Raw genomic sequence first — 287499 nt, 5'->3', positions numbered from 1 at the left:
GCCTCCTCCGACCCGGCTCAGCCATCCTCCCCGCCTCCTGCCACTCCATCGGCTCTTCCCAACGACACCGGTTCTGATACCTCAGTCAGGAGACGGGGGTCTCATTCCCTGTCCTGGCCTAGCCATGAACACCTAGACTTTAGAGACAGGAGGGGCCTTAGAGAGTGTTGAGTGACCTGTCCTCTCATTTTACAAATGCCCAGAGAGGGCATGACCATAACAAGGGCTCTAGGTCAATAGGTAGGAGATGGTCTAGCCTTTTGGAAATAAGACCAAATAAATAATTAATTAGAATGAAACAAGTCTTGGGTTTTAGTAAATAAAATAATGCATGTCACTGTCTTGGTTAAGGCCATTTGACCAGAGTTATGAGCTTAGTCATAGCTTAATGCTGTTATGAGCAGGTCCCCGCGGGTCCGGAAGTGGGCTTCCCCAGGCTAATGATTTATCTCACTCAGTCCTCGCAGAACTTCTCTGAGGTGCTACCATCCCGTTTCCCAGCCAAGAAGACAGGGGCTCAGAGAAGTTTAGGACCCTCTCCACGGTCACAGAGCCAGCTAGAGGCAGAGCTGGATTTCAGACCCAGGTCTTTTTAACTCAAAGCCCATCTATTCCCTCTTGATGACATTTGCAATCTGAAGTCAGGAGGGTGGCCACCAAGCACCAAGGAGCTCAGCTTCCAAGATGGAGGAAGGGAGGGCAAAGTGCTGTTTCCAGGAACCAAGCCACTCGGCCGAGGTGCCCAGGAAATAAGGGGCCGGCAGTTGGTGGAGCTGCTTCTTCTGCACCAAGAGCATCCCCGGGACAGGGATGGGGCTGCTGCTTCCTTGTACCCGCAGCGCCTGGCACAGAGGAGGCGCTCAATAAGCGTTTGGTGAATAATAAATGAAGATTCCTACAGAGGAAGAGGGGCGGCGGTGTGCCACATGGAAAGCATGTCACAGCTCGTGTCCCTCTGCTAGTGCACACCTGGGAGGGTGTGGCTGCACTGACATCACCCAGACAGAAATTATAAATGCTGGCTGCAATTTTACACCAAGATGCTCAGAAAATGCCGTTGAAACCAAGAAGAACCTCGAATCAGCTCCCAAGATGTCCCCTGCCTCGCTGTTCTCAGTTCACCTGAATCACCTTGCCCACCCTCAGCCGTGAGCACCCAGCCCCCTCCTCGGGGAGGCGGATTTGGGAGTCGTGTTTCCTGCCCCCTCACGCGTGCCTGCCTGGTGAATAGGCTCCGTGTCTCTTGCAACACTCACTGTGATTGGCACCTGGTGCAGTGGACAAACTGGGGCCTGATTCTGGGTCACTGGTGCTGCCAGCTGTCTTGTGCATAGTCACGAGGTCACAGGAGTTACCAGAAACTGAATGCTCACTGTTTCAGTCAGCTTTTTCACTGCTGTGACTAAAAGACCTGAAAAGGACAATTTCAGGGGAGGAAAGTTTACTTAGGTTCTCAGGGTTCCCGAGGTCTTGCTCTGCTCCATTTCTCAGGGCTCAGGGGTGAGACAGTGGGAAGCAGCTCACTCTGATAATCAGAAACAGAGAGCGAGGCCTCCACTCTCCAGATACAAATTATATGCCCCCAAAGCACGCCCCCCAACTCCCTCCTCCAGCCACACCCCACCTGCCTTCAGCCACCACTCAGTTAATCCCATCAGAGGACCGGTCCACTGATTAGGTTAAGACCCTCATAACCCAATCATTTCTCCTCTAAATCTTGCTGCACTGTCTCACACATGCTTTGGGGGACACGCAGAGCATAACACTCGTCAAGGTCAGACACCCACCACTGAAGTGCATCCTTTCATTTACGCCTCACATCAACTCCCAAGAAGCAGATGCCCTTGATAGTCCCGTTCTGCAAAGGAGAAACTATGTCACAGAGAGGTTAAGTGACTTCCCAAAGGTCACATAACCAGGAGTGTTAATGCTTGAACTCCAGACTCCCGTCTGCAGGCTCCCGTCAAGTCCATTAACTCAGTTAACCAGCTAACTCTGAGTCTGGATGGGTTGTCCTCTCACTGAGTTGTGAAAGGAGACCTCCAAAATGTCATCTCCCCGGGAGCCCCCACTGGGAATATGTTGTAATCCCTGCCTGTCGCCTGCTAACCTCTTGATTGCTTTTTACTCTGTGTCCTGTATTTTTTTATTTTTTTGGACTCATGTGATCACCTAGAGGGTAGCTCTCTAGAAAAGTGTTCAGGCACAGCACCATCTTCCTGTTGGCTCCCGTGGTGGAGGCAGGTGGCCTCCGAGGCCAGTACAACACTCACTGGGGTGTGAAGTCCAAGAGGACAGGGACCTTCGGGTTGGACACCCACACTGTTGTGGGACCTCAAAAATGCATTTCTATGGGGCAGCAACGGCACTGATGTCCCCAGGCAAGGCAGAGTCTTTCACAGCACAGCACAGCCTGGTCTCCCTGGTGTCCTGGTCTTGACAAGCATTTCCAAAGTCTCCTGTTTCTCTTGCTCTGGTCCAGAAAACCACAAAGGGCCCATCTGTTGGGTTATCCTGACTGTCCTGAGCCCAGAGGCCTTCTGGGGACAATCCTTTCCTGGCCACAGTGCCCACCCCAAGGAAGAAGTTTCTAGCCTCCAAGAGGATCTCATAAAGGCAATTTGCACATTTTTCCCAGGCGGAAGTCAGGCCCTAGTGACCAGTATGGTCCCAGATAGAGTCCCTGGGATCTCCAAGGGGGTCCGGGGGGCTGGGATCTCGCCATTGGACTGCATGCTCCTCCTTCTTGATCACCTTGGCCAGTACCCCCGGCCCCCCCCGCTGAGACTGCTCTCTGCCTGAACCTCTCTTGGCATCAGTTTCACATTGTTCTTATCTCTGGGGAATGCCCTGTTTTAGACTTCCTTCCCGACTGAATTTGCCTTTCTCCCTCGGAGCCCAATCCTATTTTGTTACTTTCCATCCTTGTCTTTAGCCCCATTTGAGGCATCTGCATTACTTCCCTGCCCTTCTTGGTGACAGCAACCCATTAAGGATCGTATGCAGATTTCATTAGCATGCTATTGACACCATCTTCCAGATCATTATTAAAAATATTAAATGGGAGTCGGACGGACCCCGATGGCACACACCGTCCACAGGGACACACTCGGCCGTCTGTCTTGGGCTCTGCCCGTGTGCTCCCTCCCATTTGCAGAGTTCTTTCCCCCTGGTTGGAATTCATTTCATAAGGAAAGTTGCATAATATATAGTGGCAATGACTGGAATAGAATCTAATCTGATCCATAGTTCCCCTGCATTTGTGGGCTCAGCAGAAGAATGAATAAGCTTGGGTGACCTGCCTGCTTTCAATAGGAACTCACATTGCTGGGGAGTTCAAGGTCTTCCTCTTCTTCTGTGTTTCCTTGACTATTTGCATCTCTAGGTTTGCCAGTCAAGAAATGTATTCAATTTCTACTGAATTCAGACTTTCTCTGTCCTGGGAAGAGATGCCAAAATGGAAAAGGTGACTGTATAGGTCCCTAGTCCATTTTTCACTGCTATAACAAAGTACTTGAGGTTGGATACCTTATAAAGAAAGCAGCTTATTTAGCTCGCAGCTTGGGAAGCTGAAAGGCCAAGACCAGGCAGCTCCATTGATTTGACCTCTGATGAATACCTCCTAGCAGATGGCATCACGCTGGCAGCATGTGCAAGAGAGACCATGTGGCAAGATGGGAAGCCAGAGAGATTAAGGGGTCAGGCTTGCTCCTTTATAGCAACTCACACTTGCGGGAAGCATCCTGTGGGAACTCCCTTAGTCCCTTCCAAGGACAGCACAGTGGCCCCCAACGACCTCACCACCTCCCACTAGGCTTCACCTCTTAAAGGCCCACCACCTCAAGCCTGCCACACTGGGGACCAAGCTGGGCCCATGAACCCTGGGGGGACACACTTAAGCCATAGCCGTAGCAGTGGCCCTTGTCCTCAGGAACCCCACAATCCAACTGAGCAGAGAGGACGCTCCCACCCACATGCCCACGGCACACGGAGACAGGAGCAGCCGAGGATTCCGAGGAAGGCAACGTGCCGACAGGTGCAGGATGCACGTTGAAATATGGACGCGTGGCGTGTGTTTGAAAACTTTAACTTTTTATTATGGAAAGTTTCCAACTGACAAGTGAAACGCGTCTCCAGCAGCCATTGCCCAGCGTGGGCAGTCGGCGTTCCCAAGCTTACTTCATCCCCCCTTCCTTCCCCTTGTTCTGGTTGCACTCTAGAGCGAATGCCCGCCATCATGTGACTGCACCAGCAATTATGTTGGAAGGCACCGCGAAGGGACCAAGACTTTCTTTTTTTTTTTTTTTTAAATATATTTTTTAGTTGTAGTTGGACACAATACCTTTATTTTATTTATTCATTTTTATGTGGTGCTGAGGATCAACCCCAGCACCTCACACCTGCTAGGCAAGTGCTCTACCGCTGGGCCCCCACCCCGCCCCTGAAGACTTTCTTTTTAAACATAAACACCATGTTGAATGTGGATACATCCAACACAATTAAAGGTAATTCCTTGTGACATAGGATCTATTAATGGGTCCTGGTTCAACTTTTCCCCTGATCGTGTAAAAGGTGACTTTTTTCTAGTTTGGTGGGTTGGCATCAGGACCTCCCCAGGGACCAGACGTTGTATTTTCTGGACATACCTCTTCAATCTCTTAACCTGTTAATGCACACTTTTTTAAAAAGTCATTTGTTTGTGGACAACATTAAGTCACTTATCTTGCAGAATTCTCAATGTGGTCCATTTTAAAAGACATTCCTCATCTAAAATATGAACACAAGAAGATATAGTAGGAGATAAAGTTAGATCAGCGAGGAATGCCCAAACATTGAAACACGGGATCTCCAAGTTGGAGGGAAGCCTAGGAGGTATTTGCACAAACTCGGTCCCTGCCTCCCTCCCCCTCCCCACAGAGCCTCATCAGCAGTAGCTTGGTTGATGTCCTTCCCTGTCACTTTGCACTTAAATCACTTTGATATAAGTCATTCTCATGCAGATAAAAAATTATTATTAGTGATGATTACAAAATGTCTGTGCAGATCGACAGTGAATATCTGCTGTCCCAAATGCGCTATGCCTGGGAGACCCTGGAGTTAGAGAAAGAGAAAGAGAAGGAGAGATGGAGAAGGGGCAGAAAGTCAGAAACAGAATGGAAGGAGTGTCCAGAGACTCACGAAAACCCCAGCTGGAATCAGAGGTGGTAGGAGGTCAGAGCAGTGGGCAAAAGGTGGCTAACACGAGGCACCGCAACCCACAACTTTTTTCCTTTTCTTTCTTTTTTGAAACAGGGCTCACTGGGTTGCCCAAGCTGGCCTCAAACTCCTGGGCTCAAGCGATTCTGTTGCCTCAGCCTCCCTGGGAGCTGGGACTAAGGTGTGAGCCACCACACCAAGGTGTCACCTCTAAATTCTTCTGCATCTAAAACTTGGTGGGTCACTGGAGTAGAGAGAGAAGCCAGATCAAGTGACAGAATACCCAGTTGACACAGAACGACTCAGGATCAGACCCATCTGGGTGGAAATCCTGCCTCTGATTGGCCTTAACTTTCTGAGCCTGAATCTCCTCAGTGACCTGAGATGATAACTCCTATCTCCAGGGTCACTGTGTGCATGAAGCCCAAAGATAGGAAGAGGACAGGCCACCCAGGGCCTGGCACATGGCCCTGGGCTCTGTGGGGGAGGCTGGTGTCTTGTCTGAAGTTGGACTAAGCTCTATCTGCAAAGGCTGGACAACCTGTTGTTCTGCCCCACAGATGGTCACTGCACTGGGAAAATCTATCAAATCAATCAAATCTATCAAAATCTATTGGCTCTTGAAACTGGCTGACAGGGGGCGGGGGTGGCTAAAACGTTGGCCTAAGCAGAACAAAGGGAGCAGGCCAATCGGTTGGCCTTGTGGGGAGGTGGCCTTGGCCTGGGAGCTCTAGGTGTGAGTGAGCGAATCTGAGAGCGGCTCTTGTGGCCTTTCCAAGATATTTGTACCACATTCAGATCATTTTGCATTTCCGGTTTCATCTTTATAATTTTCCCAAAATTCTAAGAAGGTCGGTGACTCCTCCAGAGCCCTGGCACGCTGGTGCGCCCACTGTGCTGATGGTCACTTGTTTACCCAGAGGGATCCAGGTGAGGGCAGCTCCCGGCGCCTCCACAGCCAGCCTCCAACACCCCTTGGGAAGCGAGTGCCTCTACCACGCAGGGCCCGCAGGACAAGAGAGAAGGCCCTGCCTGCCCCGCCAGCCCTCAGGCCCTCCCCGGAGAGGAAAGTTGAAAGCCAGAAAAGGAAGGCGAGAGCACAGCAGCCGACTGGCATCCTCTCGGGCGTGGTGACCGGCCCAAACGGGATTCCTCGCCTTCGTGGGCCTTCCTGGGCGCCCAGCGGTCTCCCCTTGGGTCGCTCAGCCTGCTGCTGAGGTTGGATGGGCAGCTCTTTCTACCAGGAGCCGTGGTACAGCGCCTCCCCTGTTTTCAGCAAACATTTGGCTCCTCTGGTCTCCTCTACTGCCTTTGGGCTTCCCGCCCCACCACAAAGGTCCTCATCAGGAAACTCAGTGCTCGGTTCCCTGAGGGAGGGAAAGTCCTCTGCATCCAGAAAAGGACGCTGTGCCACCTGATGTCAGAAGGAAGGCCACCCATTTGGGTGCCCGAGGGCAAGGTTGCTATCTGCTGGAGGCTCCCTGTTTGGACAGCGCTCTCCAAGTCCTGGCCTGGAAAGAAAGCAAGAAAGGAAGTGATTTCTGAGTCCTTCAAAGCCAGCGATTCAGACAGAGCTCTTTACTGCTATCGATTTCCAGCAATCGATACCTTCTTTTCAATAAGCAAGGCTCATATTCCACCTTCTCTCCACAAGCCCCCAAAATAAACCTAGACGGCCATTAAGCTCCCCCCAGCTTATGGCTCCCGTCTTCTCAAAACTGACTTGCGTTTCTGCGAGTGGGGACTTCCTCCAGCCCTGCTAGTGACCCCCTATTACTGAAATATAAAACAGGAAACAGGCGACAGAGAACTGATGTCTTTGCAAGGAGTGAGAGCAGTGGCGGCCAGCTCAGCCCACTGTCTCCATGAAGACCTTCAGTGATACCGGCTCCTGCCCTGGAGGGGAGGCCCACAGAGGAGTCATCCCAGTTTCTCCGATCGCATCGTTATTTTATTAATAATTTAGCCGTGGGTGGGGTTGGCTCTGCTGGTGAGTGGATTCAGGGCCTCAAGTTATCAAAATACTGATGCTACCAATTAATCAGCCTTTGCTGATGGTGTGTCAGAAGGTTCTGAAAGTTGTGTGGTTCTGAAATCACAGGGAAACGCTGCCCGAGTGGGAATCTCTGCAGGAGGAAACCAGGCTGACTTTGTCCTCTGCCCCTGGCTATCCCAGGACCCTCAGGGGAGACTCTGGCTCCAACTCAGATCTCAGATGGGTTACACCCTCCAGGAACCGAGAGTGGAGGGCGGGTGGGTGGTACAGGTGCTTTGGCTTTTTGAAATCTAGCACCTGGACCCCAGATGGAATCCTCTCCTCGGTCATTCCTCTCTGTCACACGTGGGATGTCTGGCCCTGGGGTCACATGGCATGTGGAATGGGGTCGGAGTGGCCTAACATCACATCACACACCCAGAGGGACTCCATTTTCCACCTCCCTTTCAAGCCTCGTGTTGCTGGAAGGGACACTTGAGGTGTGGCCTTGCTGTCGGCCAACTTCCTCCTTCTCCCTGCCCCTGCCCTCAGGCTGCCAGGCTCCCACAGGAGCTGGGCGCTGGAAAGACAGCACCACTGGGTTGTCACCATGTTTATTTTTACCGTTACCTTGTGTTGTAGCAAGTTGTGCTGATTCTTCCATTTGCCATGGAGATGTACAGTTTCCTTTTAAAGAACACATATTTAAGCTAAACATTGGAAGGCTCCACAGTCAAGGCAAGACGGAGCCTCCACAAGCAGCAGCCCTGCTCTCCAGCGTCAACGGGTACGTGGATACATCAAGGACACGAAAGGACGCTGGGAAGGCAGGAAACCCCAGTCTGACTTGTGGAAGATGGGCCTTGAAAGCTTGCAGCCCCCGCCCGTCCCCAGTGGTGCCAGGAGAAGGAATGGGATGGGGCAGGGCAGGGACCACAGCAGTCTAGGCCTCCCTCCTGCCCTGGCTCCCCGCCTCCCAGCGCCAGGTGGGGCCACAGCCGACACAGCACAGAGAGCACCCTCCCCTCTTCCACAGAATCAAAACCTCCCCACCTTCAGGAAATGGCAATCATTTGTCCAGAGTGGCCTCGCGACTCAGGCCGGGCCAGGAGAAACCCTTCCCTGGCAGTCTCCATCTGAACCCGGGGGAGGTCTTCTTTTCCTCTCCGTAGGGAGTCCTAAGGCTGCGTTGGCCCGTGGCTGTTCCGGCTGGGTGAATGGGGCGCACCCCCCACAGAGCTGAGCCACAGAGGGAGGCGGCTGGGTGAATGGGGCGCACCCTCCACAGAGCTGAGCCACAGAGGGAGGCGGGAAGAGGAGCCTGGTCCCCTGCAAGGCCTGGCCCCGGGAGCCTCCCACCAACTTCTCCCTCTCGGCTCTTCTAGACCACACATGCTGTGGTGCCCACGCAGATTGGGGGAGGTGTCTGTGCCTTCATCTACAAGAGCCCTGATTCAACAGGCACATCAGGTACCTGAGGTCATCAGTCCACAGGGAAACGCACATCCAGACGGCAGGGAGAAAGCTCTTCACGCGCACTGGATGGCAGGAGTCAGAGGGCGGGTGAGGACACAGAGAAGCCGGGCCTCAGACTCACCCGTCTGTCAACAGTGGAGTGACAGCGAGGGCGGGGCCTGGCCACGACCAAGTGGATGAAGGCGGACCCACACTTCCACACGGGGATCTTGGAAAACGTCCGCTGTGTACCTGAAGGAAGCCAGTCACAGAGAGCACCCTGTGTGGGTCCCAGAAGAGGCAAATCTGAAGAGACAGAGGTGGATTAATGGCTGCCCAGGGCGGAGGGGTGGGAGAGGTCACTTGGGGGTGAGTGGGAGGGCGCTGGCGGCTAAGGGGAGCACGGCTTCTTTTTAGGATAATGAAAATGTTCTACAATTGATTGGGGTGATGGATCAACAACCCTGGGGATACACTAAAGGCCACTGGAGGTCCGTGTAAGTGGAGGAATCGTACAGTATGGGACTCATGTCCCAGTAAAGCTATTTTGTAAAGGAGCTCTAACACAGCGATTGTGGGTTTTGTTAATCGGGAGAGCGGCATCATTTGGGAGTTCTGGGAGCCACGCGCACCTGTTCGCGAGCTCCGCTCAGGGCCAGGCGTCGCTCAGCTCTCAAGGCTGGCTGCGCCATCTCCTTGGGCTCTGCCAGCTGCTGGCCCCGACGGCCTCAGTGGAGGCTCCTCTGAACCTCCATGGCCTCCTCTACAGAGAGCAGACTCGGTGGCTCTTACCCTTGTCACCACGTCTTTTATTTGGCCCAGATTTAAACATACAGGGCTGGGGCTGGGGCTCAGTGGTAGAGCCCCCACCTAGCATGTGGGAGGCACTGGGTTCGATGCTCAGCACCACATTTAGATGATTAAAGAAAGGTCCACTGACAACTAAACAATTATTTTAAAAAATGATTCAAACATACAGATCAGGAGGAAGGAAAGAAGGGTCAGCCCAGGAGAGACTGGTGGGAAAGTGCAGCTCCAGTACGAGGAATGACAAATGGCTGGCTCTGAGCATGTCGCAGAACTGCAGAGTCGTGGGTGAGGGAGGAGGGGCTCCCGAGGACAGGGGGCATTCACGTCAGGAACGACCCTGCCCGGCCATCACTCGGGGCCTGAGTTCCGCTCCTACCCTGACTGGCAATTGATGGGTCGTCTTCGCTGGTGCTCAGGTGAGGAAGCAGGGCTGCCTCCCTTGGCTCCCCTGTGATGCCAACACAGCCTGGCTGGGCCATTAGCTAGCTGTCGTTAGTTGTTGGCATTTATTAGTCCCTCAGAACGTGCCAGACTCTGCGTCTCCTGTGCACACTTACCCTCTCTGGATCCTTGGAGGCCCTGGAGTGATATCGCCCCATGTTATAGAAGAGGAAACTGAGGCAGGGGACTGATCGTTGGTGCGTTAATTGGCGTGTTATTTCTAAGTGGCCTGTTTGGTGAGCTCCTTGTCAGCACTTTGAGTAAGACGTAACTATGTTCAACAGAAGTGCTGCTTCCTACAGATGGCGGACGGCGGGTGGGAGACAACATCAGCTTTCCTACTGTCCCCAGGGCCAGGCAAGGTTCCAAGTGCGCATGTGTGCCATGGGGGCTCTTGTCAATAGGGCTGAGGGTGGGTTTGGGTTAGTTTTTTGTCTGTATGGCTTGAGGTACAAACTTATTTTAACTTTATCTTTGTAAGTGGACCATCTTTTACTAGAGACGCGCATGTGCACATATAGCCCCGTCACATCCTGGGGCCCATTCTGTTTGTCCAGTTTACCCAACATTGTACCAGGGACACGCTGCCATTTCACCCCACAGTGTCAGTCTTTTTGTAACAGGCTCCTTTTGCTCCACATGGTGTCCTGGGGATGGTCCATGTGGTATCAGGTGTCAGGATACCCTTCCTTTTTAAGGCTGAATAATATTCTACCATACATTTATACTGCATTTTGTTTATCCATTTATCTGTTGCTTTTACAGATACTTGAATCATTTTATCTGTTATGAATAAACTGCTATGAACAGGTATATACAGATATCCCTTTGAGACCCTGCCTTCAATTTGGGTGTACATATCCAAAAATGGAATTTCTGTGTCACATGGTGATTCTCAGTTTATTTTTTCTGGGGGGGGGGCAACTCCCATAGTGGCTGCACCATTTTATGTTCCCATCAGTAGTACACAAAGGTACCAGTTTCTCCACATCCTCATAAATATTTGCCATTTTTTTATTAGCCATCATAGTGGATATGAGAAGGTCTTCCTGCCCTTTCTTCTATAGAAGGGAGTAGATGTTAGCTTTGAACTACATCTTCATCATTGTTGGTGTTCTACTTACTGATGTATTCTGGAGAGTTCCCCATATCAATAACTATCTGCCACGTTATTTTTTGTAGCTGCATAGTATTCCCCCATGTAAGTGTAGCAACTAGACACTCACTGCTAGACACTAGGATATTTCTAATCTTCTGCTCTTAAAACAGTGCCATAAAAAAAGACATTTGCCCTGTCATTTCCTACCTGTTCAAGGACACCTATAGATTCTCAGATGGGGGATGGTTGGGTCAGAGGAGTAATTACCGGGCTGATGGTCCTGGGCAGCAGAGTGGGGGTGCAGTGCCCCTCTCAGGGTTGCTGCAGCAGATCTCCAGGGTCAGAGACTGCGGGTGGCATTTCCTGGCTGGGCCTCGTCACCAGCCGTCATTTTATTTGCTCACTTCTCTTGTTCTACCTCTGCCCACAGGAATGTCAGGTCTCAACGCAGGGGCCAGGCCCACCTTCCTCCTGGCTGGACCCCAGCTCTGGACATAATGCCTGGCTCATCGCAGCTGTTGGATGAGTGGCCAAAAGACTAGAAGCAATGCCGGGCCAGGCAGGGGAACTTGGACTTGACTGTGCCCTCCTCTCCAGTAGGAAGGGCCACCTGTGTGGCACCAAGATGTCCAATTCTGACAGCAGCAGGGGGCTGGGGGCCCTAGAGGGCAGGGACAGCTCAGCAGAGGGCCAGGTGTGTTATGCTTGGGCGTCGACTCCACATGGGGGGGTGGTCTCCAGCCATCTGGGAAACGCCTGTCGGAGGCCCCTCCGTGTGTCCTGAGGAGCCCCGTGTGCAGGGCAAGCCCAGCAAGTGCTCAGGGCTGCGCCAGGTCCTTCCCCTGCTTGGAGCCACAGGGGAACATGCTTCAAGGGAGCTAAGCTGCTCTTTCAGGGACAGTGAGAGGGGGCGACCCAGGAACCCTGCTGGGCTCCCCTGGCCTGCAGAGCGTAGCCTGCCTGTGGGGTTCCAAGCCCAGCAGTGGCGTGCCTGGGACAACTCTGCTGAGAACAGGTGTGTGGAGGAGCATCTCTGTTTTACCAGAAGTGACCACATGTCAGAGGGGTCTGGCTGGGGGAGGGGGGTGCAGACCGCCTGAAAGTGCCAAGGAGGACAGTTCATTAGAGCAGGTCCTGCCCTGCCTCGGTCAGCAGTGGCACCTGGCCCTGGTCAGTGCTGTTGTAGAAGTCACCGTACCCACAGCTGTGCTGAACAATGAAGGTCAGAGAGGAGAGTGGGGATAGAGGGGGTGGGCTGTGGGTGCGGGAAGATGCCCACCCACAACAGAGCGCCTGAGAGGCAGGTCTGGTGCTCTCCCAGGGCCCAGGTGCAAGTCCCTCCTCCCTTGTCCTGACCACTCCAGAAAGGAGCAAGCTGCCCAGGAAGACTCCTGGGGGCATCACAATAGTGCCAGCTGCAGCTCGTGCCTGGAAACCTTGGGCTAGGAAAGTGGGGTGGCAGGGTGCCGCTGCAGATCGTTCAAACATGCCTGGGGCAGCTGCTGAGGACAGTCATCTGGGCATACGGGCGGGGATTCCAAGGCAGTGTGCCCAGAATGGAGCGCAGCAAACACTGCTCACTCTCAGGTCACCCGGCACAGACTGTCCAAGGGGACAGTATCGCCCTATGTGCAGCAGGGACCTGCCCTCCTGTAACTGCCCCCACTTCCAGGCTTCAGGGCCTGCTCGGAGACTCAAGCAGTGGAAGGAGCCCTCCGGACTCTGTAGGGCTGAGTTGTGACTCCCAGATTTGTGTGTTGGTATCCTACTCTCCACGCCTCAAAATGTGACTGCCTTTGGAGATGGGGTCTCCAGCGTGGTGGTTAGGTTACAGCGAGGTCACAGGCTGGCCCTTTGCCAACATGCTAAGACCCATAAAAGAGACACACACAGAACGATGTCCATGTGAGGGGGAGAAGAGGACCATCTACAAGCCAAGACGAGGGGCTTCAGGAAGAACCGACTCTGCCAACATCGGATCTTGGACGCCAGCCTCCAGGACCTGGAGACTGCTCATTTCTATGGCTTAGGTCGTCAGCCGTGGTGGCACTTTTTAGGGCAGCCCAGCAGTCTCACGTGGTCCTCTCCTGTGGGGTGTGCCAGGCTGGCCGGAGGCCATGGTGAGGTCAGGCTGGGGGCACCCAGGGAGGATTCCCACCAGCTCCCAGAATTAGCACACCTTCCCCTGGGGCCTGTGGGACCCCGCCCGTCCTGCCCGGGGCACCGTGGAGTGCAGGAGAGAAACCGCTCCCTGTCTGCCCCCTACTCTGTCACTGCACCTCACCCCACCCTCTTCCCAGGGTGCACCTGGGCAACCTTGACCCCGACTTTGGGTATTTTTTATCTGCCTTTGGCAATCAAGACAAACACTTCTAGCATCCGTCATCGTCCAGCTGTAAGTGAGGTCAATTGCTCCACAGTGATGGGCTCAGGAGAGCTTGGATTTTAATCCTGCCAGAGCCACTCACTAGCTGGTGACCTCAGTTGAGTCCCTTAGCCTCTCTGAATCTTTATTTCCTCGTCAGGAAAGTGAGGGACACGGGGGACCTGGTGAGGGCCTGATGAGATGCCGGGTGTGAGACCAGCAGTCTATTTATTGAGCACTTGAGAGGTGCTGTGCACAGTCCCGGGCACTGGGACACAGCAGTGACTAACAGACAAAAACATAATAAACAAGTGAAATGTGTGGTCTGTCAGATGTTAAGTGTGGTCGAGGGGAATCGATCAGGAGAGGGCCCGGGAGGCGGGGGTGAGGGGTGGCGGGTCTGGGTTGCCTGGCTACCCAGAGCCATTCGGGGATTATGGTCCAGGGTTGAGGGGTGGGCCAGCAGCCCTGAGCTGCTGGGCAGCTGACGGAGGCGGGGATAAAGGGTGTAATGAGATTAGTCTGTGGCCTGGAGGTGGGCGGTGGTAGGAGTGCTGGGGGGCGTCTTCCCAGAAACACACAGACTCCCTCCCCCTACAGATGGCCAGGGAGGGAGGTCTTGGTGCACACACGGCCCTGTCCTCCTCCTTAACTGTCGTTGTTGTTATTGGTTATATGATAAGAGCGTCAATATCAGTAGCTGTAGTACCAGTAGCTATAGCAACCGTGGCTGTAGCCCTAGTGGTTGTAGGACTGGTAACTGTGTTATTGTGAGTGTAGTCACAGTTGTGGTAACAGTGGCTGTGGTCACAGTGGTTACTGCAGCGGGGGTTGTAGTACCAGTAGTAGTAATAGCGGGTGTAGTCAGTGGCTGATGGTGGCTGCTGCAATAGTAGCCTAGTGTCGGTGTCAACAATGGCTATAGCAATAGTGGCCGTAGTCGTGGCCATAGCAACGGTGGCTGCAGTAATAGCAGAAGCAATGGTGGCAGGATGTTTGCCCTCTATGGGCCAGAGAATCTCTTTTGGTTCCTTCTAGTTCCAAGATCTAAGACATGAGGGATTTTGCCCCAAATCAGTCTCTTATAGGCTAACCCTGCCCCAGGACCTGGCTGGCCCCATGAGGGGGAAATGGTTTCTCCCACTAGCAACACTCTGAGAACCACCTGCAGGGGCAAGGAGGCTGCTCTAGTGCCGGACTGAAAGCAGGCAGGACTGTCCTCCACCCGTCAAACCTAGGGACGGGCCTCCCTCCATGCTCCGCAGCCCTCTCCCAACATGACCCGGAGAGATCTTGCCTGGCAGGGGCCTGGGTTTCCAGGGACCCCTTCGGGTGAGGCTGGGAGTGCTCTCCACTCGCCAGCCCCTGAGGCTGAGCCCTGCGGGTGGTTTCATCCTGGAAAACTTTTCCCACTCAGCTTCCAACCACCCGCAGGGCAGCTGCAATCTGCCAGGGATGTGCAGTGCTGCTGTCCCTCTTGGTGAGCTACTGTCCTCTCATCTTGGAGGTCCCCATCTTCTCACAACCCCGGTAGCTGAGCTCCAGGGCACATGCCAGGGTGCTCACTGACCTGAATGACTGGCAGCTCTGGATGCCCAGGCAGGGGCCACACCCACTCCCCTGGCCCAGGCTCTGGGCCACCTTCTGTCGCAGGTTCCTGAGCAGAGCTAGTCAAGGGGGCAGCCAGAGCCATCCCCCTGAACAGCTGACTCTTCCTTTTTTCTGTTTGCTCAGGTGTCTGGCTAATTTCTGCGTGGACTTTTTGTGTCTGGAGCTCCCTAGGCCCTTCTAGAATTTTCTCTCCTGCACTTAGCAGATCTCCTTTCCGTTGACAAATGGACTCCCTCTCCTCCCTTTGGATTGGGATTCCGCTGATTTGTGTAACTCTGGTTATAAAGTATTCATAGGGCTCAGCGCTGGCAGCGCCCTTTCTCTAGCTTTCTGGCTCGGTTCCTTCCCAGGAAGATGAGTAACTGGGCAGGATGGTGACCAGCCATGACCCTGGAAACTGCCCAGTGGCTCCTCCCAGCTCCTCCTTCTAGGGCCAACTCCACAAGCACTTACTGAACACTCCTGCACGCTGCGCTGTGTGTTGTGGGAATGCAAGGCATGGACAGAGGCGGTCTCCAGTTGGAAGTGCGGGCTCCTGGTAGGCCAGGCAGGGAGGAAAGGGGCTTCTCCCTGGGCCAAGTGTCCTGAGTCACAAGAGAGGTGCGGACAGAGACCCCAGAGTCCCAGCTTCCAGTAGGGCAGAGAGGGCGTCCTGGAGGGTTATGGCATCTGAGCCTGGGTGGAATCAGGGAATGGGGAGATGGGGAGGGGGACAGAGGGAGAGGGACAGCAGGGGCAAATGTGTAGCCACAGGGCAGAGTCACGGTTGTGTGTCCAAATACAGCCTCGAGGGGCTGGGTGCAGCTCAGTGGCAGGCACTTGCCTAGCACCCACAAGGCCCCGAGTTCCATCCCCAGCACCATAGGAATAAAGAAATCAGGAAAGCCCTGCCTTAGGGCACGAGGTCCCCCATGGAAGGGTGGGGTGGGGGCGGGTGAGCTGAGACAGAGTGACAAGGTGGTGCTTCAGGTGGAGTGTTCTAGAAGGCAGGAGAGAAGGAACCCAGCTTCTCCTAAGCATCTATTCTGACCCACGTCAGTTTCCTGTTGCTGCTACAATAAGCCACCGTACACTTAGTGGCTTCAAACAGCACAAATTTGTTCTCTTACAGTTCTGAAGGTCAAAGATCCAAAATCAGTTTGCTGGAAATACAACCAAGGTGTCAGCGAGTCTTTGCCGAGACTCCAGGGGAGAATCAGGGGTCACTGAGACAGGCCTAAGCCTGGGGACCTCGGTGATGGAGAACTAATCGTGGAGGCCAAAGACTCAGGGAGATGAGGTGAAGGGCGGGCACAGTGGGGGGAGCTGGGGCTGTGCTGGGGCAGGCTGGGAGCCCAGCTGGAAGGCACCCAGGGGCACAGTTCTGAGGGCCAAGCAAAAGGAGGTGTGAGCAGAGGCCCAGAGACGGAGGTGAGGGGTGGGGAAAGAGAAGAGTCGGGGGCAGACCCAGGGTGGGAACGGGGCCAGGAGGCAGTGGAAGACTCCCAAGGTGTCATGAGAAGGTGGCCCATGTCAGAAGCTGAAGGGGTGGGCTTTCAAGAGGACTGATGAGAAGCCCCACAACGCTCCCAGGTTGGACAACATGAAAGCTCCTGTCCGTGGAGGTGGGGGTCCCTCCCGTCAGCGCTTCAGTCCAGGGAAGGGCAGGCTCACTGGGAAACCTGGCCAGCTTGTGTGAGGCACCTGAGCCCCAGAGCAACCCCTCAGGACCCCAAGCAAGAACCGCCCAGCTGAGCCCTGCCAGCCCTGCCACCATGACGGAACACAGTGACGTCTGGATGCTGTCGGAGCCACCAGGCTGTGACGCAGTCTGTCATACAGCGTTAGGTCATTTTGGGTAGAAACTGAGCAGCAAAATCAGAGGTCTATAGGTAGGTATTCTGGTTTCAAGTGGCCCATGCTACTGCCAGCTGGGGACAGGATCATGGAGGAGTTTATCCTGAGAGCCCCCATCCTCACTTGATGCCTCCCCTGCCAGGCTCCCCCGCTCCAGGGGCCTCCTGCTTTGTCAGCTCATCGGCCAAGTCTGCCCTGAGTCAGTGTATCCCAGGGTCCCTGGACCCTTAAACCAAGCTCCTTCTGTGGAGAGAGAGATGTCGCTCCACCGTGAAGGATGGAAGACTCCGGTAACTAGGGAGCGTCTGCACTGTACTGAAGTCCGCTACGATTGGCTGGACAGGACTGACTGCTAAGTTCTTGAGAATCGGTTGTGGTGGTTATCAGGATGAGATCTTTGGTGTCGACCTGCCTGGGTCAGGGAATATCCAGGTGGCTGGTGAATCTCACCTCTGGGCAAGTCTGTGGGGTGTTTCTGGGAGAGATGGGTGTTTCAGTCAATAGACTGACGGAGCAGATCCTCACCCCCTGGGTGGGCACCAGGGCCCAGGGCCCAGCCTGAACAGAAAGGCAGACGAAAGGCCAACTGGTGCTTTCTCTCTCTCTTCTGGAGCCGGACGCCCTTCTTCTCCTGCCCTTGGTCAAGAAAACTCAGGTTCTGACAGTTTTGGACTCTGGGACTCACCAGCAGTGTCCCTGGTTCTCAGACCTTCAGCCTTGCCCTGGGGGTGAGGCCATCAACTCCCCTGGCCCGGAGGCCTCTGAACCTGGACTGAGCCATGCCACCAGGCTCCCTGCCTCTCCAGCCTGCACATGGCCTACGTGGGATGTCCAGGCTCCATCGTCCTGTGAGCCAGGTGCTCTAGTTAGTTTCCTGGTGCGTGTGTGTGTGTGCGTGTGTGCGTGTGTGTGTGTGTGTGTGTGTGTGTGTGTGTGTGTTAGTTCTGTCTCTCTGGAGAACCCTGACTAATGTAGTGATTAAACACAGCCATTATTAAAAATTAAATTATATGAAACTATAATTAAACAAATTATATTAAAAACAAAAGCAATCAATACTCGAAACTCACCCCTTTCTTATTATTGTACTGTACTTTGCCGTTACCTATGCTCTTGAGGTCATTTGCATCCACTGGGTCTGCATGGGGAGACACTGCTTCTCCTCCTAGCCCCACGCTGGACGACATCATCGTGTGGGCAGGCCAAGGCCAGCCATGACTGCAACGTTCACACCATGGACATCGGCCAACAGTACAAAGTTGTTTTTTTGTTTTTTTTTTTTTCCTCTCCCAGAGAGTGGATTTGTGAAGGTTTTACTTGCACAGCTTTTAATTTTGGTGAAATGATGTTGAGACAGGGTTGAGGGGAGCCAGACTGACCCGGGGGTTGATTCTTACGGTGACATTCAGTAGCACACGGTGCCACGCGGCATAACATGAAACCACACGTGCTGTTCTCACCGAGGCCCACGGAGGCCGTTTCCCCCTCCTCTGTTTTGCCTGTTCCAACACCTGTTCCTCTGCACATGTGCCAACAGATTCTGGGGTGCCGGTCGAGCCTCTCTTCACCCGCAGTGGGATGCCATGGCCCTTGCTGAGCCACATCTGGGAGGCCGAGGGTTAGAGAAGACGTGAAGTCCACCATGGTCTTCTCAAGCAACCTTGAACTCTCTCCCCCTCCTGCCCCGCCATTCCCAGGCTGCCTCAAGATCAGCAACCCCCACACCTGCTCTTGCTTGGTGATACCAAGGGCTGAGATCACACTCACCTGGGGCCCTGCCACTGGGTAGTGTGACATCTGGGCTCTTAACTCCTCTGCGCCTCCGCCTGATCCTCTGTCAGATGGGAATAATGATGGATCCACCTCTCAGAGAGGTCAGGGTGTTCAATGAGATAACACACTCACATTCTTGGGCCAGGGTTTAGCCCACAATAACTAAGTGGTCACTCTTTGTAAGTGGTCTTGGGATTCAGGTGACAATGACCATAACAGACCAAATCTTAGAGTGACACAGTTAAAGAACCTTGGAGACCATCTTGTCCAAGGGGAACACAAACACCTGCGGGTCGACCTACATGATGACCAGGTCCCAGTTCTCGCACTCTTTCCCAGCAGCCCTGGTTGTGACAGTGTGTGGCAGAGGAGGGCTGACGTGCTGGCCAGAAAACCTCCCCCTTCTGCTACCTCCAGGTGTCAAGGGGCCACAGCACTGGGGGTGGCTGAATCAGGCGGCCGGCAAACTCTGGAGCCACAGGGAGCATGGGCGAGGGCTGCTGCTGGCCTGGCCTTCCTGCTGCACCCCATCTGACTGGAAGTTGGCCCTGGGGACAGTGACTGTGCAGCCTCTAGTAGCCGCTGGGCTCCAGAGTCATGGGAGCTGGAATTCAACCACAGGGCAGCACGACCTTGGCGGGTCTTGCAACCCCGAGTCTCCACTTCTTGCTTTCCTCAAGCCAGAGGACTGGCCAGCGTCTCGGTGTCTGGACGGCTCAGCCCTCTTTGCTCTCGCCCGCCTCCCAGGGCCCCCACGACTGGCTCGCTCCAGGTGATGCCCAGGCCCATGGGGCAGCTCCTGGTTAGTGCAGCTGTCGTCCCTGAACTGCGGGCTTAAAGATGGCTGGTGCTGTTGATGGAGACAAGGAAAAGTGAGGGGCTGCCCTAGGCCTCGAAGTGGAGTCACTAAGGGAACCGAGTGGTCACTATGACCTCAGGCAGCCCTCTCCCCCTGGGCCTCCCATCCCCACCTGCAAAATGGGAGAGAAGGGCCTTGAGGTGATTTCCAAATCCCTCCCAGTGAAGACGCCTGGGCTGGCCACCCAGCCCACGCTGCAGACTGTCCCCCCGCCCCAGGGCCCCTCCCTGCCAGAGAGGTGCTGATTCCCAGAGCAGGGCCCAGGCAGCTCCGCGGCCACCTCTCCCCGGTGAAGGAGCGCCTTTGTGCAAAGCTTTTAAACCTTCCTGGTTGCCGGGGTATTGATCCGCTGGGTCCTTAATGGAATTCTTGTGTGCTCCAGCCGCCTCACCCCCCAGCCCCCATGAGTCTGCCCCCCCCCCAACTCTGAGTGACACGCCAAGAGCCACGAGCCTTTCAGCTCTGCAGGGAGAGGCAGCCAGGAGGAAGCCAGCTGCTCTCCCTGGGGTCCGGAGCTGAGCCACCGCCACTGCAAAGGTGGCCGGCTGTGAGCTCCTGTCCCCAAGGCTCCGTTGGCCACTTGCTGGCTGCCTGTGTTGCGGTTGAGGCCTTGGGCCCCTTCTGAGCCCTCACAGCCTGGTGTCCCCCCCTCCCGGGTCCAGGCAAGCTGGCCCTCATGTGTGGGTGGCCCTAGCACCAGAGCCCTCCTCTCCTCCCCACAAAGTGTTGCCTCTGAGCGACCCACCACCAGGTTCCTGCGTTTCCTGGACCTGGGGGACGGTGGGTTTCCTGGTCTGTTACCATGGAATTCCAAATTTGTAGCCGTGTGTGGGCCGCCTGCCTTTGGTCCTGCGACTTCCTTTACAATCAGGTCCATAAAAGTGTCCCCTCGCCCTCGTCTTCTTAGTATTTATATTTCAGATCAATGAGAGCCCCGAAGCCTGTCGATCACCCTCCAATGAGTTGCTAAAAAGTGCGGCACTAAAAGGGCTGGTGCTGGAGGGCCCTGGGCAGTAAGGGCAGGTGACGGGAGCCCAGCCTATCCTCGCCCAGCGACCTCTTTCAGCTCCACGACCTCCATGTTTATGTTTGTGGCGGTAACGTTCGTGGGTGCCTTTCCCGTGCTGGTGGGGACTGTGTGGCTGAGCCTCGGTGTTCCTCGTCCTGACAAGGGTCACCCATTGTCACAAGCAGTCCATGGTGGCCCCCGGTCTGTGCTGGACCAGCCCTGGAGAGCAGGGACTGGAGTGTGATACCCTCTGTGACCACCCCAAGGGGCACCTTCAAAACAGAGACGCACGGCACCCAGAGGAAGCCAACCGCCTGCCGCTGGCTGGCCGGGGAGACACCACGCTGGGGGCAGCCAGGCAGCACTCCATGGCCATCCATACAGGGGTCCTCTGTCGGCCGCCAGCCCCACTTCATAGGCCCCAGCAGCCCCCTCCTTGGGCCATCAATAAGTCAGACAGGCCCCAGGGCAGCTTCTGAGGCAGGCTGGAAGGGAACACGACTGTCCACAGGCCTGGGCTTGTGCGTCCACACAGAGCGCATGGTGACAGGCCATAAACCCAGCCTTTGAAGGAGAAGGAAAGTGCTCCATGACACAGCCCTGGGGCAGAGCTGCCCAGGGAAGGGAGCCTAAACTGTGTTTTTAGTAGCTGACAATTTAGGGAGTGACAGAGCCTTGTGGTGACAAGCAGAGGCTTTGGAGCTGGATGGGTCTGAGGTCCAGACCCGGGTCCCTGACTTAGCGGGGTGATTTGAGCCAAGTGACTCCACATTTCTAAGCCTCGGTGTCCGCGTCGGTGAGTCAGGCTAACAGTGCCCGATGTCAACTGAGAGGACACAGGGGAAGGGTCTGGCTCAGCCCCCGGAGCAGGCCCAGCTGCCCTGAGCGGACCTCACAGAGCCGAACCGGGCTCTGTCCCAGCACTGTGGGCAGGTTGGCTCACTGGACCTCGAGCCAGCACGGCGGTTCTAGAGAACCTGGCTGTGTCGACACTGGGGTTCTGACTGCCAAGGCTGGAGGTGACGAACCTGCGGGCATCTAAAGACCCAGGCTGGGGACCCACAAGGATGCGGGCCACAGGCAGCCACGTCCTCTTGCTCCTTCTCTCCCTCCCCCACTCTCTTTTAGGTGAAATTCACGTTATATTAGCCACTTGAAAGTGCCCCTGCTTGAGCTCATCCCAAGTGTCACGCTGCCACCATCACAAACCCATATCCATTAGCACTCTCTCCCCACTTCCTCCTCACCCGCCCCTGGAAAACTCCACTCTGCTTCCTGTGGATTTACCTATTCTGGATATCTCACCGAAGTGGGCCCATACAGTACGGAACCCTCCGTGTCTGGCTTCTTTCACTCAGCATCCCAATTCAGGCTCCTCCGCTGAAGCATCGATGTTCCTTTTTATGTCTGAATAATATTCCTTTGTATGGACAGGCCACATTTTGCTTGTCTGTCTTCTGACGACAGGCACTTGGGATGCTTCCACTTTGGGGCTATTGTTGCCAATGGTGCTTCAAACATGAGTGTGCAGCAGGAAGACCTGATTTGCACTGCAGTCAGACTTGCATTTCTCAAACCCTCCACCTCTGGGCCTTTGCATGTGCCTCTCTGTGCCCTGTTCCCCTTATCACCTTGGTGGACTCCTTCCATACTTCAGGGCTCAGCTCCCTGCTACTTCTGTGCTGCTGGGCTCGGGTGGACAAGGCCAGAATTCCCTGGCTGCCTGTGCTCCCTGGCTACCCCAGGGAAGCCCTTCTGTACCTGCTGGTCATTGCTCGAGCTTTGGTCATCCATGACCATCCTGGGGCTGGTTCTGGACGGGCCCTGGGCAGCTACTGGGGCTGTGGCTGCTCCGGCCACCTTTGCGTCCTCAGAGCCTCGGGCAGTACTGGGTATACAGTAGGGATTTTTAAATGCTTTCATGGCCATCAGCTCTGCAATTGCTGGGTCTTCTCATGGGTCTTCTGGCCAGGGAGCGACCGGCAGATCGCAGGCTGGGCGGGGTCCCTGGACGCAGAACGGCCCCCTCCAGCTCTTACTCCAAAGGCAAAAGGCCCTTGGGAGACGTGTTGATGTTTAAAATACAGGCTGAACACGGGCACGAGGCTGCCATTACATGATTAATCAGGGCCCTGCTCCCGTCCTTTATGGAGCAACACTATTAATATTAATGAGCCTTAAAAACACTCCCCCGGGGGTGGGGGGGCATGTCGCTCCCCACGGCATCATTTTAGCCTTTTCCTCTAAGCTCTCCAAAGCGTGGATTCTCCCCCAAATTGTCCCCCTGGAGGGCAGCAGGCCAGGGTCCCGCCACTCCCCCGCTGCAGAGCTGACCCCATTGTTCCCTGCCCGCCCCAGCCAGCCCCCAGCCAGGACGGGCAGAATGTGCCTTTGGACGGGTTTATTTTGTGGCTAAACTCCTGGTGGTTTCTGGGGGGAGGAGGACAATGTGGAACCCCAGGGAAGAGGGCTCAGCTTTCCCTAATAAGATGGCAGCAGAGAGGTGACACAGATGGCGTGAAGGGGTCGCTTCAGCTGGGGACTGAAAGAAAATCACTGCCGGGAAAGGCAGAGTGAGCAGCCCGCAGGGGCAGGCTCCCGCGGCCCCCAGCTGGGCGCGCTCTGACCAGGCCGGAAAGCGCCAATTAAAGACCTTAACCCGGCCGGGGTGCATCTCCGGCAGAGAACCTGTCCAACATGTGGAAGGCCTGCGCTCCGTCCCCAGCTCGGCAAAAAATAAACATATTTTTTAAAAAATTACCTTCATGGACCCAGCACGGGTCATGGCAGAAGCAGCTGCTCTGTGCTTTGAGGAAGACGTAGGGGACAGCCTGCAAGAGACGGGGACAAAGTGGAGAGAATGTGGCCTTGCTCTTTGGTTTGCCTGTCCCTGGGGCGACAGACACCCCTCTCTTGCATCCTTTGCCTGTTTCTGGACCCTGCGGCTCCTTTGTCCCCATCTACCCCCCAAGAAGGGTCTCCTACCACATAAGGCCACGCCTGGCTGTCTGGACCCCCAGGGTCCAGGCAGAGAGTGTCTGCCTGCTCGCTGGGGCCCAGCGTGGAGCGAGGCCCTGCAGGTGCTCACCACTCACTCCTGAATGATAACTGAGTTGCTCATCCCTAATTAATTAGAACCAACCCTCAATTGCCTTTGATCTGGAGGAGACCAAGAAAACGTGGGGACGTCTGTATCTGTTGGGGGATTGGGTTTCTGGGGTCATTAGGTATTTTGCAGAACTCTTTTTTTTCCAGGTCTAATGTGCTAAGTCTGTTTTTTTCTTTAAATATAACAGATGTTGGGCTGGGGATGTGGCTCAAGCGGTAGCGCGCTCGCCTGGCATGTGTGCGGCCAGGGTTCGATCCTCGGCACCACGTACAAACAAAGATGTTGTGTCCGCTGATAACTAAAAAATAAATAATAAAATTCTCTCTCTTTCTCTCTCTCTTTAAAAATAAATAAATGAATAAATAAATAAATATAACAGATGCTTAGGAGACACTGGCCTTGCGCAGGGGCCTGCCCTGAAGGCTGAAAGCTCACAGATTCTGGTGGGAAGCGTGGGGAAGTCCCAGCCACAGCACCGAGAACATGATTTAACCAGGTCCGTCCCAAATAATAGACAATCATCCCTGCTCCCTTATGTACCTGGTGGTGGGCACACACCACACACTACACACACACACACACACACACAATGCCCAGAACTCCACGGCCATGTTCAGCAATTGGCTAATATTAAAAAGCTTCTTTTTTTGGTGGAGGAGCACCAGGGACTGAACTCAGAAGCACTCGACCACTGAGCCTATCTCCAGCCCTATTTTGTATTTTATTTAGAGACAGGGTCTCACTGAGTTGCTTAGCACCTCACTGTTGCTGAGGCTGGCTTGGAACACACCACCCTCCTGTCTCAGCCACCCAAGCTGCTGGGATTGCAGGCGTGCACCACCGGGCCCAGCTAAAAAGCTTCTGAAAGGTGAAAATGAATACCTCACTTACTAACAGGTATACTCCTAGCCTTATGCTGATGAGGAAACTGAGGCCCAGAGAGGCAAAGTTCCTGGGGTCACACAGCTAGAAACGAGCAAGCTGGGAGACATGGTGCTCATGTAAATGCAAATTGATTTGAAGCTGTTTGATTCTGAGGCCACTTTACTCCAGTGGATCCTATTATCTCCTCAGGCAAATGAACAGCCTCTCCTTCCAATTTGCTACCACATGATCTACTCCTATCCCTTGAGTGGAGCCAGCTGCCAGACAGGGGTCTACCTCAGAGCCCCCATCTTGCCAGATCGCCCCAGTCTCTAGATGATCAGGCCGGTCTCCCCACCTCCCGGCTCGTTCTTCCATCCCCTTTAATTAAGCAGCAACTCTCTCAGGAAGCAAATGAATTATCCAATTATGCCCTTCTAACCTGATTGCCTCCCTGGCACCAGTGACTGGCAAAGCCGTGTGGACAGGCTCAGTGGGAACCAGAGCCCCCCCTCCCTCCCCAGCCCAGGGCCAGGCACGGGGCTGATCAGACTGTGGCAGAATAATGGAAACCCCTGGTTATGGCCTTGGCTGCCAGGGGTGGGGAGGGTACCACAGCCTGGAGGGAGGGGACGCCCTGGAGTCCCCCCTGTACTGGGGACAGTATGGACACCTCCGGCGTTTGACTCCCACATCTGCTGGTCCATTTCTGGGCTGTGTCTCTCTGGAGTCTGTCCTGTGGCTCTCTGGTGGCCGTCTCCCATGGTTGGGCATCTCCCAGGAGCTGGGCACAAAAGCTGTGCTGTCACCCGGCCACAGTGCCCAGGCAGGGCCTTCACCCGACCAAGGGCGGGAGCAGGCAGATTCACCTGCACCTCTGCCTGGAGAAGGGCTCAAGCCCATTTGTGAAAATAATTGATAACTACGAAGATAAGATTCTACGTGTGGGCATAGATAGTTACGCATCCCTTTATGGGACGAGCCTTCTATGCAGCAAGCTCTAGTTTTGTTTGAAATTCAGTGTATTTATTTTCACTTTTTAATTAAAAAAAAATCAAAGTCTGTTCAGGAGCAGTCAAACTCACTCTGGGGCCTTTCACCTGGTTCAGCAGTGGCCGACTGTCTCCCTGTCGCTCTCCGTCTACACGTAATCCATGTAATCCTGTAGGTGTTGTGGTTGACCACCTCCCTGAGGTGACCTGCAGGGTGGGCCCCCCATCACTACTCGTGGCCTGCACCTGCAAGACTCTGTCTTTCAGGCCTCGGAGGACGGTCAGAGTCAGGGTGCTTTGTACCGACAGGATATCTGACCCCGTGTGTGGCCCGGAGCCCCTGGGTTAATCTCCCCAGTTCTGTTCTTTTCAGCAATTTCATTTTTTCCCTTGACGAGGAGCCTGTGCATGACCCCAGTGGTGCCTCTTTAGACTCCTTCATCTGGACCAGCTCCTCAGCCCACGGTAGGGTCCTGGGTCACTTGGTGGCAGGGCGTGGCCTGTGAAATCTGTCGTTGGGCGATTCCTGGTGGTGTGAACGCCCTGGCATGTACTCACCTGCCCAGAGGGCGCAGCCCCTCACTCCATCAGGAGACTCGGTGAACAAGAAGTGCGCGTGCCCCAGCAGGACATGGCGCGGGCTGTTTGACGGTGATTTTCTTTGGAAGTGGAAGCAGGTACAGCCTAAAATGATGACCAGAGGAACAGCCCAGGAGATGCACACGCCTGCCCGAGGTCCTGTACCACCAAAGTCCTGTACCACCGTCGTCAGGCGCTCTGTAGGTCCCTAATGCCCAGAGGCCACGTCCCCTGTGACTGGCAGCGCAGTGGGCATATCTGCACCAGCATGCCCAGCACAGGTGACAGTGCGGTGCCCAGCGGGACTGTGACGGCTGGGACCTGTGCCTCCCCTGAGCAGGACTGTGAGAGGTCACTGCCACCTCAGGTGAGCACCTCCCTGCACGTGGTCCACTGCGAATCACATCGTGGTTCCGTGTCGCCTGGGGTCACGTGCGCACGCACATCTTTCATCTGGGGGAGACTTTAGATCTATACAAACGTTGCAAAGGTGGAACACCCTCCACCCAGCGTCCCCTGCTGACGGCATCCCTTGCAGCCCCGGTACATCTGTCAAAGCTAAGACAGCAGCCTTGGGGCTCTGCTGTCAGCTACACTCCGGACTCTGGGTGTCGTCTGCTCTCACACTAATGCTCCTTTTTGGGTCCCAGGGTCTCACTTTGTGGCTGTTTCTTATCTTCCCAGAGACTGAGCAACGCTGGGCTCTTGGCAGGTGTCAGCTTTAACTTCCTCCACAACAATGTCCAGAAGGCGTTTGTCCCCATCCCAGGAAGAAGAAGAAACTGAGGTCTCTCTCTCTCTCTCTCTCTCTCTCTCTCTCCCCCCACCCCCCCGCCGGTTCACAAGACTTTTGGTCATATTTAGGAACTGGATAACATAAAAAGTTTCAACATTGGGTCAAACATTAGAAGAGTCCCTTACTTCATCCAACGGGTGAATTCCTACAAAATTGTCGTGTGGTTCTCTGGAGAAATGTTCTAGAAAGTACCACACATCCACCGCTGGCTGCGCTGAGCGCCTTGCGCTTCCTTCATTTGGCTGGTGCGCAGCCCTCGGTGGCTCGGTGGCTCGGTGGGCTTCGTGGGCCATCCTACCCATTCTATGGATGTGAAGCGCGATCCAGGGAAGAGGGCCGGCTCATTCGAGTAGCACGTGGTCATCAGCCGAGCGGGGCTTCCACTCAGCTCTCACCCACTCCTGCACTTGGTCCCAGGCTAACACCTGGCTGTCCTCCATCACCCTGGTCTGTCCTGGGAGGCTGAGCAGGGCCAGGGGGTCGCTGATGGGGCGGCCTGGCTCTGTGTCACGCACTGGGAATATGCTAATCCCGGGGCTCCGCTTAACAGCCGGTCCAGCTGGTAGAAGCTTTTATTTTAGAGAAGTGTGAGCGCTGTTGCCATGGACCGCAGCCTTCCACCCGAGCACTGTGCCGGAGAAGCGCTCGGCACTCTTCCCTTCAGCCAGATTCCCTCTCCCTCTGTCCTCACCTCAGTCCCTGGAGGACTGGCTCCTGAGTGACCGCTGAGTCAAACCCCCCGGGGCGGGGAAGAGGCAGTTATCATGACCCCTGTGTGAAGAGAACAGGAGTAGAGGGAGGTGGGTCCAACCTGCCAGACATCAGCTCCTTTTGCTACAGGACACGGGTCCCCAAACCGCCCCTCTGCTCCCCTTAGCTCTTGTTAGAACTTGATTGAAAGAGTGTTTGGGAAGAGAGCGCTGGGCTGGGGAGTGGTGGGCTGGCAGGCACACCAGGCTCTGGAGCCACACTGTGCGTGTTGGTCAGGGTCCTGGCTTCAGATCAGCAGACTGCGCTCCCCTTCCAACTAGCTAGGTGACCTTGGGCCAGAGACTGTGCTCAGGGTTCTGACTTCTAAACTAGGGTGCCCAAGTGGTCACAGCACAGGAGGGTGGGTGGCAAGGCCATGCAGTTAGATCAACCCATAAAAACTGTACATACAACATGATGTTTGGTGCATGTGTACACTGTGTGGTTGGTGTTCAGGTCATCGTGAGCATACCAGTCTCCTCAAATGTCGTTTCTTGGTGGTGAGAACAATGGAGAGCCTTTCTTGCAGCTGTTTTGGGAGCACAGTGCTTTCTCTGTGGTCACCCTCCTGTGCAACAGGACATGCCCTTCCTTCCTGCTGCCACTACCGCCTCCGGCCTTCCTTTCTCCACGTCACCTCCTCCCAGGCAGGTGAAGCCCCAAGGAGCTTCTCAAGGCAGGATGAGGGGAGCCCCCGTGTGCTGGGCTCCCCTCCAGGGCCAGGGCAGCACTGTCTAGCCAGTGGCAGGAGTTCCTGGAGCCATGGACCTGCCGAGGGAGTTCCAGGCCGAGAGGCAGAGGGGCAGGGGTCAGGAGGACTGTTCTGGATAGTAGTGAGACGGCGTGGCACCAGGGCCTCCGCTTCGAAGGTGTGGTGCACATGGGAACAGCTGACAGTTAAGACGATCCTGTGCCTTAGCAAGGACTAGAAGGAAGTTTGATTTGAAACATTCCAATAGTATCTCTGCTGATCCTATTAGCCCACCAATTACTCAGCTTTACCTGACTGCACGGGCATCATATAAATCCCACAGTACTGCCCCCCTCGTCCTTCTCATCCACTTCGTCAGCTGGCCAGCATTCACTAAGCCCCTGCCCTGGGCCAGGGCCAGGACCAGGGGGTCGGCATCCGAGCAGCCAGGCGGAGGCTTCCCGCATGGAGCTTACAGCCCAGGAGCATGGGGAGAAGGGACCCTGGACAGGAAATCACAGCACAGTGAGGGCAGGGTCCTCCACCAGGGGCTCAGGAACCAGGTGGCAGGGTTCAGTCTTGTGGTCCCCTGCACACGCCCATCTGACCATCTGCCTCCTGCCCCTTCTGAAGTGCATGAGGGCAGAACTCTGCCAATCTTGTTCTCTGTCATTCCTCTGGATAAGGCCCAGGGAACAGCCCCAACGTGACCTGTGGGAGGAGGGGCCATCCCTTTTAACCCCTACCCTGGGCTACCAAGCGCAATGCCCTCGGCCTTTAATGCTGCTGGCTTGCTAGTCTTTGCTCCTGTTTGCAGATGAGAGGATTCAGGAGGTGAGGTTACTCACACCAGGCCATCCAGCCAACAATGTCCCCGCTTAAGGTCCCATGCCCCCCACCCCTGGCTTCCAAAACCAGACTCTTTCCATGAACATCTGCTGTCTTCTCTCCAGACAGAGGCAGGCCGAGGCTGAGCAATGAGGGGCAGGTGGGAAGGAGGAGGGCGAGGGCAGGCGGGAGTCGAGGATATCTAACTCGCTCTTCTGTGCATCTTGCGATGCTAAAACTCAAGAGGCCCTGACTCAGCAGGATATTAATAACCCTGGCGGTCCTGGGCGGGGGGCGTCTCTGCCAGGGAGAACAGCAGGGCTCTACCCGCTCCCTGCTGCCACCATGGCAGCTCATGCACCACCTGTGCCCACCTGGGGGGTCTCCCCACACAGGGAGCTCCCTGGAAGCTCCTTGGAGCCAACCCACATCTGTATCTCCAACTTCCAACAGAGCTTGGCATACAGCGGTCACTCAATAAATAACTGTGCAGGAGATGAACGGCTGGCTGGGTGAATGGATGGCCTGAGCTTCCAGTTTCTCCTACTTTATCATCGAGGCGTTGCGTGTAGTGTGTGGTCTGTGCTTAATATTGCCCTCCATTAACAGCACTTCCACATACCTGTTTGTGTCTGGGAGGCCCTGCGCTCTCCACGGGTGGGCAGAGGCTCACTCCCACCTTCTGGCACAGACAGAACGGCCCGAGGTCGCCATCCCCCACCCCAGACAGGCCAGAAACATCACCACTCACGGCCAGTCACTCTCAGCACTCTGTCCTGTTCCTCTGGGGTCCCCCTCAAGGCAACCCCTGAGGTAGTCGGCGCCACTGCTTGGATCAGCCCTCTTCACCCTGCACTTCTCCATTCTGTAGCGGGGTTGAGAGAGCAGGTGCGCACAGCCGGCGGGCAATGCCCTCCTCCACCAGCTCCTTCCTCTAGTTATGAAATGCAGTGTGGGGCGTGGCCTGCCTGAAGAGAGGCTGGGGGACAGGATGGGATGGGATCGCATGGGCTCTGGAGGCCACCTGGACTCACCCACTCCACGGGTGGCTGCTGTACTGAGGTGCCTAGAGAGTCAGAAGTCACCTTCTTGCTCTGCAATAGGAACACCCCAAGGGGGCTGCTCCCGAATTCAGGAGCAGGGTGTTCCTGAAGCCACATGCACACATGCAGGGGGTCCTGTGGACAGTGGAGAAGTGGGCTGTGTGTGTGTGTGTGTGTGACCAGCAGTGATAGTCAGAACAGATAACAACCTGAAAGCCACAGGTGCAGACCAATACAAGCAGTGCCAGGTGAGCTCGACCCTGTGACCTGGAGGTCCTGAACAGTGTCAGCCCAGGGAGCGTGGGTTTGGAGGAGGTCTAGATACCCAGAAGTTTCTAAGGAGAGGTCCTGGGTGGCCTGAGGAACGGAACAGTGGGGGCAGCTCTGAGGCCTCAGGGTGCACAAAGCGTCTTGATGTGTCAGCCCACAGTGTGGCAGTCCTGGTGCTAAGGGGTTCCTTCGTCTCGCCCCACCGCTCAGGAGTCCCAGGCTCACCTCTGCTGCATCGACCCAGCATCGACCCAGCAGTTCCTTGTCCAGTCAGCTCCACAAGAGGAGTCCCCGCGACATTTTTTAAAGACATTTCTGGAGCCCACTTGGCAAATAGAAACTAAAAGCCATTCAGAGAGCCAGGCTGCCTGCCTGCGGCCCAGCGTTCCCCAGGGCCGCTGCCGGGCTCGGGTCTCACCTGTTAATGTCAGGCTTCTAACGAGCCTGCTGGCCGTGTCTCTGCTCTCCTTGGGGAGGTGTCATTCTGCTGGCCGTTCCTGAGACATTTGTACTGGGCGAGCTCAGACTCCTGCGCTGGGAAGGGGCCTGGCAGGCTGCGCACTGAGCGGCCGAAAATGCCGGCCAAGGCAGGGACTCCAGCTCGCCCCACTTCCTGGGCCTGCAAGACCCGAGGCTGAGAGGGTGACCGGGACAGAGCCAGGGGCCCCAAGCTTGCAGGGGACTGATTGGGGCAAGAAACTCAGAACCAGTGTGGTAGTGGGGCCAGGGCCAAGGTCTGGGTTTCCATCTGTGCGGCGGGGACCACTGCACCAAGGTCTGACCCTGTCTGCCATGTGGATAGGGATCAGAAGAGAGAGGGTTGTGCCTCTGGTGTCACCACGGGTGGGTGATTCAAGCTGACCTTGGGGAAGGAGTCCCCTGGACAGAGCTCAAGTCTGGACCCTATCTGATGGGAGAGTACCCTTCCTTTGGCTTCCAGAGCTGCCCCAGTTCACGTTTCCTAGTGCAAAGCCAGAGGTGGCCTTCCCCCTTTGAAGTGGGTGAGCACTTCCTGTCACCAAATCAAAGACCCGTCAACTCAGACTATGGACACCCTCCAAGATCAAAGGTCAGCCAGACCCTTGCAGCCTGGTCACACGGGGGTGCTAACACCCCTGTATGCACTCTGCAGACACGGTGTCATTATTACAGTGGGGGTGGGGGGTCATTATTGTTCCCATTGCACAGATGGACAACCAAGATGAGAGGGTGCCCCAGACTCAGGTGGTAGTGCAGGGATTGTACCCAGGGTGGATGGGCTCCCCAGGCAGCCGGAGGGAGAGGGCTGAGGCACTGGAGCAGGCATTTCCAATACTGGTGACTGCTCTGTGATCGGGCTGTCAGGGTCTGGAGCCCAAGCTTATGAACACCAGGCTTTCTGCACACCAGGCACCTGAGAACCATGCCCGGGCCATCTCAACTTCTCCAGCAACAACCCCACAGATGCTTGGCTCAGGACCCTGTGGGCCCCACAGTGATCTCCCAAAGCAGCATAAGGAGCTGAGGTCATCAGAGCTATGTAGAGGGTCCCAGGCCAGCCACTGCACAGGGGCAAAAGGGGCAGGAAGAGCAGGTAGCTGCCTCATGCTGTGAAGTTGGATTCTGGAATCAGTTAGGCCAAGAATGCAAGAAATCGGTCCAGAGTTTTGGGGTCCCCAGATTGAAAGGAAAAAGCTTCTGGGAATCCTCAGTGGCGTGGGGCATTTGAAGCCCTGTTCTTCCAACTCTCAGACAACATGAAGGGCAAAGCACTTGGTCAAGGGACCCCCGGCAGCCCTTTCCTGATGCACATCTGCATTTGCTCAGTGACAAGGGACAGAGGGTGGGAGGAAGAGGTCCAAGGTGACAGTCCAAGGTGAAGGCAAAGCTGGGGGGCCCTTCTGGACATGGCGGCTGTGTGAGTCAAGTATGGAAAATGGAGAGGTCACTGGCCGTGGCCAGCAGTCAGCAGAGCGGAGAACTAGTGGCATCAGGAACTGTCTCCATCCATTAGGCCAAGTGCCACTGAAGAGAGATGGAAGCTCTTCCCAAGATGGAGAGCCACGCTTCAAGAGCCACGGCCCCGCAGCCTCCAGACAGCACCATCCGGGGTCCCTCTGTGCAAAGCAGCTGGGCAAGAGCCAGGGAGCACAGGGAGTGGGGACAGGTCCCACTGCATCTCACGGTCAGGGTGGCCTGAAGGCATAGACGATGGGCTGTTTGGGGCTTCACCTGGTGCCCTGTTGGCAGGAGTCAGCACAAGGCAGGGCCAAGGTCACAGAGCTCTAATGATCTGAGAGACCCCAGGGACAGCCTTGTGTGGACAGTCGAGAGGGGAGATTGTGGGGTGCAACACGGCGAGACCAGGAAGGGAGTTGCGGGAAGGCTTTTGTTCCTGTCACCGTGGTGTCTTTTGGAATTCTCGCTGTCTTTCGTTAGAGGGACGGTCCCCCCAGCTGGCCCACGCTCCCCTCTCCGGCTCAGGACTCTTGCAGGTGGGTGCTCTGGGCTTGGGCTTACCTGGGCTCTTTCTGAATGATGTCGAGGACTGGGGGCGTGGAAGGGCCGAGGGGGGCTCGGGGCACGGGGCGGCCTGGGAGAGCAGGAGGAGGGCTGGAGGGCGGAGCGGGTATTTCCATAACTGGGTCAATTATTTTGTGATCAGCACACGTCTGAGAGGGAGGCCACATCTGCTGTGCATCCTGGAGGCCCAGATCACCTGCTCCACAAGGAAGAAACACGTTTTCCTCTAGGTGAGAAGTCTCGGGTGGGGGAGGTGGCCTCCCACTGAGGACGCGGTCCCCTCTGGTTGCCCCCACGCAGCAGCTCCTCCAACCTGCCGGTGCGCCCCTGGCCCATCCACCAGCACCATTAGAGGGTGGCCAGAGGAGGGGACGGTGGGTCCTCTGGGCCTCTCCTGCTCCTCAAGAAACAGTTTCCAGAGTGGGAGAGGAAAGGGAGGGAGTGTGGGGAGGGGTTCAGATCCCAGAGCAGATTCTGGAGGGCTCAGCTCCCGGGATCACTGGGACTGGTCTCCCCCGACCCCTGGGCTCCACGGGCAGATGTGACTGACTGGTCTGTGATTCTGACGCAGCACAGGGGAGCCATGGGCTCCCCACCTCACAGAGCAGGAGCCCCTGGCCAATGTGAGGGTCAGAGGCTGCACTGGCCAAGCACACACCGTCTACTGCAGGTCCCCAATGGAGTGACCCACACATTTCCTCAGTGAATCCTCCCGACAACACCAGGAGGCCAGTGCTCTTATCACCACCACTGACACATCAGCAGGGTACGAGCCCCAGTCTGCTCCTCTAGGCAGCTGGGGGCGGTGTGGGTGGTGTTCACTGGTGGCTTTCCTTGTCCCCAGCCTGGGAGGGAGGACTTGCTTCTGCAGTTAACTCTGGGGTGTCTGGTGTTTGGGGCCACACCTGCGCTCAGCCTGAAGGTGCATGTGCTTGCACGCGCGCACACACACACACACACACACACACACACTACTGCTTTTCTCAGACTGCACTGCCTCTCTGGCTTGACCTCTCTGGCACACAGTAGGTGCTTAGTGAACTTCTGTGAGGTACACAGGCAGCTTGCCTCTGGGTTCTTCTGAGCTCCCCTGGTTTCATGCTGCCTGGGACCCGAGAAGGAGGCCTCCAAGGCCCCCACAGATGGGGGCATCCTGGCCAGGCTGTTGGGGGAAAAGACCCAGCAGGTAAAAGCAGGGTGGCCAGTGGCATTGCCACCCTTCACCAGAGCCCAGGGGACCTTCTCGAGCCTCACCTGCCATGTGCCCTCAGACGGCACCACACACTCTGTCCTTGGTGTCTTCTGCTCTCAAGTGGAGCCTGCAATGCCAGTTCCCTCCCAGGGTCGGTGGAGGGAAGTCCCTGAATAAGCGTAGGACAGACCAAACAGTGAGTCCAGGGTCAAACTAGGGGCCCTACTCTGACGGAACAACCCCGGGCAGAGTCCACCCCAGCATTCTCCTCTGAGCGATGGGGCGAATAAGCGCATCTTTCACCAAGAGATAGCAACATGGGAAGGGGAGCCCCTCAGCAAGCCGCTGTGCACCACACCCAGGTGGACGACGTTGCACAATCACCTCCAGGATGCCCAATAGGTCTCAAGCATTTGCTCATTAAATTCTCACACCACCCTAGGTCTTTGGATGCCATTACAATCTCCACTTTCCACGTGGAACAACTGAGGCTTGGCAAGCTGAATCTTTGGCTCAAGGGCACAGCAATAGGCCAAGGTGAGCAGGAATGTGAGACCAAGGATGCACAACTCTGGGACCTGCAGTGCCCACTGTCACTGTCACCAGTGCTCATTCAGATCTGGAAGGAGTACTTGAGGTTGGCTCATCATCCCATTGTACAGCTGAGAAAACTGAGACCCAGAGAAGAGAAGAGACTAATCTTGTTACAGAGCTGCCACTGTTAGAACCAGAACAAAAACTCCTACCAATGCTGCTCATATTTATTGAGCACTTACTGTGTTCCACAGGCTAAGTGCTTGTGTGCATCTTTTCAGTTCATTCTTACAATAACGTCAGGAAGAGACAATTAGCAATCTCATTTTTCATTTGGGCAAACTGAGGCAGAGTAAAACAGCTAACTCAAGGTCACACAGCTAATCAGCGGTGGAGGCATATCCAGGGAGTCAAGCTCTAGTGTCCTCATCCAGTGCTCGTGGCCCTGCCTCCCCCACAGAGAGGCTGGCCTCACCCAGCATCCCAGGCCCACGCAGACTTGCCTCCCAAGGGCTCTGCAGACTCCCAGGGCATGGTCACCTCCAAGCAAGGCAGGGTGCAGCTCAGGGAGACAGGTGCAGAGCCGGGCTGGCAAACCCCAGGCGCCAGAAGACCATGAGCCCCTGCCTCTGCAAAGGGAAGTTTATCCAACAAAATGCAGCCAGCAAGAGCACGTCCCGCTTTGTGTCTCCCGTTGCAGGCAGCACACATCTTGGGAGATGTGTGGATGAAAGGCACCATATAAAATGCAATCAATTATGAATCACCATTACTGAATTAATCACATGTATGATTAATACAGTAATAATAATTAATGGGAGTACGGTCTAGAGATTAGAGCTGAGAACTGGCAGGGAGGAGCCGGAGTATTCCTCACCACTGCCTGGAGGCGTCACCGGGGAAGGGCCTGGGTTTGGATCTTGGTGTCTCTCCGCCCGCCCCTGCCTGGGCTGTAGAAGTGAGGGGCTTGATGTCTCAAAACCCCAAGATGGGCCTGGGCTAGGTCCTGGGCTCTTCCATCTACCTACAGCTGCATCTCAACTGCTCAAGGTCAAGGGGACAAAGTTTCTTGAAGAATCCAAATCTTGATCTGGCGTAAGATGGTGAAGGGTGTGAATGAGGCCGGGGTGAGGATGTGGTGGGGTGGCCTTGGAGCTCACACTTGACTTTAATCAGCCCTATAAGCTCATTTGCTGTCTGTCCCATTGTCCGTCTGCATTAGGATTTGTCTTTTCTCTGAAATCCCCAGAGGGCTGGACCTCATCTGTTCTTTCCCATTGCAAAGCTGGTGGATTATTTTTGCATGTGGCTTTATTCTTTCCCATGACTCGTCCAGCCCGGGGAATATTCCTTATTCCCAAGGAGGGGAGCAACACAGACAGCACACATGTGAGAACGCCTGCAGTCCTCCCAGCTCCCCTGTGCGCATTTGGGTGTGTATCTTTGCAAGCCTCTCTTTCCACAAGTATACATAGTACGTATATGTTACACATGGGCGTATATTATACATGTAATTATATACAGGCCCCTTTTTAAAAAATAGGTGGAATAAAATCAAATACTTGTTGTGCAGATGCTTTTTGATAGTAGCTGCCACATGCACAATTCAAATGAGAACTGCACAGTGCAGCCAAAATCCCACCAATGAAGTAAACCATCAGGCTGCTGGTGAGAGCGGGGCCAGCGATGAGTTTTTTGGAGGGAGATTCATTAACACTTTCCTGCCCCTGGTGCTTAGCATCTTTTTACTCCTGGGGAAAGGTCATTTGTCCAAAGACACCTTAATGCAGTTTGGAAATGAACGTCCCCCAGCCACCTGGTCCCTACATGGCTGGAATCCTATTTGTTCCCCAGCATGGAAACAAAGCATCTTATTGTTCCCTTGAAAGGAAAATCACCTCCTGGAGGCCGCACAGAGCTTGGTCAAGTCAGGTTTTCAGTACAGGAACCCCTGCCCGGGGCATATTCCTCCTAATGTGGATGGGGAAACTGAGGTCGGGAGCAGGGAAGGGATCTACTGCAGGGCACACAACCAGTTAGGGACCAAGCCAAGATAAGCCCATCATCTTGACTCCCAGTCCAGTGCTCTTCCACTATCCCATGATTTCCAGGGTCTGAAAATGGGGAGACCCAGAGACAGGTTCTGGAACAGGTCCCTGGAAAAGCCCTGGGAAGGAGGACTGCTGGAGAGGAGGTGGAAATTTTTTCAAGTGGCAAATATCTTTGCAAATGGGTCACCCAAACCATCCTGGCAACTGCAGGGAGGACGCACCTGGGTCCCTTGGCTGTTCTTGGATGAACTGTAGATAGGAAGCATCCTCCTTCCTGTCTTGTTGGCTGTTCCTGACAGCATCCAGGCCCTGGGTGATGGAGGAGCAGGGCGTTTCCTGGGGATTGATGACCCTGCCTGGGGCAACAGCAGGCAGAGGGCCACGGGTCATCACTCCGCCTGTGCGGGAGCCCCACACAGTGCCCTTCTCTGCTGCCTACAGGCTGAATATTTCAAAATCAAATCGCTGAGATCTGTTCTTGTCCTAGGAGGAGCTTCCTCCTGCTAGATGCTCTGAGACCAGGAAGGACATGGCCAGGGCTGGCTGCATCTGATTTCCTGGATGACTTTGTGGGGTGGATCCACCTCCCTTGGCAGAGACCTGAGGGTACGCGTGGCAGAGATACTGGATAGTCCTGTTTTGACCCCTGCTTGGAAAAGGAAGAGCTAGCCATTCACAGTTCACAGATGGGGACACTGAGGCCCTGAAGCAATCAGTGCCACACCCCAAGTTAAACAGTAAGTCAGGCAGTAGCCAGCACCTCCTGGGAACCCAAAAACCCTGCCTCCTGGCTCAGAATCTTCTTTAGCTATGTGACCTTGGACAAATGACTTAGGTCTCTAAGCTTGTCTCCAAGTTGGGACTTTCCTAATAGAGCTAAGTCACAAAGCTTTGGGGAGAAATCAATGAATAATGCACATAAATTCATTTGCAGGGAGCCTGGCACAAAACAGGTGTTAAGTGAGTGCTGTTGTTGTTGTTGTTATTATTATTATTATTATAGCAGATGACAGTTTTTAATTCTGCATACTCTGTCTGCTTTGTCACAAGAGTCTAAATGTTATTCAGCAGTACGACCCTCTCTCCAGGTTTAGGGGGAACCAAGAGCAGGAAGGGTTAAGGTGGAGGTAAGGGTGACAATGGGGTGGGGCACTGAAATGCTATCTTATGCCATATCTTGCTCCCATTTCTGACATTCTCTGTGACCTTGGACCATTCTCTCTCTCTCTCTCTCTCTCTCTCTCTCTCTCTCCCCTCTCAGGCCTTTTGTTCTTGTTGCATCCAAATGACAGTGTTGGCTGCTTGGGCACTGCAGTAAGAACCCACCCCAGGAGGCCAGGAGAACCCCAAATCCACAGGGGCCACTGGAGGAGGAGGAAGCCCCCCCCAATAGCCCCAGGGAGCAGCCTGGCAGGGAATCTCCAGGGGCTGGAGAATGCAGGGACCCCCCTGCCCAGTGTTGCCAACTCAGTGGCCTCAGCCCGGCCCTGCAAGAGTCCTCCCACGCCCTCCTCCCAGGCTTGGCCCGAGAGAGGCAGAGATCCCCTCAGGCGAGGCCCCTCCTGCCCCCCTACTCTGCACTCCCTGTGGAGCCGGCTTGGCTTCGTCAAAAGCAGGGCCCATCAGGGTGGAGGCGGCGATGTGTCAGCTGGTATTCAGGCTCTGGTTGTGCGCTCAGTTCGCTCCCCCTCCCCATCTCCCCAAATCCACCCACCCACCCCTTTACCCACTGCTTGGGGCCTTCTGGGTGGCAGCACTTCACAGAGAGAGAGAGAGAGACAGAGGAGCAGCCTTGAGCCCTTGGCTGTTGGGGGTGGGGGAAACTGACTCACTTGGCCCCCTTCTTGGTGCCGATGGGGCAGCTCCCACACCCAGGGTCGCCGGCCCCCGGTCAGGCCCCTGGGTTTGGGAAAGGAAACTGCAGCCCGCCGCGCCTGACCCGAGCCGGCTGAGGATGCGCTCTGCGCGCAGGGACCCGCTGGCCCCCGGGCCGGGAGGCGATGTGTAGGCAGCGACCCCCCAGCACAGGCTCGCTCCCGCGGCCGCCTGCTGGGGCCACCCTGGCCGCGGGCCCGCCGGGACGCCCCTGCTCGCCGCGCCCCTCCCTGGGCCGTGGCGCGTCCCCCGAGTCTCGCAGTATTTTCTTCCTGCACCTTTAAGAAGACCGTTGCTCCGTGGTGGGATGGTGTGTTAAAGCCACACAGAGGAAGTTACGCAGCCCGGATCAGACCGAGAGATAAAAGCCCCGATGGTGATCGTGAGTGATGGCAAGAGGATTTAGCCTCGGCATTAACTTAGAGCCGAGTGCAGGGGGGCAGTGAAGCGCCCCGCCATCTGGCCCGCGCCGCGCCGGGGGGATGCCCCGGCGCCCCCAGGAGCAGCCGCGAAGCCCACCCGGGCCGGGGGCTGCCCAGCGCGCGAGCGCGGGTCCTCCCGGAGCCGCCCAGGGGACCCAAAAAGTTTGCACTTGTTAGCGGCGACCTCCCGCTCGGCCCGGGCGGGCGATGCGGGCGGCGCGGGCGGCCCCCTCCCCCGGCCCGCGTCTCCGGGACGGCTGCGGGCGGCCCCCCCGGCGGCCGGAGGGCTCCCCAGCCCCGATCTGACGGCGGCGGCGCGGCGGCCACGGCGGCGGAGCGGCGCGGGGAAGGAGCACCGGCGCCCAGCCCTCCGGCCCTCGCCCCCACCCAGCGCCATCCAGAGGGGAGGCGCAGCGCCAGAGGGTGGCGGTCCTCGGCCTCCCGGGTCTCCGCTCCGGGAAGCCGCTCCGAGCCGGGGTAAGGCGGGCAGGGAGAGCCCGGGAGGCGAGCGGGGGCAGAGGCGCTGCGGCTCGCCAGGCTGGTTTCATTTTTAAAGGGCTTTGGTGACCGTGCAGGCTCTCCCGGGGCCCTGGAGCCACTTAAAGCAGCCTAGCGAAGCTGGGATGCAAAAGTTATTTGGTAGCGGCTGCTACGAGCGGAGGACTGGAGTGGCCCCGAGAGGGGTGTGTGAGTGTGCGTTTGTAGCAGCATCTTAAAGGAGTAGCTTGTCTTTCTGGCTGGCTCCCCCACCCCTTCTTTCCCCGCCATGCGTGCGTGTGTGGAGCGGGGATGTACGTGGCAAAAATGCTTGGATTTGTTTATGAAATGGAAATTAACTCTTCTCCAGCGCCGCTCCCCCACCCCAATTTAATCGCCACCATCCAGAGCTACCCCATCCCGTGCCCTCCCATCTCTGCAAACTGGAGGACGTGTGAGTTGCACGGAGAACTCTTGACCAGCCAAGGACGGAAACTTCTTTCCGTGCGGTAGAGGGTCGGGGCTGGGGGGCGGACGGAGGTAAGGACCGGCTTGAGCGCCGTGCGGAGTCGAACTCGAACCGGGGGAAGCAGAGGCAGCGAGAAGGCGGGAAGAGGACCGCGAGCTCCGAGTCCGCCCGCTCCGGAGTAAGTCGCAGTTCTGGGCGGGGTGGGTGGCGGTGGTGGCGGCGGCGGCGACAGGGTCGCTGCTGGCAGCAGCGCCTGGAAAAAGAATGCAACTAATTCGCGGGCGCTTTGCTCGGTGTCTTTTAATTAAGTAAGACGATGCTAAATGAGGGGGTACCCTCCATGCTGACCGGGCCTTTATTAAAGGCTGGATTATCAATTGCTCTCGTGGTTTGCACACAACTTCGGAAAAGCAAGACGCCGCGGCGGGTTTGCCGGGCTGGTCCATGTGCAAGGCACACGGTTTGCAACCGGCCGGAAGCACAGACTGGACCTCCACTCCTGGCCGTTTGCGGTCCTAGGTGGCCCCGCCCTCCGGCCCGCGGGGACCCACCCGCGCGACCCCAGCCGCCGTGCCTCCTGCTCGTGCCCCGCCCCCAACTTTCCAGGGCTCCCTGGCCGCTGAGAAGGGCTCCGGGGGCAAACCGGGGCCAGAGAAAGCTCCGGTTGCGGAGCCGGGACACCTGGGCTGCCGGAACCCGCCCATTGAGCCGATGGTGAGCGCTGGACACCTACAGGGCAGCTCCGAGGCGGGAACGGGAAGGTGACTCGGGTCGCTATCCTTCCTCGTCCCCCCTCCCAATATCCCCCAAAACAAATTTCACCCCCTCCACCGACCGGCAGGGAAGGAAGAGGAAACCTGTCGGAGGGGCTGGGGCTCCCAGAACCCCCGGGTGCCCCCCAGTCCCCCCAGGGGCCAGCGCCCGCGGAGGCAAGTTTCCCACAAGGCGAGGGCGCAGCCGGCAACTCCGAGAGAAGCCAGCTCGCGAGCCCAGCCAGCTCCGGGAGGCGCTAATTCAATAAGACAGAAATCTGAGTTCAGAAATCCTGATAAAATCTAATTTTCGGGTTTTAATACCCTGGCTATCAGCCCCTCCTTGATTCCCGAGGACTCTTAAAAGAAAATAAAGCGCATTGATTCTATTTGTTTCTGAGAGCTGCAGTTTCTTAATAATATCAGGTGAAGATTTATTTTCCAAGGAGAAAACGATCCACCAGGATACAACCTCTTACTCTGAAATTTCCCTTGCCGGCTTCTCCCTGCCATCGCCTCGTTATTCCCGGGGTTCTTGCGGCTCTCCCCCCTCCCCTTTTTGCTTTTTTGGCAAAAGCCGACTATAATATTCGAGCGCTGAGCTCACAATTTCCCCTGCGATGCCAGCAACGCTATCAACGCCCAGTTGACTGACTGGTGGTAAACACATTTTCCCCTGGCAGATTTTGTTGTTGTTGCCCCCCCCCCCTCCGTTTTCCAGGGAATGCGTGGCATTTAAGTCAACAAAACTGCAAAGCAATTAATAAATTTGCAAGTTGCCCCACACGCGGCCTCCAGGCTGAGCTTGGCTGCCTCCTCAGCCTGCCTCGCGCCCCGCGCCATCCCAGCCCGGCCAGGCTGGTCCTGCGGCTGAAGCCCGCAGCTGGGCCCTCCTTAAGAGCCGCAGCCCTGCGCCCTGGTCGTCCCTAGCCATCAGGAGCTCCCTACCTGTTAGGGAACAGTCGGGAGTCAGCTTCTAGAAGAATTAATTAGGGGCATGCTGTTTTCTGGGCAGCTCCGAGCTCTGGTAGAGGCGTCCAAACCTCTGCCGGCCGAGCTATTTTATTTTTACTACATTTTCTCAGGTTGTAAAAATAGACCTGGGCACGTTCTTCCTGGGAGTTTTCTAGCAAGGAGCGCATTCAAGGCCGGGCTGCCTCTATAACAGGTCTCTCAACAGCCAGGGGCGAGACGGGAATGTGGGCCTGGTTGGGTCCTCATTCATCTGCATTAGGAGACCTTCATCCTGAGAGAGGGGCAGAGGCCCACTTAACGCAGACGGATGAGTCCTGCTCTGGGCCTGGAGATCAGGTCGCCTAGCTAGGGGCTTCTCCCAGAGCAGACATGCTCAGCACCCAGGCGGGCAGCGTCTGGCCTTCAGTTTCTCATTTTTGGCAAGCCATTGTTTGTATCTGGGTAGTAAGTGGGGCTTCATGAAAATATAGTTAACTCCCCAGAGACCTCCCGTGAACAGTGGCTCAAAAGGATGTCAGATGAAGAGTCAGGCTGCCATTTGCATGATTTGGGAATTGAAATGCATCATCATGGGCGTAACAACCAAAATAATTAATAACACAGACATTTTATGCTGTGACTCATTGCAGTAACCTTTGCCCTGTTGGCCAGTTCTTTGGGCTAGGCTTCCATGCTGCTGACTGGACTCGGATTGTCCTGGTGATGTATTAAGTGCCTGGGATCACCACATCATCCGAGCCATGTGTTTCCCAGTAACATTTGTATTAATTATATCTATTTTGGTTTTTAAATAATTACCAGAGACTTAAAATAGTAAAGCAGTGATCCTAATAGTGATCCATTTATAGACATACCCTTCAAAGATGATTGCAAAATGTTGGCCTTGATCAGAAAATCTGATATGACAAAACATTATCATTTCGGTGGAAGTCTTTGATATCTTAGTTTCTTACTGTTAAAAAAAATTAAAGTCGCCATTTCAGATTGTACCTGTGATTGAAGAGGTAGTTGTCAATGCCTGGTGTTTCTTTGTTGGCCACACGTGGCCCACTCTGTTTGTACCTGTAGGTGTGTCCTCATCTGCACCTATAGTTACAGTCTCCCCGCCTCCTTTAACAACTCTGACACTTTGACTTGCAGGGCGTGGTATTTTAAAGCAACCATTAACTCCTGGCTCCTGGGCCTGTGGCCCTTGGGCAGACACTTCTGCTGCACCCATGAATGGTGAGAAAACACCTCACCTTTTTAATAACGTGCCCAATCTCCAAATGTGCAACTCCAATATTAATAAAAATAACCCAGTTTTCTCGGGAGATCTTGCTAATGCAGCCTCATTTTTTGCACATTCTGCCAGAGAGCTTTTGTTCTTATACATCCCTAATCTCCCCTCTTTTAATTTGTTGCAGGTGTTGTTGCTAATGAGCGCTCCTGCTCGCTCCTCTCTCCTCCCTTCTTACAATGAAAGACAAGCCAGACCCTGGGATTCTGGGTGGATGGAGAGCTGGAGTCTCAGGAACTTCCTAATAAGTTGCTGATAAGTTGCTGGTGGCTACCAGCCAAGGTCAGCTGGCCCCCATTAGTGCCTGTCCCCACCAAAGCAGAGCCAAACAGCCTGCCTGGTTAACACCTCAGTCGCTTTTTATTTCCAGTCCAGCTGCCCAGTTGTTAATACTTTTGTCCATATGAAAAGAAATCTCTTTTATTGGACTGAGATGCCAAGTCCAGTCCCAAAGAGGGAACACGTTTGCAGCTAACATGTATACCTCCTGATTTTATTTTATCTTTACAATGCAGGCTGGAGGTTTGTTACGCAGTTGTGTTGAGCACATCCCACCTTAAGGGCCTTTTAAAGACCTGGATTGATTGGAAGGACAAAAATTAAAAGCAATCTGATCCAGCCCCATGCCGGATCCCTGCGGATTGTCTCCTTATCCCATTTCCATCCACTGTCACAATTTGAGAGTCGGCTTGATTTGATCAGATCCACCTCCCAGAGGTGGAATGCCAAGGTTACAAGGACGCAAAGTTACGGGCAACTTTTTGATCTGCCCATCAGCAGTTTGAGAAACGCTGGCTCTGAATTTTCTGTATCAGCCTTTCGGAAAAAACAAGCTCCTCACTGTTTGCAAACCTGCAGTGCTTGAGGCTCTGGGACATCCCAGCTGCCATCGCCTGGTAGATGTGGCATTTCCATGCTGAGGCTGCGAGTCCCAGCTGACCCCACCGCTGCCTCTCCAGGGCCTCTCGGGGCCGTGCCCCTGCGGACTGAGCAGCCATGCTGCACCTGCTGGCTCTCTTCCTGCACTGCCTCCCGCTGGCCTCTGGGGACTACGACATCTGCAAATCCTGGGTGACCACGGATGAGGGCCCCACCTGGGAGTTCTACGCCTGCCAGCCCAAGGCGATGCGTCTGAAGGACTACGTCAGGGTGAAGGTGGAGCCCTCGGGCATCACGTGTGGAGACCCCCCTGAGAGGTTCTGCTCCCATGTAAGTGCACCCCCAGCCGATCTCTGGCTCAGTCCACAGGGGAGGGGGCCTGGGTCAGACCCTTGGAGTGGTGAACCCAGCAGGAGGGCCAAGTCACAAGGCTGACTCCTGTGTCCTGGATTGGGACCAGGTCTTTGTCTCACCTTGGAAATGGGCCAAAGCATAGCAGCCTTGGTTCATGTGACACTCTCTGGGGTCAGGGCAGTTTTGGCCAGCTGACCACAGGATGGTTTTCTCTCAGGAAGAGAGTAGTATTCCCAGTTCTGCAGCCTCAAAGGTAAGCCCCGCCTCCCTGTAGGAAGTCTGCCCCTGGGCAAGTGAGTGAGCGTGGACTGGACCTGCCTGGGTTCTTCCCTTCCACTGTGCAGTCTCCTCGTCCACCCAGCCCGATCCATCGGACAGCTATGAGGCCAGCGTGTGCCAGCACAGAGCTGGCGCTTTGCAGAAGAGGGTTGCAAGAAGGGATTCAAAGAGGAAGGCAGGGTCAGACTGGGAGGGACGGGGCAGCAGTGACCTTTCTAGTTCCATCCCTGTGTGTGATGACCACAGTCACAGATAGGTCAGGGGAAGGAAGGCATTCTGGCCTTGTCCCTTGAGTCTCCAGTCAGAGGATACAGAATGTGCCGGCACTCGGGGAATGTTAACAACGCAGTAATAGCAGAAATGAGGCTGAGAGCTGACGCATCAGTCTGTGGAGTCCACCCAGACCCCCAGCCTCTGCCAGCCTGATTCTCTGTCATATAAAGTAGCAGGTTTAGGGGGTGGCCTCCAGACCAGCAACATCTCTGGACTCTGTTCTGCCATCTGTAAAATGGGCACGCCAGTGGAGCACACTCATAGGGTAGGTGGAAGGAGTTGGTGGCTTGAGGAACATCTGTTCACAATAGGGTTGGGCACAGAGCAAGTCCCCTGAGGTGTTAGCTGTTGGCACGCCAGCGGTCAGCTGGGAAGGCTGGGGCAGCAGAGGTGAAGGCCCGCGGCCAGGGTCTCACGCCAGGAGGTGGTGGAGCTGTGATTCCCGCTGAGTGTCTGGCTCCCAAGTGGCTGAGCTAGACGGCCTCCCCCACCCCCAGCAGGAGCTCTCCGGGCCCCTCCAGCAGGAGGCTGGGTAGGGCACCAGGCTGCAGCCACAGAGGGGCTCAGAGTCATCTTCCAGGTGGCTGGTGTCTCTGAATGTCCTTGGGGGAGCCACCAGGCCTCTGGGGTTATGGCAGGGCTACCCGGTGTCCCCACCTGGGCTTCCTGAAGTTCTCAGTCCCGTGGGACTTCTTCAGTCCCAGCACAGAGCAGCCTGGGAAGGTCGGTTCCCACGTGGGCTTGTCAGTGGAGATAAGGCTGTCACCGTGGGTGGTGGCTGGGCCAGGGCCAGCTGGGGAGGGAGAGAGAAGCAGCACAGGGCTGGGAGCCAGGGCTGGATCGCATAGTCCGTGGGCATCACTGCTATGGGGACCGCAGGGCCACATTGGCTCAGGGACAGGCCAGGGGGCTGGGCCCTGAAAGTCAGGGTTAAGGCCAAGCCGGGAGCCTGGTTCTGAGTCCATATCTTGGTCCACCTGCTCCCTGGACAGAGTCAACCTCTGCTCCTTGTGTAGAGCCTCAGCTTTATTTTTCCTTCTTAAGTATTTATTATTGTCTTATTATGGCAGGGGAGTGGGACAGTTAAATAGTGATTCACAGGAGGGACTTCCAGTCCAGGGATCAAGGGGTGAAGATGACCATCAAATGCTAGTCCGAGGCCCTCTCCTGGTCAAAGCCAGCTCTGAGGGACCCCTGGCCCTGGACTGCCCTGCCTCCCGCCGCAGACAGCACCCTGCGCAGCTTCCCAGGGGCAGCAGCGCCCCTACAGGTCCTGATGCTGGCCGAACCTGAGCCCTGGGGTCTTGAAGGAGCGCTCCTCCCCCTCCACTCCTTTCCTGGAAGGCAGGTGAAGAGGGCAGGGAGGAAGGTCAGCATCCAGAGACCCCGCGTGGCCAAGTCCTCAGCGTCGCGCCACCTGTTTGGTGGATGTGAATATTTCATGACGGCTCTGCCTTTGATTACAAATGTGGACACAATATGAGTCTGGGAGGCTGCCGGCAGGTGGAGGCCGGCTTCTGCAGGGAGGTGAGGTCACCTCCAGTCTGGATTCAAACATAGCACCACTGTGTACTATGGCCCCTCCTGGACAGGTCCACAGCATTTCCCATTTAATCATTTCTAGGATGCCCCAGGGTGAGGCCTGCTCTGATCGCTCCTTAGGGATTAGGAAGGGTTGCCTAAGTCCTGTCAAGGTCACCCGTGTAGAGGGCAGGTCAGGAACTTGTCTGTAACTGGTCATGTGCACACCTGCAGGTGGCACAGTCTGCCCTCTCTGAGCTTCTGACCTCCCTGAGCCTTGTTTCTTCCTCTTTCGATGGAGACAGTACTGAGGAGGGTCACAGTGCTGGTGGGAGGACACAGCCTGGCCATGCCTGCGCTGGGCACTTGCTGGCACCCAGTAGGTGCCCGACGGTCAGTGACTGCTACTAGGTCATCACTATGGTTGTTGCTCCTGTGGCTCTGGCCCACCTTTCCTCCCTCTTCCCTCCCTCCCTCCGTTCCTTCCTTCCCTCCCTGGAGTTCTCTGCCTCTCTCCAGCCTGAGGACACCACACCCTGCATTCCCAGTCTCCAGACAGCAGGCAGAGAGGATTCTTGCCCAGGGAGTCTCTAAACACCTCCAGTCAGAGCAGGTGGCTGACCAGCCACCAGGGGGCGCGAGATCGGCAGCCAGCCCACCCGATGCCCCTCTGCCTTGCAAAGGTTCAGTGGGTCCCTGCTCCCCTGCGCCCCTCCTTTGGCAGATGTGGGCCTGCCTGTCCCAGCTTGCAGCCATCCTAGGCGGGAGCCCAGGACTTAAGAGGGGCCGAGGGGCAGCGCTGTCTTCAGATCCTGCGTGCAGACCTCTCTCCCAGGCCTCCTGCCTGTCCTCTGACAAGGCCACCTGAGAACCAAATTGTAAATTCCAGCCTGGCGAGGAAGGGGAGGGAGATGAAAGACAAGATAAATGAATAAATAAAAGCCTATTGGCTCTAAATGCACAAGGAGAATTAATAGGGATGAGCTCTCAACCGAGGATTCTTGGGCAAGGACAAAATTTCAATGAGGGCTGCCGGGGAGCAGAGGCAAACCCTCCCGCAGTTCCCAGGGCTGGGAGGAGGACAGGGCTCAGCCAGCACAGGCTGCTCACCCTCCCAAGGCAACTGCTGCTCCCAGGCCCCCTCTGGGATGGAGAGGGCGTGGAGAGGCCTGAGGGCAGCCCCATGGTGCTCTGCAAGAGGCCACCTGCCAGTTACCCGTGCTCCCATGAGAGCAAGGGGGCACCCTTTATGCCATGGGGATGAAAGTTGACCCCTTGAGACTCAGGTGAGAGACTGGGTCAGCCTACCCTGCCCAGGCAGGGCAGCCCTGGCCCCATTCCACACCCCTGCTACCCAGAGTTAGTCCTCCAACCTCTGAGCAGCACCAGCCTCACCAGGCTAGAAGTGCAGAATCTAGGGCCCTGCCGCAGACCTGCTGGGTTAGAATCTGCATTTTCTTTTTTTTTTTAACAAGAGAGCCAGAGGATTCTGCTGGATAGACGCAGAGTCTGGTTCATGGAGGTGAAGCCTGTTATTGATGAAGGAGATCTGCGGGTCCTGTGGGATCTTTGCAGGTTTAGGAGAAAGGAGGACAGGCAGGCAGGAGGGGCACAGAGGGTCCTGAGAAAGGCACGGGCTACAAACTGGAATCCCCAGGTGCACGTGGGACCTTGCCATCGCTGGGACCCGGGCTGCACTCTGAGACTTGGGAAAGGTTCCAGAGAGGGAGAGACAGCACTATATTCTGGCGAGAGCTACAAGCCTGGAATTCAAGCTGTAAGCTCATGTCCTAGCACTGCCACCTGCAGGTTCCATTACCTGGAGAGAGTCATTCAAATTCTCCAAGCCTCAGTTTCCCCATCTGTAAAGAGGGATACAATCATGACTGCCCCATGGCCTTCCTGGGAGAAGGAGACACCTCTCAAAGTCTGCAGGGGCTTAACTGAGAGTGTGAATTCTGTCCTAGTGTGAGGTCTGAGTCTTATCTCCTCTCCAGTCTTGATCATCCTGCTCTGTCCACGTGGAAATGGATGAACACTGAACTTTCCATGTAACGAGACTCCAGAGAGAGATTGGAATCCATTCTGTGTGACCTTCAGGGTGAGATTTAGCCTCTCTGAGCCTGGTTGCTTCAAGTCTTGACTATTAATAGAACATGCACAGGGGGCCTGTCGGGAGCTCCGGGCCTGGCACATAGCAGATGCTCAGTTTATGCTGGCTATTAGCCCCAGTGCTCTACCTGCAGATGTTTGCTTCCCCTTGGAAACTCCTCGAAGGCAGGTCACCTCTGCAGTCCTTGCCCACTGCACATCGATAGAACAAATGGGTGGATGGGAGGAATGGTGAGATGCAGGGAGGCTTCTTGGAGGAGGAAGCTGTCTTGAAGGAAGAACTGGGGTTTTCCAGTTGGAAGCCCCTGCTTCTCACCGCTGCAGCCCCTGTTCCGGCAAGTTTGCAGTCAATGAAGCCTGGGGTTTGCAAAGCTCTGTCTTTGTCAGCCTCCACGAGCGCCTTTGGGCACTGAGCTGCTCACCCTTCAGCTTCAGCTCTCCATCTCCTGAAATGCCCGAGGCAGGGCCCAGCCTAGGACAAGAATAGTTCCACGAGGTGACATCTTGTTGCACAGGGATGTCTCCAGCCCAGGAGCAGACATGAGGAGATGGGGCACTGTCACCGAGCACCAGCCCGCCGGCCCACGGGGTCAGATCTTTGTTTTCTGGCCCTTTTCATGGGAGCAGGTTTGGGTCAGATGCCCCAGGGAGGGCGGGGGCTGCTCAGTTGGGGTACAGTGTGGACCCAAAAGGTCTGGAAGAGACATCTTTCCAGAGGGTCAGAGACATGGGCCACTCTGCCGGCCCCTCTTCCGTTCCATTCCTGACGCTAGTCTGGGTAGATTTTCCTTTGGGCGTTTCTGAGTGGTTATGGCGAGCTGCTCCAGCCCCGTGTGCCCTGGGGCAGGCTGTGGGGGCTCACCCGCAGCCCTCCCTGTCGCGGACCGACAGGCCCCGCCACGTCCTCCCCTTCTGCACTGGGGCACTTTGGCTCAGTCCTGAGACTCCAGCCTTGGCTTTCACATCTGAAAATGGGAACGATGTTTTCACAACCTGGAAGGAGTCTGAGGACTGAGAAGGACAGGTGTGTGGAGCCCTCAGCTGGGCGCCTGCGCAGAATGAATGCCCAGGAAAAAAAAAAAAAAAAAAGATTGTTTGACCGTTTTAGTTTTTCTCCTTCTCGAATGTAGCTTGAGGGGCAAAAGGAGGAGAAGGTGACAGGCAGAAGATGACCCCGAAGGCCAGGCAGGCCGCCCAGGCATGGGCCTCCAGCTCAGACTGGGGTCCTGCAAGTTCCCAAGAAGTGGGGGCCAGGCTGAAGGATCCAGAGGACAGGACATGTGTGGATGACAGAGGGTGGACAGGCTGTCCACCTGGCACCCCATCCAGGTCCCTGCAGGTCTGTGAGCAGGAATGTCACCGTGCCACTTGACACAAGAATATCCCAGGCTTCCCAGGGTCCTCTTGCAGGGACAGGGGGGGCGGGAGCACCCTTCTTCCATCTGTGCTGTCCACTCTCAGCAGTTAGGAGGGATTAGGCCCAGGGCTCTAAGAGGAGGAGGGTGGAGGATGGGCGGAGGTGAGAGCCACCCACAGCACGGCGGCGCCTGGCCCTGGGGTGGACCCGAGCTGACCAGGCCACACAATGTGGCCCCTTGCCTCCCCTCCCACATGTGTCCACCCCAGGAACACCATAGACTGCAGACCTGATTCTAGCACCAGTCAGGATGGAGGCTGGCCCACCTGTGGCCTGGCCAGGGCCCCCAGGCCGTGTGGATACGGGGTTCCCTGGGTGATGCAGGAATGGCAGAGGAGCGAGAGCGGTTCTGCAGCTTTGTGGGATCTGGTTTGCTTTTCAGCAGCAGCAGATTTGCTTGAATATATGAAATGTGTTTCTAATTCCCTGAGCGCACACCGACTGCTGGCAGGGGCAGCCAGGGTGCCCGCGGCGGGGTGCTGGCACCCGGGAGTTCCAGGCCCCGCCCAGGGAGACCAAGCCAAGCCCTGAGCCTCAGTATTCCCAACTGTGCCACAGGGGTGTGTGGCTGGATTAGCCGCTCTATCACATGGCCCTCTAGCACATTCCACCGTGGCTAGTCCAGGACGTTTCCATCCCCCACGGTGAAACCCGTAGGATTCGACATCACTCTGATCCCCCCTCCCACCCCTGCAACACTGGTCTCCTTTCCATTTCTGTGGATGACTTACTCTGGACATTTCATATAAATGGAATCATCCAATGTGGCCAGCCTGGTGGGTGTGAAGTAGTATCTCATTATGGTCTTGATTTGCATTTCTCTGTGGAGTATCTTCTCAAGTGCTTATTGGCCATTTGTGTATTCTTTGGGGAAAATGTCTATTTATTTAAGTCTTTTGCCCACTATTTCATTGGATTCTTTTTGTTGTTGAGTTGTACACTCTCTTTATATATTCTGAATATTAGACCTTTATCCATAGCAAATATATATCTGAAAATATTTCCCCCATTCTGTGGATGATCTTTGCCATCTCTTGATGTGTCCTTTGGTGCACAAAATCTTTAATTTTAGTAAAGTCCAGTTTGTGGATTTTTTTTCCCTTTTGCTGCTTGTGCTTTGGTGTCTTATCTGAGAAACCATAGCCAAAAGTAGGGTCTTGCGTTTACCCTTATGTTCTCTTCTAAAGCATCTATAGCTGCACCTCTTATGTTTAGGTCTCTGGTCCGCTGGGTCTAGTTCCTGTGTTTGGTGTGAGACAGGGGCCCCGTGTTTTCCTTGCATGTGGCTGTCCGGCGTTATTGGCACCTTTTGCTGAACAGCCTGGTCTTTCCCATTAGATGTTCTTGGCATCCTCGCCAGGGTCAGTTGGCCATAGGTGTGTGAATTCACTTCTGGACTCTCAGATCTGTTCATCAAAGCAGTGAGCATCCTGTGGGCAGTCCTTCATCAAACCCTCCCAGATATCCTGCCTGGGAGAAACTACTGCTATCCTCCTGTGCCCACTTCACAGATGCGGAAACTGAGACTCCAGTACTGAGGTGTGGCATTGAGGTTCCAACTCGGATCCCAGGCAGGGAGTGACTGTGCTGTCGCGAGGCCTGAGGGCCGGGGGCAGGGAGCCAAACGCTCCCACAATGCCCCCTCCACTTTTCCTCTCCTGCCTTTCCCTGGTTTACCTTTTAGGCTGTGATGCTGACCGATCCTCAAAGGAGGGCCACTGGGTGGGATGCTGTGACTTCCCTCTGGTCTCCAGTATCTCTCCAGCTTCTATGCCCCCGTGTCCTCACAGTGCCATTCTCTGTACCTGCCCCTTGGCCATGCAGAAAGTGCTGGACATGGTAGGTGCTGACCTCAAACAGAGTGCAGCTTAGGGGCGGCCCTAGAGATTGCCTAAGACCAGGGGACCCCAATATCTGTGAGCTCATGGAAATGGAGCCGGCTGCCCAGGGGGAAGTGGGAGCCTGGACCTGGCCACAGGTGGCCTTCTATAGGCTCCTGGGAGCACAGAGCAAAGGCACCGAGGGGTCGAGTCAGGGCCTCCCATTCCTCCCAGGAAACAGCCCAGAGTGACTTCCTTCAGCCCCCCGAGAGCGAGCAGAGAGGCCCAGTGGCCCCAGCATAGCCCTGGGCTCCCCAGGAGTGAGTGGAGCCCGGGGACAGGAGGCATCTCACACCAGGCCCCCATCCATCCACTCGTGCCCTAGATTTGACTTCTCATGGTGGCATCGGTGGGAGGACATGGGATATGTGCCTGGAGGTCACCTGTGGCCAGTGGGGTCTGCACCTGCTCCTGCAAGGTGGGTGAGGTTGACACATTCTCTTTCGGGCCATCTTGTCACCTGTCAGTGGAGACATGCTCGGAGCTGGCTCTTGCAAGTCCAAGGGGACCAAAAGTCCCTTTCCCAGCCCATCTGTAAGCCATGGTCCCCCTTGGCGGCAGCACCATGAAGATGACAAGGAGAAAATGCTCTGTGACAGGTGGCAGGGTCCAGGGTGAGGTGGGACAGGGTGGTGGTGGGTATATCAGCAATGGCTGCAAAGATGCATTCTCCATGAACTGCAACCGGGTCTGGGTGGCGTGTGGTCAGCGGGAACTCCGAGAGTCGGAGCCCGGGGAAGGCACCTTCTATAGCCACATGCTGGAGCCTTTCCAGTGTGCCCCGTGTTGTGGCCTTTTGTCTTCTCACCAAGACCAACAGCTAATACAGTGCTGCAGATGAGGAAAGGGAGTCCAGATTGCATAGCCAAAGCCAGGATATGTCCCCAGGGCCCTGACCACTGTCCCACCCTACCTTGTTCTATGACTGAGAGTCTGAATGGCGGCCTTGATGGTAGGCACCACAAAGGGGCCTCCTCGGTTGGAAGGAGCTGAACTCCCCATGATTACGGTCCCTCCAGATCCAAACCTAGGGGTTTCTAGAGCTGCCCCTCCCCTGTGAAAGTTCTGCAGCCGCTCTGCCAGGACCCGCCTCCTCCCCAGCACTTTGAGTCCTTAGGGCCTCCTCAGCCTCCCGTTCTGCTGCTTTCTACTGCCCAAGTCATTTGTCCACTTGACTCCAAGGGCTGGCCAGGGAAATCAGAGCAGTGAGTCTCATCCAGCCTCGTCCCCTCTGCGGGAACAGACGTCTGCTGTTGGGCAAAAGGTGACGGGGAGGCCAGTACGACGGCCGTGGGTGTCCCGGGAGCTCCCTCGGGCAACGCGGAGCCCCTTGGCTGCCAGGCTGCAGAGAGTGAATGGGTCCACTGCGGAATTGCAGGCTCTGGAGCCTCCCTTCCCTTAGGACTCAAGAGCAGCCAAAGGCAGGTGGCAGCAGGAGAAGGCAGCTGTCCAGAGGGCACCTTGTCTCTGCCCTGTCCGCTGCCCCGCCGGCACCAACCGGAACCTTTGCCAACAGCTGTGCACCTGGCACCACCCTACAGCCTCCAGGGGAACGGGGCTCCCCTCTGCTGGCTGCCAGGAGCTGAGTGGCCTCACCCAAGGCTCTCCCCCTTTGGGGTGAAGATTCCCTGCCTGTGAGTCGACCTCAGAGCCCCTCTTTTCTGGATTTCTGGATTCTGCTGCTCAAGGAGGGAGACAGAGAAAAGCAGAAAACAATACCTGCTGACACCCAGGAAGACTGGGGGGCCAAAGGCAGGAGGCCAGCTTGTCTCAGTAGCAGACCCCCAGTTCAGGAGGCTCGCGACTTTAGGGGTCACAGGCCCTTCTGAGAATACGCGCCACTCTTCCTGGAATAGCACCCGCACTCATTCATGCAAAGGCTCACCCCTGCACATGCACACAAGGTTGCAAACACTTGTGGGGACTTCCCAGACAGCCCAGTCCACCTGGAGAGCCTGTGGTCAACCATCCAGCCAGAGGATCCTGGCCTCTGGAGCTCTTAAGCTCAGAGTAGTTCAGGTTTGTCTTCTTGTTACTGACTGGTCCCCATTGTCTGAAAATTTTCTTGATTCTACACCCTCCTACTCTTGGGAGCAGCAGCAGCTAACATTTATTGCATGCCAAGTGTATACCAAGCACTTAACCTAAAGTGGCTCATTGAATTCTCACAGAAGGCTTTAAATGAACGCCAGTTTGGAATGAGTGGTCTCAGATTGAGAGAGGTTAAGCCACTGGCCCCAGGTCACACAGCTTCTAAGTACAGGATGTTGGCATCTCCAGCCTGGGCTGCTTAGACCAGCCCCTACCCCTGGCCAGGTTGCATCGCTGATGTGAATCCCTGTGACACCTCAGCATGTGCCCGATAGATGGAGGTGGCTATGGCCCTGCTCTAGGTGAGCACCCTGTCCCTGTCAGCCAGGAGGAAGCGGGTCAGGGAGGAGCGATGCTGGCACTTCCCCGCCCCCTGCCCTTTGAGCCGTGGTGGAGTCTGCTAATCCACTTATTTGATAATTCACTGATTTCATGTCTGTTTGGCAGGCGCACGCTCCCACGCGCCAGCTCCGGGGAGGCTCCACGGCTTGCCGGGAGGAACCCGAGCTGTTTTTCTGGGGAAGGAGTGGGGGAAACTACACCAACAGTGGACGGTAATGGACCTAAAAATAGAGGATGGGGGAGTAGCCAGAAGGGTGCCTGGCGTCTGCCTGGCACCGGGAAGCCCCTGCCCTCTCACGCTGGCTTCCTGGGGGTTGGTGGCCTGGGACGGGGGCAAGGGACAAAGAGGGTAGGACATAGGGCTGAGGGGCAGATTGCCCCTCTTGCTGTCACTGGCCACTCTGAGGTGGACCCTTGCCCCCCTTGGGGTCCTCGAGGGTGACCGTAGTCAGTCCATGCACAGGACCTGCCGCAGAGGGTCCCTGGTGGTCTGCGGGGGCTCCCCAGGGAGTCTGCCCTGGCGCCACTGCAGGGGTAAAGGTGTCTCCACAGCAGGATGGGGAGGGGGTCTCAGAGTGCCCGGTCCCACACCTCCTCACCCTTGGGTGGTCTTCCTGAAGGGCCCAACCTCAGGTGGGCAGCTGGGACCAGTGGCACTGGAGGAGGCAGGGCCTCCTCACCCCTGGAGCTGGGCTCAGTGGGCGGCAGATGGCCTCCCCGGGGGTCCATCATGCCCCCTGCCCAGCTGCACCCCAGCCCAGCTGCAGCAGGCCCTAGGGGGGCCTCCAGACTTATTAAAACTCCCCAGGTGTCCTTGTGCAGCCAAGTTTGAGAACCACTGATGGAGGCCCCTACCTCCCAGCCTCAAGCATCTTGTTTTAAATTCAAAGTCCAGAGAGGGAGAGCGTCCCTCTGCCTGCCCGGCTCTTGAAGCCTTCCTGGTGTCTGAACCCCAGGCTCTCAGTCAGACGAGGGGCAGCCTGGAGTCGCTGGCCCTTGTACCCAGGTTCTTAACTGCTCCTCCTGCGAGGAGGCTGCCGCTGGAGCTAGGGCCTTTCTGGAGGTGCCAACTGTCATTCAGGGCGGCCCAGCCAGCCCTGGATTCCCTGCCTTATCTCCTTTGCTCCCCGCCATGCTCCGGCCCCGCCCTGCAGCCTGTGTTCTGACCCTCCACCGCAGGGCCCTCCATGCCTGGCCTGCTGCACCTTGCTGAACCCCACTGCCCGGGAAGCCTTCCTGACCACCCAGCCAAATCCCCCACTGGACTGGGTGGACCAAGCCAGGGGCAGTTCCTCTGGGCTCCCACCAGGGGTTAGAGTGCCCAGGTTACCAGAAACGTGAGGTTAGGTAAGTGCCTGGCCTCTGGGGGCTTCCACTCTCTTACTATAAGAGGAGGCTAACAGCAGGACAGCCAGGACAGCCAGGACAGCCGGCTGCCCTCTTCCCATCAACTGCCTCCCAGACCCCGCTGCACATCTGGGCCCCCGGGCTCTGGCTGGTTAACTGGTTGATTAGCCTGTGTTCAATCTGGAGCAGAATCTCTGGCTTTGGGGTCCAGGAATAGTGTCTCCCTCTCCCCTTCAGGTACTTTGGCAGACAGCCAGGTCTAAAAGCTGCTTCTCCAGGGCTACTTTGTTCAGAAATAGTTGATGAATAGTTGATGAATAAGTGAATGAATATAAATCAATGAAACCTTACTGCCCCGCCCTACTGCCCCACCCCCGCCGGGGCTTCATCCAGAGCCTGCACCTGCCCAGGTGTGCCCGTGGGACATGCCCAGCAACTTTTTGCCCTTTTCCCCTGCCATGCATGACTGCTCTGCTCCTCAGAGAGCAGCAGGAAGAAACCTGGAGGGCCCTGACTGGCATCTGTTGCCTGGGCAGTCCCCATCCATGTCCATGTCGGCGCTGGGTCCACTCCTGAGACCTGCTGTACCCTTGTACACAGGACCCGGAGAAGGCACCCACTAAGGAGGCGTCACTTGCAGACCCTAACTGAGCCCTCTGCGTGCACCAGGCTCCGCCTGCCCTCCCAGAGCACAGTGTGGAGGGAACAAGGACATGAAAGGAAGCCATCGGGGGTGGGGGACTGGTGGAGGCTGCGGAGTCACCTGCAGAGGCCAAGGGTGTTTCCCAGGGAGGGGTGTTGAGCAGACACCGTCAAGAGGAGGAGGGGAGGAGCCTCCAGGAGGGGGAGTCCTGTCCCATCCTCAGAGCTCAGGGTGGGTGGGGGCGGGTCTAAAAGGAAGCAGCTGGACGGGAGGGAGGCAGGCGGCCAGAGGCAAGTGGGTGGGAGGGGGCAGGCCAGGACCCAGGAAGGGGACACCGGCTCAGCAGAGGCACTGGAGACTCCTTGTTGGCGCTTTGCATGAAGCACCTGGGGACAGTTGAGAAGGGTGGGGACCCAGGCTGAGGGGTCTGGTGGTGGCCCAAGAGGGGTGGGGCCAGGGCACAGTGGATGACCGGCCAGCAGGGCTGCCTGGGGTGCAGCTTCAGCCTGACCCCCTCCAAGTCTCGTCAGCCCTGTCTTCCAGCTCAGGCCGACCCAGGCTGTGCCCAGCTGGCAGAGCCCTCTGGCCCACTCTGCAGCAGGAAAGTCCCAGCAGCTCTGTGGAGGAGGCGGGCCAGGGACCCCGAATAGGCCAGGGGTCTCAGGAGGGGCCGCTGCTGTCCCCTTGCCCTGCCGCCGGCCGGCATCCTCCAGCTTTTTCCTCCTGATAAAATATTCATGTCAGCAGAGCGGGGCCCTCTTTGGGACTCTGCCGTGTCTAGCTCACGCCTCGCACAAGCTTTTAAAGAGCAGGACGCTTTCCTACCCTCTAAGCATTTTCTAAGTCCCGAATCAATAATGCACTTTAGCGGTGGCTCTGGATGCGGCTTTTCTCCATGGCCCTGCCCTTCCCCCGCCTTGCCCGCTCCTCTCTCCTTCCCCTTTCCGTCGTCTCCCCCTTCCTTCCCTCTTTCTGCCCCTCCTTGCCTTTCAGTTACTTTTCTAAAAGGTACTGAATAGGAGCGTTGGGCTGCTTAGGTGGTGACTGGAGCGGGCTGGGGTGGGCAGGGAGAGCAACCATGCGGTGCCAGGCTGGGCAGTCCAGCAGGCAGCTTCTGGTGAGCAGGCTGAGCCTGTGTGTGCAGGGAGGGACAGAGGCGGAGGAGGGGCTGCTGGCACTCCCAGGGCCCTGGTGAGACACAAGCCGCAGTGGAGGAGCTCCCGGCTGCAGACGGCCAGGGCTCAGGCTCAGGTTCACCCCACCTCCCTCTCTTTCTTCTAATGAATTAGAAAATGTTTAGAGCATAATCAGAAAACAGGACCAAAACAGAAAAGAAAAGAAAGGGGGCCTAGAGCAAAGAAAAATGTGGAGCACATGCCAAAATAGATCACCAGACTCTCTAGGAATGGAGCAGTCTGGTTTGGGCTGTCTGCCTTTTGTGGTAATGAGCTCTCTGTAGCTGGGGGTATGCAAATGAGGGGGCCCATTCCCTCTGAGACAGGGGCTCAAGTGTGTCTGGTTGGTTATGTGGTACCAGTGAAGGTCAGGAGAGCATGCGTTGCCTCTGGGGGCCACAGGGCTCCGTGCCAGGCACTCTTCAGTGGGAAGAGCCTCCCATCCCAGACATTCCTGGGAATCTGGCTGTGGGAAGAATCCACATATGCCCAGGGCAGAGCAGAACGCATTTTTTTTTTTTAAGAATACAATTTTAAGTTCCTGGAGAGATTAACCCTCATCTAGCCAGAGCCTTGCCAAGACCCCAGCCCCACCCCTCTGGCTATTCAGCAGATGGAGGAAACCATTCTTAGCTTTGTGTCTGGGTGGGCAGTGGATGCCCACACAGGGTCCCCATTGCATCCTTGCCCTCGGACCTTGCACAGTCTCCTGGAAGCTCATTGGCCAGAGCAGCTGGATGCCCCCAGGTGCTCCAAAAGGCTCGTGGGTGGGGTGGGGTCTTTTGGGGCAGTCCAAGTTGGGATGGGCAAGATGGAGGAGCCAGGCATCTCTGTCCCACTGCCAAAAACGGCTTCCCAAAGCACACTGGGGTCTTGGGGTGTCCACGTCATCTCAGTCAGCTGCTTCCTGCCTCCTCCAGGACCACGCAGTCCTCCCTGGGGACCACCAGGAGAGCTGCAGTTAAGGGCCCTCCCTGCTGTGTTTGGAAATGTCTGTTAAATATGGTGGTGTGCTGGGGAGTGTGGCACAGAGGAGGGGAGCCAGTGCCTGCTCTCCTCACATTCATGCCTAGTCATGGAAGGTTCTGGAAGGAGGAGGATCTTCGGTTAGGGTTGACATGAAAGGCCTCGGTGCTCCCTGTCCTCGCATACAATTCTGGGCTGTGGAGAACTGAGCTATATCAGGCCCCGGCAGGTTCAGCAGGTGGCCCATGTCTCGGTCCAAGCTGGACCTTTGCCCATGGGATGCCTGTGAGGCTGGGTCTGGGGACCGCTGCAGGAGGCAGGCAGTCACAGAGGCTTCTGGAGGCTCGTGGCTGGGATGAAGGTGGCCCAGAAGTCACCTCCCATAGGCCCCCTGGCCTTCCCCTGCCTGAGTGATGAATCTGGGCTGGGAGGAAGATTGTTCCAACAAAATAAGAAAACCTCCCTGGCAGCCGCGGCTCCGGGCCACTTCCCGCTGATTCGCGAGAGCAGGGAGGGTGACCTTGCTGTTCTCCAAGAGAAACCGAAAGGGGAAGGGGAAGAAATTAGAGAGAGCAAGAGGGACTGGGATCAATGAAACCACAGAAGGAGAAGGAGAGGGAGCCGGAGAGGGGCCGGGAGGAGAGACGTTAGAGACGCGGGCGGCTCAGTCAGAAGCTGCTCCCAGCAGAATCTCCGTTCCCGCTTTGTTAATAATTTATCCCGCTGCAACTTTTCTTACCAATAAATAGGAAATAATTTGTTAGGGAGAATTCCCTGGGCACCCCAGCTTTCTCCCTGGAGTCTGGGGGAGGAGAGCTTGTCTCTGTGCCCTTCTGCCCAGCAGCGTGGGGGACTCAGGAGCGAGCAAGATTTAAGACTTAGGATGTCTGTGTCAAACCTGGTCACCCACTCCCACTTATCTCATGAATGGGGAAACTGAGGCACAGAGTGGGCAAGGCTGGGCCCAAGGTCACGTATGGTGTTAGGGGAAGTCCCCTGCATCCATGGCCCTGGGGGGCAGGGTGCTTGCTGGTTTACATGTTGTCCAAGACAGCAGAGATTCTCCCCAGAGTTCCAGGAGCTACAGCCAAGGCGGGGGTGGAGCTAGCACTGCTGCCTTTCCACTCCCTCCCTGACCTTGGCTCCTCCCTGGGCCCCCAAATTTTGTAAGAGCAGAGCTCAGCCTCCTCCCTCAGCACCCCACACTCTGAGCCTCTGCTTGGCAATCTCTCGCCTCCCACCTGGGACACAGCAGCTGCCTGCAGCCCCCCAGTGAGGTTGACAACTCGGCAGACAGGTTCAAAAAAATCTGTCAGCTGCTAAACTGTTCCAGGCCTGCCCACATGCCTGGGTGGCAGAGATGGGCTGTCTGCCTCCCGGGTGGAACCTGTGTCTCGGGAGAGTGGCACGGGCTGGGGGCGGTGTCGTCCTTTCCCTTTTGGGTGAAGGGCACAGTTTCCCAACTTGTCTCAGAGCTGGGGCTTCTTGTCCTGCTGCAGAGCTCCGTGATCTTGGGATGTCTCTCAGCCTTTTCTTGTTTGTAGAATGTAAATAAAAGGATTCCAGCCTTCAGGATGGCTGAGCAGCGGGGGTGGGGTGACTCCCAAGGGGTGCTCTGTGCAGGGCGGGCTCCGAGGGCGTATGGCAGAAGTGGCCAGTCTTCCTGTTGGTTGGAGCCACAGGGCCAGACCACGGTCATGGCGCCCTCCCTGCATCCAGACCAGCTGTTGAGTGCCATCAGGGGGCTTGCCACATGGCACTTGGTGTAATTCTTCTAGCAACTCTGAGGGGTCCAGGTCATGGCCTTCATTGGACTTCCATTCATCCCACAAGACCTCCCAAGTGCCCAAGGGATGCCAGGAGCTGGGGCCACAGTGGGAACGGAAGTGGAGGAGGCTGCTGCCCTCCGGAGCTAGCCCTCCAGCCCAGGAGCTCACTGGGCAGGGGAGGTGAGCTATCTTCTTCACGACTCTGGTGGCTGTCCCTCCACGGGCTCCTTGGTTAGTGGCCTGGAGGTTCCAGCAGCTGGACCTCCCAAGGGCACCGTTCCCTCCGTCCCTGCTGCACTTCATCTTCCCATTCAATTACGTGTGCGCCTGCAGCTCGTCTGCGGTGTTTACAACCTGGCCTCTGACTCCAGCTGTACCCTTTGCACAGAAAATAGCATAAAAGCAAAAGCATTTAGGAGACGGAGGTTTCAAACGCCTGACATAAAATGGTCTCTCCACAGAATATCTCGTGCCAGACATCTCCTGCTTAGTGTCTGTGTAGGAGACTCGTCCCCACCTGGCTCCCTGGTGCTCTTGGTCCAGGCTGGCTGCTCTGTCTCTCCTTTCAGGGAACTTGTCCCTAGAGACGGAGAGCTGCAGATGGCCGGGGTTGGGTTTCCCCCAAGATTCCCCAAGGTTGGGTCCCCTGGCATCCAGGGGAGGTGATGTAGGGCCCATGTGTACCCAGTTTTCCATCTATAAGGTGGACATAGCAATAGCACAGCCCTCCTAGGGGGACATGCAGTGGGGATCGGTGGGAAGCACCAGGCCAGCTACGTGGCGTCTCTGCTGGGCTCCTCTATCTGCAGCTGCCAAGGTGGTGCACGGTGTAGCCTCAAGACTCCTCCTTAGGGGTTGCCAGGAGACTCCTGGGGCTAAAATGTGTGTGAAACCGCTGCTTAAGAACAACTGCTACCATTTGGAGGCATTTTCTCCATCTTTCAACTTACGATCTCACATGATATCAGATGAGGAAACAGGTTCACAAAAATAAAGTGACTTTCTCAAGGTTACACAGCCTCCAAGGATAGAGCCCAGTGAGTCAGAACTCAGGGCTTTCAGACCCCAGAGCCAGTTTCCTTAGGGCTGCAGCTTCCAACAGGGGACCTGGGGCTCTGTGGGTCCCTGGAAGTCACATGCGAAATGTAGTGAGTCACTGCATTTTTCTGGAGGGGGCTTCTGGCAAACTGGGCTCATCAGCAGCTCCATCCCTGGATCCTCCCCAGGGAAGGACAGGAAGAGGGCCAGAGCATGAGCTGGTGCTGTCTGGGGTGAGGGTGGTGAGCTTTGCGTGGACGTGGCCTTTCCGGGACACACAGTCCATGCTCCTAAATGGTGAAATGGAATTCTGAGTCCTCAGGGTAGAGGGAGGCGGAAGAAAAGGAAGAAATAGGAGAGGGAGAGGGAGGGCTGTGGTGGCCACCGCCTGGGTTTACTTCTCCTGCTGGCTGTTGACAAGCCCCCTGCAGCAGGTGCGGGCTGGTAAACACTCAGGCTGATTCATTAGTTTCTGACCATCTGCTTCCTGGGGGCCACTGGGCCCCGCAGGTTGGGACAGAGGCACATTGGTGGCAGCCAGGTGGAGCCCCGTCTCCTGGCAGAGCTGGCTGTTAAGTCTTCCCTTGGCAGACAGGTTGCCGGGAGCAGAAGGGGCTCTGAGGGGTCCCATGTCCCCCTCCCCAGGGACCATCAAAAGAGTGGGCTGGGCAGGGGACAGGAAGGCCAGGGGGATGGAAGAGGGACCAGGGAGGCTAGGTGTGGCTGACTCACCACCGTTGGGGTTGACAGGAACACTGGCACTCAACATGGGACCATTAGCATCACGACAGTTACCATCGAGTCATTAATTAGCTACTAAGCTAATTAATATAACAATAATAGGAGCCATGATCTAGTGGGCAGTCTTCAGGTCCAGGCCCTTCACGGAGGCTTCACTGTCCCAGGGGAGGGAACTGGCTCACGGACTGAGTCAGGTAATCAGGGCCACCCGGAGGGCCCTGAAAATGGGGAGAAGGGACAGTGGCCAAGAAGCAGAAGCCCTGAGGTAAGAGGGGACATGGGAGCCAGGGGACAGCTTCAGTGCTGGGTTGAGAGGACCTTGCAGGCCAGCGTATGCCCCCTGGTCCAGTGGGCAGAGAAACCTGGCTGTGGAAGAGGCCCAGCGATAGCCTCTGCCCGCCCCTCTTGTTCACCCAGGAGGGGCTGCTGTGAAAAGTGCCACAGGCCCAGTGGCTTTGGCGACAGAAAGGTGTCCCTGCTGGGGGCTGAAGTCCCGGGTCAAGGTGCTGGGAGCCTGGTTCCTCCTGAGGCTTTTCTCCGAGGCTCCCAGGTGGCCTTGTCTCTGCGGGCCCTAGTATTTCTGGGTGCACACACTTGCTCTTGTTAAACAGACCCATCCGGGCAGAGAGGCCCACCCCTCATTTAATTCAATTGCCTCTTTAAAAACTCTGTCCCCAGACGGTCCCGTTCTGAGGTACCGGGGACTAGGGTACCAACACGTGGATTTGAGGAGACACAAGTCAGCTCCTAAGAGGGCAGGGGGCAGGGGCAGCAGAATAGGGAGGCACAGGGCACAGGGCCTGGTGCAAACGGTGCCCAGCCCCAGAGCCGGGGCAGCTCTCAGGGCGTCTGCCCAGGGCTCCTCCTCCTACCAGCACAACACTCCGTCTGCCCCTGGACTTGTGCCCTCCCTGGCTGCTGTCCCTTACAGGCAGGCCTGTCTCACCCAAGCGCTCTGCCTTCTCATCACCAGGCCTGGCCTCGGCCACCCCCAGGGCCTCTCAGTCCTCCTCAATCAGGACCGCAGCGCAGGATGGGCTGTGACTGGCCTCATCACAGGTGGCAGCCGGAGCAGGTTCCCTCTACCTGTCACGGTGACAGTAAGCTCACAGCAGTGTTGGTCCCTGAAGCTGTGCAGGGCAGGAGGGGGAGGAAGAGGGGCACCAGGCAGGGCAGGAGCAGGACCGAGGCACCCATCCTGCCTGCCCTGGGCCTCAGTTTCCCCATCTGATCAGTGAGTGTGGACTCAAGGGTGAGTTCTTTGTACCCCAAGTGTGCAGATCCCATGAATCAACAGGGACAGGCCACGTGGGGTGGGCAATAACACCATGGGGTACCAAGGACATATCTATTTTAGTCAAAGAGAGTTTTGTGGATCCTGCCTCAGTGAACCCCTGGGCCGGCCCTGCTCACCCAGGGGCCCTGGGCCGTCTGGGAAGCCGTCCTCCACTCCCAAGGATCAAAGCCATGGCCAGAGGCAGGCTGCAGTGCCACCAGCAGGGGCAGCAGGGGTGCCAAGTCAGCCCTTCAGAAGGTGATGCATCCGCTCCCCCCCCCAGGGGGCCAAATGGCTCATTTGCGAGTGAGAGGTTTTCAACTCAGATCCAAGCCATTTTGCCTCTGAGCAAACCAGAAACCTGAAATATTTATCAAAGGGCTGTAAGTGGTCTGAGGCGCTGTGCGGTTGTTAGTGACGGTGAGTTGTTTTTTTTTTTTTTCCTTTTTTTTTTTAATTAATAGATCTCATTTTTTAGAGCAGTTTTAAGGTTGCAGAAAATTAAGCGGAGAGCACAGAGTGCCTAACACCCCGCGTCTTTCCACCCTGATGGTCTCCCTGATATTATATTATTGGTGTGGGGCTGGGCTCTTCCTGATGCCCAACCAGAGGCTCTGTGATGGCAGACAGACATCTGGGCGCACCGGCAGGGGCTGGCTGTGGGGCTTCCCAGGCCCTCGGCAGCCCACCCACCCTGGCCTCTCTCTGCCCCGCAGGAGAACCCCTACCTGTGCAGCAACGAGTGTGACGCCTCCAACCCCGACCTGGCGCACCCGCCGCGGCTCATGTTCGACCGGGAGGAGGAGGGGCTGGCCACCTACTGGCAGAGCATCACGTGGAGCCGCTACCCCAGCCCGCTGGAGGCCAACATCACCCTGTCGTGGAACAAGAGCGTGGAGCTGACCGACGACGTGGTGATGACTTTCGAGTACGGCCGGCCCACGGTCATGGTCCTGGAGAAGTCCCTGGACAATGGGCGCACGTGGCAGCCCTACCAGTTCTACGCCGAGGACTGCATGGAGGCCTTCGGCATGTCCGCCCGCCGCGCCCGGGACATGTCGTCCTCCAGCGCCCACCGCGTGCTGTGCACCGAGGAGTACTCGCGCTGGGCGGGCTCCAAGAAGGAGAAGCACGTGCGCTTCGAGGTGCGGGACCGCTTCGCCATCTTCGCCGGCCCCGACCTGCGCAACATGGACAACCTGTACACGCGGCTGGAGAGCGCCAAGGGCCTCAAAGAGTTCTTCACCCTCACCGACCTGCGCATGCGCCTGCTGCGCCCGGCGCTGGGCGGCACCTACGTGCAGCGCGAGAACCTCTACAAGTACTTCTACGCCATCTCCAACATCGAGGTCGTGGGCAGGTAAGGCCCGCTGGGGCGCTGCTGTCACCCGGTGCCTGGGACATGACCTGGTTCCCAAGGGGTACCTGGTGCCTGGGATGGTATCCGATACCCAGGTGGGTACCTGGTACCTGGATGTCACCTGGTACTTGGAATATTACCTGGGAGGTTATCTGATACCCAGGATGGTACCTGGCTCCTGGAACATTACCTGGTACCCAGGATGTTATCTGGTTGCTGGGTCATCACCTGAGTCCCAGGATATTACCTGGCCCAGGACATTATCTGTAACCATGGCCACTAACTGATTACCGGGCTGTTACCTGCTTTCTGGATGTTACCTGGTTCCAGGGACACCATCTTGATCCTGGCATGTTACCTGGTTTTGAGGATGTTACCTGCTGGGATACTACCAGGTGTTAGCCAAGGGGCGACCTCTGACTCCTGAGGCTGTGCACACAGAAGCCTAGGCTTCAATCGGGGAGGTGCTCCTGTGGAGGAGAGTGTCTCCTGGGGCCTAGGGACAGTGGAACTGGCAGCATGGGTGAGGCTGAGCTAAAGCCTGGTGCTGAAGTGCAGGGGATGTCCATGGAGTCAGTGGGCACTTGTGTTCAAGGGTCCTCAAGACCCCCCCCCAGGCTCACTAGAAAGAACTCTGCAAAGCCATTATGCTTGAGGTTATAGTTTGTTACAGCAAAAGGAGACAGACCGAAAGCAGCAACGGAAGAGAGTCCAGGGTGGGACCAGGAGACACCAGGTACAAGCTTAGGGCTCTCCTCTCCTAGCAGAGGCATGCCAGCAGCGTGGAATCCCCCCAGTGAGGTGTGACCATGGTGTGGTCCATCAGCAGCCAGGGAAGCTGGCCTGAGCCTTGGCATCCAGGGTTTAACTCAGGGGTTGATCACATCTGCATGGCCAGATGCCTGTGTGGTTGACCTTAGTCTCTGGACTCTCCAGAGTCAAACTACATGGCCCAAGACCCCATCAGAAGTCATATCACTAGCATAGACTCTGCTGTGCCTCAAGAGAACATAGCCAGGACGCTCCAAAGGCTTGGAAGTTACACATCACCTCCAGGGCGGGGCCAGGGTCAGACCTTTCTTGGGAACACAGGGTGTGGGCAAGTTAAAACTACTAGCTCTCGATGCACAGTTCTGGAAAAGGATGTGTTTTGAGGACACTTTGTGGGGAGGCAAGACTCTCATGGAAGGCAAGCACCACCTGTGATTCTCAGAGCTGTTGTTTAGACTGTGGGTGTAGGTGACCAACTGGTTCTGCACGTCCCAGGCCGTTGGTTTATTTGGCAGATGCTCTGCTGGTCTGCAGGGGCAAGGACCTCATCCCTGAGCCATCTGTAGAGGGGGCTGCTGATTCTGCCTCCTGTGGATCGTGATGAGGGTGAATGAGTTTAAGCTGGTGAAGTGCTCAGAACAGGGCCTGACACACAGTGCATGCTTAAAAAAAAAAAAAAAAAAAAAGTATTGAATAAAAAATATCCTGGCCAAAATAATGGCATGAAAGGACTGGGGCAGGCCGAGGGAGGCCCGGGGGTGTTGAAGCATAACTGGGGCCAGGAGCACAGTGTCAGTGGGCGTGGGCGGGGGCTACACCCAGAACCCAGCTGGGACAGCAGGCCCTGGGCCTCCCTCCACAGCAGCTCTAAGTACTAACCAAGTGTGTAATTCCTCACAAGGGGGAGAGCAATTTGCTGCATGGTGTGCATAGCATAATCCTATTTTCATACAGTATGTAATAGGCCTGTGTGTATAATTTCCACATCTTAAACAGGCCTTGCAAAGAAGCAGGTCTGGGCTCAGGCAGAGCTTTCCGGTGTGGGGGAAGCTGGCCGCCCATTGGCTGGCTGGCAACAGGCGCGATCTGTGAGTGGGTGGGCAGGGCCAGTGCGGCCTCCTGTTTTCGCTTGTTTGCATTTTGTTTTACTCTGTTTTGCGGTGCTGGGGGTTGAACCCTGGGGATCTCTGCCACTGAGCTACACCCCCAGCCCTTATTTATTTTTAAATTTGAGATAGAGTGGCTTTGAACTTGTGATCCTCCTGCCTGGGCCTCCAGAGTCGCTGTGACCATGGGCGTGCCACTGAGCCAGGCTCGTTTTATTTCACTCTGACAATGTGTGTGGATTCCGTGGACAAAGGCAAAGGGAGACGTTTGTGGAGTCTCCAGGTTCAAGGCTGGCAGACCAGGGGAAGCAGGTGCACCCACAGGGGTCTGTTTGGACCCCCTTGTTCCTTGCCTTCCCTAAGTTCTACAGGAACTTGAAAGTGGATCTGGAAGCCACCTGTTGATGAGCACTTTGGGGAAGCCGGGGGCCCCGGTTTTGGTCTCTGGTCTTCCTTGTGACCTACGATCTCTGCCCTTGGAATGCATTGCAATTCCAAGGTCGGTCAAGGCTCACCCTCCCCAGCCGGCTGAGCAGAGTCATCGCCTGTTTTCTGGGCAGCCTGGAGCTGCCACAGGGGACCCTCATCTTCTCAGCCTGTCCAAGGTCCTGCCCTACACTTCCTTTGAGGTTCATGCAGCCTCCTGATGTCTGGGCCAGCTGCTGGGCCAGGCTGGGATGATGACAGTCGGGGCCTTGTGGGGCACCTTAAACCTCTGCAGAGTAACCACCTTTCTGGGGTTCAGGGCCCACCCCTCTCCAGGCCTCGGTGTCCCATCTGTGACAAGAGGACAGGGGTTGCCCAGAGCCCTCATCTCCCTGGTGAGGCTGCAGGTGACCCCTGCCCACAGCTCCTCTGGGCTCCCAGCCTCGCAGCACCCAACTCGATCCACAGGTGGAGTAAGTACTCTTCAGGCGGCTGGTTGGCAGGAGCGGCAGCATGATCATGGATTAATCAGGTCTGGCTGGGTGGTTTGGCAGAGGCTGTGACTTCCTCATCTTTCCTCCTGGGAAAGCCCCCTGTGCTGGGAATCAGAGGACCCCAGGACAAAGGGAGCAGGGCGGGGCCTGACAGATGATGCCCACCGTGTACCTGGGTGTTCTCAGTTTCTGGGATCACAGATTGAGACTTTCCTGGGATTCCCTTAGAATTCCATGGTCCCTGTGCCCCCCACTGTGGCCTGCTGGCAATCTGGAAATATTATCGAACATTTGCTGTGGGATCATTTGCTCTTCGGTGCTGTATGAAGGGCTTCGTGTATAGTTTCTTGTTTGATCAATATTCATTTAATTCCCTGATGGTTCCTGGAGGCCTACGATTCCACAAGCTGAGGAAAAGCATTGAACAAGCCGGACCTGACCCCTACCCTGTGGAGCTCTCCCTGCAGGGACAGGGCTCCCCTCAGCCTGATGTTTTCGGAAGAGGAAACGCTCAGCTAAACTAAGCGTCAAACACCAGGACCCAAACCCAAGCGCGTCCAAGCTCAGTGGGTTTCCACGGTTGAGCCTTCTCTGGCCACGTGCTGGCCCCGTGGGCTCCTCCACTTGGGCCCCAGCTCCGAGTCGTCCCCTCCCACACTCAAGAAGTTTGTACTGGGGACCGTCTCCCTGGCCTCTCCTCCGGAGTCCACAGTCCTTTGATCCAGATGTGGCTCCTTGATCTGTCACAGAAGCCATCCAGCTCGGAGGGGGACTGGATGGCCGGGAGGCAGGACAGGAATGACAGAGGCACCGAGCTGCGGGTGGGGAGGGGGCTGAGAGGCTGGAGACCCAGGGCCCTGGAGCATGAGGAGCTAGTGCAAGTCAGGGGGCCAGAGGAGAGGGGGACCGACTTCCCCACGGAGGAGGCCAGCGCTACCACAGAGAAACTCAGCCTCCTGCCCTCCAGCCCTGCCCGCCTCCCTCCTCCCTGCAGGCCCTGGGAGCGCGTGGTGGTGGTGGTGGGGTGGGGGGAGGCTGGCTTTAAACTCTGCAGCTAGTCTGGAGGGACATCTGGACCTGAGAAGTGAGGTCAGCCCCTCACGGTGGGAGGAACAAGGACAGAGCCCTCCCCAGCACAGAGGACCACCAGGGTCTTCCAGCAGAGCCTCCTGTGACAGGACCCCCAGCTCCTCCCAAAGGGCTTCCGTCTGGTAGGTTTGGGGGAGCTCCAGGCAGCCGTGCCGATTGAACTCTTCAAGGGGGCCCGACAGCTGGGAATGGCCAAGGAGAGTGGCTGGGCGGCCCCCATCTCTCTGGGTCTGCAAAATGGGGAGAGGGCAGTGACCTCCACGGTGTTTGAAGAGTCAGTGACGTGCTGTGTTTATAGAGCTGCATGATCCCGTGTCCCTTTCCTGGCTTACATGGCAGGAGAGCGGGAGGGAGAGGCTCAGTGACAGGGGTGCCGGAGCATGCAACAGCCACGACCCAGACGCTGGCGCTCAGGAAAGGTGTGTGGAGGCTTCTTGGGTTAGTGGGTGTCGCAGACCCAAATGTCCACAGGGGTAGGAGATGTCAGAGAAACGGCCCACAGAGCAGTAGGGAAGGGTGTGGTCTGTGGGGAAATGGAGCCGGCAGGCCCCTCACAGGAGGGGATGGCAGAGCCAAGTTTGCCAGATCTTCTGATGTCACAAGAGAAAACACACGACTTTTTTTTTTTTTTTGGTCCCAGGGATTGAGCCCAGGGGCGCTCAACCACTGAGCCCCACAGCCCTTTTTGTATTTTATTTAGAGACAGGGCTTCACTGAGTTGCTTAGGGCCTCACTAAGTTGCCAAGGCTGGCTTCGAACTTGAAATCCTCCTGCTTCAGCCAGGAGTAGGTCACTGAGCCTGGCAAGTACACAGCTTTTTAAGAAAAATTTTGAAACTGTTCAAGTAAAACAAAATGCTGCTCAACCCCAGGCCTCACGCGCTGCTGGCAGCCTCTGCTTGGGAAGCCCTGGGTCTTCTTGGAGCCGTGGCAGCAGCCACGCTCAGCAGCCACGCTCATCAGGCCCACAGCAGGGCTGGCCTGCGGCAGCCGGGGCTCCTCATCTGCGAGTGGCGGGGAAGCAGGGGCTGGTCTTTTCTCTCCCCCAGCCTTGCCTCTGAGGCAAACTCCTCTGCCCAGAACCAGCCTCACGGGGCCTTTGCCATCCAGGGACAAGAGGGAGTGGGTCCCCTGCTCTGGAGGCTCCAGGCCGGGCAGGGTGGTGTTTGTGGGAAGTGGTGGAGCAAGGTCTGCGCGTCTCTCCAGGTCCGTGCCCCGCCGGCTCAGCGTGGGTTCAGGGAGCAGGAGCAGCAGGCAGCCCACCTCAGCTTCTCCGCGGCCTTGTGGCCTCGCCCTGGAGAGGGAGGACACCACCCAGAGGCGGAGGCCGAGTGGGCCTGCGCTTGCTGATTGCACCCGAGGACTGGAAGCCCGGCCGGGCCTTGGCCGCTCGTCGTGGGGCCCGGGGCTGCCCGGTTCCTCTCTGTTGCTTCTTGACTTGTTCCATAGTGTCCCGTCCCTATTGATGGCTGGTAACTGGAGATGGACGGGCACAGGACCAGAACAGAAAGAGCAGAGGAACGGGATCCTCGGGTGGGCAGGGTGAGGAGGGGAGGCAGAGAGGAGGCGCCCTCCCTCGCCCCACCTGGTTCTGGACCAGACCCTCCCTCTAGTCTCCTGTCAGCTGCTCTACAGGAAATACGGGGCGGGGGGCGGGGGGCGGTCATGGGACGTTATGGTGCTGATTCCCTGTGACTGTGACCCCCCTGGGGGCCAGGGAGGACGGCGCTGCCCCTCGACAACAGTCCTATCCCTCACTGAGCAAGGCACAGCCCAGGTGGCCCCCTGAGTCCTTTCTGGGTCTTTCCTCACCGAGTCCTTCCCTGAAGGGTCCTATCCCCCTTAGACCAATCGGGAAACTGAGGACTAAGAAATAGACGAAGGCACCTTTCAGATGGCTCTCATCAGAAAAAGAGAAAGTAATGCATGTTGACGAGGGTCTGGACACACTTGTCCCTCACAGGTGGGAGTGGAAACTGGTGTGGCCACTGTGGAGAACGGTAGGTCGGCTCCTGAGAAAGTCAGATAGAGAATCATCATATAATCAGAAATCCTCCTTCTAAGGATAGACCTTAGAAGAATCACAGCAGGACTCTAACGGATAGTCCTACATCCACGCTCATAGCAGTTGCCAAACTAAAAAGTAAACCGAGTGTCCATTGGCAGATGGATGAAGAAACGAGTGTGGTCTATACACACAGTGGAATATTACTCAGCCTTAGAAAAGAGGGAAGTTCTGGCACACACACTGATATGGTTGAATCTTGAAGACATGCTCGATGAAAGAAGCCAGTCACAAGAAGATGAGTGGGGTAGGACTCCACTTATCCGAGGTTCCCTGAGCCGTCAGATTCACAGAGATAGAAAGGAGAGAAGGGGCAGTCAGGCATGGTGGCATGTGCTTGTGATCCCAGCCACTGGGGCTTGTGGGGACTGAGTCAGGGGCTCACAAAACCAGGACCAGCCTGAGCAACTTAGAGGCCAGTTTGGAGAACTTAGACAAACACTGTCTCAAAATTTAAACAAGGGTTCTGGATGTAGCTCATGGGTATGCACCTGGGGTGGTCCAAGGTGTGCCAAAGAGAAGAGAAGGACAGTGGTTGCCAGGGGAGGGGTGGGGACGGTGGGGACCAGGGGTTCACTGGGGATGGAGTTTCAGTTTGGAGTGAAGCAGGTGGCTGGGGGTGCCCTCCACGTCAGACCCTGCAGGAGCGAGTCAGGCTACCCACCTGCCTGGGCCTCCGGCCCTCCCTGTCGTGTGAAGACAGTAACCTTGAGGTTTAGACAGGATCCTGCCTGAAGAGCGTGGAGAGCATGGGCCCCCGGGGAGTGGGGAGCAGGCGGCAAGCACAGCCGACAGTCACGTAGCGAGAGCACCAGGTCCCAGGGAGCCTGGTCTTCTGCAGGCCTGTGGACCCCAGAAATTAAGTGCTGTGTGTGCAGTCAACGGGGAGAGGCCCCGTTTCCATTTCATTCCCAAAGGGCGTGTGATCCCTAAACATCGAGGACGTCCCTAAAAGACAGCTTAGAGCTCTGTGCCCAGTGACCTGTGCCCAGCTCTCTGGGGGCAGAGATTCACTGACTGCAGTTCACTCACCTCGATCTGCCCTTCCCACCTCCTGAACTGTCGCCTCTGCCAAGAGTGACCCCCGTGATGTGTCCACCTGCTGGGTAGCGAGGGGGCACGGGGGCAGGCTGGGCGGGCAGTGTGGATCCCCTGGGCCGTGGGCTCACAAGGCTCCTCTGGTGCAGAGGGACAGAGGGGGCCTGAGAGTGGACCAGGACCAACCTGAGACTTGGCCCCAGTGGTCAGGGTAGGCCCTCGAGGTGGGGGGGCATTCCCAGCAGAGTGCCAGCAGGAGTGCAGGTGCCAAGGCTTCACCTGTGAGGACTTCTGTGCCCGGCCACAGCTCGGAGGGCTGCAGGGGGCGCAGGCAGGGCCAGGCTGGGCCGGCCCCTCCCAGGGGGCCTGGCTTGTCCTGGGTCTGGTGGGTGCCACTGCAGGGCTGCAGGCCTCTGGTGCGCGGAGAGCCGAGGTTGGAGCCGCGACCCGTCCTTCCAAGCCCGCTGGGTCCTGGCAGCCGAGGGAGGAGACGGGGGCCACCTGGATGGTCCTGGGCAGTAGAGTCACCAGAGGGCTATGGGGGCAGGGAACAGCGGCCTCCAGGGGTCCCCCAGGTATTGGGCTTGAGGTGCTGGTGGGTGGAATCAAATGGAGAGAACTCAGGAAAACGTTTCTGGAGGGAATTGTTTTAAATTCTGTTTTTCATTTTATTTTTGTATCATCATGCAGCAAAGTTGGCCTTTTGAGGGTGAAATTCTATGGCTTTTAGCACATGTGTAGATTTACATGGGTCCCACCATGGCCTGGATCCAGACAGTCCCTCGTCCCCCACGCTGCCCTAGGCACCTACTCTCTGTGGCGCCACTCTCGAGGTTGAACGCGCCCTGCGGGTGGAATCGCGGGACACGGAACTGGCCTCTTTCCCTCAGCTCAGTGACTCTGAGGTTGGTCCCCTTGCTGCCCAGATGGCTCCTCCTGCTTGTCGCAGGGCAGGATCCCCTGGATGGCGTGCTGTGGCTGGTTCACTCATTCTCGAGCCAGAGGGCGTCTGGGTGGCTCTGCGCAGTGGGCACCTGCTTACCCGGGTGAGGACCTGCCGGGCTGAACCGGGAGAAGTTGGAAGCGCACCTGTAGATCCCAAGGCACCTTTGAGTGGCTTCACTCCTTCAAGTGCGACATGCAGGCGAGACTGTGCGTCCAGGAGGGGAAGGCCAAGGTGGGTTCATGGCCTAGCAACGGGGAGGTGGAAGGTGACTCTGAGGGCGGGGTGTGAAGGCCATCGGGGCAGGTTCAGAGTGGATGCAAAGAGATTTTCAGCTCTGGGTAAGGGGCAGTTGCAAGGGCGTGTAGATGAGCTTGGCTCACAGGACGTCAGGGAACCGCCCCGGCTGCTGGGAGAATGGGGTGAGGAGGCACCACGGCAGGCTGGTGTTCTGGAACAATCCGGAACTTCTGGTGCAAGAGAGTGGAGAGACACAGGAAAGAAAGCTCTGGAGAGAGCAACCCAGGTGGGAGGGACTGGCTGTGACGCCGGTGGAGGAAAGGTGCCTGAGTCCTCCACTGGTCAGAATCCCCACTTCTGTCCCCTTCTGGAGACTCACAGGAACCAAGGGCGGCCCTTCCTGTGGCCACTGAGGTCTCCGTGGTCCCTCAGAGCAGCAGGAGCTGCAGTTAGAGTGCCTTTTATGTGCCCTTCTGTGGCCCAGGGCAGGTCTCTTGGGTGCCTCCAGACTCAGTTTCCCCACCAACAAAATGGGATCCTTGTGTAATGAGCGTTGTTGGAACTGGCAGGTTAGCTCAAGGCCTGGCCCACACACATTGTCACCTGTGAGGGGCCAGAATGCAGGCACCTGAACACAGGCCCCCCTTCCTGCAGCCCCACTTGGGCCCCATGGGATCCCTCCTGTCAAGCCCGTTCTGTCCCCCAGCCTTCTGTTGGTTAGCGGAAGTCATTTTAGAATTAGATATAGCTGGAACTGACTTGGGAGTGCTGCTGCACATCGGGGGTGGAGTCCTGTCCCACTTGGCCAGCCCAGCCTGGGGACTCATGGGGCCTTATCAGCCATAATTGGGGCTAATGAGGCCAGGACTGGATAGGCGGAGGTGGAGATTGGAAACCCTACAGGGAGGAGGAGACCAAATCCAGACCAATTACCACACCCTGTTCCTGTCCCCCATCTGTACCCCCGGCCCCCACCTGGCTGGGTTGCAGACACACACTTCCCAACAGGGAGCCTGGAGCAGGTCATTTTGAATCCTTGCTGGTAGCTGGACCCCTGTATCAGGCTTGTGGAGGTGGGTACTGGGGGTTGAGCCCAGAGGTGCTCTTCTACCAAGCAATTTATCAAAGCCCTAAGTTGCTAAAGCTGGCCTTAAACTCGGCACCCTCCTGCCTCAGCCTCCCCAGTTGTTGGGATTACAGGTCTGCACCTGGCTTCAGGCACGTTTTAGATCCACGGCGTTCCCTTGTACACACCCACCCCAGGCCACGCCCACCAAGCCACCTGCGATCCTAATGCAGAGCCTCTGTGGGGTTAGGGAGCTCTGCCTCTGCCTCTGCTGGCCCCACACCCCCGTCCTTTGCTTTGATAAGACTCATTTGTCAGCTAAGTGAGTTCACTTGGCCATGAACTGGTGAGTGAGCGGGTTCTCCTGCTTCTGGGGCAGGCCCCGCGGTGTGGACAAGCCACTGCCCCGTGTTCGTGAGCACCCAGGTTCACATGCACTCCGGCCCCGGCACACACGCGGACACACTGCCGTGCACCAGCCACGAGCACACAGCATTCCGCTCCCAGCTGCTCACACCAGGCAGAGCCAGCGGTCAGCCAAGGGGCCTTGGCCTGGCTGCCCACCTGGGGGTTCTCCAGGCCTCCCACTGTGCACCTGGGCTCCTGGAGGCCACCTGCCACTCTTAGGAAATGCCCCTTTCTGGACTCCTGGCCACCCTTTGCCCCTCCCTCTCAGCCTGAGCACCCATCAGCTCCCAGCCTCAAGAAAAGAGGCATTTGGGGATCCGGATCCTGTGTGGGGGTGACCGGCCTGCTCCTCACGCCCTGAAGTCTGGCCCCTCCCCTCACAGTCTTCCTGGACACGAATATGGTCATGTGTCTCTGCACACGACCTTCCAGGCCTCTGGACCTGGTCCCACTGACCTTCATCTCAAGTCCACTCTGTAGTTCAGCCTGATAAGCCACCCGCCTCCCTCCCACCCTCACCAGCCGCCCTGGGTCTCGGCTCCCCGGGGCTTGCCACTGGGCTCTTGCACCCCGTGCACCCAGCCCTCCTCACCCTCAGGGCTGGGCCCGTGAGCACCTCTCGGGAGCTCCTGGAGGCTGCAGCCCCATCGCATCCCCTTGGGTCCTCCTTGACCTTGAAGGGGCACAGCAGTCCCATGGCTTTGCAGCTGACACCCCATGCAGCTCCGACACCCCACGCTGGCTCCAATACTCCAGATGGGCTCCGACACCCCACATGGGCTCTGAGCTCGCGGGCCCAGGCCGGTGGCACCTGCCCCAGAAGCAGGCAGGCTGCGCGTGTGGAGAACCTGCTCACTCACCAGTTCATGGCCAAGTGAACTCACTTAGCTGACAACTGAGTCTTATCAAAGAAAAGGTCGGGGGTGTGGGGCCAGCAGAGGCAGAGGCAGAGAGCTCCCCAACCCCCATGGCCGCCCACCCTTCCATCATCTCTCCTGTCCTTCCCGGTGGGGGAGTCGGCTCCTTGGCCCAGGGCTTGGGCCTGGCCCTTCCCTCGGGGGTAAAGGGACTTCCCACGGGAAAGAGCAATCATGCCTTAGGGAGCCGGCCTGGTCACCTAAGTGTCACCTAAGACCACCAGCCCCCCTCCCCACCCCTCCCCCTCCCCCATGCGGCTGCTGGCTTTGTAATGGGTAACAGGATTTATCAATGGCCTGAGAGAGGTGGCGGATGTTAAGCACTTAATATAGAAGAAGCCCAAATTTGATTTAGCCAGTGAACTCAATTGCCGGCCTCACTGCATCCTGGGAGGAACACCAGCCGGCGTCTGTCCACGTCACCCAGGCAAAGCTGGTCAGGAGGCGAGCCCACCCCCCCACTTCTCAGGGTCTCTGGTCTTGATTTGCAGCCTTGGAGCCTCATCCCTTCGAGGCCCGTGTCTCCCCAAGCCACCTGTGGGCTAGAAGCCCGGCTTCTCCCAGCTGCCCCTCAGCGCCATCCCAGATACGTCTCGACCCCCGTCCCTCCTTACCTATGCACCCAGCTGACCTCCGTGGCTTCTCTCCTGACCCTGGCTTGCTTTAGATGCTGCGAGTGTCTCCTCGCTGCCAGAGATGGCCTCTTCTACCCACCAAAAAATATCTAAGGACCCCCCCAGGCCATGGAGTCTTGTGACAGCCTGACTCAGGGTGGGTGGGAGTGACCGTGTCCACGAGGAGGCCCTGAATGGTGGCCGTGGCCAGCGCCAGCCTGGAGGCTTGAGGCCCACCCACTGGCTATGCCTGGCTGGGAGGGAAGCCCCTGGGCCACCTCTGCTGGATGCAGGAAGTGGCCTGGGTCACCCCTGCCCCTCATCCTGAGACATCGCCAGGCCAGCGCAGGGAGGGCGTTTGCGTTCTCAGAACTCAAGACCCAGAAAAGGTTTTTCCCCAAACAAAAGACCAGTCTCTACCTGGCAAGAGAAAGGCACTGCGGCTGTGTGAACGGTGGCCGCGCCCCTACCTGCCCCCTGCAGGCCTCAGAAGCACTGGTGGATCAAACCCTGGGTGCCCTGTGGCGAGGCCTTGTGAGGAGGGACACTCCCCTCACCCCTGCCGCCGCCCCGTGCACCCGTGTCAGGGGGTCCCTGTGAGGGCTCCACGTCTCCACGGGTGTGGGCCTTGGGGAGCCAGCCCGGGGCCCCCCACCCCCATGCAGCCCAGCACTGTCCTGGCTCCCCACACTCCGGCTCCTGCCCTCTCCAGGAGTGGTGACGTCACTCTTTCCGGCAGCCAGGGGTTGACCTACATTCCGCCGCCCTCCTGTCTGGGAGATGCTCCAAACACCCCGCTCCTTGCTGCCAGGAGAGGGAAGGACCCAGCTCACGATTTTTGTGGCTCACGGGTGCCAGGACCCGGTCCAGATGGTGCCCCCGCTGGCAGCTCCTGGGCACTGCCTGCCCCTCCCTGCAGGACAGGGCACGCTCCAGCCTGGCACGGGCTGGTGTCCCTGCCGTCCTGCGTGTGGCTGGCTGTCAGATCCCCAGCTGTGCCTGCCACGTTTCCGAGAACTTGGGTGGTCTTCCCCTGGAGGTGAGGCCTGGCGCTGTCCCCGAACAGTTGTGATCTCCTGGGGCTCAGTGGGGACCCGCCAATTCCAGAAAAAGAGACAACTGAGCTGAGAAGGTCACCGCAGCTCTCTGTCCCTGGGTAGACAGAGGGCCAGCAGGCCCAGCTTCCAGCAGGAGAGTGGGTGCACCTCACACCAGGAAGTGAGAAGGGTCAGGGTTAGGGCAGAAGGTGAACCTCAGCCACATGCTGAGCAGAGGTGGTAGGGGAGCTGTCAAATGAAATGCAGGATGCCCCGTTAAGTTTAAATAACTAGTATAAGTATGTCCCAGATATTTCATGGGATATACTTATGCTAACAAAAATCATTCATTGTTTATCTAAAAGTCGAGTGTAACCCGGCATCTGTATTTTTATTACTCTTTTTGTTTTTTTCCATTTGAGTTGAGGTCTCCCTCTGTCCCCAAGGCTGGCCTTGAACTCTGAACTTCTAGTTTCTTTGTGCTTTAACCTTCTGAGTAGCCGGGACCACAGGTTACCACATTGTACTTTTATTTGCTAAATCTGGCAACCATGGGGCAAGGGACTCTGGAGAAGTTACTTCAAGAGACCACTGGGGGAGACCCCAGGGCCCTGGAGAACACCGATCATGTCTGCTTCAGGGGTCTGATGGCTGCGGGAGTGGAATGTTAGCAGGACAGCCTGACCCTTGGGGTGGCCAGGGAAGGGCAGTCTCTGCTTCGGACACCCCTGTGCCCCCACCCTTCCCTCTCTGGCTTGTTGGCCATTAGCAACAGCAACAGTGTTGATGGCTGGTGTTGGTGGAGGGCTCGCTTTAAGCTGGACCCTGTGCTGAACTGCTGTCACCTGGACACAGGGGAACAGCCACATTCCAGTCCCACAGGCCACCCTGAGACCTGCCCACGTTTGTGCCGACGTGGGGGGACGGGTTAAGCAGGGGTCTGGTCACCGCAGAGCACAAAACGCCTTCCCACCTTTCAGACACCAAGGACCTGCTGTGTGCCCCGCAGAGTGAGGCCCCCAGACAGTTAAGCACCCAGGCTGGTGTGTGAGGCACCCCACAGCCTTTCCTTGAGTAGCTGAAGGGGTCTGAGGGCCAGAGAGGTGAGTTCAAGGTCACCAACAAATCAGCAGCAGGGCCGGGCTAGACCTGGCTGCTGGCCAAGCGTCCCTGTGTGTGTGTGTGTGTGTGTGTGAGTGTGTGTGTGTGTGTGACACTGTGCTTGTTGCCGGGCACCTTTTCCACTGCTGCCCAAAGCTGACACTAGGGGCTCTGCTGGTCCTGGGGGCAGGGAACCTCCCTGGAGGCAGGCCAGCCTCGAGCTGACCCTCGGCTCCCGATTAAGTCCTGCTTTTTTCTGGTGGACAAGTGAAGGGCTGCCTAGCGGGTCAGGTGACCCAGCTGGTGGCTTTCCGGGGAGGCTGACAGCGCTCCAAGGTCAGCTTCAGTAAGTGATTCCTTGGGAAAACTGACCCCACAGAGGAGGGGAGAAATCTGGACCGGAGGCCTCGTGGGACGCCGCCCCGCCCTGGACGCAGGCGGAGGCTGGCGTGGGGGGCATGAGCCAGGATTCCTTTTCTCAGGAGCTCCTCTGCTTAGAGAAGGCCAGACTCTGAAGTGCACCCAAGCCTGCTCCCACCCAGAGGCCTTGACTGTGGCGGTCCTGCCTTCTCCCCTGCAGAGCGGGAGCAGCGGGCCTGCGGGTTTCACAGCGCCCGACCACGTACGAGTGCTCGGTGAATTATTTATATGTGCTGCTTGTTTATTTTATTTACTTCATCTCCCACTGGCCTTCTGGAACAGGGAAGAGAATCACAGAAGGACACTGGTCTGAGGGAGGGAGGAGGCACAGGCCTGGGTCTGGAGGGATGGTGGCCTGGTTGCACTTCTGCCCCCCACCCCCCCTCACATTGAGACTTTAGGCCACTGCCTGCTCCCTGTATCAGACCCTTCCTACAGAGGTTTCACCTGCTGTGTGGCCTTGAGCAACTTGCTTAACTTCTCTGTTTCCTTGTCTGTGAAACAGAGATAGGAGTAACGTCCTCTTCTTAAGGCTCTTGTGAACAGCTAGATGCGTTCATTCACGGAAAGCTTTTGGGATCCCTGGCTCTAGACGCTGTTAAGTATAAGAAATGGGAAAGGGCATTCATCGAGGGTTTCTCCACCTCAAGCCAGCTCTTTGTAGCCCGTGTGTCATCTGGTCCTTGGCTCCCGACAGCCATCCAAGGGATGGGAAGTGGGAATAAAGCAAGGTCAGCAACTTGACTAAGGCCACACAGCATGTGGCAGAGCTTCCCAGGCCAGTGGGCAGGGGAACAGGGCCACCCTCTCACGTTTATGGGAAGGGCACAAGGAAGGAACACTGCCCCATGCGGCCCCTGCAGTGTGGGGGCTCATCCTGCCCCAGCCCTGGGTGTGCAGGCGCCGACTAGGGGTGTCCCTTCCCTCCTGCCCCCCACCCCACCCCATCACAAGCGGCCATGCCGGTCATCTTCAGGACAGCCCAGGCCAAGCAGGATCGGGCTCCACTCAGAGGGGAGAACCTGCCCACCGATGCCTCAGGGCTCTGGGGAGGGCTGGGGACGCCCGGCTCTGCCTCTCACCAGCTGCGGGACTTCAGGGTGGCTCCTCCTCCCAGGCCTCGGCAGGATGGAGGTGGTGGTCGTGAAGGGCTGTGCTAATTCCCCTGGGCCCTCAGCCCAGCGGACTGCACCATGAGCCCCCAGTTCCCTTGTCTCCACCTGGCAGCATCCGAGGCCCAGAGTGACCACCTCGGAGCGGCCCCTGGCCCAGGCACCCCCTCCGCTGTCCCGCACCCCTCCCCCGCCTGCCCTGCAACCCGCCCATCTGAAGCCGGCAACTCAGTGGCCTCTGGAGCATCCCCAGGGCCACACGCAGTGTCAGGGCATTTTCGTGGCCCTAAAAGGAAACCCAGCCCCCTTAGGGGACTCCCTTAGTCCCGCCTCCCCGTGGGCCCAGCCCTGACCTGCTGTCCGTCTGGGACGCTGGGCATTTTGTATGAATGGACTCACAGCGGCTGCCCTTTGCTGTCTGGTTTGTTTCACTTTATAGGAGGTTTTCGAGGTGCAGCCGAGGAGCACCGTCCGTGCTGAAAAGCTCCCGAGGCCCTTGCTCGGAGCCTGGTCTCTGTCTGCGACCCGGCTGTCCCGCCCCTGTCTGCCTGGTGCTGCCCGAGAGCGGTCCTGTGGAGGGCTCTCCCGACTTGTGTTTCGCCCCCCTGGGCGCGCACCTGGGCTGGGATGGCCGGCCCCTGCCCAGCAGAGGGCAGGCTTGGAGGGCTGCTTCCCACCCCCCACACCCTCGCGGCGCCTCTCTCCCCTGGCCACCCTGCGGGGGTGAAGTGCCAGCACCTCCTGGCTTCCATGCGCATTCCCCTGGTGGCCAGGGAAGCTGAGCGACTTTACCTGCCCGCTGGCAGCTCACATATCTTGGAAGAAGTGACCACCTAGATCCTTCCTCCATTTTAGACCTTGGGTTGTCAGTCTTTTTTATTTTTGAGCTGTCGGAGTTCATCCCATATCACACCTAGGTCCCTCATCAGATATGAAAGTTGCAAACCTTTTCTCCCCATCAGTGGGTGGTCTTCTCACCTTCTAGAAGCCCAAAAATATTTAGCTTTGATGAAGTCCAGGGTATCTGTTTTCCCACGTTGGCCTTTGTTTTATGATTTCTGAGAAACTGTTGCTTAATCCAAAGTCTTGACCATTCACTCCCAATTTTCCCCCTGAGGGTTTCTGGGGTTTGCTCTTACGTTTAGGTCTTTGGTCCATTTTGAGTTGATTTTTCATACAGTGGGACATGAGGGTCTGACCACATGCCGGTGTACACCTCATTGTATTTCTCACTTTAAATGTTTTGGCCTCACCTGGGCAATGACATTCCTGAGGTCACAGTTCTGTTTGATCAGTTTGTTGAAAAAAATACTCTGTTCAAAACTAGACGGTGGCCTATGGAGCCGTTCAGCATTTCACGCACCCTCTACCCCAGATCACCTCGATGTCCCCTTGAGAGATGACAGTAACTGTGAGGACTTCCACAGCCAGGGAGAATACCCACAGGGAGGGGTTGCAGAGGCTGCCCTGAGAAGTGGCACTTGGCCTGGGGCCTGACACTGCCCCTAAGTGTGGGCTCCAGGAGGAGGGCGGGAGCCTGGAAGCGCTGTGGAGGCAGAGGGAACAGCGGGTGCAAAACTCAGAGGACAGCAGGATCGGAGCACATGCTACAGAGAGGCAAGGGACAGAGAGGGACACCAGAGAGCTAGAGAAGTCAGGCCCCATTCCCAAGCACCACACATGCATGTGCGCATGCACGCGCACACACACACACACACACACACACACACACACGTGCACAGTGTCACCCAGAGCCACCTAGAGAAGTCAGGAAGACCAAGAAGTGCTTGTCGTTGGCTGGGACTCTATGCCAGCCCTTGGCCAGCCGTCCCATGCCACGCTGGGAGGGCAGTGAAGAGGGGGCATGGCGCTCATCCCAGGGCTCAGCCAGGGTGTGGGACAGGCCAGGACATTGTCTCATGTTCCCACAGAGACAGGACTGGGGAGCAGGGCTGGCAGGATGGCGCCTGAGCAGAGCCGGGGTCAGGGAGGGACAGCTGGGCTGGGTCAGGAGAGACCAACTGCGTGGTCCTGAGCAGGCTGCTCCCCACCCCGTGCGCCCAGGCCCGTCCAGCCCTGACAGCTCAGGCTCCCTGTTATCATGGTTGCAATATGCTGCTCAGATTCAGCCGGGCTCTTATGCATTTTTAATAAGTCAAGGTCAATGTGATCACCCAGAGTTGATGGCAATCTTTTCTTTATGTAGCTGATATCTAAAAATATCCCTTCCCCAGGCCAATGGTGTGGAGAACAACTGGGGTGTTCCTCTCTAGCTGGCTCAGTGGGGTGTTAAATAGGAATTCAGAAGGAAAAAAAAACCTGAAACCTTCTGAGGTCAAGTACATTTTGCAGACAAACTTTTATCAGACAAAGTCAGGTTTCTTTCCTGCAGGACTTGTCAGAGCTTTAATACAGTAACGTGCATGTGACTCTTGTGCAGTGGGCAGAGAGTGGGGCCTGGGGGATTTGGAGGACATCATAACCTTGACCAAAAAGGTCTATGCACAGAAACTGGTCCCTGCTGTGGACCATCTCTGGGGTCCAGTGTTCCCAGGAAGAAGAGCCCTCTAGGCCAGCAAGTGCCTGCCCAAACCCCTCTGGGCCTCTCCAGAGCTGAGCACATAGTAGGTCCACAGCACTGTGTGCTGGTGGAGGGACTGGGACTCCAGAGAGTGAACAGGCTTCTTCTCGGTCCCTTTTTGGCTAGTGCTGCTGTTGAGTTCTCTGGGGCAGGATTCCCTCGGAGCTAGCCAAGTGGACTAAAGGAACCAGGCGGAGCTGCCTGCGTCTGGGGTGTTGGGATGTCTTGGATTTGGGAATGTTCGCACATGGTGCGCCTCATGCGCTCAGCCTGAGGTCATCTGTGCCGACTCTAGGGCTCCCGCATTGTGGCTCAACCCCCAGCCTGAGCTCAGGCGAGGGACTTTCCACCGTGGCCTCATTTCCACGCTCCAAGTTATGGGTTTGGGAGCGTGTGGGGTTTCAGACTGGGGATTGGGGAGCTCAGCCCACACAGGCTTCACCATCAGCAAATGCTGATGGACAGGGCCTCTGCTGTGCGTTGGGATTCTGTTCCAGAGAATTCCAGGGGGACACAAACAGTGCACAGTGTGTATGAAAAGTGGTGGCTTGTGGAACAGCCCCCAAGGCTGGAAGGACTCGCTGCTCCTACCAGGACAGGAGTGCGCTTGGGAGCAAGCCGCCTCCCTTCCTGCTTATAAATAAACGCAGACTGTATTTTGGAGCAGTTTTAGATTCTTGGCAAAGTTGAGCCTCAGGTGCAGAGATGTCCCATGTCCCCAGCCTCCCCTGCTGTCAACACCCACTAAGGACATGCACCCAAGCTGACAGGTCATTGCCGCCCAGCGCAGGAGGGTCGTGCCTGGTGCCAGAGGGCCTGAGGGCTTGGACCATGTGATGACAAGTCTCGCCACTGTAGGGTCACTGGAGCAGGGCCACTGCCGGAAGGCCCTCTGTGCTCCGCGAGGTGACGTTGCCCTGTGCTGAGGAGAGCTGTGCCTGCTGCTGTAGAGATGCTGAGAGTGTAAGAACTGACAGAGAAGAGAACCAAATCACCTCCAGCCCCAGCTACAACACCGACCACGGTTCCCACTGTCTGGCCACCGCTATTCTATCCCATGCTGGTGACTTGGCCTCTGGAGGCAGATTCCTCCGGGTTCTACCCCAGTGACATTTGAGGGCAGCCCCATCACTCTGGGCAAGGGACTTCACCTCTCCAAGCTTTGGTGTCCTCACCGGTAACATGAAGGTGACAAGAGGTTCCAGTGAGACCCACTTGGCACACAGTGAGCATTTGGGCACCGTTCATGTTAGGAACGTTGCCCGTGGCTTGAAGTAGAATTTGACAACATGATGGTGCTTAACCTGAGAGTCTCCTGCCATCTGGCCACACAGAGAATTCCCGAGGAACGGCCGGTTCCTTCCCACCAACCCACTGCAAGTTGGACGCATCCTTCGGGGGAGGAGCACCTGACAGTGGCCTCTAGCGCCAGGCTCTTCTGGAATAAGTGCTGCCCCGTGGAACTCATGGAAGGGGTGCTGAAAGCAGAAACCCACGCTGCGCGGGCTCCTATCCTGCAGCGAGGCCCAGAGACCCCGCGTGGAGCCAGCCGAGGCCGGGGACCTTCTGCCCTCAACTTCCTGGCCGGCTTAGTGACGTGGGGGAACCCAGGCAGTGCCCCGCCCTGGGAAGGCGGTATGAGAGCCGGTGGGGGAAGCAGCAGGGGAGGGCGCCAGCCAGGAAACTGTGTTCTTTTCTCTCTGCAGAACTGGGGTGGAGCCCAGACCCCACCGCGCTAGTCAGGCTCCACCCCTGAGCCACCTCCCGGCCCTCAGAACACAATCTTGGCATGAGGGGACAGGGCCCAACGTGCCCATCCCTGGTCCCTGCCTCCTCCCACAGCTCTCCCTCTGCTCCCAAGCCAGCCAGTCACCGGGAGCAACGGTGGAGATGGAGCACCCACCCAGCAGGACTCCGCCCACCCCTGGCTGTCCCACCCCGTGCCCTGGAGGGGCTGCTTCCTCCCTCTGACCTCCTCTCAGCCCCAGGGGGCTTCCATCATGCTCTTGTTCTTTCTAGAAGGTTCTCCCTTTCTGGCCTGGCGGCACCTAATCCCCTTGCAGGTTCTAGTTTAAAACTGCTGTGATGTTTCAGAAGAAACCAGATCACAATAGACCTCACCAAGCAGGTGCCAGCGGCTGACCTTTCAGAGGGCGGCTGAGCAGAGGCCACCTCTGCCTTGGGAAACCGGTGGCTTTTCTTCACAGTGGGCAGACTTCCCGGGGTGTGTGCTGGGCCTGGTAAGGGTCCTCCACTTGTCAAGGAGCAGGCCCCAATGGGGGCTGAGACGCAGGAAGACGTCCCGCAGTCCAGGGGCAGAAACCCTCCGCACCTTTCCCTGCCTTGGGTGCCCCCGCCAAGGGCCTCCCTGAATGAGCTGATGTGCACAGCCTCTGTCTCTGTCCCCAGGAGTGGCGGCTACCTCTTCCTCTTCGTAGCTCTCCTTCGGGAAGACATGGATCCATGCTCCCAGAGCTGGTCACTCATATTTGATGTTTCCCTCGTATTCTGATATGGGAGGATTTCTGAGATGGATTGTCAATATTTGGGGAAAGCAAATCGCAGACTGATGGGTTTAGGAGAATCCTATTTTTATCAAAATTTGCAAGGAGAAATATTGGGAGTAGAATGAACTACTTTCTTATTTCCTTCAAAGCAGGATTGCTATGCTGCCGGATGCTGTCTTCTAGACACCGTCCTGCACCCTCAGACAGCATCAGGACCCCCTGCTCCCCCTTTATGTAGCACTTGGGCACTGACACGGTTGAAAAGGACAGTGGACTGCGATAATTAGGAGGCTCCTTTAGAGCAGTTTCAGGTTTGCAGAGACTTGTGGCCGGCGGTTGCCGTGAGTCCGTCTCCCCTGCAGTTTCCCCGTTAGCGATCTGTTACGGTTATGAAGGTCAATGGTCAGTAACTTAGTAACAAGTCTGTAGATGCCCTAGGCTCCCTCCAGTTTCCACAGGGCCAGGGTTCTGAACCTACTGTCCAGTGTCACCAGGGTGGCCGACTTGTCCTTCTTCCTGGCCTCCACGCCCTTTACTGATATTTAACATCGTCTTTCAGCTGGACCTGAGGCTCCGCCAGAGCGGCCCTCTGCCCTGTGGACTAGCAGACGCCTGCTCTCGGATCAGAGCCTGTTTCTTGTTTTTCCTTGGTGCCAGGGATTGAACCCAGGAGTGTTTAACCACTGAGCCACATCCCAGCTCTTTTTATTTTTTGAGATAGGTTTTCACTAAGCTGCTCAGGGCCTCATTAAGTTGCTGAGGCTGGCTTTGAACCTGTGATCCTCTCGCCTCGGCCTCCAGAGCCACTGGGATTATAGGCATGGCCACTGTGCCAAGCTAGAGCCTGCCTCTTAACAGGAACCCTGTGAATATTTCTCCTTGCATATTTTAATAAAAATGGGATTCTACTAAACACATCAGTCTTCAATTTGCTTTTTCCCCAAATTGACAGTATATCTTGGAAATCTTCCCGTATCAGAATATAAAGCTCTTTCTCTCTAACTTTGTACTGTGGAGACTCTCCAACACACATATGAAAGAAGAGGGGATCCACCATGACGCGCCTGTCACTTCAGCTGTCCACTAGCGGCCCTTCTTGCTTCGTTAGTATCTCAGTCCATGTTTCCCCTTTTTGTATTTGGAAGCAAATCCCAGTCGTCAGCTAATTTCACCTGCCATTATCTGTGGTACCTCTGTAACAGACAAGGACTCTGTCTGTGGCACATGACCATATATCGTCATCGTCACACCGATGAACGTTAACAGCAGAAAATATAGTCAGCGTCCAAAGTTCCGCGTATCCCGTGTGTGGTGGAGGGTACAGAGCGTGGGAACCAAGTCCAGGAGGCGCACACTGCCCAGGGTGATGGCCGCTGAGGGCCTCTAGATCGGGGTCCCCTCTCTGCCACCCATCCGCCCTTCCTGCAGCCTGGATCGTGCGGCTGTGTCCCTGGTTTGTGTGGAAGTGGCTCCATCCTCTGAACTGTCTGGTCCCACTCAAGTCCAGTCAGTCTCGTCAGTGGCTCTGGGCAGGGGCGTTTCTCCTCCAGGATGTCACTTCTCAACGCCCGGAGCCCTTATTCATTGGGGCTGCTGATCCTAACATGAAATGCTTCTATAAAAAGAAACTTCCCTCCACGTTCGGTGGCCCTGAGGTACAGTCTGTGTAGGACAGGCAGGATCAATGCTTGGTTCTTCCCTTTATTTACCAGTTTTCAGAATAATGAGTTGCCTATAAATATTTGAATGGATGAATGAATAATACATGTGTGCATGAACTGGCGGGTTCGGGAGCTGGGGTTCTCTGCTGCCCTCCAGGAAGTAGGTGTGGGCCACCGCTGGGTAGCACAGGAGCCGCCTTGGTGGGGTCCCTGTCTGAGTAAGGAGGGCCGGGAGCAGCGCTTGCTACCTGTCAGCCTTCAGTCAGGAGCACAGGTGAGCTGAGTTCCTAAAAATACAGCGTCTGGGACCAGGGATCAGCCCGTCCCATCAGCAGCATCCGACCCTGGAAACCACACGCTGGGAGAAGGGACCGACTGCAGGTCCAGGCTCCAGCTGGGAGAGGTCTCAAAGTGCCGCAGACCCTCCACAGGACGGGGAGTTGGGGGTTTCTGTCCCAGAGGAGGAGTTGGGGTGCAGGCTGGGCTGGTGGCCCTGCAGGGTGCCTTCTAGGCCAACCCGGCCCCACCCAGCCTGCTCCTGGGGGGCGCTGCATCCGCCTGCCCTCCGCTTGCTGACCTCTCTGCCCTCTCTGGGTCTCCCCAGGTGCAAGTGCAACCTGCACGCCAACCTGTGCTCAGTGCGCGAGGGCAGCCTGCAGTGCGAGTGTGAGCACAACACCACGGGCCCCGACTGCGGCAGGTGCAAGAAGAACTTCCGCACGCGGGCCTGGCGCGCCGGCTCCTACCTGCCGCTGCCCCACGGCTCTCCCAATGCCTGTACGTACGCCCCGGCCCCCGCCAGCCTGGCTGCAGCCCACAGATGTGCACCTGGCACACATGTGGACACACATGTGCCCTTGGGCTTACAAGCACACACATACCAACAGATGTGTGCAGGCCTGGGTGTGTGCACACGCGCACTCGTGTGCGCACATACACACACACACACACACACACACACACATTTTGTTGGGAGCCTGTGACAAGACCCTCTGGCACGCGGGCCCACTGACTGGGGAAACCCGGGATGAGCTGGCCAGCCCCCTTCCTGCTGCCCTTCCCCCCTTGACTGAGAAGCAGGCAGGAGGCCCCTGGAAGCAGGGGGTGGAGACCCCCCTCCAGGCAAGCAGGACCCACACAGAATGTCACGGGATGCTTGTCGCATGTCTCATGGTGTCACATGCTGCAGGGGCCCCTCCCTGGGCGTTTTCAGCCCAGCCCCTGGACGTGGGGCTCTTGTTCTCCCGTTTTCTGAGGCCCCTGAGGCCCTCGGTGAGCCCCAGGGCCTGCCCAGTCCTACCCTCCCCCGCTGCCCAGTGCCAGGAAGGCCTTGCAGGGGTTTGCCCACAAGGGTCAGCATTGCAGACCCCTTCAGGGGTCCCCCCTCACCACATGCCCCCAGTGTCGGCCACAGGTGCCTCCATGAAATCAGGGACCCCAGGGAGTTGCTGGGCTGCGAGTGGAGAAGGGCCTGGCTGGCTCGGGGAGCACCCCTCTGACCCTGGAGCGCCTCTGGTTCTTCCCATGTCCACACCTGTCAGGGCTTTGTCCTTTGTCCCCATCGGAGGCTACAGTGGGCACGCTGCATGCCCCCCGGCCTCCCCCCAACACTGAGGAACACTGAGGAACTGCCACTTCCACCACCCAGCCACCTCGGGGCCTCCCGGCACCACAGCCGGAGTCACAGCCAGGGTGGGGTCCAGACCTCCTGCACCACGCCAAGGGCGGGCAGTAGCCTCCTGCCCCAGGACCGCCCCGCCCTGCTGGGCACCCGCCCTGACTGGGAAAGATTTATGTGGCTTTAGGCTGATCAAAGCTGAAGCTCGGCAAGGCCGTGACAGGCATGTCACACAAGGGGTCTGGGCCGGCGTGACAGGACTTTGAAGGGGCGACGCTCCAGCACCTCACAGCACTTGAGGGTCTTCAAAGGCACCGAGACTGACTGCTCTGGTGCGGCCCACCCCCTGCCTGGTCCCCCTCCCAGGTCCCCTCCCCATCTCTTTTGTCCTGAACCTTTTCTTTCACTGTGTCACCCTCTCCCCTGGCAGTCCTGCCTCTCTTTGTCCCAAGGCCTCTCCCGCCCGCCTCCCTCCCCTGCCCGCCTCCCTCCCCTGCCCGCACTCCCAGCTCCTCTCCCCCATTCCAGGAAGGATTCTGCAGGGCCTCCTGTCTGCCAGCGTCCACCGCCAAGTCTCTGGCCTGCTGTTAGGAGCCCCACCTTCACCCCAGGCGGGAGTCCCCGCCTGTCTGACCAGCATGGACAGACAGACCTCAGCCCTGGCCTTGGCCTGCTTCCTCTCCACAGCGGGTGGATGGGACAGCTCCCATTTTGGGGAGACGGCCCTGGAGCCAGCCCCGCCACTGCCTCCCCAGGTGTCACCAGGAAGGAGGGGGTGCTGTGTCACTGGGTCCCCTGCCTCTGGGGCAACAGGGAGAGGACAGAGGAGGAGATGCTGGTCCTAGCCCCAGGTCAACCCATCCTCCCCTCTCCATGACCCCATCCCAGCAAGTAGCATAGTCCCCAGGGGAGCTGCTGGGGCAGGGGTCACCTGATTGGAGCCCCCGCCCACACCTGCCCAGGCTCCCTCCCTTCCCAGGGCCTGTGCCCCCCAACCTGCCTCAGCCCTGCTGAGGAACCCCACGGCCCTCCACCCCCCACTTCCCCTCAGGCCGTCCTTCCTGGGGGCCACCGCTTCAGAGCCCTGGGAACCCTCCGAACGCACCCCTACTCATCGGACCTGCTGGGAGAACCCCACTATCCCCTACCCCTGAGCCCCAACTCCCCACATCCCTTTCCTGACGTCTCTTGTGACTGTGTCCTGCAGCCTGGAGCCTCCTCTGCCCTGTCCACTGCTCCCCCACCCTCTCGGCCACCTTGCCCATCTGAGTTCCCTGCATTAGCTCTGCCTGGCCCTCCACCCCCGCCCACATGGGTGGTAAAGGGAGTTGGGTGTGGGTGCTCACCCTCCGCCTCCCCGGACTGTGGGGGCCCCAGCCATGTGCCCTAGGGCCACCACACGCCTTTCTCAGGAACACCTGCCCACTGTTTGTGGCTGTGCCTCTGTCCCCAGCTCTGGGGGAGCCCTCGGTCAGACACCCCAGGCCTCCTTCCCTCCTGAGGCACAGGAAGCCTGGTTCAGGGTGCGCCTGGCCTCGCCCCATGGCCTCCTCCCCACGCCCCCTCCTCCCCTGCAGGGCAGGACATCGGGCCCCCATGTGGGGCTGCGGTTCCAGGGGTGCTCACGCTGCCCGGCGGAGGCCCCTCAACACAGGGCAGCCAGGCAATCCCAGCGGGCTGTTGGGCCACCTCCATGTCCCTGCCTGTACTCTGGGGCCCCAAATCTGAAATCAAATACAAAGGGAGTGCCTGGCACTCACAGGCACGTGGGCGCTCGCAGCTCCCAGACTTGGTTTCTCCATCTGCAAAGTGGGCCCCTCCTCTCTGGTGGCAGTGGGAATAAATGGGCTCATCCTCCGCCAAGGTCCCCAGGCCCAGAGGCCGCTCCTCCTGCCGCAGGTGCATTGGGGCAGAGCTTGGGACCTCGGAGGGAGGGACACCTCAAGGGCTCACCCTGCCCTGCCACTCACTCCTCTGCAGGGAGGAGACAGCTGTCCCCTTCTGCCCCCACAGCCAGCTCTGTGACCCTTTGTCTCCCCGCAGGTGCCGCTGCGGGCTCCGCCTTTGGCAGTAAGTAGACTACATAAGCCTCCTTGTATGTCCCCAGAGAGCAGCAGAGAAGGGAGGGGCTGGACGTCCCTCTGGCCTCGCGCTCCCTCTGCTCGTCACCCTCATTTGCTTCCTCGCCTCTCTGCCTCTCTCCGTGTCGCCTGCAGCCCGGCAACTTCGTCTCTCCCAGGAGCTTCATTAGTGCTGCTTTGGAAGCCTCAGGGCCTTTGCACAGGTCCCCTAGACTCCTGGGCCCACTCCCTGCTCCCCTCACCACTCATTCCTTGGCTTCTTCTCTCTCCCCAAATCTGGAAGGAGGCTCTCCTGCCAGGCAAGGAAAGGGGGGCCTTCTTCTCCTGCCAGTGACAGATCCTGGCCCCCATCATCCAGCTCAGCTCAACTCCCAGGGCAGGTCAGACTGGTGGGTCACCTGCCGGAAAGGAGTCCTGGGAGTCATGAGGAGGCTGAGGGTGCTGGCGTGGGTTCCTACGGGCTGTTAGTACCATCTGGACAGGTCGCCAGGCCCCAGGGCTCCAGGCACCCGGCTACCAGGACTCGGTACTAGCTCACTTACGCCCTCCTGGCAGCCCCCCGGGGCGCAGGGCTTGCCATCTGCTCTGCCAGCCAGCAGGAAGGGGCTTGCCACTGTCAAACAGGCGGCTGGTGGCAAACCCCAAATCTCAGAAGTGCTTCTAAGACATCTGACACCCTCTACCACAGCTCTGTGGGCCACACCCCATCCAGCTGCCCTCCCCAACCTGGCTGCCCCCCACGGGGACGCCAGTGGGCAGAGAGGGCCCCAGAAGGAGGCTGGCCCCGCAGGGGACGCGGGTCTGCACAGCCGGCATCGGCACAATGTCTCCTTGGTGGTGCCCGGCTCCCCCGACCCTCACCTCCTCTTGCTTTCCCATCTCTCACCAGGCGCCGGCAGGTCCCGGAAAGACCCTGTCCCCCAGCCCCCCGTGGCCACCGTGGCCATAAGCGGGGAGCCCATCGCTTCCACCCCCTCCACATCTACTGCCCAGGCCCCCAGAGTCCCCAGTACCCCACTGCCCACAGGTGGGTGCCTGAGATCCCAGTGTCCCCTACCCGCTGCTCCTGCTCCTGGCCCCGGGCAGGACTCGCCTCTTAGAGTAGGAAGCACTAGTGCCCTGGCGTGCGAGAGTGTGGCCCAAGGGGACCTCCAGGCCGCTGAGCCAGCCTGTCACCAAGCCCCCGCCAGGGACCCAGGCATCACTTCACGCTCCCAGAGTCCTCTTCCCCTGGCCTCTAAGGCACTCCTGGAAGGGTCCTGATTCCAGGGGGGCCAAGGGGCCAGGGGGGCCAGTGGTAGAAGGGACACCCTGACGTTCAAACTAAGACGGACAATAGTATTTCAGAGGAGCCTCCCGGGCAGAGGCTGGGGTGAAGAAGTCGGGGCTTCCTACATCAGTGACCCAGCCTCCTGACTGCCGTTGTGCTACAGTGAAGGGCAGATAGGAGCAAAATGGCCAGGAAGGGGAGGGGTCTGCCCCGCTCCCACGGGGGCCAGAGACACCCTCCTCACCACATGGGCACTCTGAGCAACCTTGAATCCTCTTCCAAAGCTGCTTCTGATTTGGCGTGAGGGGTGCAGGGCAGACCCTGAGGTTGAGCATGAAAGGAGACAGGGGTCAGAGTGGTGACCCCAGAGGTTGGCATGATGAGGGTCCCTAGGACCCTGGTTGTGAGCAGGAGACACCCTCCCTCCAGACTCAAGAACAGACATCTGGGTGGGCATGCTGTGGGCCCTGCCTCCTGCGCCCTGTGCCAGGCAGCGAGTGTTAAGGGAAGCGGTGGCTCAGGGTGACAGCCAGTGGTCTGAGCCCTCACCTCCCCTAGAGCCTTAACCTGGAGCCCCCAGGGTGCCTGAAGGCCCGTGGGTAGAGTGATGTTCCAGCTGGTGAGAGCGGGCATCGCCCAGCCCAGAGCTGCGCTCTGCCGTGCTGTGCCCCTTGCTCTGCAGGGAGGTGACGGAGGCTGTCATTTTCCTAGTCCCGCTGGGAGTGGGATTGAGGCTTAGGAAGCAGCAGCGGGGTTTATGGTGGTGAACTAGACCTCAGTAAAGCTGTTCTAAAAAAAGAAAGGGAAGGGAAGGAAGAGCAGCTGCCCAAGGCCTCAGGATTATGAAGATGCTGGACGGGAGCTCAGGGCTCACCGACTTCAGCTGCCACCTGCCCCCTCTGCCACCCACGCCTGGGCCGGGCGCCGTGAGGTGGCACCACCTCTATGGCCTGGCTTCCTGGCTCCCTAGCTCTGGATGGACCTCGGGAACGTCTTGGGAGCATTCTTCTCACACTCCTGAGCATGTCCTGGACAGCCCAGCGGGAGGCTTCCCCTCCCCAGACCCTGGCCCCCAGATAGCCCCAGGCCTCTCCAGGCCCTTCCAACAGGCTCTTTAGCCTCTGGTCAGACTCCCTGGCCCCAATGTTTCTCCCACAGCTGACAGTCGCTAGTCCCTCCCCACTGGGCCCTGGAGGGGGTTAGGGTTAGGGTGCCTGAGGGCTGCCGTCACTGCGGCTCTAATCAAGCCCTTGCCAATTTGAGTCCCCTGGCATGGTTTCCTCTCTGAAGGCCACACTAATGTCAACTTGACGTCCAAGGCCCTTGCTGCAGCTGGGAAGGGTCCTGCCCACGTTAGCTGCAGATTCTGTCTCCTCCTCTGTCCTCATTGTGGGTGCTCCCTTCAGGAAGCAGGAGCTCAGCTCCCCGGCCCTCTGGGTTTGTCCTTCGGATTCCCTCAGAGCAGCTCGTCCCCAGCCCAGCCCACGCTGCCCGCAGTGCCTAGTTGGTCTTGGAGATGAGCACTGGTGTGTGGCAGGCGACCCATGTCGGGTCCCCAGAGAAAATGAGGGAGGTGGAAGGGCTGTGACCCAGGAGGTGGGTCAGATGGCAGAGGACACTCCGGTGCCTGGCTGGGGGTTGGAAAAGAGGTGTCAGGGAGCCTCTGGACACATCGGGTACCCTGCCGGGACACGCATCCTCCTTTGCAGCCATTAGCCAGAAACTCGGCAGAGTCTGGGCCAGGCACAGGACCTGGTCCAACACTGCCCTTTGGTCAGAATGGGAACCACACAGGGAGGGTCGAAGAGTCCCCAGGTTCAAGTTTTCCACAGAAGGAAGGACTGCCCAGGGCTTGCAGATTCTCAGGCATGGGGGCCCCCTGGTGTCTAGCAGTGTGTGCGTGTGCGTGTGTGCATGTATGTGTGCACATGACTGTGCATGCATGTGTGCATGGGCGTGCACCTCCCAGGGCTGCAGTAGTGTAGATGCTGCCTCTGTAGTGGATTTGGACCCAGGTCTTCTGGCAGTGTAGACGGAGCCTTTCCTCCATAATGCTGCTTCTTATGAGGGGCCTGAGGGAGTGTGGTGGTGTCGCCTCCTCGCGTAACTCGACTTCTTCTCTTCTTCCCCGCAAGAGTGGACCAGGCCATCTACAGCTGCCCCTCTTGGGGAGAGCTCCCCCCAGCCCCAGGTTTCCTCCAGTGCAGAAGGTATGGGGGGCACGCCTGCGACAGGCCTTAGGACCCCAGAAGCCCCTCCTTAGCTCCTTGGGCCCCTCTGTCCCTCGTAGAGGTAGTAGGTGCCCATGTTGGGGACTGGGGTGGGGCGGAGATCCCAGGCACTGAGGGAGGGGTGTAGAGACAAGCTTCTGGGAGCTCAGGCCAGAGCAGCGAGGGGAGGCCTGAGCTCTGCAGCCAGCCTCAGCTGCGTGGAGGGCATGACACCACAGTCCCCCAGGGTGTCAGAGCCAGGTGGCCACACTGCCCTCATTACAGGAATCCTCTCACTGGCCACCCGGTTCACAGGACCCTCATCACAGGCATTGACGGAGCCCAGAGAGGGGACAGGTAGACCTGCAGGGTGCTTGTGAGTGGGTGAGGGAGAAGGGAGCGCGCACCTGGGAGGGCGGCTGGGCGGTGGCTCAGCCAGGCAGCGGCAGGAAGCTGGTCAGCTTACTGGTCAGACTAGGCCAGGGAGGGATAGCAGAAGGCCGTGAGGACAAGCCAAGAGTGTCTCTCTGCACTGGAGTGGGGGGACACAGGCCTCTTGGGGAGTCAGGGGGGGACATGTGCAGGAAACAGGCCCATCTAGCTCCACAAGGGGAGCTGGCCCCTCACCTGTTCCCAGCCCTGTGCCATCTCTGAGCGGCGAGCAGGGCTTTGAGTGCCCTCTGCTGGCAAGGGGCTCCCCAGCTGGGCCCACAGTTATGAAGATCAGCTCCTAGCAACCTGGAGGCCTCCCCGTGGTGACAGAGACAGGTAGAGCCAGCTTAAGCCATCATTTCCCTTCCTTGGACCCAGTAAGTCTCCACGACTCCCAGAGGGGACAGTGGCATGCCCACCCCCAACGGGGGCTGGGGCCTCCCTGGGATCCCAGACGATGGAGACAGGTACGTCCGCATTCTTGGCTTGCAACGCTTGGAAGTGGGGATCCAGGGACAGTAACAGACACCTTAGTGGTGCAGGGAGGCTCTTCAGAAAGGACAGGTGATGCCCAGGTCGCCAGTGCATCACCTGTTCAGATGGTGGGTCAGATGCCACAGAGTTTGGGGGCTGAGGCGGAAGGCAGCGTGCCCGGAGTCTTAGAGAGATTCTCATCCTGTCAGAAACCCTCCAACAGGGCGTGTCTCGCTCGGCACTCTGGGGGATGTCAGAGACAGAGAGGTCACTTGCGGGGATTGATCCAAATGGGTAGTAGATGGTCTCAGAGACGGAATCCGGCTGGCCCTGGGAGCTCACCTGCAGCAAGGTGCTTCAACTCCCAGTCTCTGAGAGGGGCCTGACTCCCCCCCGAGGGCATGTGTTCTGATACCAGGGTGGCCTCCCCCTACCTCCAAGTGAGCAGGTGACAGGCTGGCCCAGAGCTGGCCCAGGGCATCTCAGGAGACTTTGTCCATCTTCTCATTGGGCTTGGGCTGCCCACCCCGGGGCAGCTGGACAGTGGCAGGTGAAAGCTTGTTTCTCATCTCTCCAAGCTGCGGGCACTTCCGCTGCTGTCCCCACCCCTGCTAAGAGCTCCAAACTATTCCAGCTCAAGCCCAAATCTCCTCAAGTGATGCCCATTGAAGAATTCCAAGGTAAGAGAAGGCCTGGGGCTGGACCAGCCCTCCCCCCACATCTCTTCCCTACCTCCACTGGAAAAAAAGGGTGCAGGACAGGACCGCTGGCGTCCTGCTCAGAAAACCCTCCTGGAGTAGCTGGGTCAAGGTTAAACTGCGCCTCTCTTCCCTCTGGCCCTCCGGCCCCACGGGAGCTGGAGACAAGTATGAGTCAGAAGCCAACCTGGGCACAGTGGGCAGGCCCACGGCAGCAGAGTTGCTGCCAGAAATAGCCTGTCCTGACTCCCTTGGGAGGTGTGGCCCAGGGGCTCGCTTGGTTGAAGAAGAATCTGGGCCACTCTGGTCACCGACGCTGCTCTTCAGGACACTTGGAAGATGCCCTTTCTCCTTCTGAAGTGATGAGGTGAAGGGTGGTCCAGGAGGCCCATGGGTGGGGAGGCCCCCATCTCTCATAGGCTGCTTCTCCAGCGTCTCCCACACCCTGTGGAGTCCACCTGGGAGCCTTGCCCCAGGTGGCCACGATTTTGGCAAAGCCACTGGGCAGGAGTCAGCCTAAGAACCACATGAAGGGGCTGGCGGCGGCCCCGTGATGGCACTGGGGTGGCTCTTCTCTAGGATCAGCGAGCATCAGAAGCCCTCTGGGACCAGGAGGGATCAGGGAGATGCCCAGGGCCCTGCAAAACCTGCACTCTGATGCCAGTCAAACCCACGAAAAGCTCAGAATAATCACAAAGGGTCCTGTAGGGACAGGGACAGGTGGTTTTCTCCCAACCCTCTTCCAAAGCAGCACGGGAAAGAAGCTCCTGGCCCATTCCCTCTCGTCCAGCATCTGTGCATGCATTCAGCCATCCGCGGAACCCTGGCCACATGATGGCCAGCCAGGAACTCGGGCACTGCCTTCCCTGAGCTCACAGCCTGGCAGCACCACCCTGTCCTCCATGCATGAATCAGTTTCTAGTCACCCTGGTGCACGGGCACCCTTCGAGAGCACTTTGCCCTGGCAGCTGGCCAGGTGTTAGCAGGTGCTGCCCATGCCCTTCGTGGTCCCTGACCACAGGCCTGCATGGGTCCTGCTGGCTTTGAGCTAGAAGGCCTGGCTCTTTCCAAATGCCACACAAGTGTCTGAGGCCTGGGGCACCTTCTGGGTCCTCTTCCAAAGATGCCTTCCTCCCTCCCCTCATGTCCTGGGGTGGGTCCTTCCTCCCCCCTGCCTCAGTTTCCTCAGATGCTCACTGACCGTGGGTGTCTCTCCCGCTTGGCCGGCCCAGACTGTGAATGCTACGGCCATTCCAACCGCTGCAGCTACATCGACTTCCTGAACGTGGTGACCTGTGTCAGCTGCAAGCACAACACCAGGGGCCAGCACTGCCAGCACTGCCGCCTGGGCTACTACCGCAACGGCTCGGCTGAGCTGGACGACGAGAACGTCTGCATCGGTAAGGTGCAGGCCGCAGGCAGCCAGGGCAGGGCTGGGCAGAGGCCCTGGGTGGAACCACCTGGGTGGTGCAGAAATCCCAACCCAGGGCCCCCTCCAGTAGGTGCCTCTAGGGACAGATGCCTACAGAGCTGCTCTGCTAGTGACTACCGTAGCTTCTTCCCTCAGGTCCTGGAGATGTAGGGCCTCTAGTTAGAGGCAAAGGCTGGGTTCTAGAGCTGGCCTTGCTGTGTGCTTTTGGGCCAGTCCTTTGCCCTCTCTGACTCCACACTGTAAGATCGGGAGGTGATCAGGTTAAAGGCTTTCAACCTCTTCTATTGCTGAAGCATCTCCTTCAAATGCTTCATAAGCAGAGGCCCAGCTCACACCAGCTGCCCTGTGGGCCCTGCTTGGCTTTCTCAACACTCTACTCCAAGATGGGTCTGGGGTAGAGGAAAAGAAAATGCATGGAGGCCTTGGGCCCACACGGGACAGACCATCCCAGAGAGCCAAACCCATAACACCCAACCAACACACCCTGTAAGCCCAAGGGAGGGGAGCCCGGGCTGCCCCCCACCCGTGTGCAGCAGAGACCAGGTCTCAGCTTCAGAGGCTGTCCCCACTGCCAGCCAGCCAGGGGGCCCCACTGCGCACCCCCACAGGCTGCCCTGGCTGTGCAGAGGAGGGCTGCTGTGAGGCTGGAGCTGTGGCCTGAACCAAGGCAGCAGCCTTCAGGTCATTCCATCCACTCTGAGTGATGGAAACAGAATCCTGCTGCCGGCGCTACGTCCGGCCAGTCAGATTAGAGGTGCCCGCTTCTCTCCCTGTCTCTAGCTCCACTCCCGGTAAGAGCCCTGGGCTTCCACGACTGGGAGATGGAGGGATTCGACCCCTCCACCATCCTGCTGGGCAGAAGGAGGGCAGCCCTGTGGAGGGGTCACCCCTCATACCCACACTCCACAGCCTCCTAGACAGATGCTTGGTGGCCTGCCACCTGTCAGACTCATTGCTCTTCAGGGCTGAAAAGAATGAGTACCCCTCCAGTTGTCCAGAGAGGGGAAGGGACTAGCCCGAGCCACACAGCGCCAGGGCCAGGCGAGGAAGATGGAGTCTTCCCTGGAGATCTAGACTTTCCAGGCAGTCGCCACCTGCTGCCCAGACGCGGGCTCCAGCAAACAGGGAGACCCGGCTGGGAGAGGTGCGAAGCCCGGTGGGATGCGGTCCCCGCGGATGGCACCCGCGGGTCGCCCTGACGGCGCGCCCATGCACATGTCCGCCCAGAATGTAACTGCAACCAGATCGGCTCTGTGCACGACCGGTGCAACGAGACGGGCTTCTGCGAGTGCCGCGAGGGCGCGGTGGGGCCCAAGTGCGACGACTGCCTCCCCACGCACTACTGGCGCCAGGGCTGCTACCGTGAGTGCGGAGTGCGCGCCCGCCCGGGTGGGCGGGGCGGGGTGGGAGGGACCCCCCTGTGGGCGGGGCCTAATGTGTTAGTGGGCAGGGTCCTTCCCCGGTGGAAACCTCTAGGGAGACCGAGCTGGGGTGGAGAGCCCAGGGGTGAGTCGGCGTTAGCAGAGGGTGGAAGAGCGTGGCAAGGCTCTGGAGGCGAGGCAGCAGGTGCGCCTGAAGAACTGCGCCGAGGCCCGAGCCGGAGCGGAGCAGGGGGAGCGGTAGCCAGAGGCAGACGGGGCCAGGTCTTGCCGGGCGTCGTTACCAACCAAGCAGGGACGTTTTGCACCAAGTACGCCCTGAGCCTCCCATGCCCTGGTCCAGGCCGTGCCCCAAGGGTTCCCCTATGCCCGTCACAGAAGCTCCAACATGGGGGGTGGACCAGCCACCAGCCGCGTCAACTGCCCCCTCCGCCCCGCAGCCAACGTGTGCGACGACGACCAGCTGCTCTGCCAGAACGGCGGCACCTGCCTGCAGAACCAGCGCTGCGCCTGCCCGCGCGGCTACACTGGTGTGCGCTGCGAGCAGCCGCGCTGCGACCTCGCCGACGACAACGACAGCGGCCTGGACTGCGACCGCGCGCCCGGGGCCGCCCCGCGTCCCGCCACCCTGCTCGGCTGCCTGCTGCTGCTAGGGCTGGCCGCCCGCCTGGGCTGCTGAGCTCTGCGCGGGGACCCGCGGCCGGGGAGGGTGGACCGCGCGCTCTGCGCCATGCGCCCCGCGCTTCGCGTCCGGGGATCCTAGGCGTCCAAGGCCGGGCGGCGACAAGGGTGCGGCCGAGCTGCTCCCAGGTGCTACTCAGCAGAGTCCTCCCGCCCTCCCGCTCCCGCCTCGCGGCACCGCGCCGCCCGGCACTGCCCTCCCTTCGCAGCTGGGGCGCTGTGGGGTCCTGCCCCTGCAGCCTGCGATTTGGGTTTTAGTTTTTCTTTTATATTACCTGCCGCCTCTTTATTTTATTTTTCTTAATTTCTCTTTCTTTTCACTTTTCTTTTCCTTTGCTGTCCGTGAGACAGGGGGCCGGGAGAAACGCTGCTCGCCCCAACACCCCCAGATCCCGCCCCGACCTCACATACACGCAGGACTGTTGCAGACACCCCTGCGCCGGCTCTGGCTCACACCAGCCAGCGGCCCCGGAACTCCAGCTGCCTACCACTCTAGTCGCTGACTTGATTCTCTTTTATATTCTTTATTTTCTTTTGCAACCCACCAGACCCCGAGCCCCACAGCGGCCTGGTGACCAAGGAACTCACCATCTGGGGTTGGGGGTGGAAAGAAGGGTTGGGAGGGGTGGAAACTTGGTTTTGTAGAGAACTATTTTTGTTTGTATTAACTGTCCCCTGTAAGGAGGGACTGGGTGGAAGCTGGTCACCGCGGGTGGCTGATGGTGTATAACCCAACAGAGTAAAGAGTGCTCACTGCTGCCTCCCAGGCCTTTCTTTCTGTGTTGATGGATACCCAGTAAGTTTGGGGCTTATGGAGGAACCCACAAAATAGCCTTTAAGAAATATCTCCCTATCAGGGCCACCACTTCCCAGATGGTCCCATGAGGTTGAGCAGGCAGCCCTCTCGGCAGGCTCCCCAGGCAGGGCGATTTCCCCTGGCCAGGCTGCTAAAGACTACATGTTAGGAGAGGTTGTCCCCCATCCACACACACCCCACCCCACCTCCCAACCCGGCCAAACACAGAGCATCTTGGTATTTTGCTACAGAAGCCAGAGGAAGTGGCTCACAGTGAATTCTCGAAGGCCGAATCTAATGCTCTGATCTGTAATCTGTCTCTACAGCTGTCCAGCATGGGCGTGGCATCTCAGCCCTGTTGGACCCCGGCCTCAGGTCCAATATCAGGTCACATCCCCCCACCCCGACACAAACCACACTGCTACCTTGGCCATGGCCTGCCTGGCCAGAGCCATTTTGCTGGTCAGAGAAACCAGAGATGCGCCCTGCAGAGATAAACCTCAGGCCATCCACTTCTTCCCCTTACCTTCAAAGGACCAGGGAGGGTGGCAGAGGGGAGAGGGAAGTGAGTCTTGAGAGGAAGCCGCCTAGAATTCAGGGTTTAACTCAGGTACTTTGCTATCTGAGGTCCCAAAGGTCTCTGCAGCCACTCAGCACTCCAGCTTTGGGGGTCACCATCCCCACTGCCTGCCCTCGCTTCTCAAGGCTTCTCCTACTACCTGTTTACTTCTGAGTAGCACCATGGCCCCATCTAGGTTCCTAATTGCTCTCACTATTCCTGCTGGTCACCCCCTATTCTGGCTTCTGCTAGCTGCGTCTGCTCTTTCCAGGCTGGGAAACAGACCTGGATCCTTTGCTCAGGTTCCTGGAGAGAAGCTAAGACTGAGCTGAAAGAACTTGGCCTTGGGAATAATAAGAGATTACACCTGGAAAAGGCAGAGCATCTAGGATGGGTATTAAATATGACTTGAGGCCCAATGCTGTCCTCTGCTGGCGGCTCTCCACTGCATTCACATCACCAGGCTGCCTGTCAGCTCCCAGCCCCAAGGAAGTGCCTTCTGTCAGTTCCCCTGCAGGTCTCCAGGCTCCAACTCATCTCCAGAGAACCCCACTTAGAGGGACCAAAGTGCCCAGGTAAAAATAAAACACATATCTGGGGCTACTTGTGGGCCAGAGTGGTCATGCAACACAATTCTGGCCAACAAAGTATAAACAGGAGTGATGGGTGGTGCTTCCAGAAAGTTCCTAAAAGTCCTCCCCTCTTCCCCACTCCCACAAAGCCTCAGTTGGACCCATGTTGGGCCCTGGCTGTCTCTTCTCTCCCTCCCTGGCTCTGTTCAGGCTGGGGTGGGGTGGGCAGAGGCAGGAGCCCTCTGGCAACCTTGATATGAGCACATCTCCCTCTGGATGGTGGAGCCCAGAACTTGCCTCTGAAGATCTAGCAGAGCCGAAGACATCAACTGTGCTGCTGCCCCATTCTTCAGGTTGTGTGAGAAAAAAAATAAACCTTGATGTGATGCAAACTTCGGAGATGAGGTTTTCTGTCCTGTGCAGATTCACCAATTCCTAAATCTCAGGCCCTCCCTGCTTGACATCCAGGCCCCTGACTCTCCAGGCCAGAGACTAAAACCCACCCCTGCTGCAAGGCCCTGCCCCTCAAGTCCAAACACAGGCGACAGCTTCCAGGCCAGGGACAGTGCCACCGCTGTCCAGAACAGGGCCTGCTGCTGCTTTCAAGGAGAAGGGGGCAGCTGGCCCAAATCATCTTCCTTCTAGTTGCCAGGAAATTAGATATGGAAGAAGGGGACACCAGTTAGAGCCACACAGCAGGGGCAATCCCACCAGAGCGGAGTGCCGAGGAGGCCGTGGTGCAGGGCCTGTAGAGGGCGCCATTCTCAGAAAGTCGTGAGGGAAGGGAGCTAGGAGAGGGCGGGGGAAGGGTAGGTCAGCGTCCCTGGAACCAGGCTTTGTTCCAGTAAAGGGGCAGTGTGTGCTGCTAAATTAGAGTGGCAGCCCTAGACCCAGGGGACCCAGCTGGCCCTGACCTCTGGGCCTGACACACAAGGACAGTGGGTGGGGTCTGGGGGTCTGGAGAATGAATGCCACTGCAGCAGGGCCGTGGTCTTAAGGGAGGGGGTACAGAGCTGTTAGGCTAATGGGGGGGGGGGCAACAGCTCCTTCCGCAAAACTCAAGGGGTCCAGCAGGAGAGGGCCCCCATGGGCACCTACCCACCCTCCCTGACCTCCCACCACTGGGATCTGCTGTGTCAGCATCCTTGGGACCAGTCTTTGCTCCGGCGAAGGGGAGGTGGCCTTGTAAACCAGAGCCGCAGCCCCAGTCCCGGGGGACGCGGCTCAAGCTTGGGCCCTGACCTTGGCCGGAAGGTGGAAGGAAAGCTACCAGTGGCCATTTGGAAAACTCTGACATCCTCCAGACTGCGGGGAGAAGGCAGAACAAGGTCATTGGAACCAGAGTCGGAGCCCCGCCCCTTTCCTAAGGTGCTCCCTCCTCCCCCAGCTCCCGTTTTGACGCCTGGTTCTGAGCGGTACCTGAGCAGAACCGAAGCTCCCACTTCACAGCTGGGGTAGTGCGTGCCTCTTGTCCTAACCCTGCCCTCACCGAGGCACCATCGTCGTTCAGGACTGGACCATGCCGAAGGCGGGTGGGTGGGGCCTGCCCTGCACACAGGGGATGTTTAACAGCACCTCTGACTTCAGCGCGGCTACTAGATGCCAGTAGCACCCCTTCCTCCCTTCTGGCAGCCAGAGGTGTCGCCAGAGCTGGGTGCAAAATCGCCCCAAGCTGAGACTCACGACTTTAGGAGGAAAGGCTGTTGTGCCCATTTTACAGAGAGGTAAGTAGAGGCTAAGAGAGGGGCAGTAACTGGCCTGAAGTTGCTAAGGAGCAAGGGCAGGGCTGCACTCAGGGCTGCCTGAGCTGTTTAACCCTCAGGCAGGCATCCACCCTTGCCCTGCCCTGCCCTGCCCTCGATGCCCTCCTTCCTCTTCCTCACCTGCAGCCAGGGCAGGCTAAGCCAGGAACCCTAGGGATCCTGGCTTCCTCAGGAAGCTCTGCTGGGAGGGGCGACTCCCGTACCAACCCCTAAACTCCATGCCTGACTTCCTCACAGCCAGGAGGTAGTGTGGGTGCCTGGGAAGCAGGCCACTGGTATCTCAGGGCAGGCCTGGGTGGCTGGGGCTCAAGGGGATTCCCCTGCCCTGGCTGCCCTCCCTGCCCTTCCCAGCCCACCTTGGGTGGGAAGAGTTAAGGGAAGATGCTTCTGGGGGAAAAGCTTCACTTATTTATTTATTTTTTCCTTTTTAAAACACAAATCACAACTTGTAGGGAAGCCAGAAAATAGGAAAATGAGCTAGCAATAATTTTTAAATTAAAATTATCCACAACCTCCATCCAGAGCTAATAACCGTTAATGTTTTCTGATAGATATTTCTAGTATTTTTCCATAAAATAAACCCACACACAGATATTACCCCTGCCTCAGTGTTTGTTAAATTCACGTGCTCAGGCTCAACATTTCCTTTTTTGGTTTTTGGTTTATTTTATGAGACAGGTCTCACTCTGTTGTCCAGACTGACCTTGAACTCATGGGCTTGAGTAGTGGACCTCCCCACCCAACCTCCCAGGCAGCTGGGACTACAGGCGTGTACCACCACATCCAGCTCTTTTTATTTTTTAATTTTTTGAAGGGATACAGTGTGATGTTTTGATACATGTATGTAATGTACAATGATCAAATCAGGGTGATTGGGGCTGGGGCGGGGTTCCATGGCACAGCACGAACCTAGCATGTGGGAGGCACTGGGTTCAATCCTCAGAATCACATAAAAATAAGTAAATAAAATTTTAAAAACCAGGGTGATTAGCATACCTATTACCTCAAACATTTATTATCTCCTTGTGCAAGGAACAAAGTTATCCCTTGGAGCTATTTTGAAATACAGGATAGATTTCTAACCACAGTGAGTCCCTACCACACTAGAGGACATGGCGCTCTCTCCTCCCATCCTCCCTGTGGAAGGCTGCTGGCGCAGCTCTGTGGTACACCAGTGCGGATTCAAACCTGTCTGGCTGGGGATCTTCACGACCAGCACCAAAACCCAACTCCAGGGATTTAAGCAGCAAAAGAGATTATTTAAAGGTTCCTGGGACCCATGGACACATGCCAGGAGAGCCAGACATGACTCAGGAGCCACAAAGCTGGGAACCACAGCCAGCATCCTCCCATGGTAGAGCCAAGAGATGGAGCCCAGGGTTGCCCTGGGCGCCTCTGTCTGGGCCCCACCAGGCTTCCACTGCACTCCATTCCCACTCCCTTGAGGGAGGTGGAAGGTGGAATGTCTTTCCCCAGCTAGAGGAAGGAGACAAAGAAAGAAGCCCTGGCCACCACTGAGTAGGTGTTGCCCGTGCGCCCTTCTGCCCCGACAGGACCTGTGTCTGGGTTCCTGGTGGCAGGGCAGGCTGGAGGCTGGAAGCCTGCAGACAGCCAGGTGGGTGACCTGCAGCCACAGTGCTCCAGGTGGCTTCTAGCTAGAGGATGCTCTGTGGCCGATGGAGTAGGTGGCCCTGGGGACCCAGCCAGGAAGAGGCGGGAGAGGCTGGAGGCCTGGGCACTGGTGTCTTACACAGCTGTCCGGTGCCCACGTGGTGGCTCCAAGGGAGGGACGATTCCAAAGACAGAGATGGCCACAAAGGGCACCGGGTCTGGAGCCTGGCCAGCGTTCCAAGCTGTCTGGCACCACCTTGCACTGGCTGGGTGACCCTGAGCAAGTCTCTCAGTGTCTCTGCCTGCGAATTCTCAACAGTAAAATGTGTGCCCCTGTCCCAGGGCTGTTTTGAGCAGTAAGTGAGTCACACGTGGAGTGCTCAGGGCGGCGCCTGGCACGTGGGTGGTCTCCACTCATGCCAATGCCAGTAGAGCTCCTCCTTCCTCCCTCTCCTACACCCGCCAAGGACGGCAGCCACACTCCCTCGCTCCTCCCTCTCCCTTTCCTCATTCACGTGAACTTGAGGACCAAACCGCCAGGCCCAGGCAGCACAGCCCCTGCCCTGAGCCCAGCCCCGGGGCTGGCAAGGCCACGCTCCCCACCCCACCTACCTTCCTCCAGGCTGAGGTACCAGGAAGGGACCAGAAGTCTTGGCAAGCCCCGCCCACCCCAAGGCCCCGCCCACCCCTCGCTCCTCCAAGGCCCCGCCCACCCCCTCGCTCCTCCAAGGCCCCGCCCAGCCTCCCGCCCCCAAGGCTTCCTCCAAAACCTCGCCCAGGCCCTCCTGGCTCCTCCAATGCTCCCCCCCCGCCCGCCCAGGCTCACCCCACCTCCCCAACCCCTCTCCAAGGCCCGCCCAGCCCCCCTTCTCCTCCAAAACCGTGCCTCCCCCTCCAGCTCCTGCCCTTGAGGTGAGAGTGGGGTGACTGGCAGGACTGGAGGTGGGGACCAGAAAACACAGGTCCCGGGAGAGGAGGTCCTTGCCCTGCCAGCAGGTGCAAGGGCTGTGCCGAGGCTCCCGCCCAGGAAAGCCATGGCAGCTCCTCCCAGGCCACCAGCTCTTCTCATCTCAGTGTCACTTTGTGACCACTGTCCCCCTCCACCCTGACCCAGCAACCCCCAAAGAGGCCTGGAGGGGCTGGCCTGAGGACAGAGGCAGGGCCCTTCCTGAGAGGAACCCCCGCGGAGCCTGCGGGTGACAGTGGGGCTGGCCCATAAGTGGGTGTGGAGGCTCCTGGAGTCCTGGGCAGCCCCCGCTGGTTGCAAGGTGTGGGGGCAGGGGGGCCATGGACTTGGGCAGCACCTGGGCCTGGAGGCAGCCATGAGCTGGGGGGACTGGGTTCTCTGGTCCTACATTTCTGGAGCTGGGGAGGGCACAGATGAGACCGGGTCTAACATCTGAGGTCCTCCAACCAATCTGCCACAGGCAATCCCTGCGACCTGCACTCAAGTGACCCTCCCTGGACTGCTCCAGACACAGCCAGCATGTGATGGGCTGAGTCCCCCCAGGTCCTGGGCAGTCTAGAAGGGGTGCAGGCTCTGGTGGGCAGGCCATTGGGCCCAAGTAGGAGCTATAACATCTGTAGTAATAGGGTAGGGCCGGTGGGAGGCCAGGGTTCGGTGGGGCAGGGAAGAAAGGAGGGAGGGGGCCTCTACTGCTTGGTGCCAAAAGCCTTCCCCCACCCCTCCCAGGCCCCCTGATCCCCCACCTGACACCCAGGAGCTGGACTGGGAGCTGCCCTAATTGTAGCCCTCCTCTCTTGAGTTTTACAAACTTCTAAGAACTTCTAGCAGAGGAGTTGGAATTAGAGGCCTGGAGAGGGGAGGTCTGGGCCCTGATTGTGGCCTCTAAACCCCCTTTTCCATGAAGAAAAGGCAGGACTCTGGGAAGCAAAGCCTGATTCAATGGCTGGGCACCAGGAGAGCCTTCTGATATCCTGAAGTCAGGAGGCCTCCCAGAACAGGAAGGACACTCCCAGAGCCCAGGGCTAGCTGGTGGGGCTCCCATTGGCCTGTTGGAAATCACTGAAGTATAAAAAAGAATACCATTGTAATGCCAGATTCCTGGGCCCCCGGCAGACCTCCAGGAGCCGAATCCAATGCAATTCCACAAGAGTCTTTATTGCAAGCTCCAGCCTGGACTCACAACCGTTCCCGACACAGCGGTCCCAGGGAGTGAGTCCTGGTCCTTTGTTCAGTGAGATTTTATAGGTTTTGGGGGGATACTCTGTGCGTCACAACATCACACAGCAAATCATTCCACATCGCGGGAAAGTCAAACAACAACTCTTAGCATTGATTAGCACATTCACTGGCGGGAACAAGTTGGGTAGGGGTGATTGGCTAGTACAGAGGGGGTTCCTTTGAACTGATTGGTTTAAGCCATGAGGGGTGTTTGTGCTGAACCACCTGGTTTCCCAACATGTTATCAACCACCATAAACTACTGGGGGGTCACCTGGCATCCCAGGTATTTTCCCTGTCTCAGGCTGATTGGAGGTTGCTAGGGGGTTGCTGTGGGTCTTCACCTAGCCTGCCTGAGTCAGGGACACCTGAGCACCACAGATCTCTCTTGTTATGTGCAGACAAACAACTCAGCAGGGTGGCTATCTGTGTGTTTTTCCAAGGACAAGGGTCACGCCCCCCTTCCTTAGGACAGGCCTTGAGGTAGAAGATGCTATTATTTATTTTCAAAAATGGAGTCTCATCAGTTTCTCACCATCAGCAAGGACTGTTATACCACATGAGTTTTCTTCTTAAAGGAAATCGTGTGTTAGGCAGCCTTCCATCCTTGTGATGAAATACCTGAGAAAATCAGTTTAAAAGGAGAAAAAGGTTTATTCTGGCTCATGGTTTTGGAGGTTTCAGTCTGGAGTCCCTTGACTCTTGTTTCTGTGCCTGTGGTGAGGCAGGACATCATGGAGGAACACGTGGGGAGACACCTTATGGAGGCCAGGAGCAGAAAGAGAGGAAGGGTTGGGGACAAGATTCCCCCTTTGAGGACACGCTTCCAGTGACCCACTTCCTCTGAGGAGGCCTCACCCCTACGGTGTCCTTCCCACCGTCAGGGACCAAGCCTTCAACGCAGGTCCCTGGGGCACATTGTAGATCCACCTGTTACACCAGGGATCTCCAGTGCTGTTTAAGAAGTGCTCACAGGGCGTGGGAAGGGTGTGGGGAGGGAGAGGTGCAGGGGTGGGAGGGGAGCCCTCATGTACAGCACAGCAGGGAGCCGTGACATCCACTGACCCAACCACTCAGAGAGCCAGAGGACAGGGCTCTGAATGCCTCCAGCACAAACGATAAATGTCTGCAGAGACAGATGAGCCAGCCACCCTGATGTGATCCCTGCCCATTATGTCCTCATACTGAAAATGCCACACTGGGTCCCACAAGCGACAACTATCACCAAGTGTCAATCAAAATTAATAAACAAGGACTGGGGCTGGGGCTCAGAGGTAGAGCGCTTGCCTAGCATGCACGAAGCACTGGGTTCCATCCTCAGCACCACATAAAAATAAAATCAATATATTGTGTCCAATAGGAAGGGTAGCAGAATACAATAGACACTAGTATGGTCCTATGTATAAACGTGGCTGTATACCAATGTGATCCTGCCATCTGTACACGTAGAAAAATAAGATTACGTACCCCATTTGAATCAAATGTATGATATGTCAAGTTCATTGTAATGTTTTGAGCAACTAATAAAAAAATAAAATAAAATCAAGTTAAACCTGAAAAAAAAGATATCGTGTCCACCTAAAAAACTAAAAAATAAATATTTTTTTAAAAGTAATAAACAATAATTTACAAACTGAGCTGGAGGAGAGGTGGGCCGTGGGGAGCCGTTCTTTCTAGAAGAATACCTGCCAAAGAGTTTTAGAATGACACATTCAGGAGAGGGCACTTTAGTCGGCCACTCTTTGGCAGTCTCCGGTGTGACCACTCATGCAGACAGGTGCTATGGCCACTGGGTCAAGCTGCGGGCACTGTCATGGCGGCAAAGCTCACCCTGCAGTGGCTGGTTAAGGGCCAAGAGGGGAAGCTGCTGAACACCCCCCAACAAGTGACCCAACCCAGCGTCACCAGCAGTGGGAGCAGCAGGTGTGCTTCCTCTCCTGATGTGATGCAGCAGGACATTGCTTATTTATTTTACTTTAAAAGCAAAGAGTTTCAGCAGCTCAGGATTGTGGGAGCTGGAAATCCAAGCCTGGGCAGCCGCACTGGTTTGGCCTCCAGTGAGGAACCTTGGGCTGGGTCACCACATGGTGGGTGGCATTGAGGTGGGTACATGGGTGAGGCAGGAAGCCAGAGCCTGCCGAGAATATCTAACCTGACTCTGGGCAGGATGTTTTAGTCAGTGTTTGGCTGCTGTGATGAAAGGACCCGGCCAGCACAATTGTAGGAGGGCTCACTGTTTCAGAGGTCTTAGTCCATAGAAGGCCGGCTCCATTCCTCAGGCTGAACCTCAAGGCAGGAGAGGGTTGGCGGAGGGAAGCAGCTCACTTCAAGGTGATCAATAAGCAGAGAGAGACCCCATTCTCCAGATACAAATATGTACCCCCAAGCCAGGCCCCATTCCCACCTCCTCCAGCCACACCCACCACTTCAGTTACCACTCAGTTAATTCCTGTCCGATTAAATCACTGATTGGGTTGAAACTCTTACAACCTAATCATTTCTCCTTGAACTTTCTTGCATTGTGTCACATGTGAGCTTTTGGGGGACACCTCACATCCACGCCATAATACAAGAGGACACACAACTCAAATTTTGAGGCATCTGATAAAATCAGTGGCCTTTACTCTTCAAAAATGTGTATGTCATAAAAAAAGGCCACAAACAACAAAATGAAAAGGGAAGCCAGGTACAGTGACGCACACCTGTCATCGCAGCGTTCAGGAAGTTGAGGAGGAGGATCCCAAGTTCAAGGCCAGCCTCAGCAACTTAGGGAGACCCTGTCTCAAAATAGAAAAGAAAAAGAGTTGAGGATGGGCTCAGCGGTAGAGCACCCCTGGTTTCACCTTGGTACCAGCAGAAAGGAAGGAAGGAAGCCGAGTGAGAGCTCCCATACAGAGGGACAGACATCTGCATCAAAATTGTTTTTAATGGTGCACGCCTGTAAACCCGTGGCTCAGGAGGCTGAGACAGGAGAATTGCAAGTTCAAAGCCAGTCTCAGCAACTTTGAGGCACTAAGCAACTCAGTGAGACCCTGTCTCTAAATAAAATACAAATAGGACTGGGGATGTGGCTCAGTGGTCGAGTGCCCCTGGGTTCAATCCCCGTAGCAATAAAAGACATTTTAGGACAAATGCAGAAATTTGAATATGCTTGGCAGATAACATTATTTACGGCCAGATTTTGTGGTGATGCCATTGTGGTTGCGTAAAAGATGTCTTTATTCCTTGAAACTGCATGCTGAAATATTGAGGATGTTGTGACATCATCCACACTTTCAAACTGCTCAGTGAAACTCAGGGCAGGAAGAAGAGGGTGGGTGAATGGAGAAAGAGCACGCTGAGGTCAGACAGCAGGATTGGCACTGGGTGTGGCTCAGTGGTGGGCACATTCCTGACATGCAGGGGCACTCTCCCACAGAGTCACACCATCAGTCCTTTAATTTTTTGTTTTGAGACAGGGTCTTGCTAAGTTGCTGAGGCTGGCCTCAAACTTGTAATTCTCCTGTCTCAGCCTCCTGAGCATTGGGATTACAGGTGTGCACCACTGTGCCCAGCTTCAAATTTTCTTTACATTAAAATTTTTTTCTACTAAAAAGTTGTATAAAAATAAAAAATAAATAAAATATAGGCTAGTTAACCAACTACAGCTAGAACAATGAATTATATTTATTAGAAGAAGGGAGTAAAATTATGTCCCTTCCTCAAACCATACACAAAAATAAATTCATATGGTTAAGAACATAAATGGGAAAAGTGGGTTTTTGAAGCTTTTAGGAAACTGATCAATTCAACAACATTAAAATAGAACCCTCTGAACAACCAAAGACATAGTAAAAAAGCAGAAGCACAGACTGAGGCAAAATATTGGGAATGGATTTGACAGAAAAAGGATCAACACTGAAGATATATTAAGAATTGTAAAAACTCAATGAAAAAGACAAACAGTCCAAGAAAAAAAGTGAGCCAAGGACGGGAGCAGGCAAATCCCAGAAGAGGCCGTGAATGGCCCACGAAAACCTGAACCTAAAAGGCCAGGCCTGGACAGTCCGGGAGGACCAGCTCCCTCCCCACGAGTCTGGCTGCTTTGACATGGGAGGGTGCAGCCGTGACTGTAGCTGAGACGTTGCAGCTCAGGCGCAAGAATGACTTCAAGAGCAATCACCCAAGTAGCCAGGTAGTGAGCCAGGTGCCCGCCCTGGGGCACACGCTGGGACACCCCCACAGGGCACTCTCAGACAGGCTCACTGTCTCTGGGATCACCCTGGAGCTGCAGGGTAGTTAGCGGCATCCTGGCCCCTGCGCTTCACATGCCACAGCATCCCCCTGTTGTGACAATGGCAAATACCCCAGACACTTTCAGTCCCCACGCCCAGTTCCAGGCCAGTGTCTCTTCTGGAGAGGAAAGAGAGGGAGGCCCCACTGTACCTACAATGTTTATTTCTAAAGGATCTGAAGTAAAGCAATGGGGATGGTGGGTGCCATAGGGTGTTCCCTGGCTATCATCACACTATTCCCAGGGCTTGGACCAGGTCTTCAAGACATCACCTGTGTCTAGAGGTGTCTATGAAGGACATGCTATGCCCTTGGCCTGGCAGAGCCAAGGTGCCGGAACTGGGTTCTGCCTAAGGGAGGTGAGGGGCTGGCAGGCAGTGGGCAGCGGGGCAGTGACCAGGGCCAGCTTCCTGGGGAGGCCTCCTGAGAGGAAGCTTTTGGAAGTGTAAAGAACATTCCAGAGGGCCAGGGCCCTTGGAGAGTAGGGGAGGTCTGGGAATGGCCTCCAGGTGGGGGCCAGGAGAGGCCTCCAGGGGCCTGTGTGGGGTGCTCTGGTGATAAACAAGGGCTACAGGGTGAGCCCTGCTGGGGCCTGGGATAGGGTAGGTTTGAGGTCAGGCGGGTTGGCGGTAATGGAGGGTGGGGATTCTGTAGCCCTGCAGGAGCTGTTGGCTCTGGATGCCAGACGGTGTGTGGAGAGGGTCTCTGCCTCCAGCCCTTTGAGGATGAACTTTGCGGGGTCACTTCTCACTTGGGGAGAGGTTTAGGTCTGCACACCCTAGCCAGGAGGGCAGCTCTCCCCAGGTGCCTGCTCTCTCCTGGGGATTTGGCCAAGAGGCTGGACAGGTGCAGTTCCCATCACAGCCACCAGGGTCGGTGTGCGTGTTCCATTGCACAAGCCCCAGCTTCTCGAGGCAAGAGGGGCCTAACATTCAGCTCACCACTGCTGGCCAAAGGCCGCGGGCTGTCCAGCCTTCCGAAGTGGTCAAGGGGAGGACCTGGCAGCAGGCGCCTGGCCAGCCAGAGACCCACAGATGAATGTGTCCAAAGCTCTAGTCCTCCCCATTGCTCTCCTGGACGAAGGGCATCTATCCAACGAGCCCAAAGGGGAGTTCGTAAGGGTCAATATCCATTGAAGTATTAATGAACTAGAAGGAGCACTCAGTGCAGCTCCTGAGCGCCGGGCCTGTGCGGCAGCGGGAGTCGGCGTCCTCCGGGGCTTCCTCGGCTGTCTGCACCACGCAGGCTGCTGGGACGCAGGTGCACCCTGTGCGCAGGCCTGCAAGCCCGCGGAGCTCCCAGGCCCCGAGCGGTCGGCGGATTCGGCGTGCACGCGCTCATCTCTTCCTATAAGCAGTGTGACTGTTGCCAGCAACCAGGTTCCTTTGTCTTTCTCCTCCTGAAAAGTGGCAGGAGTTCTTGTGCTCTAAGGGGTCCTTGGTCAAAAGCGTTTGAGAGCCACCCATGTAGAGCGGTGGCTTGCACACGGCTCCCCCAAGACCTCACTCCCTGTTCCTCGGTACTTCATCGTCGCCCCCAACTGCCAGGGTGTCTCCCAAAGGAAACGCCCCTGCACTGCTCTGCTCCTCCTCTGTTCCTCTGGCTGCACCTCTGCCCCGCAATGGGCAAGCTGGACCAGCAGCTGTCTAGGTCCCGGGAGATCCTGACCTGGGGGCGCAGATCCCCAAGCAGATGGAAGACCCGGCCAAAGGCGCCTCCCTGGCAGAGCCGGCCACACCTGGTCTCAAAGGGCGCCCTTGGCCCCAGTGTCTGGACACCCGCGGTGCGCGGGGCACAGGACCATGGGTGGGAGTCCCGGCCAGTGCCCAGGAGGCTGGGCAAGGACCGTCGCCGCCTCGAAGCTCGTTCCTGTGCAGCTGCCCCTCAGGCCATCAACAAGCCCTTTCCTGAGCCCCCACTGTGTCCCAGCCGTGGGGGCCCAAGGTACAGGAAAGGAGAAAGGAAGGCAGGGGTGTACTCAGAGTCGGGCAGATCTGGGGCACCTGGTGAGGAAGAGGTGTTACACTGAACCCAAGATAGGTGTGTGCCCGCTAGCGCCCCCCAAGGGACGCTACTCCAGGACATATCCTAGCTGGGACCTTGAGTGGTCCTCAATGCCCACCGGGGGGGAAATCCAATTATCACATGGCAGAATGGAGATTTGCCAACTCTGTCAGGTTTGGGGGTCTTTTTAAAAAGACACATTGACTAAATAACTGGTGTGTTTTCATTGAAATTACTATTATAAATGTAATTGGCCTTCATTGTGAAATAATGGAATGTGAAAAAATTTGCATACAAATTATCACTTAGAATAGGTGGAACACAGGATTTTTAGGGGGTGGAACCAACTCTGATGTTGTAATGGTGGAAACATGCCATTAGCCATTTGTCCCAAACCACAGGAGGCCCAACATGACTTACTCCACCGGAGATGCAGTTAACCCACTTCATGGACTTTGGATGACTAAGACACAGTTCATCCACAGGAATAAATGGATCACCTGGGAGTTGGGGAGTGATTGCCAAGGTGATTGGTGATTATCAGAGAGGTGTAAAAACAGCTGTTATAATCATGCAAAGGTAGAACCTCTTGAGACAAGAGAGAAGTTCTCAGCAAACAGAAGGCATAAAAAAGAACAAAGTAGAAATTTTCAAAAATTCAATATTTAAAGTAGAATTTCACTGGGTAGGTTCAATTGTAGAAAGATTCAATGAACTTGAAGATCAAGAGAAAATTGCCCAATTTGTAAACAAACAAACAAAAATGAGATAATATCAGAAGGTCCTAGGAGAATCAGGAGATCGGTGAACAACAAATTTGAAGAAATAACAGACATGAAGACAATGATATTTAAAGTGAATTTCTAGGGGTGGGGCTATGACTCAGTAGTAGAGCGCTCACCTAGCATACATGGGGCACTGGGTTCGATCCTCAGCACCACATAAATGTAAAATAAAGATATTGTGTCTGTAGTAAGCCATTGTTGTAAATTGTGGCCGCCATTAGAAGATGGCGCCGGCTTCCACTGTGGCCTGTGATAAATCAAATTCCTTTGTGGAGAGTTGGCACGCTATCTCTTGCCACCCTATAAGAAAGACCCACGCGGCAGCTTAAGATTGGTACGTGGGAGGCTTTATTAGGCTGTGCTTGGGCCCTCAGAGGGAGGAAGAAGAAAGAAAGTGAGTCACTATAAGATACTTAAATCAAGGCCTGAATAAACTGCTGAAAGAAGATTCCTGAGTTGCGTCTTCCTTGCGGGCAAGGGGTCGCGACAAGTGGTGCCGAGACCCGGGAACCAGAACTTTCAGCAGTCAGGGGTGGTGCACCAATTAGTCCCAGGTAAGGTGGGACCCGCAGGTAAAGCGGAAGATCAGTCCTAGATAAGTAGGACCCACATCAAAGCAGAGATTAGTCCCAGGTTAATTGGGACCCCGGTTAAAGCGGGGATTAGTCCTAGGTAATTTAGGACCCGCTGTCAAGGCGGCAGCTCCTCTGTAAAGCCAGAGAGAGCGTTAAATCTTATTGCAGCTGCATTGTGTACTTTTGCTCTTACTTTCACTCTTGTTTGTTGTGTGTCTTTTGTTGTGTCATGGGTGCCGTATCTTCAAGTCCGCTTCTCCTGGCCCTAGATAACCTGTTACATTCCAAGGGCCTAGAAGTGAAACGTAGTACTTTACAGAGATTTTTACAGAAGACAGATATTGCTGCATCGTGGTTTCCGTTCTGGGGCAGCTTTACTCTGCCTAGCTGGGATAAGTTAGGCACAGACTTTGACTTTGCTTCTGAGCAGGGCATATTAGAGGGTGGGGTGATACCCCTTTGGAAGATGATTCGTAGTTGCCTCACAGATAGCAGATGTCAGGAAGCACTTACTAAAGGACAAGAAGTTTTACAGCAGTTACATGAAGAAAGATCAGAAATGGCAGGCAGTGAGGTATTTCAGGAGGGTGGGAGTGTGCGGAGCGAGAAACAGGGGAGGAAACAATTATCTCCGGCAGGCAGTGACGTATTTCAGGAGGATGGCAGTGTGCGGAGCGAGAAACAGGGGAGGAGGCGATTGTCTCTGGCACGGAGTGAAATATTTCAGGAGGAGGGGAATGTGCAGAGCGAGAAACGGGGGAGGAAACGCTTGTATCCAGATCTCAGTACATTGCGCACACTCCCATGTAAAAGTGGGTCAGAAGAGGAGGAGGAAGAACAGGAGGAGCTCGGGAGACTGTCTCGGCAGCTAGGGAATTTAACTATGGGAGAAGGAAACAAAAATAAACAGGAGCTCAAGAAAAATGATCCTCCAGACCCGCCGCCGTACGGTGAGGGTGTTTCGAGGAGAGCTTTCCATGCCCAAACATGGAGGGCTGTTAATGCTGAGATGGGTCTTGCTTATCCAGTTTTCCAGGATGACAATAGGGGAAGATTCCATGAGCCCTTAGATTTCAAAATTGTGAAGACCCTGGCAGAGTCTGTGCGTACTTATGGGGTGGATGCCGCCTTCACATTAACTCAGGTGGAGAGTCTGTCTAGATACTGTATGACTCCCTCTGATTGGGCTAGCCTTGTTCGGGCTTGTGTTTCTCCAGGCAAATATTTGGACTGGAGAGCCTTTGTGCTAGAGGGTGCTGTAGAGCAGGCTGCCCAAAACTATGCAGCAGGACACCCCCATTGGGACAAGGAAATGCTTTTGGGACAAGGCAGATATGCTAATCAACAAACAGGATACCCCCCTGAGGTATATGAACAGATCAATAACATTTGTATCCGTGCATGGAAATCACTCCCAAATAGAGGAGAAGTGTCTGGCAATTTAACAAAAATCATGCAAGGCTCCACAGAACCTTTCTCGGATTTTGTTGCTAGGATGGTGGATGCCGCAGGAAAAATCTTTGGTGACCCTGATAGGGCAATGCCCTTGATTAAACAACTTGTTTTTGAGCAATGCACCAAAGAATGTAAAGCAGCAATCGCTCCTTATAAAAACAAGGGCATAGAATCTTGGATGAAAGTGTGTAGAGAGCTTGGAGGACCTTTAACTAATGCAGGTCTTGCAGCTGCTGTCCTTCGGATTGCAAAAGGGGGCGGTCCTGGTGCCGGAACATGCTTCCATTGTGGTCAATCCGGCCATTTCAAACGTGACTGTCCCAAAAAAGGCAATTTTACTGGACCTCCTCGCGGTGGCCCTTCTAATGGCCCTCGTCAACCGGGGCTGTGTCCAAAATGCAAAAAGGGGAAGCATTGGGCAAGGGAGTGTAGATCAGTGAGGGACATCCATGGACAGCCTATTTCAGCTGGGCCAAAAAACGGCCAAAGGGGCCCCCGACCCCAGGGCCCACGAATATATGGGGCAATGGAGAATGTCACACCCGAACCCGAGACATGGCCTTCTCTGCGCCATCCCACGAGATGCGGAGAGCCACTACAGGTGCCGCGGGATTGGACCTCTGTTCCACCTCCAGACTCGTATTAACACCTAAGATGGGAGTCCAATTGGTGGAAACTGAGTTCAAAGGGCCTTTACCCCCTGGCACTGTAGGTTTGTTAATTGGACGTGCATCCTCTATCCTACAAGGTCTTCATGTTTTCCCCGGAGTTGTAAACCCTGATACTGTAGGGGCAATAAAGGTTATGGTGGAAGCTCCAAGGGGCATTGTGTCTATCTCCCCAGGGGATCGGATTGCTCAATTGCTAATTTTGCCTAGTTTGCATAATCACTTCCCTGCTGACTCAAGGTCACGGACAGGAAATCAGATTGGTACCACCGGAGGAAATTGTGCCTATTTGTCACTGGATATGAGCAATCGCCCCACTTTGGAATTAAGCATAGAAGGTAAATCTATTGTGGGATTGCTGGACACAGGAGCAGATCGTAGTATCATAGCCCTTAAGGACTGGTCTAGGGGATGGCCAGTGCAGGCTTCTGATCAATCCTTAAGAGGACTTGGATATGCCCAAGCCCCTCAAATCAGCTGTAGACATCTATCTTGGAAGGACTCGGAAGGACACGATGTTACCTTTCAGCCTTATGTACTTGATTTACCTATTTCTTTATGGGGCCGTGATCTGATGAAAGACATGGGGTTCACTCTTAGTAATGACTATTCCCCAGTGTCTCAACATATCATGCAAAATATGGGGTATAAGCCAGGTCTAGGACTAGGAAGGCACCTACAGGGACGTAAGCATCCTGTGCAAGGTCATCAAAAGCTTAACAGGTTTGGTCTGGGTTTTTCCTAGGGGCCACTGGGGCTCAAATACCCATAACATGGCTCACCGAGGAGCCTGTTTGGGTGCCTCAGTGGCCTCTTCCCTCGGCTAAACTGGCAGCAGCCCATGATCTAGTCAAAGAACAACTTGATTTGGGTCATATCCAACCTTCTACTTCTCCATGGAATACTCCCATATTTGTCATTAAGAAAAAATCAGGGAAGTGGCGCCTACTGCATGATCTACGAGCAGTTAATGCTCAGATGCAGCTTATGGGGCCCATTCAAAGAGGGCTGCCTCTGCTCTCCTCTGTTCCTCAAGGCTGGCATATAATTGTTATTGACATTAAAGACTGTTTCTTTTCCATTCCTTTGCATCCTAAAGATTCCCAACGTTTTGCTTTCACCCTTCCCTCGTGTAATCATGAGGAACCAGATCAAAGGTTTGAGTGGGTGGTGTTGCCACAGGGAATGGCGAACAGTCCCACGATGTGCCAGATGTATGTGGGAAAGGCACTCGCACCTCTCAGACATAAGTATTCTTCCACCAAGATCATTCACTATATGGATGATGTGTTATTGGCCGCAAAATTAGAACAGACAGTTTATGAGGCTTATAAAGAACTCGTGATGCTGTTGGCTCAACATGGACTGCACATCGCACCTGAAAAGGTTCAAACGGGGGATTCTATCAGGTTTTTGGGAGCGACAATTGGGTATGACAAATTAAAACCACAAAAAATTACCATCAGGACTCAAGATCTCCGAACTTTAAATGATTTTCAAAAATTGCTGGGAGATATTAATTGGATAAGAGGATATTTACATATTCCTAATATTGTGCTCCAGCCTTTGTATGCTACTCTTAAGGGTGATCCAGATCTTGCTTCCCCTCGTAGCCTCACTACTGAGGCTAGAGCGGCCCTTATAAAAGTAGAACAAGCTATACAGCATGCCACTCTATGCAGGCTCCAGAGTGATAAACCTTTCCAGTTATGTGTGCTTGCCACTATGCGGCAGCCTACTGGAGTACTGTGGCAAGATGGGCCTTTACTATGGATCCACCCACATGTATCCCCAGGAAAATCCTTAGAATATTATCCTGATGCTGTTGCAGCATTGGCACTTAAAGGGATTCAACAAAGCATTCAATTTTTTGGCCAATCACCTTCTTCTCTTATCATACCCTACACTAAAGCTCAACTTAATGTTTTATGTGCTACTCTAGACAATTGGGCTATTCTGTGTTGCTCGTTTCAAGGGAGTATTGATAATCACTACCCTTCTCATCCATTACTCCATTTTGTTAAAGAACATCCCATCATTTTCCCTAAGGTAACTTCATCCAGTCCAATTCCGGGGGCTGTTAACATTTTTACTGATGGTTCCAAGTCTGGAATGGGAGCCTACGTAATTAATGACTCTCCCCCTATCCAGCATCAATTTGCTCCTGGAAATCCACAATGGGTAGAACTACAAATTGTTATTGAAGTTTTTAAACAGTGTTCTTTTCCTTTTAATCTTATTTCGGACTCCAGTTATGTGGTACAAGCACTAAAAGTCCTGGAGGCCGTGGGAACTATTAGTGATGCCCACAATGTGTCTGTTTACTTTACTCAGCTTCAACAGCTTATCTCTAACCGCACTGCTTCTTTTTATCCTATGCACATCAGGGCTCACACCTCTCTTCCTGGTCCGTTATCCCAAGGTAATGCCTGTGCGGACTTAGCCACTAGAAGTCAATTGATATGCTTGGCTTCCTCCTTAGAGAGGGCTAAGTTGTTTCACCAAAACTTCCATGTTAATGCATTAACGCTGCGCAGGCGTTTTTCCATCTCAAGAGCGGATGCTCGGCAGATAGTATTGCAATGTCCCCATTGTGTCACATTTCTTCATCCCCCTAATTATGGAGTAAACCCACGGGGATTAAAGCCATTGATTGTTTGGCAAATGGATGTGACACATATACCTGACTTTGGTAACCTTAAGTATGTGCATGTTTCCGTTGATACGTGCTCTGGAATTATCCATGCTTCTGCTTTATCGGGAGAAAAGGCACGTAATGTCATTACTCACTGTTTAGAGGCATGGGCAGCATGGGGTGCACCTGCATCCCTTAAGACTGATAATGGACCTGCTTATACTGGCAGACAATTTACAGCTTTTTGTTCTACTATGGGAGTGCAACTTACTCATGGTTTGCCTTATAATCCTCAAGGACAAGGCATTGTTGAGCGTGCTCATCGCACCTTAAAGGAAACTTTACAAAAACAAAAAGGGGGAATAGGAGCTGAACACACTCCTAAAGAACGCCTGTCCTTAGCTCTCTTTACCATTAATTTTTTGAATTTGGATATTCATGGTCGCTCTGCGGCCGATAGACATGTGTCCCCTCAGCCCTCTGTGATTGGCTATGTTAAGTGGAAGGATGTTCTCACGGGCCAATGGAACGGCCCTGACCCCGTGCTGACATGGGCACGAGGATCTGTATGTGTTTTTCCCCAGGATCGTACGGAACCGTTGTGGGTCCCTGAACGCTTGACAAGAAGAGTCTCGACATCAGCTGACCAGCAACAAGAGATACCACAACAATCCTGTGATGAGGATCTTCATTCTGCTAAGTGTTCTGGCTCTGGTGCTGGTGCCGATGGCACAGGCGACACCAATGCAGTGGTGGGCAGTGGCACGGGCATGGCCAATGCCGATGCCGGTTCATGGTAATTCTAATGTCCTCCCCACTCTTTTTTCTACCTCATGTGAGATGTCTGCTCCCTGTGCCTCTCCTAGAGGGGACATGGAGAGAATTTTTAATCAATCTCAAGTTAATCTTACAGGAGTTTTTTGTTTCAGCCTTAAAAACGCTAATTGCATTAGCCTTAAGACCAAAAATTTGACTAACTGGGAGGAACCATTGCGGTCCAATCAGGTCTCAGGAAGCATTATCAGTGCTGTATTGAGCAAGGTAGCTTCGGAGAAGCAATCAGGCTCAGAGACCCCCGCAAACAGCAGCTCTACTCTTAACATAACTACCTTGGCTATTATCTCCGAGGTACTAATCCCAGTGCCTCCTTCTTCTAGTAGTATTTATAAGGCCACTCATTTTAAGGCCTCTCCTTACTGTTCCCCTAATCTTGGTTTCCCCCCAACATTTACGCCTTGTCAGGATCATTCTTGGGAGAAACATCAAGTTGCTAAAGGTTTCTCCCTTTCCCCCTCTCTTAAGAGGTATGTTTATAACTTTAACAATAGTGCCAGCTCCTCTACAGGAGTAGGTTGGTCCTGGTTTCAGTGGCTGATTTCTAATAAAAAGGGGGCTTCAGCCGATATTTCTGCATTGGCTCAGTTGCTAGGAGCCAAAAGTTGGCTGGCTAATATTTCTGGTACTGTTAGGGAAAGTGAACAAGGCAATAGACTTACATCTGTTTCATTCAACTCTCTGTTGTATAATGCTGCATTGCCTTCTGCAATGGTCTGTGTCCAATCCCCTTTCTTATTCCTTTTGGCTGAGGCCACCTCATCGGAGATGCTGGATTGTTCTCATACTACCTGTCTCTTATCTGAGTGTTGGAATGGTTCCTGGACTATAGCAGTGGTTATGAAAATTCCAACTTTCGTCCCAATCCCGGTCACTGCGGATCCTGATAAATTCCCTATTGTTGAGCTACTTAGAGTCCGCAGAGATTTTGGAATCACAGCGGCTATAGTGACAGCCGTGGCGATATCTGCTGCTGCAGCGGTTACGGCCGGAATGGCTATGGCCAATCAAGTACAAACTGCTGCCACTATTAATCAAGTTGTCCAACAAACTTCCACCATACTTGAATCCCAAAATACAATTAATCAACATATTTTGTCAGGGATTTTAGCTGCCAACCAAAGAATAGATTTACTCCAAGCTCAGGTAGAAGAATTGGCTGATTTAGTACTTTTGGGTTGTGTTGACCAACGTGCACATTTATGCATAACCTCTGTCAGATTTAATGATTCCAGGAATGCTTCCCGCATCATTGGCGAATATTTGGCTGGAAATTGGTCCATGGAAGCGAAAGACATGATCCAGTCTCAACTAACCCAGATAGCTGTCTTGAATAACACCCGTGTTGATCCCGTGACTTTGGGTCAATTCACCGATTGGATATCTTCTGCTTTTTCCTTTTTTAAAGAGTGGGTGGGGGTAGGCATTTTTGGTGCAATGTGTTGCTTTGGTATGTTTCTCTGTTTGTGGTTTCTCTGTCGCCTCAAGGCCCGCAATGCTCACGATAAGGCTATGATCATCCAAGCTCTTGCAGCTTTAGAAAGTGGCAATTCACCTCAAGTCTGGCTTGCGCAGCTTAAACAGTAAATCTTTGACATGGCCATTGCACCCCAAGTTGTTATAACATTGCACTGGGATCGGCATGTCTTTCCTCGTTATTCTCTTAGTGTTGGAAAGCCCTTGCACTCTGCCGGTCTTGCTGCCATTGCACGCAGGTGGGTTTCCACACTAATACTTCTCTATCGCCTTAAAGTCCGTGCCTTTCCTTCAGGGTGCTGTCAACTCGTTTGTCGTTGTGTACAGCCACAGAACAGCCTCAGCTGTCCCCCTTCGTCCACCTTCATCACGATGCAGGATGCGAGGCAAAGCACTGCACTTGAGTGATCCTTCAACGGACCTCAAGGAAAGCATGTCCTATTGCATGCGGGTTTGACGTCCACACCCCCGCCCTACGAAAAAAGGCGTCGGCTGATATGGGGTCAGGTCTGGGGAAGGGCCCTCCTTAGGACTGAACCATACATTGCAGCCACTTCTGCACAGTAGGATAGGACCTCTACTTTCGCCTGCATTGTTTTATAAATTAGAAGGGGGAACTGTAGTAAGCCATTGTTGTAAATTGTGGCCGCCATTAGAAGATGGCGCCGGCTTCCACTGTGGCCTGTGATAAATCAAATTCCTTTGTGGAGAGTTGGCACGCTATCTCTTGCCACCCTATAAGAAAGACCCACGCGGCAGCTTAAGATTGGTACGTGGGAGGCTTTATTAGGCTGTGCTTGGGCCCTCAGAGGGAGGAAGAAGAAAGAAAGTGAGTCACTATAAGATACTTAAATCAAGGCCTGAATAAACTGCTGAAAGAAGATTCCTGAGTTGCGTCTTCCTTGCGGGCAAGGGGTCGCGACATGTGTCCACCTAAAAACTAGAAAATAAAAAATTTTTTAAAAAGAGAATTTCTAACCAGCTCTCACTGTTGTGGTGTAAGCTAACCAATAAAATCAGTAAGAGTTTAAGTTATAGGTTATAGTTTTGAACAATTGTATTCGGTTGATCATATAGACTTAAGGCTTCTAGATATCAGTAGTAAAAGGATGAGTCAATGAGACAACTGCAAGCATCAAATAAGTTATCAGAACTGGGACAGCAGGATGGAGTCACTGTGGCTATACGAACAGAGTATGGCTGTGGGGACTCCGTCTTAGCTGTTCTAGACTCCATTCTAGTTTCTCTGTTACTGTTCCTGTCAAGAGGGATCTGCAGATCCATTTCTGAGAAACAGAAACAAAAGCTGTCTTCTTTAAAAAATTGTTTTCCTGCACTCTGTACCCCACAGAGTGTATCCAACTCAGGGTACGGCGGTGTTGTAGTGCGCCATGTCCTGGGTTTGAGTACATTTATGGGTCTACATGACTTTGAAATAGATGATCGCCCCGCTCAGCTGAAACTCGGACCTGAGATGCAGTTAACTAAGTTGTAAGCTAACTGCTTTTTTAAAAAATATTTTTTAGTTATAGTTGGACACAATACCTTTATTTATTTTTTTTTATGTGGTGCTGAGTGAAAGACCCCAGCCCAGAAACCCCAGGCCCCATTGTGAAACCATCAGGGCGTGTTGCTAACCCACGTAAAGAGAGGTCTCTCTGTTAATCAGTTAAGGGTAGTCTATTGTGAGGGGACAGGATGGTTGAGGAAGAACAGAAAAGCAGATCCCAAGGCATGTCTGAACAAACAGGAACTGATAATGATAAGCAGGAACAGAAAAACCAGAGTGTTAATATGTAACTGTCATGAGGTTTATCCAGGAACATAAAGTGAAAAACAACTTTGCCCTTTAGGTAATCTATATGTTGGGTTCAAAATAACCAATAAGAAACCTGTCACTTCCCGCGCGCGCGAAACCTGCCCCATTATCCTATAAAAGACCTGTACCCCAAAGCCCGGTGTGCCAGTTCACCAAAGCTCCGGCTGAGGTTTTGCTGAGCACCCACAGGCGTCTGTGTCTGAATAAACCTCTTGCGTTTGCAGTCAGTGCCTCGTGCGTCTTTCTTGGACAGGGAATCGGTGGGTCTTTCACTGAGGATCAAACCCAGGGCCTCGCATGTGCTCTGCAAGTGCTTTACTGCTGAGCCACATCCCCAGCCCCTAACTGCCTTTTTTTTAGCCTCTGTAACTTGCTTGCTTGCCTGATGCTGAGAAAAGCCCCTGAGCTGTGGTTTTCATCATTAAATTCTCAAGACACAGGCCAGGAAGTTGCTGTTCTCCCACAGAGAGTCTCTGTGGGTGGGGGACAGTCCCTGGCCAGGTAAATAAAGCTCTCTTTTGTTTGAATTCTGACTTAGGGTGTTTCCTGAGGCGACTCCCCATGACACCACCACTGTAAAAGGCCTACTCCCAGTATCAATGACATTTTTTATAGAGGTCCTGCCTCTTTAATGGAAATCTGGAATCCCCTCTTACTACTGTCATAGGGAGGGAGGACACAGACATTCAGGCCACAGCATAAGGGAATAACTGATGCAATGACTGGATTTTTCATCAGGAACCATGGAGCTCAGAAGAGAGTGGACATCATCTTTCAAGTGCTGAAAGAAAATCATATTGTTGACCCAGAATTCTACATGCAGCAAAACAACCCTTGGAGAGGTGACGTGAGCATTCTTATGGCAAAATGGAAGAATCCATTGCCAGCACAACTCCTCAGTTCTCTGGCTAAAGCAAAATGATGTCAGAGGCAACTTGGAACACCACGAACAAGGGAATGTGCACAGATGTGTTCCTAGCTGGTGAAGGCATTTTTCTCCTTTTACATTCTTTAAAACTTGGATGTCCGTGGAATACAAAGCTCACACTACTGTCCACTGGGGCTTTTGAATGTATGCGGTTGTACTGTACTTCATCGACAACCACATAATACAAGAGGGAGGGCAGCAGGACACCATGATGGCCGAATGTGCAGTCTCCAGGTAGGCATCAGGGAGAGGAAGATGGGTGTCAAGTGAGGAGCAGGGAGAGCTGGGTGACCAGAAGCCAGATCTGCCTGCCTCCGACTTTGGAGACAAGTGGTCCCACCAGACACCCACCTGGCAGGGACTGGAGCACAGGAAGCTGATGCACAGGATGACCAGCTTCAGGCCAGCCAACAGGCCAGCAGGCAAGGTGACCCTGTTGCAACCTCCTGAGCCTAAGGGCCACAGGGCTGCCACTTCATTTCTGCCTTCCAAATCTCATGAACAGAAGTGTTTCCTGGGGCCTGCCCTGAGGGTTTTGGGAATTCAGCTTGGAGGCTGACAAATTACAAACCCACCACACCCTTCTTGCTCTTCCTCCCAGAACCCCAGAGGTCAGAGGCTATAATTTTAGATCTTATTGGTGAAAGGAATCACAAGAGAACTCAAAGCCCAATTTTCAGGAAAAGTAAGCAAAATGCATGGAGGTGAACTGCTCAATGTCAAGGGCAGAGCTAAGGCCATCCCCAGCCTCCTTTCCAGGTGACATCAACTCCCTCCCAGGCTGATTTTTGCAGCTGTATGGCCTCTTTGCTCCTCAGCTGTACTGCCCTGGGCAAGCCTTCACCCACCCAATGCTGTGTGCACTGGGGATGAGGCAGTAAGCACATCTGGGCTTGGCACATCTGGCTGTTCCAGACCCATTAAATCAGAAAATTCTGGGGTGGAGTTGAAGTATCAGAACCTTCTAGAAATGTGACAACTTGGTCTGTGGCAGTGCTGCCTAGAAACAAGGCAGCCATCTGCTTCTGCCACCAGGGAGCAGCTCCCTCTGTGGCCTCAAACAGGGGACATGGCTACTGTGTGTGCCAACTGACTTGGCCCAGGCCTGTATGCAGTGGGTAAGGGTGAAACAACGCAGGTCTCCGAGGAGTTGTGGAGGGCTGCCCATGTTTTGTGGTGCTGCCTAGTAGTATAAATTCCTTTTAAGCTGAAGCTAAATTTTAGTTTCCTCCCTGAATTATTAATTCCTCAAGCAGATGAATGGCAAAACCCAGAGGCGGGTGCTTTGGTAGATGTCTGGTGATGCTAAGAATCACTGCGATGGTTACTGCAATAAGGAATCCACAAATGAAGTGACCATCATGCAGCACCTTCTCTTCAAGCCATTTGCAAGAATGATGACTCCCCCTATGGTGCGAGCACACCACTTGCCCATCCACCATAATTAGTGTATGCATACTGAAAGAGCTCTGGGTGCAGCACAGGACATGAGGTCAAGTGCCTTTAACAGCCATGAGGGTGGGCAAGTGCCTGCATTTCCTGAAGTCTCCATATTTATTAAACGTGTTCCAAGTCTGCGACCACTGGCAATTATGCTGACCTGGACTCCACGCATCCCCCACTAGTGCCTTGGGGAGCTTGACTTGCTCACTGCTCATTTCCTCCTCCGCCCTGCCCCCAAGCCAAGCAGTGAGCTTGCAGTGGGCTACAGGGTCCCCTGCACACCAGGTGGCCTGTGCACCTCCCTACTGCCGAGAATTCCAACAGAAGCTGCTGAGCAAGGCGAGCTGGACTAGGGATGGATAGTGGACTTTTTTATATCCAAATTACATAAATCCCCTCTAAGAAATTTAAGCATGGAACAATGAAATGGCAGATTAAATGGATTACCTGTTAGAACCTTGTATCTTAATTCCATAACATATAGCCTATGTCAATTTTCTTGTTTCCACTTTTAATTCTGCCATTCTCTTAAAATTTAGGTTTTAACAAAGAGAACAGGTCCATTGTTTGTCAAATCCCAGCTATAAATATACAGCATAGAAAGTCAAAGCTACAGGAAAAAAACTGTCAATCTGCACAACTAAGTTCAGAAAATAGTTTAGTACATTTCTTATAAAACTAATTTACAGGAGGTTATTCACATGTATTTATCAAATTTGCTCCTGATAATTCACAAAACATATAACTAAACAAACTGTGCACAATAAATCTAAGGGAAATATATACAAAGAAGGTTAAATAGAATATATTCATTTTGAAATAACCAATACTCAAAGAAGACAGAGCACTTTCTTTGAATGTTGCTCAAGGACGCAGCAGCCATGTCTCCATCTTGCAGCAAGACGAGCCACATCCGCAGCAGTGCCATGACAGACTCGTCAAGAAGGGCCACGGCACACACACCCAATGCTTCCTGCAAATACTTTACCAACTGAAACAAATAAAACTTAATGTCAAGTTCAGTATATTCTGGGGCACAGGTTTGTTTGCAGGGATCAGGGAGCAGCTCGGTGGCAGAGCACTCACCTAGCACCCGAGGTCTTGGTTAGATCCCGGCATCCCTACCCCCACACAAAAATTAAAAAAGAAGGATGGAAAAAAAAAGAAAAAGAAAAAGAAAAAAGGCTGCAGTTCTTGACAATTTTCAGGTGACTGGCCTCTGAGCAGTGACCCAACAGATGACCATAACCTGAGAACAGGGATCAAACTGGATGGAAAGAATGCTGTTCAGCGTGGGGCTGTGAAGGATGCTCTTGGGGGGGGAACACTTGGAATTCACGAGTCAATACGAGCAGACTGGGATATGTCCCCATACCAGCTACTTTTGTCATCTCCCTTAGAAGTCCACAGTTTTTAGACTACCGAAGCGGTCACTCCTACAAGTCTCTGTTAAATTTCAGCACTTTCCCAAGATAGCAGAAAGTAAGCTGAAAGGTCACATGAGGTCTCTTGACCAAGGCACGGGGAGGAAGCCCACAGAGCCATGGCCCAGGTACAGCAGGGCTCACCCAGCCCGACCTGCTCTTCCCTGCACCCAGGGCCCAGGGCAAACTGTACCCAAAACTGGAGGCAGCGGCTGACCCAGGGCCTAAATGCTCTAAGAAGGTGAGCTCCCTGGTTTCAGGAATGTCCCGCTGACATTCGTCAGGCATCCAGGCACCCGCAGAAAGACACAGGTGATGGAACAGAAAACTCCAACTCTTTTCAAGGCTCTTTAAAACCTGCATCAGCAGAATTTCTAACACAAAACCCTTTTTGCTGAAAAAGCGGATGACAAAGAAAATTTAAAATAGTGCACATTTATCTTCAGGTATTTGTGTTCCTGCCCCAAAATCAAGTTAATGGGCTGCACAGAATTCACTGTAAGTGACTGGTTATTATAACCGTCAGGTAAACAACTTTGGAAATTTGGACAAAATCAGGCATGACAGTTGGCACTCCCTCCCTATCCTGAGCCAGTTCTCTTGCCACCCTGCTTTCCTCCCACAGGGACCACCAGTTCACAGAATCAGGGCCGCCGACCGCACACGGCCCTTTTCACCCTTGGATGTCCCAAAGCCAACAGGAATCGGTCAGCTCTCTGCCTGGTTCTAAACTCTTCTTTGTTACCCTTCTTTTTAAAGGAGTCTCTTTCCTGCCTAAAATACTCTGCAGGGCCTACCCCAATGGTTACCATGCTGCCTGGAGACTGGGATTCGCTGGGAAGTGTTGACTTTCCCTGGCAACCCACCAAAAGCTCTAACAACCCACCCGAGTTGATTCTTCCGTGGCAAACCCAGTCCTCCTTATCTGGGATTCAGTAACCACATCCATAACCGTTTGCAGGTGCATCTGAATGGTGCTTCAAGAACTTCTTCCATCTCTTATTCTAGTATTTCAGGAAGTATAAGAATTTCATCCAGAGAACAACATGTACTCTACAACAGGTAAATGAACTAATCAGATATTTAATACCCTGTGCCAAGGTGCCTGGTCTAAAAATGCAAACACCACATAAGCAGAACTTTACCTAGCATAACTGATCCTCAAACATCCCCAGGAAACTCCAGTTGTTTTTATTTAAGAAGAGCTAGAGGCATCTGATCCACTAGCACTAACTCAGATTATTCCAAATCATCTCAGCTGTTAAGAAAACTTGTCTTGCCATAGCAATGGCTGAAAGGACCTGCCTCCTCTTGCTCCCTCCCCACCCTCCCACCCCAATCCCCACATGAAGTTTGTTTTGTTGAAAATGATTAACATTTAAGCAGGGGAAAGAAAAGCGGCCTACTAGATTAAATTTTAAAAGGATTTTGTTATTTGCTATACAAATATACATTTCAACTTTTACAACATCCACTCCAGTCTGACCTCCTCTTCTATAGAACAAGAGATCAACATTTTGAGTCTCTGACTTCAAGGACATTATCACAGACACACAAACGCCCTCTGAAAGCTTTAGCAACTGACAGGAATTACTGAGGATGACCAGAGGCTCAGCTGTTAGGATGCACGCCCATGTTTTCCCACAGCACAAACTCCTTTCAGGAAGAGACGGTCTTGTCCAGATGTTCCTACTAGCTGGTCACCTTGAGTTTACAATACTGCCTGTGGCTGGCAGTGCAGGCACCTGGCTTTGCTATAAAAGCTTCCTCTTCTTGGAATAGCTCTCCTCTTTCTCCAGTCTCCTCTTCGTATGATATGAGACAGAGCCATGCTTTTCCTGTTCCCCCTCACTGAAAGCCCTGGTCTCTCTCCTGTGACAGAGCCCTGCTTCCAGGTCACATTTGCGTTTACTCGTGGAAGCATCCGAGCTCGCAGCTAGAGGCTCACCCGGCATGGGAGGTGTGTGGTTGCTCTGCAGGGGCAGTTTAGCAGCAGACAGTGGCAATGCACTGCCAAGGTCCTGGTGAGTTACGGGAAAGCCTGGCTCTCCCAGGGGAGATGTTGCTCCAGGATGCTGGGGGCTCAAGGGTTGTGGATCTCTTAGGAATTTTCCCTTGGCATCAGCACCCAATCTCCTCAGCAGTCGTGGGTCCCGAAGTCGGTCCTGAAGAGGAGGCCTTTCAGGGTCCTTTGAGGTCACAGTAACAGCAACTTCCCTGCACTCAGAGGGTGTGTGGTATACAGAAGATGCAAAAGATGTCTTGGCAAATTCACTGTCTAGCTTGTTGCTGGGCAAGCCACCTTGGGGTCTGGACACCTCTGGGGCTATGGTAGGTGGGTGCGTCAGACTTCTCTGTAGCACAGGCTTAAGTTTCAGAATCTTCATTGCATCATGTCTATAGTTTTTGTCACAGGTCTTAATGATGGCACCACGCTTCTGAGCATCCTGAATCAGATGATTCCAATGCTGGTTTTCCTTGAAACAAAGGAAAGGGCGAAACGATTATACCCCAAAGAAACGCTCCTATGGATGGGGACCACGGAGTTCCAACATTCATTTCTGAACAAACGATACATACACTTTTATGCGTAGATTCTCAACAATGCATTGCTCATCAGACAAGGCTGAAGGAAAAAAGTAAATTCAAATACATAATGACAGACAAAAACTTTGACCATTCTCACAACTGTTACTCACGCTGCAAGGTGATATACCATCATGCAGCTCTGCACTACTCTCTGGAAACTTCATGTAGCTAAATTTCCATGAAAGAAAAAATAAAACTTAAGCTCCTCAGCTTCTGTGCCCCGTTTCAAGTGTGCAATGGTCACACACTTCTAATAGCTACTGCACTAGATGATGTAGGCATAGAACACTCCCGTCCTTGGGGTCCTTTGTATAATGCTGACCTAGGGTACTGCCTGCCCTTGGCAGAGCTGATATTCGGCAGCAGGAAGGCTTGGTCTCAGAAGGCAAGCTTGAATGCAGGTGGCTATTCTAGAAAGAGGCACGGAGCTTTACTGGCTTCCCAAAGGCCTCCCAAGCCCCAAAGACAGAAAACATATTAACTGACTGAGATAGTATCACCCAATTTCCTGACTCTTTTCTGGAGCTTAACCATGAGAAACACAGCTAAATGAGAAACAGAACAACATGTTTCTTCTCTTTTCCCTTTATAATTTTCTCCAGTAGTAATTCCTGATTTACAACCACTAGGACTTGAGTGAGTCAGTTTACTAAGAACAAACAAGGGAAGAGATTAAAGGAAAAGAAAATGGACAGCAACCCTCATGTGGGCTCCTACTGAAAGGTGGTCAGGGCAGTGGGGCTGCAGTTCTGCTTGCTATATACAGGGGCTTGGTAAAGTCACTTGACCTCTCTGAGCAACTTTCCTCAGTATAAAAAATAGGAAGAATATTTCATTTAATATTCACATTTCACCACTTCTGACTGTGGGCTGCCTCTTGGCCAAGCAGCAGTTTCCATGTGCTGATGCCAGGCAAATTCACGACTCAGCAACTCTAACTCCTTTTTAGTCAATGTATCATTTACAGATCTTCTCTGAAAACCTTCCATGGACATCATCTGATTGACACAAGAAAGCTACCACCACCTGGGGAATGGAATCAGGGGTTCTAAGACAGCCCTGGAGACAGTGGCGGTGCTCTCTGAGGAAATGTTGACCCACCAATCTTTTAGGTGGGTGAGGAGGACACTGACCCTAGGAACTGGGCAATGACTGGATCCTGAAAGTGAAATCCTTTCAAGAATATCTTGACCTATTCATTTTACCTGTATGTTTGCTTTTATGTATGCTTTTGTATGCTTTATGTATGATCTTGCTTTTATATATTCACAAAGTGAAATGATAAACACTTGTCTCAAGTTCAAGATAGCAAAAAATGAGGATTCTAAGTGCGAGTCAGCACTGCGTCACAGCCCAACAGCAGTGCACAAGGGCAGTGTGCATGTGCTTGGTGGCTTCCTGGGTCCAGGGGTCAGTCACGTGAGCAGGGTGTGTGACACAGCGAGGGCCATGCGGGCAGCCAGGTCTGGTGGCTCAACTCTTCCTCCTGCTGAGAGGCCTCTCCAGAGCCTCAGTCCGTGGCTGAGACACATGTGGAACAGATGGCCTTGCTGTTTTTGCCAAGACTATCATACCTAACTTGGCACCTAATACAATCCTAAGAGCACAAAAATAGTTTTAAGGAGGGACTATTGATCTTGGCTTCTCAGAGGAAACCAAGTGCTTTCATGACTGATTCCATTTTCATGAGAAAAACAGAGCTAAAGAATTGGGGGGGTGGGGGAAGGCACCAGTGGTAGGGGCAGGCAGGTGGGACCCAAGAACAACAAAATAAGTTAGGTGGAAACCTTGTCGTGGCCTCCCCGCTCTCAGCAGTGCTGGGCTGGGTGGTGCTCTACCATGGGCCACTCCCTATCCTCCCTCAGTGGGCTGCTCTTTGTAGCACTGCCTCCCCAGAGTGAAAACACCCAGGCCATCACGGGGAGGCCAGCAGCCAGCAAATTCATGAAAGTACGAACCTGGGATTTCCAAAGACTACACCCCTATACTGGGGATTGAATCCAAGGGGCTCTACCACTGAACTCCATCTCCAGCGCTCTGCATTTTTTATTTTGAGAAAGGGTCTTGCTAAGTTACCCAGGATGGCCTCAGCCTCCAGGTTGCTGGAGTTATAGGTATGTACCATCACTCCTAGCTTGTAATCGTTTTATTTTTAATTGCTTTATTTCTTCTTCTTCCTTATTTATTTATTTTTTGTGGCATTAGCGATAGAACCCAGGGCCTTGTGCATGCTAAGGCAAGTATTCAATCATTGAGCTTTATCCCCAGCCCACTGCCTCATTTAAACATGTTAACATTTACCAATCTTCAGCAATACTAAAAGATTTTTTTCATATCAACTTAAAAATAGGGACATAAAAATTAGAAGTACATAGCTTCTAAAACTTCCTTCAAGGGATATACAAACAATGGAGATCTAGTAAGAAAAGGGGTACATGAGATAGAAGATACATTTGAATGCCCTCTAGTGGTACTAACTAAAATGAAAGGCAAAATTCTGAATTTCCTTCTCTTCTAAGATGACTTTCAACAACAACAAAATCCCAAAAGTCATAAGGCCTAGAGAGACCAAGAGCAAGTACGCGCTGCATCTTGCTGTGACTCCACCAATGACAGCCCCCCACTTTACTACAGAGGCTTGGCTCACACTCCCTGCAAAGAAGCAGAGGAACTCTGAAGGCAACAACTTCAGCGGATGCAGGCGCAGGGCTCCAGGTGGCTCAGGACAGATCGGAGCACACCTTGGGCCACATTTGCTCAGTGTTGACTAAACATCAAGCACTGAGCTAACACGCATAGGTGTGATCCCACAGATGCGGGATCATTTTAAAAAGGTACCCTGAGAACCTAGTGGAAATACCTGGGTTGAGAAAGGGTAAGTGGCTTATGTGTACACAAAAACTTCCAGGGAAAATTTACTGGAGGACATTATAACCTTTATTTGCATTTTGATGGAGAAATAAAAAACAAAAACCTACTGATAGTAACAATGGGCAAACTTGAGCTCCCTGTAGCCCCCCCAAATGTACCTACCATCAGAGTCCTCAAATGCCCGAGGATGAAGAGGCTGTACTTGGCTCGTGTAATGGTGACATTCAATCTCTGCAAACTGGCCAGGAATCTAAGCAACAAAAAGAAGTTTCTTCTTCTTAGAGGAAGGCCTCACACATTTGTTTAAAGGAGGCAGGTGGCATTTAAGACAACTCCTGTGCTCCTTTCAAGTCTTTTGAAGACAGTGAGTTCTTAGCCTTTTTGTCCCAACCCAGCACAGAAGCAATTCCCACTAAAAACAGTAAACAAACGTCAATCTCCTACTCTGACTTGGATATAAAATTTAACAGTATGACTTTTAAGTCTTAAAAATATCTTTAAAAAATCATTTCAATTATTCATTCTTAAATTTAAATACACTTAAATTGTTGAACTATTGTGGAACTAGGGCGGAAACACAAACATCAGTCAGACAAATTAATAGAAATAAAATGGGAAAGAATCGACCACTTACAAAACAACCCTGTGGTAAATGGCCTCTGTGTGTACATGCAGCCCATCCCAATTATGGACAAAGATCACTTACATTACTAATTATAAGAATAAACAAATTTACAACCTGTAAATTCCATTGAATTGAACCCAGGAGTGCTATACCACTGAGTCACATCCCCAGCCCTTTTTATTTTGAGGCAGGGTCTCACTAAATTGCTTAGGGCCTCACTAAATGGATGAGGCTGGCTTTGAACTTGTGATCCTCCTGCCTCAGCGTCCTGTGCCACTGGGATTACAGGTGTGTGCCACCATGCCCAGCTCCCTCTGTATCTTATGAGAAGGAACAGAGAGTGTTACAGGCCTGGAGCTCAAGGGAGTCCTGAGCTATCAGGTTAGGCTACTAAACTAAGTCAAAGCAGGAAAACAGAAGGGGGAAAAACAGTTTATGACACATACCATGTGGGACACACATATCTTGGAAAGAAATACACTTAATCCAGCTGTTATTTCTTATTAAATGAAAGAACAGAGTCACACTATGGAATGGGCTAACATACAAGACATCAAGGAAAGCCAACCTAACAATGGATCTATTTTACAAAAAGAAACCTTCATGATATTATAAAAGTTTTCATAAAAAAAGTTAAGAGATGGGACTGGGGATGTGGCTAAAGTGGTAGCACGCTTGCCTGGCATGCGTGTGGCCTGGGTTTGATCCTCAGCACCACATACAAACAAAGATGTTGTGTCTGCCAAAAACTAAAAAAATAAGTATTAAAAATTCTCTCTTAAAAAAAAAAAAAAAGTTAAAGAGAGCAAAATAATGGTGTTTTCCAACAGTGATAGATGATAGATCTAATCCTAAAGGCAGCCAGGCACAGTTGCATACTTCTGCAACCCCAGAAACTCAGGAGGCTGAGGCAGGAGGACTCCAAGACTCAGCAACTTAGTGAGACTCTGCCTCAAAATGAAAAATAAAAAGGACTGGGACATAGCTTAATGGTAGAGTGTCCCTCGGCTCAATTCCCAGTACAAGAAAAAGGGGACCGTAACAGCTACTCACCCAATTGAGCCCTGCATGGCATTTGCCCTGACACATGTAACAATGACACAGTCCTTCTGACGACCCTGGAAGGCATCCACAGTGTCCACTTCTGCTGGTCTATTTGCAAAAGAAAGACATGTTTACAGACAAACTATTAAATATTAAAACAGAGTCACATTTTAAAACCTTTTCTTTTTTCGTGAGATTCTTAGCAGTTAGTCTTAACTGCATTATGTCTCACCCCTGTGCCCTGGCAACCATGAATCTCCTTTCTGTCTCTAAATTTTCTTATACCAAAAACATACAAATGGAAGCATAAAACATGTGATCCTCTGGCACAGGCTTCTCTCCCTTAGCCTCACCATCCAAGACTCATGCATTGCTAGCCCATGGCACCATTCCTTCCTCTTTTGACTAGTATTTCACGGTAGACATACCACAACTTAGCCGTTCACACCGGATGGGCACTTGGGCTAGTTCTGGTTTATGACTACTACAAATCATGCTGCTATGAATACTCATGCAAAAGCTTATGGGTGAACACCTGTTCTAGTCTTTTGGGTATACACCTAGGAGTGGAACTGCTAGGTCCTGGGGTAACTCTACATTCAACTACTTGAGGAATCATTATACTCTTTTCTAAATTCACTATTTTATCTTTTCACCAGCAACGCATCAGGGTTCCATTTTTCCTACATCTTCCCCACTTTTTTTTTGGTCTAGGTTCTTTTTTTTAGGTGATCTTAGTTGATGTGAAGTGGTATCTTGGGGTTTTGATTTGCATTTCCACAGTGGCAAATGACACAGCATGTTTTCATGTGATTATTGGCTGGGTTTATATCTTCTTTTGAGAAATGCTTATTCAAATCTTTTGCCTATTCTTGAAATTACTGAGTTGTTACAATTCTTTATGTATTCTAAATATCTTTATGTATTCTAAATATGAGGATTTTTTTTTGTGTGTGTGTGTGTGGTGCTGGGGAATTGAAACCAGGGCCTTGTGCATGTGAGGCAAGCTCTTTGCCACTGAGTATAGCCCCAGCCCCTAGGGTCTTAACAGATAAATGATTTCCAAGTATTTTCTATTTGAGGATTGTTTACTCACTTTGGGTGTGAGGCTAGGGATGGAACCCAGGGCCTCATGCATGCTGGATAAACACTCTATCGCTGAGCTATACCTTTCCACTCTTTGACACTCAGAAATATTTGAATATTATTATTATTATTTTTGTGCTGGGATTGAACCCAGGGATGCTTTACCATTGAACCACATCCCCAACTCTTTTTTAAATTTATTTTTTGGAGTACTGGAGATTGAACTCAGGGGCACTCAACCCTAACCCACATCCCCAGCCCTATTTTGTATCTTGAGACAGGGTCACTGAGTTGCTTAGTTCCTTGCCATTGCTGAGGCTGGCTTTGAACTTGTGATTCTCCTGTTTTAGCCTCTCAAGGTACTGGGATTACAGGCATGCACCACCATGCCCTGTCTCTTTTTACTTTTTGAGATGAGTTGTTTAGGGACTAAGTTGCTGAGGTTGGCCTTAAACCTGCAATCTTTCTGCCTCAGCTTCCTAAGTCACTGAGATTACAGGTGCATACTACTACTGCATATAGCCAAAAAGCTTAATTGTTATGAAGTCCAATTTATTTTTTTTCCTTTGGTGTCACAGAAATTACTGCTTAATCTAAGGTCAAATAGATTCATACTTATATTTCCTTAAAAAATATATTTTCCCCCTTCGTACTAGACAATGAACCCAAGGCCTTCTTTCAAGTACTTTATCACTTAGCTACACCCCAGCCTTTTTTATTTGTTGAGACCAAGTTGTTTAGGGCTTGCATCAGTCTCCTGAGTAGCTGGGATTATAGGTGTGCACAATTAGGGCTGGCTTCCTTAAAAGTTTTATAGTTTAATCAGCTTAATCATCTCCCTAGAAAAGATACTTGGAATCTTTTTCTAAAAATTTTACACTTTATTTATTTTTGGATTTGTTATAATATATTCATATGTGCACACAAACAGTATATTTTGATCAACTTAATTCCCTAGCACCTTCCCTTTCCTTCCCTCCCTCTCCCATCCCCTTCTTCTATTCTACTGGCCTCCCTATATTATTTACTAATTTTTTAAATATTCAAAAAATTTTTTTAGTTATAGGTAGACATATACCTTTATTTTATTTATTTATATGTGGTGCTGAGGATCGAACCCAGGGCCCCACACATACTAGGTGAGTGCTCTACTGCTGAGCCACAACCCCAGCCCACCCCTATATTTTTAAAAAAATTTTTTTCTAATTAATCATATCAATAGAATGCATTTTGACACCTGTACACAAATGAAGAACAACTTCTCATTCCTCACACCAGTAGTGTAATCATATATGTATATAGGGTAATAATGTCTCATTCATGTCCTTCCCATCCCACAGCCCCACCCTTCCATGGTCTTAGGAAGAAAGGCTGTCTACTTTACTGTAAGAACAATGTTAGCTATAGTTTTCCTAGATGTCTTCTATTAGATTAACAATTTCCTACTTTGTTCAATGTTTTTATCATAAAATGGTATTGAATTCTGTCAAATGCCTTTTCTTTGTCTACCGGGATAGTCATGTGGGTCTCTTACTCTATTAATATATATATCACACATATATATGTATATCACATTAGTTTCCATATGTGGAACTAACCGTGCACTCCTGGATAAATCCCACTTAGTCATGATGTACTATCCTTTTAATATGCTGTTGACTTCAGTCTGCCACTCTTTTTAGCATTTATGCATCTATATTCAAGAAGGATATCAATCTACAGTTTTCTTGTGCTGTCTTTTTTCCCTGGCTTTTGTATGCCCTCATAAAAATGAGTGCTTGCCTTGCATGCAAAAGGCCATGGGTTTAATCCCCAGCTATACATCTATACATACACACACACACACACACCAAAAAAAAAAAAAAAAAGTTAAAAAGTGTTCCACTTTTTGGATCCAAGGACTGGTGTTCTTTATTTTTATTTATTTATTTTTAATTTGGTAGAATTCACCAATGAAGGCTGGTCTTGAGTCTCTCACTATCAGGAGGTATTTGATTACTATCTCCACCTTTTTACTTGTTTATATACATCTGTTCAGATTTTCTCTTTTTATAGAGTAAATTTTGGTCATCTCTGGGTTTCTGGGTTAAAAAACTCTTGAGGATATATATTTATTTTAGTTGTTGATGAACCTTTATTTTATTCACTTATTTATATGTGGTGCTGGAAATCAAACCCAGTGTCTCACCTATGTGAGGCAAGCACTCTACCAATGGGCCAAATCCTTGAGTTAATGGATTTCTAGTATCTGATCCTTAATTTTCACTCTACATAAAAAACTACTTATATTCAAAATGAAATATGACTTTACTAGTCTCTCTAGAATTAAAATTCAGGACAGCAAATCATGGAACTAAAGTGAAAAAATTGTGGAGATTTTTTAGCCAGTTCCACTGTCAAGCACAATGTTGACATTCCAACTGGCAGGAGGTGCCCGTCTCCAGGGCCCAGGACCCACCCAACAAGTCTAGGGAAGCTGGGTCCCAGGCTCCTTCTGCCCTGTTACCACTTCACTACTGCCTAGAAACAGATGTAAATATATCTCACCCTTTCCGATCAAACTCTTTGTCCAAATCCTTCTGAATCATTGTCTTCTGAGCCTTGTAATGGGTTATTATGCCAATGTTTCGAAAAGTGACGTCTCTTCTTTTGTCTTTAATAAGTTTAATTATTTCCATCACCAATTTTATTTCTTGAACATTTACATATGAGCTAAATAAGATTTAAAAAAAGGACACATGAAAACTAATAGCATTCTAATTGCTAACAAGTCCCATGTAGTTTGCTTCCCGATACAATGAAGGGCAAGCAAGACAGGCTCTCTCTTTTATTCAGCCAGGACTGACTCCAGGAGGATGTTATAATGACCATTAATATTGGACATACAAATAAGCATAAAACTGCACAGTGAAACATGAAGATTTAGAAAGGGGAGAGTCTGGAGTCAAATGAAGTTTAGTCACCAGTATTTCCACCTGTTAAAACACGGATAGCAGTAGTGCGAGCAACAGTATCTATAATAATGAGAATATACACAACGAGTAACACCATTTAAGGATCTGCTACCCGCAACACACTGAGAAAGAGCCTGGGATGTGTATCTTCCTTAATTCCCCATCACTGGCCATGTACCATGGGGCCAGGAAAATGTCACCTGAAGAGGGTAGATATGGACACTGTGGCCCCAGAGTTGAACATGGGACCCTTGCTGGCCTTTCTGCACTCCCAGCCCACCCCCCAAATTATGTGTTCTCTCACTGGTACACCAGACCCAACACACACCAATACCAAGGGACAAACTTCACCTGCACCGTATGCTTGAGGCTGTCCCGTCTTGTTCTACAAGTCTCAGATAAGAACCCACTATTCTCACTCCCAGTCTTACTATCTAGACAACCCTGTCACCCGGCGATGTCTTCCAACCCCTGAAATCGTCATTTTCTTGGGTTGCTTCCTGGGTCAAGCCTCTCTGGTCAATATTATTCCTATAAGCTGTCAGGGCATTATCTGTAATCTGATAGCTGACTCCTTCTCTGTCTTAACTTCTGTACTGAATGTTTCCCCTTCCCCCTCTTTACCTTAATACCTGCTTCTCATCTGAGGATGGTACCTGCTCTGCAGTCCTTTCTGGCAGAGTGGAAGCTGCATTTCCTACCTCATGTTGGGGAGGCAGTGTTTGTACGTGGGTTAACAAATGCTGCCTCCGGACTATTCCTCCCCTGCTCTCTCATAAGAATCCCTGGCTCCTCTGATATCTCCGCTACTTAGCAATACGACCACTCCTTTCTGCTGTTAGTTACAAATAGCCTGAACATGGTCCCTTATTCCTCACCCCAGATCATTAAAGTATCCCACCCAACTTTTGTCTCTACTTCCTTACTCCCACTCTCACTTTAATTCAAATGAATCTATCTTTCCTTCATGGCATTCAACACTTCTGAAATGACCACTCATCTAGGAGACTGCCCGATTAACATCTGTCTCCCCCTCAGACCACAGCAGCCTCGCAAATGGGCTTGTCTGCTTCACTCACTGCCCCAACTCCACATGTGGCTCCTCAAGTAGGAACATCACCCCTTGACACAGAGAAAGGACAAGCTCTTGACAGTGCTCTGGCACGAGGCGGAGATGTGCATGGGAAACATTTTTAATACAAATCTAAATCAGAATAATGTAGAATTCTGAAACCTTCACGGGGGAATAAAGAAAGAGAACATACTCATTATCCCGTCTTTCTGAACCGTCTCCAACGTCAAACACAAGGTAAGGTTGGAATGGCCAGTCTGATGAACATCGGTTGGTTTCAGTCAGCCTACAGAAAAGCAGTACCATTCAGAATGTAAGTTACAAGTACAAATTTTATTATTATTACCACCAATGTGTGTGTGTGTGTGTGTTTTCAGGAGGGCGCAGGGACTGCAGAAAGTAAGGGAATAAGAGAGACTTTCTGGTAAAACATACAAAATATATTTTACTTCTATTCTAGTGCTAGGAAAAGTGATCATTATTATTTTTTTTGGTGGTGCTGGAGCCTTGTGCATGCAAGGCAAGCACTCTACCATCTGAACTATATCCCAGCCTTAGGCAAAGTGATTTATGTAATCAAAATGTAGAACAATTATGACTGGGAAGTTACTCATAACACTGTAACAAAAAAGCAACCCACATAACACTATGTAGAGTAAGGTTCAGTTTTTTTCCCTCAAAATTTTAAAAGAAAGTAAAAGACATGCACAGAAAGACTGGAGGGCTGGGGGTACAGCTCAGTGGTAGGCGTATAGCCTGAGGCCCTGGGTTCCCGCTCCAGCACCACCACCTCTACCCCCCAACATGAGACTGGAAAGAGAGGCTGAAACACTTTCAGTGATTACTTCTGGGTAGCATAAATATGGGTGAGTTCTCGCCCTTCTCACTTTGTTCAACTGCACTTGATCTAGTCAACATGCTGGCACCAATTATTAGAGGAAATTAATAATAAAAGTTAAGGACAGTTAAATGGCTATTTAAACAATTGAACCTTCAAAAATAAATACACAAAACAAAAAAAAACTTACAAGCAATGGGAAACCCACCTATTTGTTTTCAAACTTCTGTTATAAACATAATTAGAAGGAAAGAGACATATGTCTGGATGCATCCTGTACTGAATAGTGAGCTGTAAAATCGGCAGTCTGCCAATCGTGTTCTGCTCTACTTTCTCTTCCAGCAGTTTGTAGAAGCGAGCCATCATTGACTGGTCATAGCCATACTCCTGTGCTTTCTAAGAGGGGGAGAAATACAGCAATAATTAAAAAAAAATCGTTTGTACTTTTTTCACAATTATAAAAGCAACTACTGAGCTCTAATATGAATATGGCAGTTCAGGTGGTATAAGATTACCAACAATCACAGATTCAGAGAAAGGAGATGTGTCTGTTCTGATTCTCAAAAAGTCTTAAATATAAATTGAGGTGTGTGGGGATGTAGCTCAGCTGGTAGAGTGCTTGCCTCGCACGCACAAGGCCCTGGATTCAATCCCCAGCACCACCAATAAATAAATAAATAAATAAGCTGAGGTACTTTCTCCTTCTTTAGAACACCTACACACTGTTTATGAAAGGGACATGATCTTGGAAATGAATACAACCAGTGCTATTGTGATGTTAACAAAAGCCATCCAAAAAAAATCAATGATGAAGGAAGCCAAGAAATTTAATGCAAATTTTGACAATTATTTCTGGGGTATACCCTTCATTTATAGAATCACTGAATGCCATTACAAGACCCGTATCTTCATTCACTCATGTAGTATGTACTGAACATCTACAATCTAGAGTACTGAGACTGCTAAGGTAAATCAGATCAAGTCTCACAGAACCTACATTCTAGTGGGGGAGCAGACTGCAAACATACTGAAATGATTTCACAAATCAAACACTGAGTTACAACCAGCATTGTGAAAAACCATGATATAAATGACAAATGAAGAAAACTGTCTTAATGTTATCACAGTTAGGCCTTGGGATATAATTTTCAATGACAGCATCATTCAGAATTCTAAAAATCTTCCTGAATGAGGCTGAAGATACTTGCTTTGATGAAGTCTGTGTAAAACTTGAATAAGGCTGTTTTACAACCTATGATACTGAAAAACAAAGCCATACTTCTTAATATATACTTTTTATTTATATATGTTATTTTGAATAAATTTGGGTAATTAAAATTATTATTACCAGAAATTTGACAGTTTCATCTATATCCCCCAAAGATTTTATTTATTTGCATTAACCCCAAATCTAATTTGGAATCTTTGGGAAATGAGAGAAAGAACTTATACAGGATAGCACATCGAACTCGAGGGAAAAAAACTTAAGTCCATTCTACAAAATGACATAGATTTATTTATATATTCTGACATAAAAGAATGTCCCTGGATCTATTTACTGATTGAAAGAAAGCCACTGTGCATAGAACTATCCCACCACACTTAAAACAAAATCCTACATATAAACACACTCAGGCATACAAACCTTATAACCATCTTATACTGTTATTTCAGTGACTTGTTTTACTGTCTGTTATTCACTGGGACAGAAGCTCCAGGAGGGCAGGAATTCTGTCTGTTTTCTTCACTATTAAAACTCCACATCTGAAACAGTGCTGAATTATGCTGGCACTCAACACACACATACTGAAAAGAGTGAGTAAGTGTGCAGAGACTGTCCTCAAAAATCTGGTGAAACACTACTCACAGTAATTAGCCCTGGAAAGAGATGGCTAGAAAGGCATTGTAAGGAAATGAACTTTGTAATAAACTTCCCTCAATAAGCCTGTTCTATTTGTTTGATAATTAAAAAGCACAAATAGATTTTTACCATTCTTGCAGTTTTTATCAACATCAAGGTAGGCAGTCAAGTCAAAACCAACTAACAATTCCTTCTCACTGCATGCTGAGGGCCCTCCGAAAGTAACATCAAGTAATCTCTGGGAGCCCTACATGATATGGGAGAGCTGTGGTAGTGCTCACTCTTCACTCTTCTCCATGAGCAAAGCCGCAGCCGCTCTTCCCATAGACACAGGCTTTTACTCGGAGACAGGTGTGTCTCTGGGCTACTAGCCTGCTCATGTACCTGTGCTCAGATGTCACACAAGGGGTTGTGCTATGCTTTTAAATAATTTGAAGGAAAAAAGCATTACCAAAACCACATGCCAATTATGTCCCAAAATTGAAAAGAAATACTCTGAAAATGACCCATTCCGAAGGATTACAAGGCCACTACTCTTTTATTACTACTCTCATATTTGTATAAATTAAGTATCAGTAAAGAACACACTAAATTTCAAAACTATGGTCTAGGCCTATTCAGATGACCCCAGCCGTCTACTAAACGCCAGCTGTGATGTCCATCCCTGGGAGGCATGTTAGTAGGAGTAAAAAAAAAAGCCTGGATGAACTGCAATGCAGGTACACACTCCCTGTAGGCTGGATCTACAACAAGGAAGATTTCTTTTTCTGTTACCTTCACTTTCAAATGATGTGAGGACATAGCTGTTTTCTTGTTCAATGGAAGAGAGAATTCTAAAATTGAATATGTATCCCCAAATAATCTGTTTATGGTGCTTTCCTCAAATTTGTGCACAATTAAATATATCAGGAAGGCTCGGATTCTTGCACCATAAAGTTTTTTCTTTTATGTTTTAGTGTTTGTGTTATTAAAATATACCAAATATAAGCCGGGCGTGGTGGCGTGTGTCTGTAATCCCAGCGGCTCAGAGGCTGAGGCAGGAGGATAGTGAGTTCAAAGCCAGCCTCGCAACAGTGAGGTGCTAAATCACTCAGTGAGACCCTGTCTCTTAAATAAAATATAAAAAAAAGGGAGCTGCCCAGCCAGACCGGAGCAGGAAGACATGCCAGCCGCCCAGCCAGACCTGAGCAGGAAGGCGCCAGGCGCCCAGCCAGACAGGAGGAGGAAGGCACCAGCCGCCCAGCCAGACTGGAGGAGGAAGTCTGGCCCCGCCCCGAGCGCTAGTCTCCAAGAAGCCCATCAACCCTTAAAACCCATCAAAGTGGGTGTGGCTACCAGCACGATTTCGGCTGATCCAGGTACCCGGTTTCCAACTCCCCCACCCTTAGCTGCGATAACTCAAAATATTTCCCACAAGCTTTTGGGGATTGTAGCTATCAACACAAAACAACAACTGTAGAGGCACCTGGTTTCTACCTCAGAGACTAGAGTAGGGAAGATACAGGTGGAAGCTCATTTCCCTTCACACTGGCTATAACCACCACCCTGAATACAGAGGCTCAAACTAGGAATAGACAACGCTACCTACTGGAAGCAAGGAAAACAGTGTTCTGAGAGACTTTTTTTTTTCCTCTCTTTTTCTTTTCTTCTCTCTCTTCCACAACTTCAGCATATGTGAAACCAAGAACTGTGCATGAACAACTGAATTACCAAAGTAATATAATATAGAGGAATTGCATATACCCCACCTCCCCCCCATTTTTTTTCTGTATTTCTATCTTACCTCCCTTTCCCTTCTCTTATTTCTCTTTTCTTCCTTGTTATTTTTTTTCTTTTTTTTTTTAATTCATATTCTCTCTATCCCACTTTCAATCTCCTAACTTTTGCTATCTATACATAGGGTAACTATCTAAATAGGAGGTTGAGTCTATACATTCTTCCATAAATTACCAGTCGAGTGGTTAGAGTTCTCCAAAGGTGCTAAGTTAGTTTAACCTCATACCCTCACTCCTTTCCCTTTAAGTATAACATCCTTCGTCTGAAATTAAGTTTTCTATATGCCACCAGATATGGTATGCCTTTTATGAAACTAAGGAATATATTCTTAAGTAATAATTAAAACCAATATCTATAGTCTTAGAATCTAACTATAAATGTATTAATAATGAAAACTTGTCCTTAGATAATGTACTGTTGATATTGGGATCTGTTAACATTGTCTTTCTCCGCAAAAGAGGGATTTTGGAGCTATTCAAGAACAATACAAATATATAAGGGGAAAAACATTAGCACAACAGTTTCACAAAGCTAGAAAGAATCATGAGCAGTATGAAAAAACAAGGAAAAAAAGGACCACAAACAATACAGGTCAATTCAACATTAGATGAGGTAATATCTGCAGCTGATGGAATGTCAGACAAAGAGTTCAGGATATACATGCTTCAGATGATCTGGAGTCTCAAGGAAGACATTATTTATCAAATTCAGACAATGAAAAATCACTTTGACAATGAATTACATAAACAAATATAAGAAGCAAAAGATCAACTCTATAGGGAGATAGAGGATATAAAAAACAAACAAACAGAAATCCTGGAAATGCAGGAAACAATAAACCAAATTAAAAACTCAAATGAGAGTATTACCAGCAGAGTAGAACACTTGGAAGATAGAACTTCAGACAACGAAGACAAAGTTTTTCAACTTGAAAAGAACATAGACAGCTCAGCGAGAATGTTAAGAAATCATGAGCAGAACATCCAAGAATTATGGGATAACATCAAGAAACCAAACCTAAGAGTTATTGGGATACAAGAGGGTACAGAGGTCCAAACCAAGGGAATGAGCAATCTATTCAATGAAATAATACTAGAAAACTTCCCAGACTTAAAGAATGAAAAAGAAATCCAAATACTAGAAGCCTACAGGACACCGAATATACAAAATCATAAGAGATCCACACCAAGACACATAATAATGAAGATACCCAGCACACAGAATAAGGAGAGAATCTTAAAAGCCACAAGAGAGAGGAAGCAGATTACATTTAGGGGTAAACCAATCAGGATAACTGCTGATCTTTCAACACAGACTCTGAAAGCTAGAAGATCCTGGAACAACATATTTCAAACGCTGAAAGAAAAAGAGTTCCAATCAAGGATCATGTATCCAGCGAAATTAAGCTTCAGGATTGAAGATGAAATAAAAATCTTCCACGATAAGCAAAAGTTAAAAGAATTTGCAGCTAGAAAAGCAGCTCTTCAAAACATCCTTGGCAAAACATTACAGGAAGAGGAAATGAAAAATAACAATGAAAACCAACAATGGGAGGGAGTACAGTAAAGGAAAAACTAAGCATAGAGGAAAAACAAATCATGTTAAGTATCGTACATAACCAAATATGGCTGGAAATACAAACCATATCTCAATAATAACCCTAAATGTTAATGGCTTAAATGCACCAATCAAAAGACATAGGCTAGTAGAATGGATTAAAAAAAAAGATCCAACAATATGCTGCCTACAGGAGACTCATCTGATAGGAAAAGACATACACAGACTGAAGGTGAAAGGTTGGGAAAAATCATATCACTCATATGGACCCCGGAAGCAAGCAGGGGTGTCCATACTTGAATCAAATAAAATAGACTTTAAGCCAAAGTTAATCAAAAGGGATAAACAAGGACACTACATACTGCTCAAGGGAACCATACACCAACAAGACTTGACGATCATTAATATATATGCCCCAAACAATGGTGCAGCTACGTTCATCAAACAAACTCTTCTCAAGTTCAAGAGTCTAATAGACCACAACACAATAATCATGGGAGATTTTAACACACCTCTCTCACCAATGGACAGATCTTCCAAACAAAAGTTGAATAAAGAAACCATAGAGCTCAATAATACAATTAATAACTCAGACTTAATTGATATATACAGAATATACCACCCAACATCAAGCGGATACACTTTCTTCTCAGCAGCACATGGATCCTTCTCAAAAATAGACCATATATTATGTCACAGGGCAAATCTTAGCAATTACAAAGGAATTGAGATACTACCATGCATTTTATCTGATCATAATGGAATGAAATTGTAAATCAATAATAAAATGAGAAAGGAAAAACCCTACATCACATGGAGATTAAACAATATGCTACTGAATGAACAAAGAGTTACAGAAGACATCAAAGAGGAAATTAAAAAATTCTTAGAGGTAAACGAAAACTCAGACACAACATATGGAAATCTTTGGGACACTATGAAAGCAGTACTAAGAGGAAAATTCATTTCATGGAGTTCATTCCTTAAAAGGAAAAGCCAACAAATAAATGACCTCATACTACACCTCGAAGCCTTAGAAAAAGAAGAACAAATCAGCAGCAAATACAGTAGAAGGCAAGAAATAATTAAAATTAGAGCTGAAATCAATGAAATCGAAACAAAAGAAACAATTGAAAAAATTGACAAAACTAAAAGTTGGTTCTTTGAAAAAATAAATAAGATTGATAGACCACTAGCCACGCTAACAAAGAGAAGAAGAGAGAGAACCCAAATTACTAGCTTACGGGATGAAAAAGGCAACATCACAACAGACAATTCAGAAATACAGAAGATAATTAGAAATTATTTTGAAACCCTAAACTCTAATAAAATAGAAGATAGTGAAGGCATCGATAAATTCCTTGAGACATATGAACTACCCAGATTGAATCAGGAAGATATAAACAACCTAAACAGATCAATATCAAGGGAGGAAATAGAAGAAGCCATCAAAAGACTACCAACCAAGAAAAGCCCAGGACCGGATGGATATACAGCAGAGTTTTACAAGAACTTTAAAGAAGAACTAATACTAATACTCCATAATCTATTTCAGGAGATAGAAAAAGAGGGAGAACTCCCAAATTCATTCTATGAGGCCAATATCACCCTGATTCCCAAACCAGACAAGGACACCTCAAAGAAAGAAAACTACAGACCAATATCCCTAATGAATTTAGATGCAAATATCCTCAATAAAATTCTGGCAAATTGTATACAAAAACATATCAAAAAGATTGTGCATCATGATCAAGTAGGATTCATCCCTGGGATGCAAGGCTGGTTCAATATACGGAAATCAATAAACGTTATTCACATCAATAGACTTAAAGATAAGAACCATATGATCATCTCGATGGACGCAGAAAAAGCATTCGACAAAGTACAGCATCCCTTTATGTTCAAAACATTAGAAAAACTAGGGATAACAGGAACTTACCTCAAAATTATAAAAGCTATATATGCTAAGCCTCAGGCTAGCATCATTCTAAATGAAAAAAAACTGAAGGCATTCCCTCTAAAATCTGGAACAAGACAGGGATGCCCTCTCTCACCACTTCTATTCAATATAGTTCTCAAAACACTGGCCAGAGCAATTAGACAGACGAAAGAAATTAAAGGCATAAAAATAGGAAAAGAAGAACTTAAATTATCACTATTTGCGGATGATATGATCCTATACCTAGAAGACACAAAAGGGTCTACAAAGAAACTACTAGAGCTAATAAATGAATTCAGCAAAGTGGCAGGATATAAAATCAACCTGCATAAATCAAAGGTATTCCTGTATATCAGCGACAAATCTTCTGAACTGGAAATGAGGAAATCCACCCCATTCACAATATCCTCAAAAAAAAAAAAAAAAAAAAAAAAAACTTGGGAATCAACCTAACAAAAGAGGTGAAAGATTTATACAATGAAAACTACAGAACCCTAAAAAGAGAAATAGAAGAAGATCTTAGAAGATGGAAAAATATACCCTGTTCATGGATAGGCAGAACTAACATCATTAAAATGGCGATATTACCAAAAGTTCTCTATAGGTTCAATGCAATGCCAATCAAAATCCCAACGGCATTTCTTGTAGAAATAGATAAAGCAATCATGAAATTCATATGGAAAAATAAAAGACCCAGAATAGCAAAAGCAATTCTAAGCAGGAAGTGTGAATCAGGAGGTGTAGCGATACCAGATTTCAAACTGTACTTCAAAGCAATAGTAACAAAAACAGCATGGTACTGGTACCAAAACAGGCGGGTGGACCAATGGTATAGAATAGAGGACACAGAAACCAATCCACAAAATTACAACTATCTTATATTCGATAAAGGGGCTAAAAGCATGCAATGGAGGAAGGATAGCATCTTCAACAAATGGTGCTGGGAAAACTGGAAATCCATATGCAACAAAATGAAACTGAATCCCCTCCTCTCGCCATGCACAAAAGTTAACTCAAAATGCATCAAGGACCTTGATATCAAATCAGAGACTATGCGTCTGATAGATGAAAAGGTTGGCTCCGATCTACATATTGTGGGGTCGGGCTCCAAATTCCTTAATAGGACACCCATAGCACAAGAGTTAATAACAAGAATCAACAAATGGGACTTACTTAAACTAAAAAGTTTCTTTCTCAGCAAGAGAAACAATAAGAGAGGTAAATAGGGAGCCTACATCATGGGAACAAATTTTTACTCCTCACACTTCAGATAGAGCCCTAATATCTAGAGTATACAAAGAACTCAAAAAATTAAACAATAAGAAAACAAATAACCCAATCAACAAATGGGCCAAAGACCTGAACAGACACTTCTCAGAGGAGGACATACAATCAATCAACAAGTACATGAAAAAATGCTCACCATCTCTAGCAGTCAGAGAAATGCAAATCAAAACCACCCTAAGATACCATCTCACTCCAGTAAGATTGGCAGCCATTATGAAGTCAAACAATAACAAGTGCTGGCGAGGATGTGGGGAAAAGGGTACTCTTGTACATTGCTGGTGGGACTGCAAATTGGTGAGGCCAATATGGAAAGCAGTGTGGAGATTCCTGGGAAAGCTGGGAATGGAACCACCATTTGACCCAGCTATTGCCCTTCTCGGACTATTCCCTGAAGACCTCATAAGAGCGTACTACAGGGATACTGCCACATCGATGTTCATAGCAGCACAATTCACAATAGCTAATCTGTGGAACCAACCCCTATGCCCCTCAATACATGAATGGATAAAAAAAAAAATGGGCATTTATACACAATGGAGTACTATGCAGCACTAAAAAATGACAAAATCATGGAATTTGCAGGGAAATGGATGGCATTAGAGCAGATTATGCTAAGTGAAGCTAGCCAATCCCTAAAAAACAAATGCCAAATGTCTTCTTTGATATAATGAAAGCAACTAAGAACAGAGCAGGGAGGAAGAGCAGGAGGAAAAGATTAACATTAAAAAGAGTCATGAAGTGGGAGGGAAAGAGAGAGAAAAGGGAAATTGCATGGAAATGGAAGGAGACCCTCATTGTTATACAAAATTACATATAAGAGGTTGTGAGGGGAATGGGAAAAAAATAAGGAGAGAAATGAATTACAGTAGATGGGGTAGAGACAGAAGATGGGAGGGGAGGGGAGGGGGGATAGTAGAGGATAGGAAAGGTAGCAGAATACAACAGTTACTATTATGGTATTATGTAAAAATGTGGATGTGTAACCGATGTGATTCTGCAATCTTTGTAATGTTTTGAATAACCAATAAAAAATAAATAAATAAATAAATAAATAAATAAATAAATAAATAAAAGGCTGGGGATGTGGCTCAGTGGTAGAGTGCCCCTGAGTTCAATTCCTGGTACAAAATAAAATAAAATATACCAAATATAGCCCTTAAAGTAGCTGCAGTTTTCCTTTTCCCTGGAACACTGGTACACATGGACTAGTCCATCTAGGATTCCTGTCTCCAATGCTTACGTGCTCTAAACCCCAACCATAATAAGCCCAACAATGGACAAAGGGACCCTAGCAGAGATTTTTACTTATTAAGACTCAGACAAGTACTTACTCTGTTTTCTCATGTCCTACTATATTTTACCACATAATCACCATGCCAATTTTCTATTTTTTGCAAAAAAAATGGGGTATAACCATAATGAGATGCTTAAAAAAAATTGTGTTACTTAAAAATCATTTACTGCTTAACTGTCTTTGGTGCAAGATTAGGATACATAGAATACCTGTGAATATGTGTTAATGCAGTGGTGATGATTATGCAGTGAAATATGGCATCTTCCCTCCATACAAGAGATGACAATCTAAGAAAGAACCACCTTCTGAAAAATCGACGACAAAAATACCCCTTCAGCTTCTGTACAGAACAATGCAACGCACCATGGAAATGACTGTGGGAGGGAGCTGCTTGGGGTCGCCCACCAGGATGAGCTTATTACAGCGGTGAATGAGCGGTGTGAGAGTCTCCACTTCACAAGACTGCCCGGCCTGGATGAAAGCAAAGAGAAGAAGCAGTCTTAGTTACCTTTGCTACTTATTTATCCACCATTCATAAAAGTACCACACCATTTCTATACCAAAGAGAAGGTTTTTTTATGAGAAAACAAAAAAACAGCTGGGCACGTAATCCTAGCAGCTAGGAAGACTGAGGCAGGAGGATCATGAGTTCAAAGCTTCAGCAAGGGCGAGGCACTAAGCAACTCAGTGAGACCCTGTCTCCAAATAAAAATACAAAATTGGGCTGTGATGTGACTCAGTGGTGAAGGGCCCTTGAGTTCAATCCCTGGTACCCCCCAAAAGAAGAAGAAAAAAAAAAAAAAACACAACAGGGGTTGGGGCTCAGTGGTGGAGCGCTTACCTAGCACGGGTAAGGCATTGACTTTATCCTCAGCACCACATAATAAACATATAAATGTTAAAAAAAAAAAAATGAAAACAAAACAACAACAACAAAAATCAAATTTTCTAAGCACAATTAAAACAAAACAACGTATTTTTTGAAATTAGCCACAACAGATACTACTATCACTTGGGAACCAGCAAATTACAAGGTTACGTACGTTCTAGGTTTGTGCTGTTTGTTCCTGTTGGGCATGAAGCTGGGAAAATTTTTTCCCCTCTGAAATTCTTTTAGAACTTTCATCTCTGAAGTTCAAAAGATACACTAGGTGTTGTGTATCTTTCCTCCCTGTCCTCAGTAGGATGCTTCAATCACGACATTCAAGTTTCTCTTTAATCCAGTGGCATTTTCTTCAATTATTTCATAACTTTCACTTTCTCTATTTTTTCATTTTGGCAAATATTGTTTTAAAATTTATTTTTATTTTCTATTTTTTTTGGTTGGGGGGGCACTGGGGATTGAACTCAGGGGCACTCGACCACTGAGCCACATCCCCAGTCCTATTTTTGTATTTTATTTAGAGACAGGGTCTCACTGAGTTGCTTAGCACCTCACTTTTGCTGAGGCTGGCTTTGAACTTGATACAGTTATGACCATAACTGTACATATTTATGGGGTATGATTATTGGATCTTGGATCTTTTGGATCAATTCTCTGTTTCTCATATTCCATATCTTTCCTGACTTTTCATTCTGGAAAATAGCAATTACCCAATAAAGGTATGCTAAATGAAAATAAACTAAGAATAAAGGATGTTAGCTGTAAACACTAAGGCTGAAAGTCACCCGAAGTTATAAATAAGAAAGCCAGAGATGATTTAAAGCACAACGGAGGAAGTATGTAGGTTAGATACAAATAAGTACTTCTAAAGGTAACCAGAGGTTTCAAGTAGGATTTAAAAAGTCATTCAAGGGCTGGGGACGTGGCTCAAGTGGTAGCGCGCTGGTCTGGCATGCGTGCGGCCTGGGTTCCATCCTCAGTACCACATACAAACAAGATGTTGTGTCCGCCGAAAAGTAAAAAAAATAAATATTAAAATTCTCTCTCTCTCTCTCTTAAAAAAAAAAAAAAAAAGAAAGAAGAATTTTAAAAAAATAAATAAAAAGTCACTCAACAGGGATTTTATTAAAAAAACAATCAGGCATCCTTAAAACTGTACTCCCAAACTGGGTGGTGCATGCCCATAATCCCAGTGGCTCAGAAAGCTGAGGCAGGAAGATCACCAAGTCCAAAATCAGCCTCAGCAATTTTGCAAGACCCTAAGCAACTTAGAGTCTTAAAAAAAAAAAAACAAAACAAAAAAAAAAGAGGGCTGGGGATGTGGCTCAATCCTCTGGTACCAAGGGGAAAAAAAAAAAAAAAGAGTATAATCCAATACTGGAAAGGCAGTTTCATTAGAGTGGACCATTAACAGCATATTACAATGTAAGAAAATACACATATAATGGCAAGTAGAAATCAGATGTTAAATATTTTATTAACATCTCAGCACCTACAATTATTTAGGACTCACTCCTCACAGCACAAGTCAAAGCAGTGTGGCCAAATGCTCACTGACCTCGTCAACGATGACACAACTGAAGGGGACACCCCCCTGCCCTCGAAAAGCAGACTCCAGCAGCAAACCACCACTTGTGCTCAAAGTGCAGCAGATGATATGGGACTCCAAAATGATGATGCTCTGTGTTTTCTGTGGACGACCTTGAACCTAAGGGGACAAAGAAGGGTCCATCACTCTCAGTTGTAAATAAACCCTAACCACAATAGGGTTATTTACTATAAACCACCCACTATTTTAATTTGAATATTTTTAAATTTTTAATACTCACTAAAATTTAGGGGACACTTCTGATCTACAAAACAGCAGGACAGCATTCAAGATAATCAGAAGCTACCAAAAAGAACACTGTACTTTGCAGTCTAAGCTCAAAATATGACTTAGGCATAGGTGTATTTTAAAAAATTATTTACAATTTGATTTGGTCAAAGTAGATTACAATGCTTCTTGTAGCCTGATGTATAAAAGCAGGCATCAGCACAAGTAGACATTAAATAATTCTGAGTTGTGAAGCAATTATCTGAATAAAACCAGGATTAGAACTAAGCGCGAATGAACATTTTTCTCTTAGTTTTTAAGTATCTACTATAATATTGTAGCTTTATAAAAGCTAGTACCAACAAAAATGCCTGTGAACCAGGCAATATTTTACTTCCACAGTAAGAAAAACCACCTTGGTCTACCTCTCTGATGAAGGCCAATAGGCACGACACCTCACACTGTATACCAAGTTCCTTTAGCATTCAAGTCAATAAACTGACATTCTTATTAGAGGTTCAGTTTGCCTAATTTGGCTACTTGGAAGTAGCAGCGACTCATCCCATTCGATTTCAAGGTATGTACGTGAGCTTTAGGAACAGGGTGCAAACAGGGCCCTCCAGTGCACACAGGTGAAATACTGTCAGATACTTTTCTTCTCAGCCATTCAGAAAGTATCCTGCCACACACAATTTTAACAGCCCATAGGAAAATGAACTTCATCCTTAAATTTGTAAAGATTAATTTGGGGCTCAGTTTAATTTTTTTGATATTTTTTCTTTTTTTGTTTCAGGTGGACATAATATCTTTATTTTATTTTTATGTGGTGCTGAGAATCAAACCCAGTGCCTCACACTTGCAAGGCAAGCACTCTACCACTGAACCACAACCCAAGTCTTCACATAATTTTTTTTAGTTTAAATAAAGAAATTGTAAATGGAAATATGAATTAAATTGAACTGCTTTTTCTCAGCTCAAAAATACTAACACTAGGAGTTGCTATTGCCCTCTCCCCCTTGAACCTGCTTGACTTGACAGGGCTACATTCTGATGATCACCTGGTTCAGCCTAGCTTCAATTGGTCTAATTTTTATCTAATGTTTTTACATCCAAAAAATACTGAGAAACAGCTATATAGTTAGTTATCTGAACCTGTGAGGTCCACCATTTAGGAAGTCTACCAACTGTGGTCTAAAAATATCTAGCGAAGAAAATGCATCCATACTGAGTATGTACAGGCTTTTCTCCTTGTCATTATTCACTGAAAAATACAGTTGGGTAACTATTTACATAGTATTTACATTATATTAGGTATTATAAGTCATCTATCTATACATGAATGTGCATAGGTTATATACAAGAGCATCCTTAGATTTTAGAGTGTGTGTGTGTGTGTGTGTGTGTGTGTGTGGTGTGTCCTGGAAGATAAGCACAAAGAGCATGCATTAAGCCAAGAACGGGGCGGGGCATCAAGCTGTCCTTATGCCCAGCCCTAACTTAGTGAGGCCCTAAGCAACTTAGACTCCATCCCCCAAAATAAAAAGGGCTGGGGATGTAGCTAAGTGGTAAAATGCCCTTGGGTTCAATCCCAAGTAACCCCCCACCCCCCAAAAAACAAAATTCAAGACAGAGTGAAACTCTAGAGGCCTCACAGTTGCCACCCTTGGCCTAAAACTCACATATGAGGTTTTCTTTCTTTCTAAAGGAAAAAACACCCACATACCTAGATTCATCAACTATTCATTTGGGATAGCAATTATCATAACAATTGTTTTTTGCAGGAGGTAGGAAAGAGAAAGAAGGCACATTCTAAGAGGTATTATTCATATTTATCCAGGTCTAAAAGAGGAAAAAAAAAAAAAAAACAAAAACAAAACAAAAAAACTACAATCACCTCTTTCTTAGAAATATCAGAACGTGCAGGGCATGGTGGCTCATGCCTTTAATCCTAGTGGCTCAGGAGGCCTAGACAGGAGGATCCCAAGTTCAAAAGCCAGCCTCAGGGCTGGAATTGTGGTTCAGTGTTAGAGTACTTGCCTTGTATGTGAAGCACTGGGTTCAATTCTCAGCACAGTGTATAAATAAATGAATAAAATAAAGGTCCATTAAAAAAATAAATAAATAAAGCCAGCCTCAGCAAAAACAAGGCACTAAGCAACTCAGTGAGACCCTGTCTTCTAAATAAAATACAAAACAGGGTGGGCGATGTGGCTCAGTGGTCGAGTGTCCCTGAGTTCAATCCCCTATACCCTCCCCACCCTGGAAAAAAAAAAAATGAAAAGAAATCTCAGAATGTGCAAATTCATTCATTCTTGGGTTAAAGGGAGAAAGGCAGATTACACTATTTTTTTTTTCCAATTCTGTAGGTGTTTGCACAATGAATACTTTTAAAAATACAACTTGAGGGGCTGGGGATGTGGCTCAAGCGGTAGCGCGCTCGCCTGGCATGTGTACGGCCCGGGTTCGATCCTCAGCAACACATATAAACAAAGATGTTGTGTCCGCCAAAAACTGAAAAATAAATATTAAAATTCTCTCTCTCTCTTTGAAAAAAAAATACAACTTGAAAAAAGCCCATAAGTTGTGTGAACTATTTCATAACATGAGAAAACAAGAAAATGCCATAAGTGAAGAATTTACCTCTTTAATTTTAGAAGCAAGTTCTTGCCTTTCTTTTGAAACTCTGGCAATTTTTTCATCTAATTCTTGCCTCTGGAAGAAAATCAGAATGCCATCATTAAAACTAAACTCAGCACATCACAGTGCTTTCCAATGGACTGTTCATATGTGAAAAGAATGAGCCTAAAAATATTTTACCAATGACAAACTTAACCCAGCTTGTTTTCTCTTTACCAGTTAAGTCTGGACCCACTCTTGGCATTGCCGGGCAAGACGCAGTCATGCATGCTATTTGTCTGCTTAGCATTCTACCCCTGGGGCATCATTCCTCCACTCATCTCCAGGTGGTTCAAATGAGGTTGTCAATCACACCCCAACCATTCCTCCAGCCACAAGATGAGCACACAATACAACGCTGGCTGGCAAATCATGGCACCCATTCCCTTAATTACAGGGATTAGACCTGCTTGGCTACCCAGGGACTAATCAGAGTACTTCCTTGGAACTGATGCATAGATGCTGGGAGAGAGACCTTCTCTGGGGTTTCTAAGCTGGGATGGTGGAGCCCAGAGAATGCTGGCACTTGTCTTCTCCTGGAGAAGAAATGGTGACACACAGAGAAAAACAGATCAAGGGGTGGAGAAATAATATCATTTGAGCCTCTGGATCCAGCCATATCTGAAGCTAATCCACTCCTGGATTTCCCAGGTATATGAGCCAATAAATTTTCTTGTTATTTAACCTAATTTGAACTGGGTTTAAGTTACAACTGAATGACACCTAATAAGTTCAGTGTACCTTTAATATAATTTGGCCTATGGGCCAAATTCCATACACCATCTGGTTTTGCACATAAATACAGCACATCCATTTGTTTACACATTATCTATGATGGCTTTCCAAGTACAACAGAGCTCAGTAGCTGCAACAAAGACCAAATGGCTCAAAAAGCCACAAATGTATTTTCTTGCCTGTACAAAAAGCTTGCTAACCCCCGATATAAGGCATAACACTTTTGTATACATCTTTACGTATGAATCATGCCATTTGCCAATAAAATGACATAAAATCCTCATAAACTGTGCATCTCTGAATTATCACTAAAGATCAAGCATTAAGAAATGTCTCCATACCTGTATTTCCCGTCCTCCTCGGCACAGAGCTCGCTGGCGTGAAAGCTCATCAAGCTGATGATCTAGATACTCTTTTCTTCTATGCATCTCCTGAACATGAGAAGGTAAGTCTTTTTCTGAAAAATAGAAAAGAAAAATCACATGTTAATTTGAACAATATCTTTACCACACAAAGGAAACAAAAACACAAGGGTATGCCATATTTAGCACTTACTCATTCTGTGGTTGACTTGGCTGTCCAGACTGAATTTCAGGACCTCATTGTTAATAGACTTTTCTGGACCCAGTCGTACTAAATTAATATCACCACAGTTTCCTGTTGATAAAAATCACAGTTAAAGGGCTGGGGTGTTGGTTCAGTGGTAGAGCACTTGCCTACCATGCATGAGGCACTGGGTTCGATCCTCAGCACCACATATAAAACAAAGATGTTGTGTCCACCGAAAACTAAAAAATAAATATTAAAAATTCTTTTTCTCTCTCTTAAAAAAAAGATATTGTGTCCACCTGAAAAACTAAAAAATAAATATTTTTTTAAAAATCACAGTTAAAGATTAATAAGGACACTATCAATAAATCCCGTCTCCATAAATAATATCTATTTCTAAGCAAATATATTAACAGTCAGAAGGGGGTTAACACAAACTGTTAACTAGGTAGCAGGGGTCACAACAGATTCTCAAATTCAGTGCTGTTTCAGATATTCTTCTCAACAACCCCACAGGGCGAGTACTTATCACTTCTACCTAATAAAAGCCAGCAAGATTACATAAACAGTACACTGCAGAGCTGAGATTATATTATACTAATGCTTTTCAAATTATGTTCTGTGTAACAATCACAACAAAATACTTGGGAAATGGTAAGTTAAAATAAAGCAGTTTTCTTAACCAAAGACTATTTCAAGGATTTTCATGTATGACTATGTATTTGAATTTCCAAAACAATCTTATTTGATAATCAAATCCTTTTTTTGCAGAATACTCAGAAAGGTTTTAAAACTATGCTCCAGGGACTGAGGATGTTAGTTTAGCATGCTCAAGGCCTTGGATTCCATATCCAGTACCACAAAATATAAATAAAACTATGCTTCCTGTTATATTTGAGGGACATAAAATGATGAAAATTTCACAAATGGTAAACATCATATAGCTGGCCAATTTATTAACCAATTTTTATTTCTGGTTACCACATTTTATTATTTTTATTTAAACAGTTCTAAAGGCATCACAGGGATGGGTTAGAGCAACCCTACAGATTCATCAGCACTTTATCCCTACTGATACACCACATAGATGCCTATTCACTGTCCTTCCTAAGTTCCATGAAAATAGGATCTTGTTTTGGTCACTGCCTAAAATAGTGGCTGGTACACAATACACTCAATATATGCTAAGTGAGTACTTTATTTAAATAGCCCATTCTTCTTAATTTGCAGCCACCTTCTCTGGCCAACATTTTCTTGGGGGTTTCAAAACTGCACTTGTTTCACTTGTGTGTCCAGCAGAAAGGGAGATGACATCACCTGGAGGCTCACCTCCTCTATCCAGAAATGCTCCCAAAGCTAAGAGAGATATCATTTGCATGGTGGGGGAGTGTTTGTTTTGCGCTTCAAATCAACATTACTAAGTATGATCTATGTTCTGTAGAATGCAGAGATTTCTAAAATCTTTAATCCTATGAACTCACAAAGTGTCTCCACTGGCAAAACTACCATTCCAATAAAAATATAGAGATTTTGATAATGGGGGCTTGGAATTTAATGCCCATCAGGAAGCAAAAGGACCTGGAAGAAGTAGAGGGATGAAAAAGAAGTGTATCTGTCTTGGTATGGGCTCTACTGGGGAAAAGAAATTTCTTCTGGAACTTTCCAACCACAAGTCTGTGCCACATGTGGATTTAGTTAATAAACACATAATACAGGGACTGATAAAGGGGAGCCAACCATAAACAAACAACAAAGGGAACCAATCAGAAACACAGTTGTGCTTTTTAAAAATGAGAACACAATAAACAAATTTATACCTATCTATATAAAAACCTAACCTAAAGTAGAAAATTATCTTGAAAAACTGGAATTGTTATATATAGGATGAATTCTCTCTTTTCATTTTGTTAGTATTTTATTTTTAGTCTAATTTTTGACATAGGTAGGTTTTTAATGTATTAAATACCTTTAATAATTATAGCTCTATTCAATTTTTCTAAATTTGAGTGAGTTTTGCTAATTCATAAGAATAAATACAAAAAAATCAATTCATTTAAAAAGTCTGAATAGCTTCAGTTCTCAAACTAGAGAAAGATATTATTATTAAAAAAAAAAAAATTATAGGCTGGCTTCACTTATGAACACTACTCTTAAAAGACCTAAACAAAATATTAGCAATTGAGCAATTTGTTAAAAACACTGAAATGCACGAACCAGGCATGGTGGCACAGGCCTATGAACCCAGTGACTCTAGAGGCTGATGCAGAAGGATTGCATGTTTGAGGCTAGACTGGACAACTAAGCAAGACCCTGCTTCCAAATAAAAAAAAAAAAAAAGGGTTGGGGATGGGGTTAAGTGATAGTGCTCTTGGGTTCAAGCTCCATTACAGCATCCCCACACACAAGCTAATACAAGACAAGTTGACCCTATTCTAGGAATCAGATTTTAATATTAGACAAAATAATTTGCCATATTAAGAAATTAAAAACTTCATTATAATTTCAATAGATGTAAAAAAAAAACCATGAAATTAAATCCAACATTTTTAAAAAATACTTTTAGTTGTAGATGGACACAATAACTTTATTTATTTTCATGTGGTGCTGAGGATCGAACCCAGTGTCTCACACATTCTAGGCAAATGCTCTACCACTGAGCAACAACCTCAGCCCAAAATCCAACATTTTTTCAGGGAAAAAACTCTAATAGGACTAGAATTCTTTAACTTGCTCAAGTGTACCTATGAAACCCAGAAGCAAGCATCATATTTAATGGAGCAATGTCCAAGGCATTTCTTTAAAAACACCCAGGACCACTGCAATTAGTGAAAAGTGAAGAAGAAAGCACTAGAGTCAGGCGGGGTGGTGCACACCTGTAATGCCAACAACTGGTGAGGCTGAGGTAGGAAGATCCCAGTGCAAGGTCAGCCTGAGAAACTCAAAGAGATCCTGTCTCAAAATAAAAAATAAAAAAGGACTAGGCGTGTACCTTAATGATAAAGTGCCCCTGGGTTCCACCCCAGTATCAAAAGAGAGAGAAAGTACTGGGGGAAAAAAGTTCTCTTTACTTACAGAAAAGATAATATTTGCTCTCTGATAAGAAATAAAAATATCCAACCTAGACACCTGGCTCATCCTCACCCTGGCCCCTGTGTGCCATTCAACCACAAACATGCCAGGAAGCTTACCCTCAGGCAAGCAGGGAAAGCAAGCTATTACTGAATCACCACATGTGTGCTACGTGGGAACTGTGCTCAGGAGGGCAAGCAAGCACAGCCACTTTTAAGAATCTGACACTATTTAGGAAACGGGAAATGTACAAACACTGCAACCACATTTTCACTTCTAGACAGACACATGTGAAACCCAGAGTATTACCACACCTCTCAAAACAGAAACAAGTTTCATTAGGCAGTATTTATCCTCAGACATTAGGCAGTATTTATCCTTTTCTAGGTATCCCTATGCTGACTTTACAATCCACTAAGTGATCAAAGCCCTGCACACACCAGATCCAATTCTGCATGCTGTGCTGGGAGTGCTCCACTACATTGCACACCGTGCACAGCAGCAGGCATTTCTACACCCACACTGGAGAACATGTGCAAGTACAAGAACAATTACTGCAAAATGAAGTGCGAAATGAAAACTGACAAGAACCTACAATTCTAATCCATGGCTAATGAATAAACTGTGAACCCATACAATGAAGGTAGCCTGTAGCTGTCAATACGAATGACCACAGCTATACATAAAATCACGAATCTAACATGCAAAGGCAAGTTGTAGACTGATGATGTACTGGAAAGTTTTAAGAATAAATGCACTCTGTGTAATAGTAAAAGTGCATGTTATAGAAGAAAAAAGAATATAATCCCTCACAATAAAGATCACATGTCCCACTCTCTCTTGTACTGAGGTGTCCCACGTCATTTCTGGCCAAGAGGAAGTAGAGTTGCTACTAACAGTATCTAGGAACCCTTCTTAAAATATGGCTAGTATACTCCCTTTGTTGCTTTATTGACTCTTTCCTCATGCTTAATAGATGTGATTACTGGAGCTGAGGCATTATTCCTGACCATGAGATGCACTAAAGTGGCCAGACACAATGGAGCAACAAGATAACAAGGAGCCTTGGTCTCTAAAGACTGAACCAGTGATACTAGTACCAAGTCCTCAATTGCCCACTTCTGGGCTTTTGAATTTGAAATTAAAAAAAAAAAAATCTATCATATTTAAGCCACTGTATTTAGATTATTTGCAACTGATTCTAATTCTAATTGATAAAAGGCAATGTCAATTACCCTCAAGGAAAATAAAATTTGGTGGAGAACACAAGGTATTCCACGAGCTTGAGAAAGTAGTATAACATAAAGCCAGGGCAATATCTCTGAAAATGAGTGGTATGAAGAGAGAGTTAAAATTAATTAAAAAAAAGAATTGTACATCTTCATTCAAGTATCCTGAATCATTTGTAGCAATGCTCATCACAATTATGTGCATTTCAACAAAACGTTACTCCTATGGTGCACAGAACATCTCTACACTTCAGCTTCCCCCAGCCAGACACAGAAAGTAGGGCTGTTTGACACCAGCTCCCAGGATGATTCTGAGGACTGCTCACACACAGCAAACATGCAATAACTATGAACTATGATTGTTTTTATTGCTTTCAAAAGCTATTGCTCAACGTCATCCTATCTTCATCAGCCCCCAAGGCCCTAGCTCTTCAGTGAGAGCCTTGACTGAGTGCTGGGCAGTGTTCTGGAGGGGCTACAGTGAACATGCTGGAGCCCCTACCTCATGGACCCTTTACTTCCCAAGGTTCTCTTACCTGATTTTTATTTAGACCTACCTCTGCCTGAGTCCCCTCCTCTCTTATGTCCTGTGGCCAACTCCTAAGTGCTCTTCTGTTTTCATCTTAGATATCATTTCCTCCAAAAGCCCTCCCTAACCCTCAGACAACTGAATCAAGGGTCTCTCAGAGTTGCCGGAAAATATACCATGTTTAAGTCCCATTATAGAAGTTATCACTCTATACTATAATTGCCCATTGACCTCATTATATCGTATGTCACCTTGAAGGTTTCAATGTTGAAACTTCAGTATTTGGCACCATGCCTTCCACAGAGTAAATGCTCAATAAAAAATATGCTAAATGAACCAGCAAGTACATATGGGCAGTGACCCAGGCAGATGTTGTCACCAGGAATAACTGGCTCTTTTTCATTCAAAGTTGCCCACACCAAACACTGAAAACAGAAAACAAATTAAAAACCCATACGATTATCATACCCAAAGGATTCTTCTTGTCTTTGCATTTTTCTTTGAACTCGAGGATGATCTTTTTCATGAGCTCATCAACAGCTGCATTAGAAGGTGCACACACAAGTACACGGTTCTGTTTGATTTTGGCATTGGAGTTTTCATCTGAATGCCCCTTCCTCTGGTTCTACAATTTGCCACAAACCAAACACACAGACAGACACACACACAAAATCTGATGAGCTCTATTACAAGGTTTTAAGGTTTTTCTCTATTTCCATGTATGTTCAAAAGCTCCCATAATAGTTAAAAATAAGTAAAAGCATCTACATCTTACATTGATATTAAAATCATTGCCATAAAATTTTATCCTAACTGCTATGCACCTTACTGTACATACCATCCACTTACATTAATCACTATTCAGTACAACCAACACGTAGTTCAGGAACACATTTTAAAATGGTTTCCTGGTGTCACATGTGGCCTAAAATGAAGCCTGAAGAACATCCTCTAGTTCTCAGGTCTTGCTTCACATAAGACAATGCCCTTCTGACTTCTTTCCTCCCTCTGCCACCCCTTCCTGATATAGTTCTACAGAGTCATCAAAAATACACACCCTAGCACTGCAAACAAATCAAAAAACAAGGGGAAAAGATATTTTAATACTTATTTATATGTCAGTTTTCAAGAAAAGTAAAATAACACACCAGTTAATAGCACCAGTGTCCTCCCCAGACCTACCTCTGTCAATAATCGGTAAAGGAGGCCAACAATAGTTTTTGATTTTCCTGTGCCAGGTGGCCCATGAATCAGACAGATTTTGGCAACTGACGGTGACTGTTTCACCATGGCATATGCAGTTTCTATTGCTTTCTTTTGGTCTTCATTGAAATCTCTTAAGTAGGCAATCTGTAGAAAAAGACAGTTGTGGGAATGAGCTGTTTTTTTTCCTCCCCTGTAGTGATGTATGAGAAAGGTAATGGAAAACTTTTCAATTTCTTCCAATCTGTGCTACACAAAAGCTTTGGTTGGAGCTAGGCAAGATCCTAAAGTGACCTTAAATCCAAAAACCACTTTAACTACTGGAAAGAAAGCTAATTAGTTGCTAATTACTAATTAGCACTTGTAGTCTTCAACCTACTTACAAGTACAAGTGTATTTTTAATTTGTAATTCTTACAGAAATAATCGCAATAAATTTCATTTACCAATTTATATTTTTCTATTTTCCATACTTTTATTCTATTTTTTTTCCCATTTAGTGAATTCTCTCCTTGAATAGTAGAAATATTCCATGACAATTTCTTTCTTTACATAATGTGATGTAGTAGAAAAAACATGGATTTCAGGGTCAGGTCTGAGACTAAATTTTAGTTTTATTTTCAAGCTAGTTCACTGAACTCCTAAACTCTCTGAGTCTCAACCTATCAATGAAGTCCAGGGTTCTCTGAAAGGTGAGAACTGATTGAAATAATGCTCCATACATTGAGGGGTTCAATATTATTAGCTTCCTTTTGCCTTTCTTTGTTGATTTTCTGGAATCTATACACTGCTCTTTGGTGGAAAACACGTGTGCATTTCATCTTTGCATCTGCAACAGTACTATCAATCATTCAAAGGCAAAGCTCAGTCCACGAAACCTGAGACGACTCCTCTTGAATTCTGGTCACCTACTAAACCTTTCGGTAGGATGCTGACTCTTTATTGTCCTGTACCTTCCCTGGAGTAAGCGGCCTAATTACACATGTTGCAATCCTGAAGAAAACTAAACACCAAACCTACTGCATACACATAGTGAGCACATCTTGTAGACACACAAAAGTACACAAGCAGCTACAAACATGACATTTTAACATTCCGACATAATAGTGCCTGACCTTCCCTGGTATACAATCAGCACTCACAATTCTCTCAGACGTCATAGTTGGTAAATCTGTCGTACAAAAGTCCATAGGGTTTGGAGACAGAATGGCTCTGGCTAGTTGGTTCCGACCACTCAGCAGAGACATGGCTTTCAACTTCCTTTGTGTAGTTACCAGAGAACTGATTACAATGCATTTCATAAGGTCATTCAGGTTGGCTGGCAGGTTATCTTGAGTCTGGATGCAAAGGGAACACTCCGATTTCCCGTTACGCACTATTATCAAGAAGGAGAAAAAGCAAAATTCAGTTACCAGTGAATTCAGAATACCTAATTCAGAATTAGATATTCCCCATGTCTCTGTATGATATAATATTTGAATAATTCACTCAATAAATATTTACTCAATGCTTCCTAAGAACCAGGCAATGTGCTTCTCTCGCCAGAGACTTATTTTCTAGACAAGGGAGCAGATACCAAATAAACACTCTGTGGTTATAAGTACTAGAAAGAGAAAAGGGGATGAGAAAGGGAAGAGGAAGGGCACAGGCTGGTCAGGGAAGGCCTTCATGCTGGAGGGTCCTGGGCCCAGACTTGAAGTAAGGGAGTAAGCCGCACTGTTAGCAGGGAGGAAGAGAGTAACTGGTGGACAGCCACCAACTAAGGTCACCAGGCACAGATGTGTCGCAAGTATTTTAGAGACATGGCTAGAAGGAAAAGAAGGGAGAAAACTGCTAGAAGAGCTACAACATAAAATAGGACCCACAGACCATAGTGATGACTGAACACTATTCAGAATAAGGCAGAAAGCCACAGGCTGGCTTTGTGTGGAGAAGTAACATGACCTGCAACTCACATATTAAAAAGAATTGCTCTTACAAGGAATAAGCTGCAAGGAGCAAACACCAAAATCCACTTACAAGTTGCAGCACTTCCTACTGCAGCAGTCTAGGAAAAACTACTGGCAGTTTGGACCAGAATGTAGAAGTGAGGACCAGATTTTGGATACACTGCAGAGAAAGAGTCAATGGGATCTGCTGATGAATTAAATACAGTATGAGAGGAAGAATGGACCATGAATGAGCCCAAGGCTCTTGGCCTGAGCAAATGGAAGAATGGTTTAGGACAGAACAAAGGAAGAGCAGATGACCGGCAGAAACCAGGCGTTCATCTTGGCTTAATAGGTTTGAAACACTTAACCTTTCTCCAGATGGAGAAGCCAGAAAGTTTTATCTGTGAGGAATTCAGGGAAGGAGATCTTCTTAGAAAAATAAAGTCCTACAACTTTTTTTTTTTTTTTTTGTACTGGGGATTGAATCCAGGGGAGTCACATTTCCAAATCTTTTTATATTTTGAGACAGGGTCTCGCTATAAAAAAAAAAAGAAAGAAGTTGTGTCCACCTAAGTTGCTTAGGGCCTCATTAAATTGCTGAGGCTGGCCGCAAACTTGAGATCCTTCTGCCTCAAACTCCCAATAATTTGCTGGAATTACAGGTGTGTGCCACTATGCCTTATCTGCAGCTACTCTCCTAAATAACCTCTACACAAAGAATTAAGCTCTGGTCATACTAATGAACATGGGATATCTGTCGTATAGTCTAAGAAGGCAAGCTTATTGCTACTTTTTAAGATACAATGGGCTGGGGCACTGGGTTTGATTCTCAGTACTGCATATAAATAAACAAAATAAAGATCCATCAATGGGCTGGGGATGTGGCTCAAGCGGTAGTGTGCTCGCCTGGCATGCACACGGCATTGGATTCGATCCTCAGCACCACATAAAAAAAAAAAATAAAGAAGTGTGTCCACCGAAAACTGAAAAATAAATATTTAAAAAATTCTCTCTCTCACTTAAAAAAAAAAAATCCATCAACAACTAAAAGAATATATAATAAAAAAAGAATATATATTTTTAAAAAAAGATTCAATGGAAGAAGGAGAAGAAATAAAGAAATCATGTTCTTCTCTTCATATTCAAGTTGCAGATGTTAAAAAGGCAGCTTGGCATAAAATAAAGAATGTGGATTCTGAAGTCCAACAAAAGGAGGTTTCAAGTTTAGATATCGTGGAATATGTTTGTGGCCCTTAAAACCTGGGAGGTGGAGGCAGGAGGATCGTTTGAGCCCAAGGAACAGTTTGAGACCAGCCAGGACAACAAAGTGAGAAACCTATATCTCATGGGGGGAAAAAAGGTTACATTTCAATTCTGGACTGACCCACTTGATGCTGACAACAATCTTGGCAGTTACTTAATATTGCTGAGCCATGGTTTCCTACTGAACAAGGAGTAATTCCTACTGACTTACAGGGCTTTGGAGAAGTTTATAAATGTGCATGAGGCACATTGATATATTAGAGGTATTTGTAAAATTCAAATCCAAGCCTGCATTATTTTTGGTAAAGAAGTCCTTCTCATATAATAGACAAAGAATGATGGAAAGAGTATATTCCTCAAGCCACCTTTCAATGAGTTTCATGTTTAGTCTTCCTATCAGTAATTAGTCAAAAACCAAGTCTGGAATGTAACTCAAGATACAACAAACAGATGGTTACAAATGATCTGTGTAATAACAAACATAATTTACAGATAAAGACATGAAAAGAGGAGGATACTGAAAAAGCAAGCTTTTAAATCAGAAAGCTATACCAATAAATATAGGGTACTGAATCTAGAAAAACTCTGACAAGGAACTCTGGCAATACCAAGTACCTATTTGACAAATAGGCAGCAAATACAGGGCTGGGAAAGCATGAGTTAGTTAGGAATAAGATGAGCTTGTATCCACAGACTTCTCACACTGCCTTATCATCTGCTTACCAACTGAAGTTCGGCGGAATTTATGGACATAACCACAGTGATATTCCTGGAGATCGTACAAGCAGTTTCTCTCTGTATCTTTTTTCTCTCCATTTAGTCTCTCAGGAACCAAAAACACCAAATCATTTTCCTTTGGATGAAGCTGTTTAGCCAGTTCACATTCTTCCAGATAAACTACAAAACAATAAGAAACTGGCATTTATGTGACTCTAAATAGCATTATTTTAAATAAGAGTAACAAAATTAAACCTTTGTGTTAAGTTCCAAAGTGCACAGCCCTAGTAGACTTTGTATATACTTTAAAATGGTCATCTAATCCTATAAGAAATTAAAAACATCAATTAATAATATTAAAAAATTTTTCTTAAAAATGACTACTAGCTGGGTAGGGTGGTGCACACATATAATCCCAACTTCTTGGGAGACTGAGGCAGCAGGATCACAAGCTCCAGGTCAGCCTGGGCAACTTACAGAGACCCTGTCTCAAAATAAAAAATAAAAAGGGCTGGGGTGTCACTCAGTGGCAGAACAACTGCCTGGCATGCTTAGACTATGGGTCCAATCCCCAGTGCAAAAGGAGAGAGGAGGGAACCATCTACAAAGTCAATATTAAGAAATAACTGATTCGGGTCTGGGATATAGCTCAGTTGGTAGAGTGCTTGCCTCACATGCACAAGGCTCTGGGTTCAAACCCCAGCACCACATACATACACACCAAAATTGAAGTAACTAATATATTTCATCTATCTGAGGTTTATTCTGGCATTTTAATTTTAAAAAATGCTCTTGTTTGTTCCCCACTTTCAAAACCTCAGAACAAAATTCAGAAACAGACTCAAATACACAAAAGAACTTCTCTTAAACCTATTAATGGTATTCTAAATAAGGGAGAAAGAATAACTGCAAACTAAACGAGATTGAGAAAACAGAGCAAGCAATGAAATAAGAAAATTCAGCGTCAATTGTTGAATCCAGCAATAACGCACTGATTTAAAGAACTAAGTATTAGGACTAGGTAGACTAGATTACTAATCAACAAATTTGGCATAATTCCAATAAAATATTTGAACTATACCCTGAAAAATATAAAACTCTGATGAGAGAAATCAAAGATAGCCAAAAAAAGGTGGGGGGAAATATATGAAGATTAAAGATTTGATACTGGATGGGGGCAGTGGCACACACCTGTGATCCCTGCTACTCAGGAGAGTGAGGCAGGAGGATCCCAAATTCAAATACAGCATCAACCACTTAGTGAGACCTTGTCTCAAAATAAAATAAAAAGGGCTGGGGGTGTAGCTCAGTGGAAAAATGCCCCTGGGTTCAATCTCTGTTACTGCAAAATAAACAGACTTGATACTGTTAAAATGCCATTTCTCCCCATGTAAATCTGTAAGCCCACAACAGCCCCTGTCAAAATAGCAAGGATTTTTATACAAAGTCTCATACGGATTCCAGAATCTATAATGAAAAAAAAAACTTCTGAGTGTGGGTGGTACTGAGGATTAAATCTGGGACATTTAATTACTAAGTTACATCCCCAGTCCTTTTTATTTTGAGACAGGGTCTTGCTAAGTTGATGGGGCTGGGCTTGAACCTGTGATCCTTTTTACATCAGCCTCTTGAGTCACTGTGATTACAGGCATGCACCATCTCACCCTGCAAAGAACCTTCTTTTTAAAAACAGCAGAACTGGAAGGCTTAAGTCATTATTGAAATTAGATTTCAATACTTTTTAAAAATATATATTTTTAGTTACACATGGATGCAATCTTTATTTTGTTTATTTATTTTTATGTGGTGCTGAGGATCGAAACCAGTACCTCACATGTGCGAGGTGAGCACTCTGTCACTGAGCCACATTCCCAGTCCTTCAATACTTTTTTTATGGTATAATAATCAAGAGTGCAGTGCTGGTGTAAGGTACATATACAGATGAAGAGAACAGTGTCAAAAATATACCCGCACTCAAGGTCAAGTGAGATTCTGACACAAGACCAGGAAGGAATAAACTTTTCAACAAATATCACTGAAACTGATAATGTGATTTAAAAGGGTTGGGGGGTTCCCAACCTTGCATTGTATAATGTACACAAATAAACTCAAGGTGGATATGGTCAAAGTATATATATGACAGACACAATGAAACCCATTATTCTGTATAATTAAAATGCATTTAAAAATGGGATTACACAACTGAAAACAAGCAAACTAAACCACTGGGTATCAACATAAACATGAAAGCTAAAATTATAAAATTTGAAGAAAACTGTTGTGATCCTGAGTTAGGAAACCATTTCTTTCTTCTTTTTTAAAATATTTTGTTTTTAGTTGCAGATGGATACAATACCTTTATTTAATTTACTTATTTTTACGTGGTGCTGAGGATTGAACCCAGCGCCTCTCACGTGCTAAGCGAGCACTCTACCACTGAGCCACAACCCAACCCCAGGAACCATTTCTAAGGACACCAAAACCACAAACCAAACAAGAAAAAATCGATAAAATGATGCCCTCAAAATTTAAACTTTTGCTTTTTAAGACACTGTTAAGAAAAATCAAGATAATCCACAGACCAGGAAGACATATTTACAACATATCATCTGATAAACACTTACTTCAGAATGTATAAAAAATATATAAAAATATATAAAACTTCTTCAACTCAAAAAAAAAAAAAAAAAAAAAAAGAACAAGCCAGCCAACTAAAAACACAAGAAAAACCAGAAGGGGACACAGAAATGGCCATTAAGTCAAGAAAAGTCACTCAACATCATTCTTTTTATTTTAGTACCAGGGATTGAACCCAGGGGTGCTTAACCACTGAGCCACATTCCCAGCCTTTTATTATTTTATTTTGAGACAGGGCCTCCTAAGTTGCTAGAGCTGGCTTTGAATTTTCAATCTTCCTGCCTCAGCCTCCCCAACCACTGGGTTTACAAGTGTGCGCCACCATACCCAGCAACATCATTAATTTCCTGAAACAAACTGAAGCCACAATGGCACAGAACTACACACTGGAATCACCAAAATTAAAAGCACCAACAGTGCTGACAAGGTAGTGGAGGGACTGCAGTGCCCACACACTGCTGGTGGCACTGTTCAAGGACTCAACCACTCTGAAAACAGTTCAGTAGCTCCTTATAAAGTTTGACCTACTCATTGTACTACGTAACAATCCCACTCCCAGGTAGTTATCACAGAGAATATAAAACCTGTCTCCATGCAGATCTGTACATAAACATTCATAGCCACTTTATTCATAACAGCCACAGGTTAGAACTCAAAGGTCAATCAAACTAGTAAACGGATACACCACTGTGATAAATACACAAACAATGGAATGCGAACAGCGAAAAGGAACAACTATTGGTACATTCAATGTGAAGAAAAAAATCTTAAAAGCATTAAATAAAAGTAGCAAGACATAAATAACTACATACTGTAGAATTCTATTTATATAAAATTCTAGAAAAGGTACAATGACAGTGACAGAAAACAGGCCAGTGACTAAAAGGGACAGGAAAAGAGAAGAACAACCACAGAGAAACATGGAAACTTTTGAGGATGACAGAAATGCTCTATGTATTTTAACTGAGTCAGTGAATATTTAAATGTATACATGTGTCAAACTTTTGAAATGTGCACAAGTGTTCACAATAGCTCAAATGTCCACACTGAAGAGATGAACAAATTATGGTATATAACCATACAATGAAATATTATCCAGCCATAAAAGAATGAAGGGCTGGGGGAAGAGCTCAGTGGTAGTCCACTGGTCTAGCCTGTGTGAGGACCTGGGTTCAATGCCCAGCACGGGTTTAAAAGAAAAAAAAAAAAGTTATACTCAACATCACCAAACGGAATACTTAAAAGTGGTTGGATCACCAGTTTTGCATTGTCTTACAATTTAATTATGTGAATTTCACTTCAAAAAAGAGTCTATTTTTTGGAAGTAAATTATACTTCTGTAAAAGTGCCTTCCATAAGCAGATGCAAAAATACCAGAAGTAGCCGAAAGCAATGGAGCCTCCTAGCTCAGCCTCTCGTAATACTTCCTCCCAAAACAGTAGAGGATTTCTTAATGTATGAACTCCAACCCTTGACCCCAGTTTTGATAACCAAAAATATATTTTGAATATTACACTAAATATCTTCTGCACCAAAACCTGTTATGAATCACTGCTAGCAACAAGAAAAAAAAATGAAGATGCAAGTCATGCTCTATAATATGTGAAGATAAGCAGTGCCCAAACTTCAAATTTTCTGTAAATGATAAATGTAAAACTACCAAATCCCAGCAAATGATTATTCAGCTCTCCACTCACTTCCCATCCTTGCAGTGAGCCAGGATACACGGGCGAAAACAAGTGACTAAAAGGACAGTCCATCAGCCTAAGGCAGCTTGAAATCCATGGTCTGAAGACTAAGACTACGTTAAATACTAGAGACAGCCTGATAGAAATCTGTTCACAACAGAGAAGCTAAGGACTCGAAAGTAGATATGATTTAAATGAAACAAAAGAAGGGAAAGGGGCCCTTTTATAATTGTGTGGTGCAGGTAGAAGCAAGAAGAAAATTTAGGGTCCAATGAAATCAGTTGTAATGGGTTAAAATACAATTATACTTAGAGCTATACATGAATCTTTGAGCTTACTAGAGTGGTGAATCAATTCATTATTTTGAAAATTGGTCAGGAATTAAGTATTTTTTCTTCCTTTCCTTTATAAACTATATTGCTGAGTAACCAAACAGATATATAGAAATTTCTCTCCATATAAGTATTTCAGTTAAGGAAAAAATTATAAAATTAAAAATATCATTATTTTGACTTTTGAGAGTTAATGAATCTGGTCTTTAAGCATCAACAGATGCAAATATTACCAAAAAAAAAAAAGAAGCTAGACATCATGCACCTGCTGTCAGAGGAACATACCACTACTACAAAGAAATCACAGAAATTAAACCTGAATCTCATCAACCATGTATGTCAAACCTTGATTTATAGGAAATAATAGAGGACAGAGGAACATTCTAAATACCACCAAGTGAATATAATCAATAAAATCCAGATGGTGATTAACTCTATATAGAGACAATGACACAATGTTTTAAACAAATTCAAGAGGGGAAAAAAATGAAAGAATTACAGTTTTAAAAAGACCTATTAACAATGTCACTTAATGGAAGTAATCTGCAAATTTATTCAATAAGCTTAAAAAAATTGGTTACTAATGAGAATAATGGAAATCTGAATATGGATTAAAGAATTACTATTAACTTTTTAGACTTTTTTTAAAGAAGTCTTAAGTTTTTAAATAATATGTATTTTTAGATATATTCACTGCATAGTTACCCAAAAAATAAGCTGTTATACGAAACCTCTCCACAGGTCTGGGGGCGGTTCAGGGGTAGAGCACTTGCCTTGCCTGTATCATGTTCCACAAACAAACCTCTCCACTGAAAAAATTAAACCTAAATAGTTCAAAATACATGCCAGAAATGAAATAATTATTGTAAAGGGATCAATTCTTCCAAATTTCCACTTTTTTCCCTCTAAAATTCACATCAAAATGCAAAGGCCAAGAACAGCGGAAGCACTCAAAAGTACAACAAGTTAAGAAGTCCTCTGTGGAAGAATGGAATTTCTTATGAAGCTAGATTAAGTAAGCAATGTGATATGATTTAAGAAACACACTCTTGCATCAAATGGACACTAGATAAATATGATAAACCCAGCAATGCAGGATAACAGGATGGTCTCTCAGCAAATATTACTGAATTAGAATGCCACTTGGAAATAACAAGAAACTTTTCCGGGCTTGGAGCCATATATGCTATCTATTGTATATTCTCCTCTTCACAGTTATTTAAAAATGCAAAGACCTTACTTTAGGGCAATACAAAAACAAAACACAGGGTAGGGAGATGGGCAAGCTGTAGTCAGCTGATTGTGATTATATAAAGTTATTAGATTATAATCTGCAGCAGAGAAAAGTTTCTTAATCTTCATAATAAGAAATGGGACATGGAACACTAACCATAAAAGAAAAAAATTGATAAACTTATTATGTTAAGAATAAAAAAGGGGCTGGGATTGTGGCTCAGTGGTAGAGTGCTTGCCTAGCACCGGCGGGACCCAGGTTCGATCCTCAGCACCACATAAAAATAAAGGCACTGTGTTGAGTCCATCTACACCTAAGAAATAAATATTAAAAAAAAAAAAGAATAAGAATTTTTGTCACATCACTGAAAGATTAAAAAATAAGCCAAAGTGGGAGAATAACTTATTTCCAACACCAATAAGAAAAAGATCATGGGGCTAGGGTTGTGGCTCAGTGGTACAGTGCTTGCCTAGCATGTGTAAGGCACTAAGTTTGATTCTCAGCACTGCATATAAATCAATAAAGGTCCATCAACAACTTAAAAAAACAACAAAACAAAACTCCAAACCTGAAAAAAAAAAAAAAAAAAAAAAAGACAAGTCACAGAAAAGGAACAAGAGACCCCAATCCCAATAGGTGCTCTTCCACAGATGCATTCAGCTTCACAATAAACTCAAGGGTCAACTCTGAACTCCCATCGTAATAGCTAAAACTGTAACAAAACCAGTACCAAAGTTCTGGCAAAGACAGAATAATATTACTTCTTGTGCACTGCTGATGGGATTTAATTTTATACAAAAGGCTTGGTGTTATCTCCTAAAGTTGGACTTATGCAGACTCATACTCCATGATCCACTTCTGGCTATAGACTCAGCAAAAATGCCGTTATTCATCAATGCTGTGCAGAAGAAGAGTATAGTGCACCTGCTACCTTTTGAAAGGCCTGCTTGCAAGACTGCCCTTGGCTGGTGCCTGGGAACTTGGGTCTCGGGACAATTCTCATCATTCCCTGGGAAAAAATGGCTTACTATGTCTAACTTTTTTATGAAAATAATAGTCTCATATCAAACACTGTTTTTCCTAAAGACTAGAACTTTGGTATATTTGGTACATACTTACCTTGGGCTTAAGTCTCTAATGAGCTTTTCTAGTAGAAACATTTCTTGTATGTTGTTGCAATGGATTGCTGAGAGAATACAGCCCATTCTTTGTGACTTCACTAGAAGGGAACTCGTAGGATACTGATTTCTTCTAGACTCGATCTAGCACGCCCCCTCCCTTTTCTGTTGCTTTCTTTCATGATTAAAAATCATAGCCATGAATATGACTATATGGTCAGTGTCATGACTCCTCTTAGTAAATCATCCAACACAGCAGAGGGGTTGTCAGAGACTCCCCATTCCCACCAGTGTTGGGGTCAGAAGTAGAATTCACCAGAACAACCCTGACTCACCAAAAGCAGTGTTTGGGAAAAAGGGAGGATGTAGGTGGGTATTACAAACTTTTGGCTGGTGCCTGGGTAAGCTACGAAGTTATCTAGTGTAGAAGAGGTTTGTAAAAGTTACCCCAGGAATTTGAAGACAATAGAGCCAACTCCAGGAGGGCTGACAGCTGGATCCCCCCATTGCTTCTGGCTGTGCTGGCTAGAATAAGGGGAGAAAAAATATAGCCCAGGAAATAATAACCTTTGTTTCCGTTTTTCCCTCCAGGTGTGAAGAGAAAGAACACAAATTTCCCAAGGGTGGGCTTTGGGTGGCACAAATGGTAAACATTTTCACAGTTCTGTCTTCCAAGTGGAAGGGAAAAAAATCAGTCCCCAGGATTGAGACAAAAATTTAGACAAACTAGAAGCAAAAAATGGTGAAAACAACCCCACTGGATATGGAGAATAAAAAACCCCAAAATAGTGAGGCCTTGGAAAAAAAAATAGAAAAGAAAGCCATACAATGATGACTTTCTTCTCTTTCAAGATAAATCATTCCCAGACACTGGCCACAGGTGGGGAGACAGAGTGTTATCCAACCTAGAAGCGATACTAATCTTTTCAAGACAACTTCACTGACCCCCAGCTAAGGACTCAAATTCCTGAGTGCCCAGACTGGCACACTCACTACATCACCCACAACCTATATAAAACCAGTCCCCTCCTTTGTCTGGTGGCTCATCTTCCACAGGAAAGTGGATCCATTCCCATAGGTGTAGTCCTGTTCCTGAATAAAGGCTGAGCTGATTTGTGAAGTTTGCGTCTGGCCCGGTCTCTTTGTTCTAACAGTGAGTAGATGCTAAAACAGGCTGTGCCCCAGCCCTCTGCATTCCAGTCAGGACCTCCCCAGCAAGCTGAATGCACTGCTAGGAGTCTGTACCAATTTACAGAGAGATATAAAACAGATGTTTGTTGCAGGGAGGGGGGACTTATATTTAAATGGCTTTATGCTTTGTGGTTATTGCACCTAGATACATAATAAAACTATAAAGAAATAAATATGGTAGTTTTGAATACATAAAAATAAAAATTATCTATGCCTCCAAAACAGCAAGACAAAATGGAGCATACAATGACCCTGAAGAAAATAACTGCAATGAGAGCTACAAGTGAAGAGAAAAATAATACCCTAATATAAGAAAAAGTAGAAAAGGCCATAAATAGGCAGAACTATTCCCAAGAACACAAATAACCAAGTAGATGTTTGGTAACAGAAATACAACCTTAAATGATATACATTTTTCACACATAAAGTGTCAAGTTAACAAATGTGAAAAATGTACATCCTACCATTGGAAGTGAAAGTGGTATTCCTTTCAGTAGCCAAGACAATATGAATCAGAAGTCTTAAATGTGCATATGGTCTGACTGAGCAAAGAGATTCATTTACTGTTTAAAATAGTAAAAAATGATACACAAGGGCTGAGGCTGTAGCTCAGTGGAGAACACTTGCCTAGCACTGAGTTCGATCCTCAGCACCACATACAATTAAATAAAATAAAGGTATTCTGTCCATCTCCAACTACAAAAAAATTTAAAAAAAAAAAAGGAAGAAAAATGATACATAAGATAGATAAGTCTAAGTAGGAATGACTGGTTGATGAATATGCTCACAATGGAATAACTATGACTACTAAATATACTATTGCTATTATTTTATAACACTAAAGATACTTACAATATATTAAATGAAAATATGTCAAATATGAGCTTCCTTGGGCACAGTGGCACATGTCCATAATCCCAGGCACTTGGGAGCCTGAGGCAAAAAGATGGCAAGCTCGAGACCAGCCTCAGCAACTTAATGAAACCCTGTCTCAAAAAATAAAAAAAAAAAGGGGACCAGGGTAGAGCTCAGTAGTAGAGTGTTTGCCTAGATGTGCAGGCCCTGGGTTTAATTCCCACCAATGTAAAAACAACCTAAATAAATAAATAAATAAATAAATAAATAAATAAATAAAACATTTAAAAACTAAAAATAAAAAAAGGGATTGGGTTGTAGTTCAGTGGCAGAGTGCTTGCTTAGTATGTGTGAGGTTCGATCCTCAGCACCACATAAACAAATAAATAAATTAAAAATATATTTAAAGAAAGAAAGAAAGGGCTGGGGATGTAGCGCAGTGGAAAAGCACCATTGAGTTAAATCCCCAGTACACAACGACCCTCCAAGAAAAAAAAAAAAAAAAGGTGTGTGTGTGTGTGTGTGTGTGTGTGTGTGTGTAACCTTCCTGAAGGCAGGAATTTTATGTTTTCTTCATAGCTAAGCATCCTGTACTAGATTCGTCTTCTATCAGGTCAATAAGTCTGTATTTGCTGAATAATGAATGAAAACTGTTGTGAAGTAAGTACAATGATTTAATGTGCATACTCTTAATCAGGAAAAGGATAAAGTTTGCAATAAGATAAGTACCAAAATGTTAATAGAGCCAGGTTTGGTGGCACACAACTGTAATACCAGTGGCTCAGAAGGCTGAGGCAGAAGGATTGTGAGTTTAAAACCAGCCTCAGCAACTCAGTGAGACCCTGTCTCTAAATAAAATATTTTAAAAGGCTGAGTATGTGTTCAGTGGTTAAGTACCTCTGAGTTCAATTCTCAGTACCTGCCCCCTAAAAAAAGTTAATGGAAATATCTCTCATGATAGGAGCTATATGGGGGTGATGTTACTGCTTGCTGATATTTCTTAAATGGCCTACAAGGAATGTATATTACCATTTCCCCAAATAGTCACATGTGCTCATTTTTCCTAAGTGGACCTATGGAGTAGGATGGGATTTGCATGGCGGGGAAGATAAAGAGGAGTGATGCAACTTATTTATTTATTCAGGTGTTAGGGATCAAACCCAGAGTCTTGTGCATACTAATGCGATTTATTTTAAGGAGTTCTGATGTTTGGTTCGTTTTTGTAACTAAGCATCAAAGCCAGATGGGGTCAAACCAAGTATGAACCAAGACTACAGACACCAGGAACACTTACTTAGAATGTATAGGCAGCTACTGTCACACCCTCACTTAAGCCTTTTCTCACACTCTCCCTCCCATCCACAGCTTCCACTGATACTTTAGCCTGCAGTATTCTAATTACACAGTGGGAAAGAGAAACTCATGAATTTTATATTCATAACTGTCCTATTACTCATTAACTAAAACTTCACATATTGTCGTAAGAGGTTGCAAAACTATGTCCCAGAAAACTCAAACAACAATAATGTCTTTTCTTATATGGAAATCTCTAATTACTGTATCATATACTCAAGTTACATAAGAAGAAACTTACCCACAAATTCCCAGTTTTTCTTATAATCAGCTGGAAATTTTCGTAAATGCAACTGATAGAAATTTTCTTTATTTGGAGAGCTGATCCATTCCTGTGCCACCTATATATAGCAATAAAAGAAAAAAGAAAACTAAGAATGCAAAAATATTGTGGAAAATCACGCCAAAACAGCACAATTTCCCAAAGTTAGCAAAAATAAACTAAGGGACAACCTAAAAAGTAAACTGTGGCAGCTTAATGAAATTGTCTAACACTCCCCTGCCCAATTCAGCAGCTGTTAGCCGAAATGTGTCTATTTACACTTATGTTAGTGAAAATTCTAAAATTAAAAATTCCTCTTCTCAGGAACTAGCCACATTAGAGTTCTTGACAGCCACCTGTGGTCACTGCATTGTATACTGCAGAAACAATAAAGCTCTGCTAGACAGCACTGGTAGCGTGCTCAAGGCCAAAGGACCTAGATTTATGACATCTTTGGGATTTCTCACCACTATATCATCTCACCAGTTTCTAAATCGGTCTGTATCCCTCTCCCAATTTGCTGAAGCCCCAAACTCAGAAATGCTCTTGAGGATCTTCAGAGAAAGAAGACTCCTCCCAAACCTCAATTTATAAGACTACAAGTACAAATAAGTCATTCTATATTTCAACTGTTTGAAAACAAATTGTTTAGGCCGAAAGAAAAATTTTATCTAAATATAACATTATAGTCCTGAGTATTTAAATCTATAACTGGTCACAGTTCCTCTAATAAAATTTAACATAAAAAACTATTGATGGTTGGGCTAGGGATATATCTCAGTTGATAACAATGATTGCCTTGTATGCACAAACTGTTGGGTTCATTCCCCAGAACCACACAAACAAACAAACAACAACAAAACTATTGATGGTCAGCTGCTTCTGCACCCAAGTTAGTAAACTCAAACCCACAATGACAATAGGGACAGGGTATGGGATAGGAACTGAATGTGCATCATCTTCTAATAAGGTAGAACTGTGGGCCACAGTCAGCCTGTACCACCCAATTCACAGCTAGAACACCCCATGGTACTACACGTACTGGAATCATATTCAAAAATGCATCACTTGCTCCCAGCACTATTCACAATCACCAAAACCTGGAAACAACCCAAATGTCACCAACTGGTGAATGGATAAACGAGTGAAGTACGTCCATACAATGACAACAGAATCTCATTTGGCAATAAGACCATGAAATACTATATAATAGACACTTCAACATGGGTAAGCGAGAGGAGCCAGACGCAAGAGACTAATGTACTGCCTAGTCCTGTGAGGTGACATGTCCAGAAAAGGCAAATCTACAGATGAAGAAGATCAGTCTCTGCCTGGGGCTAGTCCTAGGAATGGGAAGTGACTGCAAAAGACATAAGGGATTGTCACAGGGCTACAGAAATATTCTAAAACTGGATTGTGGTGATGGTTGACTGACTCTGCAGATTTACCAAAATCACTCAACTGAACACTCTAAAAGGGTAAATTTATACAGTACACCACAATAGCATCCTAGTGTGTACAACAAAGAAAAAAAGATTGAGCCAGTAAAACTTCATCACTGCTTATCCTAGAGAACATGAGATGTGCCTAAGACTGCCCAGAAGATCCTAGCTAGTTCCCACCCTGGAGGAAAGAGGGCAGACAGTTTTATTTTGAAATTATTTGGGCCTAATATGAACTTCTACATGAACTCCACAAGTTATGATAGCCCACCAATGATTACTGAACTTCTGCAGACATCACAGAGAAACTTAGCTAGGTAAGAAATCCTAATTAATATACTCAACATAATATATAAGTCACTGGCTTGTGTATTTGATGCAGTTAGTTTTATGACCCATTTGGTTCTTTTTCTTTTTCATAACCTATTTGAATCTAGGAAATTTAAAAATAGTGAAAGGCAAGAGCTAATCTTTTTAAGCCAAGTAACAGCTGAAAGTCAAACAAGTGGATGCCGTGGTCCACCAGAGTGTTACCAAGGTGGATGTAATCCCAATTCCACAATTCACCAAGTTCAGAGGATGAAAAGAATCACACACAAAAATCAAGCTCCCTGAATATAAGAACATTTAGAATACACTGAACAGAAACTGACATTCAGTGGCTTTACAAATATGAAAGGAGTGGTAATGATGTACCAACCTTACAAAGCACTGGAAATGAACAAAGAACACCCTGCTCCTTCCTTTCTCAGTGTGGGAAGATGGAGACCTAGGTAGGCTTTTTTCTCAAAGGAGGTCTGAGTCCCCCCTGTCTAATAACTACACAAAAAGGATCATTCTAGCTAGCAATTAGAGAAATGCAAATCAAAACTACTCTTAAGATTTCATCTCCCTCCAGTCAGAATGGAAGCTATTATGAAGACAATAAGAAGTGTTGGTGAGCCTGTGGGTTTGGAAAAAGGTACACTCATATACTGCTGGTGGGCCTGCAAATTGGTACAGCCAATATGGAGAGCAGTATGGAGATTTCTTGGAAAATTCAGAATGGAACCACCAATTGACCCAGCTATATCCCTTTCCTCAGTCTATACCCAAAGGACTTAAAAACAGCACACTACAGGAACACAGCCACTCAATGTTTACAGCAGCATAATTCACAATAGCTAAACTGTGGAACCAAACTAGATGCCCTTCAGTGGATGAATGGATTTAAAAAAGTGACATATACACAATGGAATATAACTCAGCAATAGAAGAGAATAAAATCATGGCATTTGCAGGTAAATGGAGAGAGTTAGAGAAGATAATGCTGAGTGAAGTTAGCCAGTCCCAAAACCCAAATGTCGAATGTTTTCTGTGATATGAAGAGGCTGATTCATAATGGGGTAAGCAGGGGGAGCATGGGAGGAATAGATAAACTCTAGATAGGGCAGAGGGGTGGGAAGGGAAGGGAGGGGGCATGGAGTTAGAAATGATGGTGGAATGTGATGGATATTATTATCCAAAGTACAGGTATGAAGACACGAATTGGTGTGAATATACTTTATATACAACCAGAGATATGAAAAATTGTGCTCTATATATGTGTGATAAGAATTATAATGCATTCTGCTGTCATGTATAATTTCTAAAAAATTAATTTAAAAAAAGAAAGGATCATTCTAGCAAACAGTGTTCCTAATAATTTAACTTTTCACAGAGAAACTATTGTAATAATATGATCTGATGAAAGTATTTCCACACACACTAAGTATTTTGGTTATAATGAGATGTTTGTGTTTCTAAGGAAGTTTTCTTGAGGAAAAAAAAATTACATGAAAATAGTTGTTTCACTGGGGAAAAGGAGTTCCTGCAGCACTGGCTTGGCTCACAGTACCCAAAGTCACCCTTGCCTTTCAGGAGACAGAAGACAACAAAACCCAAAACAGACAAAGCAACTGACATTCAAACCCATGCCATCATCACAAACCTGCAAACTCATTAACTCGCCTTCTCGATCTCTCTCCTCCTCTTTAGAACTCAAACTCTATTATGGAGTCATCCATTTCTCATATCGATTTCTACCTACTGCTCACTCCCATTAATAATGAAGCTTTAGCTAACACACACACACAAGAAAAGCTTCCTTATCTTCTAATCACCATGTAGCGTGACTTTTTTTGTCGTCATTGCATAGGTTAGCAAAACATCTTTCTGTTTACTACTTTTATACCAACTTCTTTCTTAATCATTACTCCACCAAATTTGCCATTCACCAAATTCAATGCTTACTCTCTTGCTGTTATTTTTCCTCCCCCTTGATCTCACGTGGAGTTAATCCAAATCTTCAGTTCATGATGCACTTCCATTAGTATATAAGGCTCCTTTGACTTTTCCTATATTCTAATTCCATCACATCTTGTACCTCAGGCACCCACAATCCTGTATTTGGTATAGTATCACTGAAAAATCCAGTGTGTGTGTGTGTGTGTGTGTGTGTGTGTGTCTGTGTAGAGAGTGGGTGTGGTTTACCTAAAATAGTATTGTATTACAAATAAGCTTTCTTTTCCAATCAATATTTCAAAGTCTCTCTTGGTATCAACAATTGCATAATATTCCCTAGTACAAAACTACATTTTATTCATCCATTCTCTTAACTGGGTCTGATTGCATAAACAATCTCATGAGAGAAAATCCCAAGACCAACAAATTCTTATGGATGGATGGATGTGTGCACATGATCCTCTGATGGGTAAACCTAGGAGTAAAGACTGCTAGACTAAAAAAGATCACAAACTGCTGCTCACCACTGTGTCTTCAATTTCCTTCTTAGTGTGAGCTAATATGTCATAACACCTATCATCACTTGCACTTCCCTTCTGCAAACTGGCTTTCTGTTATACATCTTCTACTGACTTCTATTTTTCTGCTAACCTGTTAAGTCCTATTAAAATTTCCAGCTCTTAGGACCTTGTGAATTTTGTAATGTTTTAACTCTCTTCATCAGTCAACTTTGAATATGAGGTCCTTCACTGAAAACATAAGTCTTGGACAGAGTTAAATCCTTCATCATCTCATTTTGTGGTTTAATGCTTCTTAGAGTTTTATGGTGAACTTAGTTTTTCTGATATTTTCCTCTTTCATCAGGACTGATCAAGTGTTCTCCTGGGCCACATCAACCTCACGAAACTTCTTTATAGCCTATCTGGCTTGTAGGCCTTGATGTCCACAAGGAACCCTCATGTGCTGTTATCTTCTCTCCCCTTCACAGCGATGGCCCAGTGGTCAAGTATGTTTCTCCTGGGCACTTTTTCAAGGCTACCCGGGCTGCCTCCTGAACCAGTGCCTAGGGCCACTGGAAAGTGGTCATGTGCAGACTTTCTTTGCATGGTTGTGGATACCTTTCAGCACATTCTTTTGGGTCTTGAAAGCCCTTGCTCTGGCTTCAGCTTTGGGAGGGGCAGGAGCTTTCTTCTTAGCTTTCAATGCCATCTTGGTGAAACAGGCTGACAGTTTTTTCTATCAGCAGAAGAGTTACATTTCAAATATGTAACAATTCCCCCTTATCTGTGACTCCCAGTGGATGCCTCAAAGAGCACATATCAAACTCCAAATAAAGATTCAGAACTTCAGGAGCTGGCAATATAGCTCAGTTGGTAGAGTGTTTGCCTTGCATGCAAAAGGCCCTGGGTTTGATCCCCAGCATCACCAAAACAACAACAACAACAACAAAAAACAACCCAACAAACAAACAAACTCAGAACTCCTCTTTTTTAAAGGAATCAATTTATGGTTTCTCTTTGGCATAGCCAAATTATCAGCACCACTCTTCTTGTGCTTTGATAAGGGTTATTTGAACACAAGCACTGTGATGCTGCAGGTCAATCTGGAGAGCAAGGTGTCTGCTAAGTGACTAGCAGATAGTACATTCATCATGGACACATGGGACAAAAGGATGACTCACATTTGGAGCTGGACTTAATCGTGTTACCAGGGAAGGGGCAGTATTGTTTACTTCTGGGATTTTCCATATAATATTTTTGGACCATGGTTGTCTGTCACGGGTAGCTAAAACTGACATCATGAATGAGGACCACTATGGGTATATTAACTGAAGTTTCTGGGCCAGAAGGTACAGATCCAGCCTATTTTTTCCCAATGGAGTGGGTCAGCTTTCTCAGAACCACCCATGTACCCTTCCCCAGTGACCTGTGGTTCCCTATTCATCTCATCCTAGATGATAATCAATGTGAGGGATTCATGCTTAGGAGCCATGGGTCTCAACTGCTCTTGTGCCACTCTCTTATTTGTCTATTAGTATGGCTTTAAACTATCTTTATATTAGATGAGGCAAGTTCACCTCCACCACCACCTATTATGCTTCTCTTTCCATTTTGCTTTCTCATCTGACTTTATTTCACTTTTTTCTTTCTATAAAACTCCTCCGTACTTTCACAGACACAAAGTTAAAAAAAAAAAAAAAAAAAAAAAAGCCTACGCCTTACAGTAAGAAAGGTATCCAACACCTTTCTCTTTCTGCTTTCTGGCATTAGTTTACATTTTGTTCAGGGGAAAGTGAAAAAGAATTTGTGCTGGGGCAGGCAGCTTAACTTGAGACACATGGCAATAACAAACTGAAGTAATTATATTAGTAGATTTCACTCTCCCTTAAAACATTTAAGTAAACATTTTAATTTAAAATATTTAAAGTAAGTTTAACTCAAAATATTTTTGCTTGAATTTTTTAAAAATATTTTTAGTTGTTGATGGACCTTTATTTTAATTCACTTATTTATATGTGGTGGTGAGAACTGAATCCAGTACCTCACACATGCCAGGCAAGAGCTCTACCACTGAACCACAAGCCCAGCCCTTTTGCTTGAATTTTAACTTGAACTAATTTTTTGGTTTTAATTTGGATTTTTTTTTTTTTTTAAATCTGGAATTGAACCCAAGGTTGCTTAACCACTGAGGCACATCCCTAGCCCTTTTTATGTTTTATTTTGAGACAGGGTCTCACTCAGTTGCTTAGGATCTTGCTAAGTTGCTGAGGTTGGCTTTGAACTTGTGATCTTTGTGACTCAGCCTCCCGTGCCACAGGGATTACAGGCGTGAGCCACCATGCCTGGTTTTGGATTTTAACTTGAACAAATTTTCTTATTTTAGTTTTGATCAAAGTCTTGATCCCGACTTGACCAAACTTTTTATTAATTCAGAAAGAAGTCATCTCTCTATAATGGGAAAACATCTCATTCATGAATACAGCTAAATAAAGGATGAACTATCTTCCATTATGATTTTCAAAATCAGAGTCTTAAAGTGTTCTCCATAAATGGCTTGTGTATTTACTATTAGGATAATTCCTAACAGGTCTGCAGCTTCAGTTACTATTGTATATGATGTTTTCTTCCATATTTTCTAACTGCTTATTGGAGCCATAAAGGGACACTAACCTTTTTATACATCAATCTTGTGCTCAACTATTGATTTTATTGGGATTTCTATGTAGACCATCTAGAAATGATCAGAAGTGTGTCTTCCAATTATTCACTGCTGTTTTTCTTCATCTTATTGAACACCAGGTGGAGCGCTGTTCAGACCTGCAACTATCCTGTCAAATGCTGCTTGTACACCTTGAGACACACTTGTTCACCACTGAGGTGAGCTCCTGGGTTTCTGATCCCTCCTTGGTATCTACTTTCTTTGTCCCTTCCAGTGTGTCCATGTTAAAATTGGCTTGGACTGCAAAGCAATTCGGGCTTTCTTTGGTTCATGTTTGTCTTTTGTATCTTTTTCCATACTTTCATCTTAAATCTTTCTGGTTCTTTTTATGTGCACCTATGGCAGATATTATTATTATTGGAACTTGTCTCTTTAACACATTCTTAAACATATACAACTATCTGTGTGTACACGTGGTTCAGATTCCTTTGGCATTATTAATGAGTTTCTGGGAAAGTTTCAGTCTTAATTTTTTTTAATCATCCTCTTTTCAACTCCCACATCCACTCCATCAGCAAGTCATGACAGTATCTCTCCAAAGTCTATCCCCAATACCTTATTTCCTCTACCTTCCCACAGCTACCACCCAAATCAAACCACCAGCATATATCTCTGGGTTGCTATACTTCTACCTGCCTTTCTACACATTATTCTCTACCCAGCAACAAGAGTGACATGCAACAATATGTAAACTGGTGTCTATTTCTACTCTCCAGTCCAAACACCCACCAGTGAAAAATCTTCCAACACCTTCTTAAAGAACTCAAAATGAAATCCCCTGTAAGGCTTCATACTTAATCTCCCTCTTCATACATACCTTAGATCCTATCTCAAAGTGCTGTTTTCTTGACATCCCAATCCTCTCCTACCTCTTCTGGTTCTCAGCCAGTTTTCAACAGCAGCCTCTCAATGTCACTTATCATATGTTGTTTCATTTTCTTCTCAAAACAAATTACAATCTGACTGGCTAAAGAGCCAGAGCCATCTCTCTGATTAAACCACTGAAAAGCAAAGCTGATGCACCAGAACATTCCCTTCCTGCCTGCTCCCTCTACCCAACTGGCCACAACCACACTATATTCACACAGAGGTGACAGTAAAGAACCGCAGACAGTCAGCAACCTAACTTTTAATGTAAAAGAGTATTTGCACAATTGGCTACAAAAAAAATTTAAAAAAGAAATAAAACTAATCCCTGCTCACATAGTGTGCATTTATCTAATTAATACTTTTATGGTTTAAGTGCAATAATTAAAACAAATACTTCTTTTAACCATATCAGTATAGAAAAGATTCACATCTCTAAAAACTGAATTTGCTCCTGACCTTTGTGTTGAGGGATAAATCTACATTAATATCATTATATTCCACCTGTACTAGGGCATATAACTGGATAATCAAACACTACACTTTAGATTCTAAATAGGATACCAATGTTTTGTAAAAAAAAGAGTCAGTACTTGGGCCGGGGATGTAGCTTAGTGGCAGAGCACTCACCTAGTATACATTATTCTCTGCATTCAATCCCTAGTTAATTAATTAAGTCTATACTCGCTACAGTATTCCATTAGCAAGGTGCAAGTAAAGTTATAACAAGTATACCAGAATAAGGGTGATGACCCCTGGTCCAGGAACTGGGGTTGATGCCACAGCCTTGACTTATTAGAAAAACTAAAAATTAAAACTAAACAATGCTGGGCTGGGTTGTGGCTCAGTGGTAGAGCACTTGCCTCACATGCATGAGGCACTGGGTTCAATTCTCAGCACTGCATATAAGTAAATAAGTAAAATCCAATGACAACTAAAAAAAAAAAAAAAAAAAAAAAAAAAATATATATATATATATATATATATATATATATACACACACACACACACACACACACATAAACTAAACAAGGTTATCTTGACACCATAAAAATTGTTGGTCTAATAATTTCAACCATTCTCCCCAATATCCTATACCTATTATAGTCTCAATCCCTTCACCCACCCACTCCCTGACAACTACTCATCTGCTTTTTGTCCCTATGAACCTGCTTTTCTGGGCAACACATGGACAGAATCATAAAACCTGACCTTCTGCACCTGACTTCTTTCAGCAGCACAATGTTTTCAAAGTTCATCAATGACTATGAATCAGAACACCTTTCCTTTTAATGGCTGAATAATATTTCATTGAATGAACAAACCATATTTTGTTTATCCATTTGTCAGCTGATGGACATGTAAATTGTTTTCATATTTTGGCTACTATGAATCATGTCCCAATCTACTTTATCGTTTCCTGCTCTTAAACATCAGTAGACCACCAGAAATCAGCCAATTAAGGAATTAAGAAAAGAACTACAAACAGTAAAATGAACAGGAAAAAACTAGGGAAACAAGTATACAAATTAAGAAAAACTTCTAAGTTTAATTTTAATATTTTTTAGTTAATTGAAAGTACCACATATATGAAATAAGAACAGAACCCTATAAAAATGGCTAAGATTTGGGGCATTACTTTACTCAAAAGATTTGACATAAAGTTCATTTTAAAGGTTGAAGCTGAAGTTCATTTTCAAGCTTTACAAAAGCCATTTATCTTGCCAAGTATTAACAATGCCCTGAACACCCTCTTACTGCACCGGCCCTTGTTCAACACAGGTCCTTTCCTCCAACACGCCAACCCGCTTGCTACCAGCACCTGCACTCCTGTCTGGAGGACACTCCTGCAGCCCTTCTGATCCTTTGGTCTCTGTGTAAACACCATCTGCTCACAGAGGCTTTCTAACCTGCTATCTAAAGCACACTGCTTTCTTTGTTCTAGGTCACACTGGAACGCTTATCCCAACATGAAACAGTATCTTGTAGAGGGCAGAGACCACTTTCCCTCCCAGGCCTATAAATGCGTGTGGCACATAATGGGCACCTAAATATCAAGTAAGTGAATAAATTCATGAACATTGCCTCAAAATTCTTGTATGTACTTTTAAGAAACTTAATGAACACCCAGGTTTTGTTTTTTCCAAAGAAACATGAAAAATAAAAAAATTTACTCCCAACTCCTTTTTTGCCTTGAAAATGACACACACACACACACACACACACACACACAGGTCCCTCAAAATGTAGTTCTGAGGTTCAGGTTTTTTTTTTTTTTTAAGACAGGATCTAACTATTTTGACCAAGCTGGCCTCCAACTCTAGGTCTATACCACCCATACCTAGCTCTGAGGTTCAAATTTAACGGGGAACCTTGTATTTTACTTGGCAACCCTAGTCAAGAAGCTGAGGAAGAAAAGAACCACAACAGGATGCTGGGGCTGAGGAGGTGTAAGAAAGACTGCCAGAGCTGGGTGCAGTGGTACATGCCTGTGACCCCAGACAGTTAGGAGGCTGAGACAGGAGCAAATTCAAAGCCAGCCTCAGCAATGGCAAGGCGCTAAGCAACTCAGTGAGACCCTGTCTCTAGATAAAATACAAAACAGGTCTGGGGATGTGGCTCATGGGCGAGTGCCCTGGTTCCTACCCACCTCCCCCCCAAAAAAAACCAAAAATAAAAACAAATGCAGCCGGAAGACTCTATCCTTGTGCATCGGCACTTCCCTTTCTATCCTGCACAAATTCTGCATGTGTCAGCTCTCCCCTAGGCTACCTCCAGACTCAGTGCAAGAACTGGGTCTGTAACTGCAGGGGTCAAAGGTTAACAGTACCATCAGCATCTGGAACTGTGGCTGGTACAAACATCTGTTCAACATGAAATCTAACAGCAACATGGAATCAAACAGGTGCCTAGACTGTCCTCTAATTATGACTCAGCAGTAAAGCAACTTGAAAAGGAGAGGCAAATGACAAAAGCATACTTACTGTTTCAAAAGTATTCAATATCATCAATGGTAAAAAAACATTAAAATATTCTCCACAATCTTGAAATCGGACAGGCACAGGTCTTGAGATGGACTGACAAAGACTTGCTGGGGGCCCACACTGATCAAAGTTCAAAAACATCTCATATTTCCATTTTAAGACCTCTTTAACAAAGGTGTCAGAGATAGACTGTGATGACAAAAGAATATTTACTGGAGAAGAAACTGAAAAAGATTTGCTTTCACCAAATGGAAGCTTGTAGCCTTGCTTGCTGGAATTATTTGGAGCCTGAGAATGAAGCACATTGCACAAACTATTCCCATCACCTGCTGTCTTCTGAGGTACCAGGGAAGCAGGCTGTGGTACTTTCAGAATAGACTGTACCCCATTTGATTTATTTTTTAGAGCTGATGGAAGTGAAGTATTTTCCAAAGACTTGGAAAGACTGGCAATGCGTGAAGTACTCTTTGAACTAAAAACCTTGGTGGTAGAAGGTCTTAAAGGTTTGGCTGCAGAAAGAGGCAAACCAGGCTTCCGAAACACATCTTCATCTGCTTTGATTTCAGAGGGTCCTGAGCAGCATTCGCCCTGGCTTTTCGTGGTTTCGATACCATCTTTGAACTTACACTTTGTGACACTCAAAGATTCCAACTGAGGCCGACTCACAGAATCTTCTTCTACCTGAACCGTATCTTTTCCATGAACCAATTCAATAAGCTTATCATTACCATACTCCATTTGTGAACATAAATCCATATCTTCAGGATCATGCTGTGTTAAAAATAAGTTGTCATCCTCTGCATCGCTGTTGGACTCAGGATCCACTTCTTTCAGAGCTGCCATCTCGACACGGTGTGCTGCAAGATCACCTCCAGCTAAAGGGGTTTCTAAAGTGGAGACCACTCCTTCGTTGGCTGGCAGTCTTCCATTCAACCCTCCAGAATCACATTGGTTCAAAACACAAGCACCCTCAGTTACCTGAGATGTGGACTTTGCTGTTTTGGTCTCTGGTTCTGAAGGAAAGTCTTTTATTAACTGCTTTTCATCACTGCTGGCAAGTGCATCGCTGCTTTTATAATCTGACCTCTCAGACTCAGGTACAAGTATGTCAGAATTATGTGTTCTACGTGTCCCTGCCCTTGGAGCATCCGCACTTCCGTAACCAAAAAGTTCTTGTCTGTTTTGCTGTGACTTAGGTCGTGCCTGCCTTGGTGAATGAAGATCCTGACTTGTCAGCAGTTTCTTATTATTTTTAACAGAAAGAGTCTGAGGAGAAATTAACTTGGTCTTTTTTTGGGTGTCTACTACTCCGACAGTTTTGCCATGATCGCGTAACTGAACTAAATACTCTAAAGATCGCTGGGACAACTCAAAGGCCTTCCGAGGAGCTTTCTTCAAACCAAGCTTCTCAACTGTGGAAGTTGGTTCAGGACACTGGCGAAATTTCTTTGGTGGAACTACAGCAGGAGTCGTCCTACAACTTAGGTAATGTGAACTTTTATTCTGCCCTTTTTTGGCATCTGAATGTGTTTTCTTAGTTTTAGAAACTGGGACTCTCCTAATGGGTTTTGAATAAGTCCGAAGCTTTGGAGACTTTTTTACTGAAACCGCCGTGGCCCTCTGAACACTTGAACTGGGAGTTACAGTCCTCACGTCTGTACTCTGTAAGTCATTTTCAGTAAGCTCTCTCTCATTAAGAACATCAGAATGGTCCTCATTTCGGACAGAAGATGAAGGCCTGAGAGGATCTTCAGACACAGGTTTTTCAAATCGTTTCCTCTTAGGCTTTTTAACTTGGATTTCACGAAGATCCTCCATGGAAGCACTGCTGCTGTGAGGCTCTGGGTGCTCCTCGACACTCTCCACGACCCTGCACACCGCCTCTTCAGATGCATACTCTGTACCATAGCCCCAGTTATTGGTGCTGTCGGCTACATGAGTCACACAGGAACTTTTTTCAGTCTCTTGAACTGAATTCTTGCCCACTTTATGATCTTCCCAAACTGAAAACACTTCAGATGGACTTTCAAACTCAAAAAACTGAGAATCAGATTCCTCAAAGTGCAAAAGGGAGTTTGTCTTTTCTTCCTTTATAAGTTTCTTTTCCACGGTAGTAGTAACTATTGAATCATGCTGTGCCAGAGATTCTTTCTCAATAGATACTTTGCCCTGTTCAATGTGTTTTTCAAACCCAAGAATTGTCTCATCATCATCATCAGAATCTGAAATAACAATAATTTGTCCATGGCAGGTATCCACAACATTATTTTGGTTAGCTGTGAAACACCTTTTATCATCCTTTACTCTTCTCTGCAGCTGGGATGTACTTTTCAGAGTTGAATCTGATGGAAACTTAATAACACTGGCTTTAGCTATTAAAGACAATTTGTGGAGGTCTCTATCCACTTGAGAATCTGTTAAGGTATCAGACTTAGGACTGATGCCAGGGGCCTGCTCTCTTTCCAAGTTAGAGGAAATCAGACCCACACTCTTATTCACATCCTTATTTCTTGATTTCAGTATAGTCACAGGATCTTTAAAGGGAGATGTTTTCTTCACCAAAGTATTGGCAATTTCTGTAAATGAAACCAAATCTTTATCATCAGCATAACAATCCTGTACTTTGCAATTATTTTCGTAAGAGAACATATCCAACTCTTCACTCTTTAAGTGTTTCTTTTTCAGTGATAAACTGTTTTGAGATTTTTGTTCTCCATTTTCACCATCTGGAATACCATTAGGGTTTAAAGATGGGTCATGTGTGAAGTCATCCCCTTTCTGAACTCCTGCATCTTTTCTTAAATAGAAAGTCTCCATATTAGATGCAGTCAGATTTTCCCCTAAACTGATAGCATCACTGATCGAAGTACTTTTCCTGTGTTGCTTCTTTATAACATGTGATAACTTTGCACAGATTTCATCTTTCTGTGCCTTAGATTTTGGTTTTGAGGTTTTACCAAGAGCATCATCCTTTAAAGAGAAATCCTCACTTGATGTGGTTACTTTTGCCAGACAATCAGTGCAGGAATCAGTCAGTGAACGTGTTGATTTGATGATTCCCCGGCCACAGCCCTTGTCTGGACCATTTCTTGAAGGACAGCTCTGGGGCGTATGACAGCTTTCCTTCACAGACTTCTGTACCCCTCTGCTTGCTTTACCTTGGTTTGGAGCTCTTTCAGCAAAAAGGCTTTTACTACACTGCTGTAAGCGTGACTCAGCTGAGGGATGGTCTTCCACATTCAAGTCCTTCATGTAATTCTGCTTGTTACCGTCTTCTTCCACAGTACTACTTGCTTTAATCATTATGCTCTCTTGCACTTGATGAGTGTCAATTTTCATTGGTTCTTTAGAAAATGTTGGGCTGGAATTTTCAAGACAAAGCATGTCTTTCTTAGACTTCTCTATCTGTTCATTTTCTTCTTTAAAAGATGTAGGTGGGGTCTTACATGGAGTCAGATCCACAAAAGTGCTACACTGAGGTACTTTGACTTTTATGTTTCTAATAATTTGTTTTAAACACGTTTGTAACTCATGGGTCTCCTGACTAGTCAACTGCCAACCTAGAGACAAATTTCCTCGAAGGAATAAGTTAAGCTTATCCCAGAACCGCTTACAAAGAGTCTGTTGCCCAAGCTGGTACCCTTCTTTCAGGAGACTCCTGATCAGCTGCACACAAGCAAGCTGTACAGAGTTAGATGGCATTGAATGTAATGACAGTGATGATATCATTGCTGTTCCTTTGGAGCAATTTCCAGATGATTTCTCTGTACTCCGTGCAAATGCAGTGGTAGGGAGCTTGGCACATTTTACAACAGCTTCCACCCACTGCTGGGAGCTAACCCACAGCAAATGCAAACACTTTTTATTTCTGTGCAGTTCAATTACTGACACCAAAATTAGAAGAAAAAATTCAGTGACTTTGTCACATACAGCATCTGTTTGGTTGAGGACATCTTTAACTTCAGAGTACAGATGATGAATAACCTCTACTATGTAAGCCACACCCAAGTCCTTAAGATCCATGAGGGACTGAACAAAAGGTATGAACCACAGAAATGTGCTGTTATGGACACGCATGTCTTGACCAATGTCTGACTGAAGTACATTGGCTAATGTTTCCATTTCTTCATACATATTAGGACAATAATCTGGACAAATGGCTGATCTCCACCCTGAATCCTAAAACAAGAAAAATACATTCAGATAAATAAGTACAGTAATAGGTTTAACCCCAAATTGTAAAAAAAAAATGTGTGTGTGTGTGTGTGTTTGTGTATCCCTAAACTTTCCTATTTTGGTTTACTATATATCAACATATACAACCCCATAAAAATTGAAAATATAAGTTGAACACTGACACTAAAGCTTCATTAGTTCTAGTCTACCCCCTTCCATGCTGTGCCCTTTTCATTAGATGGCTCTGATTATTAGTCATGCCCCTTTTCCCCAGCCCAAAAACCTTCTGTCTTCTCTAATTCCAAAGTATGCACACTAATGTAACAAGTTCATCTTCCCAAGCACAATTCACCTGGCTCCATTACCAGGCCTTTGGTAGCAGCTAATGCAGAACAGGTATGTATCAAAAAACCATCATGCAACTAATTATGTAAATCACTATATAACAGAATCTGAATTTTCAAAGCGTTTTATACCTTTTTGGCCTTTTCGGGATTATAATTGTATACAATCTGGCTGCAAGTCACCATATCATCCAAATATGACTCCGGTTCTAACTTGGTCCTTAAATATGAACAAATAAAAATTTACTGAAATGAAACAGAGGAATAACAACAACAAAAAAAACCTTGTTGAGTCAACTGCAACAGAATTCCTGACATTAACTAACCTTATAGAGCTGTTCCGTATATTTTTGATCTCCCTATTATAGCTCACGTTGTTGATAATGGTTTGAAATGCCTCAATAGGATCAATAAGTTGACCCCAAACCTTAGAACCAAGGCGATCCAGGATCACCATGAAACAGTGTAAGGCTGGCCAGAAAGGATCCACACTATCATCTGAAATACAATGTAGCAATTGCAAAATTACAAAACAATTAGAAAAATACACTAAAATGTATTGAGAATTAAGCATTCTTTACCCAGCTAGTAACAAAACTAAAAGCAAAGTAGTAAATAATTTAAGGTCATACCAACTCTTAAGAGACAGATTTTTACAAAGTTAGCAAATTTTCAAAATTTTATCAAAAAACTACTATAACCTCTAAAAAAATTTTTTTTTAGGGGAACAATTGCTTAATAGGCAATAAAACAGTCTAGATAAACACAACCTTTTTACCTTGTTTGCTACACCTGACAATACTTCCTAATCAACTTCTCACCCCATTCCTGGAACTTCATACTCCCACTCTCCACTAAATAACAGAAACAAAGAACAGGTAAAAAGGGGAAGGAGAAACTTGCTATTTCCAGATCAAAATGAGGCCTATAATACAAGAAATTCTGCTTCAATATAGTTCTGAATTTTTATATGGCATAGCTGGTAGGAAGGACTGAATCCTTTCACCAATGGGGTAGAGCAAAGATACATACCCCTCCGTTCATCCGTATTTCAACATAGCCCTGTAACTCATGGGTCTCCTGACTAGTCAACTGCCAACCTAGAGACAAATTTCTACTTTCCTTTCATTTTGTATAAATCCCTGTTGCTCCTCAATTCTTACTTCCAGTACTTTCCCTCCACTATTAGAAGTACAGTGGGCAAGATACTGCCCCTACTTAAAGACCTTCAATGGCTCCTTATGTCTTCAAAGAAAATTCTAAGTCAAGAACTTGCAAGATATTGCTCTATTGTTTCTCTCTAGGTTTTTCATATTCCCACAATCTAAAAAAAAAAAAAAAAAAAAAAAAAAAACAAAACACTAGCTTTTCCCCAAATAAGCACCATCTATCAAAATTCTATCCATCTGTCCAGCTTAAATGCCTCTTTCTTTATTAAATATTGCTCAGCCATTTCATTTCCTACAGAAAAAACTCTTCTGGGCCAAGGACCCTGTTATTGACAATATTTAGTCACCCTTGAATGTATAGCTTTATTTCCCTTAGACTTCCTAAAACTCTGTGGTTTTTTTTTTGTTGTTTTTTTTTTGTTTTGTTTTTTTGCTGGACATGGAGGTGAACACCTGTAATCCCAGGTCCTTGGGAGGCTGGAGCAGGAAGACTGCAAGTTCAAGGCCAGTCTGGACTGCTCAGCAACATCCTGTCTCAAAATATAAAAAGGGCCAGGATGTAGTTCAGTGACAGAGCACTTGCCCAAAATTCACAACTCCCTGGGTTTATTCCCTGTTTGTCTCTCTCTCACTGACACATATCCCCTCTGCTTTTTTATCAGTTATTTGTGCAGCTCTTCTTAGGCATTTTGTATCCCTCACAATAACTGATGCTGCCTCATGTTTAATAAGCTCTCATATAAGAAAAAAAGTAGTTAGGTGAAGACAGTTATAAAAGATTTCTTAAGAAAGGTGACTCACATTTTGAAGAAGGTAGGTGAGCTGGATTAACAGAAAGGACAGAATTATATGTGCAGATATGCACAGGAAAAGTGAACAATTTATGAAGCAACTGCTGGCAAATGAATCAGTAATCACCCTAATCAGGAATAATATATCAGGAAAAGACATGCTATGAATAAAATAAAACATATTTCTTTTAAAATCTCCAACCAGTGAGTTCATATCCAGTCAAGCTGATTGCAAAAAATGAAAGGTGGGGAAATATATTCATTATGTTGGCATAGAATCTGGTATATTTTGTTGATTCATTCCTTCATAAATATTAGAAGCACTCTGTTATCAGCTTAATTCAAGCAACAGCAAGAGTGTGGTCTAATAAATACCATGACAAATTTTAGGATCTTTTTTTAGGAACCATCTAAGATCAGCACTGTCCAAGAACATCTTCTGATGATGGGAAATGCTTCTTATCTACACTTACACTAAATCCCACACATGGGTGGTGACTGAGTCTTGGAATATGGCTAGTGGGACTGAAAAGGTGGATTTTTAATTTTAATTAATTTAAATTTCACTAAGCACATGTGAGCCAGGTGTGGTGGTACACGCCTGTAATCCCAGTGGCTCAGGAGGCTGAGGCAGGAAGATCATGAGTTCAAAGCCAGCCTCAGCAAAAGCCAGGCACTAAACAACTCAGTGAGACCCTGTCTCAGATAAAAAGCAAAATAAGGCTGGGATGTGTCTCAGGTTGAGTGCTGAGTTCAATCCCCAGTACCAAACAAACATGTGTCTCAAGTTGAGTGCTGAGTTCAATCCCCAGTACCAAACAAACAAACAAAAAACAACACATGTGACTGGTAAAATGAACAAGCAGGTAAAGACTGTGGGCAAAGTGAGGCTCTACCAGTGTTAGTTACCACACCTGTGTAAGGCCCAGGGATTCCAGGGCTCATTCTAGCACTAACTGCTTCAATGTGGAAGTTAAACCACTTTGAGTTTCAGTCACTTCTTCCATAGTAAAAGGAAGGTACTTAAATTTTACTCTAAAGGTCCTTTCCAGTTCAAAAGTCTGTCTCTGTGATGTAAACCATAAACAAATTAGTTTCTTTTCTCCCCACAATATCACACCCCACTCCTTCTAGTGACACTAGCATTTTAGAAGTGCATCATCACAAGACTCAAAAGCAGTTAGCAAGGGAAATGTGTTACCATCTGATTGCCTCTCCATGGTGTGAAGGATTGACTGCATAAAGTCATTTTGCTTGTCTGAGCCCAATAACAGTGAGTCCATGGCTTGCTCTTCAAGAATGGTCAGCAACATGCAAATACCTGTAAGATCATTCACAGTGTTCTTGAAGTGATGAAATAACACTATTCTAATGCCTTTTCTGGTTTTGTTGGCAAAAAGGGGAGGAAGATGAACCAAAAAGAACCCCATTCCCCAAATATATATAAGTCTAAGATATTTGAGTACAGCGGCTCCCAAGTAATAGAACCTAAACTGTTTCAAGGGTAAAAGGGCAGAATGGGACGGGCTTGGTTAAAGAACAGTCTAAGATGACTACCATGTAACCTGTATTTCATCAAGTCTAAGATGCCTTTGATTTTTAAATGTACCAACTTCATACATCACTAAGGAAGAAAAATTAATGCCATTTATAGTACATGACCTTAGGACCTGGAATTGATGAAATGGGGAAGAACCATTCTGACTCAGTACCAAACTTGTAAATAATATTCATGTTTCTTTAGACCAGCAAATATTTTACACATTGCAAAAGAGTTGTTAATGATCAAACCCTATTTAAAGTCAACCACTATCAGGTGCAGTGACACACCTGTAACCCCAGAGGCTCAGGAGGCTGAGGCAGGAAGATCCTGAGTTCAAAGCCAGCCTCAGCAAAAGGGAGGCACTAAGCAACTCAGTAAGACACTGTCTCTAAATACTAAAAAAGGCTGGGGATGAGGCTCAGTGGTCAAGTGTACTCGAGTTCAATCGCGGGCACCCCCCCCCACCAAAAATTAACTACTTAACTTATACTTTGTTGTTCTAATATTGCTTTAAACAAGAGATTCATTTCCCAGTGCTTCAAAATGTACCTCTTCCAAAGGTATCTAGGATAAGTAATGTTTAATGATAATACACATAATGTTTAAGTCAATTAAATAACAGAACAGGAACTAGGAACAATGAAATCCTGAATTTTGAAATTTGGACCAGATAACCAAGAGATTACTTCCTGTTCAGGACACTCAGAAAGAATAATTATTGGTGTAGAAACAATACTCACCTAACCAATAGTTTTTGTAGTTGGTTGTATCATACATGTGTGAAGGCAGAAGAATCAGTTTACCCTTTTCGAGAACAGAAGAAGTATAGATGTCTGGATTTTCTAAAAGCCCCAACTCTATGACTTTGAAGAGGCAAGTTAAAACCTCCTGTAAGTCATAATAATCATCTCTGTCCACTTTTCCCAAGTTTCTTGCAGTCAGGATAGCCCAACGCCGAACCTAAATGCAGAAACAAGAGTATGTTTATGACGTCATTCAACAAAGGTCTACCTATGTACAGCAACAGCTTAGATAAGAAAATTGGACTTTCTCTACATTTTAAGATACTAATTAAGACAAAATATAGATCTTGTCTGATCCCAAACAAACTAAACTTAATAGACTTAACAAGCCATTTATGAGACAATCATTTCCAATCATTTAAACACCGACAGGAAATACAATATTAAAAAAACATTATATGTGAAAATGGCATTTTTTACAAAGTTCTTAATTTTTAGAAACATATACTGAACTATCTTGTGAATAAATTGCTTTGATGTCCAAGATCTGTACTAAACTGATCCAAAGCAGAGTAAAATGTTGAGTACATACTGGTAATTGATAAAGCTTACTGACTGATAAATGGGAGAGTTCACTGTGCCATTCCCTCTATTTTTGTATGTTTGTACTTCTCCATAATACAAAGTTTAAAAAGGCGAAGAGCCAGGCAAGGTGGCACATGTCTATAATCCCAGTAGCTTGGGAGACTGAAGCAGGAGGATCCTGAGTTCAAAGCCAACCTCAGCAATTTAGTGAGGCACTAAGCAACTCAGTGAGATCCTGTCTCTAAGTAAAATACAAAATAGGACTGGGGATGTGGCTCAATAGTCAAGTGCACCTGAGTTCAATCCCCAGTACCCCCAAAAGAAAATAATAATAATTTAAAAAAAGCAAAGAAATCACCGATCACTTCTAAGTGTCAGCAAAACATATAGAAGTGACATTAAATTTCTCAGAGGCCATAAATTAAATTTAGTGATTACAGACTAAAGTCAATAACTAAATAAAGTAGAAGAGAAAAATATCAAGAGTGCACCCTGTATAGTAAAGCCTTTCATGAATACTTTGTTTTATATACTATGTATGTGTGAACTCAATTAATGCATTTTTAACTATAAGTTACAGTTAATGAAGTTTGAAAAAGACCTAATGAGTAAAAGCCTGAGCTTCAAGCCAACATGACTAATGAATTACAAACTCCTGAAAAAAAAAAAAAAAAAAAAAACCCACAACAAAGGTATCCATGAATCTATACTGATAATAAACAGGTAATTGAGGAAAAGGGAAAAAGGTCTTGATTTCAGTATAATTAATGTCAAGTGCTGTCTGATAAATATCATGACACTGCTGGAGTTGAAAATCACTATTTTGCAATCACAGAAAAAAAGATATATGGTTACATTTAGGAAATTGTGGTTAGTGGCAGGGTATTCACATGTCTAAAGCATCAACAAATTAAACTGGACAGCACCTTAACTGACTACAATGAAGACCACTGTAAGCACCTCTCTCTCTCTCTCTCTCTCTCTCTCTCTCTCTCTCACACACACACACACACACACACACACACAAAAGTATTCATTTTGTTTTGTTAACCCTGTGGAAAGGTTTTTCTCCTATATGTAATCTTCAGGTACTTTATTTCACTTATAATATTACTAAGATTCATCCACAGTTGCAAATTGGCAAGTTTGTCTTAATTGCTACATAATATTCCAATGTCTGACCAAACCAATTTCTTCATCAACCCTCCTACTGATGGTATTTGGGTTGTTTCCAAATTTTTGTTCACCCTGGGTAGCATGCTATGGAATTTCTTATATAGGCCTCCTATTACAAACATTGTAAGTTCTCTTTCACATACTAAGCCAGGAATTAAAATGTTGATCATGAGATATGTGAACATCCACAAACTATTCTCTGAAGTAGCTGCACCAGTTTATACTTACACAATTATTCCTTACCAGCAATAACAAGATTCACAGAAGTGCAAAATGATATGACTCGGTGCTCTTATTTCCCTGACCTTTAAATTAAAACATTCCTTTGTATGCTTATTAGATGGACATATTTTTTCTGTTGGCTCATACCTGTTCAGATCTTCGTCCATTTTTCTTTTGCAGTATTGTTAGTATCATACAAATCTCCCAATTTTTAATTTCTATTTTCACTCTCTTAATGCTATATTTTGATTTTAACAATAGTTCTTAATAATAATTTTGTCTATTTTTACTTTATAATCAATGCTTAGTTTCTTTTCTACAAATTCTTTAAAAAACTGTCACTAAAGTATGTTGAAGTGAATTATTCACTATGGTCTAGTATGTGGTATCTTTGTAGTATTTGAAAAACTGGTTAGATGCACAGCCCATATATGTAGCCCATAAGTCAAGCTTATAAATTGTCTTATACAGATATTTAATTCCCTTCCTGGATTTTGTCTACTGATTCATCAATAAAGAAGAGGAAGGGGGCTGGGGTTGTGGCTCAGTGGTAGGGCGCTCACCTCACACACATGAGGCACTGGGTTTGATACTCAGCACCACATGAAAATAAATATAGCTATTGTGTTCACCTACAACATACATACATACATACATACATACATATATATATATATATATATATATATATATATATATAAAAGAACAGGAGGGTCTGGGTATGTGGCTCAGTGGTAGAACACTAGCCTAGCATGCACAAATCCTGGGTTCAATTCCCAGCATTGCAAGAAAGAAAAATAAATAAAATGACGACTAACAGGAGTATGTGGAAATCTCATACAACATTAATGAATTTACATATTTCTCCCTGTTAATTCTACCAATACTTCCAACATCTACTTTGATGTTACTTTAGTATATTACTCACTTGACCACATACAACCCTTTTTAAAAAAAGACTAGTTATGTGGTAATACTATAACTTCACCAGTTTGTTTTTTTTTTTAAGGCTAGTAGTTGCCTATTATTTTTCTAGTCCTTGTAATCAACTTTTTTTGTTCTTATTATGTTTTAGGTGTCTCTTAGAAACAGAATCTTTCTAGATTTTACGTCTTCAGTAACTCAATCTATTGTTTAACTGACAAATTCAGCCCATTTACATTAAATATTGATGTCCTTCAATATGTTTATATGTATGAGCCTTTTTTCTATTTCTTTAAAAGCATTTCTTCTTTCTTAATAACTCTTAGCTACCTCTGTCCTTAGCATAAAAACTTAACAGCATGCTGCCATATCCTTGATCTCCTTGCTGGTCAAACCCATCATCATACTGCTATTACCTATTGCAAATTATTGCTGATATATTCACTTTCTTTGAATTTAACTTTAAAAAAGAAATTCAACCACAGTATTTATCCAACTTTATGTATCTCTTATAATATCTCCTGGATTCTTATCTTTTATGTACTTCATTTGGTGCTGGCCTGTGTGTGGTAGACCTAGAACCTTATACAAACAGGATATTTTAATTATGTTCTTATATTTAAATGAGTCTGGGTAGAGGTACAAATTTAGGTTTTTAAGCTCTCTCCCCATAAAAATACTCCTTTACTGTCTTCTTGCACACAGTAGGACTGCTACAAATCTGATTCTGTTTTCGCAATATGGTCTTCTCTTAATCTTTTCAAATTTATTTTTGCTGCTCTTAAATTTCATTGATTTGCTGAGGTTGAGACCTGGCTTTTCCTTTTCTTCTTAGATTTTATATAGGTCCTTAGAATCAAGTGATCTCCTTATTTTAATTCCAGTAAATTGTTATCCATTATTTCTCCAGTATCTCTTTCTGATACTTCTTTTATCTACATTAACATTACTACTTTTTTCTTATTATGTCACCTATTTCTCTTTTTTCTTTCTTAAGGATCTTCTCAATCTAGTCTTCTCAGTAACTCAATTTCTCAGCCACAGCCATTCTATTACTCATCCTATCTCCTATCTTATGTTTTCTTTTTCCTTTTTTTTTTTTTTTTCCTAATACCAGGGGTTGAACCCAGGGCAGTTTACCACTGAACTATATTCCAAGCCCTTTTTATTTTTTATTTTGTGACAAGAGTTTCTCTCGGTTTCCCAGGATGGCCTTGAACTTGTGATCCTCTTGTTTCAGCCTCCTGAGTCATTGAAATTATAGGCAAGCACCACTGTGCCTATCTGGTTCTTAGTTTTCCAGTTCTCATTTCACATTATATCTTCTTTTATTTCTTCTAGCATGTTTATTATAATTTTTAATTCCTGGACAATGCCCTGGTATTATCACTTCTATTGAAATCTTTTTCTCAAATACTTTCCTAACTATGCAAGAAGGCCAGCCCCCAGCCTGGCTTACTCCCAATGAATTCAGGGATAAGAGTGGTGGTGGACAAACCCAAGCCATAAAAAGAATAATCAGTCACTGCCACACCACTTATATTTCCAAGGTTAGGGCGAAGCAATATTAGGAGAAAGCACTAGTAGGCTGCAATTCCTCAGTCCTGAGGGTTCTGATGGGATGGCACTGAAGTAACTACCAGTGTTAGCTGCTCCCCAACTGCTTATCTCAGCACCTCACAAACATCAGGGCTCTGTGCTGCTCTGGTTTTTTGTTTTGTTTTTAATATCTATTTGTTTATATGCAGTGCCGAGAATCAAACCCAGTGCCTCACACATTCCAAGCAAGTATTCTACCACTGAGCCACAGCCCACAGCCTGTTTTATTCCTATCATCACCTGGATCAGATCTTGAATTGCCACAGATACAGATGCAAGCACTGCTTATCCAAGGAAATGGTAAAGGAGAACTCAAAGCAAAATCTTAATTCCTTTCCCATTTTATCCTCCTACAGCCAAACAGGTGTGTGAAGTCAGTTTTTTGTTGCTGTGACCAAATTCCTGACAATAACAACTTAAAGTTTCAGAAGTTTCAGTCCAAAGTGGGCTGGCTCCATTGCTTTGAGCCCGAGGAGAGGCAGAACATCATGATAGATGAAAGTTACTCAGCTTACACCAACCAGGAAAGGGGGGGCGGGGACACAGATTAAGATACAGTCCTCAAGGGCACACCCACAAAAACCCACAGTTCCCAATAATGCCTTCACATCATTACTTCACTGATGGGGTTGAAGCACTCATGTTCCAGTCACTTTCCAAGGCCCACCTCTGAACACTGCTGCACTGGGTACCATACCTTTAACAGGCAAAGGTCTTCAAGGAACATCCTAGATCCAAACTGTAATACAGCTATCTCCTACACACCTCTCACATCATTCACAACAGATGTCCTCCAGAGCTGACCTCAGTGGAAGGGCCAACAGAACTGGTCTGGGCAATACAGCTTAACAACCATGTTCTTCATGAGTTATTCAGGGATTTGGTTTGCAAGCTCATCCTACAGGGAGGGATTCCACATTCCTCCACTACTCCTTCCATACAATTTCCTAACTATAAAGTTGGGATTATCTCAGAGTCCTACTCCAGAACTCAGTCTATTGTCGGCAGGTCAGGGCTCCCTGACTTTGGTTTACACAAGACACAGTGTAGACTCAGCCACCAAACCTGCAAGTGCTTGGCCCAGAATCTGATTATGAGTTGAGACCTATGCTATAGTTTGCATCTGAAATGTCCCCAAAAGCCCACGTTAAAAGCTTGGTCCTGGGCTGGGGCTGGGGCTCAGTAGTAGAGCGCTCGCCTAGCATGCACGAGGCCCTGGGTTCGATCCTCAATACCACATAAAAATAAACAAATAAACAAAGGTTTTGTCTAACCAAAAAATACATATTAAAAAAAAAAAAAAGGCTTGGTCCTTAGCTTAGCTCTATTGGAAGATGACAGAACCTTTAAGAAGTGGGCCCTAGCAGAAGGTCTTCAGGTAACTGGGAGCATACCCTCAGAGGGCATTATGGGACTCCCAGTTCCTTCCTTTCTCTTTCAGTCCTTGGCCATGAGAACTGTTCTGATCCACCATGCACTCCTGCCATGATGTGCTGCTATAGGCCCAAAGTAATGGTGCCAACTGATCATTGACTAAAACTTCCAAAATTAAGACAAAATAACACTTTACTCCTTATAGTTGATTATCTCAGCTATTATAGTGATAAAAAGCTTACTACCAAAACTTGCTTCCTCTGGTAGTTAGACCTTGGTACTCTGTCAGCCTTCTTTCACAGAGGAACCCCACCTGTCTTGTTCTAGACACAGAACTTGGCCTGGTTCTTTGTCTTGCCTGGAGTGCACTTCTAATTTCTGTGATACTGCAAAAACTGAGCCCCAAGCTACCTACAGTCACGCAAGCCTACAAGATTCTACCCATTTATTACTTTGGGCTTCTTCTCTTCCTTTGCTGGACCACGGAAACAGTTAACTTGTAAGAATTGTGATTATATTTTTTTAATGTCCTCATTTTTTACTTTTCCTATCATTGTTGTGTTTGGCACAAGGAAACTGAAATTCAACACCACCTGGACTGGAGGTCCCAGACCATGTTCTTTCTCAGCTGGGGAAAACGAGCCCTTTGTTCTTGCCTAACTTTGTCAGAGCAGCCTCTCATGGCTATTGGATGGCTTGGTGCAGTAACTCAGTTCTTAAGTGTGAGGACCAGCAGCACAGACTGCCTCACTATAGGGTGATAAAAGCCCAAACCTCAGCCAGAAGACCATGTCAGGTTTCAATGCTTCAATGTTTCTCTCTTCATCTGTTCCTGCTCATTGTTTTGACGTTCACATTCTTCTTTGTTTCTGGCACCTAAGAATTTCCCAGCCCTTCCCTGCCCCACGTTTTAATCTATAAGCAAAATAATTTTTTCATATATTTAAACTAGTATTTCAATGTTTTTGGAGTTGGGTAAGCAAGTAAGAAATGAGAGTCCTTCTTCATTAATTCAACTGACATATTAAAAGAAAATCAAAATTATTCCCTTATTTCACTTTTAAGTTCAAGTATCACTTATCATACTACCTTTTTCTTAGTGTTAATAATATAAAATATAAAAATTTAAAAATATTTTAGCAAATATCTTAAAATAGACACCAAAAACCTCCACTAACCCACTATGGGGCTGGAGACATAGCACCCTGAGGTAAAGCACACTTGCCCAACATACCTGAGGCCCTGGGTTATATCTCTAGTGCAAAATCAAACAAAACCACGCCTCTATGAAAGCTATCTGTATGTACATAAATAAAATATGTCCTTCTATTGCCTAACATTCCTACTCACCGTTTCATTGGGATGGACCAAAAATAGATAGATCCCTGGATGTTTGTCAAAAACCTGAAAGGAGCAATTGGCTTGTTCCATTTGACAAAGTGCTTCAACACATAATTCATCTAAATAGGAAAAAGGAGGCAGAAAATAAAAAATATAAATCTTATCAACATTTTAAGAGTCCCTAAATCTGACTCCTTAGTTGTTAATGTTAAGTACATGAAAAGTTGTCAGTTGCCCCTGACTTTAATTGAGGTATACAAATGCTTACAATGTAAATGGAAGAACAATATTCATGATATATGCCTACTCATGTGATCACGGTATGTTCTTAGCATACTCTTTACCAGAATATGTATACCTCTCTCTATATATTTCTACACTTGACAATTATCTCCACAGGGTATTTTTGAGAAGTATGGTTATAGAGCTGGTCAATTCCATTTGCATTTTACATTTTGACCTGGCTGGGCTTTATTTAGTATAGGAGTGAAGAATGAGTCAGTTTTCCTGCAAATGGCTATTTATGAATTATGAATTATCAATTACCCTATAGATCAACTAACTTTAGTGTTTTAAGCTTCAAAAAGTATTAGTAACAGTAGTTGGGATGGGAAAGAGGGATGATGACTAGAAAAAGAATTCAAGGCATGTTGATAATGTTTTGTTTTTTGATCTAGATACTGGCTACATAAATGTAAAAACTCATGAGATATACTTTTCTGAATGTTGTTATTTAATAAATGTTTTTAAAATGCCCTGTTAGAATTGTTGAATCTAATCATTTTGAATTTACTGACTTAGAATTTGTTCATCCAATTAAATCTCTAGGTCTACTTTTCAGTTTACTATAGTACAAAGAATAGAGACCCAAGTTAAAAATCAGAAAAATCCAAACTGTTTTTCCACAGGGCAACTAGATAGTCTCTTTAACAAGTCAAACACCTGGTAGGGAAAAAAATAACTAGACAAGGTGGTACATTCCTGTAATCCCAGTGGCACAGGAGGCTGAGGAAAGAGGATCGTGAATTCAAAGCTAGCCTCAGCAAATTAGCAAGGCCCTGTCCCCAAATAAAATATAAAAAAGGGCTGGGGATGTGGCTCAGTAGTTAAGCACCCCAAGTTCAATCCCTGATACCAAAAACAAACAAAAAAGAAAAAAAAACAAGGATATGTTTTTGTACCTGTACAAACATATAGGTGCATGGTTTGTACATGAATTGTACAAACCAAATTCAATACATAGTCCCTGACAGAACTCTTGATTTAAACAAAAGAGACAAAATCCTACATTTTTGCTACTATTGAGAAAATATGAATGTGGGTGAGATGTAAGATGCCTTAAAAGTATTCTTAATTTATTACATTTAATAGATGAAGATGTCTTTGAAGAGATCTATATTAAGAAATAGTGAGGGGCTAGGGATGTGGCTCAAGTGGTAGAGTGCTCGCCTAGCATGCGTGAGGCACTGGGTTTGATTCTCAGCACCACACAGAAATAAAATAAAGATATTGTGTTCACCTAAAACTAAAAAAATAACTTAAAAAGAAAAGAAATACTGAGGGCTGGGGTTGGCTGCTCAGTGGTAGAGTGCTTGCCTAGCACATGTGAGGCACTGCGTTCAATCCTCAACACCACATAAAAATAAAGGTACTGTGTCTTTCTACAACTAAAAAATATAAACTAGAAAGAAAGACTGATATAAACAACCAAAGTCTAGACAACCACAACATGCGATGCCATGGAGATCAGTGAAAATCACTGCGGACCAATGGCTTTCACACACAGGGATTGTGCTCTCATCCCTTTCACCAAGGGACATTCAGCAATGCCTGGAGACATTCTGGATTGTCACAACAGCAAGTGGGGAAGAGGAAGCCACTGGCATAGTACACAGCAGCCAGGAACGCTGCTGTACATCCACAATGAATAACACAGTCCCCCACAATGAAGGATTATCTGGTTCAAAATGTCAGTAATGCCAAGGCTGAGAACATTATGTCAATAAACATTAACTGAATGAGTAGGTATGTGACAAAACAAATTCAGCAAAACCTTAACTATAGTATTTATATGGCAAGTATCTGGTGTTCACTCTTCTTACAGAGTGTGTGTGTGTGTGTGTGTGTGTGAGAGAGAGAGAGAGAGAGAGAGAGAGAGAGGGAGGGAGGGAGGGAGGGCGAGCGAGCAAGCACACAAGACAGAACCCAAGGCCTCAGCACCGAATTATATCCCCAAGCTAATTTTTTTTTTTTTAAAGAAAGAGTGAGAGAGGAGAGAAAGGGAGAGAGAATTTTAATATTTATTTTTTAGTATTTGGCGGACACAACATCTTTGTTTGTATATGGTGCTGAGGATCGAACCCGGGCCGCACGCATGCCAGGCGAGCGCGCTATTGCTTGAGCCACATCCCCAGCCCCACCCAGGCTAATTTTTTAAATAATAAAACATATAAGTTGAGAAACACCCAAGATACTCACTAACACGCTCATGTAGAAGCAGATAAGGATATTTCAATATTTCCAGCAGAGGAACTCGAAGTTTATTTTCAAAGTCTTGGCCAGTGAAGTCCAACGGCTGTGCCTCTCCATTGTCTACTATATACAAGTCAACATAATCTCCAATTTCTGCCTTCATGGATTTTTCAAAGTGATTTATGAGACGTAAAGTTTCTAATTCCCATAAGACCTACAGGAAGAGAAAAATGGTCAGTATATTTTATATCAACAAAATATGCTAGAAGGGTGATCATTCTAGAAAACCTTTTCTTCAGTATACAAATTCAAAAGTTTAAAGTACTAGCCATTACACAGACATGCCTGAAACACTGCAGCTTTGGTTCGAGACCACTGCAATACAGTGAATACTGCAATCAAGTGAGTCACATGAATTCTTGATTTTCCAGTGCATGTAAAAGTTGTTTACACTATACCACAGTCTACAAAGCAGCAATATGTGTTAAAAAAAAAAAGCAATGTAAGTACCTTAATTTAAAAATGCTTTATTGCTTAAAAGTGCTAAGGATCATCTGAGCCTTCAAGGAGCGCAATCTGCTGCTGACAGTCTTAATGTTGATGGCTGCTCACCATCAGGGTGGTAGCTGCTCAAAGGTGGGAGGCTGTGGCAATTTCTCAGTGATGAAGTTAGCTCCATTTCATGTCAGATTTCTCTAGAGCAAGATGCTACCAGATGGCATTTTATCTACAGTCCTTCTTTCAAAATAGAGGAGTCAATTCTACCAAGCCCTGCAGTGCTTTATCAACTAAGTTTATGTAATATTCTAAATCCCTGGTTGTCATTCAACAATATCCGAGGTTATCTTCACCTGGAGTAGACTCCATCTCAAGAAAACTACTTTCTTTGCTCATCATTAAGAAGCAACACCTCATCCATTCAAGTTTCATCAGGAGATTGAAGCAATTCCATATCTTGAGGCTCCACTTCAAGTTTTCCTGCTAGTTCCACCCCATCTGTAGTTAGTTATTCCACTAAGGTCTTGAACTCCTCAAAGTCATCCATGAGAGTTGGAATCAATTTCTCCCAAACTCCTGTTAGTGTTGACATTATTTTTTGGAGAAAGGCAAGGCTGGCCTTATACTGGTGATCTTCCTAACTTCAACCTTCTGGTAGCTGGGATTCTGGGTATGCACCACCACACACAGCTTTTATTAACCTCTTCTCATGAGTGCTTTTAATTATATTTAGAATGGGAAATCCTTTCCAGGTTTATAATTTACTTTGCCCAGATCTAGCAGAGGAAATGACCGACTATGATAGCTACAGCCCTATGAAACACATTTCCTAAATAATGACTTGAAAGTCAAAATTATTCCTTGATCCATAGGCTAAGAATGGATGTTGAGTTAGTAGGCATGAAAACATTGATCTTGCCAGGTGTGGTGGTTTTATGCCTGTAATCCCAGCAACTAAGGAGGCTGAGGCGAGGGGATCACAAACTCAAGGCCAGCCTGAATTATTTAGTGAGAATCTGTCTCAAGATTTTTAAATAATTTGAAAAAGGGTTGGGAATGATACAGCACCCCTAGGTTCAATCCCAAGTACCATAAAAAGAAAACATAAATCTTGTACAGCTGTACTGTCAATGAGCAGTAATATTTTGAAAGGAATCCATCTTACTATGTATAACCAGTGAGCTTAAAATATTTAATAAACCAGTGTGTAAAAATAATGTACCATCATCCAGCTTTGTAGAGAAGGCTTTTGCTTTGAAGCTTTCCGGTATCTTCTTCCTGATATTTTCTTCCAATATAAAGTTATTTCTGCTATACTGAAAATCTGTTCAGTGAAGCCACCTTCGTCAACCATGTTACCTAAATCTTCTGGGCAACTGGCTGCTTCACCTTGCACTTACATTATGGAGATGGCTTCTTTCCTTAAACCTCCTTAAAACACGGGCAGATCAGGCATGGTGGCACATACCCATAATCCCGGCAACTCAGGAGGCTGAGGCAGGAGGATTCCAATTTCAAGGCCAGCCTCAGCAACATAGAGAGGCCCCAAGCAACTTAGCAAGACCCTGTCTCAAAATAAAAAATAAAAAGGGCTGGGATGGGAGCTCATTGGTAAAGCACCCCTTAGTTTGATCCCCAGTACCAAAAAAAATGAAAAATAAAAATAAAATATAAAGCACAGGCAGAGTCTATCTGATATAATTCTTAAGAACCCTAGGGTTTTTTCAGAATGGTAAATGAATATTGATTTCAACCTTAAGTCACCAGCCACATTAGCCCTTAATACAACAGTCAGACTGTTTTTTTTTTTTTTTAAAGAGAGATGAGATGAGATGAGAGAGAGAGAGAGAGAATTTTTTAATATTTATTTTTAGTTTTCAGCAGACACAACATCTTTGTTTGTATGTGGTACTGAGGATTGAATCTGGGCCGCACGCACGCCAGGCGAGCGCGCTACCGCTTGAGCCACATCCCCAGCCCCAAGTCAGCCTGTTTTTTGAGGCTTTAAAGCCAGGCACTACCTTCTCTCCAGTTATAAAAACACTGGCTGGTATCTTCTTCCTATATAAGGTTATTTCTGTTACACTGAAAATCTGTGCAGTGAAGCCACATTTGTCAACCATGTCAGGAGATCCTCTGGGCAACTGATGCTTCACCTTGCATTTCCATTAGGCAGATGACTTCTCTCCTTAAACCTCCTTAACCAACCTCTGCTAGCTCCACTTTTTTTCTGCAGCTTCCTCACCTTTCAGTCTTGCAGAACTAAAGAGAGGGCTTTGCTCTGAATTAGGCTTTGGCTTAAGGGAACGTTGTGGCTGGTTTGATATTCTCTTCAGACCAAAGAAACTTTCTCTGTATCAGTGATAAGGCTGTTCACTTTTTCATTCACATGTTCACTGGAATAGCATTTTTAACTTTCTTCAAGAACTTTGCATTTACAACTTAGCTTTTTGGCACAAGAGGATGGTTTTTATTTTCTTTTAGAATTGGGGTTTTAACCCAGGGGAATTTTACACTGAGCCACTCCTTAGCCCTTTTTCTTTTTTGAGATAGGGTCTCATCAAGTTACTTAGGGCCTTTCTAAATTGCTGAGGCTAGCCTCAAACTTGTAATCCTCCTGCCTCAGTCTCCTAAGTCACTAGGATCAAAGATGTGTGCAACAGGGCCCTGCCAGAGGCATAGCTTTTGACATGCCTTCTTAAGCTTATCTTTTCTAGATTTATCTTATCTTTTCTAGATTTTGATTTAAAGTGATGGACATGTTACTCTTTCTTTCACTTAGACACTTAGGCATCATTGTACAGTTATTACTTGCCTTAATTTCAATACTATTGTCATTCAAGGACTAAGGCAGCCCAAGGAAAGGGAAAAAAATGGGAAATGGCCAGTCAGTAAAGCATACATACAGAATACATACAACGCTTACTGATTAAGTTCTGTCTCATATGAGCATAGTTCACAGCACCCTACAACAATCATCAAAGACCAATGACCACAGATAACCATAACAGATATAATAATAACTAAAAAGTTGGAAGTATGGCGAGAATTACCAAAATGTGACAGAGACACAAAGGGAGTGCACGGGGGTTGCAAAATGAAACTGGTAGACTTGCTCAAAGCAGGGTTGCCATAAACTTTCAATTTGTTAAAAAAGAAAGAAAGAAAGAAAGAAAGAAAGAAAGAAAGAAAGAAAACCAGCATCTGTGAAGCACAATAAAGCAACAAGTCAAAGGAGGTATGCCTACATTAATTTAAGGGAAACAGCTTCTCAACATGGCCATGCTTATGAGATATGAGTACATGTAGTATGAGATATTCAAACACCTCTCCTGTAGTTTTGCTAAAAGTATCCCAGCAACCCTATCCACCATGTTCTACTCAAATGGCAGGAGCAAGGCCCTCTCTATCTTTCCTTCCATGTTCCAGCCATAGCTGCCTACCTTAGAGCATCAGCTTCAGCATGAAGAAAGTGGGCTGCTTCATAATTAGCAAACTTTATAAAATGCAAGTCTCTCAACAGATTCATAATTATCCCAACATCATATACTGTACACAGCTCTATGTTCTATGTTCTTTTCATCAAATAAATATAATAAACCAAATGCTTGCCTTCAGAGATCTGTAACCATCTACCCATAAAAAAAGAAAAAGAATGATTACCAATTTAAAAAGTCAAGTCATTCCAACACATGAAGATAGCACTGAAAAATACATTGACATAAAAAAAATATTCCACATGACTTATTTTTATAAAATTATGTCATATCAAAATGACAAGTGATGAATTATAAAAAATTCTGTTTTAGATTCCAATTAAATTCCATCAGTGGTAAGTATTTATCAGTACCTGCTACATACCAACTAGTAAGCTAGGTACTACCAAGGTTCATTAGCTTTTAAACTTTAAACTCCCATCATTTCCCTGAATGTTTCTGATAGAGTTCAAATTTATTCTCTTCTTTATTATTAGCTCTGAAAAACAATGCCTATCTCATGTAAATTACCTTATGCAAAAATGGCAATTCATCTCTTGCTTTGTGGTATTCAGCTACACATTCTAAGCAGTAGCAGAGGTCTTCATCAGCTGTCTGGAATTCACTGGTTAGGGTCTTGGATGCATAGCACTTGAGGAAGTCAATGGTGGAAATACCACCTGGCGTACACCAACAACATGTGCTCATTCTGTACCTATACTCAAGAAAGGAGACATTTACAAATTTAAATAACACTTCAGACTTATCTTTTATGGAAAATGGGTATCCGTCCTACCTAAGAACCAAGTTTTGAACTTAAAATGTGCCTCCACTGCTAGAACAGTCTGCTGATCACCTTATCACTGAACCAACTAACTCAAAAATCTGAAAGCAGGGCAGGGGACACAGCAGTGGTAAAATGCTCACCTAGTATACTCGATGCTCTGGGTTCGATTCCGAGCATCACACACACACACACACACACACCAAAAAAAAAAAAAAAAACCCTACAAAAAACTGAAAGCACTTTGGTAGCAATAAATATCATAAGGCAATGTACAGCTGTGCTACAGGTATAACTCTGATGAAAAATACAGAGGCCATACTCACCAATGTTTTTTCAAAGTACAAATTTTGGAGTAGCCTAGTAATTTATGGAAGGCAAAGCAAAAGATCAAGAAACCTTTCATATTTCCAGAAGCCCTATTCTAGAAATCTCTGGAAACAAAAACCCATGGATCTAAACCTATACCAATAACAAAAATACATATAAACAAAAGATCTTTCTCTTGTTCAGAAAGCATATATATGTGAATTTACATATATATACATATATATTAATTGTTGCCCATACTCATTATTCTTTAATATGCTATAAATTCTTATAAATGCTAGCAACCTACTGCTGCTAACTTTAATGTTGGTTTTTGAGCCTCTTCAACTTTTTTTTAATATATACCATCACAGCCTTCACCAATCAAACTTACAAGTTAAAAGATTAAAACAATCATCCAAATCTTAGCAATCTCAAAAAGAGCAAAGTAGCCAAATAGTACCAGGAAGGAAGAGGAAATCTCAAGAACCAAATATGTCAAAGGTTTGAATGAAGATACATAAGGCGGGTCCTGTCAGAATTGCAGATGGCATGAAACAGGTTCAGTAAATAGAAAGGATACCAGAATCCAAAGAGATCTCTGACTCCAATGAAGTACAACCAAAATAAGCTAAGACACTATGGTTTTATCCCTATAACTAAATGCATATAAAAGCTAACAGAAATCCCACTGTTAGGAACAGTGTACTATGGCCAAATAAAAAAGAAATGTATACAGTGATAATACATTAAATAAATAAATAAACAGTAGGGAAAATGCAAAGTAAATCCAGAGGATTTTGTAAAGCCAAAGAGTCAAACTTAAAAAGAGTTTTCCATGGCTAAAGCTGAAACAATCTGAACAAAATAATGTAATACTGGATTGTAACCCAAAGAATAAATGAGTACAAATTCATCTATACTGATACAAATAAGTGACTGAATGAATCAACAAACTTAAGTGAAAGTACACATCTTCCTTGTATAAAAATTCCAAATAATTCATATGATATCCATGGTTGCAACAGGTGAAGCTTAACCCCTATCCCACCTGAGTATGAACTGAAATTTTAGTCAATCACCTCCAAAAAACAGAAATTGGAAAGGGCAAAACCCAGCACTTTATAATGAAGACACCTGACAATCACAACCTTAAGGAAGGGATCAAGACCAACCTTCCTCAACCAGAGGAAGGAGTCATGTCAACACCCCTAACAAGGAACTTCAACTCTCTGGTATGTTCCCCAACGATCCTGATTCCAGTCCAGTAATGAGAAAAACAGACAAACCCAAATTGAATATGCCTAGCATGCATGAGGCATTGGGTTCGATCCTCAGCACCACATAAATGTAAAATAAAGATATTGTGTCCACCTAAAACTTTAAAAATATTTAAAAAAAAAAAATCTGACCTCAGCCAGGCATAGTGGTGCACACCTGTAATCCCAGCATCTTGGGAAGCTGAGGCAGGAGGATTGCTAGTTCAAAGCCAGCCTCAGCAAAAGCCAGGTGCTAAGTAACTCAGTGAGACCCTGTCTCTAAATAAAATACAAAATAGGGCTGGGGATGTGGCTTAGTGGTCACACTAAGTTCAATTCTTGTTACCAAAAAAAACAAAAAAACAAAAAACCTGACCTCAAGTTAATTATCCTGTAGAAAAATATCAGCCAAATTAGGAGGGCGGGGGCAAACCCAACTGTGAACTAAGTTCCTTTCTTAAACAGAATGGACCCAACCATAACCTGTGTATTCTCTTCAGGGTTGAATCACTCTAAAGATAATGAAAATTGATTAGTGGCATGTAAAAAGGCTCTGCATTTTTTGTGTATATACATACAGCACATAAAGAAAGACAATCTATTGATGATATTAGAATTCACAGAAGAGAAAATTAGAAAAAAACATCTTAAGAAGAGAAGAAGAGACAAACAGGAAACTTAAGCAAAGTCACTGAATGTTTGAAAATAAAAATTTGGCAAAGCAAGGCTTTTGAATAAGTATCACCATAAAATTCAGAGTAACAAAGTCTCTGCTAATGGGAAATTGATGAAGTTTTGAAAGAAACTATACTTTTCTTCTAAGGCTGCCACAGTCTGGCTGGGCACAAAATAACCGAGCCGCCACGAGGCACTTGTAGGTTCAAACAGGAACTACTTTATTGCCGGAACTCCAGCAAACGCCACCCACTTGGCCCTTCTAGGAACACACACACCAACTGGAATTTGGCAGGCAGCAGGAGCTGCCCTTTTGCAGGACAGCAGGGGTCTATATACAACTGAATACACAGCCTGTTTCAATCCAGCATCATCCAGTCACAGCAATTATACACAGCTTAATTTAATCATCATCTTCTTAATGGCTCACTGGCATCACCTCTCAACCACTCCTTCTGGCAAAAATGCCAGGCGTCATCCAACTCGGCTGTGGCTCTCAACGTAAGGCTTTTTTAAACTCCCCAATTTCTCTTTAACCCGTGATTTAATAATTATAAGTGCATAAATATAACCAAATACATGTATCTATCTTGTAAAATGATTTTTAAAATTTACTAAATATTACTTTTACTGAGGATGCAGTTTAGTGGTAGAACACTCGCTTAGCATCTGCAAGGTCCTGGATTTGACCTCCAGTATCACCAAAAAAAGAAAAAAGATTATTTTTACTCATGCTTCTGAAAGGAATTTAGGGTGGCTTTCATCATGTAAGTACACTGAAAATAAGATTTCAAAAAATGTCAAAACTTATTTTGGAGTTTAATTTCACTAAGTCTTTAATTAGAAGCTGACCAAAGAATGGAACAAAAGAATAAAGTTAGTTACATAGAAAAAAAAATAGTATGTAAGTTCAGAGGCAGAGTCCTGCCTGTTCCTGACACTAACTCTAATTTACATTTAATTAATACCTACCTTTCACAAGGAAACTGCAGACTAGGGAATACCAAAATACAGTAATGTAATTTAAACAAAAAATTCTTATATCTGAAAAGACATCATCATAATACTAGGATGTTTACAATCTTGCAGAAACTGGTTTTCAGGTGATCTACTCCATGTGGGGAAGTGAGCTAACAAGAATAGAAAGTGAAACTTCACAGAAATTGTTTCAAGCATGACTTTGGCAGATAAAAAGATTACAGTTGGCTGGCACCACTGGCACATGCCTGAAATCCAAGCAAAATGGGAGGCTGAGCTGGGCACAGTGGCACATACCTGTAATCCCAGTGACTCCAGAGGCTGAAACAGGAGGATAGCGAGTTCAAAGCCATCCTCAGCAATTTACCAAGGTGCTAAGCAACTCAGTGAGACCCTGTCTCTAAAAAAATACAAAATAGGGTTGGATGTGGCTCAGTAGCAGAATACCTGAGTTCAATCCCTGATAGTTATTTAAAAAAAAAAAAGGGGGGGGAGGCTGAGGCAAGTGGATCCCATTTTGAGGTCAACCTCTGCAGCAGCTTAGCGTCACTCTCTCAAAAGAAAAAGTTGTAAAAAAGGAGTGGTATGAGCACCCCAGTTTCAATCCCAGTACTACTCCCACACAAGATTATAGTCACTTTAAACTTTAAAAACCTGAAGGGATTTACTGGAAATAAAATGTGTACTTTAACATAATCAACAGAGCAGAAAACTAAAGAAATCTATTGAGGGGCTGTGGCTCAGGGGCAGAGCACTTCCCTAGCATGTGTGAGGCACTGGGTTCGATTCTCAGCACCATATATAAATAAAGGTCCACCAACAACTAATAAAGTATTTAGAAAAAAAGAAATCTATTGAGAAAATTAGCCTACTTCCTCATTCATCTCAAAAAGGAAGAGTAGGCTCAGTGGTAGAGCACTCACTTCACACGTATGAGGCACTGGGTTCAATCCTCAGCATCACATAAAAATAAAAATAAAAAGTATTGTGTCCAACTACAACTAAAAAAAATAAATATTAAAAAAAAAGGAAGAGTAGAGCAACCTACTGTCAGGTGCTTTTGGGAGCTCTGCCTATTTTCTTTGTGCTTGAATAAATCCTACTCCTTTCAAAAAAAAAAAAAAAAGATCAAATTTTCTCAAAGTAGATGGGAGTCACTGCCACAGAACAGGTAAATGCCATGGAATAGAATACAGAAAGAACAGTGCTGTAGAGTATTATCAATAACATGCCACCTTGATTTCTCTCAAAATTTTAGATTTGTGGCTATGGCCCCAAATCTAAAATCATCCTGGTCCAATGGCTAAACCCAAGAAATCTCATTAGGGTGTACTTTATCTTTTAAGAAAAAAATTTTGCTCATAAATGACTATGAATCCTGTAAAACTCTGCAGAACACAGTCCTTCCTGAGGTGTGTTTTATTCTCACTGAACTGCTACTGCTTGAAATCAAACCATAAACGGATTGGGGCGGGTATTGGGATATAGATAATACTGGGGTTTCAGAAGAGAAGTAAAAGCCACTTTCTGAGCATCAACCAAAAAGAGAGTTGATATGTCAAAAATGCAGGGTGCTTCACCAGAGGTATGGCTATACCTTTCCCCAGACTTATCCTTGGAATATATTCCTCAAAATTAACTAGCCAGAAATTTAAACAACAATCTCTTTCTTCTACTCTACCCAGTTAAACACCTTTAAAAAGTAATTTAAATCTGTGGGCTGGGGTCGTGGCTCAGAGGTAGAGCACGCACCTAGCATGCATGAGGCACTGGGTTCGATTCTCAGCACCATATAAATCAAAATAAAGACACTGCACTGTATCCACCTATAACTAAAAAAATTTTTTTTTAAAAAATAACTTAAATCACCATCTCCCACTTCTTCAGCTCCTTTCAATTCTAGCTTCACCCTTCACCCACAGAACGTTTCTACAAAGTCCAACAATCACTCTATTGGGTACCCAATTCAATAGGCTAGTTACTTGACTCTAACTGTATAAAAAAATGCTGGCCATGCATTCCTTAGCCATGCTGCATACCATTTTCCTGACACTAGGTCTACCAAATTCCTTCTGCTTCCCTTCCTAATATGAGTCTCCAAAGGTTTGAGCCTTCTAATCTCTGCATTCAATACTTTTTCTGGGTGGCCTTACTCAAACCACTGTTTTAACTACTACCTGCACTGAAGCTTCTCCAAACCTAAAAATGTCTTTCTTTTTTAGATGGTGGTCTCAGTATGTTGCTCAGGCTGGCAGTCTCGAACTACTGGGCTCAAGTAATCAATCCTCTTGCTCCAGCCTTCTGAGTGGCTGGGCCACAAGCACCTTACCCAGCTTTTAAAAAAAAAAAAAAAAAAAAGAGAGAGACACTAGGTATCAAACCCAGGGCCTTGCACATGCTAGATAAGAGCTACATCTTCAACACTTGAAAAACTATGAATTCGGGGCTGGGGATGTGGCTCAAGTGGTAGTGCGCTCGCCTGGCATGCATACAGCCTGGGTTCGATCCTCAGCACCATATACAAACAATGATGTTGTGTCCGCCGAAAACTAAAAAATAAATATTAAAAAAAAAAATTCTCTCTCTCTCTCTCTCAAAAAAAAAATAAATAAATAAAGAACAAGAAAAACTAGGAATGCAACGCATAAGTAGGTTTCAACTACTTAATAATGACAGACTAGCCCAGAAGTCAAGATATATTCAATACCCAACTACAGTGTATCTCTACTTACAGGACTGACAGCCACCTCAAAGAAAACATGACCTGAACAAAACAAAATTCTTAGCTTAAATTTGTTATACTTTGTCCTGTATTCCTTATAGTGACTGCAATACCATCCATTCAGTTTTCAAACCAGTAACCTAAAAATTAACCTACACTGTCCATCAATGGATGAATGGTAAAGAAAATGTAGTGCATATATATAAAATGGAGTTTTATTCAGCCATAAGTAAAAATAAAATAATGTCATTTGCAGGAAAATGGATGAAACTTGAGAAAATTATGCTAAGCAAAATAAGCCAAACTTAGAAAGTCAAGGATTGCTGTCCTGTAAGGAAGGTACACAGGAAAAAGGGAAAAGAACGGTGGAGGTAGATCTCATGAAAATCCAAGGGAGATCAGTAGAATATAGAAAAGGGATCAGAGGGAGGGAAGAAGAGGAGAAAAGGAAAACACTGGAGAATAATATAGGCCATATTATATTGTTATATCATATATAAATAAGTAACAACAAATCCCACCACTACATACAACTATAATATGGCAATAAAAGAAAAAAAACTTTAAACACCAAAAAAAAAAAAAAGCTTGGGGGCTGGGGTTGTGGCTCAGCAGTAGAGCGCTTGCCTAGCATGTGCAAGGCCCTGGGTTCGATCCTCAGCACCACATAAAAATAAAGGTATTGTGTCCAACTACAAACAAAAAATAAATGTTTAAAAACAAAAGTTCTACTCTCCTGCCTTTATCTTCACCCGAGTTCCACTGTCTATAGTTTCTTAAACTACACCTGTAATTCTTTCTCACTGCCATCACCACTGCCTTAGTTGAACATATTTTCCTATTTACTTGTATTACTAATGAAGCCTAAATGATCTCTCCGCCTCTTGTCTGATCCACTAACAATTCTTCCTCCAAAATGTTGCCAGAAGCCAAAAGACAAACTAGATCTCAAAAGCACAGAGGGGGGCTGGGGGTGTGGCTCAAGCAATAGTGTGCTCACCTGGCATGCACAGGTTGCTGGGTTCGATACTCAGCAATAAAATAAAGATGTTGTGACCACATAAAAATAAAATAAAGATGTTATGTCCCACCAAAAAGTATAAAATAAATATTTGATTAAAAAAAAATTAAAAAAAAAAAAAAAAAAAGCACAGAGGACTCCTCCACAGTTCTGGGACAGAATGCAAACTGTTGAGTTCAATACACAGGCCTCCATGACCTGGCTTCAGCACCATTCTAACCACTACCTTCTCTCTCTTCACCTGCTCATCCTAAAACAACTCATGGTGCTTACATTCTATAATTTAATGGAAGCTCTTCCATCTGTCTTGTACACTCACCTTTCACACCTCTGCCTGGTTAATTCCAGAAATTTAAAAATTCTTTTTTTATAAAATTCAGATTCATTTTTAAAGTACTCCACTATCGATTCTGATAGAATCCTGGATTTGAGAACCGCCAGGATGCAATGCATCCCCAGTGTCATCACATCTGGGAGGCTGGTCTGACCAAACCTCACTTCCAGTTTGTCTTTGATGACCTCCTTCTCTATTCCCTCATGACTCCTTTCAAATTTCTATCACTGCACTTATCAGGGTGAACTTCTGTTTACTTACCTGCTTCCTCCACCCGCCCCCAGCAAATGAAAGTCTGTTAAGGCAAGGATCTGCTCCATATATATCCATACTTTACATTTACCTCCAGTGATGTGTATATGTTGTGATTGAAAAACAAAAAGTCTTAAGAGTTTAAAAGAAATAATAATAATAATTACCTTGGCAAACAGCATGCAGAGATGCGCTCCTCAGTTGAGATTGCTTGGCTTATCTGTGAATGAGTGACGATTTGCATTCATATATATTCAGACTTTGGCCCCCTAAAAAACATTTCTGAAATTAAAAAAGAAGTAAAACTCACGAAGTGGCTTCTATAGCTTATGCGGGCCTTGCATCAACCCTCCAGAGTGGGCCACCTGAAGAGGAAACTCGGGCAGGCTACAGGACACACAAGCAATGAATGAAATAAGGGTAGAACCGCCAATTCTAACCCATAGGTCCTCAGGGCACTGTCCCAACTCAGCGCCCAGCTAGGCACTGGGGCAAACATTCCCAAAATTAACAAGTGCTGGTAACCTCCGTCCCAGGCTCTCCAGGAACTCTGCGCTGCCACTTATCAAACTCGCCCTCCTCCGGGTTCTCTGCCCCTGGGGGTCGGTCCGTTTCGCGCGGGCGGCGCAACCTCGGGCACAGCTCCCTCCGGGATACAGCCCAGGGAACCGAGCCCCTGTGGCCGCTGTCAGCGCCGCGTCTCCTGCAGGCGGGGCGGGCGGGCAGGCCTACGGGCGAACCCCCTCTCCGGAGCCAGCCGACGGGGACTGCGTCCAGGACAGCCGCGAGGAGAACCCCCAGCCTGGGGCCACCGCGCAGCGCCAAGCCCACAGCTCGCTCACACGGGAGCGCGGGCGGGCATCCCGGCGCCTGGGCCCGGCTTGCAGGGCACAAAAGGCGGCCGGCCGGCCTCCGGGGACACTCCCGCCGCGCGCCGCGACCCCGCTGGGGGCACGCCGCCCCTCCCCCACCTCGGCCTCACGCGCCGCGACGGTTACTCGTGGCGACCTCGCGCGCGATCACGCATGCCCAGCCTGCTAGCCCGGTGCCCGCCGCCCTTCTCACCGCGCTCGGCCCTACACTGGGCGCCGGCCCACCTTCATGCCTGAGCCCAACAGTCGGCCGCGGGCGGAAGTACGGGCCCGCGGCGGAGCGCCCAACCCGCAGTCGCCGCGAGCGCAGACCCCGCCCCTGAGCGGCGTCCACCGTCCGCAGGCCCCGCCCCCTCTCGGCTGGCTTGTTTTGGTGCGCCGAGGGGGCGGGGCGTGGGAAGACAAGCAGCGGGGCGCCGCGGGCAGGCCCCAGCCGGATGCTAACGTCACTTCCGGTGCGCAGGGGTTTGACCAATCAGAGGAGCCCGTCGAAGTGAACTGGAAAGCTGGCCCTGGGGCCACGCCCCAGGTACGCCCCCTGGGCGGGGCGGCTCCCCACAAGCGCGGCCCTGGGCGGGTTCGGCACCCGCCTCCCGCGGTTTCCGTTTCGTGGTTGGTTTTAGTGCCTCAGGTGTTTCGGGAGTGGTGATAAGGATAGCGAAGGAACGTTTCCTTACCTTCGGTCTTACTCTGGAGACCTAAAACATGCTCTCACCCAAACGCGTCACCCGTGCAGAACGCAGACCCAGAGTCCCCGGAGACGGCGAGCGTCATGGGCAGTGCACGCGGTGCGGGTGCCCCCGAGATGCAGGTGGCTCTCTGTGACCCCGCGGGGGCGCCCCGTTGCTCACGCCGGGGAGCGCGGGCAGGAACCCCGTGGTGCGACTCGCACCGAGGGCGAGGGCGCTGCGACAGTCCTGCCGAGGACAGTCCCAACCCGAGACTGAGCAGGGGGCCAGCCGGGCAGAACCGGACCCTGGCCGGGGAACGTTCCAGAAGGGGCGTGGCCTGCCGCAAGGGCGGTGACCGTTGGGGAGCCCGGCCTGCGAGCTTGGACCGTTAAGGTTCCGGCCGCCTGCGCTCCCCAGCGAGGGTCCAGACGGTACCCGAGCGGTCGCGGAGTCTTCTTGGAACGGTGCTTCCGCCTGGCGCCTCTGAGACGCTGGAGCTGCCGGGGAGGGTGCCAAAGCCACCCGCGTCGTGCCCTGTCGTGTCCGCGCAGAGGTCATGACGTGGGCCGGGCCCGGCACCAGTCCAGGGAAGGACGTGACTGCGAGCTGCCCGCCCGGTTCGGGCGGCCCAGCGCCGGGGTTTTTAGTGCTGACGAAGATGTTTCTTCTTATGGCGGGAAAGAGGGGTCGAAGACCAGACCTTAATGCGTCTTCGCACCCACACGGTCATAAAATGTCTATTTTTTTGGTACCAGGGATTGAACCAAGAGGCCCTTTACCACATCCCCGACCCTTTTTATTTTTGAGACAAGGTCTCGCTAAATTGTTGATACTGATGTCAAATTTGAGATCCTCCTGCCTCAGCCTCTCCAGTCGCTAGGATTATAAGCGTGTACCCAGCGCTTGGCTTTGTTTTCCTTTTTTAATGGAGAAAAACCCCGTAAAGACAAAAATTGTATAGGGCCTTTCTTTATAATCATCCCGCTTTTGTGATTATTGGTGAACAATAATAGTATATTTACTATTAAGTTTTTCATAGTTCTATTGAATTATACTGATTGCATTTTTTCTACAAATTATTTTCCACACTCCAGATCATGTCCTGAGATTCACAGATCCACAGTGTATTCAGGAATAGTGGAACCCCAAACTTATACAACCTGCATTAAACGAAAGCACTGCAATAAAATTTTGAATACAAAAGTAGAAATGAAAATTACTTTGCATTTGGAAGGAATAAATAATATAAATCCCAGCGGCTCAGAAGGCTGGGGCAGGAGGATCCCAAGTTGGAGACAAGCCTCACAAAGGTCCGAAACAACTTGGGGAGACACTGTCAAAAAATAAAAAGCGCTGGAGATGTGGCCCAAGGATTAGGCACCCTGGTACAAAAAAAAAATTAAAAATCCAGGAAAAAAAAGAGCAGGACATTTAAACTACCAACAATTCTATGAAAGTTTCATTTTGACTACATATAATTATCTAAATCAACAATGAAATGTAAAATGATTTTTTTATACTAAAAACAGGTAATTGTCCTTTTTCTGGCAAAATTGATCAAATCTATTAAGTTTAGAAAAGTCTTTCAAATTAATCATCTAGTTTGATGATGCCATGTAAATTTTTAGGATTATCAAGCCTTTTTTCATTTATGAGTTATAAGATGTCAGAGGACTCAACCAAGTTTTCTAGGGTGGTGATTGAGCCTACTTTGGATCGACCATTCAATTACCAAATCATCCTATTTGTTCTCAATTTTAGATACATACTATGAGTTTTATACTTAAGTGTATGATGTTAAAAGAGCAAGTTGGGGTCATATTTTACCTATTTGATCATGTAACTCATTCCACTACATCATTTGGCTTATCAACAATCAAGACCATTACTCATTATTTCAATTTCAAATGGACCTTTTCTTAAATTTTCCCTCATGATAATGTCTATTGGGGCTGGGAGTGCTCAGTGGTACAAAACTTGCCTAGCATACACAAGGCCCTAGTTTCCATCCCCAGTACCAAAAAAGAAGGATGATGGCATCTATTGACTTCATCATTGTTTATCTTCATTTTGCCTTGTGTTCCATAAATTGTTGCCAGCTTTATATACCTATTTATATAATCTACACATAGTGATACACAATAAAATACCTAGCTTTTATGATTAGTGTTAATACCTCCATACTTTGTGTAGCCATCTTTATTCAAGGTATGACATTTCTGTAGCAATCCCCTTCTCTACACTCAGCTGATGGAACTGTTGTTCAGATAGCTACGTCTGCATCAGTCACCACAGATTCACTTAGCCTGTTCTAGAACTCAGTATCCATGAGATTTACATTCTGGTATCGTAGATCTGCCTGCCTTTGTTCAATATAACATCAATGTGATTCATAGATGTTGCTGCAGGCACCTGTCATTCAATTTTATTTTTGGATTTCATTAAATGAATATACCATGATTTGTGTTTTTCCCCCCACTCATCTGTTATTAGATATTTAGATCAATGCAAGTTTGGGGATATTATGAATAAAACTTTTAAAGACTACTATGATATTATGTTAAAGACTACTATGGCACAATTATTTTAATAGATACATTTTTCACTTAACTTGGATAAATATCCATGAGTGAAACAGCTGGATTACAGGCTAGGTGTATGTTTTTATGAGATATTATCAACTCATTTTCAAAAATGGCAATACCCTCCTACATTCCCATAAACAATGTATGGGTTTCACTTGTCTCATTACCTTGTCAAGACTCTTTATTCTTATTCTTTTTAGTGCTTGTTGTTCTGGGGGGTTAGAAGTACAAACTTTGTATTTCCCTGATAATCAACGATGTTAGTCATCTTGTCACTAATTCTTGGCAATTAGTGTATCTCTTTTTGTGAATTGTTTGCACAAGTCCATTGGCCATTTTAAAACTGGATCATTTGTCTTATTAAATAGAGTTCTGTACATATTCTGGGTAATAAGGCCTTTGTTTTTATGTATTTGTTGCAAATATTTTCTTCCAGTTTGTGGCTTGCATTTTTTGTGAACTTTACAGTGTCTTTAGGAGAACAGAAGCTTTAAATTTTAATGAAATCCAGTTTATCAATTGCTTCCTCAGTGGTTAGTGCTTTTAGTGTCCTATCTAAAACTTAAAAAGATTTTTCCTAGGGCTAGGATTGTGGCTCAGAGGTAGAGTGCTCGCCTACCATCTATAAGGAACTGGGTTTGATCCTCAGCAGCACATAAAAATAAAATAAAGTTACTGTGTCCACCTATAACTAAAAAATGTTTTTTTAAAAAATTGATCATATATTTTCTTCTAGAAATCTTAAAGTTTTCATTATTTATTTTCTGTGTGTTTGGGAGAAGTTGGAGTCTAGATTCGATTTTTCAAGTAAATATACATCTGTTTGTTTCAGAACTACATTTTGAAAAGATTATCATCTTGGCACCTGTGCCATTGTTGATGTATTCACTGAGTCTCAGAGGAGAACTTATGGCTGTAAATACTTTCATTAAGAAAAGAAAGGGGGAAGCCAGGAAGCAGAGGCAAGATGGTTTACATCTCGAATGGACAAGTGTTGGACGGCCAGTCAGTCCCCACAGAGACTATCTTTTTGATAACAGATTTCTTTGGGGGAATAGCTGAGTTTGTGGTTTTCTTTTTTAAAACTCTGCTTCAACAAGATGTGGGGAAAAAAAAAAAACTCATCTGATTCCAGATATGATGATGGAAGAGGGCCACCAGGAAGCCCTCCCGGAAGAATGGGTTGAATCAATCATCTTCAGGGCACAAGCCCTCCCACAAGGGGTGGTGGATGTCTGCTCTAAGAAGCAGACAACTAAACGTACGCATCCATAGCAGAAGGAAACTGTTAAGAAGCAGAGGGCTGACCTTGCTAGACAAGTATGAATGTGTACGTCTAAATAAGGATTGCTCTGTGTCCTCACAGATCATTGAGGTCATGCTGGGAATTCCCTCTGTAAGGAACTGGCCTGACATGCAATTCCATAGTGCACGTTTGTCTCATCTTTTTTGTATAATTCATTAAAGTATTAATATAGTTTTAATAAGTAAATAAACTTTTAGGTTGTAAAACTGGTTCCTCATCTTTATATAATTAATCACAAAACACTCTAGACTGAAGAAAATAAAGGCTGCATATTAAAAAAAAATCAAATTGCCTTACACTTTGAGAAACTATAGAAAGAAGAGCAAAGAGAATCTACAGTTAACAAAAGGAGTAAATAAGAATGGAGATAAATTAAAGAGAATAGAAAAACTGACAAAAATTTCATTCTTTGAAAAGATTAGCAAGATTGGTATTCTGGGCTACATGTATGTTTCCCCCAAATTTGTTAATCCTCAGTGGGACAGTTATTACTGGGTAAGGTCTTTGAGAGAAAACTAGTTCATGAGGATGGCGCCTTCAGCTTAGGATCAGTATCTCAGAGGAAGGAGCTTGCTTCCTGTCTCTGAATCCTCCTCCAGGTGAAGATGTAACCTGGAGATGTCTGTCTCCTAATGAAGAAGAGCACCCCACAAAATCCTATATCTGCTAGCACCTTAGTCTTTTATTTAAATGAATTTTTTAAACAAAATACATTTTTAATTTATTTGTTTATTGTATGTGGTGCCAGGAATCAAACCCTGTGCCTCAGGCATGCTACGCAAACTCTCTACTACTGAGCCCCAGCCCCAGCCCACACCTTAATCTTGTTATTTCCTGAATTCCAGAACTATGGGAATAGTTCTACATGCCAGGCTGTAGTATTCTGTAATAGCCACACAAACTTGATCAAATGGTTGGCAAATGTTTAACTATAATGACAAAAAGAGAGGCTCAAATTAAATGAGAAAGGGGGACTGGGCACAGTGGCACACTCCTGTAATCCCGGTGATTTGGGAGGCTGAGCCAGGAGAATCACAAGTTCAAAGGAAGCCTCAGCAACTTATGAGACCCTGGCTCTATAAACAAAATATAAAAAAGAGCTGGGAATATGGCTCAATGATTACGTGCCCCTGGGTTCAATCCCCAGTACCCTTCCCCCAAAGTGTGGAGACATTCTACTGACTTCACAAAAATAAAAAGGATTATCAGTTATCTGAGAGTACTGGGATCAATTGTATGCCAATAACAGATGAGTAACATAAACAAATTCCTAGAAACCAGTTGTTATAAATGACTTAATAAGAAATAGGAAACCTGAGGCTGGGGATGTGGCTCAAGTGGTAGTGTGCTCCCCTGGCATGCGCGGGGCACTGGGTTCGATCCATAGAACCACATAAAATAAAACAAAGATGTTGTGTCCACCAAAAACTGAAAAATAATAATTAAAAAATTATCTTTCTCTCTCTCTCTCTCTCTCTCTTCTCTCTTTGAAAAAAAAAAAAGAGAAAGAAATGGGAAATCTGAAGGGTCCTATAGCAATTGAAGAGATTAAAGAAGGAAGGATAGAAGGAAGGAAGGAAATAAATCTAGGATAGCCTTGCTGGTGAATTCTACCAAACTTTTAAAGAATTAACGTCTCATTCTTCAAGATCAACATTACCTTGATACCAAAGGCAGAAAAACCCATCACAAGAAAATAAAACCACAAACCATGTCTTTATGACTAGACATACGAAAACCTTAAAAAAAATTACAAGTCCAGTATTAGACCACACTACCATGAGTCAGTGGTATTTGCCCCAGGAATGGAAGGCTGGTTCCATAAACACAAATCAATCATTTCCTACACCAAATCAGAGGAAAGATGTGGATTTTCATGTCTCAAAATACTTCAGGATGGGCTGGGGTTGTGGCTCAGTGGTGGGGTGCTTGGGTTCAATCCTCAGCACACATGCAAATAAATAAACAAAATAAAGGCATTGTGTCCATCTACAACTAAAAAAGAATAATTAAGAAAATAGTTCATGATTTCTCTTGGATTTCTTCTTTGATGTTTTTATTGCGTTAGACCATTTTCTTTAATTTCTACATGAATTTTAAATTTTTTTATATCTTCTACTTTCATTTCTAGTTTTCATAGCATTAGGACATACTTTTCATGATTTCAAACTTTTTAAACTAATTGAGAATTGTTTTGTAACTTAATATATAATTAGTTCTAGACACTGTTTCATGTGCACATGAAAAAAATGTAAATCCTATTGTCAGTGGTTGGAAAGTTCTCGTGTATCTCCATTCCTCTGCTTGGTTTATAGTGTCATTTGAGTTCTCTGTTTCTTTAATGAAATTTTGTTATATCCATTATTGGAAGTAGAGCATTAAAATGTCCAAATACTACTGTAAAATCATCTAAATCTCTTTAATTCCGTCAATTTCTGGTTAACTTTTTGGAGGGACTCTGTTATATGTATGTGTGTTTCCAACATATCTTCTTGATGGCTTGATATTTGTATCATTATATCACGTCCTTTTTTGTCCCTTGAAACAATTTTGTCTTAGTTGCATGGCATTAGTATAACCACTCCAGTCTGCTTCTGGTTATTTTTTGCAAAGAGTGTAGTTTTCGAAGTTTTCATTTTCAACTGTTTTTGAATCTAAAATGAGTCTCTTATAGATAGCATCAATTGGATCATTTTCCCATCTACCAATCTATGCTTTATCATTCAAGAGTTCAATCCAGTTTTTTATTTTATTTTTGCTTGTGCTTCCTTGTGGTGATGAGGATCAAACCCTAGGACCTTGCACTCACAAGGCAAGTGCTCTAACACTGAGCTCCACCCCAGCCTTGCAATCTACTTAAATTTACTGCAGTTATTGGTAAGATTCCTGCCACTTTTCTGTGCTTTTGTGTCTTCTTTTTGTCAGTGCCTCCACTGCCGCCTTCCTTAGTGTTGAGATCTTTTCTGGCATGGCACTTTAACTACCCATCATTTCTTTCACTATGTACTTTTGAGTTACCTTCTTAGCAGTTGCTCAGGAAATTACCTTGCCCATCTTGATAGGATAGCACTCCTATGTGGAGTCATACCAATTTAATTTAAATAGTCTACAAGATCTTTGCTACTACTTTATGTCATTATTGGCCACTCATATTATAAGGTCCTTGCTTAGCATCTGAATGGCCATTTTAAAGAAAAAGTCTTGATTTCTTGCCCAAGGCAGTTTCTGAAAAGGGCTCACCAGTCCTTCATACCAACCCAACCCCTAACAGCAGGCATCAGGACCCACCTGTCTATGATTCATGAGCCTCCCCCATGAAAGTCCTGGAACCCATATATCATATATGAGGAGCGCTCATGAAAAAATGGATCCAAATATTTTTTATTATTCACGTGATTTAAATGGTTTAATTTAAATTGGGTAAACAGCTGTTGAGGATTGTTTTAATATGTGAACAAAAAAGGAGGTTAACAGATCTGTTTACTTTCACCTTTCCTTTTCATTATATTTAATAATTCTGTTCAGGATAATGTAAATTGTTCAGAAAATTGTTTTCTTAGTGCCTGCTGGAATGTTACATATTTTTTTTTTTTTAGTCATCATTGCCAGAATTTCTATCCTCATCCCAGTGCCAGTGAAGACAAAGATAAAACCAAACTACAGCTTCTGTGATAGCTATCACAACAAACTGTATAAACTGATGCATCAATGAATAATGTAACTCAACAAATGATGCTCAATGAAGGAGTCGATTTACTTTGGGAGGAAATGGACATATTAATAGATTCCTCTGCTTTGAACTGCTTGCAGAACTTGCCTGGACTATGTATCACCTGTATTCATTGTGAACTATCTATTGGTGCAGTGAATTGTGGTAGTGCTGGAGTATCTTTGCTGATGGTGTCATCAGTGGTACAGTTTTTCCAAAAGAGCTGTCATTTGGCTTGGTGTCATGGCATTTTGCATCCTCCTCCCTTCTGCTTGCAAAGGCCAAATTTGGGGGCCAACAGAGGTGAGGCAAAGAACCTCACCCCCCCACGGGTACAAAGGCCAAATTTGGGGGCCAACAGAGGTGAGACAAAGAACCTGACCCCCCAACTGGTGCAAAGGCCAAATTTGGGGGCCAACAGAAGTGAGGCAAAGAACCTCACCCCCCCACTGGTGCAAAGGCCAAATTTGGGGGCCAACAGAGATGAGGCAAAGAACCTCACCCCCCCAACTGGTGCAAAGGCCTATCCACAAGTATGGCTGTATGCTGGACCAGTAGTCAATGACGGGTAAGATCTAATTGCAATGGTACCGACCTAAGATAGGAGGCTGACGCCTTGAGGTCAAGGACCATATGTAGTATTGGACAACCTAAGACAGGCACGGTCCCTAAGCCACATGCTTGGTGTTTAAACAGAAGGGGGGAGATGCTGAGAGCCACAGTGGAGTGCATAGCATTTTGCCAGAAGGGAGTGGTTGAGAGGTGATGCCAGGGAGCCATTGAGATGATGATGGTTAAGCTGTGTATTCAGTTGTATATAGACCCCCTGCTGTCCGCCTGGGATGCCCGCTACTTTGTGGAGTTCTCGTGGGGATTCCTGGGGAGTTTCCGGTGGAGGGAGTTCCGTGGAGGGAGTTCCAGTTGGTGTGTGGTGTTCCTGAGAGGGCCCTGTGGGTGGTGTCGGGGGAGTTCAGAAATAAAGTTTGTTCCTGCTTGAGTGGCTCCTGATTTGTGCCCAGCCAGACTGCGGCACAGGGGACTAACACATCCTCTGGGTTCATTGCTATGACACTAAAATTCTTGTTATTGTAAGTGGTGGCTGGGCTGGGATTGTGGCTCAGCGGTAGTGCTCATCTAGCACATGAGGCCCTGGGTTTGATCCTCTGCACCACATAAAAATAAGTAAATAAAATAAAAGCATTGTGTCCAATTACACCTAAAAAGAAAAAAAATATTAAAAATAATAGTGGCTGTAGCAGCAGAATGATGGACATCCAAATCCCAGGATCAGTTTTGCAGATGTGGGGAGTATGTTTTGCAGAAGGCCCAGTAGCAGCAGCAGCAGATCTGTGTCATTCAGAGAATGATCTCCATGGTAGTGGCCGTGGAGAGATTCCGGGTGTGTTTGGGGATGGAATTGAAGGGATCTGCTGACAGAGGGGTTGTGGAGGTGGGGGAGGATGAAACAAGAATGACTTCTAGGTTTCTAACTTGAACAGCTAAGAGAAGGACACGCTGACAGACTAGGAAGCCTGGGGACCGGGATGGAGGTGAACTTCAAGGTGTGCATGGTGTGCAAGGGGGTGGTCAGGAGGTCAGGAAATTGTCAGTACCTTAACCTTTAGATGAAAGACACCGCGGTGGAGGTGGCAAGGAGGCAGATGAACATTTTAACCTGGAGTTAGAAGAACCTTTTTTTTTCCAAGAGCCAAACTTTAATGTATACATCAAGGGTATCCCCAGTGAATTACTGATGGGGTTTCAGTACCTTCCATTCAAGCTACCAAAATCAGAATCAAAACCCTGAAAGGTGAAGCTGATAACCTCTTTGGATACCTACAAACTACACATCAACACATATGACGAAATATTAAAAAAGGAGGCATCTAGCAGAAGAAAGAAAATGAGATCCTGTAGCCTCCAAGAAAACAGACACCACAATGCTTCTGGAATCTTCCCCCCAAAAGGAGTTGGCTCACTGCCAGTGCTCAACACTGAGCTGCTGTTTATGTGCTGCAGAGTCCTGAGCCTTTGTTGGCTAATGGAGGCTGTAAGAGACAATAAATAGCTGAAACACTTGGGTACAGGAAAGTGCAGTCCATCAGCAGCTGGGCCATGGACCCTCATAAGGCAGTCATGGCTGTTTAAAAACAAACAAAACTATGTAATGTTTTGAACAACCTACAATAAAAATTAATTAAAAAAATAAAAACAAACAACTTCTGTCATCCCAGCCTGCTTCCTGTGGGAAGGGTGGGTTTCTGTCTTTACCCAAGTCTACTAATCTTCCTTCCTCTCACTGCACCCCGCCCCCGCCCTCTCTTGCCCACTCTGGGGCCTCAGTCTTGCCAAGTCAGCTCTGATTTTCATGGAGTGAGCCCCTGAATCCATCTCTCCAGCAGGCTTTCCTCTTCAGCACATTCTCTTGTACCAGACAGGCAGTCTGCTCAAATGTGCCCTAATGCAAGGTCTGCACCACCCAAAACATACTCATGGATTCCCCAGGGAACCTACTCTACTTCCCTTGACACACACTGCCTTCCCTGTTTTTCCTTGCAAGTTCCTGGATTCTTACATGTAAAACAGGTGGTTGACAAAGGTAAGATGCATATGGTTTGCTTCTGTATACCCACTTTGAGGGTTAGAGGCAGGGAGATAAGTGAGAAAAAAAACTACAATGTAAAACCTACAAAGTACACAGTCACTGGGTAAAATTTATAGTTCAAGTAATCACCCACTGTCACACACACAGTTGTGGGTCGCTTCCTCAAAGTCCATTCACCCCTTTGTCTGCTCACAGAACCCATGAGACATTCCACTGGGGGATTTACCAACTCAGCTAGATCGCAGCTTGAGTTGGGCCCATGGGCTGGAGCCAGTCCCATCTTCAAGGTTACAGTGAGCACTCAGCTGGGCATGTGCTCTGTGGGTCACGGAACAATACCAGGGCCTCAGCAGGAAGAGGAAGACAATCTCTTTTCTCTTCTGGGTTGACGGAGGGAAGACTGAAGTGAGGCTATGAGAGTCTGTCTTGGGGGCTGAGGGACTGTATGTGTAGACTCAGACAAAACAGACTTTGCAGAGGGACAGTGGAGAATCAGCTAGGAACCACATCTCTGGGGACACAGAGGAGCTGAACTAATGCTGAGTCCAGACACAGAAGGCTGTGTGAGTCTGTCTTGCTGCAGCTGCAGTCAAGAGCTCTAGACTAGGACTGTGTCCGTGAGGCAGGGAGAGCGCTTGTCAAGCACATCCCAGGACCTGGGCTCGAACCCCAGCACGTCAGAGTTCTGTGTTACAAACTCACAATCCCGCTGCCCAGACAGAATTAGTGTTGACATCAACATCTTCGGTTCATTTCATTCACTTTAATGCTTCTACATACACAATTTCCTTAATATTTTTACTTTTACAAAATTGAGAAAATATATATACTCTTCTGATATATTTCACATCAATCAAACCTGTTATTATCATTTCTAAACACTGTGCAATATTCTAGGGATATACCACAATTTAACAAGTTTCCTATTACAAATATTTACATTTCCTAATATATTACAGGACAAATTCTTAAAAATTGCTGGTCATAGAACATGTACATTCTTCAGTCTCTGATGAGTCTTACCAAATTGTCCTCCAAAAGGAATATGGCATTTATTGTCCCGTCAGCATGGAGATTGGCATGTCTAGGGATAGGAGCTGACCACAGGAGAGATTCTCACTAGGACAATATTCATTTAGTTTATTATTTATTGTGTGTCCATTTTTTGCATGACACTGTGACAGGTGCTGGGGATACAGTGGTGAATAAGGCTCTCACCCCTCTTTGAGTTCTTCCGTCTCCCCAGGTGGCAGGTCTGGGCACAGGCAGGGCACTGTAGCATGTGTCTGGCATCCACAGGCCCTGGGCTCCATCCCCAGCAACACACACCCAAAATTCTCTGCATATTCTGCTAGGGTGTGGCTCAGTGACACAGTGCTTACCTGACAAGTGCTGCGTGAACCACTCATCCCTGAGGACACAGTGGAGCCGCACTAGGCACTGACAGCCCACGTTTAGCCACTTTCTTCTCCTGTACAGGTGGCCCAGATGCCCTTGTTGCAGGGTTTTGCTAAGGGGCGGCCCACACAAGGCACTCGGAAACTAGAAGGCAGGAGAAGGCAGAAGCCCTTATATATAGCGTGGAGACACATGTTCCTATAGAGGCACATGTTGGCGAAGGGACATGTGCACATGTGAGGGCAGCAGCAGTGGACAGCCAGGGGTTCATGGAGCTGCTGGGAGGCAAAGGGGGCATCAGTGTCCTATGCAGGGGCTACAACAGCTACCTGTATAGTCCCAAACTCTGGATAATCCAACGCCCCCACCCCACGCTGACTCCTTCATCCCATTTAACAACCTTTATAACCTAAAGCCCAACAAATTCTCTGTTTTGCTTTCCTGAATGACAGAAAAGCCTGCCACTAAAATTACCCTTGAAAACCCAGCAGGAGTTGTCCTGAGGCTTCCGACAAGCCTCAGAGCCAGGCTTTCAATTAACGACAGAAGAAACTGCTGCTCCTCTTTTTGTTCAGCTGGACACCACATGAACACAGTATCCAGCTTTCAGAGGACAGCTGATATGAGGAGTACCATTCACAGACACCAGAGTCCAAGCAGAGGGGATATGTAAGCAGTGACACACACCAGCTGGAGGAAGAGAAGATCCACACATCCACCTCTCGCCTTTCTGCACCAGGAACGAACTGCACCTGAGCCCTGGAGGAACAGAGTGCAGAGTGGCATGTGTCTCAGTGCTGAGTGTGCCATGCACCCACACAACCAGCACCACAGGTGAGCCCTCCCCTCTACTACTCTGCAGCCCCATGGGCGTGCTCCTCTCCACACAACAGCACTTTCATAGGAATGTTAGTAAGTTTCTCATGCTCCACAATAGACGCCATCACCTGTCCGGCCATTGTAAACATCATTGCCGAAAAGAACTTCACTAAGTGCTATAGTTTGGATGCCAAATGTCCCTCAAAGGTGCACGGGTTTCTGGCCCACATCCTGGTCCTGCACAGACTATAATTTTTGAGTTTCCCTCAGTGTGAAGTAAGCTGGCTGAGAAATATAGCGAAAAACCACCCAGCACAGAAAATAATTTTCAAAGAGCGAGGGCGGGATGGCTCTGCAACCTCAGGGGTCCTGCCTCCACAGTGGGAGGAGAGAGAGAAGAGCCCATTTTTGCTTTATTTATACAAGGGGGCTGCAAAGGATTTCAATGGAATGTTCTTTTGCCAAATAAGGTAGGAGGGGGGCTGTCCAAGCCCAATGGGTAATGCCCAAGCCCGGAGCTAAAGAGCAGCCTCTCTAGCCCAGTGAAGACCGAGCTCACCACGTGCTTTGTGTAATCCATTAAGTGGGAGAAGCCTCAAAATAACTTTTAATGCCAAACCAAAATCTCCTTGGCTTCAAGGCCAAGTAGAGGCTATTCAGATAGCTCAGCAATGGCCCCCCATACGTGCTAAAAGCTTGGTTCCCAGGGTGCTGTTTCCGGGAAGTGGCAGGACCTTTAAGATGAGGGGCCTGGTGCAAGGTCTCCAGGGTGGGGCCTCCCCCCTCTCCTCCTCTTTTGCTTCCTGGCCACGAGGTGACCAGTTCTGCTCTGCCGTGCACTCCAGCCATGCTGTGCTGCCTCACCACAGACCAAGGCAACAGGACCAACTGATCACGGAGCGAAGCCTCCAAAACTGTTGAGCCAGAACAGACCTTTTCTCTTTACAAGCCGACTGTCTCAGATATTTTGTTAGAGTAATGGAAAGCTAACATGTTAACATGTGTACAAATTAAGACAAACTAACACAAAAGGAAAAGAAATGATAACCTCTGCTTAACTTTGTTCTTCTGTGTCTTCTCCTTCACTATCATCTTCAGAATGAAAGATATCTCTAAATAGGAAAACCTGCTTGGGTGCTGTGGGAGTCTGGATTCTGGTTCCTTTTCTCGCCATCTTCTTTTTTAACTTTTCTTTAAGCACAGGTAGACTAGTCTTGTAAAGGTAGTCGATGATCTCTGCAGAACACAAATTTAACCTTGAAATTATTCACCTGCACAAAACCTCTTACATTAAAGAACATGGGATACAATAATGCACCCATCTTATCACCACAGGTTACTCACTTTCTCTCGCCCAGACCTTGAACAAACCCTGTGAGTTAGGCCCTATTTTTAACCCAGTTTCCCAGTGAGAAAACTGAGGCAGAAAGAGCAGCTTGCCCAAGGCCATGGAGCTAATGGGGGTGCAACCTGGGAAGCGGCGTGAGCTGAATGAAGAGCAGTGCCTGGGTCCAAGGTCACCCCAACTGTGGCTCCAGGCAGAGCACCACTGCTGGGAAGGCTACAGCACACCTCCCTGGAGCATGTTATAGGGAAACCCAGATTGTGCACTCTGTTCAGAGAATCTATGTTTCTAACTAGTGCCCCACAGAGTCCCGATGGACCTGAGTGTGGGAGCCACGCAGCTAAACTCCCTATGGAACCAGGCACCTTCCATTCTTTCTGGAACAGCATGTCATGTGGTGTGAGTACACGGGGAAGTGTGTGGGCTATGCTGTCTGCACACGTACACACGTGCCGTGTGTGCACAAGTGTGTGTGACAGAAGCACCAGCAGGACACAGTTACTGAGTGGTCACCAAGTACCAAGCACCATGATAACCACATAACATGGTGCATCCCCTCACTTGGTCCTTTTGAAACTCCTGCTAGATGAGGATATGATTGCCAATATCCACCATTTTACACCTGGGGAAGCTGAAGTTCCAGGAATCACGTCACCTGCCCACATGACTGGGCTCTGAGCCACCCATGTTCAAAGTACTGACCTGGAAATGTCTTTCTCTGCCAAAAGGGAACACAGGCCGCCTTCAGCTTATAAAACTTAGTTTGAACATAAGATGGAGGCACATCGCTTTAGAAAGAAAAAGATGAAAATGTCAGTTAAAACTTACCATTTCAATACTTGTGTAGTAAGCACACTTATTCTAGTTTTCTTATCTTGAACCTGAAATCATCACATGCATAAATGTGTGATAGAAATGAGACATATAGGGCTGGGGATGTGGCTCAAGAGGTAGTGCGCTCGCCTGGTATGTGTGTGGCCTGGGTTCAATCCTCAGCACCACATACAAAAACAAAGATATTGGGCTGGGGATGTGGCTCAAGTGGTAGTGCGCTCGCCTGGCATGTGTGCGGCCCGGGTTCGATCCTCAGCACCACATACAAGCAAAGATGTTGTGTCCGCCAATAACTAAAAAATAAATATTAAACTTCTCTCTCCCCCCCCCCTTTAAAAAAAAAAGATATTGTGTCCGCCGAAAACTTAAGGAAAAAAAAAAAAAGAAATGAGACATATATGAGTCATCTGCTGTGTACGAGGCAGCAGCCAAGCTCAGTCTCCCCAAAATTATAAGAGCAGGAAAACTCAAAATGACGAAACCAATAAGACCAATGATTTCAGCGACACGGCAAACCAGCCAACGCAGCCAGGGGAGTTGTAAGCACTGGAAAAACCTTTTTTTTTTTTTTTAGAAAGAGTGTGTCTGTCAGAGAGAGAGAGAGGGAATTTTTTAATATTTATTTTTTAGTTCTTGACGGACACAACATCTTTGTTTGTATATGGTACTGAGGATCGAACCCGGGCCACACGCATGCCAGGCGAGCGCGCTACCGCCTGAGCCACATCCCCAGCCCGAAAAACCTTTTTTAAAAAAAATATTTATTTTTTAGTTATAGGTGAACACAATGTCTTTATTTTACTTTATGTGGTGCTGAGGATGGAACCCAGTGTCCTAGGCACGCTAGGCGAGTGCTCCACCTCTGAGCCACAACCCCAGCCCTGGAAAAACCTTTTTGTAGTCTCAGAGTGTCATCAGCAAGGAAATAAGAAGCTACAAATTAGAAAAGAAGGTTGAAAAAAAGAGTAACAGTGAGAGCAAAGAAAACTGGGAACCAAAATCAGATGGTCCTGTTGAAAATGCCAGTGAGGACAAGGCCCCGTCAAGCAGTCAGCGAGAGAGCCAATAAACACACTGGGTCCCACTGCACTCAGGTGATGCAAGACCCAAGGCAAGGGAGACCTGGACCCCAGACAGCTATTGGTGTCAACCTGAAGCAAATAAGTTATCCCAGTAATAGGAGAAATGACACATGACGCTGGAGGCAAGACGGAGAAACAAAGAGATGAGGAGGAGGAAATATCTGGTGTGAGGAGTGTGGGATGATATCTGCGGTTCCTTCAGAGCCAAGGAGGAAGATGAAGACCGGGAAGAGGATGAGGCAGAAAAAACCCTCAAGGGAACTTTGATCATTTGTATGGACAGATCAGCCATTCAAAGTGAAACTGACACCAGTGTAACGCATTACGACGACAGCAGTGGGTGTACAGGTGTCTCCTGGTGGAGAAGCACTGCCTAAGGAGTGTACTGAGTGTCAAGTTGCATGTTACTTCACTGGAGAAAATGGACGAGCAAGCTTCCCGATTGCCTGACTTCACCACATCAGGTTCTCACCACAGACCTTAATCCCATTTCAGAGGCCCTGAAGGACAGCACAGAAGTAGAAGTTGATGAAAAAGTGAGGAAAAAGAGCGAGCCAGAAAAATGGCCAGCTCTGGGCCCTCCTCCCAGAAGCACACCACAGACAGGCTTCTCTTGGCTGGTGGACTGTCCCCAGGCCAAGCCTTTTGCTCAGGTGCAGTCAGGGTGACGATCTACTGAGGCATGACAGTGAAGAGCTCACAGAGCCAGGACGGTGGCTGGCTTTCCAGAAGCTACCTGTCTTTTCTGTGTGACTGGACTTAGGCCACGTGGCTACTTTTATTTGAGAGGGAGGCTAATTATCATCACTGTGGAAATACTGCAAGGTGCTGTCTTTTGTTTCCAGGCGTATTTCCAGGTACTTGTGCCCAGGTCAATCGAGCAGAGAGCGAGGACTGTGGGCACCTCCCAGCCTGCTGACCTGGGCTCCTGTTGACCCTGCCTTTGTTGTGGTAACACTACATGACTCACGCGTCATCGTGTTTCCCCTGGACAGTGAGATTCATTGATGTGGACATTTCAGGGGTAAGAAATTGAAGAAATAAACAAGGATATTTTTCCATTACTCTTCAAAATGTGTTTTCGATACACCAGTATAAATCCTGCCTGTCAAAAAGCATTAATGGACAATTTCACAGAAATTTTTTTTCTCATATCTCTTTGTCAGCCCTGTGCTTCTATTCCAGCAAGCAGCTTGGGCAAGTGTTTTAAAAACTGAAGAAATGTGACACTGTTTGCTTGCTTGTTTTTTGAAGATAAAATGGCTGACTGTAAAAGTTAGATTTATTTATTGTATAAACTTGGGTTCAAGATGACATTTTTAAAAACTCTTGTTTTTAGATACACATGAATACGATCTCTCTATTTTGTTTATTTATTTTATGTGGTGCTAAGGATCGAACCCAGTGCCTCACATGTGCGAGGCAAGCAGCCCTCAAGTGCACAAACACACAGAAAACAAAAAAACATCCAATTAATGCTATTTAGTGAAATGAAAGCTTACCTAGCTAACAACTCAGTACCTTTAACTGTCTGCTTCTAAAATTTATTATTTACTCTGAGTTATATCAAATTGGTTTTCTTGCAAACCGGATTAATTTTAAGTATCATTTACACATAATTCCATATGCAGCATGAATTTCAGACCTACTCTTTAAATTCTGAGTCATCTCTAGTTTGTAAGTAACTTAGTATTTAACAAATGTTCTTACCCTATGGCACTAGCAAGATCTTCCCAATCTATTTCATTGGTGTCTTCCACATTTATTTCATATAACCTGTAAGAAAGAACAATGAAAATCTCAAGCAAAAATCAGGACAAAGCACATCTTCATGGAACCCCAGGATGTCAATGGCTGGAGGCAGCTGGGGTGTTTGTCCCATCCAAGGCCAGGCCACCAGGCATGTTAGTGACTAGCATCTGTGCTCAGCACTCACAGCACAACAGCCATGGTGTGAAGACCTTTCTGTGCATCGTCACTTACAGTGACCCTTGACATCTGTGATGAGGTCGGGGGACATTCTAGACTCAAGGAAATGGGATTGACAGGCAGACCACTTGCTCAAGGCTTCACAACTAACAGGTGTGCCAGCACTGGCCCTGGCCTGCCTGACCTGACCTGCTCGTCTATGCTGTCTGTCTCTCTGGCAAGGGAAGAAAGGTGGCCATGTAACTAGCCAGGCGAGTATCGAGAACCAGGAGGCACCCCAGTGAACCAAGCAGAAGGGCTGACAGGGTGCCCAGAGCCAAGCTCTCCGCTCTTTGCTGTTAGTTGGTCAATACAAGCCCAGGCCACATCTCCTCTGCCCTTGGAACGCTCCTGGGAAGACTCTAAGAGACCAAGCCACAATGCAGAGCAGCAGGCTCTGTCTGAATTTTCTACTCACATTTTCCAATGGACAGAAATAACTCCCATCCATAGGGAAAGCTCTGAAGACTGAAATAACCAGTGAAGGAGTACACAGAGTGCTCCATGCACATGCCTCCACCCGACCCTCCCAAGGACAGCAGGAGGCAGGGAACTTCTCATCTTCAGCCTCATTTAAGGCAAATAAGCAGACTGAATTTGTTCCACCCACAGTACCTGTAGAAAGTGCCAGAGCTTGTACCTAACCCTTAGCAATGACACGGCAATCTCTGCTATGTCAACAGCCACTCTGGCTAGAGAGAAAACCCATTAAAATAGCACCAAGTTCTGTCCCTGTACCTTTCAATAAGGTTGATTTTGGCCTGCAGCGCGTTCACTCCACGATACACAAACCCGCCATTAGTCATCCTCTTGGTCAGAATTTCCGTCCTGTGTGAAAAGGAATAAAAATTTCTTTTTTATTTCTAACATTTCGATGACTTTCTAATGATCAACTCATTTACCATCATCAAGAACATACCTATTTGAAGAAAAAAAAAGAAAAAAGTGGGAAGAAATCCGTAAAATGATAGAAAGTTATTGATTTCTTAAATTTGAATGATGGATGGGAAATTCTACAGGTACACAAATTATAAAATTTTCATAATGAAAGTTTTAAAAAGGGAGGAAAAAAAATAAGCCTATTAACAGGTGCTATGCCTGTTAAAGGTGCTGTTTAAACTCAATTCACGGGCTAGGGCTGGGGCTCAGCAGTCGCGCACTTGCCTGGCATGTGTGAGGCACTGGGTTTGATTACCAGCACCATGTGTAAATAAATAAAGGTCTAAACAACAACTAAAAAAAATAAATAAACTCAATTCACCTTTGTTTATACAGCATATGGACACTGTCCTTGTTACCATTCCCAGTGTCTGGAACACCAAGCAGAGCACATTTAGAAAAGTGGTAAGAGAAGTAATGAGCCTTCTAGTGTCAGTAAAGCTCTGAGTGACAGTGCTCACCCAACTAAATACTTTAAAAAACACTAATCTTGAAGAATGAAATTTGGAACAATCTGATGGACAGACTGTTAGCTCTTAGATCACATTCTTGATAAAGGAGATGCTAGACACCCATGTAGGTGACCGACACTGATCTCCCCAACAGCCCGTTGTTCACAGGTTTGAAAAGTATCACCCGAGGCCACTTCAGCGTTACCTGAGGTAGACATATGTTCAGCATGCAAAGTTTCCCATTTTAAAATTACAAACACTTTTGTCTGCCTTAAATGTGTTGATTCTGAAGGGCACCAGCCTTGATCACTCCCCCTGAAATGCTCAGCCGTCACCTCCTGCTGCAGCTTGGGCAGAAGGGCTCTACTCCCTCTGTGTCACATGCCCCCAACATTCTGTTCTCTGGAGTTTCCTTAAGTGTAGTCTCCCATGAAAACCAACAAATATGGGGCTGCAGCTGCAGCCAGATCAGGACTGAGTCTCTGGGTGACTGACCAGGGTGCCACTGGCTCACTGCAGGTGAGAACAGAAAAGCCACAGAGAGCAAAGCTAAAAAGGCAAAGCCACAATCAATGACCACCATTCTCAGGACTTCTCTTCTAAACCCGAGTTTCCTACCATTTAAAAAAAAATGCTCTCTATGGGCCGGGGATGTGGCTCAAGTGGTAGCACACTCGCCTGGCATGCGTGCGGCCCGGGTTTGATCCTCAGCACCACATACAAACGAAGATGTTGTGTCCGCTGAAAACTAAAAAATAAATATTGAAATTCTCTCTCTCTCAAAAAAAAAAAAAATGCTCTCTAGTTTTATAAACGAAATAAAGTCAGAGTCAAAACTCAGAAGTCCATTTCGTTATTAAAAAGGCTTAAGTTCTGGGTGAAGAAGCCATTTGTTCCAGCATGGAACACTCCTCAAGCCAGCAGCTTGCACCTATCTTTGAGTCAGGGCAAATCAGGTGCTCATTTAACTCAGATGTTGACACTGGAGCAGCTGGGCCATGGTCCGCAGAAGTTCACTTCTGACCTGTGAGTGTGCATGGACGTTCTTAGCAGCCTCACCTCTCTGCCCTAAACCAGTGAACAACGCAGGAGAGTCTTGTTGAAGTTTGTATTAGAAGTCGTAAACTTACCACTTACTTTTGCACTGCATCCAATTTCTGGTTTCCACTTTAGCTTCCACTTCCACCCAGGATATGCCCTTGTAGAGTTTTTCCCGGACGATTGACAGGCGACCTTCAGGATTCTCTTGGAGCTGTGAATCCATCTCTTCCATCTCCTGGGGAGACATTTTCTTTAAAATCACCTCTTCAACAGCCTTGATAAGTCTCCGTGTTTCCGTCTTATTCCAAGCACCGTGATTTCTTTCTGTAGACATAAAAGGATGGCCTTGTAGCTGCTAATCTACGTGCTTTCAAAAACAACCCGAAATATGAAAAAGTCAGGCACTTGTCAGAAGATAATGGACGACATCAAATTACAAACATAAAACCATCAAATTGGGGCTGGGGTTGTGGCTCAGTGGTAGAGCACTTACCTAGAATGTGGGAGGCACTGGGTTCGATTCTCAGCACCACATAGTAAATAAATGAAATAAAGGCCTATCAGCAACTAAGAAAGTATTAAAAAAAAAAAAAATCAAATTACATGCCAATTTTTTTTTTAAGTTTTAGTTGTAATTGGACACAATACCTTTATTTATTTATTTTTATGTGGTGCTGAGGATTGAACCCAGGGCCCCTGCACGTGCTAGGCAAGCACTCTACCTGAGGCGCTCTACCGCTGAGCCACAATCCCAGCCCAAATTACATGCCAATTTAAATAAAATTATTAAGCTTTAGTATTTGGCCATGATTCTTTTTCAGAACCAAAGCCAGAAATTATTAAACAGACGTCCCAGGCTGGCAGTGTAGCTCAGTGGTACAGAACTTGCAGTGTGCATAAGGCCCTGGGTTCTGCCCCAGTGCTGGAAAAAAAGTCCTTTTTCTTTAAACGATTTCATTCAACTTCAATGAAGTTGTTCTTCCTGTTTCCAAGAGCAACGTCTACTACGCGACACTGTGAGGCTCCCAAGCATGTGTCAGGAAAGAGTCCAACGACTTTCTTGTCATGCACACACCTCCCTCCTCAGCTCCTCCTGTGATATTGGTGGTCACTGTGTTGCCCACCCAGCACTTGACAAGAGGTCCCAGAGTCGCCCTAAGGCCATCCTCCTGTGCAGATGTCAAGAAGCATCAGAGGAGCTTATTCCCTGTGGACAGGCAGGTGTCAGAGCATTAGAGTTAGCATCAGACCACAGCCTGCACAGGGCTTCAGTTTGGCCCCCAGAGTATTATCCCTTCCTGCTCCACAATAATAATTTGGATAAATATTTGGAAATAAAGAGATTTCCAAAGGGAGAAAAAAGATACTTAGAATTCATAAAAAATTTTTTTTGGTACCGGGGATTGAACTCAGGGGTACCCAACCACTAAGCCACATCCCCAGCCCTATTTTGTATTTTATTTAGAGACAGAGTCTCACTGAGTTGCTTAGCACCTCACCATTGCTGAGGCTGGCTTTGAACTTGTGATCCTCCTGCCTCAGCCTCCTGAGCTGCTGGGACTACGGGCGTGGCCACTGTGCCTGGCACAAAGTATTTTCAAAATTCCAGATTTTTGCTTTTCTTCTTGGAAACTGAAAGGACTGGCTGCATCACACTACTTGAGTGGCCAGAACACGGACTCTGTGTTCAATACACCCCACCTGAGGCCCGTTTTCTCAGAGCAATCTGGGACGTTTTAACGGGAAGAACATAATTAAAGGAACTTTCTCTAAATTAAGAGTAAAACTGACAGGAGACACCAGTGCTTTTCCTCCCTGCCAACAGGCCACCGAGAGCGTGCTTCCCTCCCACAGGCTCCTCCACCCAGCTCCCCATCCAGCCTCCGTGGCAGTTATATCCTCACTAAACTTAGATTTAGTCAAAACCAGTGTAGTAAAGGTAGCACAGGTTCACTGAATGCATAAAAAAGTGAAATGAATGAGCAGAGAAAATGACCCTAAAATAAAGAGTGCTCTCAGAGGCCAGCCAGCAGCAACCTCTGGGGACTGGCTCAGTTGTGGCTCCTTCACCATGAGGTGAGTCACTTACGACTGCTGATCTGGGAGAACTTCAGGGCAACCGAGAGGCTGCTTCGGGCCACCATGGCTCCAATCTTTTTCCAGTCGTTCCCGTGGAGGGAATGGTATGCCTTCAACTTCTCCGTATCTCCTTGGCTATACCTGAGAGAAGAAGAATGTTCCTAAAAATGGTAATCACTGCAGCATGCTGCCAGCATGGGAAGAGCCAAATGCAGGGCACCAGGAGCCCGCATCCAGGCCTGACGATCCCCGCTCCCATCCCTGCATCTCAGGATCTCAGCCGAGCAAATAACTTCTCAGTCCATTTTCACCTCCCAGCCTCTGTACCTGTGGTGGAGGCAGTCCGCTGACCCGCTGCCTGAATAGCAGTACAAAGGTGCCCCTCAGAGAGGGCTGCCCTGATCCCCTCCCCAGCTCTGGTCATGACCTGCAATTACACATCACGGGCTCTCGCTTGCTGGTGTGGTTTCCTCTAGACCATGGATGCCTGATAGAAATGTTAGCCTCACAGGGATTCACTTTCATGGAGTATTAATGAAATTAATTGAAGAATACATTCTCTTTAACCCCATGAAGAATGCTATCATTTCATTATGTAATTCATATCAAAAAACACTGAGCTGTTTTACATTCTTTCCTTCATATCGGGCCTCCCAAAGCCAGTGTTTCCTTGACTCTTGCAGCACACCATAATTTGGACCCACTAGGTTTCAAGTGTCCAACAGCCACCCGAGGCTGGTGGTCATATTGTGGATGGCCCAGCTCTGGAATGGAAGTTCTACAAGGACAAGGACCCTGCTGGTAATGTCCTCTATGGTATCCACAATGCCTGAGAAACAACAGATATTCAGTAAACATGTAGCCAATGGCTGAACACAAATATGTATCTTTTTAAAGACTTAAAATGCACCAACCCCATGAAAAAACAATTACCAAAAAAAGCACTATAAAATTAAAAATATACTTGAGATTAAAATACCTTAAATATTTTAAGTGAAATAAAGCAATCATTCTAATAGACTAAGATTCCTAACTCTCAGTATGGGTAGAGGAATGCAGGTTATGTGTTACTGCTTAGGCAAACAAAAGAAGTTCTAGGAAAATACCAATTCCTGATAATAGCAATCCAGAACTCCTTCAGCACAATAACATCCTAAGGCTTTCAGAAAGTCATTGTCAATGCAGACCACTGGGACTCTACAGGGACTCTATGCTCCTCATTATTAAGAATAATGGTGGGGCTGGGATTGCGCCTTGCACGTGAAGGGACCTGGGTTAGATCCTCAGCGTCATGTAAAAATAAATAAACGAAAATAGAGGTACTGTGTCCAACTACAACTAAAAAAAAAAAAAAAAAAATTAAAAAAATGAAGCATGGTGTTGGGGCTGGGGTTGTGGCTCAGTGGTACAGTGCTTACCTAGCACGTGTGGTGTGCTGGGCTCAGTCCTCAGTACCATATAAAAATAAAATAAAGGTACTGTGTTCAACTACAACTAAAAAACAAAATATTAAAAAAAAAAAAAAAAAAAAAAGAAGAATGGTGTAGCTGGGTGTGGTGATGCACACCTATAAGCCCAGTGGCTCAGGAGGTTGAGGCAAGAGGATCAGTAGTTCAAAGCCAGCCTCAGCAAAAGCAAGGTACTAAGCAACTCAGTGAGACCCTGTGTCTAAATAAAATACAAGATAGGACTGGGGATGTGGCTTTGTGGTCAAGGGCACCAGAGTTCAATCCCCGGTACACACACAAAAAAGAATAATGGTATAAAACAAAACCTCCTAGTACTTCCCCCTCAAGGTAGTCAGGGTCTTCCTGAGATAAAACAGCAACTTAAAGATGCTTGCAGCAACAGCACAAGGGAACTAGGAGGGATAAGCATACAACAGGGAAAGAGATGTGCTGACCTTGAACACCTAAGCCTAAATTCTAAGCCTAAAGTCTTGGTCTTTGACTTCCTGGTTCCTTCAGTGAGGAACCCTTCGGTTAAAGAAATACTCTAAGGTAGTGACCACCCCAATACAAATCATGTGGCACAAACAAACAAATTAACTTCTTAAATCATTACAATAATAAGAGTATTAGTTTATTCTCGTACTTATGTTGCAAGTAAAAACAGGTTACCCTTGCTGCAACCACAGACTTGCCAAAGGCATGCTTTTAAGTGCCATTTAAGACACCATCTTTAGTGAATTTTCCTAAAGCTTTACTCACACTGTCTAATCTTGGGGTTTGGGAAAAGGGTAGGGTGGGTCTGTGTGTGGAAATTTTCCTCACCCAAAGTTGAGAGCAAGAACCACATTAAGCGCTCTGCGTAGAAACCCCAGAATTGCATGTGAATGACCTAATGTTCATTTTTACTTTCATCTTTAAACCCAGAGAATTGTGCTAAAAGGCAGACGGGTAATCATGTGGGGAGCGCTGAAGTCCACAGGCACTTATGACACAGAAGAGAGAGCAGGGGTGGCGGTGAGAAAGGAAGGGTGTGTTGAGTGCTAAACCAAACACAACGGAATGCGGAGATTCAGGCAGAAGTTACAAAAGGGTTATTAAAGAAGTGGAAACTTAAAGGACCTTGAAGACAAATTGAAAAATATCCAATCCAGTTTCGCGTGTAAAGTTCCTCGTGACTTTTGTTTTCCATCTAGTGCTAAGGATATTTTGATTTATAATGTCAGCAAAGAGAACTTTTTCTCTAGAGAAAAAAGCTCTGGCTTGAACTACAAGACATTTTTCTTACCTGCCTTTGTAATTATTGACGTCAAACATCTTCTTTGCTCGATAGTATACGAGCTTCCAGGGCCGAGCAATGCCCTTACCTACAGTCAGAAGAAACAAGAGTCAGAGAGGTCTGAAAAGGCTGGAGTGAAATAGTCACAACTGCAGCAGGGACCCAGGATAGCCTCCCTCTGTAGCTGCACTAACTATCCTCAGCCCCGTGCTGTTCCCGCAGAGCTGGCCTGGGCAGCAGACGCCTGCCATCATTGCTGCTCTGGGGAGCTTTGCAAACTGGATGCTAAGGCACTGGAAACTCCAGATTCTGGTCTACTCAGTTCACGGAAAAGACCCATAGAAGGCAAAGTATTTTTAACATCATTTGAATTAAAAAGAGAAACACCCTAAGGCAGGGGACACACATCAACAGTTCTCCATAAGATGAAACTACATTTTTCTCACTTTCCCTCTCTAGAAGACACCACCCCAACCCTCGACCCCGACCCTCGAGACAGATTTTCTTCCCTTGGCTCCTTTACTGCATGGCCTCCTAATCTCCCACAGCATCCTGAAGGAGGGCCCCAGCCCCAAGCACACAGCCCACCTCAAGAACTGCAGGAGACGAGGTGCATGCAGGCATGGACTTTGTGCAGCACATGCAGAGTAACAAGAATGGGACAAGACACCAAAAGCCACAAATATTGCCAAATAGGAAAGACCAAAAGTGATCACTTAATTTTTTTTTTTTTTTTTTGATACCAGAGCTTGAACCCAGAGGTACTTTACCACAGAGCCACATCCCCAGCTCTTTTTATTTTGAGACAGGGTCTCACTAAATTGCTTACAGACTAAGTTGCTGAGGAAGGTCTCAAACTTATGATCCTCCTGCCTCAGCCTCCAGGGTTGTTGGGATTACAGGCATTTGCCACCGTTCCTGGTTTCACTTTATTTTTCACAAAATTCATAAAAGCACTGCAGCTGGGAGGCATGGACATGTTCCAAATCCCCATAAATTCAGACTGGCAGTAAGAATGCTATTCACCACAGCAGCAATTAACGCGTACTGCAGGCAAGGGATGGGAAAACTGGAGGGTCAGGGTAAGCACTTCTGAACTCACCAATGTGCACCCTAAACGCATGCTTTCTTTTCAATTCAGTAATGGCAGACTTCTCCTCTGGGTATCTGTCTGTGTATAGCAGCTTGTCCGCATTTTCAATTCCTGTCAGAGACAGAAATTCTTGCACATTTTTCTCTATCTGCTTATTTTCCTTTGCAGAAAATTTGCCAAATCTAATAGCAACACCTAGGATTGAGGGGGGAAAGGGAGAGAGAGTAGGTTTTGTCAGTAAGAACAAAAGCAAACCCCTGGCTCTTAGAACACCAGGCCCACCTGTGAGGAGCAGCTGGGCTGGTGCCCTTGCCCTTCATCCCAAACCCCACCTTCAGAATCCCTCCCTTCCTTCAGATTTCCCCCAAGGTCCTCCCTGCTCATCCCAGTCAACTTTCCTATTTCATCAATCTTCTAAAAATAGTTAATATTTATATTAACTATTATGAATAACATATATTCATTAAAAATCCAGATAGCATTAAGTGAAAAGTTTAAAAAAAAAGTCCCTTCCCTCCCCACATGGAGGGTGGTGCTCTGCCTAGGCTGGCAGGAAAGTATCAGAGGTGTCCAGTGCATACACTCAGGGGAAGGGCAGCAGACATCACACCCTCTTCCTGTTCACCAAGCAAAGCACTCATTGACTGCTACACAGTATATTTGTCTTTCTTTCTTTTCTTCCTTTTTTATGTGCTAGAAATCCAAAGATTATCTTTTTGTTCTCAAATTTATTCTAAAAATACTTTTCTTTGGTACCAGGGATTGAACCCAGGGGCACTTCACCACTGAGCCATATCCCCACCATTTATATTTTGAGACACGGTCTCAGTAAATTGCTTCGGGCCTTGATAAATTGCTGAGGCTGGCTTTGAAATTGCAATCCTTCTGCCTCAGCCTCCCAAGTCACTGGGATTAAGGTGTGTGTAATTGCACTCAGTCTAAGAATACTTTTTATGAAATACATAACTCAAAAAATTTCAAGATGGGGCTGGGGTTGTGGCTCAATGGTAGAGCGCTCGCCTCACATGTGAGAGACCCTGGGTTCGATCCTCAGCACCACATATATCCAGGTATAACTAAAAAAATATTTAAAAAAAATTTTTTTTGGGGGGAGGGAGGGAGGGAGGGAGAGGGGGAGAGAGGGAGGGAGAGAGGGAGGGAGGGGGAGGGGGGAGGGAGAGAGAGAGAGAGAATATATTTTTTTAATATTTATTTTTAGTTTTCGGCGGACACAACATCTTTGTATGTGGCGCTGAGGATCGAACCCAGGCTGCACGCATGCCAGGCGAGCACACTACCGCTTGAGCCACATCCCCAGCCCTTAAAAAAATTTTAAGATAATGTTAATAAAAAGGAGCAAAATCAATAAAAAGGATGCTTAGAAACTACTCTATAAATGGTGTGCACATGTAGTTTGTCTATTTCTACGTCTCTTCAAACTGATAAACTCGTTTTACTTTCTTCACTGACCAGTGCTATTGGGCCTCCCCTGGTAGACATGCAGGAAATGGTGCTCATTTGCAGAACACAGCCTACACCAAGCACTGAACCAAGAAGAGCAGGTTCTGCCTGCTGGAGTCCATGCCCACCACAACCAGCTCATCCTCAAATCACCATTTTAGGGAAAGAAATTACACTTCATCTCAGTTGACATTAAACTGCCAATATTTTAATTTTGTTATCTCCCTTGTGTCCTCCACCAGAAGTGGGGCAAGGAGGAAAACGCAGGCCCTTCATTTCGTCATTCCATGGCTCAGAAAACAACTCTGGGAGGAGAGAGCCCAAGGGGCTAAAGGATGTTTTTTCTGTGAATCTGTCAACGTGAATCACTCACGACATAGCCCAGGAAAGTCCAACCTCCACTAGGGGCCACAACCTCACCCTGAGCTTTAAATTCTTTAAATCGTCCCAAGTCGTCGCGGTACATCCGCTTGATGGTAGTGGCAGCCCTGTCCTTTATGTCAGGAATGAACTCCTGGAGCTGCCTCACGGCGGAATCCAAGTCCACATCTGAGTCACCAGACTCTCTCTGCTCTTCAGATAAACGTCTTGCTGTGGAATCCCCAGGCAATGCCAAGCCATGCTCTTCCTCAACTGCAGGAGTTAACCTAAGAGGGAAACCGGGTTAAACACTGACTATCGCTTGCCCTGACGGCCAGTCAACTGCTTTCCTAAATGACCCTCAGTCTACCAGAGTTCAAGTTAGACAGGACCTTAGAGTTGATTCAGCTCATGATTCTCAAAGTAACTTGATTTACATGGATATGTGTCCAAGGTGGCCTAGGAAGTAATATGAAGCCCTAATTCTACCAAATACTGTTTATACTACTATTTCTCATCTTTTTTTGATTTTAGATATTAACTCTCATCAGCAAAATCCTCTTTTATTTCCACTAAGAATCAGAATTGAAAAAACAATTCTTCCAGACCCTTCCAATGAGCTGAGCTTTATAACATGATGTTACCAAACGGTTAGGTCAGTGTTCCGGGTTGGCATAGTCAGAGTTGTTCTTACTCCAGATAGTTAGGGCCTCATTTTCTCCTCTGATTTATTTTCTATATAGGTACCCTAAGTCCTCCCCAAACTCTCTGCAAGGCGCCCCCATCTGCCCTTAGTATGCTCGGTCACATCAGTGACCCTCTCAGATTGGCACCACCGGAGGGAAGGGAGAACAGCTTCCAGAAACTCACAACTGAGGTGAGCCAAGAGCCACACTCTGGCACACTCCTGCCTCGCAATCAGTGGTCTGGAAACTGATCTGGGTATCAGTTTGGGAAAAGGGTAGGGTGGGTCTGTGTGTGGAAACTTTCCTCACACGAGGACAAAGGACACGAGTGGGCCCATGACTCTCATCAACGCCACCTGACATGCCCTCCTCGTAACTTTCATGTGGAAATATTTTAAGCAAGAACAGGCATGAGAAAGTCACTGAGTCAAAATGGGGAAAAAATCGGTCCTGAGTGACTATGAGATAAAGTGGTCTTTAAAAAACCTCTTTATCTTCATCCATCATATAGAATACTTAAATGGTATTTATATAAATAATGGTTTCACTAAATTAACACGTAGTGACAATATTAAACCAAGATTTTTTTTTTTGGCTGTTCTATAGAATGTGAAGTATAACATATCAAATCCTTCTTCCTTTTTATGGATGTATTTTGGGATCTTAAATATCTTTTCAACTCATAGAGTTTCAGGATTCAAAATAGCTCTTACTGAAATCTAGTTTAATTGCTTTACTTTAGACACGAAGATATCAAGCCACCTGCCAAGTGTGCTCAACTAAATATGTGCATTATTCTGCATGTGAAAGCACCTGTGACACCTGCCACTTACTGCCCTGTGCTGAAGGAAGAGGCCTCACGCACACAGCACAAGGCAGCCACTCTCACCTACCTCTGTGCCTCTGGCACCTGCTTCTCCCCCTGCGCAGCCTGGGCTCCCCCCTCTAGGGGCCGGACTGTCACCCTTTCTTCCATCATGGTGCTTTCACCCTCCGGTGAACCACAGCGCATGTTCCCAGAGTTTTCATCCAGTGCTGAAGAACCACCAGACTCCACAGGGCTTTCCGTGGAGACATGCCTCCTCCTCTTGGCCTTCTTCACAGCACTGGACCTTCTCACCCTCTTTAGAGTGTCACTGCCTTCTCCAGCCTCTGCTTCAATGGCCACCTGACGTTCTTTGGGGGGATGGTGAGCTAGATCCCCAGGCCCCGCTGAGGCCTCCCATTCCTGCACGCTGGACCTTTTCCTTTTTTTTTTCTTAGACTTCTTTTTACCAGTGGACACTGGTGGTTCTAAGATTTCCCCTTCAAGACTCAGAGAAAACAAGGGTGGCTGCGCCCGTGACTCCGGCTGGGGCAGGACATTGCTCCCTTGAGGGCCCTCAGGTGCTGCAACTCCCCCCGGCTGACTCCGACTCTTTCTCCCCCTGGCTCCGCTCCACGGCTCCTCTGGCCCACCTTTAGGAGACTCAGTGACTGCGTGCTCACCCACCACACACCCTTCTGCTGAATTTTGCTCTCTGCTGATATCTACGTAGACGACATCCACGTCTCTCCCCAAGTTCTTGGGCGTGTTCTCAATGTTTTCTTTATCTACGAAGACATAAGCAACCCCTGTTTCCTGGTCTACCCCCAGAGCACTCTTTCTCCTCTTTTTCTTCTTCTTGTTTGTAGAAGTAGCCTTTTCAGTCTGATCACAGATTTCTGGTTTTTTCAAAGGAGAAGAAATTAGAAGCTGGAAATCTTTTCTCTTCTTACTCTTAGTTATTTGAAGCTGGTCACCTTCCAGAGAGGAGATTCTGAAACTTTCATGGGCATGTTTCTGGGGTCTTTCCTTATATGCAAAGTACTTTTTGTTCTTCTTGTCAAAAATTGGGGTATGATTCTCAAATCTGTTGGACTCTCCTTCCATTTTATTCCTACAGGGAAACGTGACAACAACTTTTATTTAATTTTTAAATGTATTTGCATTTTATTTTATTTTATTTTGGTACTGGGGATTTAACCCAGGGGTACTTTACTGCTAAGCTACATCCCCAGCTCTTTTTTAAAATTTTGATACAGGGTTTTACTAAGTTGCTTAGGGTCTTGTTAAGTTGTGGAGGCTGGCTTGAACTTGTGATCCTCTTGCCTCAGCCTCAGAGTCACTGATTACCCTGTAATCAGGATTACCCTGCCCAGCAATTTTTTGGATTTTAAACATTAGCGTGGGTGGGGGGATCCGGCAAAATGAAACTATATGACAAACAAGAAGCCTGGAACCATAATTGTAAATTATATATATTATTAAAAATGCAGAGGAGGCTTACTGCAACCAACTGTCCAGTCCCATTGCCTTTATGATGTAAAGGACAGCACTCCGCACACTCAGGTCCCTGCCCCTCACAGTCTCATCTCTGACCTGTCCAGCTGTGCTTCTGCCGCATATGCCTTGTTATGGTCCTTTAAATATGCCCTTGGGTCTCCTGGGTGACCTCTGCTGACTCCCACCCTCTGGCCTCCTGCCATCCCTCACAGCACAGCTTTAAGGTCACTTCTTCAAAAAAGTTTTTGTTGCCCCCTGGGGCTTGACCCACTCACCAAATGGTATCTTTCATAAAAAAAACTGTGATTCTCTTTGGTAGCATTTAGCCTAGTTGTAAATTTAGTGTCCAACAAAGAGTGAAAATCCTGCAATATGCTGGGATAAATTTGCATAAGGCCGTAAGGGTAATACGAATACATAAAGCACACACATTTTAGAATTTAGATATAGTAAGAAACTTATCTTACCAAAGAGAATGGTTAAAAAGTAAAAATTTGTAAATGTCACATACTTCTTGCTCTATATTGGTTCTGAGTTCACAATTTTAGATTTTATTTGTTTATGACTAGGTAATTCATTTATGTGGTTCATAAATCAAAAGAATCTCCTTGCATTCCCCCTCCTGAGCACCCAAGTATTCTGATCTGCAGCCGCTGCTGTCACTAAACGACAGACCCTCATGGCCTCAAGCCTGAAGGCTGTGTGTTTTCTGCAGAAGGCACGGAATTTATCTTGGGGAATAAATGGCAGCTGAGAGAACAGGGCTGCTGAAAGAAAAGGATATGAAAGAACATCTGCACTTATACTTCAAGGCAAGTCCCTTGGCCCCTGGACCTTATCTCCCATGCAAGCACTGTTGTGGTATGAACCGATAAATACAATCAATAAGAGTAAGTTGTAGGTTATAGATTAGTAAAGAATATAGATTATAAGATTTTGATAAGTGAGATAATTATAAAGCAAGAACTGTCATAGGCAGGCTTAAGACTTCTAAAAAAAAACTATTATAAGAGCTATTTCTGAGAAAGTGAAATGAAAACTGTTTTCTTATAAAAACTGTCTTTCTGTACTTTGTACCCCACAAATTGTACCCTACTCAGGATGCAGCAGTGGTCATGGTGCGCTACATCCTGGATTTGAATGCCCTTGTGGGTCTACATGACTTTGAAGTAGATTCTCGCCCTGCCAACTCCCGTCCAAATTCAGGATGTGACTGTCTAGCACTTGCTTGAACCCAGGACTGTGGTCAACTGAACTGCAAAGTTAATGCTTTTTTTTTTTTAGCTTCTGTTTATCACTTGCTTGCTGACTGGAAAACTCCAGTCCTGCCTACAGTGTCCCACTTATTGTTTTAATTTCTGTAATTGGCTAGCTTACATGGCGATAAGCAAGTCACTGAGTTGTGGTTTTTGTCCTTATATTCTTCTTGGATGGACCAGGAAGCTGCTGTCCTCTCATAGGACTTTTTTAGTCTCTATGCTGGGTGACAGTCCCTGGCCAGGTAAATAAAGATCTCTTTTGATTTGAATTCGGACAAGAGTGCTTTCTGAAGAGGCTCCTCCCCTAACAGCCCCTAGGGGTCTGGTGGCCTCCTCCCAGTTGTCAAGCAAGCTGGGAACCACCCTCCAGAAAGACAAGGAGTCTATGACCTCTCTGAGGACTCAGCCATAGCAAAAATGAGTACTGTGTTGACTCCCTACTCAGATAGGGTCTAGCAGGTTTTGTCTTATGCACCTGTATAGCCCCAGCATCTATCAGAGTACCTGGCTCTTAGGAGGAGCTCAATGAATGTCTTTTTTTTTTGGTACGGGAAATTGAACCCTGGGGGCCTTAACTACTGAGCCTTTTTAATTTTTACTTAGAGACAAGTCTCATTAAGTTGCTTAGGGCCCAAGTTGCTGAGGCTGGCTTTGAACTCCTCAGCCTCCTGAGCCACCAGCCACCATGCCCACCTGGCTCAATGAATGTCTTCTTGAATAAATCAGTGCCTTCTCTTTGGCTGCCCTTAACCTGCTCAGAATGGCTGAAGAAAAAAACCTCACAACTAGACAGAAGGGAACCGCTGCAAATAGTTGATTTCTGACTACAGATGGGACTTGAACACTGCCCAGAAATCCAACTCTGTTTCTCTACATCTATGTGCCCTAGAGGGTAGCTAGTAACCACATGAGGCTTCTGAGCTCTTGAAATGTGGCCAGGGGCTGGGGATGTGGCTCAAGCCGTAGTGCGCTCGCCTGGCATGTGTGCGGCCCTGGTTCGATCCTCAGCACCACATACAAACAAAGATGTTGTGTCCACCGAAAAACTAAAATAAATAAACAAATAAACAAACAAATAAATAAATAAAAAAGAAATGTGGCCAGGCCAAACTGCACTTATTGTAAAATATATGTTGCATTTCAAGATTCAGAACAAGAAGGTAAAATATCTCATTAATAATTTTTATATGCTGACTTAATGTTGAGATCAGAGTTTGGGTATTGGGTTAGGTGAAATACACTCCTAATTCTACTTGTTGCTTTGATAACTTTTAATGTGTTTACTAGCAAATTGTCAACGACATACATGGCTTGTATTGTACTACTTTGGATAGCCTTGCTCCAGGCACTTTGTTCACTCTTTTTATTTTCTTTAGTTGTAGATGGACACAATACCTTTATTTTGTTGTTGTTTTTTAAGTGGTGCTGGGGGATTGAACCCAGTGCCTCACCCATGCTAGGCAAGCACTCTACCCCTGAGCCACAATCCCAGCCCCTCTTTACACTGTTCTTGAAATATTTCAAAGTTCCTTCACTTCAACAAAGTTCTAAATGCCATTCTTCTCTCTCACTTGCAGCAGACAAACTTGCCTCCAACTTCACATTCATACAATTTAGAAAAGAAATACTTCACCTTCCAAACCCAACATCCCTGCTTCATCCTCTCCCCTTCTCTTGCTGCAACAAAGCATCCCTTCTCCTGACAAAGGCCATTTCCAGCCATGTGTGCGCTGGATCCCAACCCTCTTCTGCCTTCTCAGAATCATAATATTGCCCTTGAACACACCCACTACAGGAAGGAGATGCCTGCTGAGGATATGGAAAGTGAATACCTCCCAATCAACAAGTGAATCCTAATGTGCCATCAGGAAGCCCTGGGACCCCCTACCAGAGCACCTGAAATGTAAATCTTGACAAGTCCCTTTAAAACCTCCCTGTCCCCCTGGATCTGGAGAGTCACAACCTTTGGGACAGGAGTCCCAGGTGTTTCTCCTTCGCTAGCAAAGCAATAAACCTTCTTTTTCCTTTTTCTCAAAACCGTGTCCTCATTATTAAATTGCCATTGATTGGCATTGGGGACAGGGATCAAGCTCTCAGTTTCAAGGATGACCTTTCAAATATATAGTCATTACCTGCTAAAAACTTTTTACGGCTCCGCGACCACAAGGCTCTAGGATTGGTCCTGATCCGCCCGGTCGGCCCAGCTCTCCACCTCTCACCTGGGCTGGGTGTCGGACGCCGCCATCCCTCAGTTCCCACAACACACCACGCTCCTACTCCTCCCGGGCCCGGCAAAGACCGCTCTTCCTCTGCGCCGCCCTCCTCCCTTCAACTGGGCCAGGCACGGAGGCCCCTTTCTCCAGAGTCCCGGGCCCCTGGGTGCACCCGGCTTCCCCACGCACAACCCGCGGCCCTCAGGCGGGCCTGGTCCCCTCGCTCGCGAACCGCACCCCCGGGCTCGAAACTCATCCGACCGACGGGGCCAACGGCTCCCCCCGCGAGCACGAGCCGTTCGCAGTCCCCGCCACCTCCGGGTGGCGAGGTGAGGCGGACTTCGGGCCTCCCACGCCGTCCGCCTCAGTTCCGGGTGGCGAGGCCAAGAGTAAGCGACACCGGCCGCCCTGCGCCCCCGCGCGTCCCAGGATATCGGGGTCATCACGGTCGCCAGCCGGCGCTGGGCCACCAGGACCCCGCCAACTCCCAAGCCCTCCAACCTACCCCACAGGACCGTCGCAGTCAGCCTTCTGACCCGGAAGTGCTGCCGCCGCGCAAGCGGAAGTAGTCTTACGTCGCCTTCCGTTCCTCTCGGCGTCGCGCTGCCATAGTAACTCGGCTCCGCCCGAAATGGCGCATGCGTAGTTGCCTGCCCGCGTGTTTCAGGAGTCTTAGGGGAAGAGGTCGAGTAAAAGGTGCGACAAAGTAAAAACCAACCAACAAACAAAAATGGTTGACCATCAGAATTGTAAAGAAACTTAGCTTATAATTCAGATTAAAGCTGAGGATGTAGCTCAGTGGTAGAGGTCTTGCCTATCACAAGTTCCATCTCCAGCACCACAATCAGGTCATCAAACGTTTAACCTTTTTGCGTAGTGAACATAGCCATCTAGGCAACAAATTTTTCATTTAATTTCATAACAGCCCTTCCGTTGGAGGTATCTTCATTAGATAAGACTTTAGTCCCATCCTGCGAATAAGAAAACTGGGGCTTTTGGTAACTTGTCCAACATGCCGTTCCTGGCCTAGAATTCCAACCTGTGCTCTTTCCATTACCACACCATCCTGCCTGTGTGAGCGGGCGAAGCACCTTTGATTGCAAAGTGCAGAGCTGTATGTCTATGAAAGTCACAACATAGGCTGGAGAGCCAGGAGCGTGCATGTGCCCACGCTGCCACACAGGGCGGCTCCAGGCCTGGGTGAGCAGTCGGAAATCTGTCTATTCTGCTCAGCTATGCGTTGACCGTGCACTATTGGTGTGTAAAGCCTCGAAGGTCAGATTGATTGTCAGCCAGCCCTCCAGTGAACCCAGAGCCTTGGATAAGTGAATGTTAACATGTTTAATGAAGATGCAAATGACAGGGGCTGGGGATGTGGCTCAAGCGGTAGCACGCTTGCCTGGCATGCGTGCGGCCTGGGTTCGATCCTCAGCACCACATACAAACAAAGATGTTGTGTCTGCCGAAAACTAAAAAATAAATATTAAAAAAATTTTTAAAAAAGATGCAAATGATGGATGAATGAATGCACAAAAGGAGATACTGGAAGATTAGAGATCAACAGGCTACTGGGTCCAGAAACACTACATCAATCACCTGGGCAGCTTTATAAAAATGCAGATTCCCAACTTTACATTATGAACTGCATATTAGATGTTATTATGGCATGACATTAAAATCCTTTGACATGATAAGAACATTATAGTGATGCACAAAAATGTCCTAGATACAGGATGAAATATTTAGGGTCAAAGATATTATTATTTGAGATATTTTCAAATATATCAGTTGTGTGCACATACGTGCCCATGCACACGTACTCTCAAATGTAAAAGCAAACATGGCAAGCTCAAGGATCAATGAAACTTGGTGAAGTCTATATGGTTTACTGCTGGGAGCCATCAGCCAAGTAGGTATGACAAATTCCTTGCCAGCTTACTCCCATGCTATCTAGTGGAAGGACTTCTGAAAGGTGACCTTGCTCAAGGACCAGGGCAGGATCCGTGTTTAGGGTGTTCCCCCTTTAGAATAGGGCGGTTTAGCATAATAGGAGATTAGGGTGTTCCCCCTTTAGAATAGGGCGTATCCTGCTGCTGAGTTCCTCTTGAGTTCTTAGGGTCAGACAGTATATTTGGGAGACAGAAGCCCATGTGGAGTGGATTTGGGCAGAGTAGTGATTTTGGGCAGAAGTGGATTTGGGCAGAGAACATGGATTCCCCCAGAACGTGTTTGTAGAAGGCCGGTATGAGTTCGGGAATAAAGAATTGCTGTTTGAATCTACAAGCTGTGTGGAGACTCGTGATTTGTGCCCAGCCAGAGACTGCGGCATTTGGTGGCTCGTACGCGGAACATCTGAAGACAAGGTAAGTAAAATTGTTCGCCCCTGAGGAAGAGCGAAAGAATGGGTGACCATTTCAAAAAACAATTCGTTCTTGTTTTGATTTATTTTGTTTTTATTTCAAGTTGCCTGTTCCTAGAACTTTCTCAGGCAAACTGGGGAAAATGGTTGACTCAAGGTTTTAAGTTGTTCGCCTCCGAGGAAGAGAAATTATTAGAGAAAAAAGGCACCCCAGTAAGACCAAGAACAGCTAGGGCATATGTTGATACAATACAAAGATGTAGCCCATGGCTTTTTAAAGACGAGTTATTAAGCATATCAATGGGGCCATCATGGTATCCTGTAGAAGGATTTTTCATCAACAAGAAAGAGATGGCTAGTTCTGTTTACTACGCTTGTCTAAGATCTTGGTTTTTACAGACATCTGATTAATTTACAAAACTAGAGTGTTAAAATATCAACCACTAAATATGAAATCAAGTACTCTTTACTTATTAAGTTCCATAAGGTAATATATTTAATCATTATGTGTGTTTTCATAAATTGGTGAATGGAAAAATGTTTAATATTGCTTTGGTCTATGTCTTTGCTGAAACAAGGTTACTAAGTGTTAAGATTCTATTAGGTGTAATTTATATACAAAGAGTATAAGAAGTTTCAGTTGGGTTTCAATTACAGTATCATAAAAAACATGAAAGTCTTTCATCTTCTTAAAGTGGAGTAATTTGTCTAAGTCAGAAATTTTATAAGGGTTATTTCAGAATGTGAATTTATAAAAAGGGTTAACGGTTAAAAAAGAGATAAAAAGATTCAAGATGTGAAAATAATATTTTAATATAAAGGTTAAAAAAAAAAGAGAAATGTTTCTAAATGAGATAATCTCTGTGTGGTAAAGTAAAAAGTTGTAAAATGCCATTTAAAAAGATTTTGAGGAAACTAGACTTACTTTAAAAGTTTGAGAAAGGAAGAAAGAAGAAAAAGGTATTTGTACATGGCAGATTGAAACAAAGCTTCTTAATGGAGTAAAAAAGGCCTTTGGTTGAAGGGCAGCCATGTAAACTAACATTAAGCGATTTAAACAGAATCTAAGCCTCGTTTAAAAGAGTGAAGCTGTAGGTGGTGAAAAAGTACATTTAAAAGTGCAGTATAGATAATAATTGTAAGACTTTAAAAGGTTAATTTGAAGGTGGTTAAGATGCCTTCATGATGGAGAAAAGATTGCGTCATTTGAAGCCTAGTTAATCTTAAAAATTGGAAAGGGGTATATATCCCCCAAAGATAAACTTAAAATAACCCTTTTTACTCTAAACTTTTTAAATTTGGATTCATCAGGACTTAGTGCTCCGGAAAGGCATATGTATCCAAAAAATGTACATAAGACTAAAGTACTTTGGAAAGATATTCTAATGGGACAATGGAAAGATCCTGACCCAGTGATTTTCTGGAGTCGGGGTTCTGTTTGTTTTTCCACAGGAGAACAGCAACCGATTTGGATTCCAGAAAGACTATAACCAAAACGATTTCTACAGATCGAAAAGAAGATGATTTGACTCAAATCCATAACAGCTGATATCCAGAACTCCAGCTTGGCCATTCTTACATCTGCGACTGTGATTAACCAGGATGCTTTTTTCAATATCTATTTTATTATTGCATTTTTCCACATCATAAGGTTCTATTTTATTTTTTGAGCTCATACAAACCTAGGTTAATGTTTTTCTGAGTTTTATTTTTTGACTGTGGAGTTTTTAAACATTGCAATGGAGATTTCACCTAGGTAAAGCTACAAGGCCTTTATTATTATCTTATGTGTTGTACGTTTGTTTGCACATTTGTGTTTTGTGTTGTATGTCTGTGTGTGCGTATTTCATATATGAGGAGCGCTCATGAGAAAATGGATCCAAATTATTATTTTTTTTATTCACGTGATTTAAATGGCTTAATTTAAATTAGGTAAACAGCTGTTAAGGATTGTTTTTAAAGGTGGTTAACAGATCTGCTTGTTTACTAATTTAAATCAGGTAAACAGCTGTTAAGGATTGTTTTTTAAGGAGGTTAACAGATCTGTTTGTTTACTTTCACCTTTCCTTTTCATTATATTTAATAATTCTTTTCAGGATAATGTCTTTTTAGCATCATTGCCAGAATTCCTATCTTCATCCCAATGAATATAACTCAACAAGTATGCTCAATCAAGGAGTCAACGGATTTTGGGAGGAAACGGACTTTGGGAGGAGACGGACAGATTGATAGATTCCTCCACTTTGAACTGCTTACAGAACTTGCCTAGACTATGTAACTATCATTTGGTACAGCGAATTGTGGTGATGCTGGCATATATTTGCTGATGGTGTCACCAGTGATGCAATTTTTATTTCCTTGCCAGCGCACCACATGTTAATTGTGGTAATGCTGGCATATCTTTGCTGATGGTGCCACCAATGATGCAATTTTTCCAAAGGAACTGTCAATTGGCTTGGTGTCGTGGCATTTCTGTATCCTCCTCCCTTCTGCTAGTGATGGTCTAAATTTGGGAGCCAATGGCTATATGCTGGACCGGTAGTCAGTGACGGGTATGATCCAATTGCAGTGGTATCAACCTAAGACAGGAGGCTGACGCCTAAAGGTCAGTTGCCTAAAGGTCAGTTTTCCGATGACGGGTAAAAACCATATGTTGAATTGGACAACCTACCAGGCACGGTCCTTAAGCCACATTAACCTCACTCCCCCACTGGCACCAAGGCCAAATTTGGGGGCCAACAGAGGTGAGGCAAAGAACCTCACCCCCCCACTGGTGCATAGACCTATCCACAAGTATGGCTGTATGCTGGACTGGTAGTCAGTGACGGGTATGATCCAGTTGCAGTGGTATCAACCTAAGACAGGAGGCTGACGCCTAAAGGTCAGTTTTCCAATGACGGGTAAGAGCCATATGTTGAACTGGACAACCTACAAGGCACGGTCCTTAAGCCACATTACTTGTTGTTTAATTAATCAGAAGGGGGGAGATGCTGGGAGCCATCAGCCAAGAAGGTATGACAAATTCCTTGCCAGCTTACTCCCATGCTATCTAGTGGAAGGACTTCTGAAAGGTGACCTTGCTCAAGGACCAGGGCAGTATCCGTGTTTAGGGTGTTCCCCCTTTAGAATAGGGCGGTTTAGCATAATAGGAGATTAGGGTGTTCCCCCTTTAGAATAGGGCAGTTTAGCATAATAGGAGATTAGGGTGTTCCCCCTTTAGAATAGGGCGTATCCTGCTGCTGAGTTCCTCTTGAGTGCTTAGGGTCAGACAGTATATTTTGGGAGACAGAAGCCCATGTGGAGTGGATTTGGGCAAAATGTGGATTTGGGCAGAAAACATGGATTTCCCCAGAACGCGTTTGTAGACAGCCGGTGTGAGTTCGGGAATAAAGAATTGCTGTTTGAATCTACAAGCTATGTGGAGACTCGTGATTTGTGCCCAGCCAGAGACTGCGGCACCTAGAGATCACCGAGCTCATCTCAGAACTGAGGCTCCGAATCCTGCTCCACCAGCGCTCAGCCAGCAGTGCTCTCAGTGGGTGTCTGTCGTGGGCCCCGCACCCACCCATGCTTCCTGTGACCCTCACCACCACCCAAAGGAGGAGGGACCCCTCTCTGCTGAAAAGCAGCCTGGGGCTCAGAGAGGTTTAGCAGCCCACCTGAGTGTTCAGAGCTGGTCAGTGGCCAGGTTGAGTTTAACTGAAGTCCTCTGTCCTGCAAGGCCAGACTCAGCACAGCCCATCACTGGTCCTCAGATGGGGTCTTCAAACAGCCCCCAGGGCAATGAGCTAAAAGACAATGTATGTGTGTGTGTGTGTGTGTGTGTGTGAGAGAGAGAGAGAGAGAGAGAGATTTCACTGGCAATTTCTTAAATTATTGATTATAAAGATGAAATCATCTTTTGATGTGAACATTTGAAAGACATTTCCATATACTAAGACTTCAACTTTTAAAGTCAGTGTTGCTCACAAGGAGACCATTTAACAGGATTCTTCCATGGCTCAGGCTGAGTCAGGGCGTTGTGTCACCTGTCTGAGAGACAGCGCTGGACTCTGCTGTGAGGGTGAGGACTCCTGCCTAAGGAGCAGGACTGACGCCTCGAGCACTTTGCAGACTCTGTCCCACCTCACAGGACACTCTGCAGAGCAAACAAGTTCTGGCATTTCCCACCCAGTCTCCTTACCAGGCAGATGGTCCAGCCATGATGGGAGGCGGCCTTGAGTAGAAAGCTGGACAATCAGAAACGCAGACCATTTGACGACAACCCCGGGGCAGCTTGCTGGGCTGCCCAACTGTCAGTGCCCATGTATAAATTCCAGAGGGCAAAAGTGTCGTTCCAGAAGCCCTGGGACTTTGGTCTGGTTCTGCCCCTCACCTCAGCACTGAGAAGCTGGAGGCCTGTCTGACCCATTCCTAAGGCTCCGTCTGGGCTCTGTGGGATTCTGCGCTTGGGGACCAACCCGTGTCCCTCCCTGCCTGAGGCCGATGGCTAACTTAGGTGCAGCTGCTTCCAGAGCCAACAGAGTAACTCAGGGACAATAGCGCTGCATGCGTTTGCAGATTTCTTTACTTACACGGGAGTCAGAGGGCCCAGCCCGGGTGGGGCCTTCTATTGCTTCAGACATCGCACCACACCTCCAGGGTCACTCTGGCTCCTGAAGACCTGAGTGACAGGCAGGCCCTGGGGCCTGCGCTTCCCAGCGCCTGTCACCTGCTGTGGAGGAGGCGACTGTGTTGGAGCCGCATGGCTTTCCTGCGAGATCAGCACAGGGTGCAAAGCTGTCGGCAGGCCCTGGGGCGGGGTGGCCCCCGCACTGAGGGAAGTGGAGAGTCAGCCTGTGGAGGGTAGCGGGGCAGAGGGCCGCCCCTGGGAGCAGCCCTGCTCGGGAGCCTGAGGGCCGCAGAGTGAGGGCAGGCTCACGAGCCCCCAGGTCTGGGGCAAAGGCTGCAGGCGCCAGAGGCTCTGGTTCTGAGGACCCCACAGAGCTGTGAGCGACAGAGATGTCTGGGGTTTCAGTCAGTCAGACTGGTGCGCCCGAAGAGAGCTAGCTTGCAGACTCCAAGTGAGAGGATGAGCCAGGGTCAGAGTCTGGATATGGGGCGCCCCCTGAAAAGATCAGGGCCGCTCCGAGGGGCAACGACTAGACCGCGAGGGCTGGACCGCAGCAGCAGATGATCCATCTGGTGGATCAGTCATTCAAGTGGCTCGTGGGCAGTGACTGCAGGAGGTGCGGCATGGCCGGGGGAAGCCATCACCGAGCAGGGGGCGGGGTATCCTTGGGGACCCTACCTTGGCTCTGGCTCCATAGTCTCTCTCTGCTTCCTCTCTGCCATGACCTAAGCTGCTTGCCTCCACCACCCTCTTCCACCATGATGTTCACCTCGAGCCCCAGGGACTGGAGCTGGCTGTCCATGGACTGAGACCGCTGAGACCATGAGCCCAAAATGACTTTCCCTCTAGGCTGTTCTTGTCAGGTATTTCTGTCACAGCAACTTAAAGCTGACTAACACAGTTGTAAGGTCACCAACTCGTCTCACAGAAGGACAAACAGGTGGGCATCCTTCTGTCATATCCAGCAAGCACTTAAATCAGGCACAAGAGAGACACATGGCCCTGCCTTCCCTACGTGCCACAAAGCCCAAGTGGGTAGAGTTGAAAAGCGCCTAAGTGCGTCTCCTTAGGCACCTGTTTATTTGTAGATCATTAGCCCTGGAGCAGCAATGGCTTCTGAGGCCTTCTAAGCTACTCCTTATTCAGGCTAAATCTAACTCGTGGGACACGGTTGAGACCCATCTGCAGTAAGAACCAAGAGCAAGATGTCTCAGACATTCACCCCTCAGTAGGCACACGGAAACCTGGAACTTTTGCCACCAATGCAGGATGTTTTTAGGGACTTAAGCCAGGAGTACACCATATTCTCCCCTGAGAATTTCCATGCACAGCTGAAGAAGCAGGTTGCCGTGTCATGACTCCAGCAAGTTCTTACCTGAAGCTTGTAGCAGATTTGGAGAGGTCTTAGTCAGCTACTCACTGCTACAACCCAAAGTCCTGACAAGAAGAGCTACCAGAAGGAAAAGTTGACCTGGGGCTCATGGTTCAGGTGTTCAGACAGCTGGCTCCATTCCTGGGCTCAGGGTGAGGCAGAACATCCTGGCAGAAGAGTGTCGCGGAGGGAAGTGGCTCAGGACATGATCAGGAAGCAGAGAGAGACTAGGTTCAGCTCCCAAATATGTATTCCCAAGGGTCACCCCAGTGACCCACCTCCTGCAGCCTGCAGTCACCACTCAGCTAATCCCATCAGGGATCCTTTCACCGACTGGGTTAAGTCTCTCAGAACCCAAGCCTAACCTTCCATCGTCTCACACGTGAGTTTGGGGGACACCTCACATCTAAGGACTCTAGACGGAGACTCTTGACTTCATCTCACGCAAACTCCCTCTGGCAATCAGTAAGGCTGATGCACCATCCCCTGGCTCTGAGGGCAGCCGTTAATCCCCAAGAATTTCCATAACACTGACAGGGGCGCGTGTCCTTGTAACTCAAAGGCTCTCTGTGAGACAACCTGGAATAGCTAGACGGGGGGTGTCCAGGGGACACAGCACCAGTGGTCGCCATGTGGCTACAGCTGCCCACCGCCTTATCTGAGCTGCCCTTCCCCATGGTAGCTCCAGTGGCCGCAGGAGACTCCTGGGCCCACTCTGTGCATCAGCTTTGCTCCTCCTCTGCCTGGCACAACCCCTCCCCTCTCACCCTGAGAAGCCCCCACTCATTTCCAGTTCTCATGTCACCACTTGTGCGTGGGCTCCCCTAGTTCTCCCCCAGCCTGAGCTGTACCCAAACCTTCCCATCCCAACAGGATCCCTGTGCTCCCTGTCCTGTCTCCCACCCGCTTGCACACCCTCCACGGAGTGTCCTTTGGCCTCCTCCTCTGTCCCCCTCCACGTGGTTGGCCAACCACTCAAGCCCAGGGCTCCAGTGATGCACGTCCCTGAGCTGTGGAACAGTAGGTACTGAGAGCCACTGCCGGGACTTCAGGAGGCATGGGCTGCATGTAGGGTGACCAAAGTCCCCCAGAGTCCTGTCACTTACCTTGGCTAAGAGGAAAGAGACCGTGAAGAGTGACTGGCTCCTCCACCCAGCAGGGACCTGGGTCCTGATGGTGGCACTCCTACACGGGACACAGTGCTGCGGTCTGAGCTAAGCCACGCTTCCTTCACACCAGGCTCTCCAGATCCCCCGGGTACTTAGGAGCGTGAACTGACCTGAGTCCACTCCAGGGACCTTCACTGTGCCACTGTCCTGGGAAATCCATGCTCAAAGCCCAGTGATCACTGTCCCAAGAGGTGTTAGTCAGCTCTTTGTCACTGCGACCCAAGGACCTGACAAGAGCAAGTATTAAAGGAACAGTTCATTTTGGCTCATGGTTTCAGAGTTTCAGTCCACGGATGGGCGACTCCACTGCTCTGGGCTGGAGGTGAGGTGGAACATCATGGCGGAAAGCAGCTCAGGACATGGAAGCCATGAAGCAGAGGGGCCCAGGGGAAGGGCACAAGGGAGACGCACCCTTCCAGGGCACAGCCCGGGGCCACCACCTCCAGCCAGTCCACCTGCCTTCAGCACCACCCGGCTCAAGCCGGGATGGAGGACAGGTCACAGCTCTCACCGTCTAGTCACGTTACCTGCTGCATCAACAGGAGCTTCTCCCAGACGGCTCAGGCCCTAACCACACAGCCAGTTTCCACAGGTAGGAGAATTCACCACTCGTGGTGGGAACGCGGCAAGTAGAGGAAGCACCCACTCTGGAGGGAGGTGCAGGGGGTGGCTCAGTCCCTGAGGGAAGGTGGGGGGGGTGCTGGGCGAAGCCTCTGGGGCCTGCTGTGAGCTGCAGAGGGGCCTTTCTCATAGCAGGGTGTGCTGCTTTTCAGGGATCTACTGGAAAGCTCCACGGACCTACGAGTGATGGGACTCCGTCCCAAGAGACCAGACCCAACAGCTCCCAAGGCAACAGTGGGGGGGCCTCTGGCCGGCAGCTGGCAGCCTCCGTGTCTCTGAGAGTCCTCTGTGTTGGTCATCACATCCTGGGTGGAGGCCAGGACCCTGCCCAATGGCCGGGCAGGTGGGGCGAGCGTGGCTTCCCTGCCCTAACTTCTGGGTAGGACGAAGGCTTATTAGATTAGCACTGGGACATTTCACTGGCTCCAGAGAAGGAGTAGCCCACCTGCCTTGAGGTTTCTACACTTTTACTGTTATTTCAGAATAATTTGGAAGAAATATCTCCATGTGAATACTCTACGTTCGTCGGCCAAAGAGGAGAGGCGACCATAACTTCAGCAGACTTCCTGTGGATTTCCCCTGTAACTCACTGAGGCGGCCCGGGAGCCGTGTTGTCCTCTGTGCAAGAAAGTGCTCCATGTAGCATCCCGGGCAATGGTGCTCACTAGAGCAGGACGCGGGCCGAGACCCTCAGGGACCTGGCAGAGAGCCTGTGCCCACAGCAGCCCCCAGGAGGAGCCTCCTCAGACCTGCAGCTCAGGCCAGGGCACGTGTGCAGGCCGGGGCTGCCCCCTGCTGGACGCTGGACAAAACAAGCCGAAGCAGAACAAAACCAGGTGGGCCCTGAGGAGGCAGTCCCTGTGGCACAAACAGGGACCCCACAGCCTTTGGGGTTTTGTCTCATTCTGCTCCGGTTCCTTGTTGGCGTGAGAGCACCTCCTGTGCCTGGTACCCGCACTGCATGGTTTTACGGGCTGCAGTGCTGCAAGAGCAGGCCCCACCGCTAGATCTCCAGAGCCCACTCTCCCTGCCTCTCTGAAGCCCAGGCTGCAGGTCGCAGTGTCCCCGCCAGGCCAGGAGCCAGCCTCAGCTCCTGGATCAGCCTGAAGGACTCCTGAGACTCCCTGAGCACTCACCCTCACTGGGTGACGTCTGCCGGGCGTCCGTGCTGCACTGGGGTCGGATCCAGGGCGTCTTGATGCTGATGACGTCCATCCGGGCTCCCAGGTGTTTCTTATCCTTCACCTGCAGGTGCACACCTGGGCTGCCCCTCCATCTACGTGAACGCAGGGGATGAGCGTGAAGTGCTAGCAGCTTTCCGTTCCGATTCTTCCAGGCAGACTGCAGCCCTTGAACGCTGCTCACAGGAGGCAAAGCAGTGTGCAGGCACACAACCTAGTCCCGTCAGTCTCCCTCCCAATCCGCCCTTTTCCTCCCCTGCCCTCCCCTGAGCCTTCTCTACTGATCTCCCTCTGTATCATTATGTTTAAAACAGTACGTTGTAACGGTGCACACAACGGGTCCACTGGGGCACAGTCACCCAGGCTGAATGTGGGACCGTTGGTTCCCCGGCACTCCAGGTCCTCCCCTCCCTCCCCCAGTCCCCTTGAGATCTACTCTTATCAGTCTCCCTTCTGTTTTCATGAGATCCCCCTTTTCAATTTCTCTCTCTCTCTCTCTCTCTCTCTCCCTCTCTCTCTAGCTTCCATACAATGAGAGAAAATGTCTGACCTTTGACTTTCTCAGCCTGACTCATTTCAGGTAGCATGCTCTTCTCCAGTTCCATCCATTTATCAGCAAATGCTGTGATTTCTATTTGATGGCTGAGGAAAGCTCCACTGTGTGTACATATATCCCATTTCTTTATCCATTTGTGTTTCTATACGTTTGTCTATGGATACCTGGGCTTGCTCCAAAATCTGTTATTGTGGATTGTTCTGATACAGACATTATAGTGGCTGTTATCTCTATAGTATGCCGATTTTAGTTCTTTTGGGTAAGTACTGAGGTGTGGAATAGCTTGGTGCCACCAACAACGTAGGTGGGTACCTTCTTCCCCATTTCTCCATCATCATTTATTGTCATTTGTATTCTTTATGACTGCCATTCTGGCTAGAGTGAGATAAAAATCTCAGTGTAGTTTTGATTTGCATTTTCCTAATTGCTAGGAATGCTGAACTTTCCATTTATTTATTTATTTATTTATTTATTTATTTGTATGTCTCTTGCCCATTTGTATGTCTTCTTGTATGTGAGAAGCTCTGTTTAGTCCTCTTGCCCATTTATTGGTTGGATTGTTGGTTTTGTGTGTTGCTTTTTGAGCCACCCATGTAGTCTGGAAGGGCAGTGGACAAAGAGCTTCTCTATTCTGGGCTTTCTTGTGCTCTTGGTCCCTTGGCTGTGCAGGAGGTTTTTATTTGATGCTGTCCTACTTATTGATTCTTGGGGGTTTTTTCCTTGAGCTTCAGGGGTCTTATGAATAAGTTGGTTCCTGGGCCCATCACTTTCTTTTAGCACTCGCAGTGTTTCTCGTCTGATCCTAAGTCTTTGGTCCACTTTGAGTTGGCTTTTTGCAGGTGAGAAGTTGGGATCCCCTCATTTTCCTGCATGTGGATGCCCAGCTTTCCCAGCACTGTTTGTTAAAAGGGTGTCTTTTCTCCAGCGTATGTTTTTGGCCCTTTGTTGAATGTCAAGGGCTGGACCGGTGTGAGGGTGCTCTGTCTTCTACTCCATTCCACTGACTCACGTCTGTTTTGGTGTCGGGCCATGCTGGTTCTGTCACTGTGCTCTCGGTCACAGTCTGAGATCGGGTGTTGAGACGCCTCCTGCCTCGCCACCCACCTCAGGATGGCTCCGCTGTTCTGGGTCTTTTCAGTCTTCCTTGTCAACTTTAGGACTGTTTATCAAGTTCTGTGCAGACGGTCGTGGGCGCTTTGATGGGAACTGCGTGTTGGTTTTGGTAGTATGGCACACTGACACTCATCCTGCACGGGAGGGGAGGTCTTTCCAACTTTTTCAATTTCTTTTTCAGGGTTCTCTTATTTTAAGGATAGACTACTTCACCTCCTTGGTTAGATTTATTACTTTGCTATTGTGGTTGCTTTGGGGGGTTATAATGAATGGGATGATTTTCCTGATTTCGTTCTCAGCAGAATTACTGTGGGAGTATAGAAAATGTATTGATTCAGGGGTGTTGACCTTGTATCTTGCTACACTGCTGGACTCATCTATCAGCTCTGAAAGACTTCCAGTGAGATATTTTTGGGTCTTCTAGATACAGGATCATGTCATCAGAGATGATTTGACTTCTTTTTCTATTATTTCACTTTTATCGCCCTCTCTTGCCTGATTGCTGTGGTTAGAGTTTACAGAACTTTGTTGAATGGAAGTGGTGAGAGTGGGCATCCTTGCCTTGCTCCTGATCCTAGAGAAAATGCTTTCAGTTTTCTCTGTTCAGTATATGTTGGCTTTGGCTTTGACGTACAGACCATTATAATGTTGACCTAAGTTTCTTCTATCCCCAGTTTCTCAGCATTTTTAACATGAGTGGGTGCTGGATGTTGTTGAAGGCTTCTTCTGAACCGATGGAAATGATCATTTGATTTTCCTCAATTCTATTTATGTGGTGAATGATCTTTACTGATGCATGTTGAAACAACCTTGCATCCCTGGGATGAAACCAACTTGATCAAAGAGTATGATCTTCTTAGTGTGTTTCTGAACATGGTCTGAAATGCCTTCCTGGGGATATCTTTCCTTGAGGTGCCTCGCCTGGTTTGGGTATCAGGAGGATATTGGCCTCATAATGTTAGACACACTCACCTGCCCAAACCCAAAGGATGGACTGAGAGACACAAGGGTCACAAATCAAGGCTTTTTACTGCCAATCTTGCGAGACTGGGCGTCTGGGGAGCAGGCACACCCACAGCAGGAACAATCGATTTCATTCCCTGAGTGCCCGGTCCCTCCCTGGTTCCCCATGGGTCAGTGCCATGGGACGTGCGTCTTCCTGACTGCTGGGTCTATCTTTGTTGGCGGCCGTCCTTCCCCCTCCCCTCCTGCCCTCCAGGGCTGGGCTCTCCTGCCCTCCAGGGTGACTGCTTGTGACTTTCCACTCTACTTCTCCTCCTTTTCTTGCATCCCTTTGTGTTTACGCCTAAATACTGTATTCTGAAGGTGGACCCTGCACTTTATAGTTCCCACAATGGGATGAAATCGGGAGTGTTCCCTCCCTTTCTGTTTCGTGGAATAATTTGAGGACTGGCGTTAGTTCTTCTTCAAAGTTCTAGTAGGCACAGCTGAGGATCCATCTGGTCCTGGGCTGCCAGGCCAGTGGAGGGGCAGACCCAAGGGACCCTCCTGGTTCCCTCCATCTCCTGTGGATTGAAGTGGCCACTGGTCTAGGGTGAAGATGAGCCCCAACTCTGGGGCAGGCACTGTGACGCCAGGTGCTGCTGTGGCCCTATCTCAGGCACGTCCTGTGGCCACCCTGTGATGACAAGTGAGCAAGAAGCCTCAGCCCTCCCAGGACAGATGTGGCAAGGAACGATGGCCACCAAGTCCACTTACTGACCTCGACCCTTGTGCCCTCGACCCCCCCCCCCCGTAGAGGAAGAGTGGGCAGGAGCATTCTCCACTGGGCAGTTTCCATGGCAGGAGTTGAAGGGGTGGGTTGAAGGATCCATTTTCTAACCCAGAATGTTTCCTGAGACGTCAGAGATGTCCCTGGAGACTGTTCCTAATTCACACTACAAACCTTCACCAGGAACGTTCAGGTCTCCCTGTGCCCTGGGGGTTGCTGAGCTTTACTGGGGTTCACCATGCAATATCCCTTGCTCCAGGATTTGGCCCTGTACCTCACATGACCAGACCTCACACCACGGCTCACACCACACCACACCCAGGCCTGCTGGGAGGAAACAGGATGGAAAGACACTGAATTTTTGTTAAGCAGCTGACTTCTACAGAGGGCGTGCTCACCGGCTGGGACCCTCGGCAGAGCCATAGAAAGGTCCTCTTCAAGCATGAGTGTTGCTCACATTGGGGTGTGTTCTCTCATGACAGCCAAGGGGACTCTGGGAGGGGGCAGCCTGAGGACCCCCACCATGATTCTCAGGTCCAGCAAGCACTGCTGTGCATGGACATGTGTATGCCCAGGAGTCAGGGGCCTAGCTGGGGCTGCCAGGCCTGAGATTGTCAACACCACAAGAGAAAATGAGACAGTGAAGGAGCAGATTTCCAAAGAAGAAAGATGAGTAACAGTGGAAGTGTCTGAGTCTCCCCCTTAGAGGGGAACAAGCCAAAACAGGAGTCTGCCCTCGGCCTGGCCTCCTATCTTGCCCCAGGGTTTAGGATCACCTTGCTCAGTGCTGCTGAGAAGGTGGGGTACAGGTTGTCACGTCTGGGGAGGGTGGTCCAGAAATATGCATGAATGATGCAAAGACGGGCAGAACTCTGACCTGGGCTTCCGTTTCTGAGACTGTAGCCCAAGAACCAGCAGCACAGCATAGGAAGTGTGGAATGCAAAGTGCTGGTGACAGGGGTAGGGGACAAGGTACCAGCCACCACCACACGTCTAGCGGCAGAGTTGATAACTTGTGCTTGCTCATGGTATGGGTGTCGTTGTGCTGCCCAATGACAAGCAGCTGTGGAGTCATGAGACACACACACACACACACACACACACACACACGGCTGTGGCACACTGGCATATGTGCAAAGGAACACAGATCTGGAAGGATCCACAGGACATCCGTTCCCACTGGTACTGAGGACATTTGAGGGGCTTGGGGGGTGGCTCGTGTTGTCTGTGAATAATTGTGTTAGAATATTTTGGAATATTCTTGGGTTTTGAGTCATGTTTCTATTTTGAGCACATTTGTATGAATGCAAAGGTTTTAAAAGAGAAATACTTATCTTGAAAATCTGTTGACAAACACAAGGTAGCAAAGGAATTTAAGTGGAAAATGCCTCTGCTTGCCTGCCAAGCCCAGTTTCACAGACCCCCATCTGGCCTGCTTCCCACCCCGGAGGTCTGTCACCATCGCTGGGATCAACCACCTCTAAGCCAAGAGCCATGCACCGGAGACTGCTGTCGGGCGGACTCCCAGACCCTTTCCCGTTTCCATGGGACTGAGTCTTGCTAAGTTCTGGGGATGGCCTCGAATTTGTGACCCTCCTGCCTCAGCCTTCAGAGTCACTGGGATGACAGACCTGCGGCACCACACCCAGCTCAGTGGAGATCTTTACTTCACCCCCTGGAAGGTCGGGGGTCCAGAGCTGCCTGGAGTCTTCCCGCTGCATTACAGGCTCTGAAGTCTGAGCAGAGACACGTCTGTGTGCAGCACCCAGTGTCCCTGCACCTCACTGATCCCAGGAGAGCTCAGGCACCCTCCCGGGCGAAGGTCTCTCCCCTTTCACACAATCTGTGCCCCCTGTGCCACCCCAGCTCTGAGACAGGTCACAGGTGAAGTGACGGCGAAACCAGACCTGGCTGTGAGAGGAAACTGCAGACACCCTAAGAAACCAGGGCCTGCAAGGGTCAGCTCTCCTCCGCCCAGCCTTCCTCCAGGGGCCTAACTGACTGCCCCTGGAGTCTGCCTTCTCCCTCTTGATATGCAAACAGCCCTGGGCCAGGCCTCCAGGTCTAAGGAGCCTGTGGAAGGGCCCTTCTGTTGTCTCTGGGAGTGCTCTATGTTGGGGGCCCCACAAGGCCTTCAGCCACACAGACTGGGAACTTTTTAAAAAGACAAAAGCCCCAGTGACAGGACGGGTCCAAGATGACGCCAAATGACCTATAAATGTTGTGAGAGCCTGGTCAGGGCTCAGAGCTGGAGTCTGCTCCCCTCCGGGCCTGCTGGAGGGAAACAGAGTCTGGATTCTCCTCTCCCAGCGCTGCTGGTGTTTCTCTGCCGTCTGTTTCCTGCAATGTTTTGGTTCCCTGACCGGAAGTGACAATCACCCTGGCCCCTTGCGCCACTGGTGTTGCTGGCTGCTTATGCCGGAGTGTGCAGTGCCCCTCAAATCAAATGAGATGACGGCACCCGATAGCTTTGGGGTCTCCTTCGCCTGGGGGACTCCCTGGAGAGTTGGACCAGCACCCACAGTGGTCAGGATACAGATAAGTCCTGGGACCTGAGGCCTCAGTCAGGCCTGTCCGTAGGACGGAAGGGGAGCTTGGTCACCTCCGTGCCACCTGCTGGGGAGCCATCAGTATCAGGGGCTCCCACGAGGGAGCTATCAGTATGGGGAACCCAGTGGAAGACAGTGTTTAGAAGTCCTAGTGTGTGTGTGAGTGTGAAACTATTGCGGCTTCACGGCGTGTGCTAGAGTCCAAATGAGCCCTCACCTGCAGTTCCCGTGACTTTGTACAGCGGAATGGCAGTTCACCCCCTGGGATGGCACCTCTAACTGGGCCGAGGTTTACCTGGGTGCGCCTTCAGCCTCTTAGTTCCTAAGCTTCCCTCAGGGACACGGCCAGGGGGCGTTTTGTGTGACCTCCTCTTCTGTGTGCCTTGGGACAATGAAGTGGGGGGAACAGAAGAAGAAAAACAAGGTGTCACCTGAAGTCCAAGCTGCTAGGGGACATTCAAGCCTGTTTTCTCCTTTCTTGTCCTCTAGGGTTCTGTCTTTCAGCAAGTTCCTCCCTAAATGATCTCCTCCTCTCTCTCCATACCGCCCAGGGAAGGAAAATGGAGAGATGCCCAAATGGGCAAGTTTTCTTTTTCTTGGGACTTCACAGACTCCCACGTTCTCTAAATACCTGGGCTGACCCTGATCTGACTGAAGGTGCCCTCTGGTCTCATACAGCTGTTCTGTGTGGGTGCCCTTTCTGTAGTCGTCATATTTTTCTGAGCCCAAGTTTATTTTTTATGGTAAATTCACCTTTTCTCCTGAACCAATTAGCCTTGTTTTGTGTAACTGAAGTTTATTGCCCTCTGTTTTTCTTTACGCTGTGTCTACTCAGAAGCCAGTTGTTCAAGGGTTAACTTTCACTAGAGGAAGAGTCCCAAGCAGGAAAATAAAGAGTGGTAATGGGGCAGTGAATCTGTCTCAGGAAGCCAGCTGAACCTTGGCATCCACCATGACTGTCAAGACTTTATTCCCAGGGTTCAACTTCACAGCTCTATTTTAGTCTCGAAAGCACTGAATCTGACAGTCTGTATAATAAACCCATATAGCTTTTTTGTATCCTACCTGTGGAAGTCATACCTAGCCAAAAAACCCCACAAAACTATAAAATCTTTGTTTTCTGCTAATTTCAGGTACATGTGTGCACACTTGTGTATTCTAAGTTGTGTCTACATGTGTGCCTGTGTCTACATATCATGCACCTGGTACCAAAAATTGGCATTAAAGAGTGCTCATAAAATTAAAAATATGGATCCAAATACATTTTAGCTCATGTGACTTAAAGTGGTTAAAGAGACAAAAATTTTATAAAAAGTCTTTGAAGTGACTAACCCACACATTTTTTCCCAGGGGATTAGCCAGAGAAGGGTATTGTTTTCTATAAAAATGTTTAAGTACAATGTCCATTGCTTCTAGGATTTTTCTTGAACAGAAAAGAATGGCTTACAATGTTAACTAAATTTGGTTTTCATGGGAAACTTAAGTTAAAAATGGGTAAATCAGATTTAACATAAATGGGATATACTTTATAAATGTGTTTTTTAAATTGTTGGTCAATGGAAAGACAGATTAAGATTGCTTTGTTTCTGGGTCTTCACTAAAAGCAAAATGATTAAGGGTCAAAATTCTACTTTCATGTATTGTTCTAAAACAAGCATTAAAAAAATAAAAACTCAAAAGATGACAAAATACCGTTGTTTATTTGGGCCCAAGTATTCTGACTCAAACTTCAGGCGGCCTGAAGGCCAACACTCCTGGACTTCCGACTCCAGTTGATGCCAACAAGGAGGGTGAGAGAGGAATCAGAGCCGGTGCCAAGGCTCCCGCTCCTGCGCCCGCCCAGATCCTTCACTGCCACTGACGGAAGGAACTGGGGCAATGCCAAAGAGTATTCAGATTTTATTTTGGGGGAAAAATAAGGAATGATTTGAAGGACAGCAATAACCACTTGGGAATAATTATGTCCATGTCATTTTTTATTCAAAACCTCTGTCTTGTTGAGTCTCAAGGTTTCTACGGTAAACTCACATTTGGTCCTGTGAGCCTAAATTCGTACATTTTGTTCCAATTAGTCTTGTTTTGCCCAACTGAAGTTTTTAATCCTGTTTTTCCTATTGTCTTTGTGCAGAGGTCAATCATTCAAGAAAAGCTATAAAATCTGTTTCCTGATCATTTTTAAATATTTGTGTACATCTGTGTGTATGTTGTGTTTATATATATATCACGTGTAGTATCAAAGTTGGCTTATAGATAAATGAGCACTCTTAAATTTGATAAATGAATCCAAATAGTTTTTAGTCCATATGTCTTAAACATTTTTTTTAAAAGGTTCAGTTTAAATTGGTTAAACAGATAAGAATAAAAATGTCTTTAGAATTACTAACCCACACATTTTTCTAAGTGGTCAGTCAGTAGAGTGTTGATTTCTATAAAATGTTTGACGTGTACTATCCACTGCTTCTAGGTCTTTCTCTGGAAGAACAGAGGCTTGAACTGTTAACTACAATTGTCCAATGTCTTGGTTTATGGATAACCTAAAATTAACAATTAAAATCGAGTAAATTGGATTAAACATAGATGAGATTGCGGGGTAGTATTTGAGTATTATCTGCATTTTTATCAGTTGGTAAATAAAATGAAAGATGCCCCTAACACTTCCAAGGGAAGCCACAGGTGGCCAACAAGACCTGGCCCCTCCTGGCAGATGGCACATGGTGAAGGAGACCAAACCTCCCTCTGTGTGACCCATGTATCCAGTAACTGGATCAAACCAGAAAACGACATGGAACTTGAGTAACTATTGTTTACAAACCGAGGATACAGGAAGATTATAGAAAAGGTCACAGAGGTCATGTGGTAAGCATTGCCCATGTGCCTGTGCAGACTTGGAAAAATGGGATCCAGAAACCCTTTTTGGAGGGTGGTTCTCCTGGGTAAGAGGAATTAAGATGATACTTGGCGTGACTACGGCTGTTTGCTAGGTGCTTGCTTATTCCTTGCTCTTCCTAAGGAGTTTCCTAAAACAGTGGTTAACAAAAAGACAGCCTCTCGCGTGTTACTCAGGAGAGGAGACCAACGTGGTAAGGACGGTGCTGCTGCAGGCTGCAGGTGTTCCCTGAGCATCAAGAGGTGGGAAAGGAAGCACAACTCCTTCCCAAGGTGCCCGCTCTACCTGTGTTGATAGCTGAGAGCTCCTGGGCTGTGGTCTGTCATCAGGCAGCTCAGCCGCTACAGCGGGAAGCAGAGCTGCTGGAAAAGGGGGGACGGCAAGGAGACTCCCCCGAGAAAGTCTGGAAACCCAGGAGTCCGCACTGTGAGAGTCCCGAGGACAGAGAGCAGTGCTCTGTCTTTGGAAAAGACGCCCCTGAGCCTGCCCTGGCTGGATAGATCTCGCATTTCCACGCCTCCCAATCTGCTTGTCTCTTTCCAGTGTCATGATTTCTTGAATTTCCATGGCACCACTGGTCCTAGGACCACACTCTGAGACTGCAGAGCCTGGTTCAGTGACCATTACTACCCCTGTCACAACAATCCTAAAAAATCAAATCTCAGGAAAAGGGAGAGTAAATATCTTCAACCTCGCTTTGGGAACAATCTTAACTCCAATTCTGAAAATACATATCGAAAATACCTACTTCATGTGTTTTCTATGTATAAGCCCAAGAGCAATGAGCATGTCTGCCCACTAAGATACATGTACAAGGATGTGCTCACCAGACTTTTTGACAGAACCCTCCGACTCAAATGTCTGCTGACAGCAGGAGGGATGCACAAAGTTCTCTGTGTCCACACAATGGAACGTGGCCCAGAAGGGTTTTCAACAAGAGCTTGTGCTATGTGTGCTATGGGCAAGTCTCTCGGTGTCGTGCTGAGCCACAGGAGCCAGATGAACCCGCACACACTTAGAAAGTCTCCGACAGGCAACACTGAGGAGCGCGGGGAGGACTGACGGGGATCGGGGGACCCTGTGTGCATGCTGACACGTCCCTCATACTCCGTCAGTCTTGGCTACACGGGACCATCACTGTAAAAACCCCCAGAGCTACTCCCTGAAGATCCGGGTTGAACCCCAGGACAGACTTTCCCATTAGGCACAAGAAGCCCAGCACTCGGGGTCCATATGCCACAGGGACCCAGGACAATGCTTTAAGAACTTCTAAGATCAAAGAGAAAACAGGAACGTGGTCCAGCCTGGACTCACTGTCCTCTACACAGTCATGAAGTACAGTGTCCAGTGCTGTCATGGGGAAAGGGTCCAAATGGCAAATGTCCCTGTGCAAGAGTCACACACAGCCCTGCCCCCACACGTGAAGTCCCTCAGCCCTGCCCCCACACGTGAAGTCCCTCAGCCCTGCCACATACGTGAAGTCCTTCAGTCCTGCCACCACACGTGAAGTCCTTCAGCCCTGCCACATACGTGAAGTCCTTCAGTCCTGCCACCACACGTGAAGTCCCTCAGCCCTGCCACCACACGTGAAGTCCTTCAGCCCTGCCACATACGTGAAGTCCCTCAGCCCTGCCACCACACGTGAAGTCCTTCAGCCCTGCCACATACGTGAAGTCCTTCAGTCCTGCCACCACACGTGAAGTCCTTCAGCCCTGCCACCACATGTAAAGTCACACACAGCCCTGCCACCACACATGAAGTCCCTCAGCCCTGCCACCACACGTGAAGTCACACACAGCCCTGCCACCACACGTGAAGTCCCTCACAACTGCATGCACTTTCCCACATCCATGTGGCCGTGGAAGACCTGCGTCTGGCCTGTCGCCAAGGGGCTCCAGTCTGGAGCAGCTTCTGCTCGCTGTGATGGCGCTCTAAGGACTCCGTGACGCCCTACCCACGTCAGATCAGAGGGGCTGGAAGGCTGGGGCGGGACGCGCTCCCTCTGCCTGGAGGTGGAGAGGAGGGTCCCTCTGAAGAGCGTCAGATTAGAGGCTTTTGAAGTAGGTTGGCCTGGGCAGGAGCTTCAGGAACACTGGGAAGATGAGGCACTGTCTGTGCCACCTGGTCCCCCGACCCCAGAGAGGACAGCAGTGACAAAGGGATGTTGGAGGACAGACAGAGGTTCCCAGATCACGTGGTTCTGGGCTTTGCAGTGACTCCGTGGGGCAGTGGGCTTGGAGGAGAGGCCCAGGGTGTCTCAGATGTGCTCCCTACCGCCCTGGCCTACCGCTGGGAGGCAGGCCCTCGAAGCACCTGACGTCAGCCAAGCCACCTCTGCTGGCACGTGGAAGACTGCTCAGGGTCCCTCAGATGTCACCATCCAGCTGCTGGGGAGGGCGCACACATGAGTGCAGGGAGACTTCAAGGGCTCAGCCAGTGGGCAACTGGGTGGATGCTTTGGGAAGAACAGATCCAAGCAGGCCCTTGGGATTCTCTAAAGCTCTAGTCAAAGTATAAAAAATGGGATGGGACTCAGAGGTGGGTCACCAACTCTGCCAACGTGACCTCAGGACCTCAGAGCAAACAGTGCATTTCAGCCCTCATTCTGGTCCTAGGCCATTGTGCGACTGCATAGGCAACTTAGCAAGGCCCAAGGCAACTTGGTGAGACCCCATCTCATGATTTAAACTATAAATAAGTAAAAAGGGCTGGGATGGAGCTCAGTGGTTCAGTGCACCGGGGTTCCATCCCAGTTCTCAAACACCCCCACACAAGACTAAACTAACCCACCGGGTGGGACCAGCAGGTCCGGGTTCTCTGAGAGACTTCTATTAACCGTGGTTCACTCCCTGCCCACCAGGGGGCACCATAATGGGTCTGGGCTCTCAGGACCTGACAGGGTGGAGTCCTCCCGGGCCTCAGGACTGGCCTCCTTTCAGGCTCACCTTCCAGCAGACATGCAGCTTTCTGGATTCCCTGCGCCTCCCAGGGTCTAAACCAGGGGAAGGAAGTCCAACAGGAGAGGTGCTGTTATGCTCGAATTCGGGACCCCCAAAGACCACCAGAGACCCAAGATCGATGTAAGCAACAAAGAGGTGTTTATTGCGAGCTAGCTCGGTCCTCTGCGCACACACACAGCAACTGGTGACGCTGAGAGGCCCCGAGCCCAGGTTTGCAGTAGTTTTATACATTCTTTGGAGAGGACAGGGACTTCACATACATCATAGCAAATCATCACACACCGCGGGAAAATCAAATAACAACTCTAAAACATGATTAGCACATTCACTGGCGGGAAAAAGTTGGGTAGGGTGATTGGTCAGTACAAAAGGGGTATTCATTTGAACTGATTGATTTAAGCCATGAGGGGTGTACATGCTGAACTACATGGTTTCCCAACATGTTATCAACCACCATAAACTACTGGGAAGGTCATCTGGCATCCCAGGTATTTCCCTGTCTCACGCTGATTGGTGGCTGCTAGGGGGTTGCTATGGGTCCCTCCTAGCCTGACTGAGTCAGGGACACCTGGGGCAGCAGATCTCTCCTGTTATTTGTAGATAAACAACTTAGCAGAGTGGGGATGTGCTTAGGAGTGCTCTGTGGGTTTTTCCAAGGACAAAGGCCATGTCCCTTCCTTGGACAGGCTTGGCTCTGAGATAGAGGCTGGTTTTTCAGTGCCGCCCACAGCCCCCGATTCAGGAGTTCTGTGTGGTCTGCACCAGGCCTGGGAGAAACTGCTCAGGGCTCTAAGAGAGAATGTTCTGGAGTGGCTGGAGTCAGTCCCCACGATGAGAGTCATTTCGATTCAGGCCTGGAAAATGATGTGGAAGAAACGAATCTCTTGTTCCTGAGTTGGACATGAGACTATAGAACTTGTGGGATGCCTCTGCCATCGCTGATTTTAAAATTAATTATATATGTTAGCTATGATGCTCACATATTTGGCCAAATATTACTCTGGTAATTACTCTGGTGTTTTGGGGTGAGATTTACTTTTGAATCGGGGACTTTTAATTAAATAGATTGCGTTCTGTAATGGAGCGAGACCTCACCTTGTCAACTGAATGCAACTGAAAGCAACAAAAAATCCACCTCTCCCAGACAAGAGGGAACTGTCCAGTGAACTACCTTTGGATTTCAACTACAACATTGATTCTTCGTGGGAGTGCCTTTGGACTCAAACTAGGACACTTTCCTGTATCTCTAGCTCCTCCCAGCCAACCCTGCCCAATCCTGTGAGCCAATAGCTGACAGGCAAGTGCAGGGAAGAAGCAGAGGCCCTGCAGGGGGTGAGTGTGCTACTGGCTGCCAGCCCCCGGTCAAAGCCCAGGACCGGCTTCTGAGTTTAGAGGCAGGGAGGGATGGTTGGTATTGGTGGAGCCCCAGGAACCTCGCGCTGTGAGGAATTCTGAGCGCTTGGGTCATAATTGACCCTAGCAACGCTGGAGGACGTTCGGGGCAGAGAAGTGGACGGTGATGGACGCGGTTTTTGGAGCTGGTCCGATGGATCACTGAAGTGGCGGCGATGTCGTCCTGGTTTGGAGGCCTGGTCTCAAGCTTGGGCCACTTCTTGGGTCAGGTGGGGAGCAGCTTGGCTTCCCTCACTGGCCATATCTCCAGCTTCACCAGGGAAATACTTCTGGATGACTTAGGAGACCCAGAAGCAGCATTACATCATTGCTGGGAAAAGGAAATGGAAACTACTGATTCCACACTAAGAGGTGAGAATGAAAGACTGAAAAAGTATTGTACTGATCTGGAAGAAAAGCATGAAGCATCAGAGCTGCAAATAAACCATCAGTCTGTAAGTTACCAAAATCAACTGCAACAGAAAGAGGTAGAGATCAGCCGCCATCTTACAGCAAGACAGATTGTACTGCAAAATCAAGTGTTTCAACTACAGGCAGCTGCTCAATGGGTACCTTCAGGAGCTGGTGGCGTACCAACAACAACTGCTCTGGCTCCATTCGGTTCCGGGATCAGTAGTCATTTTTCCGCCTTCCGTGATGATGACATGGATTTTAGTGACATAATTTTATCACGACAAGAAACAAGCAGATTGTCAATTAAAGTTGCAAGATATGAACCTGAAGTTGGTCACTCGAGGCAGATTGCTGAGGCTCAGGGAAAATATCATTCTGACACAAGTGAAATCTGCAAAGTACAAAATGCTATCAAGACTCTTCAACCAAACCAAAGTCCAGACATAGATGATCATCAGCATGAAATGTCAGTTTTGGAGCAGAGTTCTACTGTGGCAGAAAAGGGAAAAATCCTTCCTCAGAGTTCAGCAGTGGAAGAAGTGTTCAGGCTAAAACAAGCCCTGGCTGATGCTGAGAAGGAAATCATGAGACTAAATGGCTTAAACCAGGATAACCGTCTTGCTGAAGACAATCTGAAACTTAAAATGCATGTTGAAGCTTTAGAAAAAGAGAAGTCATCATTGAGTCAAGAAAAAGAGGAACTTCAGATGTCACTGTCAAAATTGAGCTGTGACCATCAAGTCATGAAAAACAGAGCTTCAACAGACATGAATTTGAATGTACGATTACTAGACTTACAAGTTCACTTGAAGGCAAAGGAGGAAGAACTGAATGAGACTATCAATGAAAAGAAAATGCTGATAGCTGAGTTAGAAGAACTGGATCATCCGAATCAGGAAGCTACAAAGCACATGATTTTGATAAAAGATGAGCTATCCAAACAACAAAATGAAGGAGACCTTGTCATCAAGAAGTTGGAACAAGAACTAGATGATGAAAAAAAGAGAGTTCATCAACTTGAGGATGATCAAATGAACATATCCCAAGAGTTGCATGTGCAGAAGGAGAAGTTAACTGGGAATGCACAGAGCCTCAGTGATTTGCATTTAACCAAGCAGAAGCTTGAAGGTAAAGTAGAAGATTTAGTAGATCAGCTAAATCAGTCACAAAAAAATAGTTTAAACATCCAGCAGGAAAACCTTGGGCTTAAGGATCCCATTAGACAAATTGAAGATGAGCTGTCTGGATTTAAGAGTAAGTACCGAAGTTCTCTGAATGAAGACTCTAACAGTCATTGTAAGGATGACATGCTTAAAGAACGGGAAGCTGAAATTGGCAACTTAAGGCAAAATCTTTCTGAAGTAGAACAGCTCAATGAAAATTTAAAGAAAGTTGCTATTGATCTCAAAACAGAAAATGAAATGTTGATTTTAGCACGTGAAGATGTAAGGCGTAAGTTGGAAGAATCTATTGCTGCTAACAATCAAATCTCTCAAGAAAAAGACACTATCATGGAGACTCTAAAAAGAGACAAAGAAGAGATAGAAGCCAAACTTCACCAGGCAGAAAAAAGACTGTTGGAAGAAGCAAATAATCACAGGCAGACTATTCAGGAACTCTCCAATGCACATAATTTGAATACCTCTGCCTTACAGCTGAAACACGAGTGTGTAGTGCAACTCAATCAAGAGAAGGACTTTGAAATAGCAGGACTCAAAAAGAATATTGAGCAAATGACTGCTGATGAAAAAGAAATGGAGGAAATTTTGGCATCTTATATAGAAGACGAGGAGCAATTGAAACAAGTCCTAAATGAGAAAGAAGTTTTTATTGAAAAACTCGAAGAAAAAATTTCAGAACTACAAAAGGATTTAGATAAGTGTTCTCAGGCCTTAAGAGAAAATGAAACTTTAAGGCAAGCCATTGAAAGAAAGGACAGAAGTCTTACCTACATGAAAGCAGAAAACAACTATCTGCAATTAGAACTGGAAACACTTAGGGAACAGCAAAATCAAGCTGTACCAGTGGCTGAGCCTAAAGCTCTTGATGCTATCACAGAACTAGAATTGGAGGTATCTCAACTGAACATAGTCAAAAATCATCTGGAAGATGAAATTAAAGACCATCTGAATATAATTGAAAATCAAAACGAGCGTAAAATGCAACTACTTCAGTCTTTACAGGAGCAGAAGGAGGAAATGGATGAATTTAAGTACCAATATGAGCAGATGAATGCTGCACATAGCCAGTTACTTTTAGACAAAGAGGAGGAGATTAAGAACTTGCAGACAACTATTGAAAAAATAAAAGCCCAGTTGCCTGGAGAAAGAGGAGATGCTCAAACATTGAATTCTGATATTTTTCAAGAGACCAAAGTAAAAATCCTAAGAACAAAAGAGGTTCAACACTTACAGGACCAAGAATTACGCCTAAACCAGGAGCTAGAAAGGCTACGCAGCCAGCTCTTGGAATCAGAAGAGTCTTACGCCCAGGAAATATTGGCTGCAGAAGACAAAGAGATTCAACTGAGACAGAAAGTCACACTCTTGGAGGAAATGCTAGCTACATCTTCTAAGGCAAGTCATCAAGCCAGTGTGCAGATAGAGTCCCTGCAGGAACAGTTGAGTCTGGTCTCTCAACAGAGGGATGAGAATGCACTGCAGCTTTCGCTCTGCCAGGAACGAGTAAGGCAGTGTGCCCTGTCATCAAGTAACCTGCAAAGGGTTCTAGAGCACTCCCAAGAAGAAGAGAAAGCTATGCATTCTGCTGAACTAGCCAAAGAAAAACAGTTGGTAGCTGAATGGAAGAACAAGGCCGAAAAGCTAGAAGGAGAAGTATCATCATTGCAGGAACGTTTGCATGAAGCAAATGCTATGTTGGATTCTGCTTCCAAACTGAGAGAAGACTTAGATCTCAAGGAAGAACAGATGGAAGAACTGAAAAAACAAAACGAGCTCCGAAAAGAAATGTTGGACCATGCACAACAGAAATTGTCCACTTTGGTCAACAGCACAGAAGGAAAACTAGACAAGGTCCTCATGAGAAACCTTTTTATCGGTCATTTCAAGGCACCAAAAGGCAAACGTCTTGAAGTATTGCAGTTGATGGGGAGCATTCTGGACATTCCAAAGGACAAAATGGAGCAGTTGTTGCATAAAGATCATGGTGGTGTTAGTAAGAGAAAGCAAAAAAGCTGGTGTATGTAAGTGTATAGCTACTAGGCATTTTATTTTATTTTTTGAGTTCTTGTTGTTGTGATTTTTTGCCATAGTACTTTTTAAAAAATTTGTTTTGTTTTTTGTAGCACTTTTTGTTTATAGAATTTTGTTCCAATGTAGCAGTTAATCATCATCAGTCATCAATTCTGATGTAATTTTGTGAGCAACTGTACAGAGCAGCATTCTTGAACCATTAGTTCCAACCTCTTTTTTTAAAAAAAGAATAATATTTCTTAAATTTAATGGCATTAAGATAAAAATGATACATGTAATTACAGGAAACAAGAACAATCCAACCCATAAGAAGGAGGTCTCAGATTTAGAGTACATGAAAACCAAATATAATGTTGCAACAAGTTGAGAATATTTATTTTATCCAAGATAACATTGTACAACTACCAAGGGAAAATTCCAACGGGGAGGACCTAAACATGAAGCTTAGTGGATAAATTCTAAGATGCTTTGAATCCCAATTCTATGACCCCCTATCCATTTTGCTTATTTCCACTTCTGTAGAAAAGTCACTTCACATTAATCCAGTTTTCCAGATGTTAAATATGTCCAGAAGGAAGAGTATTTTTATGAGTCAACCCCAAAGTGGGATCACATGATCCATTGCCAATGCAAAAGTTAATTAGTAAGAATGCATCATTAAATATCTGGACTGTTTATCTACATACTATTGGGGGCTCTACAATAATTCTTATAAACACATTTTATACAACAGGAGATCAAAACAAGTTGGGGAGAGAAATAAGCTAACAACAGTTTTTGAAAGATGAAAAGCTTAAAATAGTAGTAGTTACAAACTTTTGATAAATGAAGGTAAAAGATGAATCAAAAGTTTCTATCTTAAGTAGGTGAAATCAGAGAAGAGAAAAAGCAGATTGCATAGCACATACTTCTCTGACACCTGTCGTCTCTAAAACCACTCAGAACATTTTTATTAAAATTAATTTAAATTAAATTTAATATATTTTTAAATATAAATTATATTATCATTTAATATAAATTAATCGAATTTAAATTTACTTTATTAATCATATGGTTTAAATTTCTTTTATTAATAGTATTGTTTGATTTAAATTTATTTTATTAACTGATATTGTTAACTTATAGTTTGATTTATATTTAAAAATTCATTAAATTTCATTTAAATTAATACAATTTAACAAAGTAAATTTAAATAATATAATATAGATTGAATTATTTAATATTTACTCTATAATTTAATATACATGTCAACAAAGTTAATTTTAATAAAAATGCTCTTAGTTGTTTCAGAAATTACAGGTGGCAGTGAAGTATTAGCTATATTATCTTCTTTGTTCTCCTCTTTGATTTTACCTAACTTAAGATAGAAACTTTTGGTTTATCTTTTGTTTCACTTTACAAAAATAAAAAACGGAAGACAAAACACCCAGTAGCTACCCATATCAGCTTTTCCTTTCTTATTTCTAAATTTCACCTTAACATTTACATTATTTTACCAAAATTAAGATGCCATCAGTTGTTAGGCATGAACAAAATCACTGAGACAACAACTGGAAGATGCATCCCAAAGTCAGATTGGCTAAGTATTCAAAACATATAAATATCTGAGAACTGATGACCTCTGATAGTAAAGTTTCCAACCTATGGAAAGTTTCCAAATGCTATGGAAAATGATGACATTTCTTTTTTTGTGTTTTTAAGTTGAGAACCTTCTAAGTACTAAGGTACGTTATCAGAAATTGTACGTAACTCAAGTCTTGAAATTTCTTATTTTTCCTGTACTATAGAAAAAGGGACTCACAATTTCTTGAGCTCTGCTAGCATTTTAGTGACAGGAAAAAATTCAATGATGCATAGTTTTTTGTTTGCATTCAATGTCTACCGATCTTACATACTTTGGGATGGGTCACAAGCCACAGACCTTATGCCTTCTGCTCTATTTCGAAGCTTCCAGCATCAGTTGCCACAATTCTAGGAAACACTGGGAATACTCTATGGTACAAAATGCACAATTAATTTTTTTTGAAACCATCCCTAAGACATGAGTCATTAGGTGACTTTCTTGTTCTAAGTAAATTTACTGAATTATTATTAAGTGATAACATGTTAGGCCAAAATGAAAAATGAAAGCACATGCTTCACATCAGAGCAAGGAAGAAGGAAGAAGGACTGATGTGTGGTAAAATGCATGAACATGCAAATATTATCCAGCCTTCTGAAGTCCAATTTTCTCTCTTTATAATTTATTTTTTGGAGGTTACATTCTTGCATGATATGCCTGGAACAACTTTTGGGGGGATACAATCAGAAATTCAGCACTAAAATCTGCCTTCCTGCAACATAACATGGCTTACTCCTGAGAAGAATATCAAAGTATATATTTTGCTTCGACGTGCCAAATTACTTGGAATCTTCTTCCAATAGACTTCACATGGTTGGGAAAAGCAGAGTTCAGATTTGTCAGGAGAGATTTTTATGTATTCTGCTCACTCCATTGTGTCTAGGTGAGCCTTTGGGTTTCAATGCCTGGAAACACACTTCTTATATTTCAGAATTGAAGAGCTCTTGGAAACAGCGACCTCACTGCATGCTTGAGAAAAATATGTTATATAGGTAGCCAGAAAATTACAAAGATTAATACAGATTCAAGATTTTTAAGACAGGGGTTTAATGGAGAAAACAGCAAGAGAGCCTTAGAAATTTCATACTCCCTGCATTCTTAGGAAAAGCTTCTATGTTGTAAAGAAGATAACACCAAACAGAAAAGTTCCTAAGAAAATATTGTGCTTTCAGTTTCCTTGTCTCATAAATTTTATTAAAGTTTCATTAAAGACCCTGAGCTTGCTAGCCTTTTTATTAAATACTTATTTGAGATATTCTATTAATGTCTATCCCTGGATTTTATTTGGTCTCACATTAATGTCGCTCCCTGTGACAAAGGGTACATGGGAGGCAGGCAGGATCAGCCTGTCCTCTCCAAGGCACCAGCTGTGGGAACCACTCTCTGACAGAGGTAGTGAAGCACACTAGCGTCTCCTGGGCTGAGCTAGAGGGTAAGTATCTCAACCTGGCCTGCCACCCAACCTGGCCCACAATCACACTGAGTCGGGAGAGGAGTCAACCAAGAAGGTGCAACAGTCTCAACTTTATTTTGTCAGGGACAAGTTTATATAGTGATAGAAGGAGGGAGTAGGAAGAGACAGTAGGAAGAACGAAGAAGGGGCAGGTACGTCACTATCACTAAGGGGCCTAGGAAGATTTCAGATTCAACCATTAGGCAGCACAAAGGTCAAAAGCCCATGCAGAGGCTAAAAGCCTGCGAACACCAATCCAGCCAGGTCATGTATACGGAAATGCTCTGGAAGAACCCATGAGGCCACCTCAGCCACCAACCAATAATGGCCTCGGTCCCAAGAGAGGTAAAAGGTTCCAACAATTAAAATGTGTATACTTTCTATGAGCACAGATGAAATAGTATTTGAGATGATTTATTGCAAACCTTTAGTGCCACAGTCCGGCTGCAGCAAAATAACCGGGGTGTGAGGAGCAACTTGTGTACATTGATACAGCAGGAGTGGGAGCTGTTTATTGTAGGACAGGAGGGGTATATATACATTCCACACAGCTTATCTTAATCAACATAAACTAGATACAGCAGTCAACCAATAAGGAATCTCCACACTTAAAGGCTCCCTGGCGTTACTTCACAAACCACTCCCTCTGGCAAAATGCCAGGCGCCATCCTGACTTGTTTACAGACCCTAACACTTTAGTAGTTTATGGACATGGAGTGAGTATCAAATGATATAAAAAATGGAGTTTTCTTTCATGTCTATCATAAGTCTTTGTTTCCTCAGTTGCTGGGGAGGAACATTAGGATGATTTGCTTAGAGTAAGAAAGACTAGACTGGACAGAAGGGACTGGAGCAGCTTTTCTGGTTAGCTTGTCCATTTGAAAAACTTTTATTTGGGACAGGCAAAATATAACAAAGACCAAAATCCATTGAACTGATCAAACCCTGCAACAGTTAACCAGAGTAGCTTCCTCTTCTCTGCCCCCAATTTTGGAGCAATGCACTGTAGGTGATACTTTGAATGATCCTTGGCACTGAAGAACTGTCATCTAGCAATTTATTTCCTTTTTTCATGTCCTTCTCAGGGATGATAATAAGTGATTTCCAGACATGAGGAGAGGGAGGAGTAAGAGAAGGTACTGGGAAATCTAATAACCCGAATTAGGTTATGTGAATGTACCAATGTGTAATAACAAAGGCCGTTATTTTGAACAATTGTAATGCACCAAACAATGATGTTACTAAAAGAAACAAAAAGAATAATATGATTTCTATAACTTCAAAATAATCTGATCTTTAGGAAAACTATTTTAAAAATAGTTTGTGCCTATCTATCGGACTTTTTACCTGTTTATCAAGGCTTAGTCTTATGAGGACATGGATTAAAAAAAAAAAAAATCTTGTAAACTTAGCAGGGTGTGGTGACAGATTCCTTTAATTCCAGGGGTTCCAAGCCAGCCTCAGCAATTTACAGACACTCTGTAACAAAATAAAATAAATACAACTGGGAATGTGGCTCAGTGGTTAAGCATCCCTGGGTTTAATCCCATACCTAAACAAACAAACAAAAATCATGTAAACAATCTTTTTTAAACCTATGCAATTGAGATTGATCACAAAGTCATTCAAATCACCAGTGGCACAAACACATAATGAATTTGAATTTGAGTTTTAGATACCAATGAATCTTATGCAAAATGACTGTCCTAACAAAAAATGTGTGGACTTTCATCTGTGTATGTGCAGAGATTCATGTATCTTCAGGTCTATAAAGAAATTCAGTAACCTCATGAGGCAGTTTTTCAACAATCTAATTTCACAAGTGCTAATCTCTTGCTGTAATATATGGGCTAAAAATAACATTTCTAACTCCATATTCTACCTGTTATGGTTTCCTAGAGATGCTGAGTCTATGTAATCTTATTTAGTCAGCTTAGTAACTACTTTAAAAAACAATGACAACTCTGAAGGTATTTTAATTAGGGAACTGGTTGGAAATAGTGCTGTATCCTTCCTATCCTGGTAGAGCAAGAGAAAGAGGTTCAATTGTTGCTTCTAAAGACCTAAGTTGGATTCAGGCTTAGGAAGCCCTTTGATTTACTTCTCTAGCAGCCACGCTGAGAGTTTCCAAGTCATTTATGTGTATACAGAACAAAATCAGATCAAGATGAATAAGCAAATGAGGGTATGGAATCCTGGAGTGCCCATCCACCTGAGGATGTGTGTGGGAGCCACAGAGAGTTCCTCTCATTGACAAGCAGAGGGAGTGCTTCATTGAATCCTTGGGTCCATCTGTGTTGACACACACCTTGTGGTCTTCAGGCAAGGACAATGATAGAGTTGACAACTGAAAAACTAGTCAGGTGACTTTAACTAATGGGACTTAAGAACCAACTGATAAGCTTGATGGAACTTTCACAGTAACTAATGAAATGTGGACTTATTCTATCTTATTTTTGGAGCTCTGGGCAACTTGCCAGACAACAATATTTGAACATATATTCACCACTGACATTTTAAGATGTTCTGGAAAATGCCAAAGCAACAGGACTTCAAACCAATATTTCTATCTATTTCGCAGTGCCAATCTCAGCTCTTAGCTAGGCCTGGTTACATAAAGACATGAGCTAATGGTCTTTGGCGGTAATGTGTGTGTGTGCATGAGGATTAAGAGTAGTGGTGGTGGAGAGATGTGGAATGTCCATTCAGTAGTTTAATTACTTCAGGATTTTTGAGTGATTATACATACTTTACCTGGCAATTTCCATTAACCAGTAAGAAAGGGATGATATTCTCCTTCCCATTGAAAGGAAATCTGGGTCACTAACTTAAGAAATACATTTTCTATTTTATGTAAGGCTTAGGGCTA

General features: G+C 47.8%; 3 protein-coding genes and 2 non-coding genes across 15 annotated transcripts; 3 read left to right on the top strand and 2 right to left on the bottom strand.

Annotated features, from left to right (window-relative positions):
• The first annotated feature begins 39188 nt into the window (after positions 1-39188).
• Positions 39189-99014, top strand: Ntng2 (netrin G2). 5 transcript variants are annotated; one of them, XM_076843071.2, is made up of 11 exons: positions 39189-39404; positions 43395-44088; positions 63699-64342; positions 86542-86714; positions 89599-89625; positions 90526-90663; positions 93042-93116; positions 94601-94702; positions 95953-96120; positions 97380-97514; positions 97972-99014. In XM_076843071.2, exons 2-11 carry the CDS (start codon positions 43876-43878, stop codon positions 98208-98210), a joined length of 1914 nt encoding a protein of 637 aa, XP_076699186.1. In that variant the 5' UTR covers positions 39189-39404; positions 43395-43875; the 3' UTR covers positions 98211-99014. The 5 variants fall into 5 exon arrangements, with proteins under 5 accessions (XP_076699186.1, XP_076699185.1, XP_076699182.1 ...); XM_076843070.2 differs by lacking the exons at positions 90526-90663; positions 93042-93116; positions 94601-94702; XM_076843067.2 differs by lacking the exons at positions 90526-90663; positions 93042-93116; positions 94601-94702 and having other exon boundaries at positions 97910-99014.
• A 28411-nt stretch (positions 99015-127425) lies between these two features.
• Setx (senataxin) lies at positions 127426-219246 on the bottom strand. Of its 5 annotated transcripts, none has more exons than XM_076845200.2 (26): positions 219168-219246; positions 217786-217887; positions 209816-209999; positions 205317-205524; positions 202848-202957; positions 195615-195834; positions 194533-194652; positions 191698-191869; positions 191504-191591; positions 186852-191030; positions 176057-176156; positions 165414-165587; positions 162639-162871; positions 161477-161644; positions 160763-160919; positions 155474-155575; positions 155260-155375; positions 154148-154219; positions 151250-151399; positions 149172-149279; positions 139303-139490; positions 138450-138542; positions 136778-136942; positions 133154-133252; positions 131638-131725; positions 127426-128492 (listed from the first exon to the last, which is right to left on the bottom strand). In XM_076845200.2, exons 2-26 carry the CDS (start codon positions 217860-217862, stop codon positions 127770-127772), a joined length of 8094 nt encoding a protein of 2697 aa, XP_076701315.1. In that variant the 5' UTR covers positions 217863-217887; positions 219168-219246; the 3' UTR covers positions 127426-127769. The 5 variants fall into 5 exon arrangements, with proteins under 5 accessions (XP_076701315.1, XP_076701313.1, XP_076701311.1 ...); XM_076845198.2 differs by lacking the exon at positions 219168-219246 and adding an exon at positions 218716-218775; XM_076845196.2 differs by lacking the exon at positions 219168-219246 and adding an exon at positions 218684-218757.
• Positions 181137-181209, top strand: Trnaa-ugc (transfer RNA alanine (anticodon UGC)). The gene has a single exon. It is a non-coding gene; the product is annotated as a tRNA-Ala (tRNA).
• Positions 219247-230120: 10874 nt separating the features above from the next.
• On the bottom strand, positions 230121-253969 carry Ttf1 (transcription termination factor 1). Of its 3 annotated transcripts, none has more exons than XM_076845194.2 (12): positions 253933-253969; positions 248544-249569; positions 247025-247251; positions 245153-245338; positions 244060-244138; positions 241334-241464; positions 239334-239568; positions 237551-237640; positions 236555-236620; positions 233631-233716; positions 232632-232819; positions 230121-231523 (listed from the first exon to the last, which is right to left on the bottom strand). In XM_076845194.2, exons 2-11 carry the CDS (start codon positions 249560-249562, stop codon positions 232638-232640), a joined length of 2301 nt encoding a protein of 766 aa, XP_076701309.1. In that variant the 5' UTR covers positions 249563-249569; positions 253933-253969; the 3' UTR covers positions 230121-231523; positions 232632-232637. The 3 variants fall into 3 exon arrangements, 2 of the variants coding, with proteins under 2 accessions (XP_076701309.1, XP_076701310.1); XM_076845195.2 differs by lacking the exon at positions 253933-253969 and adding an exon at positions 253347-253634; XR_013090325.2 differs by lacking the exons at positions 230121-231523; positions 232632-232819; positions 233631-233716 and having other exon boundaries at positions 239341-239568.
• Trnav-cac (transfer RNA valine (anticodon CAC)) lies at positions 246133-246205 on the top strand. The gene has a single exon. It is a non-coding gene; the product is annotated as a tRNA-Val (tRNA).
• Positions 253970-287499: the final 33530 nt, after the last annotated feature.

The sequence above is a fragment of the Callospermophilus lateralis genome, chromosome 2 (genome assembly GCF_048772815.1).
Source record: "Callospermophilus lateralis isolate mCalLat2 chromosome 2, mCalLat2.hap1, whole genome shotgun sequence".
NCBI classification, from domain to species: domain Eukaryota; kingdom Metazoa; phylum Chordata; class Mammalia; order Rodentia; family Sciuridae; genus Callospermophilus; species Callospermophilus lateralis.
The sequence above is the reverse complement of the archived record's forward strand: the minus strand, read 5'-3'. Positions and strand labels throughout refer to the sequence as shown.

What these genes read in the sequence shown, in the direction of transcription:
- Ntng2 (XM_076843071.2), top strand. Translation starts at nt 43,876, where the DNA reads ATGCTGCACCTGCTGGCTCTCTTCCTGCACTGCCTCCCGCTGGCCTCT. An exon ending in AACATCGAGGTCGTGGGCAG is followed by an intron (nt 64,343 to 86,541) that starts GTAAGGCCCGCT and finishes GGGTCTCCCCAG; the next exon opens with GTGCAAGTGCAACCTGCACG. An exon ending in GGTTTCCTCCAGTGCAGAAG is followed by an intron (nt 93,117 to 94,600) that starts GTATGGGGGGCA and finishes CATCTCTCCAAG; the next exon opens with CTGCGGGCACTTCCGCTGCT.
- Ttf1 (XM_076845194.2), bottom strand. Translation starts at nt 249,562, where the DNA reads ATGGAAGGAGAGTCCAACAGATTTGAGAATCATACCCCAATTTTTGAC. An exon ending in TAAAGAATTTAAAGCTCAGG is followed by an intron (nt 245,339 to 247,024) that starts GTGAGGTTGTGG and finishes CCTCAATCCTAG; the next exon opens with GTGTTGCTATTAGATTTGGC. An exon ending in AAAATCAACCTTATTGAAAG is followed by an intron (nt 236,621 to 237,550) that starts GTACAGGGACAG and finishes TCTTTCTTACAG; the next exon opens with GTTATATGAAATAAATGTGG.
- Setx (XM_076845200.2), bottom strand. Translation starts at nt 217,862, where the DNA reads ATGCAAATCGTCACTCATTCACAGATAAGCCAAGCAATCTCAACTGAG. An exon ending in GCTTCTACATGAGCGTGTTA is followed by an intron (nt 202,958 to 205,316) that starts GTGAGTATCTTG and finishes TTTCCTATTTAG; the next exon opens with ATGAATTATGTGTTGAAGCA. An exon ending in TCAGAAAGACGGGATAATGA is followed by an intron (nt 136,943 to 138,449) that starts GTATGTTCTCTT and finishes AATCTTATTTAG; the next exon opens with CTCATATGTAAATGTTCAAG.